We start from the raw sequence: 268,078 nt of genomic DNA on the forward strand, positions 1-268,078 counted from the left end.
GCAAAATGAAAGTTGGCAACCCTAAAAGGTGCATGCCTGCGTGCGCACACACACACTCTCTCTCTTTCTCTCTCTCTCTCTCTCTAACTGGAAGCTAAGAGAATGGAAACATCTTTCCATAAATAAAAGTAAAACCAGCTACCTAACAAAATAAAAGATTTGAATGTCTTCTGCTTCGTGCCCTTGGGATCTTTGCCTCATGCTTTGCAGGGCAGTGACTGCAGGGGCTGGAAGCAGCCAATGGAGGACCTGGTTACGCTTGACTCCCATAGCGGGACCTTGGATAATACCAGGCTGGTCGGATTGGCAGAGCCAAAGACCAGAAACGTCACCACCTAGGAGGCCTGCCGAGGGAGATCAGAGGGGTATGTCCTTCTGATGTAGCTGGTGGGCCAGGAAAGCACACAGGCCTCCTGCCTTGCCTCACGGATCTAGGCAGTGACTCGCACTTACTCCACTTTATGACATTGCCGTCATAGCCTTGGGGCCAATCAAGTCCATACACCCCTACACACAGTCACCATGGTCCAATCCTCATCGAGGTGAGCACCTGAGGTCACTCTGGAAAGTCCTGCTCAGGGGTGACTGATCCCTGGAAAGATCTGCCATTGCAACCACATGCCATGTTTTCTCAAAAGCTCAAAACAGGAGAAGGCAGGGACTTCCAACCTCCATCAGCATCCATTATAGGCCTATGTCGTTTCTTAAAAACAGCCAGCGGCCGACCCAGCATCTGCTCTCACCCATTCACGTACCATCTCAGCACGCCGGAAATGTAATTATCCCATGACAGGTGGTCGCATCCTTGCCTCTAGTAACAAAATTAGGGAGACAGCCAATGTGTTAAAGGTCATGGCTCATTGCTTTTCACCTATGGACATAGGACTGGAAAGGACCTCCTGGGTGACAGGGTTTGGTATGTGCTATCGCAGAGAACTCCATATATAATCTTGTTCACAAATTTTCACAATCCCTTCTTGAATAGCTTGTCCCCCCCACCCCCCGATTCCAGCTGGGAGGTTGTTCCAGAACCTCACTCCTTATTTCCAGCCTCAGCGTATTTATTGCCAGTTTATACCCTATACCCATTGCCATGTGATCTATATCAAGTCCCTCTAGAACAAAACAAGGAATGTTTGTGCTAAGCCAGACTTCTCATGTCTCCACGGTGCAGGGAAGGATTGGACCAACTTAGCTAGCTCCAGGGGGACCAGGGGCATTTATTTTCAGTTGGAGGTAGAGTAGGATAGGAAAGATGAAGAAGAGTCATAGTCACAGCAGATCACCTTCCAGCCCTGATCGCCAGCCTGAGCTCTGGAGGCATCGTGGCAGAGACGGCAATTAAGGGGAAGGAGGAGGTAGCGGCTGCTTGGTTTTATTAAGGGGCATGTCCCATCCATGCACAAGGGGCAGCGTGGCAGGCAGAACAGAGGTGTTTACAGGCTAAAATCCAGACATGTTACGGTTACAGTCTAAGGGAAGCCCCTACAGACCAGACCCAGAAGAAGGGGTAGATCTTCCCCTGGAAGGAGGAGGTGAAGGCGTGGATGGGGGCCATGGTGTCTGCATCATAGAAGCACACATCCCCCCCTTCATAGTCCAAATACACTCTGATTTTGCTGGGGCTCTGCGGCGGGTCCAGCGGGCTCCATTCTGCGGTGACTTCCCGGTACTGGCCCATGGAGAGCTGGATGGCCCAGGTGCCTTGCTCGGGACTGAAATTGAACCAGCCCTTCCTGCTGGCGGACTCCCTGGTGACACCCAGAGCCCAGCTCCCTGTGCCGGCCACCTCCACATCCCAGTAATGTGTCCCTGATATGTAGCCAGCAGAGCCCAGCACGCAGGAGTAAACATCGAATCTCCCCGGGTCATTGGCCAGAGCCAGCCTTGTGTTTGTGGCTGTCACACTTCTCCTGTCCTTGGAAAGGGTCAGACTGGGGTGAGCTGTGTCTGGGTCCAGAGTGACATCCTCTGCGGAGAGAGACAACCCAGCAGGTGAGATCCTAGGCAAACAGGTAGACGCAGCAAAGCCTACTACAGTTGCTCAAACAAGAGCTGCTCCATTCCCCTTTCTCGGGCTCTGGGGGACAGGGACCCTGGGCAGAGACTCTCATAGAACATAAAAACATTTACAATTAGGGCTGTCGATTACTCGCAGTTAACTCACGCGATTAACTCAAAAAATTAAATGTGATTTAAAAATTAATCATGATTAATCACAGTTTTAATCGCACTGTTAAATAATAGAATACCAATTGAAATTTATTAAATATTTTGGATGTTCTTCTACATTTTAAAATATATTGATTACAATTACAGTACGGAATACAAAGTGTACAGTGCTCACTTTATATTATTATTTATTACAAATATTTGCATTGTAAAAATGATAAACAAAAGAAATAGTATATTCAAATTCACCTCATAAAAGTACTGTAGTGCAATCACTTTATCATGAAAATGCAACTTGCAAATGTTGGGTTTTTTTGTTACATAATTGCACTCCAAAACAAAACAATGTACAACTTTAGAGTTTACAAGTCCACTCAGTCCCACTGCTTGTTCAGCTAATCGCTAAGACAAACAAGTTTATTTACATTTGAGGGAGATAATGCTGCCCACTTCTTATTTACAATGTCACCTGCAAGTGAGAACAGGTGTTCGCATGGGACTGTTGTAGCTGGCATCACAAGGTATTTACATAAGAACATAAGAAAATCCGTACCGGGTCAGACCAAAGGTCCATCTAGCCCAGTATCTGTCTACTGACAGTGACCAATGCCAGGTGACCCAGAGGGAGTGAACCTAACAGGCAATGATCAAGTGATCTCTCTCCTACCATCCATCTCCATCCTCTGACAAACAGAGGCTAGGGACACCATTCCTTACCCATCCTGGCTAATAGCCATTTATGGACTTAACCACCACGAATTTATCCAGTTCTCTTTTAAACGCTGTTATAGTCCTAGCCTTCACAACATCATGCTAGATATGCTAAACATTCTTATGCTCCTTCCTGCTTCGACCACCATTCCAGAAGACATGCTTCCATGCTGATCACACTCGTTAAAAAAAATGCATTAAATTTGTGACTGAACTCCTTAGGGAAGAATTGTATTTCTTCTGCTCTGTGTTTTACTCGCATGCTGCCATATATTTCATCTTACAGCAGTCTCAGATGATGACTCGGATGTGCTGGACATGTTCGTTTTAAGAACACTTTCATTGCAGATTTGACAAAACACGAAGAAGGTACCAATGTGAGGTTTCTAAAGATAGCTACAGCCAGGGGCGGCTCTAGGATTTCCGCTTGCCCCAAGCAGGGCGGCGCGCCACGGGGCGCGCTCTGGCGGTCGCCGGTCCCGCAGCTCTCCGGGGGACCTCCTGCAGACGTGCCTGCAGAGGGTCCGCTGGTCCCGCGGCTCATGTGGACCAACCGCAGGCAAGACTGCGGATGCTCCACCCAAGCCGCGGGGCCAGCAAACCCTCCTCAGTCATGCCTGCGGGAGGTCCACCGGAGCCGCCTGCCGCCCTGCCGGGAAAATGCCGCCCCAAGCACGCGCTTGGCGCGCTGGGGTCTAGAGCCAGCCCTGGCTACAGCACTCATCCAAGGTTTAAGAATCTGAAGTGTCTTCCAAAATCTGAGAGGGATGAGGAGTGGAACATTCTTTCAGAAGTTTTAAAAGAGCAACACTCTGATGCGGAAACTACAGAACCCAAACCACCAAAAAAGAAAATCAACTTTCTGCTGCTGGCATCTGACTCAGTTGATGAAAATGAACATGTGTTGGTCTGTCCTGCTTTGGATTGTTATCAGGCAGAACTTGTCATCCGTGTGGACGCATGTCCACTGGAATGGTGGTTGAAGTGTGAAGAAATGTAAATATCGACTGGCATGTAAATATCTTGCATCGTCGGCTACAACTGTCACATGTGAATGACTATTCTCACTTTCAGGTGACATTATAAACAAGAAGCAGGCAGCATTTTCTCCTGAATATGTAAACAAATTTCTTTGTCTCAGTGATTGACTGAACAACAAGAAGGACTCAGTGGACTTTAGGCTCTAGTTTCCATTATTTTGGTTTTGAGTGCAGTTTTTTTTGTACATAATTCTACATTTTCAAGTTCAACTTTCATGATAAAGAGATTGCACTACAGTACCTCTATTAGATGAATTGAAAAATATTATTTCTTTTGTTTTTTTTACAGTAGAAATATTTGTAATCCAAATATTATATACAGTGAGCACTATACTTTTGTATTCTGTGTTGAAATTAATATATTTCAATATGTAGAAAACATAAAAATATTAAAATAAATGGTATTCTATTATTGTCTAAGAGTGTGATGAATTTCACAATTAATCACAATTTTTTCAATTCCTTGACAGCGCTATGTATAATCAGAGACTTGTGAGAGAGCAGGTATCCTCAAGACCCAGATTGTGACAGGTCGGACGGGGCGGCTATACTGTGAAATGGGCACTAGGGGCAGGAGAGGGTGGGGGTACGGAAGGGGCGGCTATACTGTATAATAGGCACTAGGGGCAGCAGAGGGTGGGGGTGGGGAAGGGGCGGCTATACTGTATAATGGGCACTAGGGGCAGCAGAGGGTGGGGGTGGGGAAAGGCGGCTATACTGTATAATGGGCACCAGGGGGCAGCAGAGGGTGGGATGGGGGGAGCTGCGGCTATAGTTTATAATGGGCATTAGGGGAGGAGAGGGTGGGGTGGGGATCGGCGGCTATTCTGTATAATGGGCACTAGGGGGCAGCAGAGGGTGGGGTGGGGAGCGGCGGCTTTACTGTATAATTGGCACAAGGGGGCAGCAGAGTGTGGGGTGGGGAGCGGCGGCTATACTGTATCATAGGCACTAGTCGTAACAGGTCGGGTGGGGTGGCGTGAGGAAGGGGACGGCTGGGGCTGGCTATGCAGTATCCTGGGCACCGGGCAGCAGAGGGCAGGATGGGTTGGGAAGGGGGAGGAGGCGGGACAGGCTTTGGGGTGGCTATGCAGTATCCTGGGCCAGGACAGCAGAGTGCAGTGAGAACTGTCCGTCTCCCTGCAGTGGGTGGGAGAATGGGGTGTCTCCGCGGTGTGGCTAGCTGGTGTGTAGGGACCGTGAAGTTGCCCCGGGGCCCACAGGGTCTGTTTCTTTGGTACCCTGGGTACCATGCAGGACTTACCTTTTTTCTGCGTAGATCTTCATCTTGGTGTAACCCAGCTGGGAGTCGGAGCCCGTGAGGACAGGTGTGGGCAGGCGAAGGGGGATATGGGATTTGCAGTGACCAACCAGCCTCGGCTCAGGCGCTAAAGCTGCTCTCCGGAGTGGATCCTTGGAGGAGAATCTTCCGCTGGGGAACGAACCTGCCAGACAGAGCTTTCACTCTCTGTGCCGCCATCCCAAATGGGACTGTCCTTTCTAGTGTACTTGTAGGTATGTCTTTGAGCCACCCCAGCCCCGCTGCCAGACTATCCGGCCCCCTTTAGCCAAGATTAAATATCCGCACAACCCCCGTATAAGGGCATGGGACCACGACACCCATTTTATGGAGGAAAAACTGAGGCATAGACAGACTAACTATGATCACACAGGAGACCTGACCCCAACTCCCCCTGCTCAACCCCACTCCCTTCCCCAAACCAGGGATGGACCTCAGGAGTCGTGGCTCCCAGCTGCCCTGCTCTGACCCACTTCCCTTCCAGAGATAGAACCCAGGAGTCCTGGATCCCAGGCCCCCACTAGACCACACTACTCCCCTCTCCAAAGCTGGGATGGACCCCAGGAGTCCTGCTTCCCAGCCTAGTGCCCTATCCTCTGACCCACCCTGTCCACCCAGGCAAATTGCGGATTATGAGGGACTCTCCTCATTCCTTCCTACCTGCTCAGGCCCAGCTGCCGCCTGTCGCCTCCTGGCCCGTACAGATCCTTTGGGTGCTGCTTCTCCAATCCCCACGTGTTCCCAGCCCCTGAAGCGCCTGCCGAGATGTGGCTGGGTGCCCGGCCTTGCGCTCAGCAGCGCTGGGCAGTTGGAATAAGATTTGGGGCTGGGGGCCAGGCAATCTCCCACCCTGCTGGGTTCAGTCCTGTTCCCTCCGAGGGGGCTGCCTGGAAAACAATTCAAAGTGCAACGCGACAAGGAGGGCGGACTTTCGTCCCAGTCACAGGTCACATCTAATTGCGCTCGGGACAAGGCAATCCTGGGTACAGGAGATAGCTAATCCCCTGCGCTGAGATAGCGGCGTCTTGTGCCTCTGGGTGTGGAGGCAGCTGTAACAGTCAGGACTCCTGGGTTCTCTCCCTGGCTCTGGGGGAGGAGTGGGGTCTAGTGGTTAGAGCGGGGATGGGGGGCTGGGAGCCAGGACTCCTGGGTTCTCTCCTGGACTCCGGGAGGGGATTGAGGTCTAGTGGGTTAGAGCAGGGGGCTGGGAGCCAGGACTCCAGGGTTCTCTCCCCGGCTCTGGGAGGAGAGTGGGGTCTAGTGGGTTAGAGCGGGGGGGCTGGGAGCCAGGACTCCTGGGTTCTCTCCATGGTTGGGCTTGCCTCCACTCTGCCCCACCTCTTCCCACCCCTGTCCAGCCCCATGGCCCCCACTCCCCTGAGCTCTGCAGCAGCCAGCATGGCCGGGCCTGCACTCCTGGCAGCAGGAAGTGCAGACCCGGCCCCAGCTGCAGCGCTGGTGAGGGCTGGGGGGTGGTTCTCCCCTCTTCCCCAAATCGGCCCCCTCCCTCCCCCCCCGCAGAGGCCTGGGACCCGCTCCTCCCCTCCCCACCCCCGTGGAGGCCTGGGGCCCGCTCACAGCTGAGTTGGTCCCAGAATAGCTAGGGACGGCCCTGATCACAGCATAGCTGCTGGATCCGGGCCAGGCACTGAGGCAATCTGAGGTGGGGAGCGATGTTTGGCAAACTGGCAGCGTTAACACATTATTAGCATTGCTGTTATTTAATGTATTAATTGTTCAGCTACATTAAGGTGGAGGAGAGGTGACAAACTCCTCCAGCCCCTGGGCAGGTGTGTGTGTGTACAGATGTGGTGGAGATGAGCACAGAGGGCAGTTGGCGAAGACACAGTGAGCACCATAAGGTCTATAGAACAGCAGAGACCTACAAACTCATGACTGGTGTGGAGAAAATGAATAGAGAAGTGTTATTTACCCCTCCACATAACACAAGATCCAGAGTTCACCCGAGGAAATTAATAGGCTGCAGATTTAAAGCAAACAAAAGGAAATATTTCTTCACACAACACACAGGCAACCTGTGGAACTCCTTGCCAGAGGATGTTGTGAAAGCCATAAGTATGACCTGGTTCAAAAAGGGATTAGATAATTAAAGGGATGATAGGTCCATCAATGGCTGTTATCCAAGATGGTCAGGGATACAACCTCATGCTCTGGGTGTCCCTGAACCTCTGAGTGCCAGAAGCTGGGAGTGGACAACAGGGGTGGATCACTTGATAGTTGCTCGATTCTGCTCATTCCCCCTGAAACACCTGGCATTGCCCACTGTCAGAAGACACGACAGTGGCTAGATGGACCATGGGCCTGATCCATTATAGCCGTTCCTACGTATTTATAATTGGGAAGGGTTCTCATTATACCAGCAAATGCTGTGATACTGGAGGAAAAGCTTCCTACCACGGAAGGTGAGGCTGTGTTCGACACACCCTTGGGAACCCACCAGGTCGCTGCCCACGGACAGAGCACCACAGGAACAGAAACGTTTTCAGTCTCTGTGATCAGCAGAGTGTCAGGGTCCAGGGATGGCTCCAGGCACCAGGTAAAGAAGCAGGTGCTTGGTGAGGCCAATACCAAGGGGGGAATACATCACCTCTCTCTATGTGAGACAGATGCTGAAAGTTAAGAAATAAAAACGATGACACAAGATGACAAAGCGCCAGGTTTAATTTTTAAAGCAAATTTTACGAACATTTTCTACTGATGCCCAGGCAAATTTGCGTCTCTGCAGAGCCCTTCCCTTCTATGGTGACACTGAATGCACGATGTCAAGTAACACACAGACTGAAACAATGTTAATGTAGCTTTTGCCTTGTGGCCCAGCTCCCCCGCCGGAGCCCCGCAACGCCACGGTCACGCTCCCCCGTCCAGAGCCCGGCAAGTCCTGCAGCCCCGCTACCCCGGCCAGAGCCCCACAACCCCGCTCTCCCAGCCAGAGCCCCGCAACCCCGTGGTCCCGCTCCCCCGGCCTGAGCCCCGCAGCCCCGCAACCCCGCTCTCCCGGCCGGAGCCCCACAACCCCGCGGTCCCGCTCCCCCGGCCGAGCGCGTCAAGTCCCGTGGCCCCGCTACCGCGGTCGGAGCCGCGTAACCCCGCAGCCCCACTCTCCCAGCCGGAGCCCCGGGGCTCCCCTACCCCGGCCAGAGCCCCGCATCTCTGCAGTCACGCTCCCCCAGCCGAGCGCGGCAACTCCCGCGGCCCCGCAGCCCCGGTCTCCCAGCCGGAGCCCCGCAACCCAGCAGCCCCGGTCCCCAGGCCCGAGAGGGGCAAGTGCGGCTGCCCCACTCACATGGCCAGAGCCCCGCAACCCCACGGACCGCTACCACGTGGCCCTGCTACCACTGCTGGAGTGCGGAAATGCTAAGTGTTGCCCAGAGAGTACATGCCCCACGAATCAGGCCCCGCACTGGCTAAAGCTGGCCCTGCCAAGGGGCGGCCCTCCCGCCTCTATAGGGGTGGCACTTCGGGGTCTTCAGCAGCAATTTGGTGGCAGGTTCCTCAGTCCTTCTCAGAGCGATGTACTTGCCGAAGAGTGGTGCGGCACGATTGTGCTGCCAGGGATTTTTTTTTTTTTTTTTTTTTTTGCAGCTTGGGCTAAAAACATGAGCTAAAAAACCTCCTTGTGAAAACCTCACTGAAATGGCAGGATCCTGTGGCGTAGCCTCTGACTCTCTGAGCTGCAGCGGTCACTGCTAGCGCCTTTCTGGAGAAGGAGTCGGCACACGTTTTCCCAGCGGGTTCCTCAGCATTAACGTGTCAGCTGTAGCCTGCGATGACCAGGTCCCTGGGAGAGGAGTGTGGGTTCTAGGGGTGAGAGACAGGAGAACCCAACCTGGCTCAATCCCTCTGAAGGGCTGTGTGGTGCAATGGATAACGGGGGGGTTGGCGTGTTAGAAACCTGGGCTGTGGGCCTGCAGCGACCCTGCAGAACCTTCCAGCTCACTGATTTAAAATTATAACAATACCAGGGGAGAGGGTGCTCGGCAGCTGGAACAGAACGTGGATGTGGAAGTCGAGGCCGGAAGAGTCGGGGCAGGGACGAATTCCCATTAGAGCAGAACTGGCTGAGTCTGTCCCACCTCTCAGACTCCTCGGCAGCAATAGAGACTTCCTGGGAGCCGGTGAAAGGCCATTGGGCTGGAGAGGAAAGCTCCAGGGAGATTGGGATGGGAGTGAAATGGAGTTGGGCTGGTGACGTGAAAACGTCCTGATAGAAAGAGCCATGTGAACAGGTGACTAATGGTGCTGGTATAAATTGTACTTGGTTACGTCATTTCTTTTCTTTCTGTCTAGGGAAAGCCAGTCATGGGGGCATCATCTGAACCTCTATCAGGACAGACTTATGTGTAGTGCTGGAAAGGAGCCGGTGGTCATGGTACATGTAGGTACCAATGACATAGGGAAGGGTAGGAGAGATGTCCTGGAAGCCAAATTTAGGCTGCTAGGGAAGAGACTGAAATCCAGGACCTCTATGGTGGCATTTTCAGAAATGCTCCCAGTTCCACGCGCTGGGCCAGGTAGGCAGGCAGAGCTTCAGAGTCTCAATGCGTGGATGAGACGATGGTGTAGAGAGGAGGGGTTTACGTTCATTAGGAATGGGGAAACTTATGGGATGGGAGGAGCCTATCCAGGAGAGATGGGCTCCACCTAAACCAAAGTGGAACCAGACTGCTGGCACTAAACATTAAAAAGGTTGTAGAGCAGTTTTTAAACTAGGAGATGGGGGAAAGCCAACTGCTGCAGAGGAGCGTGTGGATCGGACACAGACTTCTCTTAGGGGAGAGTCTGATGATAGAGAATCTCCAGGTTATAGTCAGGAGCAGAGGACTGAAAAGTATAATGTAAGGGCCGGATCAGATGATAGTCACATAAAAAAGAAACTGGCACATCAGAAAAAGGCAGGCTAATAAACAGGGACAAGTTTTTAAAGTGCTTGTACACAAATGCCAGAAGTCTAAATAATAAGATGGGTGAACTAGAGTGCCTTGTGATAAAGGAGGATATAGATATAATAGGCATCACAGAAACCTGGTGGACTGAGAGCAATCAATGGGACACAATCATTCCGGGGTACAAAATATATCGGAAGGACAGAACAGGCCGTGCAGGGGGAGGAGTGGCACTATATGTGAAAGAAAGTGTAGATTCAAATGAAGTAAAAATCTTAAGTGAATCCACATGTTCCATAGAATCTCTATGGATAGAAATTTCATGCTCTATTATAACATTAGGGATCTATTATCGACCACCTGACCAGGACAGTAATAGTGATGATGAAATGCTAAGGGAAATTAGAGAGGCTATCAAAATTAAAAACCCAATAATAGTGGGGGATTTCAATTATCCCCATATTGACTGGGACCATTTCACTTCAGGACGAAATGCAGAGATAAAATTTCTCGATACTTTAAATGACTGCTTCATGGAGCAGCTGGTACGGGAACCCACAAGAGGAGAGGCGACTCTAGATTTAATCCTGAGTGGAGCGCAGGAGCTGGTCCAAGAGGTAACTATAGCAGGACCGCTTGGAAATAGTGACCATAATACAATAGCATTCAACATAGCATTAATAGCATTGTTAATAGCATTAATCACCCCTCTGAGACGCTTGCTCATCCAGCTTGGTCTAAAACTGCTACCTACGAACCGTTTTCCCGAGAAAGGGAAAACGGTTCGTAGGTAGCAGTTTTAGACCAAGCTGGATGAGCAAGGGTCTCAGAGGGGTGATTAAGAAAAAAAAAAAGCGTACAAGGACTGGAAAATGGGAGGGATCAGCAAAGAAACCTACCTTATTGAGGTCAGAGGGTGTAGGGAAGCAGTGAGAAAGGCAAAGAGCCGGGTGGAGATGGACCTAGCGAAGGGGATTAAAACCAATAGCAAAAGGTTTTTTAGCCATATAAATGGGAAGAAAACCAAGAAGGAAGAAGTGGGACCGCTTAAAACTTTAAACGGAGTGGAGATTAGGTATAATCTTGGCATGGCACAATATCTAAACGAATATTTTGCCTCGGTTTTCAATGAGGCTAATGAAGGGCTAAGGAATAGTGGTAGAGGGACTGATGGGAATGAAGATATGGGGGTAGACATTACGGTATCTGAGGTAGAAGCCAAACTTGAACAGTTTAACGGAAGTAAATCGGGGGGCCCGGATAATCTTCATCCTAGAATATTAAGGGAATTGGCGAGTGAAATTGCAAGCCCGTTAGCGATGATTTTTAATAAATCTCTAAACTCGGGGATTGTACCGTTCGACTGGAGATTAGCTAATATAGTTCCTATATTCAAGAAGGGGAAAAAAAGTGACCCGGGTAACTACAGGCCTGTTAGTTTAACATCTGTAGTATGCAAAGTCATGGAAAAAATTATAAAGGAGAGAGTGGTTACGGACCTTGAGGCTGATGGCAACTGGGACAAATTACAGCATGGTTTTACGAAAGGTAGATCGTGTCAAACCAACCTGATCTCCGTCTTTGAGAAAGTAACAGATTTTTTAGACAAGGGAAATGCGGTGGATCTAATATATCTTGATTTCAGTAAGGCGTTTGATATGGTACCGCATGAGGAATTACTGGTTAAATTGGAAAAGATGGGGATTGAAATGAAAATCCAGAGGTGGATAAGGAACTGGTTAAAGGGGAGACTGCAGAGGGTCGTATTGAAGGGTGATCTGTCGGGTTGGAGGGGGGTTACCAGTGGAGTTCCTCAAGGTTCGGTTTTGGGTCCGATTTTATTTAATCTATTTATCGCTGACCTCGGAACCAAAAGTAGGAGTGGGCTGATAAAGTTTGCGGATGACACCAAGTTGGGAGGTATTGCCAATTCGGAAAAGGATCGGGATATCCTCCAGGGAGATTTGGACGACCTTGTAAACTGGAGTATTAGTAACAGGATGAAATTCAATAATGAGAAGTGTAAGGTTATGCATTTAGGGATGACTAACAAGAATTTTAGTTATAAGCTGGGGACGCACCAGTTGGAAGTAACGGAGGAGGAGAAGGACCTAGAAGTCCTGATTGATCGTAGGATGACTATGAGTAAGCAATGTGATGTGGCCATTAAAAAAGCTAATGTGGTCTTGGGATGCATTAGGCGAGGTATTTCTAGTAGAGATAAGGAGGTGCTAGTCCCGTTATATAAGGCTTTGGTGAGACCTCATTTGGAGTATTGTGTGCAGTTTTGGTCTCCCATGTTTAAGAAGGATGAATTCAAACTGGAACGAGTTCAAAGAAGGGCCACTAGAATGATCCGAGGAATGGAAGGCCTGTCGTATGAAAGGAGACTTGAGGAGCTCGGTTTGTTTTCCTTAACCAAAAGAAGGACAAGAGGAGATATGATTGCACTCTTTAAATATATCAGAGGGATAAATACCAGGGAAGGAGAGGAATTATTTCAGCTCAGTGCTAATGTGGACACGAGGACAAACGGATATAAATTGTCAGTTAGGAAATTTAGGCTTGAAATTAGACGAAGGTTTCTAACCATCAGAGGAGTGCAATTCTGGAACAACCTACCGAGGGAAACAGTGGGGGCGAAGGACCTCCATGACTTTAAGATTAAGCTGGATAAATTTATGGAGGGGATGGTATGATAGGATAATGGGTTTAGTCAATAGGTCAATAACGTGCCACACTGGTAATTAGTACAAAGGGTCAATGTTGGGATATTGTTAGCCTTTTTCAGAGGGTCTGGCTAGAGAGTCTTGCCCGCATGCTTGGGGTTCAGCTGATCGCCATATTTGGGGTCGGGAAGGAATTTTCCTCCAGGGTAGATTGGCAGTGGCCCTGGAGGTTTTTCGCCTTCCTCCGAAGCATGGGGCAGGGGTCGCTTGCTGGTGGATTATCTGCTACTTGAAGTCTCTAAATCACGATTTGGAGCATTCAACAGCAGAGTCAATGGAGAGAATTAGTTCAGGAGTGGGTGGATTGGCTTATGTGGCCTGCATCTTGCAGGAGGTCAGACTAGATGATCATAATGGTCCCTTCTGATCTTGAATTCTATGACTCTATGATTCTATGATCCCTGTGGTGGGAAGAAAACCTCAACTGCCCAACACTGTGGCATTTAATTTAAAAAGGGGGAAACTATACAAAAATGAGGGGGTTAGTTAGACAAAAGTTAAAAGGTACAGTGACTAAAGTGAAATCCCTGCAAGTTGCATGGGCCCTTTTTAAAGACACCATAATAGAGGCCCAACTTCAATGTATACCCCAAATTAAGAAAAACAGTAAAAGAACTAAAAAAGAGCCACCGTGGCTTAACAACCATGTAAAAGAAGCAGTGAGAGATAAAAAGACTTCCTTTAAAAAGTGGAAGTCAAATCCTAGTGAGGCAAATAGAAAGGAGCACAAACACTGCCAACTTAAGTGCAAGAGTGTAATAAGAAAAGCCAAAGAGGAGTTTGAAGAACGGCTAGCCAAAAACTCCAAAGGTAATAACAAAATGTTTTTTAAGTACATCAAAAGCAGGAAGCCTGCTAAACAACCAGTGGGGCCCCTTGATGATCAAAATACAAAAGGAGCGCTTAAAGATGATAAAGTCATTGCGGAGAAACTAAATGGATTCTTTGCTTCAGTCTTCACGGCTGAGGATGTTAGGGAGATTCCCAAACCTGAGCTGGCTTTTGTAGGTGACAAATCTGAGGAACTGTCACAGATTGAAGTGTCACTAGAGGAGGTTTTGAAATTAATTGATAAACTCAACATTAACACGTCACCGGGACCAGATGGCATTCACCCAAGAATTCTGAAAGAACTCAAATGTGAAGTTGCGGAACTATTAACTAAGGTTTGTAACCTGTCCTTTAAATCGGCTTCGGTACCCAATGACTGGAAGTTAGCTAACGTAACGCCAATATTTTAAAAGGGCTCTAGAGGTGATCGCTGCAATTACAGACCGGTAAGTCTAACGTCGGTACTGGGCAAATTAGTTGAAACAATATAGAAAAAACATAAACTGTTGAGCAATAGTCAACATGGTTTCTGTAAAGGGAAATTGTGTCTTACTAATCTATTAGAGTTCTTTGAAGGGGTCAACAAACATGTGGACAAGGGGGATCCGGTGGACATAGTGTACTTAGATTTCCAGAAAGCCTTTGACAAGGTCCCTCACCAAAGGCTCTTACGTAAATTAAGCTGTCATGGGATAAAAGGGAAGGTCCTTTCATGGATTGAGAACTGGTTAAAGGACAGGGAACAAAGGGTAGGAATTAATGGTAAATTCTCAGAATGGAGAGGGGTAACTAGTGGTGTTCCCCGAGGGTCAGTCCTAGGACCAATCCTATTCAATTTATTCATAAATGATCTGGAGAAAGGGGTAAACAGTGAGGTGGCAAAGTTTGCAGATGATACTAAACTACTCAAGATAGTTAAGACCAAAGCAGATTGTGAAGAACTTCAAAAAGATCTCACAAAACTAAGTGATTGGGCAACAAAATGGCAAATGAAATGTAATGTGGATAAATGTAAAGTAATGCACATTGGAAAAAATAACCCCAACTATACATACAATATGATGGCTAATTTAGCTACAACGAGTCAGGAAAAAGATCTTGGAGTCATCGTGGATAGTTCTCTAAAGATGTCCACGCAGTGTGCAGAGGTGGTCAAAAAAGCAAACAGGAAGTTAGGAATCATTAAAAAGGGGATAGAGAATAAGACTGAGAATATATTATTGCCCTTATATAAATCCATGGTACGCCCACATCTCAAATACTGTGTACAGATGTGGTCTCCTCACCGCAAAAAAGATATTCTAGCACTAGAAAAGGTTCAGAAAAGGGCAACTAAAAAGATTAGGGGTTTAGAGAGGGTCCCATATGAGAAAAGATTAAAGAGGCTAGGACTCTTCAGCTTGGAAAAGAGAAGACTAAGGGGGGACATGATAGAGGTATATAAAATCATGAGTGATGTTGAGAAAGTGGATAAGGAAAAGTTATTTACTTAGTCCCATAATACAAGAACTAGGGGTCACCAAATGAAATTAATAGGCAGCAGATTTAAAACAAATAAAAGGAAGTTCTTCTTCACACAGCGCACAGTCAACTTGTGGAACTCCTTACCTGAGGAGGTTGTGAAGGCTAGGACTATAACAATGTTTAATCATAGAATCATAGAACTTAAGATCAGAAGGGACCATTATGATCATCTAGTCTGACCTCCCGCAAGATGCAGGCCACAAAAGCTGACCCACCCACTCCTGAAATAATTCTCTCCCTTGACTCAGCTGTTGAAGTCCCCAAATCCTGATTTAAAAGGGGACTGGATAAATTCATGGTGGCTAAGTCCATAAATGGCTATTAGCCAGGATGGGTAAGAATGGTGTCCCTAGCCTCTGTTCGTCAGAGGATGGAGATGGATGGCAGGAGAGAGATCACTTGATCATTGCCTGTTAGGTTCACTCCCTCTGGGGCACCTGGCATTGGCCACTGTCGGTAGACAGATACTGGGCTAGATGGACCTTTGGTCTGACCCGGTACGGACTTTCTTATGTTCTTATGACAGTGGGTGGAACCGGTGGGGTGTTGTTATCCTGAAATGGGTTAATGGCCGTCTCTAATCACCAGCGAGTGTTTGATCCAAGGAGGAGAGGTGCCATCGAGGGCAGCTGAGAATCATGTTCTGTAAAGATAGGATGGTAACAAGCATGGAGTGGAGAAGGAGAAGATCCGGGGAGCGATGTCATTTTGCCTGCAAGTTCCATAACTGGGGAGGGATATCGTTATGTCAGCGATTGCTGTGATAATGGATGAAAAACTCCCTTGTATGCAGGGCCGGCTTTAGCCAGTGCGGGGCCCGATTCGTGGGGCATGTTCTCTCCGGGCAGCACTTCAGATTTCCGTGCTCTGGTGGTGGTAGCGGGGCCGCGGGGTTGCAGGGCTCCGGCCGCGGGAGATGGGCAGCCGCACTTGCCACTCTTGGGCCAGGGGACTGGGGCTGCGGGGTTGTGGGGCTCCGGCAGAAGGAGCAGGGATGTGGGGATCCGGCCGGGGTAGCAGGGCCGCGGGACTTGCCCCGCTCAGCCAGGAGAGCAGGCCTGCGGGGTTGCGGAGATCCGGCCTGGGAGAGCGGTGCTGCGGGGCTCCGGCCGGGGTAGCGGGGCCGCAGGGCTCCAGCCGGGAGAGCAGGGCTCCAGCTGGGGGAGCAGGACCACGGGGTTGCGGGGCTCCGGCCAGGAGAGCGGGGCTGCCGGGTTGCGAGGCTTTAGCCGGGGTAGCTGGGCCGCGTGGCTCCATCCGGGGTAGCAGGGCTGCGGGACTTGCCGTTACTTGACATCCTGCATTCAGTGTCACCATAGCAGGGAAGGGCTCTGCATAGACGGAAATTTGCCTGGGAATCAGTAGAAAATGTTAAGGAAAATTTGCTTTAAAAATTAAACCTGGTGCTTTGTCATCTTGTGTCATCATTTTTATTTCTTAGCTTTCAGCTATTTCAGTGAACTCTCAAACTTTCATACTGACTGTTTCCTATCTGACATTGTCTCGCTCTAATCTCCTTCAGAACCATCACTGACTTTTTTCCATTTTAATATTATCCCATAGTATCAGAGACAGTGAGAAAAATAGCAAATAAAGGTACCTGACTCTCTTTCTATCTCTATAGAGAATGATAGATACACATGCGTCGATCTCACATAGAGAGAGGTGATGTATTCCCTGCAGCCAGGGCCGGCTTTAGGCAGTGCAGGGCCCAATTCGAACAGTTTCGACGGCCGGCAGGGATGACTGGAAAAAAAAACACATGTAAAAAAACATGTGGGGTTTGTACTCACTGGACAGTGCTCCAAGTCTTCGGGGGCACTTCGGCGACGGGTCCTTCACTCGTTCCAGGTCCTCGGCGACACTGAAGGACCCGCTGCTGAAGACCCAAAGCAAGTGAAGAACCCACTGCCAAAGTGCTGCTGAAGACCCAGCGCGCCGCCAGGTGAGTAAAAATTAAAAAGGCGCCTCTAGCCAGGGAAGGGATTCTCACTGGGCGCGGGGCCCTGTTAGGCACAGGGCCTGATTCAGGGGAATTGGTGGAATAGGCCTACACCCGGTTGTGCTAGTATGGAAGGTGATGCTGTGCTCAGCTTAGATTTTGGAATCGTCCAAAGCAGGACAAATGTGATGGGAAAGGTCACTTTAACCATGGGCTGGGATCATCAACACAGGCTAAGGAAGCCGGGCATCCAGCTGTCACTGAATTGCAATGATTATTGGCCCCTAGCTCAGAAAACCACACAGTCAAAGTCATAGAATTTAACCCCAGAAGGACCCACCAGCTCAGCTAGTCTCACCCCCAGTAGGCCTCCCTCCAGCACCCACACACTACACCCAACAATCAGTGTCACAGCTCACAGAAGACTCAACTTACATGCCATGGGGAGTAGCTAGGGGGACCCGAGATGCATCAGTGCCTGAGTTCACTGCAATGGCAGGGAACTGGTTAAGTGAGAGATGCCCAGATAATCCTGGCGAGTGACCCTCATCCCTTGCAGCCAAGAAAGGGAAACGGCTCCCAAGGTCACTGCCAGTCTCACTTGGGAGGGGAATTCCAAGCCATCCCCAGAGAGGATGATCAGTCAGACCCTGCGCTTGTCCCACCAGATGCTTGTTCTGCTGGGGGAGCGACACTGGATTATGTTGTGGTAACTGGGCCTCAAACCTACCCTAACCATGGGCTGAGCAGTGAAAAGTGAGGAAAAGATCATAAAACGTCACAGTGACCAATTACAGGAAAGGCTGATGGGAAACGGTGCCGAACAGGAGGCAGACGGACGGAATTCAAACAGAACTGGGCTTCTACATCTTTTTGTTTTTTCAAAGTTTTCAGTTGCAAAGTGCAGAGTTCAGAACCTGGTGGGAATTCTTGATCCACATGTGCATGGCTAGAAGCGAAATGACACTGCAAGTTTGAAGATTTGAACTGAGACACACACATGTGGCAAAGAAGACACATGGCCTCACCATTACATTCAAGGGAAAAGTACTTATTCTCCACCTCCTGTTGGAAGCCTCGATTTTCACCGGTGTATTTTCTTTCCCAACTGCACTTGCCACTCAGTATTAGATGGTGTCAGAAACATTTTTATTAAAAATTTCCACACCAGCTAGTCGCCGTGTCCTTTATTCTAGGAGACACCAGTGCCAGTCAGGGGGTGCTGGACCCTTGGCTCTGTCCCAGGCTCCGCCCCCCACTCCACCCCTTTCCCCAAGTCACCACTGCCTCTTCTTGCCCCTCCCCTGAGTGAGCCATATCCTCACTTCCCCCCCCCCCCCACTTGAGCCTCCGGCGCTTTGCAAAATGGCTGATCGCAGCGGGCGGGAGGCACTGGGAGGAGGGAGGGAGCCCATGGTACCCAAGGGTGACCTATCACTCTCTCTAGTGGCTAGGAGAGGTATAGGTGTTATCTGTGTCTACAGCTCCTCTCTCAAGCTAACGCAGTTCCAAATTCAGTCCCTGCAGCCAGACCCAACCCAGGGGTAAGTTACAGATGCAAAACTCCACTCTGAACAAACGTTCACTCTGGAACTGTGACTGGCACCCACGGCTCACAGCTGCAAGCTATGCTCCCCTCCCTGCTAACATGGGGACCAGGTTCAGTAGAAATCCATGGTATACATGCCATTTAAAAAGCAGGCTGCTGAAGAGCAAAGTCCCAGTCCTCGATGTGATTTGCTGCATGGCACCGGGGCACCTCAGTGTCTTTGGAAGAGAAAAATGGAATAAGCCATGGTCAAGGGTTTGGTGAAGGTGTCCCAGGGTTATGAGTCTCACTCACTAGTAAATAGGACTGTCAGGTGATTAAAAAATTAATCGCAGTTTTAATCATCCTGTTAAACAATATCAGAATATACCATTTATTGAAATATTTTGGGGGGGTTCTCTATTTTCAAATATAGGTTCAGGGATGGGGGCTCTGGGCTTCAGCCCAGCTCAGGATGCTGGGCTTGTGTCTTCAGCAGCCCTCAGGGCATGGGGCTCCAGCCCCTTTTGGTTGTGGGGCTTGTGGCTTCAGCCACTCTCGGGGCATGGGGCTCCAGCCCCCCAAAGCCCACAGAGCTGTGGGCTGGGGCTTCAGTCCCCCTGCTGCCGATGCCTCCCTCCCCACCCACAGGTATGCGACTAACGCAATAAAAAATAACATGTCAATTTTGTTTTCAGTTCATCACAGGTGTTTACAGTGATTAATCGACAGCCCTAGTAGTTAATAATTAATTATTAGTGACTGAGATCAGGGCCCCATGGCGCCAGGCGCAGCACAGACACGCGAGATCAGGGCCCCGTCGTGCCTACTTCCCTACCAGGCCTGAGGCCTCAGGGGACTATTACAGCCCTGCTGGTGCCGTGGGTCACTCTTTTCCCCCCGTGTGTCTGGCCAGGGGAGTGGCCCAAATGTGAGCTCGGGGGGGATGCAGGTGCCATGTCCAGCTGGGACAAACCGCTACCTAGTGATGACTGGTCTGCGTCAATCTACTGCTGGGCCACTGAGAGGCTGCATGGGCTGGTTTCAAGACTGCCATTGGAGAGAGGCTGTGATGGGTCCCCTTGGAGAGAGGCTTTGCTGGGTACCATCAGAGGGAGGCTGTGGTCCCCTCAGGCACTGCAAGACCCAGCTGAGCTCCTTTGAAATCTCCATGTTGGGTTCATTTAGCTGGGCAATCGATTCATGGCAGATGCAGCGTAGCCAGGGCACCACGGGTCATGTTTTCTTTTGGAAATACTCTGTGCTGCAATTTCAGCTTGGGCCAGTTCTCCTGGCTGTAAACCAGCCCACTTCGGGGAAGTCCAGCCCCTACAAAGCGAAGTGCACTGTGGATTGTTCAAATAAACACAAAAATTGAACAACACAAGGATTGATTTTCTGGCCAGCAATGTCTGTGTTCTCTGGGGCAGTGAACTATTTCTGCAGCTGCAATAAAACCAGTTCTTCTTTTGGGTGGGCAGCTATTCCACCCCAGATCCCCGCCTGCCATAAATATAGGGGAAACTGAGGCACGCAGAGGTTTATGCTTTTAGCTCTGCTGGAGGCAATGGAGCTAAATCCAAGTTACACCACTGGTGGGTTAGGGCCCTGAATGAAACTGACTGATCATCCTGAGCTGTCGTGGGATGCTGGAAGCTAAGCCAGTGTGGTGTATCTCTGCACTGCAAACCAAGCCTGGGCTCTGACTCCGGTTTGATGCCAAGCCCCCCTTCTATCCACACACACGGACATCGTTCTGACTCAGGTCAGCAAGCACTCGGGATCTGGGTGCTAGAACCCTGCTGGGGGATGCGTCAGAGCCTGTGATCCACTGTGACTTGGGTCCAAGGCCTGTCATTTTGCAGTGTGGACACAGCTCTCGTCACAGACCCAAGCCGGAAGCTCTGGCTGGTTAATATGCTAATATATGGAAATATACCTATCTCTCCTATAACTGGAAGGGATCCTGAAAGGTTATTGAGCCCAGCCCCCTGCCCTCACTAGCAGGACCAAGTACTGGTTTTGCCCCAGATCCCTGAAGGGCTGAACTCACAACCCTGGATTTAGCAGACCAGTGCTCAAACCACTGAGCCATCCCTCCTCCCAAACAGTATGGACTTGTTCATATGGCTTTGACCTGGATCCAGCAATTCTAAAACCCAGGTTTGCAGTGTGGACACTGACGTCCAGCTTGGAAAAACTGACTCCACAAGCCTGGGTCCCAGAAATCCAGCTTCACAATGCAGTGCAGACATACCCAGAGGGGGCCCCTCTGCAGCCGTTCGCACTGGCTCAGCAGATCAGGCAGTGGCTGGAGGGCTGATGGCCCCGCTGACACTGGTGGGTTTGTGAGTGCCTGGCCACCTGGGTGTCAGTGCAGCGCTGAGCCTGCAGCCCCCGAGACGGCCCAGGGGTGGTCTGAGTCGGGGTGAGGACGAAAGCAGCCCTGCTCCGTGGGTAGAGAGAGGTGGGGGAGAGGGCCGTGGGCAGCAGTGTGCTGCTTTCCAGCTTGGTCAGGCAGCCAAGAACAGCAGGTGATTTGGGACCAATTTCCCTGGAGTGGGCACAGACAGGGCTCCCCTGCACTATAAGCAGGAAGCTGCAATTCACCCTGTACCCCCGAAAGTGTTGTCCAGCCGAGGCTCCACTCAGTGGCATTTCTCTGGCTGTCGGTAACGGGAACAGCTTTGAACATCGCAGCCGGTCAGTTCTGGGCGTCAATGGGCAGGACCTGGCCGAAGCTGAGGAAAATGAAAAAACATGAAAAGCCATCTGAAGGAACGTAAAAGCCCCAGCCCGGCCCATCTCCCCTCATGGCAGCGTCTCCTCTGCCCCCCACCCCAGGCCTCCTTCGGGATTGTACATGACCCCTGCACATGTCTGCCCCAGCACAGGTCAGAAGCAGCCCAGCCCCACAGAGGAATCACCAGAAAATCCATTTGCACTGAAAAGGTTGGGGACCACAACAGAGCTCGGCCCTCTAGCTATGGCGCTTAGAAGTGTTTGCACTGATTCCTGGGTAAGGCTAAGATTTAGTCACAGGTATTTTTAGTAAAAGTCATGAACAGATCACAGGCAATAAACAAAAAATCAAGGCCTGTGTTGCTTTATTAACAGCCAAGACAATTCCTGATTAATTTCCTCCTGTTGAGAGGTAACTCTGCATTGCACCCCTGTCCTGCTGACATGTCCACACATTAGTATCACAATCAGAGCAGGGTGCTTCCCCTCTTCCCTCCCACATCCAGACAAATAGTTTATTCACTGAAAAAATGCAGCTTTGGTCAACCCGAAACAATCTGTACATTTCACAGGAATGGTTTTGACCAGTGACAAAACTGACAGAGGAGGAGCAGATGGAGTTGGAGGTGGGGCTGGTGGCATTTCACACTCTCTTTCTGACCTTTAGTCTAAGGGTGAATGCTCTTGCCTTAGATATGGGAGTCTGAGAGTTTGTCTACACTGGCAAGCTGTCAACAAAACTTGTCTTTTGCAGGTGCTTAGAAAAGTGCCCACAAAAGACAAACATTCTGCTCAACGCAAACGGCAATGTGAATGCGGCTTTGTTGGCCGAAGTGCTCTCCTGCTGACAAACTGAACGCCACTTGTGGGGCTGGAAGTATTTTATTGACAAAAGTGTCGACAAAGTGCTGACACAGAGTGTTCACACACGCTGACTTTTAGCGACAAGGTGTGTCGACAGAGCCTCGTCGCTAAAAGCTGCGTGGTATAGACAAGCTCTGAGATTCGAATCCCTGCTTTGGAGCACTCTGAAGAAACTTCTTTGGTTCACCAAAAAGTCTGAAAAAATGTGGATTATTTTTTACCTGGACTGATTTTTGTTCTTTTGATTTTTTTGGAACAGCCTCTGAACCCCAAACGCAATTACTCACCCAATTCTAATCAAGTTAAAATACGTAATGCTGTTGGTTTTTAAGCACTGTGCTTTCAAATCATCACTATTTAAAAGCCATTAGAAAGAAAAAAGAGCATGACACAATTACTGTAGGAGCCCTCATTAAATGGTAAGATTTAAATCAACTTCAGGGCTTTCAACTTGTGTTTTGGTTGGAGCAGGCCTTGCATTTTATTCATAATCACAGGGCCGATGACTATGCTGTCCCCTCCCTAGTCTCTCTGAGTGCACCTCCTCTGGCGTCAGACCTTGTCCCCTTCCCCACCTTGGCATGGGTCTACACAGTTCTCCTGCTCTTAGGCCTGAATCTCGAGTAGGAGGAGAGAGGTTATTTTATCTCTGTATTGACACTGGTGCGACTGCTGCTGGAATCCTGGGTCCACAGCTGGTGCTCACAGTTCGAGAAGGAGATTGATAAACTGGTGAGGGGTAAGAGAAGAGCCATGAGAGAATGACTGAAGGGTTAGAAAACCTGCCTTATAGCAACAGACTCAAGGAGCTCATTCCAAGAGAAGGTTCAGGGGTCACTTGATTAGGGTGTCATAAACAGATAGTTAAGGGTTAATGCCTCTTTTATCTGTAAAGGGTTAAGAAGTTCACCTAGCCTAGCTGACACCTGACCAGAGGAACCAAAGCCTTGTTAGAAAAACTTTATCTGTTTGCCTTCAGGGTATCTCTCCTTCACTGCTTCTCCAGCATCTCAAAGGAGGGGAAAAAAAATCTGTCTAGGTTCCTTTAAAATCCCTCCGTTGCTCACCATGTCATAGGTCTCACCCCCACTCTGAACTTTAGGGTACGGATGTGGGGACCTGCATGGACACTTCTAAGCTTAATTACCAGCTTAGATCTGGTCTCGCTGCCACCATCCAGATTTCTGAGTACCTGGAACACTCTCTTTCCCCCCAAAACCTTCCCCTCCCTGGGTAGCCTTGAGAGACTCCTCCACCAATTCCCCGGTGAGTCCAGATCCAATTCCCTTGGATCTAAAAAACAGGGGGCAAATCAATCAGGTTCTTAAAAAGAAGGCTTTTAATTAAAGAAAAGAAAGGTAAAAGAAAGGAAAAAAAACCTGGGAGACAGCATACCAGCTAATCTCACAGACAATAGATAGAAAACACAGGATGTTCCCCTGGGCAAAACCCTTAATACACACAAGAATACCCAATTTAATAATTCCCCTAATTGCACCAAGACAAGTTACAAAAGAAAATAAACATAAACCTATTTATTCCTTTCTAAAACTTACTACTCTGATAAGAGGCTGGTTCCTTGATCTTTTTCACTCCGGCTGAAACTGAAACTGACTAAACAAAGGAAAACTTCCCTCCTTCCTTTTGAAACATCTTGTTCCCCCATTGGTTCCTCTGGTCAGGTGTCAGCTAGGCTAGGTGAACTTCTTAACCCTTTACAGATAAAAGAGGCATTAACCCTTAACTATCTGTTTATGACATAGGGTCTATAAGTGGCTACAGGAGGAACAAATGTTTAATAATGGACTCTTCAATTTAGCAGAGAAAGGTGAAACATGATCCAAAGGCTGACAGTTGATGATGCTAGACAAACTCAGACTGTAAATAAGGCATAACATTTTAACAGTGAGAATAATTATATATTTGAACAACTTAAACAACAAGGGTCATGGTGGATTCTCCATCACTGACAATTTTTAAGTCACGAGGGGATGTTTTTCTAAAAGATCTGCCCTGGGATTTCTTTTGGGGCAGGTCTCCGGCATGTGTTGTACATGGGGTCAGACAAGATACTCACAGCTGTCCTTTCTGGCCTTGAAATCTATAAATCTATGTCAATGACATATTGACACATCACTCACTCCCGTGTCTCTGGAGGCATTGAAACTGGAGGTGCTGGGGTGTGTTACCTACCAGCTCTGTGTTCTTGGGGAACCAGGGCATTGTACCCAGCCTGTCTGACTCAGGAAGTACCCCCCACCCCTCCCCAGCCTCTGCTTGATCAGAAGAAAGACTTACAAAAAGCAATGAAAAGGTGGTGGGAGACACACCTAAGCCCCTCCAGACACGGGTGATAGGTTTGAGGAGACTCCCCTAGCCTCATTTGCATCAAAGATGGGACAGGGAGGCATCCCATTAGCATACAGAATGGAAAACAGAAACTCCAAGGTAAGAACCACACTGAACTCTGGGACCCGAAAAGCGGGGAAGCATTGCATGATGGGAAATCTCTGCTCCAGAACTTCATGAGCCCACACTTGCATACACCCAGCCCAGGAATTACCAGGTCAGCTGGGGCTGGCAGGGGGCAGGGGCTGGCTGGGGGCAGAGGGTGGCTGGGGGCTGGGGCTGGCTGGGGGCAGAGGGTGGCTGGGGGCTGGGGCTGGCTGGGGGCAGAGGGTGGCTGTGGGCAGAGGGCGGCTGTGGGGAGGGGCTGGCTGGGGGGAGGGTGGGGCTGGGGGCAGAGGGTGGCTGGGGGGAGGGGCTGGCTGGGGGCAGGGAAGGCGGGGGAGGGGCGCAGACACTCACACGGGGGGGGGGGGGGGCTGGGAGCAGCAGGACGCAGCCGGGGACTCACGGGGCAGCAGCAGGAGCCCCAGGGCCAGAGGTCCAAAGAGCAGCAGCAGCAACAGGTCCAGGAGGCAGCTCACATGGCTCTCGCAGCACAGCGCAGCGCCCCCCGGCGGCCGGGAGGAGGAATTACAGGCTTCCCAGGCAGAGCCCATCAAAGCTTCCCTCACAGGGAAGCTAGTTAACAAGCGGTTCTAAAACCGCTTCTAAATTTAACAACCGGTTCGCGCGAACCCGTGCGAACCGGCTCCAGCTCACCCCTGTTTGTACCTAAGCTAAAGATCCCTGCAGCGCCCAAAAATCCTGTGGGGTTTGCTCATCAAGTGGCATGAAAATGGGGATAAGGATGTGCTGAGCCTGGCATACGAGGGTGGCAGGTTAAAAAGTGCAGTTTAGCCCAGCCTCTGAGTCCAAAGGCCTATGGGAGTAACAGTCTGAACTTGCTGTTCAACCCAGGAACATACAAGGGGTCAGCTTGTGAGTGCTGATTACCCAGTGCTCTCAGACACGCTCTGTTAATGTGTGTGAGCTCATCTGATTCTAGAGCAGGAAGACCCCAGCCCTGGGGCACCTCGGTCCTGCAGGAAGCTCCATCGGGAGAGGACTTGCGGAAGGGAGGAGTAGAGCTCCATGTGAGAACACAAGGGACACAAGCAGCACATTGATAGGATTATTGAAACCGCCCCCCCCCCACCCAACACACACAGGAGAGTAAACAGCTTAATGGGACTAAATCAGGGGGCCCAGACAATCTTCATCCAAGAATATTAAAGGAACTGGCACATGAAATTGCAAACCCATTAGCAAGAATTTTTAATGAATCAGTAAACGCAGGGGTTGTACCGTATGACTGGAGAATTGCTAACATAGTTCCTATTTTTAAGAAAGGAAAAAAAAGTGATCCGGGTAAATACATGCCTGTTAGTTTGACATCAGTAGTATGCAAGGTATTGGAAGAAAAATTGAAGGAGAGGGTAGTTAAGGACATTGAGGTCAATGGTAATTGGGACAAAATACAACATGGTTTTACAAAAGGTAGATCGTGTCAAACCAACCTGACCTCCTTCTTTGAGAAGGTAACAGATTTTTTTAGACAAAGGAAACGCAGTGGATCTAATTTATCTTGATTTCAGTAAGGCATTTGACACGGTTCCACATGGGGAATTATTAGTTAAATTGGAAAAGATAGGGATCAATATTAAAAAATGAAAGGTGGATAAGGAACTGGTTAAAGGGGAGACTACCGCAGGTCGTACAGAAAGGTGAACTGTCAGATGGAAGCAGGTTACTAGTGGAGTTCCTCAGGGATCAGTTTTGGGACCAATCTTATTTAATCTTTTTATTACTGACCTTGGCACAAAAAGTGGGAATGTGCTAATAAAGTTTGCAGATGACACAAAGCTAACACAGAGAAGGACTGGGATATCATACAGGAAGATCTGGATGACCTTGTAAACTGGAGTAATAGTAATAGGATGAAATTTAATAGTGAAAAGTGCAAGGTCATGCATTTCGGGATTAAGAACAAGAACTATTGTTATAAGCTGGGGAGGCATCAGTTGGAAGTAATGGAGGAGGAGAAGGACCGCGGAGTATTGGTTGACCACAGGATGACTATGAGCCGCCAATGTGATTGTGGTGGGCTGGAGGTGCTGGAGGGGAGGGGAGGATTTGAGAGGTGGGTTCACCTGTGGGAGGGAGGTGCTGGGAGGAGGGAGGGGCTGGCTGCCGATGGGTGCTCAGTACCCACCATGTTTTCCCCATGGATCCCCACATTGCTGGCCCCTTTGCCAGAGCCGCAGAGATACAACTGGGCATGGGCGGCGAGTTCCATAGCCACGTGGTGCTCGGGCACCAGCAGTATTTGGAGCCCAGGGGCCCAGCTCCACCAGTATTTGGGGCCGGGTGTCCTCCCCAGCCCCCCTCCCCCCGTGCCTCCCCTGTCCCCCTCTTGCCCCCCGGGGCCGGGACCATGGCTGCTACTCTGAAAACTGACACGCTGCCTCTTCCCTGCAGCTCAACGCTGCCTCCCTGCAGCAACTGCTGCCTCGGGGTCCTAGCGTCCCCAACTCACTGCCAGGGCAGACTGACTCTGAGCCTGCCCTTCCCCCTCAGACCCTTCCCTTTTCCGGCAGCACCCTCCAGCAGCACAGGTGTCCCGACCCCCCCCCCCCGCAGTCACCGCTCCTGCCCCAGGCTGGGCAAGAGGCAGCCCCATCCCTCACCCCCAGTGAGGCGACAGTCAGGGGCAACAGCAGGGGAGGAGGTGTATGCAGCACCCCCCGGCACCCACCACGGGGGAGGTGAGGGAGATTCCTGGACCTGAGAGGGGCCCCAGGAGCACATGCAGTGACCGTGGTGGGGGTGACTGTGCTGCTGGGGGGGCGGGAAAGGGGGGCTCCTCCCCCAGAGCTCACTGCTGCCGGCAGGGAAAGAGCCGAGGGGAGTCCTCCTCTCTGGCCCCTGTCCCAGAGCAGCCTCCCTGCACCCCAAACTCATCCCCAGCCCTGCCCCACCCCAGAGCCCACACCCCCAGTCACAGCTTTCAGCCCCCCCCACCGCATCCTCAGCCCTCTGACTGAACCCGGAGCCCCTCCAGCACCCCAAACACCTTATCCCCAGTCCCAGCCAGAGCCCTCATCCCCCTGCACCTCAACCCCCTGCCTGAGCGCTGAGCCACTCCAAACACCCCAAACACCTGATTCCCAGCCCCAGACAGAGTCCTCACCCCCTATGCCCCAATCCTCTGCCCAAGCCCTGAACCCCTTCCACACCCCAAACCCCTCATCTGCAGCCACACCCCACACCTCGGCACCCCATCCCATCCCCAAACTCCCTCCCAGAGCCTGCACCCTGCACCCCAATCCCCTACCCCAGCCTAAGGCCTGCACCCCAGACCTCCTTCCCCACCCAAACTCCCTCCCAGAGCCTTGGGCAGGTGGGGAGCGGAGTTTGGGCGGGGGTGGGTTCTGGGCACCACCAAAATTTCTACAAACCTGCCACCCCTGCAACTGGGTTAAGACAATTCTTGCAGGGGGACAAACCCACACTGACTCTCCCAAATACTCATAGGATCAATCCTTCCCCCAGCCAAGGGGTAAAGACCCCCCCAGGCTGCAGCCAAGCCGGCTGACACATGGAGGAAGGTGGGTTCATGGCCCCCCCTTCGCACTCCTTGGCAGATGAGGGGGAGGAGGTAGTGAGAGGACCTTAGCCCAGTTTCAAACCCAAAGGTGTTTTTTTTGGGGGGGGGTCACGCTGTCTGCAGTGGCTCACAGCCGTGAGTGCCGACTTCAAGGCACTGTCAGAAAACAAGGCAGACACCCCAAACTGGTGGTGGGTTCTATAGATTTCACCACGCCAGTGACAAACATGAACTCCTGGGTCACAGTACCAGTCTGACCAGGGAGTCACAGACAGTCCCCTGAGACTCTCCCGTCTCTCTTGCCACCCAGACAGAAAAGGTCACTTATACCAAATATCACATCCAGTTGGCCCCGTCCCAGGAGACCAGCCACTTACCCCAGATCAACTGGTACCCAAATCTGACACCAACGACAACGCTGGCAGCCAATTCTATAGCAAACTAACTAAAGGTTTATTAGCTAAGAAAAGGAAATGAAAGTTCTTGAGAGGTTAAAGCAGGTAAAATATATGTACAAGTGAGTCACGGGTTGTAATTCCAGACGATGGCAGTGCTGGAATAAACTGTCACTTTCCCAACAGTCTTTTCAAGGGCCCCAGACTGCCCCTTGGGATCTCCCTTTGCATCTGGTACCCTTCCCTGTGAGAGTCCAAACAGTCTGGAGAGCCAGATCCTGCCTTGAATCCGCACTTCTAGTTTCTTCTGAGAGCGAACAAGCCGACAGTGTCACTCCCCACGGGGACTTTTCCTCCACGGAGAGTGAGGGATGGATTTTGAGTCTTTGACCTCCAGGCATCACCCACAGTGGCCACTTGCTTTGAAATTAGCACTTTTCTGTTCATGTTCTTCATTTGCATCTTTGGTGGGTCATGTAGTTACCAGGGTAACACAATGTAAATATTCGCTGCTGCGTTATAATGGGTGCAGATCAGTAAACACAATGCACGCAGCACCCCACTGGTTTTCTTGAAGTTTAAACACCAAATACACTTTTATACAGTTAACAGTCACTTTGATCTATACGGGGGGATGGGGGGGACAGCTTGTGAGCCACATGCGGCTCTTTTATAGTTAAAGTCCCCCACACACTCCCCCATTCTCTGCCTACCAGACTGTTTGGGGGAAGCTCAGGGCTTCTGGCCTGTGGCAGGGGTGGGGGGTAGGGGTTTCTGCTCAGCAGGGAGGGGGGTATTGGGGCTTCAGCCTCATGGGAGGCAACTGTTGGGGCTCGGGGCTTCAGTGGGAGAGGAGTGTCAGCCCCAAGCCCTGGCAGGCACGCCCCATGTGGCGACCCCACAGAGCAGAAGCCCCTACCCCAGCACCCCGTCATGGTGCTGACACCCCGAGTCCCAGCAGGAGCGCCCCAGCTCCTGAACCTCTAAAGATTGACCTGGGGCTCTCGCATGAGCTGGCATCTGGTCTGCCAGTGTCACAGGGTGGCCAAAGAGCCACGTGAAAACTCCCCATGTGCACCCTACAAGTGTTATCTGACAGCCCAGACCTAGAACTGCTCTGAACCGTGCACTGGAAACTGGGCTGTAAGCATCCTGAAAGGGCCTGGTAGGACAGACACCCCTGGGATGGGAAATTGTTGTTGGCATCTCTGGATAGCGCTTGTGGGTTCAAACTGCCTGTGGTTGCTGGTTAAAGGGGCTTTGCTCGGTTTGGCCTGGAAGGGGGAAGAGGTGTGACAAATGTGAGAATACTGGTCATATTTTTCGGGTTCCTGTGTGTATCTGTGGGCTTTGCACAGCTACGTACTGAGTGTGAAGGGAAGGGAGAAGGAGTGTGACACACGCAGCCACCTGGTTGGAGAGCAGAGCTGTTAACACACAGACAGCATCCACACAAGTGAATGGAGGAGCGGGAGAGACACAAGAATTCCCATTCCCACCTAGCTACCAAGGACCGAGATCCCCCCACCTCTGTGCAGGGAAGCCCAGCAAAGACCCCTAGCAGGAGGACGAAGGGGAAAAGTACCAGGTGGAGGGGCTAAGTGCTGAGCTCACAGACACACGGAGCTCGCACCTGGGACTGACAGACGAAGCCACCGGGACAGACAGCGAGAGCTGAGATAGTTCCAGGGAGGCCTGGCATTGGCCAGGATGTGCTCTGGCTTAACCTTAACCACGGCTTGTCTCTGCTAATCTCAGGGCTTCCCTGTGCTGGGTCCCAGGTGACAAATAAACCCTGCTGTGTTAGGAAAGGGCTGCCAGGTGTAACGGCAAATGCTGGTAGCATGCATGAGCACCAGGTCCACCAAACTTCTTGGACTTGCAACGACAAGGATCTGCAACCAGTAAGGTCCCATCATACTGGATTAAGATGTCCTTGATTTCCTTCTTGGATGCTTCGCCAGCATACTTCTGATAATAAGCCACCAGTGCTTTGGAAACAGCTTGATGAATTGCGTAGATTTCTGCTACACGGCCACCACCCTTAACACGGACTCAGATGTCAACACCAGGAAAGCATTCCTTGCCGAGGGGGAGAACAGGATCAAGCAGTTTATACTGCAGGGTTCTAGGCTCAATCATTTCCAGGGGTCTTCCATGCACTTTAATGAGACCATTTCCTCTTTTGCAGTGAGCAACAGCAGTAGCTGTTTTCTTCTGCCTGAAGACCTGGGTGCTCTGCGGGGCCCCTTGGCCGGCATGGCTCCTCCTTCCAGTGGCCTTGCCGGGCAGATCTCACGGTGTGAAGCTGGAGGGCTGGAGCCCAAAAGCTCAGGCCAGGTGGCGGTGAGACCACATCACCCATCCTGAAGGACGAGTGGGACCCCTTGGGGTCTGGCCCATTGACATGGGGATCCTCCAAGGGACTGTTTAAAAGCTGGGGGTAGCACCGATCCTGTGGATCCGCGACATCTCGTGTCTAAGGAACTCTTCTTCGGCCACTGCGCCACTCTGCTCCTCTCTCGGACATCCCTCATTGCTTAAAACTCTTTGATCTGTCTCCCCACAATGAGCAAGGCTGGTCCCATGATCCATTTCTACCCTTCTTGCACAAGTCTCACCAGCAATAGCCTGGGCAGGCAGACAGAGACCAACATCCCCTGGGTGCATGTTAATGTTGGCTCCAAAAATTGGCATGATTCAGATTTCACCTTGATCTGAGAACAGATGGCGCAGGCCTGGCAGGGGGCTGACTGTGTTTACTTGGACAGCCCCTAGCAGGAGGCCTGCAATGAACTAGAATCAGGCGCAGCTCCCAGGAGCCTATAAACAGGAGGGGACCTAGCTGGGGTCTGACAGATTGCAGGTGCCCAGCACTCAGCGCCGATGTCTCATCGAACCATGGACTGGCTGATGCTCCTGGGCTGCGTCTCGCTGTGGCCGGGGATGGTGCTGGCTGAAGTGGGGTCATTCACTGGCTGCAACATGTATTTCTACCGAGATGCTGAGCCACGTGGCTTTGACACGGCCGACACGGCCGAGATCTGCCAGAGGTACAGCAATCTGTACCACTTTGCAACCCTCTATGACAGGCCCCAGCGGATCCCGCGCTGGTCGGCGTACACCCTGGGTGAGCCTAACTGCCCAGGGCAGGCCCAGAAGAGGAGCCAGTGGTTCGTGGAGCCCCAGGTCAGTCCCAGCGCTCTGCACGATGCACTCAGGGGTCGGAATCGCTCAGGAGCCTGTGAATAAGGGGGTGCAAGGGGAAGGGGTGGAGAAGGAAAAGGGGGAGGAGTCCCTCCTCAAGCGAGAAATTGAAAGTGACACTGAGCTGCAGTGCACAGAGGAGTAGAAGGGGACAGAGGAGGGAGGCACAGGGGGGATGATGCCCCGGGGGAGGGGGGTGAGATCCATGGGGAGGGAGGGAGATTTTGGAGGAGGGAGGGCAGAGGGTGAGATCTGGGGGAAGGGTGGGGGAAGGGTAGTGTGTTAGCTGACTCATTAGACATAGGATGATATCCAGGTGTGCCGGATCCCACACTTCTCCCACAAGCACCGGGGCAGGGCTGACATGTAACGAGCCCCCTAGGTACATCGCGAGAACCCCAGTCTGCTGAGAATGGTCAGCAGCACGTCTGCCACAGAGTCTCAGCCTCGCTGGAGGACAGAGCCGCCGCCTCGGGTACTGGGTGATGAAATCTGCCTCCCCCAGAATGCATTTCTTCCCTGCCCGGGTTGCCTTGCTGAGGGGCCCCACTCTTTCCATAGCCACCTTCTGAAAATGTGCCTCTCTGTTGGGCAGGGCTGAGGGCTCACAGGGCTGCATTCCCCTTGTCCCGGGCCATCCCCACCCTCTGGCAGGGGTCGCAGGACCTGTAGAGCTGCTGGACAGAGTCAGACTCCAGGCCAGTAGAAGTTCGGCAGCAGCCTTTGCTTGGATCCCCTGGAGAGAGGGAGGTCATGGGCCAGGTACAGTGGCCCACAGCGGTACCTCTGGGGGACCTCCAGCTGCCTCCTGACCCCCCAAGAGTTGACTGTCTCAGGTGGGACCCCACTCCTGGTACAGGAATCCTTCCCTGCCATCCTCCTTAGGCGGGGGCGGGGAGGGGGTGCACGTGCCACGCTGCAACCAGACAGGGCCCTCAGTGTCTCTGAGGAGGGATCCTTCTGCAGCTCCATCTGAAATTCAACTGCTGGGGCAGGGAGTGTGAACCATCCCTCCCCTCCTCGCTGATGGGGACTGGAGTCACAGCACTGCTTGCCTGGGCCTCAGTTTCCCTACATCATAGTCTCAGCCTCAGCCCCATCCAGTTCTGCCCCAGGAAGCACAGTTCCCCCAAGCCGGAGGTGACAGCTCGCTAGCCCCAAGCGTGATGGTCTGCGGCCCTGGTCAGGACTGGGTGGCGCGCTGTGGCTCTGGCCCCTGGTAAGGCCCAGGGTGCTCTGGGCACCATCCGGCCAGTCATCCAGATAATTTCTCATCAGCACATCTGCTGGTAACTGGTCATAGAATCAGAGGATGGGAAGGGACCTCGAGAGGTCATCTGGTCCAGTCCCCTGCACTCATGGCAGGACCAGCACCATCTAGATCATCCCTGACAGGTGTTTGTCCAACCTTAAAAATCTCCAGTGAGGGAGATTCCACAAACTCCCTAGGCAATTTATTCCAGTGTTTAACCATCCTGACAGGAAGATTTTTCCTAATGTCCAACCTAAACCTCCCTTGCTGCAATTTAAGCCCATCACTTCTTGTCCTGTCCTCAGAGGTTAAGAACAACAATTTTTCTCCCTCCTCCTTGTAACAATCTTTTAGGTACTTGAAAACTGTTATGTCCCCTCTCAGTCTTCTCTTCTCTGGACTAAACAAACCCAGTTTTTTCAGTCTTCCTTCACAGGTCATGTTTTCTAGTCCTTTAATCATTTTTGTTGCTCTCCTCTGGACTTTCTCCAATTTGTCCACATCCTTCCTGAAATGCGGTGCCCAGAACTGGACACAATACTCCAGTTGAGGCCTAATCAGTGCAGAGTAGAGCGGAAGAAGTACTTCTCGTACCTTGCTTTCAACACTCCTGCTAATACATCCCAGAATGAAGTTTGCTTTTTTTGCAACTACACTATTGACTCATATTTAGCTTGTTATCCACTATGACCCCCCCACACTTTTTTTGCAGTGTTCTTTCCTGGGCAGTGATTTCCCATTCTGCATGTGTGCAACTGATTGTTCCTTCCGAAGTGGAGCACATTTGTCCTTATTGAATTTCATGCTATTTACTTCAGACCATTTCTCCAATTTGTCCAGATCATTCTGAATTTTCATCCTATCCTCCAAAGCACTTGCAACCCCTCCCAGCTTGGTATCATCCGCAAACTTTATAAGTGTACTCTGTATGCCATTATGTAAATCATCGATGAATATATTGAACAGAAACACTATTGCAAAAAAAGCAAACATAATTCTGGGCTGTATTAGTTGGAGTGTTGTAAGCACTGGAATGGGTTCCCTAGGGAGGTGAGGGAATCTCCTTCCTTAGAGGTTTTTAAGGCCTGGCTTGACAAAGCCCTGGCTGGGATGATTTAGCGGAGGATTGGTCCTGCTTTGAGCACGGGGTTGGACTAGATACCTCCTGAGGTCCCTTCTATGAATCTATGATTCTATATTTCAGCTGGCTTAACAAACACTTCTTGTCTTTGTCGTTTAAGGAGTGAATATATGTGCCTGTAGTACGGTGCTTACCCTGCTCCTGCCCCGAAGGGCTTAAAACAGCCCTGGGGGAAGGTTGTGGCTGGGAGCTACTAAGCTGGGCTGATTGGGAAGTGGCTACAGCTGGGCCATGCCCCAATCAGGCCACAGCTGGCCCTATATAAGAGGCTGGGAGCCAGGCGCTAAGGAGTCTCTCTCTGGCTGTAGAGGGAGATGGGCCTGGCTGCAGGGAGCTAGAGGCAAAATTACCTGAATGGAGCAGGCCTGGGGAGTGGCAGAGGAGCTGGGGAGCTCCAGCCTGGAAAGCCCCAGGCTGTGGCCTAGCATTGGGCTAACAGGTACTGGGGATTGCAGAGGGCAGCCCAGAGGTAGGCTAAGGCAGCAGGTTCAACCCCCCCTTGCCAGTGGTGAGTGGCTGATACTGCAGCCTGCCCCAGGGCGTGGGGCTAGACAATGACTGGCAGTAGCCATACACTGAGGTGAGGTAGGGATAGAGGGTGGGGGTTTCCCAGGGAGAGGAGACCCTGAGACTGAGGGGTTATTGCCAGGGGGCAGCACCCCAGGTAAAAGGGCATCGGGTCCAGGGAGGGACATGGGGCCCAGAGGACAGGCAGATCACCAGCCTGCAGAGGGTGCTCTGGAGCTGGAATGAGCTAATTCCTGGAACAGACCAGCAGGTGCCGCAGGAGTGAGTCTGCTCATCTACAGTGCCCTAATTAGTCAACTTCTGGACTGAAGTCTTTGCTTCTTCCAGTAAGTTTTCAATGGATAGCTCTGATTGATCCAAGTGTAGCTTCCATTGCTGGACAGAGATCTACTAGTGTTGTAGCAGGTGCCTGGATGACATTGTTTAATGACCCAAGGGGTTTCAACAACAGACTTACAAGAAATAGTGGCAATTGTGTTCTCTGAACTTAGTAGCAAAAATAATCCACCAGCCTCACTTAGATCCGTCCCATCTCAGTAAATACTTTCCAAAGCCAGTAATAACAGTTGCAGTAATTGTTAGGGGGCTTATTCCTCCACCCTCTCACTTCCCTGGTCCTTCTTGCATGAACAAAGAGCAACAATACCCGAAGTCCAAAGGCGCAAACAATTCGATGTTTATTGGGGTGAACTTCCAGCATGATTCCAGTTTCCTTCCTTAGTGTCCCCCTTCCCAGCTCTGACACCACAGAACCTTGCCTGTGTCCCTGTTTCTGTTCCCATCCCCTGTTTCCATTTCCCACTTTAGCAAAACATGATCCCTATCCCCATCCCCATCCCAAGTCCCTGTTCCCATCCCCCACCCCCCCTTACTTCCTGTTAACTGCAGACTATATAGTAAAACTTGAGTTCTGTTTAGCTAGACCTTAACCAATCATTTTACTGACATTTAACTAACCAACCCTAACATTGTAACATGGTTATTTAACTAATTATATCCCACCACCTTAATTGGTTTACACCCAACAAAATTAATTATACAGCAGACAGAAGCAATCACAGAACCAGACAGAGACCATGCAAATAAACACACAAAACAATAAAGAAGTGAGGATTTCACAACTACATCTATACAGACATAAGGTTTTTCCAGCTGTGTCTATTGATAAGTGAGTTCTTGCCATACAGGCTGCTATCAAACTAAGTTTCCTTTTACATCTTTTAGGCTCCTCCATTTCTCTGGAGGTGATAGATCGGATCACCTTCCTAACAGCCCCAGATTGCCTGATTTCAATATGACTAAACAGGGCCTCAGACTGTCACAGTAAGAGAAGACCATTACACAGACAGACAGTGATTTTTGATTCTTTCTTTTATATCTCTATAACTAGCTAAGTGATAAGAATACAACTAAATTCTTAAAGTATAGGCCTTTGCAAACAGGCCTGAATATCGATATCCTAACAATAATTTTAAAACAACAGCCAAGGATTGTTCATAAGAAAGCCAGTGGATTTTCCCAAGTTGGACTAATTTGAACTTCAGTCCCAGTGTATCTTCTATATTTTCCATGATATTCAGTCTTTTTGGACTCTTGCTGAAAAAGAGTATAATGAAGACGTTAGATTTGTAGCTTTTTTAATCCCTTTTGAAGATTCCGCAGCTCATACTAGCACTAGCTGGAGTAGATGGCCTCTGCAGTGTGTATAGGAGAGATTAGGGTTACACTTTTCTCTGAGCAAAGCTTGCACTCCACCATGTCTTCCAGAGAAGTTTGCAGCTCCATCAAATGCACAAGCAGCCATCTGTTTGGGGTTCACCCGACAAACATTTAACTCTTCTAAGATGTGGGTTATCACAGCTGAAGCTGATGTGTCTTCTATAACTTGAACATCTGGAAATTCATCTACTAACCTACCACTGATATCAGAATAACATACACAATGACTTAATACTTGACACCCATTTGCATCAGTGCGTTCATCAGCCATGTGTGGAATTTTTTTAAATGCGGCGAGAGAGGTCTTCATTTTTTTAACTGCTGAGTCTTTCACTGTTGCACCATATGCTTCTAACCAGTCAGTTGAGTTTCTTGCAGAAAGCTAGTGAGCATTTGTCGGTCTTGTTCGGAACCAGTGTTCAGCTTCAGGATTAATATGTGACAATGAACTTAACATTGGCCTCCAGTTTGTAGTGTGTGGTATCTCTTGTTTAAATAGAAAGTTTGAAGTGACATCCACGTTTGTTTGTATAAACTGTGTTGTGTCTCCAGGATTCTTAACAGCCTCATTAAGTATTCTAAAATTGGCTTTGACAGTGACTGGCTTATAAGGCTTTCTGCATGTTGGTGCAGTCCAGAGGCTGGGAGTTTTGCAGCCTTTTCACATAGTTTGTCAGCATTGGCTTTGCTGATCAGTCTGGCCAACCAAACTTCTTCCCTTTTACTATATAAATCCAGGGTATGCTCACATCTTGAATACTGCATGTAGTCCCGGTCGCCCCATCTCAAAAAAGATATGTTGGAGTTGGAAAGGGTACAGAACAGGGCAACTAAAATTATTAGGTCTATGGAACAGCTTCCATATGAGAAGAGATTAGACAGACCTGGGGGACTTTCCAGCTTGGAAAAGAGACGACTAATGGGGAATGTGCTAGACATCTATAAAATCTTGACTGGGTATGAAGAAAGTGAAAAGCTTCCTCATATAACTCAAGAACTAGGAGTCATCCAAACCCAATGATATTAATAGGCAGCAGGTTTAAAACAAACAAAAGGAAGAATGTCCTCACACAATGCACAGTCACCCTGTGGAGCTCTTTGCCAGGGGATGTTGTGAAGGCCAAAACTAGAACTAGATAAGTTCCTGGAGGATATGTCCATCAATGGCTATTAGCCAGGAACTCCCAACACCAGCCAAAATTGGTCACTGGGACAACACAGCTCTGTCTGATGGATACCTAAGCAGAGTAGGTGAGTTCATGTAAATACGGTCTGGTCCTGAAGATTTTTCCCTACCCCGGCTCATCATTAGCTGTCAGCAGAGAACTCATTCAGACCTTGCTTATGTAAGTAGAGTCAGGATGAGCTCTACCCTGACATCTGGTGGTGAATTATGGCAAGCATGGAAAAGAACTTTGGGGGCTGATCTTGTTTGCATAAGCATACCCACCCCACCTAGCATGCGTCGATGGCAGCCCAAAATGGTAACTTTGACAGCTATGCAATCCCCAATTTCTCTGTTATTGGGGTAGGAGGAATAAAGTATTGTATCCCTGATTATGTGAATGAGAGACTATGAAACTGTTTTATGACAGAGGGTCTCACCAGCAACTAAGTAGCACTCGCTAGACAAGGGACATGGGTTCCAAAACCCAGTGAATGGAGGGTGGTTGGGACAGGGGTGTGTACCTGATCATATGGGATCCTTCTGAGTGCCTAGCACAACAATTTAGGATTTCAAAAGGGCTAACTTTACTAAATTAAGGCGACTAGTTAGGGAAGTGGATTGGACTAACATATTTAGGGATCTAAAGGCGGAAGACACCTGGGATTATTTCAGGTTGAAGTTGCAGGAGCTGTCAGAGGCCTGTATCCCGAGAAAGGGAAAACGGTCCGTAGGTAGCAGTTTTAGACCGAGCTGGATGAGCAAGCGTCTCAGAGGGGTGATTAAGAAAAAACAGAAAGCGTACAAGGAGTGGAAGATGGGAGGGATCAGCAAAGAAACCTACCTTATTGAGGTCAGAGAGTGTAGGGATGCAGTGAGAAAGGCCAAAAGCCGGGTAGAGATGGACCTTGCGAAGGGAATTAAAACGAATAGTAAAAGGTTTTTTAGCCGTATAAATAGGAAGAAAACCAAAAAAGAAGAAGTGGGACCGCTTAAAACTGTAAACGGAGTGGAGATTAAGGATAAACTAGGCATGGCACAATATCTAAACGAATATTTTGCCTCGGTCTTTAATGAGGCTAATGAAGGGTTTAGGAATAGTGGCAGAGTGACTGATGGGAATGAAGGTGCGGAGTTGGAAATTACAGTATCTGAGGTAGAAGCCAAACTTGAACAGCTTAACGGTAGTAAATCAGGCGGCCCGGATAATCTTCATCCTAGAATATTAAAGGAATTGGCGAGTGAAATTGCAAGCCCGTTAGCGATAATATTTAACGAATCTCTAAACTCGGGGGTTGTACCGTTTGATTGGAGATTAGCTAATATAGTTCCTATTTTCAAGAAGGGGAAAAAAAGTGACTCGGGTAACTACAGGCCTGTTAGATTAACATCTGTAGTATGTAAAGTCATGGAAAGAATATTAAAGGAGAGAGTAGTTACGGACCTTGAGGTCAATGGCAATTGGGACAAATTACCACATGGTTTTATGAAAGGTAGATCGTGCCAAACCAACCTGATCTCCTTCTTTGAGAAAGTAACAGATTTTTTTAGACAAGGGAAATGCGGTGGATCTAATATATCTTGATTTCAGTAAGGCGTTTGATATGGTACCGCATGAAGAATTACTGGTTAAATTGGAAAAGATGGGGATCGAAATGAAAATCCAGAGGTGGATAAAGAACTGGTTAAAGGGGAGACTGCAGTGGGTCGTATTGAAAGGTGAGCTGTCGGGTTGGAGGGAGGTTACCAGTGGAGTTCCTCAAGGTTCGGTTTTGGGTCCAATCTTATTCAATCTATTTATCATTGACCTCGGAACCAAAAGTAGAAGTGGGCTGATAAAGTTTGCGGATGACATGAAGTTGGGAGGTATTGCCAATTCGGAGAAGGACCGGCATATCCTCCAGGGAGATTTGGATGACCTTGTAAACTGGAGTATTAGTAATAGGATGAAATTCAATAGTGAGAAGTGTAAGGTTATGCATTTAGAGATGACTAACAGGAATTTTAGTTATAAGCTGGGGATGCACCAGTTGGAAGTAACGGAAGAGGAGAAGGACCTCGGAGTCCTGGCTGATCGCAGGATGACTATGAGTCGGCAATGTGATGTGGCCATTAAAAAAGCTAATGTGGTCTTGGGATGCATTAGGTGAGGTATTTCTAGTAGAGATAAGGAGGTGCTAGTCCCGTTATATAAGGCATTGGTGAGACCTCATTTGGAGTATTGTGTGCAGTTTTGGTCTCCCATGTTTAAGAAGGATGAATTCAAACTGGAACGGGTACAAAGAAGGGCCACTAGAATGGTCCGAGGAATGGAAAGCCTGTCGTATGAAAGGAGACTTGAGGAGCTCGGTTTGTTTTCCTTAACCAAAAGAAGGTTGAGAGGAGATATGATTGCTCTCTTTAAATATATCAGAGGGATAAATACCAGGGAGGGAGAGGAATTATTTCAGCTCAGTACTAATGTGGACACGAGAACAAATGGACATAAATTGGTAGTCGGGAAGTTTAGGCTTGTAATTAGACGAAGGTTTCTAACCATCAGGGGAGTGAAATTCTGGAACAGCCTACCGAGGGAAACAGTGGGGGCGAAGGACCTCTCTGGCTTTAAGATTAAGCTTGATAAGTTTATGGAGGGAATGGTTTGATAGGATAACGTGATTTAGTCAATAGGTCAATAACGTGCCACCACTGGTAATTAGTACCGAGGGTCAATGTTGGGATATTGAAAGTCTTTTTCCTGAGTGTCTGGCTGGAGAGTCTTGCCACATGCTCGGGGTTCAGCTCATCGCCATATTTGGGGTCGGGAAGGAATTTTCCTCCAGGGTAGATTGGCAGTGGCCCTGGAGGTTTTTCGCCTTCCTCCGCAGCATGGGGCAGGGGTCGCTTGCTGGAGGATTATCTGCTACTTGAAGTCTTTAAATCAGGATTTGGGGACTTCAACAGCTGAGTCAAGGGAGAGAATTATTTCAGGAGTGGGTGGGTCAGCTTTTGTGGCCTGCATCTTGCGGGAGGTCAGACTAGATGATCATAATGGTCCCTTCTGATCTTAAGTTCTATGATTCTATGATTCTATGAATTGTACCTCCCTCTCAACTGCTGAATAGCAGAGCTAATTTTGATTCCATTAAGAATCTAGTTAGAGGGTGCTGAGAAGAATTCTCTTTGGGCCAATGGTGCACCAGCACAAATTATTAAAAGAGCTGAACTTATTGACCTGAGATCACTGAGTGCTGTGTTAACTAGTGGGGGAGCAGAGCAGTTTCAGGGTGGTTGGAGTAGAGCAGCTTGCAGGGATAGCTGGAGTAGTTCATGGGATGGCTGGTGGAGTGGAGCAGCTTGTGGGACAGTTGGAGCGGCCCACGGAACAGCAAGAGGAGCAGCTGGTGGAGCAGAGGTGTTTGTGGTGAAGGCTGCAGCAGAACTCCACGGAGAGGCAGGGCAGTGAGCCTTGGACCAAGTAAGGTGCCCCTTAACACCATGTGTGCCCCCCCCCCCCGCCTGCAATTCCACCCAGGCTGGGGGGGTAAAACTCTGCAGATGAACTTTTGAACTCTGGGGTGGCACTGACCATGGACAGAGACTTTTGGGTTGTTGGACTTTGGTGTGATTTGGACTTAAGACCCTGAGGGGAACAGGACACTGCCAAAACTTACTTGGAGGTGGGTCTTTTGCTCATGATTTGTGTTATGAATCCTGTTTGTGGTGTTTCCCCAACGTAATGCCACATTGTTTCCCTCTTTTATTAAAAGGGTTTTGCTACACTCAGACTCTGTGCTTGCGAGAGGGGAAGTATTGCCTCCTGGAGGTGCCCGGGGGGGTGGTATGTAATTGTCTCAGGTCACTGGGTGGGGGCTCGAGCCAGTTTTGCGTTGTGTTATTGAAACAGCACCCCTGGAGACTGAACCCGGCCCTTGTTGCTGCCAGCTCAGAGGGGCAGAAGGGTTACACTTACAAAACATAATTTTAAATGATAATATTGGCCAACGTTGCCAAAACGGATGTGCCAACATTGTCAGAAAAAACAACAGCTGTGTGAGGAAGCTAGTCTTTGTTCACACTTTTCAACCTATTATACTTTTTCAGAAACAAGTATTTTATCATACACTGCATATGTTTTTATAATGTGTATTAGTGTTTCAATTTCAATTCAAATTTCCAACCAATGACTATATTGGCAACGCTGCATGTAACTAATTGACCATGAGGGGAGGGGGCCTTGGGGAAATTGTGGGGGGGAGGTGTACAGCCCCTTGTGGGGGTGTAGGGAAGGCCCGGTTTCACTGAATTAAGTCTCCTGCCGCATCTCAGTAGGTGAGCTCAGACAGAGCGGAGCAGCAGTCGCGAGGCATTGGGCTGCCGGCGCCTCTAAGAACCCAGCCCTGGGAAGCCCAGGCTGAGATGCACCGTACTGTGGGAAGGGAATAAAACTGCTCCTCTGCTCCACTCACACTATTTTTGCAAACACGGGTGTCTCGGTCCACTGGGGTAACTGCTGCCCGCTGTGCCCCGCATGTGCCAGGTTTTGCCCTGGGTCACCCTCGGGCAGTGCCTCACCCCTGAGCATAACCAAGCTCCTTCGCCCCCATACCTAATTTTGCCTTCAGCCCCTACCCTAACTCTGCCTCCAGCTGCTTCACCCCCCCGCCCCGGGCCAGTCAATTTCCACGCCCTGCTCAGACCCTGGCCACCCTCTCCTCTGATTTCCTCCTTTGCCCCTTTTTAACCCCTGTAAAAAGCCGTCAGCAGAAACTTATGCCACTTAAGGGCAATGGGAAGGGCAGTGGCTTCAGCAGATATTACTGAGCATGCTCAGTCTGTGTGAGTATGCTCAGTGCACCCTAAGTAGCACATTCCTACACTACACCCTGGCATGGGCTGCCCTGCTGCATGGAGTATGGGGGCAGTGGGGTGAGATCCTGGGGATGTGAGGGGCAGGAGGTGCTCTTCCGGGAGGAAAGGGGGGAGAGGCAGATGAGGCATGGGAAGGGGGTGTCCTGGGGGATGGAGGGAAGGAGGGAAGACCCCAGGGAGGGAGGGACAGGGGTGAGATCCTGGGGGAGAGGAGGGTCCAGGGTGTGTGTGAGATCCCACAAGAGGCAGGAGGAGCCCAAACAAAGCCAAGATGTTTTGACCTTGTGTCTCTCCAGCTGGCTCATCCAGATGAGTCCCCAGAAATGACGACGGAGGCTGAGTCAACACTGAGCCTGGACGAGTGGAGATCCAGCCAGGCCATCAATGAGGACTATGAAGACACGTCATACGACCGGGGCCACCTGAACCCAAACGCCTTCCAGTATAATGATGACCACACGGCCACCTTTACCCTCACCAACGCCGTCCCCATGAACCCCTATTTCAACCGGGTCCACTGGTCCAAGCTGGAGAAAACCCTCAAGGCACAGCTAACTGGGAGCTGCAGAAATGCGGGAGGCAAACCCTACCTGGTGACAGGGGCTGTTCCCAGCGACAGTGAGAAAATCCCCATAGAGGCGGAGGACAAAGAAGGGGACCGTAACCGGCCATACAACCGGGTCTCGGTACCCAGCCACGTCTGGACAGCTGTTTGCTGCGACCATGGGGACAACAACCGCAAATTCTCCTTCGCCTTCATAGGAGAGAACAAGGAGGCATCCGGTCTTCAAATCATCCCCGTGGAGCAGCTAAACACAGAGCTATCACGTCTGTACAAGACTCCTGGGCCAGTCGAGGTCTTTGCAGATGACTGTGGCTCCGAGAGCCAGAAAGGACAAGAGGTTTTATCAGCAATGAAGAAAGCCTTGTACAATATCTTCCAGATCTTGCTAACGGACCCTTACTCCCAGCTAGTGAAGAGGCGTAAACTGGACAGGGAGACCAGCCAGGTGATGACAAGCCAGACCCTGGATCAGAAGAAGATGCAGCTGACGGGCATTGGGTTCCTGGTGGGTATTTCCAGGCTGGCAGATGGGCACAGCCAGTTTGAGAAGACGTACGAACAGGACAACCTGGCCCCTGCTGTAGCTAGACTAGCAAGAGCTGCTGACGATTCGGAGCTGTACATTAGAGTAACAGCCCCAGGGTGGCCCTGTGTTGAGGAGTTCTGTGGGTATCAGGGATACGCCTACAGCTGGTGTTACACGTCTGACAGCAATGACTGGGATTACTGCTGTACAGGGAAGTGCACAGTGAACCCAGCATCTAAACTATACCAGTGCCCACGAGGAGATGGCTCCACCATACAATGCTCACCCCAGTACTCCACGATGACCGTCTCTGGGAAGGTCTGTCGGGCTGACCATCCATGTGGCCTTTATGAGGAAAAATACTTCTGGTGCTATATAGATTATAAAGACAACTGGGACTATTGCTGCTCCCCGCAGCACAACTGTGGTACCCACGGCTATGGCTACCAGTGGTGTTACATCGAGGACCCAGAGAAGTCCTGGGAGTTCTGCACCATGCGAATTACCCCCTGGTGAGGGAAGGGGCAAGTGGATGCTTGACTGGCTCCTTCACACCAAAGCCGAGAAGAAATGAATCAGCTGCCTTCAACTATTAGTGCTATAGGCCCCACCCCTCGGCTGCAGCGACTCCGCCCATTTCCTCCATCTGTCTCTTTAGATTTTAAAATGCCATAAAAAAAATCTCCCTCCCACCCAGAATTTTAGACAGCAATTTCCACAGGAGAGTCTCTTCCACCACCTGCCCTGGGTTCAAAGGTCTCCATGTAACAGGACTGGGCTCCATCTTTAAAACCAGCTACAGACTTTGGATACTTGACTTCAGACACTATAAAGAAGGCTGGTTTGCACAAAATGCTGAGCACCTGGCCTCTCCGACACAAGCCACCATTGGGGGACATTTTTAAAGGTGCCTCAGGAGTTTAGGAGCACAAGTCTCATTTGAAGTCACTGGAAGCGGTGCTCCTAAATCTCCCAGATGGTTTGAAATGTATCCCCTTTAAAGCTTCTCATGTTGTGCACCCAAAACACAGGCATCTAAGCTTTGTCATTAGAATTGGTTGGGAGGAAAGACAGTGAAGTCAATGATGGCATCATTCCATCATTCAGATGGTTTTTAAAAGTCTTTTTGTGCAGGAATTTTCCACAGATTTTTTTTTAATCAAAATTGGCTCAAATTTTAAGCAATGAGAGGATTAGCCATTGGAGCAACGTAGTGGGAATGTGATGGATTTTCTGTCACTTCAGGTCTTTATATCAGGCTAGGATATTGTTGTAAAAGATCTGTTCTCATTCAACAACCCGGTATTGGTCTCAGTGCAGGAATCACTAGGTGAAGTTCTCTGGCTTGTGTGGCACAGGAGCTCAGACATGATGGTTAGAAAGGTCCCTTCTGGCTCATTGCTGTACATTAATCTATCAATCAGATTCGCTTTTACCAAGATACTCTTGAGTAACTGGGGCCTTCAGATCATGTGCTGGGACGTGGCGTGGGTGGAAGTTCAGAAAACATTGCAATAACCTGTAACAGTGACGATTGATCTGAGGGTTATGAGAAGGGCTCAGAAAGACAGGATTTGTCCAAAGAAAAATGCAGCCCCAGCACTGTATTAGGATCATGACTGATAAAGCAAAAGAGGACAGACTCAGAGGTCAATTGACCAAGCATGGTATGTCAGAAATCAGGATAATTATCGAATGAACTAATGAGGGGATTCTCCATTCCGCCTCCCCCACACATCCTTTTTAGAGCTTCAAAGGGAGACTTTGGGGTCCAGGAAGTGTGGAATGGACTCCTGGGGGAAGGCCAGCAGGACCCTGGTTTGCTCCAGAGACTCTCTCCTTCACGGGTGAGCCTGGATCACCAGGACATCCAGGCCAGCACCCTGGCGAGGACACCTGGCCATCACTGCTGGACCAGCAAACACCCTGCCTGAGACAGGTGAGCTCCTGCTCTGTCTGCCCTCCCCTCACGTCCCTCTTTCCCTTCTCCACTCTCTTCCTCCTCTGCTATCTCTCTCTCTGCTGTTCCCCTGACCCTGCAGCCAGCTGCTTGACAGGGCACCAGCACGACAGGAGGCTCTGCCCTGTCTGAGACAGGCCAGTGAAGGAGAGGGACCAGGCCATACCAGTCAGATGAGGTCCCTGAGCCAGGGGCAAGAGCAACGGGTAACATGGCCAATCTGCCAGCCCAGTGCCAAAGCCTACGTCTGTGACTGACCAGGCACCTAGTGCTGAGAGCATCAACCAAAGCTGCATTTCCCCCACTCATACTGTGCTGTCTCTTCTCCCGCATTGTGTCTGTCTGTCTGTCTTGCCAAGAGCAAGACAGGGAACCATCATTCACAAGAATCAGCTCAGAGCCCCACCACAGAACTAGCCCTTTTGTCCCCAATACAAAGGGTCGCTCACCAGGACGAGATACTGTAACCCAGATCCTCACGCTGAAAAAGGGGCTTGCTTAGGCTTCTCGTCCTTAATGCTCCATTTCAGTCCCAGAATGATTTGGGCTTTGTTTTCAATCCTTTTTCTCATGTGTAGCTTAATCAATCAATTGTATTAAACTGTGGCATGGATTTTCTAGTGTGTTTGTCGTGGGTCTGAGCAGCAGGGCCAGTCTTGGTTTTTTGCTGCCCCAAGCAAAAAAATAAACAAACACGGAGTGCCACCACCGCCGAAGCACCAAAAAAAAAAAAAAAGCTGGAGTGCCACCGCCGAAGGTGTTGGCCCAAAGGACTGGAATGCTGCCCCTTGAGAAGTGTCGTCGGAAGCACATGCTTGGGATGTTGGTGCCTGGAGCCGGCCCTGGGCCCAGTTACTACAACATACTCCAGTGTCGCTCCAGCAAAACTCCCCCAGCAGAACAAGCACCTGGTGGGACAAGCACAGGGTCTGACTGATCATCCTCTCTGGGGATGGCTAGGAATTCCCCTCCCCGCCAAGTGAGACTGGCAGTGACCGTGGGAGCAGTTTCCCTTCCTTGGCTGCAAGGGATGAGGGTCACTTGCCGGATTATCTGGGCATCTCTCACTTAACCAGTTCCCTGCCATTGCAGTGAACTCAGGCACTGATGCATCTCGGTTCCCCCTAGCCACTCCCCATGGCATGTCAGTTGAGTCTTCTGTGAGCTGTGACACTGATTGTTGGGTGTAGTGTGTGGGTGCTGGAGGGAGGCCTACTGGGGGTGAGACTAGGTGAGCTGGTGGGTCCTTCTGGTGTTAAATTCTATGACTTTGACTGTGTGTTTTTCTGAGCTAGGGGCCAATAATCATTGCAATTCAGCGACAGCTGGATGCCCGGCTTCCTTAGGCTGTGTTGATGATCCCAGCCCATGGTTAAAGTGACCTTTCCCATCACATTTGTCCTGCTTTGGACAATTCCAAAATCCAAGCTCAGAACGGCATCACCTTCCACACTAGGGAGTTCTTCATCCATTAGCACAGCAATCACTGACGCAACGATGTCCCTCCCCAGTTATGGAACTTGCAGGCAAAATGACATCGCTCCCCGTATCGTCTCCAGCTCCACTCCATGCTTGTTACCATCCTATTGTTACAGAACATGTTTCTCAGCTGCCCTCGATGGCACCTCTCCTCCTGGGATCAAACACTCGCTGGTGAGTAGAGACGGCCACTAACCCATTTCAGGATAACAACACCCCACCGGTTCCACCCACTGTCCTGATGGAGGTTCAGATGATGCTCCCCTGACTGACTTTCCCTAGACAGAAAGAAAAGAAATAACATAACCAAGTACAATTTATACCAGCACCACTAGTCACCTGTTCACATGGCTCTTTCTATCAGGACGTTTTCACATCACCAGCCCATCTCCATTTCACTCCCATCCCAATCTCCCTGGAGCTTTCCTCTCCAGCCCAATGGCCTTTCAGCCGGCTCCCAAGGAGTCTCTATTGCTGCCGAGGAGTCTGAGAGCTGGGACAGACTCGGCCAGTTCCACTCCAATGGGAATTCATCCCTGCCCCGACTCTTCTTGTCACCTCTCCTCCATCTTAATGTAGCTGAACAATTAATACATTAAATAACAGCACTGCTAATAATGCGTTAATGCTGCCAGGTTGCAAAACATCGCTCCCCACCTCAGATTGCCTCAGTGCCTGGCCCGGATCCTGGAGCTGGCAGCTATGCTGGGATCAGGGCCGTCCCTCGCTATTCTGGGGCCCTACGCAGCCCCCCCATGGGGCAGGGGGTTGTGGGGCCCCAGGCCTCCGCAAGGTGGGGGGTGGGTCCCAGGCCTCCATGGGGTGGGGGGCCTTGGGGAAGAGGAGAGAACCACTCCCGAGCACTCACCAGCGGTGCAGCTGGGGCCGGGTCTGCACTTCCCGCCACCGGGAGTGCAGGCCCGGCCATGCTGGCTGCTGCGGAGCTCAGGGGAGTGGGGCCCGTGGGGCTGGGCAGGGGTGGGGGCCCTGGGGAAGAGCCAGAGCTGGGGCTGGAGCAGCACCAGCTGCGCAGGTGCCTCAACTCTCCTGGTGCCTGATGGGATAATGAAAAGCAAGAAATACAAAATGGAGTCTGTGACATGTGACTTCAGGATTCAATCCTTCTTTACCTCAGCTAGCCCCAACTGGTTAGAACTGGATTTTCCCATCTTTGGGCTCCGGACAGTCCATATGTTTTCCAACCCAAATCCCGGACGGGTCTGTGACGATGCGGTTCTGGTGGGACTCAACTGAGGTGCCAATTCAGGACAAATTGCTTAAAACAGGGCAGTCACAGCCCTAGGCTGGGGTTTTTCCACCTCTAAGGCAAACCAAACCAGCCAGCCAAAAAAGACTTTGGTCTCACCCAACTGGCTAACCACAAGTCACACGAGCAATTCCCTTAGACGCTCCAGTTTCCCAGTATCATCACCAGTGCCACTCATCCTTGGGATGAATGGTTATGAAAACCAACACCCCAATAAATGAAAAAGGTTTTTTCGATCCCAAAGAATCAAGCGCCAGACCCAGGTCAATATACAAATCAGATCTTACTCACAAATCACGCTGTTGCCAATCCTTTAGAATCTAAAATCTAAAGGTTTATTCATAAAAGGAAAAAGATAGAGATGAGAGCTAGAATTGGTTAAATGGATTCAATTACATCCAGTAATGGCCAAGTTCTTAGTTCAGGCTTGTAGCAGTGATGGAGTAAACTGCAGGTTCAAATCAAGTCTCTGGAGTACATCCCCCGCTGGGATGAGTCATTCAGTCCTTTGCTACAAGCTGAAGCTCTGCACAAAGTCCCTCCAGAGGTAAGAAGCAGGATTGAAGACAAGATGGAGATGAGGCATCAGCCTTATATAAGCTTTTCCAGGTGTAAGAACCTCTTTGTCCTTACTGTGGAAAATTACAGCAAAATGGAGTCTGGAGTCCCATGGGCCAGTCCCTGCATACTTTGCTGAGTTACAAGGCGTGTCTGCCTTCTCTCAATGGGTCAGTTGTGTAGCTGATGGTTCTTAATGGCTAGGCAGAGCTAACACCAAGGGCTTGGCTACACTTACAATTTGCAGCGCTGGGAGTTACAGCGCTGGTCATGCAGCTGTGTAGGGCCAGCGCTGGAGTGTGGCCACACTGACAGCTACCAGCGCTGCAGTGTGGCCACACTTGCAGCACTTTCCAGCGCTGTATTGAGAGGTGCATTGTGGGCAGCTATCCCACAGAGCACCTCGTCCCGTTTTGGCGCCGTTTTGGCGCTGAGTATTGTGGGAAGGGGAAGGAAGTGTGCGGGTCATTCCGCTTCCTGTTTGCCAGCGCCCCGTGGTGCATCGCTTCACATCCCAGCATTCACTCTTTCCGGCAGCGTTTGGCGCCATTGTGAGTGTCTTTCTGTTACTCTCTGTGTGAATCGCGATTTCTGTGGCAAATGGAGCCCGATCTGCTGAGGACTCTGCTGATGAGTGTCACCAGCACAACACGTTTGGCAGTCGAGCTATTCCTTCAGCTCCAAAGTGACAGTGAGGAGTCCGACGATGATATCAATATGGATTTGCCTGCCGCGTGTGACACTACAGTGCTCGTGGCATTCACGGAAATGCTCAGCACCGTTGAACGCCGCTTTTGGGCTCGGGAAACAAGCACTGAGTGGTGGGATCACATCGTCATGGAAGTCTGGGATGACGAGCAGTGGCTGCAGAACTTTCGTATGAGAAAAGCCACTTTCATGGGACTGTGTGCTGAGCTCGCCCCCCACTCTGCGGCGCAAGGACACAAGATTGAGAGCTGCCCTGACGGTGGAAAAGCGGGTGGCTATTGCAATCTGGAAGCTGGCAACTCCAGACAGCTACCGGTCGGTCGGGAACCAGTTTGGTGTGGGAAAGTCGACCGTGGGAATCGTTTTGATGCAAGTTTGCAAGGCAATTAATCGCATCCTGCTAAGAAAGACCGTGACTCTGGGGAGCGTGCAGGACATTGTGGATGGCTTTGCACAAATGGGTTTCCCTAACTGTGGAGGGGCGATAGATGGGACGCATATTCCTATTCTGCCCCCCCCCCCACCTGGCATCAGAGTACGTTAATCGTAAGGGGTATTTCTCTATGGTTCTCCAGGCGCTTGTGGATCACCGCGGGCGTTTCATTGACATTTACACAGGCTGGCCTGGAAAGGTGCATGATGCACGCATCTTTCGGAACAGTGGCCTGTTCAGGAAGATGCAGGCAGGGACTTTTTTCCCAGACAGGAAGATCACAGTAGGGGATGTCGAAATGCCCACTGTGATCCTTGGAGACCCCGCGTACCCGTTACTGCCTTGGCTCATGAAACCCTATACAGGGAAGCTTGACAGGAGCAAGGACCGGTTCAACTACAGGCTGAGCCGGTGCAGAATGACTGTGGAGTGTGCTTTTGGGCGTTTAAAAGCTCGCTGGAGATGTTTGTATGGGAAGCTAGACTTGGGGGAAAGCAGCATCCCCGCGGTTATAAGCGCTTGCTGTACCCTCCATAATATTTGTGAAGGGAAGGGTGAAACATTCAGTGAGGCATGGACCACCGAGGTTCAAGTCCTGGAGGCTGAATATGCACAGCCAGAGAGCAGGGCTAATAGAGAGGCCCAGCACAGGGCTACAAGGATTAGGGATGCCTTGAGGGAAGAATTTGAGGCTGAAAGCCAACAGTAATGTTTGCTGCCTTGCATGGGAGTGAATTGCACTGCTTACACTGTTATTCTATTATCCATAATAATAATATGATTTGTAGTGCCTCTTTCTTTACTGGGCTAAGGTATCTTTCACTATCTGCTATAATAAAGACTGTTTTCAAAGCCAAGAATTGTTTTATTGAAAAGAAAAAAACTTCCTTGACAGACAGACAGACACACAACATTTCATGAACACAAGAGGGCAGGGGTGTGGGTTGGTGAACTGTACAGTCACAAGTTTGCATATGCCCTGTCTGGATTGCTGTTTAATGAATCCTGCACTTCAGGGTTCATATACTGCATGGTGATGGGGGTTGAATGCAGAGGGTAAGGGTGGTGGTTGGGGAACGTACAGGTGTTGGAGGCAGCTGGTGGTGGTAAGAACATGGATGCTGGGGAAAGGTGGTTTGAGCTGACATTGGGGCACAAGGCACAAAGGACGGGGCGGGTGGGGGAGTAGCACGGTAGTGCTCTGCTTGCATGGCAACGAGTGACTCTATAGACTCTGCTTGGCGCTCCAGGATGCTTAGCAGCCGCTCCGTGCTTTTCCTCTTGGCCACTGCATTTCTCTGCCGGTTCCTGCTTTCCCTGTGGCGGAACTTGCTTTCTGTCTCTCGCCACTCCTTCAATTGTTTACTCTCTCGAGCAGAGTGATTAAGAACAGTTTTCAGCATGTCCTCCTTGCTCTTTCGGGGATTTTTTCTCAAATTTTGAAGCCTCTGTGATGTTGAACATCTGGGCAGTCCAGTAGTCAAGGTCACTGTAGAAACAGAAATGACAACATTTAACACGGGCAGCATTGTATCCACTATCTCCAGACATGAATTGTTACACTGAGGGAGTGAGTTCTCATTTAAGCATTCTTTTCCCCACACGCATAACACAACAGAAGCCACGAAATGGTGAGTGAGGAGTGCTTACTTATATGGGGAGAAGTGGGGCTTGGGTGATAGAGGGGAGCTGGTTGCTTCGGGTAATCTGGAGTGCTAGAGGGGTTGAGTGAAGATGCAGATGCAGGGGTGATCTTATCTCCCTATCTCTTCACTAAAGAGTCTCCCAACATTTTTCACAGGACTTAATCCTGGAAGATGTTTCCCTACTGCGAGTCACTAGGGAACAGCGGGGGGCTCTTTTAGAGCAATGTGGATTCCGCCCGGGACCCTATGCGGCGTGCCTGTGTTCAGAAATGGTCCCCCCACCACTGGCAGAAGAGTGGCGCGGACGCGTCACCGTCACTGGGACAAGGGACACAGTGGCTCTGCCTATAAACCTGCGCAGGCATATTGCCCACGCTCTGGATGAAGCTTTTGCTGAGATAACTGAAGCAGATTACCGCGACGTGATAGACCACATCAACGGGCTATTCCACATCTAGAGGCTGGCATGCATGCATCCATAACCCCCCTTCCTCTCCAGAAACATTTCACCCAGAAAATAAAAGCCGCTTACCGGTAACCCGCTCCTCTGCTTGTCCTTCTGCAACTGCTGGCTGCTGCGATTGGGTACTTTCCTGGCTTGAGAAGAGCTCCTGGCTGCATGCCTCCAGGGAATCTGCGGTTTCTTCCCCCATCCCAGGAGCTTCACTCGCGGTTTCCTCTCCCCCCCCCGCCGCCTCCTCCGCCTCCTCCTCCTGTCCCCCAGCCTGCTCAGAAGTGTCCATCGTTATCCTGGGATTGGCAGTGGGGTCACCCCCAAGTATCTCATCCATCTCCCTGTAAAAACGGCAGGTCGTGGGAGCAGCTCCGGATCGTCGATTCCCCTCTCGGGCTTTGTAATAGGCACTCCGCAGCTCTTTAACTTTCACCCTGCATTGTAGTGCGTCCCGATCATGGCCCCGATCCAGCATGGCCCTTGCTATCTGCTCAAAGATATCGTAATTCCTACGGCCGGAGCGCAGCTGTGCCTGAACAGATGCCTCACCCCAAACACTGATGAGGTCCTGCAATTCACCAGTGCTCCATGCTGGGGCTCGTTTGCCGCGTGGAGGCATGGTCACCTGTAACCTGTAACTGATTAAAACTGATTGCACTCCACACCTGGCTGCAGCAAACAGGAAGGGGGAGATTTTTAAATTTCCCGGGGCATTTAAAGGGCGGGTCACCTGAGGCAAGAGCAGTAGAGTGCAAACTGATGTGCAGAGTGGCTGAACAGGAATTCTGGGATAACTCCTTATTCCCTGGAGGACAGGTAAAGTGCTGGTGAGTGTCCACACCTGCTGAGCAGCGCTGGATCACCAGCGCTGCACTCCTTATACCCCTGCCGGGATGGGTTTTCAGCCAGCGCTGCAACCAGGGAGTTGCAGCGCTGGTTGTGCCCTGCAAGTGTGGACGGGGTGTAATTGCAGCGCTGGAAAGCCTCCACCAGCGCTGCAACTTGTAAGTGTAGCCAAGCCCCAACTTGTTTGGGATGTCTCCCAGACGCACAGCATAAGTTTGAAGCACAGACAGTATAGAGCCAATATTCATAACTTCAACTACAAAATGACACATGCACACAGACAGCATAATCATAACCAGCATCCCAAACCTGGTCTTAGACACCTTATATGACCCGCTTTACATAAGATTTGATGCCACTACAGGACCTTGGTTGCAACCCTGTTCTATATGGTCCCAGATTATATCAATAACGTCACACCCCCAATGCAAAATTGATGCAGGAAGGGATGACAAAACATCACTGACTGCATCCCAAGAGCTCCCCATCCTTGTGTCTGTCTCACTACAGCTAGTGTTGGGCTAGAGGCCGTACCAGTGTACAACAGAAATGGTTTATCAAAGTCATGTTCAACAACATGAATGAATCTCTTTACAAACTCAAGGTATAACTTGGTTAGCTTTTGCAGCATGGTTCCTGTATGTTTCATGTGATCTTGCCAAGAGCTAAAGAAAACAGCTACTTTATCCATACACGCTCTGGCCAATGTTTGGAACCCAATTAACAGCAAACCAATGTAGATATTAATGTTGTTCATAGTACAGGAACCTTGCCATTTAGCTATGAAAGCAATATGGTAGTGTGCCTCAGTTTTCCTTTTCATATAGCACATCAGGTTTGGAATGTCTTTTCCCCTGTGAAAAGTTTCAGTACTGTTTATAGGCCTCAACTGTGAAACATCAGTATAACAAGGCCTTTTAACATAAAGTATGTCTTTATGCATTGATCTTAACATGTTCAAAGGATTTTCCAAAAGATTAGGCACTTAGTACATTCTTACAGTCTTGGTAATAGCAACACATTAGTTACAAAACTCATCATTAGCAATAACAACAAATTCATTGCAAGTGTCCATTTACAATCATGTTTGTCATACCACAGCTTTGGCTCAGTACCATTGGGGTTTGGGCATTTTAGGGTTCCCCTGTGGCTTTCCTTTGCAAAATTCAGTTTTCCCTTTCCTCCTTGTCCTGCAGAATCAAACCCTGATTTCTCTTGCTTAACCAAATTCACTGGCTGATGGGGTGGGCTCTTTGTGCTAACAGCTTTTAGCAAGTCTTTCTTCTCCCTGCCAGTCAGGTAATTTGCATCAACACAAACACCAGCTTTTAACTTCTTAGCTGCTACCAATTCCAAGGCTGGACTCTTACAAAGATACTACACAAATCCAAAGGGTCTGAGGGTGAGAGTTTGCTTGCTCTCCCCTGCATTTTCAAGCATTCAGCCATAAAACTGTTTTGCTCTGAAATACCAGTAACCAAATCTGTCCTCAGACCCTGAAGCACAGACTGCTCACTTACAGAATCAGTATGGAGACATTCCTGTTCCAACACCATTGTCTTTCCAACAAGCTGGCCACACGCAGCCACTTGGTTATAGGGCTGCTCAACTTTCTTAACAGCTTCTACTCCATCTGACGAAGTGGGTATTCAGTCATGAAAGCTCATGCTCCAAAACTTGTTAGTCTATAAGGTGCCACAGGACTCTCTGCTGCTTTTATAGATCCAGACTAAGATGGCTACCCCTCTGATACTCCATCTGAGACCTTCTCAAAGTTAGCCACATTGGATCTTTCAAAAGGAAAGTCAGTGGATCCCTTCACAACAGAAAATTTCTGGCTGTTAAGAACTGAAACTTTCTTGATTAAATCACTTTCACACCCTTCAGTTGCAGTAAACTGCTTGCACAGGTTACCATGAGGATTCTCTTCTCTATGAGCTTTTCTAAGCAGCAATTCACCCCACTCAGAAATTTTGCCCTTACCCTCTTCACCTAGGGCTTGCTCTAAAGGAACACTTTCCTGAGCAACCACAGATTCTTTCTGGGTCTCACTTAGAATCACCTCTGGCCCATCAGGCAGATTTCTACACAATCCCCTTTCAGGCAAACCTATAGACTTTCTAGATAAAAAGTCAGAAGCATTCTCCTTCCCTTTGCCACACATAAGTTCAGTAATCTTTTCCTTCTTGCTACAAGTTGTCAAACTGTCAGTAGGTAACACAATTAAATCACCTTCATGCTCTCCTTGTGCCCTGGCTAAGGTATCACCCTGATCAGACAGAGTTGCTGCACTCTTTTCCAACCACACATTAGCAACTGGCAAACTACAAGCACCAGAATTGTCTGGTCTCTGGGATTTTGCTACAACACTAACTGGATGCAATCTAGGGCTTGGCTACACTTACAAATTTGCAGCGCTGCAGCAGGGTGTGAAAACACACCCTCTGCAGCGCTGCAAATTGCGGCGCTACAAAGCGCCAGTGTAGTCAAAGCCCCAGAGCTGGGAGCCGCACTCCCAGCGCTGTCCATTATTCCCCACAGGGAGGTGGAGTACGGACAGCGCTGGGAGAGCTTTCTCCCAGCGCTGGTGCTTTGACTACACTTAGCGCTTCAAAGCGCTGCCGCGGCAGCGCTTTGAAGTGTAAGTGTAGCCAAAGCCTTAGTCACAGTGCCATTCTCCCCAGCAGACACAAACTTAGGACCATTCCCTTCCTGGGCTTTAGCTGTATTTACAACCAACTCTGAGACAACTGCACTATTCTCAACCCTCACAGGCTGAAAGGCACCTTCTGTCTGCTCCACAGAAGAGCCAGAGACACATTCTCCTTCACCAGACACACAGCTTGGGATCTCATTTCCCTTGTCCCAGCACACAGGGCTGTTCACAGACAACTGCTTGGAGACCGAGGTAGATCCCTCCATAGGCAAGTCAATACCCCTGACAGACACAGGCACATTCCCTTCACTGTCACAATTCTCCACACAGTTAACAAGGGATAGGGACACTCATCTTCCACCATCCTTGTCTTTCCACACTGCTGACTAGACAAAGACATCAGCTCACAAGGCTGCCTAGGCTCCTCCAAACTTTCCTTACCAGGCACATCGCCACTCCCAATGGATAAGCTGCTGCTTTTTTCACTACACTGAGATACTTCCAGCAAATCACAGTTACCCATTTCAGGTTCATGTTTACAAGCTGTACTTGCCACCAATCCATCACCCATCAAAAATCTACCCTTTCCTGCCTCAGTTAGGGCTTCCACCCAACCATTTACTTTAATCTGCTCCTGAGAAACATTTCCCTGACCAATTAGATCTTTCTGTGCTTGATCTAATTCCAGATTCACTTCTGAGGCCTGGTCTACACTAGGACTTTAATTCGAATTTAGCAGCGTTAATTCGAACTAACCGCTCAACCGTCCACACCAGGAAGCCATTTAATTCGAACTAGAGGGCTCTTTAGTTCGAATTTGGTACTCCACCTCGACAGGTGGAGTAACGCTAAATTCGACATGGCTAGCTCGAATTAGGCTAGGTGTGGATGCAAATCGAACTTAGTAGCTCCGGGAGCTATCCCACAGTGCACCACTCTGTCGACGCTCTGGACAGCAGTCCGAGCTTGGATTCTCTGACCAGCCACACAGGAAATGACCCGGGAAAATTTGAATTCCTTTTCCTGTCTGGGCACTTTGAATCTGACGTCCTGGCTGGACATCGGGGCGAGCTCCGCAGCACCTGCCACGATGCAGAGCTCTCCAGCAGAGGAGTGCGGCCAATCCAAGAATAGAAAGAGGTCCCCAGCATGGACAGACCGGGAAGTCCTGGATCTGATCGGTGTGGGGCGAGGAGTCTGTGCTGTCGGAGCTGCGCTCCAGCAAGCGGAATGCAAAGACCTTCGAGAAGGTCTCCAAAGCACTGATAGAGAAAGGATACAGCCGGGATGCAATGCAGTGCCGCGTGAAAATCAAGGACCTGAGACAAGGCTACCAAAAAGTCAGAGCGGCAAATGGACGCTCCGGAGCCCAGCTCCAGACATGCCGCTTCTACGAGGCACTGCATGCCATTCTAGGTGGGTCTGCCACCACTGCCCCACCAGTGACCGTGGACTCAGTGGATGGCATAGTGAACCTGGACAGTTCCTCCTCGATGTTCGCCGATGTGGAAGATGAGGAAGGGTCTGTGGAGGACGGCGCAGGCGACAGCGAACACAATGCCGCTTTCCCTGACAGCCAGGATCTCTTCCTCACCCTCACAGAGATCCCCTACCAACCCTCCCCGGCCATTAACCCGGACTCTGAATCAGGGGAAGGATCAGGCGGTAAGTGCTAGAAACATGTAAACATTTATTTTTTATAAAACAGGTATAAAAAATAGAAATACTATATATAAAATTTTCAATGAAAAACTATATGAAAAGTAGGTCCACACATATAGGGATTGAACAATAATCCTCCAGGGACAATTCAAGAAAGGTCTCATTTAGGTCCTCGAAAAGCCTCCGCAGGAGGTTCCTGGGGAGAGGTGCCTTGTTGGGTGCTCCGTGGAAGCACACTCTTCCGCGCCAGGACATCCTTATGTAGATGGGAATCATCGCCTCTACAAGCATGGCCGCATATGGTCCTGGTCTCTGCAGGGCTTCCCTTAGCATCCGCTCTTTGTGACTCCGAGGGACCCGCATCAGGGTGATCTCGTTCATGAAATGCTGCATCTAATTAGGGCAATTAGTGTATTGTTACTGTTGTGAATGGTTGACTTTTACTTTGCATAACAATGACCCTCGCTTAACAGCCACGTGTTGTAGGCCACATAGGAAAAGCATACATTGATCTTTCCCGTGCACTGGCGGGAGTGGCTGGAAAAGGGTCAGAGTATATGATTTCCAGATTGCCTTTAGCGGGAGGGCACAGCTATCCATTAACTGATAAGCAGAATGTACTGTAAGACTTACCAGGACTGTCTGCTAGACGGATTCAGCTGTCTCTCCCCAGTTGTCCGCTCTCCTGTGCAATGCTGCAGCCAATGAGAGCGTATTCCGAAATCTCGAACTTGTCCCGAGATCTCGTGAGACTTGTTGCCCTGTATGGTCTTGTTCAGAGAAACTGACTAGACTGTGTTCACTGTTCGCAAACATGTATCTGTTCAAGGAAATCAGTTACTTTTTCCATCACACAGCTTCGGCTCTTTCCTGGACTGCCCCGGCATCCCCCTCGCAGAGGCTGGCGCAGATTAGGCGGTGAAAGAAAAAGACTAGGGACGAGATGTTCGCGGAACTGATGGCTTCCTCCAGAGCCGAGGCGGCAGAGCAGACACAGTGGAGGGAGACCCTATGTCAGCAGCATCGCACACACATCGAACGGGAGGATAGGTGGCGGCAGGAAGACCAGCAGGCGACTCAAACGCTGCTTGGGCTAATGAGGGAGCAAACGGACACGCTCCGGCGCCTTGTTGATGTTCTGCAGGACGGCAGGCAGGAGGACAGAGCCCCCCTGCAGTGTATCTGCAACCGCCCTCCCCCGCCAAGAAGTCCTGCCCCCCCTCACCCAAAAGTACAAGACGGAGGGGCGGTAGGGGCCGTGAGAACTGTCACTGCACCACTGCATAGCGCTAATGTACCACACACCTCTCACGCTATACATTTGTAGAAGTGCTTCCCTTACAGGCTCACCCAGTCCCAAATCCAAGTTTCATCCCCCCACTGTGTATTAGATTATTAAAAGCTGTTTGCTGTTATTCACTGTTTCGGTCACGTCTTTCGTGTCAGAGGATTTTTTTGTGTATGGGGGGGAGGGGATTTATAATTGCACGATATAGCCTACATTACCAGGGTACAGACTTGGGGGCATGATCAACTGCAGGGCACACACACACTGCAGTCAGTAGGCACCAGGGTCACTCTGTGTGGTGTATGCTGCCCCGGGTCATTCTGTGATGTGTATGCTTGTCCAGGGTCCTAGTACCTGCCACCCCCTTAATGTTAAGGCACGCTGCCCTTACCATGCACTTCCACCGTAGCAACGAGCATCTCCGCTGCCCTGAGCCCCAGCAAGAGCCCTCATCCACGGACAGATACTCACCCTTCCCCCACGCCCCTCACCCCTTCCTACGCCCAAACCCGCAGCCCACTGCCGTCATCCAAACCCCTATCCAAAGAAGGCACCACTCGCCCCTTCCTGCAAACCCACCCCTTCCTGCAATCCCTCCCCTTGATGCACAACCACTTGCAACCGTCCCCCACCCCAGAGACCTATGTAGGAGCAGGAGGATGTCATTCCTCTATGGAACAAGCGGTCTGTACATCAGTGCACACCGTACCCAGCACAGTATGCGTCCATGTTTCAACAACTGAACAGAAATGCAAAGTAAAACAAAGATTTATTAATAATGAGTGTAACAATTAATTTTATTTAAAACGTGCTTTGGAAGTGGGGGAAACTTGGAGAACGGGGTATGTAACCGCAGATCGAAATCGACACATACAGACACAGACCCAGGGTCAGTTTCTATTGAAAGCAAGTGGAGAGTCAAAGGTTACCCTGTTCTCCGAGGAAACTAGCTTTCAAAGCCTCCCGGATACACAGCACTTCCCGCTGGGATATTCTCTCGGCACGGGTGTCTGGCTGAGCGTAAACTGCAGCCAGGCGATTTGCCTCAACCTCCCATCCGGACAAAAAGGTCTCGCCCTTGCTCTCACAGAGATTGTGGAGCACACAGCAAGCAGCAATAACTACGGGGATATTCTTTTAGCTGATGTCCGAGCGAGTCAGTAAGCTCCGCCATCTCCCCTTGAGACGTCCGAAAGCACACTCCACCACCATTCTGCACTTGCTCAGCCGGTAGTTGAAGAGTTCCTTCTCTCTGTCCAAGGCGCCTGTATAGGGCTTCATGAGCCAGGGCATTAGCAGGTAGGCTGGGTCCCCGAGGATCACTGTAGGCATCTGCACATCCCCAACCGTTACTTTGTGGTCCGGGAAGAAAGTTCCTGCCTGGAGGCGTCTAAACAGACCAGAGTTCCTGAACACACGCGCGTCATGAACCTTGCCCGCCCACCCAACGAAGATGTTGGTAAAACGTCCCCTATAGTCCACCAGTGCTTGCAGCACCATAGAAAAGTAGCCCTTTCGGTTAATGTACTCGCTGGCCTGGTGGGCCGGTGCCAGGATAGGGATGTGAGTCCCATCTATAGCCCCACCGCAGTTTGGGAATCCCATCGCGGCGAAGCCATCTATGATGTCCTGGACGTTTCCAAGAGTCACTACCTTTGAGAGCAGTTGCTCAACGATTGCGTGGGCTACTTCAATCACAGCAACCCCCACGGTAGATTTGCCCACGCCAAAGTGGTTCGCTACTGACCGGTAGCTGTCTGGCGTTGCAAGTTTCCAGAGGGCTATGGCCACTCGCTTCTGCACACTCAGGGCTGCTCGCATCCGGGTGTCCTGGCGCTTCAGGGCAGAGGACAGCAAGTCACAGAGTTCAAGGAAAGTGCCCTTACGCATCCTGAAGTTTCGCAGCCACTGTGATTCATCCCAGACCTGCAGCACTATGCGGTCCCACCAGTCCGTGCTTGTTTCCCGGGCCCAGAATCGCCGTTCCACACCATGAACTTGACCCATTGCCACCATGATCTCCACGGCGCGGCGTACCCTGCTTTGTGAGAGGTCTGCGCCACTCTGTGAATTCCTGTCCTCACCGCGCTGCCGGAGCCTCCTCGCCCGATTTCTCAGCAGCTGACTGTGGAAGAGGTGGACGATAAGGTGCGAGGAGTTGACAACGGCCATAAGTGCAGCGATGATCGCAGCGGTCTCCATGCTCGCAGTGCTGTGGCGTCCGAGCTGTAACCGACCAGAGAAGGGCGTGAACAGATTTCCCGCCGGAGCTTTCAGAGAGGGAGGGCGTGATTGACAGTTCTATGATGACAGTTACCCAAAACCACCCTCGACACATTTTTCCCCCCAGCAGGCATTGGGGGCTCTACCCAGCATTCCAATGGGCAGCGGGGACTGCGGGAACTGTGGGATAGCACTCCCACCCCACTTAGCATACCACACAGCAGCCTGGGATGGTTATTTTCACAGCTATGGGAGCCCCAATTTCGTTGTTATTGGGGCAGGAGCAATAAAACGTTGTCACCCCAATTAAGTAAATGAGGAACTACTAAACTGTCTTATGCTAGAGGGTTTCATTATCAACTAAATAGCACTTGCTAGACAAGGGACATGGGTTCCAAAACCCAGTCAGGGGAGAGAGAGAGAGAGAGGCTGGGGACAGATATCTGTACTTGGTGGTGCAGGCTTCTTGTGTGAGTCAGAAGCACCAGTTCCCCCCTATGCCTCTCTCCACTGTGGAATGTCAGAGTTAATTTTTGATTCCCTTAAGAATCTAGATACAGGTTACTGAGCTGAACTCACTGGCACTGGGGCTTCCCTACTATGAGCTGGAATCACTAAGAGCTGAAATCACTGAAGAGCTGGACTTGCTGAGCTGAGAGCACTGAATACTGTGCTAATGAGTGGGGGAGCCTGAAGCAATACCGTGGAGCAGAGCAGCTGGCAGAGTGGAGTGGAGCAGTTGGTGCAGCCACTGGATGAGTGGAGCCAAGCAGCTCGCGAGGATGGCTGGAGTGGCTCACAGGACAGCTGGTGGACCAGAGCAGCTGGCAGAGCGGAGCAGCCCACAGAGCGAGCTGAGCTGTTTGCAGGGATGACTAGTGGAAGCAGAACCCCACGAAGAGGCAGGGCAGTTGGCCCCGAAACCACGTAAGGTGCCCCTTTCTACCCAGGCTGGGGAGGGGGACCTCTGCAAAGAGACTCTTGAACTCTGGGCTGCACTGACCCGGGACAGAGACTTGGGATTGTGGGACTTTTGGGACTGTGGGTGATTTGGGGGTTGCTGGACTCAAGGGCCCAGAGAGAAGGACATGGCCCAATTTGCTGGGGTGGGTCTTTGTTCGCGGTTTGACCTATGAACTCTAGCTGAGGTATTTTCCCAATTTAATGTTTGTTGTTTATCATGTAATTAAACCTTTTCTGCTACACCCAGACTCTGTGCTTGCGAGAGGGGGAGTATTGCCTCCTCGAGGCGCCCAGGGGTGTGTGTAAGATTTTCCCAGGTTACTGGGTGGGGGCTCGAGCTGGTTTTGCATTATGTTGAGGGGAAGGGACCCCTATGTATTGAACCAGGCCCTTGCTGCTATCGTTTCGGCCCGGCAGAAGGGTTACATACAAATCAGATCTTACCCACAAATCACGCTGTTGCCAATCCTTTAGAATCTAAAATCTAAAGGTTTATTCATAAAAGGAAAAAGATAGAGATGAGAGCTAGAATTGGTTAAATGGAATAAATTACATACAGTGATGGCAAAGTTCTTAGTTCAGGCTTGCAGCAGTGATAGAATAAACTGCAGGTTCAAATCAAGTCTCTGGGGTACATCCCCAGCTAGGATGGGTCATTCAGTACTGTGTGTAGAGCTTCAGTTTGTAGCAAAGTCCCTCCAGAGGTAAGAAGCAGGACTGAAGACAAGATGGAGATGAGGCATCAGCCTTTTATAGGCTTTTCCAGGTGTAAGAACCTCTTTGTTCTTACTGGGGAAAATTACAGCAAAATGGAGTCTGCAGTCACACGGGCAAGTCCCTGCACACCCTGCTGAGTTACAAGGCGTATCTGCCTCCTCTCAATGGGTCAGTTGTGTAGCTGATGGTCCTTAATGGGCCATCAAGCAGGCTAGGCAGAGCTAACACTGACCTGTCTGGGATGTTTCCCAGAAACACAGCACAAATTTGAAATACAGACAGCATAGAGCCAATACTCATAACTTCAACTACAAAATGACACATTCATACAGACAGCACAATCATAACCAGAAACCCATAACCTGGTCTTAGACACCTTATATGACCCTCTTTACGTAAGATTTGGTGCCACTACAGGACCTTGGTTGCAACCATGTTCTTTATGGTCCCAGATTATATCAATAATGTCATAGGGTCTATCACCGCAGATTTGCCTCAGGCATGTTTGGCATGGCCACTCAGAAAGCCCACTTTTCCCTGCCTTGACATCAGTGATTCCTGTGCGAATGAGGCTGCCGTCCATCCAAGCGGCAGCCTGTGTGCGGTGCGGTGTGGTTCTCATCGTGATTCTGATCAAATCGACGAGAGTGACACCTACCCGAAAACACCGGAGACGACCTTCAGCCTTATCCTGCTGTTCCATCTCCAGAGGGCTTCTCTTTCATGGAACTACAGCGTATAACAGCCAATCCTGATTAAAAATTTTCCATCACAACCCTTGGTAACTTGTTCCAATGGTTAATTACCCTTGTCGGAGAAAAACTCTGTTCTCGCTTTTTCTTTGGGTGCAGCAAAATCAAATACTTTATTATTTCTTTAGTAATTACAATAGAGGGAGAGAGTGCCCTAGGACACAGGGTTGCCCCAGTCCCGGACAGGTCTCTTAACAGGTAAACAATTACAGCAAGCCTTTATACCTTTGTTACAGACAATAACTAGCAATAATACAGACAATAATGTTTATACATCCTGGGATCACATTAACCCTTCTGGCCACTGTGCTGCCCTGGGAGCTCATGTTCAGCTGATTATCCAAGTCTTGTTCAGAGCCACTGTAACACCAGAAAAGATACTGGAGACTTTAGGGAGCAGTGAATGTGTAACTTATTCCTGAGTGCTAGACAAGTAGCTGTTGCTGGCTCCCCTGCCTGGCTCCCACTGCAAACAGGGGGCTTCGGCTGATAAGGCTCCACACAGAATGATCCCCCCCCATCCAACACAATGGATAACTCTGGTTCCTACTCCACAGCTCCCACGGTCCCTGCATTGGAGACAAGTATATAGACTAGAGACGGGACATTTCACTGAACTGCAACTTTTATACTGAACGCTCTCAGCTCAGAATCCTTCAGAGTCTGGATCTCTTCACCTCTGTTCTAGCAGGTTTCTTATCACTCTGCCTTGAGGCAGGAGCAGGAGTAGCAGTGTCCCACTGGTTATTCCTGTATTTGAGCCGACCACCAGTGGGCTCAGCTGGTTGGCCTGGGATTGTTTGCATTTCTGAGCTAGATGTTGACACAGTTTCTATGTGTTCTCAATTTTCATTCCTCTCCTCCACAGTTCTTGTAGCGCTTCTCAGGGGGTTCATTCACTGCTGGTGGCACCTCTCCTGCCTGTCGAGGGATTAGCTCTGCCTCATGTTGCCATAGGCGGCAGGTTCGTATAATTTTTGGTGGGGCCCAAAATGGTGGTCCCCCCCCCCGCTCCCGCCCTGTAAGCCGATATAAGATGAAGCTACAATGTCAGCACCACAAGATTACAAGGGTCAATTAAAAGTGAAAAGTCAGAAGCAGCACTTGCCTGCTTCAATATACGGGATTATATTTTGTTGCACCTGTTGTGACAAAGTGGCAATGTTCTTAATGTTTTCTCTGAATACTGTGTGGGTGCCTCAGTTTCCCCTGCAAGGTGCCAGCTGACGGTGTTGGGGACAAAGAGATCAGGTGGCCTCCTTGTCCGGAAGAGACACAGAGGCCAGAGGAGGGAGTGTCAGTTTGGGGCTGGCTGGGGAAATCGGGAGAGGCCCAGAACTTGGGTCTGGGCTCCCCACCCCCCAAGATGGACCTGACTGAGGGGTCCTGTTTTCTGTACCTACAAGCTCTGTTTTAGACTGTATCCCTGTCGTCTAATAAACCTTCTGTTTTACCAGCTGGCTGAGAGTCAGGTTTACTGCAGAGTTGGGGTGCAGGGACCTCTGGTTGCCCCAGGACCTGCCTGGGCAGACTCGCTGCGGAAAGCACATGGTGTGGAAAGGCATGCTGAATGCTCCGAGGTCAGACCCAGGAAGGTGTAAGCTTCTTGCCCTGGAGACAGTCTGCTCAGAGAGGAGGCTCCCCCAGAGTCCTGACTGGCTTTGTATGGAGTAGTTCCAAAGCATCCCAGCATCCCCTTCCACACCATGCGCTTCCCGGAAGTCCGCACAGGCACTGACACTCCCTCCTCTGGCCTTTGTCTCTTTTCCAGGAATTAGGAGGCCACCTGATCTCTTTGTTCTCCAACACCTTCAGTTGGCAGCTTGCAGGAGAGAGTGGCCCAGGCCATCAGTTGCCTGGAGACAGGGTTGCAGCCATTCTCTGTGCAGACAGCATCACACTGGCCCTCTAGGGCTCTACAACAATCACACCCCCTTATCCCACCATCTAGATCCTTGAGAAATGCATAGGGGAAACTGAGGCACCCACACAGTATTCAGAGAAGAACATTCCCACTTTGTAACACCTGTATACGACTAGTTATATACTTTAAAGGGGTGTAAAATAATCAAGTATTGTGCTAAACACAATGATACTCCAAACTGACCACCAAATTTAAGTTGCACGTTTTCCCCCTCAGGTGAGGGCTCTGGGGTGGGGCTGGGGATGAGGGGTTCACAGTGCAGGAGGGTGCTCAGGGTTGGGGTGCTGGGGGCACAGGGCTGGGGATAAGGAACTTGGGATGCAGACAGGCTGCTCCAGGGCTAGGGCCAGAGGGGACTCCCCCCCCACCCCGTTACCGGCAGCAGCTAGCTCCAGGGGAGGGACCCCTGCTCTCCCCCCTCCCTGCAGCACACTCACTCTGCACCACAGTCACTGCATATGCTCCTAGGGACTCTCTCAGGTCCAGAAAGCCCACTCACCTCCCCTATGGTGGGTACCGGGTGTCATTCAGCATCCTCTGCCCCTCCGTGTGCTTCCCACAGCGAGCCCGTCCCAGCGGGGTCCTGGGGAAGCCACAGGGTCCTGCCCCCCCACTTCACAGTCAGACGTGACTCTCAGCCAGCCAGTAAAACAGAGGTTTATTCGATGACAGGAACAGGGTCTAAAACAGAGCTTGTAGGTACAGCCTACAACACCTTCAGTTGGCAGCTTTGCAGAGGAGGGGCCCAGGCCATCAGTTGCTAGGATACAGAGTGCCAGGCATTTAGGTGCACTGGCCTTTTGCTCTGCAGCAAAGAACTGCAGAGGGGACACTGAGGCACCAACACAGTATTCAGAGAAAACATTAAGAACATTCCCAGTTCATCACACCGGGGCGGGCGGGTGGGGGGGGGGTTGCCATCATGTGTGGCCTCCCCACCCCTGCTGCTGCCCCGGGGGGGGGGAGAGAGCTCCCAAGCACCTGTGTGCCTCTTTCCTCCTCCTCTCTCCCTCTTCCCCTCCCCTGGTGCTCCAGGAGGCTGCCGGCTGCTGATCTCTACAGCCTTAGGCAGAAGCAGCACAAACAAAGGCAGGGAAGCTCTGAAGTGGGGCAGGGGAGAAAGGCAGCTCCAAATATTGGTGGAGCAGAGCCCTCAGCCTTGAATATTCCTGGGGCTTAAGCCCCTCGAGCCCATATAAGTTGGCGCCCCTGCGTGTTGCACCCGCCTCTGGCAGTGTCTTTACCTGCCTGTCTCACCCTGGGGCTCCTCTTGCTCCAGGAACCGCAGCTTCCTCTCCATGGCTTGGCTCTCCGGCCAGGTCACTCAGTGATTCCCCCTTCCACTTCCACGCTGTCCCCACGGCTGGGAGGGGAACCTGGCCTGTTCGTTACTGCAGATTCCAGCTCCAGGCCCTTTCAGCAGCAGCCAAGGTCTGCTCCTATTCCCTGCTGCTTCGCCCCTGAGCCTTCTCCTACCTTCCTGGCTTCCTTCCTCTCTGGGTTCACCAGCAGCCTCCCGTCTCCCTCTGCCCAGGGAGTAACTTTTACTGCAGTCTGTAGTCCCAATGGACGTCCCTCCTCCCAGGGAGTGACTGCAAAGACTGCAACCCTGTGGCTCCAGCTGCTCCCAGCTTCTGGGCTTTATACGGGCCCTTCCTGTTCCTGGCCAACTCAGCCTGCTTCCAGTGAGTGGCCCCTGCACAGCCTAAATCCAGGGGCGGCTCTAGGTATTTTGCCGCCCCAAGCACGGCAGGCAGGCTGCCTTCGGTGGCTTGCCTGCAGGAGGTCCGCCGAATCCATGGGACCACTGGACCCTCCGCAGGCATACCGCCGAAGGCAACCTGCCTGCCACCCTTGCAGTGACTGGCAGAGCACCCCCCGTGGCTTGCCACCCCAGGCATGCGCTTGGCGTGCTGGTGCCTGGAGCCGCCCCTGCTTAAATCTCTCCCTGCCTGGTCGCTGCTTAATTGGCTGCTTGGGCCCAACTGGCCATTGTAACCCCTTCCACAGTGCTCATCAAATCCTTTCTGTTTCTTGGGGTAGGAATGTGTGTTACATGACGTTTCTTCATGATGCACAGGATCTGCTCAGTTTTAGTCTTACACCTGTCGCATTTTCATTATCTGCTGCATTGAGATGTGTAAAATCTCTCTGTTGCCTCTTCACCTGCCCCATGAAGAAATCATGTTGTTTGCAGACGTGATCTTTGCCGTCCATGCCACTCGCGATGCTGGGCAGCTCAGATACTTCCTTTCACTTCCCGCACTTTTCTGTTGCATTTTCTTCAGTCCCTTTTGAGAACGCTGGTTGGGGAGGTGCGTTTCCACTCCTCTCCCCGATCCCTTGTCCGGGCAGAGTTCCTGTGGAACCTTCCCACTGGCTCCCTAGAGGGACTCCCACCAGATTTGAGGAATAGTGGGTGCAGTCCGGGGTTCCCTGCTCGGTGTCCCCCTCCAGATCCCTTCTTATGACCTTGTGACCCCCATGCCAGTTCCTAGGCTGGGGGAGGGGCCTTCAGCTGTGGGTGGCCAGCACATCCCTCGGCCTGCACCGCTTCCCACAGCCCCCATTGGCCTGGAGCGGAGAACCGCAGCCAGTGGGAGCTGCAATCGGCCGAACCAGCCTGGCCACATGTCAATCTCTGCAATAGACAATGGAAGGAGGAGTGGAGGAGAGAGGGGAAGTGAAGATGGATTTAACACAGCCCATGAAACACTGTCCCATTGGTTAATTTCCCTCGCTGCTAGGCTCCGCCCTTACCTGCCGTCTCCTTGTCTTTCAGAGAATGCCGAGAAGCAGAGAAATGCGGGGCTGAAACGGACCTTGTGGGCTCATATGGTCCAGCCCCCTTGTGCTGAAGCAGAACCAATAAACCAAAACCTGCCAGGTGTTTGTCCAACCTGTTCTTACAAACCTCCAATGAGGGGGATTCCCCAGCCTCCCTGGGAACCTCATTCCGGTGCTTAACCACCCTGACAGTTAGAAAGGTTTTCCTAAAAGCCAACCTCAATCCCCCTTGCTGACCATTAAGCCCATTACTTCTTGGAACACGGAGAGCAATCGATCACCATCTGCTTTAGAACAGCCCTTCATGTATCAGGTCCCCCAGTTCTCCTTTTCTCAGGGATAAACATGCCCAGTGTTTTTAACCTTTTCTCATGGATCATGTTTTCTAGAGCTTTGATCACTTTTGTTGCTCTTCTCTGGACTCTTTCCAATTTGTCCACATCTTTCCTGACCTGTGTCGCCCAGAACTGGACACAATACTGCAGCTGAGGCCGTATCAGTTCTGAGTAGAGCAGAAGAATTCTTCTGTATTGCTTACGACACTCCTGCTAATACATCCCAGAATGACGTTTGCTTTTTTTTGCAACAGGATTACACTCACTGACTCATATTTAGCTTGTGATCCACAATGACCGTCGCACCAGATCCCCTTCCACAATGCGTCCTTCCTAGGCAGTCATTTCCCTTTTTGTAGGTGTGCAACTGATTGTATATGTAAATAAATTATGTCAACACTGTTACCTTTATCAATCACATTCGTTATCTCATCAAAAACAGATATCCAGTTAGTTTGACAGGATGTATTTTCTATAAACTCTTATTGATTTGCATAATTACACTACCCCCCTTTAATTCTTTATTAATTGAGTCCTGTGTCCCCCTCCTGAAATGGACTGGGGGGGGGGTTGGTTGGCTCTTCCAGTACCAAAAGAATGGAGAAGGGGTGATGAGAAATCAAGACCCTAACACCGACAGTCCCCAGGGCGAAAGGGGAGAGGCCCACGCTCCAGGACAATCTGGTTGACAAGGCAGGCAGGCCAATGGGGGAATGAGGCTCTCCATGTGAGCTGGAGCTGGCTGAGCTGAGTGGGGTAGAGTTAAGGGGAGCAGCAAGCAGTCCAAGGAGCTGTGCTGGAGGCAGGGTGGAGCTGGGGCTGGGCACCCTCTCAGGCAGTGCAAGACCCATCAGGCCCCTTTGAGATCTCCATGTCGGGTTCATTTTTCGGAGCGCTCCCTTCCTGGCAGGTGCAGTGTAGCCTGGGCACCACGGGCTAGGCTCACTTCTGAAAATACTCGGTGGGTGGAATTACAGATTGTGCCTGTTCTCCTGAGCTTCAAGCAACACGGCTAGTCAGAGCTGCGGCACTACGGGGAAGCCGGGGCCCTACGAGCAAAGTGCCCTGGTAAAACAAATACAGAAACTGAGCAGCAGGGGAGACTGTGCAGGGCTGGTTTTCAGAAAGGCAGAGCGAGGGGGCAGAGAGGAGAGTGGGCAGCTCTGTGGGGCTTTCCAGCAGGGCCAGGCAGCTGAGACAGTCTCCTTGTGAGTCTGCTGCAGCCTTGGTGCTTTAGGAACTCGAAGGAGACCAGGGATCTAGGGCAGGGATCGCGCCCCTGCCCTGCTTTGTCTCTGCAGTAGTTTCCGCTCCCCGCCCTGCCCTGAGCCCCCGGCCAGCAGCCACCGCTCTCCGGCCGCCCAGCTCTGAAGCCAGAGCGCAACGCGGTGGCTGCTGGCCGAGCACCCAGCTCTGAAGGTAGTGCTGCAGACAGCGGCAGTGCAGTAGTAAGGGTGACAATACCATACGATGCCGTGCTTACTTCTCCGCTGCCTTCAGAGCTGGGTGTCTGGCCAGCAGCTGCCGCTCTGCAGCAGCACAGCTCTGAATGGGCACAGGAAAGTTTGTTTCCTAAAGTTTTGCTGCCACCCCCCAGAATACATTCCGTTCCCCTGCAGGGGATCTCACCCCCCGATTGCAGAACCTCTGCCACAGAGTTAAACCAGAACTCTCTCTATTAGCTACGTAACTAGATGGCTCCAAGATGCTGAGCGTGCAGCTGGGAGTGTGTCCGGCTCCTTGGAGACAGCTCCGCGGGGACTACACACAGCTCATTTTAGACAGACAGGCCCACAGCACAGTACATCGCCCCTCCTGCAGTCTCTAATTCCCCACCCTTCCCAATCAACAACATCTCAAACACACTATGGCCTCCAAACCAACCCTCAGGGGACTGTTACAGCCCTGCTGGTGCCATGGGTCACTCTTTTCCCCCAGTGTGTCCGGCCACGGGAGTGGCCCAAATGTGAGCTCAGGGGGTAAAGCAGGTGCCATGTCCAGCTGGGACAAACCACTACCTAGTGATGGCTGGTCTGCACCAATCTATTGCTGGGCCACTGAGAGGCTGCATGGGCTGGTTTCAATGGAGAGAGGCTATGATGGGTCCCCTTGGAGACAGGCTTTGCTGGCTCCAACAGAGGGAAGCTGTGGTCCCCTCAGGCACTGCAAGACCCAGCTGAGCTCCTTTGAAATCTCCATGTTGGGTTCATTTAGCTGGGCAATCGATTCATGGCAGATGCAGCGTAGCCAGGGCACCACGGGTCATGTTTTCTTTTGGAAATACTCTGTGCTGCAATTTCAGCTTGGGCCAGTTCTCCTGGCTGTAAACCAGCCCACTTCGGGGAAGTCCAGCCCCTACAAAGCAAAGTGCACTGTGGCTTGTTCAAATAAACACAAAAATTAACAACACAAGGATTGATTTTCTGGCCAGCAATGTCTGTGTTCTCTGGGGCATTGAACTATTTCTGCAGCTGCAATAAAACCAGTTCTTCTTTTGGGTGGGCAGCTATTCCACCCCAGATCCCCGGCTGCCATAAATATAGGGGAAACTGAGGCACGCAGAGGTTTATGCTTTTAGCTCTGCTGGAGGCAATGGAGCTAAATCCAAGTTACACCACTGGTGGGTTAGGGCCCTGAATGAAACTGACTGATCATCCTGAGCTGTCGTGGGATGCTGGAAGCTAAGCCAGTGGGGTGTATCTCTGCACTGCAAACCAAGCCTGGGCTCTGACTCCGGTTTGATGCCAAGCCCCCCTTCTATCCACACACACGGACATCGTTCTGACTCAGGTCAGCAAGCACTCGGGATCTGGGTGCTAGAACCCTGCTGGGGGGTGCGTCAGAGCCTGTGATCCACTGTGACTTGGGTCCAAGGCCTGTCATTTTGCAGTGTGGACACAGCTCTCGCCACAGACCCAAGCCGGAAGCTCTGGCTGGTTAATATGCTAATATATGGAAATATACCTATCTCTCCTATAACTGGAAGGGACCCTGAAAGATTATTGAGCCCAGCCCCCTGCCTTCACTAGCAGGACCAAGTACTGGTTTTGCCCCAGATCCCTAAATGGCCCCCTCAAGGATTGAACTCACAACCCTGGGTTTAGCAGGCCAGTGCTCAAACCACTGAGCCATCCCTCCTCCCAGACAGTATGGATGTGTTCATATGGCTTTGATCTGGTGCCAGCAATTCTAAAACCAGGCTTGCAGTGTGGACACTGACGTCCAGCTTGGAAAAACCAACTCCACAAGTCTGGGTCCCAGAAATCCAGTTTCACAATGCAGTGTAGACATACCCAGAGAGGGCCCCTCTGCAACCGTTCGCACTGGCTCAGCAGATCAGGCAGTGGCTGGAGGGCTGATGGCCCCACTGACACTGGTGGGTTTGTGAGTGCCTGGCCACCTGGGTGTCAGTGCAGAGCTGAGCCTGCAGGCCCTGGATGACATGAGGGTGGTCTGCACCTTGGCTGGAGTGGGGGAGAGGGCAAAAGCAGCTCTGTGGGTCGGGAGAGGTGGGGGAGAGGGTTCCTACGAGAGAGCCCCGCAGTGACTACACACGACTCACATCAGACAACCAGTAACTCCTGAAACACACAATGTCCTGCACACCGGCCTGAGGAGACTGTTACAGCCCTGCTACTACTTGCTGCTAAACCTTCTTCCGTGCGGGTCGGGGGAGGTCACACTTCACTGGCTGGAGCTGATCTTTCCCACTGGCTCACGCTGCCTGTGCCTGCAGTTCACGTAGAGTTGCCAGGCCGGTCTCCTGCTGGCCTGTGCGCCCGACAGCCACGTTGTGTGAATTTACCCTCTGGTGGGTCTGATGCCACCTGGGGGCAGGGATAGGGGGCAGGGCTGCACTCAGGCACCCTGGTCCCCCGCCCAGGGCCGGTGGGGGCCATGGTCTGCCTGCAGCTGCCTGGGCTCCCTGGGTGGCTCTTACCACAGCCTAGGACAGTGGTCCCCGAACTGTGGGGCATGTCCCCCTAGCGGGGCAGGGAGGAGCATGGGGGGAGATTGGGGCCCAGGGGGTGGGCGGTTGGAGAGGGCGTGGCACCCAGTTCTGCTCTGAGTCCAAGCCTGCCTCCAGCCCCAGACATGGCTCTGTTCCCGGCCACGCCCCAGCTGCACCTCTGGCCCCGCTCCCGGCCATGGCCCCACTCCCAACCCCTGACCACAGCCCCCGTCCCCACCGTGAACCCTGGCTCCCGCTCCCGGCTCCAGGGGGCAGCACAGAGCAGATATGGGAGGGGCACAACCAAAAACGTTCAGGGGGCCCTGGCCTAGGGTGACCAGATCTCCTGTTTTGGCCCCAGACGTCCCAATTCTTTGGCAAAACTGGGCATTTGCCCCATTTGCTCTTGTCGACTGATCCTCAGGAGAAGGGAGAGGCGCTCAGGCCAGGCTCTGCACAGGGGCTGAGGGGGGAAGGGAGAGGGGCTCAGGCCAGGCTCCATATTGGGGGGAGGGGGGAAGGGAGAGGGGGGGTTGGGCCATGATCCATGCGGAGGTTGGGGGGGAAGGGAGGGGGGGTTGGCAGGAAGGGGGGCGGGTTGGGCTAGGATCCACGCAGAGGCTGAGGGGGAAGGGAGGGAGGGGTTGGAGGGAAGGGGGGCTTGGGCCAGGCTCCACATGGGGAGAGGGTGTGGGGGGAGGGGGGCATATTCATTCACCGTCCGGCTTGCCTGGGGGCAGGGCCTTGGGGGAAGAGGAGGAGCAGGGCTGAGGGTCCCGGGAGCGAGGGGAAGGAGGAGCAGGGTTTGAGGCCAGAGTCCTGGCACTCCTGTGGGGCCCTTAAATTGCCCAGGGCCACTGGCACAGGCCCCGTCGGCCCAGGCAGTAATCCGCCACTGGATACAGATACATGAAAACAATGCAAGTCACAGCCCACTCGTTCTCATGAGGTTGAAACACCAGCTACACCCTTATATATTTAACGATCACTCTGCTCTCGAGTTCAGACATGGCTTGGCCTGGGGCTCTGGCATGAGCTGGCACGTGGTCTGCCAGCGTAACAGGGTGGCTGTAAGGATCTTGGAAGTGCCTAACAGGCCAGACAGCACCGGGATGGGAAACTGTTGTTGGCATGGCTGGGTGGCGCTTGTGGCTTTGAACTGCCCAGGTCACTGGTAAAAGTGACCTCGCTCAGCTGGTCTCGAAGGGGGAAGAGGTGTGACAAAGAGGAATATTGATGATATTCTCCAGGTTCCTGTGCGTAGTGTGAAGGGAAGGGCCAAGGGGTGTGACACACTCAGCCACCTGGTTGGAGAGCAGAGCAGTTAAGACGCAAACAGCATGCACACAGGTGACTGGGGGATCTGAACAGACAATTCCCATTGAGTGGGACATTCACACCTAGCAGCCAAGGACCAGGAGGAAGGAGATCCCCCCACCTCTGTGCAGGGAAGCCCAGCAAAGACCCCTCGCAGGAGCTGAAGGGCGAAGGTGCCAGGTGGAGGGGCTAAGGGCTGAGCTCACAAACACACGAAGCTCACACCTGGGACAGACAGACAAAGGCACCGGGACAGACAGTGGGAACTGAGATAGTTCCTACAGCAGCCTGACCCCAGGGAGCCCTGGGTTAACCTTAGCCATGGCTGCTCTCTGCTAATCTCAGGGCTTCCCGGTGCTGGGTCTCAGCTGACCAATAAACCCGGCTCTGTTTGGAATAGGGTGACCAGGTGTCCAATTTTATAGGGACAGTCCCGATTTGGGGGGCTTTTTCTTATATAGGCGCCTATTGCCCCCCACCCCCCTCCCGAATTTTTACACTTGCTGTCTGGTCACCCGAGTTTGGAAAAGGCTGCCGGGTGTCCCTGCAAATGCTGGCTGAGTGCACTGGTCCCTGCAGCGCAGGCAGGTCTCTGCCCAGCAGTCTGGGCAGAGCTCAGTGTGAAGCTGGAGCTCAAAGGCTCGGTCTCGATCCAGGAGGCGGTGAGGCTGCATCACCGCTCCTGAAGGAAGCGTGGGACCCTTGGGGGTCTGGCCCACCGAAGGGAACCCTCCAAGGGACTGTTTAGAAGCTGGGGGTAGCCCCGATCCTGAGGATCCATGACACCTGCCTCCAAGGAACCCCTCTTCCACCATGGCACCGCACTGCTCCTCTCTCAGACGTCTCCCATTGCTTAAAACTCTTTGTGACCTGCCTGGCCACAACGAGCAGGGCTGGTCCCACGATCCATTTCCATCCTTCCTGAAAAACATCTCCCCAGCTGTATGCTGGGCCGGCGGACAGAACCCAGCGTCCCTGGGTGCATGTAAACGTTGGCTCCAAAAACTGGCATGATCAGATTTCAGCTGGATCTGAGGACAGACGGCGCAGGCCTGGGAGAGGGCCAGCTGTGTTTGCTTGGACAGCCCCTGGCAAGAAGCCTGCAATGAACTAGAATCAGGCGCAGCTCCCAGGATCCTATAAATAGGAGGGGACCTAGCTGGGGTCTGACAGATTGCAGGTGCCCAGCACTCAGCACTGATGTCTCATCGAACCATGGACTGGCTGATGCCCCTGGGCTGCGTCTTGCTGTGGCCGGGGGTGGCGCTGGCTGAAGTGGGGTCATTCACTGGCTGCAACAAGTATTTCTACCGAGATGCTGAGCCATATGGCTTTGACACGGCCGACACGGCCGAGATCTGCCAGAGGTACAGCAATCTGTACCACTTTGCGACCCTCTATGACAGGTCCAACCGGATCCCGCGCTGGTCGGCGTACACCCTGGGTGAGCCTAACTGCCCAGGGCAGGCCCAGAAGAGGAGCCAGTGGTTCGTGGAGCCCCAGGTCAGTCCCAGCGCTCTGCACGATGCACTCAGGGGTCGGAATCGCTCAGGAGCCTGTGAATAAGTGGGTGCGAGGGGAAGGGGATGGATAAAGAAAAGGGAGGGGTCACTCCTCAAGCCAGCTTGGGCCGTAAGACATCCTGACACTCGGGGAATGGGGCCGTGGGCTGCTCAGGGAATGGGGACATGGGACGCCCTGCTGCTCAGAGAACGGGGTCGTGGGACACCCTGCCACTCGGGGAACAGGGCCATGGGATGCCCTGCCGCACGGGGATCGGGGCTGTGGGACGCCCTGTTGCTCAGGAAAGGGGCTGTGGGACGCCCTGTTGCTCAGGGAATGGGGCCATGGCACATCCTGCCCCTCAGGGAATGGGGCTGTGGGATGCCCTGTTGCTGCTGCCTTCCTCGTTCCTGGACTCTCTTGGATCTGTCTGGGTCTGGACTCTAGATCTTGGCTTGATCATCCTGCTCCAGCCATGCAATCCACTGTGGCCTGTTTAACTTCCCAGCACTTAACCCACCCCCCCACCCCCGGCCCAGCTCAGTGATGTTCCTCTCAGGAAGGTGGATGCAGGTCACGTCTTGCTGCCTTCTGGGACTTAACTTCCTTTTCCTGCTGCAAGTTAATTGTTGCAAAATGCTCTCGGTGCATTCAGTGTCCCACCCTCTGCGCCCCAGGATCTGTGCCACGTCCCAGCTTTTAAATACTCTCTTGAATTTACCCCTTTAATGGGCCACCCTCCCACCCACCCCCAGGGTCCCACTGTTCCTTTTGGGTGATCCCCGGAGCCTCAATGCCACCGAGACTGAGCCTGGGGGTGGGGTCCAGCCTCCGGCTTCACACCGTGAGCTCTGCCCAGCAAATCCTGCTGAGGTAGATTCCTGCTCAGGGACTTGTCCCCTCCCCAGGGATCAATGCACCTCAGCCGATATTTGCAGTGACACCTGGCAGCCTTTTCCAAACAGAGCAGAGGGGTTATTAGTCAACAGGAACGAAGCATCGGGACGTCTTCAGGCTAGCAGAGAGACGCAAAGGAGAAGACATGGTCCCTCCTGGCCCAGCCAGCTCTGCACCCAGCCACGCTCTTGTGTAGGAAGGAACCACTTTGGCCCTGTCTCTCTGTATCTTTATCCATCAGTCCAAGGCGTGAGCCCCGTGTCTCTGAGCTCAGCTCATAACCCCTCCAGGTGACACCTTCCCCCTTTGTTCTCCATCTCCGGCCTTCGCTGGGCTTCCCTGCAGAAAGGTGGGGGGATCTCCTGCCTCCTGGCTGTTGGTCACGAGGGGTGAAGGTCCCAGCCACTAGGGTTTCTGCCAGACCCTCCATGACCCAGTCATTCCACCCCAGACAGCTACGTGAGACGCACACACCTCATGTCCTGGCACATTAACCCTTCTATGCTGACTGGGGAGCAATCTCTAGTTCAGGGCTGCCCAGAGGATTCAGGGGGCCTGGGGCAAAGCGGGGGAGCTGTGGGGCTTAGACTCACCTGGCGGCGCTCTGGGTCTTCGGCGGCATTTCAGTGGCAAGGGGCCCTTCAGTCGCTCCACGTCTTCAGCAGCACTGAAGGGCCCCACGCCGCCGAAATTCTGCCGCAGACCCGGAGTGACTGAAGGGCCCCCCGCTGCTGAAATCCCGCCAACGACCCAGAGCGACTGAAGGGCCCCCCGCTGCTGAAATCCCGCCAAAGACCCGGAGTGACTGAAGGGCCCCACGCCGCCGAAATCCCGCCAACGACCCAGAGCGACTGAAGGGCCCCCCGCTGCTGAAATCCCGCCAAAGACCCGGAGTGACTGAAGGGCCCCACGCCGCCGAAATTCCGCCACAGACCCGGAGTGACTGAAGGGCTCCCCGCCGCTGAAATCCCGCCAAAGACCCGGAGTGACTGAATGGCCCCCCGCCGCTGAAATCCCGCCAAAGACCCGGAGTGACTGAAGGGCTCCCCGCCGCCGAAATCCCGCCAAAGACCTGGAGTGACTGAAGGGCCCCCCGTCGCTGAAATCCCGCCAAAGACCCGGAGTGACTGAACGGCCACCCGCCGCCAAAATCCCGCCAAAGACCCGGAGTGACTGAAGGGCCCCCCGTCGCTGAAATCCCGCCAAAGACCCGGAGTGACTGAACGGCCACCCGCCGCCAAAATCCCGCCAAAGACCCGGAGTGACTGAAGGGCCCCCCGCTGCCCAAATCCCGCCACAGACCCGGAGCGACTGAAGGGCCCCCCGTCGCTGAAATCCCGCCAAAGATCCAGAGTGACTGAAGGGCCCCTGCCATTGAAATCCCACCAACGACCCAGAGCGACTGAACGGCCCCCCACCGCCGAAATCCCGCTAAAGACCCGGAGTGACTGAATGGCCCCCCGCTGCCGAAATCCCGCCAAAGACCCGGAGCAACTGAACGGCCCCCGCCGCCGAAATCCCGCCAAAGACCCAGAGTGACTGAAGGGGTCCCCGCCGTCGAAATGCCGCCAAAGATCCAGAGTGACTGAAGGGCCCCCGCCATTGAAATCCCGCCAAAGACCCGGATCGACTGAAGGGCCCCCGCCGCCGAAATCCCGCCAAAGACCCGGAGCAACTGAACGGCCCCCGCCGCCGAAATCCCGCCAAAGACCCGGAGCGACTAAAGGGCCCCCCGCCGCCAAAATCCCGCCAAAGACCCGGAGCGACTGAAGGGCCCCCCGCCGCCAAAATCCCACCAAAGACCTGGAATGACTGAAGGGCCCCCCGCCGCCGAAATCCCGCTAAAGACCCGGAGTGACTGAATGGCCCCCCGCCGCTGAAATCCCGCCAAAGACCCGGAGCGACTGAAGGGCCCCCGCCGCCGAAATGCCGCCAAAGACTCGGAGCGACTGAAGGGCCCCCTGCTGCCGAAATCCCGCGAAAGACCCGGAGTGACTGAATGGCCCCCGCCGCTGAAATCCCGCCAAAGACCCGGAGCGACTGAAGGGCCCCCGCCGCCGAAATGCCGCCAAAGACCCGGAGCGACTGAAGGGCCCCCTGCCGCCGAAATGCCGCCAAAGACCCGGAGCGACTGAAGGGCCCCCTGCCGCCGAAATGCCGCCAAAGACCCGGAGCGACTGAAGGGCCCCCCGCCGCCGAAATCCTGCCAAAGACCCGGAGTGACTGAAGGGCCCCCCGCCGCCAAAATCCTGCCAAAGCCCCGGAGTGACTGAAGGGCTCCCACCGCTGAAATGCCGCCGGAGACCTGGAGTGACTAAAGGGCCCCCCGCTGCTGAAATGCCGCCGAAGACCCGGACCGCCGCCAGGCCAGGGCTCACAGGGCCCCTGCAGGGCCCAGGGGTTGGGGCAAATTGCCCCACTTGCCCCCCCCCCCGTCCCCGGGCAGCTCCGCTCTAGTCCAGTAAGTCACTGCCCTGCACAGCATTTAGAAAACCATTAGAGAAAACCCTCACTTCTGCCACACCAGGGTGGGGCTGGTGGGCTGGGATCCCAGAGAATGGGGTGAGATCCTGGGGGTGGGAGAGATAGGAAGGGATGTTCCTGGAGGAGGGAGTAGAGGGGGATGAGGCATGGGAAGGGGGGATCCTGGGGGATGGAGGGAAGGAGGGAAGACCCCAGGGAGGGAGGGACAGGGGTGAGATCCTGGGGGAGAGGAGGGTCCATGTGTGTGAGATCCCACAAGAGGCAGGGGAAGCCCAAACAAAGCCAAGATGTTCTGACCTTGTGTCTCCCCAGCTGGCTCATCCAGATGAGTCCCCAGACATGACGACGGAGGCTGAGTCAACACTGAGCCTGGACGAGTGGAGATCCAGCCAGGCCCTCAATGAGGACTATGAAGACACGTCATACGACCGGGGCCACCTGAACCCAAACGCCTTCCAGTGTAATGTCGGACGTACGGCCACCTTCACCCTCACCAACGCCGCCCCCATGCACCCCTACTTCAACCGGGTCCACTGGTCCAAGCTGGAGAAAACCCTCCAGGCACAGCTAACTGGGAGCTGCAGGAATGGGAGAAGCAAACCCTACCTGGTGACAGAGGCTGTTCCCAGCGACAGTGAGAAAATCCCCAGAGAGGGGGAGGACAAAGAAGGGGACCGTAATCGGACATACAACAGGGTCTCGGTGCCCAGCCACATCTGGACAGCTGTTTGCTGCAACCATCGGGACAACAACCGCAAATTCTCCTTCGCCTTCATAGGAGAGAACAAGGAGGCATCCGGTCTTGAAATCATCCCCGTGGAGAAGCTAAACACAGAGCTATCACGTCTGTACAAGACTCCTGGGTCAGTCGAGGTCTTTGTAGATGACTGTGGCTCCGAGAGCCAGAAAGGAAAAGAGGTTTTATCAGCAATAAAGAAAGCCTTGTACAATACCTTCCAGAACTTGCTAACAGACTCTTACCCCCAGCTCCTTCCACCCGAGGAGAGCAGTAAACTGGACAGGGAGACTGCCCAGGTGATGACAAGCACAAACTTGGATCAGAAGAAGATGCAGCTGACGGGCATTGGGTTCCTGGTGGGTATTTCTAGCATGACAGACTGGCACATCCAGTTTGAGAAGATGTACAAAGAGGACAACCTGACCTGTGTGTTGGCCCCTGCCGCAGCTGCAGTGGCAGAGGCTTCTGGGATTTCGGACAGAGTCTGCACCCTCCAGGAGCAGAAACACCTGCCAAACTCTCGTGTAACAGCCTCAGGGTGGAGCTGTGTTGGGCAGGCCTGTGGGTATCATGGGTACGCCTACAGATGGTGTTACACGTCTGACAGCGATGACTGGGATTACTGCTGTACAGGGAAGTGCACAGTGAACCCAGCATCTAAACTATACAAGTGCCCACGAGGAGATGGCTCCATCACAAAATGCTCACCCCAGTACTCCACGGTGACCGTCTCTGGGAAGCCCTGTCGGGCTGACCATCCATGTGGCCTTTATGAGAAAAAATACTTCTGGTGCTATATAGATGATAAAGAGAACTGGGACTATTGCTGCTCCCCGCAGCACGACTGTGGGTACCATGGCTATAATTACCAGTGGTGTTACATCCAGGACCCAGCACTTGCCTCGCGGCCCTGCACCCCGTGACATGCCCACTGGGGAGGGAAGGGGCAAGTGGATGCTTCTCTGGCTCCTTCACACCAAAGCAGAGAAGAAATGAATCAGCTGCCTTCAACTATTAGTGCTATAGGCCCCACCCCTCGGCTGCGGCGACTCCGCCCATTTCCTCCATCTGTCTCTTTAGATTTTAAAATGCCATAAAAAATAATCTCCCTCCCACCCAGAATTTTAGACAGCAATTTCCACAGGAGAGTCTCTTCCACCACCTGCCCTGGGTTCAAAGGTCTCCATGTAACAGGACTGGGCTCCATCTTTAAAACCAGCTACAGACTTTGGATACTTGACTTCAGACACTATAAAGAAGGCTGGTTTGCACAAAATGCTGAGCACCTGGCCTCTCCGACACAAGCCACCATTGGGGGACATTTTTAAAGGTGCCTCAGGAGTTTAGGAGCACAAGTTTCTTTAGAAGTCACTGGAAGCGGTGCTCCTAAATCTCCCAGATGGTTTGAAATGTATCCCCTTAAAGCTTCTCATGTTGTGCACCCAAAACACAGGCATCTAAGCTTTGTCATTAGAATGAGGGGGGGCAGTGAAGTCAACGATGACATCATTCAGATGGTTTTTTAAAGTCCTTTTGTGCAGGAATTTTCCACAGATTTTTTTTAAATCAAAATTGGATCAAATTTTAAGCAGTGAGGGGATTAGCCATTGAAGCAACGTAGTGGGAATGTGATGGATTTTCTGTCACTTCAGGTCTTTAAATCAGGCTAGGATATCGTTGTAAAAGATCTGTTCTCATTCAGCAACCCAGTATTGGCCTCAGTGCAGGAACCACTAGGTGAGGTTCTCTGGCTTGTGTGGCACAGGAGCTCATGTAGATAAATCTCTGCATTAAGCAGCTTCGCATAACTTTCATATGACTTTGTATTATGCCTCTTCAGATAACCTTGTATTGGGTCTATCCATGTATGACCTCTGTTTTCATGCAACTTTGTGTCAAGTCCTAGATATGGGAACTTTGTATCAAATCCTCATTTAGAAACTCTGTATTAAGCCTTGGTATAAGGTCATAGCCCCTAAGGATAGATAAAGTAGAAGACAAATGTCTTTTTGCTCAGAGTAGAACAAGATCTCCCCCCTGTTAAATGAACGAGGTGTGAATGAGGAAGGCGTGAAAGGCAGCACCTCCAGACAGCTGCAATGGTTTCAGAGAGGATGGAAGCCAGACCCAAGAACAATAAAACTTATCAAGTGGGCTCATTAAGGAAGATGGCCTTGGGGGTTAGGAGCAAGCACCTTCTTTTGAAAACACCCTCTTTGAAAATAAATGTGGCAGCATTAAGACAATACCCAGAAAGTGGCACCAGAAAGGACCAACGGACACAGACACAGATTTTGGATCTGATACAGATTTGCATGACAGGGAAGCTGCTATAAATGTGAGATGTCTTGCAGAGTACCCCGGGTCTTGTCAACATGGGAGCATCGATCCAGATCAGCAAAAGCTCGGCTCCACCCCTTCCCCATCTAACGCACCTGGCCAGTGCAGTTAAGGGGAGAAACTAATTGGTAAAAACAACAAGACGGAGTGTGCTTGTGTGTGTGTGTGTGTGTGTGTGTGTGTGTAATATATAATCGTATGCATGTGATACAGTGTTGATTGATATGTGTATTACCAATAAATGTGGCGCTTTGCTTTATCCCCCCTGAAATGATCCTGTGCAGTACTCTAAGTACAACACTCAGACAGGATGGTTAGAAAGGTCCCTTCTGATGTGCCAAGACTACTTCTGCCCTTGCTTTCCCTGCCAGCCTGAGGCCCCAGCAGCACCCTGTCTTGCTGAGCCAGACACTCCCGTCTGCTCCAACACAGACCCAGGGTCTGAAACACATGCCCCAAAGCTGCAGGCTTAACTGAGAGCAGCTTACAGAAGTGTTCCTGTCTTTAACACTCAGATGCCCAACTCCCAGTAGAGTTTATACAGGGTAAACTCATACATTGTTGAAGCAGCAAAGAATCCTGTGGCACCTTATAGACTAACAGACGTTTTGTAGCATGAGCTTTCGTGGGTGAATACCCACTTCTTCGGATGCAAGTGGTGGAAATTTCCTGGGGCAGGTATATATAAGCAAGCAAGAAGCAAGCTAGAGATAACGAGGTTAGATCAATCAGGGTGGATGAGGCCCTGTTCTAGCAGTTGAGGTGTGAAAACCAAGGGAGGAGAAACTGGTTCTGTAATTGGCAAGCCATTCACAGTCTTTGTTTAGTCCTGAGCTGATGGTGTCAAATTTGCAGATGAACTGGAGCTCAGCAGTTTCTCTTTGAAGTCTGGTCCTAAAGTTTTTTTGCTGTAGGATGGCCACCTTAAGATCTGCTATTGTGTGGCCAGGGAGGTTGAAGTGTTCTCCTACAGGTTTTTGTATATTGCCATTCCTAATGTCTGATTTGTGTCCATTTATCCTTTTCCTTAGAGACTGTCCAGTTTGGCTGATGTACATAGCAGAGGGGCATTGCTGGCATATGATGGCATATATTACATTGGTGGAAGTGCAGGTGAATGAACCGGTGATGTTGTGGCTGATCTGGTTTGGTCCTGTGATGGTGTTGCTGGTGTAGATATGTGGGCAGAGTTGGCATCGAGGTTTGTTGCATGGATTGGTTCCTGAGCTAGAGTTACTATGGTGCGGTGTGCAGTTGCTGGTGAGAATATGCTTCAGGTTGGCAGGTTGTCTGTGGGCGAGAACTGGTCTGCCACCCAAGGCCTGTGAAAGTGTGGGATCATTGTCCAGGATGGGTTGTAGATCCCTGATGATGCGTTGTAGGGGTTTTAGCTGGGGACTGTATGTGATGGCCAGTGGAGTCCTGTTGGTTTCTTTCTTGGGTTTGTCTTCCAGTAGGAGGCTTCTGGGTACACGTCTGGCTCTGTTGATCTGTTTCCTTATTTCCTCGTGTGGGTACTGTAGTCTTGAGAATGCTTGGTGGAGATTTTCTAGGTGTTGGTCTCTGTCTGCGGGGTTAGAGCAGATACGGTTGTACCTCAGTGCTTGGCTGTAGACAATGGATCTTGTGGTGTGTCCAGGATGGAAGCTGGAGGCATGAAGGTAGGCATAGCGGTCGGTAGGTTTTCGGTATAGGGTGGTGTTGATGTGACCATCACTTATTTGCACCGTGGTGTCTAGGAAGTGGACCTCCCCGTGTAGATTGGTCCAGGCTGAGGTTGATGGAGGGGTGGAAGCTGTTGAAATTGTGGTGGAATTTTTCCAGAGTCTCCTTCCCATGGGTCCAGATGATGAAGATGTCATCGATGTAGCGTAGGTAGAGAAGGGGCGTGAGTGGACGGGAGCTGAGGAAGTGTTGTTCCAGGTCGGCCATAAAAATATTGGCATATTGTGGGCCATACGGGTGCCCATAGCGGTGCCACTGATCTGGAGATATATATTGTCAGCAAATTTGAAATAGTTGTGTGTGAGGATAAAGACACAGAGCTCAGCAACCAGGTGTGCAGTGGCATCATCAGGGATACTGTTCCTGACAGCTTGTATTCCATCAGTATGTGGGATGTTTGTGTAGAGAGCCTCTACATCCATGGTGGCCAGGATGGTGTTTTCTGGAAGGTCACCAATGCATTGTAGTTTCCTCCGGAAATCAGTGGTGTCACGGAGATAGCTGGGAGTGCTGGTAGCATAGGGTCTGAGTAGAGAGTCTACATATCCAGACAGTCCTTCAGTGAGAGTTCCAATGGCCGAGATGATGGGGCGTCCAGGATTTCCGGGTTTGTGGATCTTGGGTAGTAGATAGAATAACCCTGGTCGGGGCTCTAAGGGTATGTTGATTAGTTCTGGTGTTAGTGTAGGGAGTGTCCTGAGTAGATGGTGCAGTTTCTTAGTGTATTCCTCAGTGGGATCTGAGGGAAGTAGCCTGTAAAATTTAGTATTGGAGAGTTGTCTGGCGGCCTCCTTTTGGTAGTCAGACCTGTTCATGATGACAACAGCACCTCCTTTATCAGCCTCTTTGATTATAATGTCAGGATGGTTTCTGAGGCTGTGGATGGCATTGCGTTCTGCACGACTTAGGTTGTGAGGCAAGCGATGTTGTTTTTCCACAATTTCTGCCTGTGCACGTCGGCGGAAGCATTCAATGTATAGGTCCAGACTGTCATTTCGACCCTCAGGAGGAGTCCATGTGGAGTTCTTCTTCTTGTGCTGTTGGTGGGAGGGTAACTGTGTATCCGTGCGCTGTTCAGTGTTGTCCTGAAAGAATTCTTTGAGTTGGAGACAGCGAAAGTAGGCTTCCAGATCACCGCAGAACTGTATCATATTGGTGGGGGTGGCAGGGCAGAAAGAGAGTCCCCGAGATAGGACAGACTGTTCTTCTGGGCTGAGTGTGTTCGCTCTCTAGATAGAGAGAGATGCACAGCTGTTTGCTCCCCCGGGTATTAACACATACTCTGGGTTAATTAATAAGTAAAAAGTGATTTTACTAAATACAGAAAGTAGGATTTAAGTGGTTCCAAGTAGTAACAGACAGAACAAAGTGAATTACCAAGCAAAATAAAATAGAATACACAAGTCTATGTCCAAGAAAACTGAATACAGACAATATTCCTAACTTCAAGTACAAAAATGACACATGCCTACAAATAGAAGGAATGTATTCAGTAGATCATAACCCTCACAGAGATATGTTACATGGCATATGTAGCATAAAACATATTCTAGTTAATTTCTTTGGGGATAAGAACCATGAGCTGGACTGAGTGAAATGCTCAGCACGTTTGCGACCGGAATAGATATTCGGTGCACTGAACCCTTGGGGGACACTGGCTTTTCCGTTCCTCTGGGAGCTCGGCGGAGGGATTTTATGGAACCAAAACTGACCTGTTATCTGTGTCGCCACCTGGCCAGCTGGGGGCTTGAGTGAAGCAGCACAGAGACAGAGGAAGTTAAACAGGGGGCACATGCCTAGCCTCAAAGGACATACACAGAGCCATGGGCGGGGGGGGGGGCCTCTGGATCTGGATCCCGACTGACAAATAGGGCACCCAACCGCATGCCCCAGAGAGCCCCAAAATGGCTGGCACCACCCCGTGTGAGCACAGTGTGACCAACCCTAAATGTTCAAAATCGCAACTCAGATCCCCCCAGAAATCATGAGGCTGCCCCAAAGTCATGGGAGTGTATAGGGTGGGGGTTTTTTGGTCTGTCTTCTCAGTTTGAGCTCCCCCTGCCGTGTGTGTGTGCGTGTGTGCATGTGTGCACGTGCACGTGCCTTACACACTCTCCCTGACATATTATGTGTAAAGGGAATTTGGCCTCCACACCTAAATTGTGTCCCATTGCACAACATTGTACAAAGGGCACCCGGAAGGTGTGTTATCACTCCGCACAGCAGCATGACCAACCGTACACCCAGCTAGATGGCATGAATGCTCCCAGAGCCGCTCACGAATCACACAGCATAAGGCACCAGCCAATTCTTCCTAGCCTTGCACCCCAGCATGGTCCTGTCTTGCCCCGCTGAGAAGTCCGACCAGTGTAGGTTCATTACCCAGGCTGCCCTGCCCTCAATGTGCAGAGGGCACGCACTAGCCTTTGTAACCCGAGCTGTGATTTCCCAAGCACTTCATGCAAAACATGCTGTGTTAGGTAAAATATATATGTTACCCTTCTGCCAGGCCGAATTGATAGCGGCAAGGGCCAGGTTCAATACATAGGGGTCCCTTCCCTAGAACGTAATGCAAAACCAGCTCAAGCCCCCACCCAGTGACCTGGGAAAATCTTACACACACCCCTGGGCGCCTCGAAGAGGCAATACTCCCCCTCTCACAAGCACAGAGTCTCGGTGTAGCAGAAAATGTTTAATAACATGAGATAAACAACATAGCATTAAATTGGGAAAACACCTCAACTAGGCCGTGTCCTTTTCCCTGGGCTTCTGAGTCCAGCAACCCCAAAATCACCCCAAGACTCCAAAGTCCAATACCTCAAATGTTCCAAGAGTCCAGCAACCCAAAAATCACCCACAGTCCCAAAAGTCCTGCAACCCAAAAGTCTCTGTCCCGGGTCAGTGCAGCCCCAGAGTTCAAGAGTCTCTCTGCAGAGGTCCCCCTCCCCAGCCTGGGTAGAAAGGGGCACCTTACGTGGTCCAGGGCCGACTGCCCTGCCTCTCCGTGGGATTCTGCTTCCGCCTTCCCCACTAACTCCTCAGCTCCACTCCGCTCCGCTCTGCCAACTGCTCTGCTCCACCAGCCATGCCGTGATCCGCTCCAGCCATCCCCGCAAACTGCTCAGCTCTGCTCGCTCCGTGGGCCGCTCCAACTGTCTTCACAAACTGCTCCGCTCTGCCAGCTGCTCTGGTCTGCAATATAGCTTCAGGCTCCCCCCCTAGTTAGCACAGCTCTTTAGTGATTTCAGCTCATAGTAGGGGAGCCCCAGTGCTGGTGAACCATTAGCCCAAAGTGAGTTCAGCTCAGTAACCTACAACTTGGATTCTTAAGGGAATCAAAAATCAGCTCTGATATTCAACAGCAGAAAGAGAAGGAGATGTAATTGATGCTTCTGGCTCACACAAGGAGCCCCACTCCCTTGTCTAGTGAGTGTCACTCAATTGATGGTGAGATTCCCTGTCACAAAGCAGTTTCACAGTTCCTCATAGACTCATAGACTTTAAGGTCAGAAGGGACCATTATGATCATCTAGTCTGACCTCCTGCACAATGCAGGTCACAGAATCTCACCCACCCACTCCTAAACATTTAAGTAAGCAAGTTATTACCTTATTTAAAACTTTTTAATAAAAATTGATAAAATTCATATTAATATTTGCCAAATTTGTTGTATTAATTTAGTAACTTAAAGCATTTTCCATTACTTTATAATAAGCTCTATTTTAAAACTCTGCTATCTGGAAATAAGGAAAGCCCACATTCCAAATATTAGTCAATGGTTAGCATTAGAAGCAGAGGCTGTATTTCTGTTGCTAGGCAACTGTATATTTAAGAAAGATAGGAGTATTTCCCACTGTTGCATACCTGAAGGGTTAAAATCATTAGTTTACTGGAATTATTTAAAGTAAAGTTTTCACCTTGTTTTCTCTTTGTTGTTTTGTTCTGTTTTCAATCGCTTTATCTATCAGAGGTTTCTGTAAAAACTATCACTTTTAACTTTTAAAACAGAGAGCAGAAGTGAGGAGAGGTTGGAGGGGTGGGGGAGGAGAGCAACCTGAGCTAAGAGAGATTAATTCTATCTTAAAGTACAGGTGACAGCAGCAAATTTAGCAAACTGAGAAAGAATATAAAGGAAAACTTAACCGGTATGTCAAAATATTTGAGAAAGAAGGTTAGCTTTTTAGCTCTGAGCGCAGAGTGTGGTTCTGTGGGTCGAAGCAGTTGGGAACCTCCACCCCGGGGTTTTATTCTGGCTCTGAGAGGAGAGTGGGGGTAGTTACCTACTCTTGTAAAACCTGAATTTGTTCCCCCAGCTTCTGTTGCTTTTGTTTGCACGCCAAACGGATTGCAGGAGTGCCCTTTTTTGTGGCAGTTAACTGTTTTGGGGTAATCCACACAATCAGGGTGACAACACTCCACTCCTCCCACCCCAACAACAAAGAAACTGGGGATCCCACAGCTGCCAAAGCAACCATCCCAGGCTGCCGTGAGCTATGCCAGTCGGGGTGGGTGTGCCTTTGCAAACACGATCAGCCCCTGAAATTCTTTTCCACACTCGCCATAATTCACCACCAGATGTCAGGGTAGAGCTCATCCTGACTCTGCTTACATATATAACAGGTTATTAACTGCAGAAGGATAGATTTTAAGTGATTATAAGTAGTAGGTACAAAAGATCAGAGATAGTTACCAAAGAAAAGAAAAGCTAAACACCCGATCTAAATCTTAAACCTTCTTACGCTAGACACTATTTACAACAAGCAATTTTCTCACCCCTCTGGATGTTATAGTTTATAATACACAGGCCTCTACCTCAAGCCTGGGGCCTGTCTCCTGAGCTGAAGTCTTCTGAGCATTCTTCTTGATTCTAGCATCGGTGGGGAGGACATATTTCACTAACAACCATACAGCAAAATCTCAGAACTTCATACACACGAATGATATACATATTTGGACACAACAACGGGTTTCAATATATCATGACTTTTCATAAGATATCGTACACGGTGTGCTTTGTGTGAAATATCACAATGGCATGTGAATGATGAAGATGGGGGTTCCAGGTGCTATTCTGAGGTATAGAGTATCACATTGGGTTTTGCTGAACGTCTGTGAGACCCAGGGGGAGATCCTTACTGATGGTTGGGAGGCACAGCAGGAGAGAATTTTGGTGTTATGAACATCAAGATTGGGGACCACAAGGTGCCCCAAGTAGTCAGACACACGGGATGAGGGATGTGACATGTACCTAAACTGATGCCAGAGTGCAATGGTATAAAATGAATGTCCTGTAACCAAGGAAATGGAGGCAGTGTGTTGGGGTGAAGATTTGGTTAATAATTACTCTTATGGGAGGGAGCTGTCCCTAAGTGATTTTTTAAAGCTGAGTTGTACATGATGAAACCTCCGTTGAGTTAACATAACATGGTGGAAACTTCAGCCCAGTGGAGTTGCGGAGGAAGATGCCGGAAGTGCTGAGTGCACATGTGGCTGTGCTGATGGGCTCACAACAGCGTGTAGGTGGAAATTGTTCTCCTTGGCTTGGTGGGTGGAATGGTGCGGGCAGGGCCTGTCATTTGGGGGAGCGAAAGGGGGCTCCCTGTGCGCTGTAGGAGACGGCTGGTTTGAAGTGCTGGCTGCAAACATAGCTCCACAGTGTGCTCCCACAGAGCCGTTTGCTTGTACACGATGTCCAGGATCCTTTCCTTTGCCCACCAGCCCCCTTGAGAGCAGGGGGAGGGTGTAGCCGATAGGTCAGGCATGGGTATAAGTTATAGCAGTAAGGCATGGAGCCTAAAATGCCACAAGGCCTGTAAGACAATGGTTTAGCTAAACTAATCGAAGCATCGGGCCCTGTGATCAATGAGGGGGAGCAGCTCTCTTTCATGGACACCCAGCCAGTCAGGAGCTATAGAATCCTCCTTAGCAGCTGTGCCCCAATTGCCTTACCCGTAAGGGTTAAGAGGTAAGCTTAAAATGAACTGGCACCTGACATGGGGACCCAATAGGGAAGCTGCACCTTTTCAAACTGGGAAAAACTGCTGGGTGAGGGGGGCTTTTGTTCTCTCGGCTGAGAGCTAGAACTGTAAGGTGTGCTGTAAAGCTCGGGCCAGGTATGGAAAATCATCAGCAGCATCATACCTAGAAAGGACTCATTTGGAATCTCAGACATGGTAAGTAGATTAGGAATGTCTAGATAGATGCGATTAGATTTAATTCTTTATTTTGGCTTGTGGATTCCTCTGTGCTAACCCCAGGTGCTTTTGTTTTGTTTTCTTGTAACCTTTAAACTGGATTCCAATAAAGTTATTTTTGGTGTTTAATCCCTAACAGTCTGAGTTTTCAGATGTGTTGTCTTTTTTTTATTTTTTTAAATAAAAGTTACATTTTTAAAGAATCTGATTGGATTTCTCTGTCTGAAGAGGTTTGTGCACATTTTTTAGTTAGCTGGTGGCAACACCTGATTCCTCCCCTCGCCCCCTTTCTCAGCTCTTCTCTGGGGCGGGAGGTGGTGAAAGGGCTTGAGGGTACCTCACAGGGTACCCCTTCCTGGGTTCTCAAAGGGATTCTGCACTTAGGTGCTGGCAGCATTACCAGTCTGAAGCGTGTAGTATTAATCTTTGGTGTCCTTGCAGGCCCCCACCTTCTGCACTCGAAGTACTAGAGCGGGGAATCGGCCTGTGACAGGCCCAAAAAAGCCTGAACTGAAGTAGTTAACCAGGAGTATCCCTAGATGATAAGATAGCATAAGCTAGAATGCTGTGCTGCCCAAACTGCTGACAGGCGACGTATGATGCTAGTTGGGATATTTTAAGTTGGAACATAAGCAGATGTCCGACCATGGGAATGCCATGGTAACTATGGCTGTATATGCTAATGAACTGGAGGTAACAGGATTAGTGACCTATGGGAGAAGGGCACTCCTACATTAGTGCGGTGAGGAAATACAATGAGGAAAAGGGGCTAAAACCCTACTGACTCTGCATTAGGCATAGCGGCTGTGTCCTGGCCTAGGTGCTTTGAGAGCAGTAACTCTGGGGAGGTGCCAGCGCAATGACCACTGATGATGGTGACAAGGAAGAAGCTGATGAGAAAAACAATGACTCATGGGTGGGGTTGTTCTGAGAGGGCTGGTGTGACTATGTGGCGGCTCAGATGTACATTCTGTGTTAGGCCCGGCTACCCGGCTGGGCTGGCAGGTTTGTAACTTTACTAACTGTGGTAATAAAACAATTGCAAATTGCAAAGGCTTTTCCTGAGTGTGTGTGTTGCAACTCCACAGTAATTCTAATAATCCTGGGCCTGATCCCAGGCTAGAACCTACCGAGCCAGAAATTCTTACGTCATCAATATAATTGATGCACAATCTATAGATTGTGCAGCACAGGGCACTAACTTCATGTGTGCCTCACAGGCTCTCCTTGCATTAGAAACTGTCACCCCGAAGTGAGGCCCCAAGAGACGGAGAAAAGGCTTATTCAGGACAGCCGGGGAAATGATACACCCTGCGGCTCTGCCAGCATGATGTCATCAGCCCCACCCCCACAATCCCCCTGGCCAGTACAAGTGTGGAAGGGAAACCCCAGGGAAGGCTGCATTGCCTTGCAGCGCGAATGTCAAAGCACAGCTCTCCCTGTGCCTTCAATTCTTTTGTATTACACCTAAAGATAAGCACAAAGAGCACTGCAAAAGGAATCGACTTTTGCAGTAATTGGTCTGAATTAGGGCTGTCAAGTGAATAAAAATATTAATTGCATGATTAACAAAATAGAATACCGATTATTTAAATAGTTTGGGGTGTTTTCTACATTTTCAAGTACATTGATTTCAATGACAACACAGAAGACAAAGTGCACAGTGCTCACTTTATATTTATTTTTGATTACAACATACAGTGGCGGCAGCAGGAAGCAAAGAGCCCAGATCACAAGAGGAAGATTTTGGGGAGAGGGTGGGGATTTAATGACAGGGGGGAGGGGAGAGAGGCCACATGGAGGAAGACTCACTGGCAGAAATGTCAGAGGGGGAGGAGATCCAAGAAATGGGATGGGAGGATCCTGGGGTGGGGCAGAGGGGAGGGATCCAGGAGCAGAGAAGGCTGGAGCCAGGGAGGAAAGGGAGGGAGGGATGGGGAGAGGTCTGGGCCCTGCCTGCATTCTCACTCTTGTTCTGGGAACACCACTAAGTGCCTAGTGGTTCCCAACACCCTCAGAGCACAGCTGGGCGCTGCAGTGTAGACAGGACGGACCCAGGTCCTATTGAGCCCCAGGGGGAGTCTGCAGAGCCCTGCGCTACTCGGGGGAAGGGGATTGTGGATCAGAACCGGGTTCTACTGCAAACCCCACTCGGGTGTTTGCCGGGCCAGAGTCGCTCTGTCTAGTGATCTGAGTCCGTGGTGGGTGGTTTAATGGTGCAGATGGGTCCACAGAAGGGGAGGAGTGAGGAAGAACAGGCCACTGATGGGGAAACAGGATTGCCAACCCGAGATGTTCAACAATCATGAGTCAGGCTCACCAAACCCCAGGAGATTATGTACGAAGAAGAGCTTTGGGGTTCATTTTTATGGCCTTCCGCTTTTTGAGCCTTTAGGGTGCACTGGGGTCACATTCTGAAGCTTCCTCCACAGCCACGAGGGCTAGAAACTTCCTTTTCTTTGAGAATGAGGGCTGAAATAATCACATCTTCACATGCCTCCAGGAGCTGGGGCTTTAAGGGAAACAATCATTATCATGAGTGTTGGCAACACTGGGGAAGAGGCAGTGACCAGCAACGGGGGCAGCCAACTAGCAGAGAATGAAAATGGGACAGAGATAAGGGAGTTACAATGGGATCGTGAAACAAGAAATGCCAGGGACAAAAAATTCCCCCACCCCACTCCTTCCCCCCAGGTTCGATTTCTCTGTATCAGGAGACATGGGGAGACATGGCTTTTGCCGGCAGATGGGCCCCTCTGCCCCAGTGAGTTCTCCCGCCCTACCATCTCAGGCCCCCTCACTGCAAGGAGCCCACGCTTCAGTCTTGCCCTGCACCCTACGTCGTCTAAAATGGGTGGAAAATGAGGCATGTGTGTCTCGTGTTGCAAATGTTTCGGATCCACTTCTTTCTAAAACGAGTGGGAGAAACGCTCCCACCCAGCCGGGGCTGCACAGAGAGCCGTGAGCAGGGGGACCTACTGTCCACTAGCCCCCTGCCAAGTCACTGCAGCCCGTCAGCACGTGCTTCCCGCCCATGTCGGGTGACCAGCTGTCCCAGGAAGTGGGGCTTTATCTTATATAGGCGCCTATTACCACCCACCCAATCCAGATTTTTCACACTTGCTGTCTGATCACCCTAGGCCCATTGAAGTGAATTCAGCCCCGTTACACGCAGTGACTGACGGGACAGAGACCTTTATCTGCCCTGATAGGGCCTACGCAGCATCACCTGGGGGGGGGGGGGCAGTGAGAGCGGGAGGGGGGATTTCCAGGGCCCGTCAGGGCTCTGAACTATGTTCTCAGACTCCCAAAGGAAAGGCAAACCCAGGAGCCTAGTGAGCATGAGGGGGCCAGTGAGCGGCAGGTACGTCCCAGGCTTTCCTGCCCACGGAGGGGAGTGAAACGGCCCCAAGGGGCAGCGTGGGAGCAGGAGTCCTGAGAGCATCAGGGTCCAGCTGTGGGGCCTGCTCTGCACTGCAGACTCAGCCGTGTGGGGGGAGCTGGTCCCAGCACGATGGAGGGAGGGGTGGGGAGAGCTGGGGGAGGGGAATTCAGGAGCTGGGCCGGGGGAGGGGAGTGAGAGCCCAGCCCCTGGCCCCTCAGATACGCGCTACCCCGGCCACACACACACACCTTCTCCCCTCTGCCTGGACCCTGCTCCCCCAGCCTCCACCCTCCTCCCGCCCCTCCTCAAACCTTCTCAGGGAACGTCAGCCCTTCCCTCTGGGCCCGCACGGATCAGTGCCCCAGGCTGTGCAGCAGGTGAGCGCCCTGGCCAGGGCTGTGTCTGCGGGGCTGTCTGGGAATCACAATAATCCCACCGGCAGCGCAAAGGGTCTGCGAGCTCGCAGCGCAGGCTCCTGGCTGCCTGTCCTGTGCTCTGTGCACACGGCGGGAACCGCAGCCCTGCTAGTGGTTCCCAGGCAGCGCAAAGGGTCTGCGAGCTCGCAGCACAGACTCCTGGCTGCCTGTCCTGTGCTCTGTGCACGCGGTGGGAACCGCAGCCCTGCTAGTGGTTCCCAGGCAGCGCAAAGGGCCTGCGAGCTCGCAGCGCAGGCTCCTGGCTGCCTGTCCTGTGCTCTGTGCACGCGGTGGGAACCGCAGCCCTGCTAGTGGTTCCCAGGCAGCGCAAAGGGTCTGCGAGCTCGCAGCACAGGCTCCTGGCTGCCTGTCCTGTGCTCTCTGTGCACACAGCGGGAACCGCAGCCCTGCTAGTGGTTCCCAGGCAGCGCAAAGGGCCTGCGAGCTCGCAGCGCAGGCTCCTGGCTGCCTGTCCTGTGCTCTGTGCACGCGGTGGGAACCGCAGCCCTGCTAGTGGTTCCCAGGCAGCGCAAAGGGTCTGCGAGCTCGCAGCGCAGGCTCCTAGCTGCCTGTCCTGTGCTCTGTGTGCACGCGGCGGGAACCGCAGCCCTGCTAATGGTTCCCAGGCAGCGCAAAGGGTCTGCGAGCTCGCAGCGCAGGCTCCTGGCTGCCTGTCCTGTGCTCTGTGCACACGGCGGGAACCGCAGCCCTGCTAGTGGTTCCCAGGCAGCACAAAGGGTCTGCGAGCTCGCAGCGCAGGCTCCTGGCTGCCTGTCCTGTGCTCTGTGCACACGGCGGGAACCGCAGCCCTGCTAGTGGTTCCCAGGCAGCACAAAGGGGGATACAAGGCAGGAAGAAGCAGAACCCGGGGGGGGTGTGTGAGAAAAGGGCCCTCAGCATCGCCGAGCACAGACCGTGCAGGGAACAAGAGGCAGGAATTTAGCTCCTTTCCCTGCGTGTTACTCACCCAGACACGGAGCACAAGGCTCCTGCATTTATTCGTTATTCCAAGTGTTTTGCCAAATCAGCCTGGAAACGATGCGAATGCGCCAGCTGTTTCCGACTGGCCCGCATCACAAGCTGTAATCCCTGTTCCCTGACGGATGAGTGTAACGCTTAGAAATGAGGTTTACCCCATGGCGGGGGAGGACGGGCCGATGACAATGGGCTGGGTGCCTGCGTATCCCACACACCTCCTGGGTGTGGGGCTCTGTCCCATCTAGGGGCAGTGAGACCACTGAGAGAGGGGTCACAGGAGTCTGCTCTGCAGCCGGAGCTAACAGCCGGTTGGGTTTTAGCTCATGCTGCAGAGGCTCCTGCACTGAGCTCCGGAGACCCAGGTTCGATCCCGGCTGCTGACGAGCGGGATCTGTTGGCGTGATACCTGCACCAAGGTTCTGCATCCCTGAGCCCCCTCTCCTAGCCCAGGGAGGGTGGGACCCTTCTGCCCTGGCCCAGGGGAGCAAGCGGTGGCACAGGCTAGGTCCTTGCTGCTCTGCTGCTCTCTGGATGCAGCATGGAGCCCTGGAGCACCAACCTGGTGTGTGATTCCTATTCTCGCCTCCCCAGGACTCCAGCTTCAGCCCAGATGCCGGTGGAGGGGAGGCGGGACCAGGTCCTGGAACGTAATATCTCAGGAGATACAAGCAGGGGATTTGCAAAGGGGAGGGGCCCAGCTGCGGTATTTTGGGGTCGGGCCCAGGGGACAGCAAGGCAAAGGGGGGAATTCAGAGGAGACGGGGTTGCAGCAGCAGCCCCAGCAATAGGTGACCACGGCGGGACCGTGGTGAATTGCTTTATCCCTAGGGGGCTGGAAGGAATTGGATGGGAGGGCTCTGAGAGAGCAGGGGAAGGCTGGCAGGACGTGGGGAGAAGGGCAGAGAGGAGCTAGGTGGGAGGTCAGGAATCTGGGTGTGAATCCCAAGGGCTGTATGGCTGGAAGGAACAGTCCCAGCTCCTCTCACAGATGGGCTGGGCACTGAAGAAACAGATTCCAGATCTGTCTGTGTCTGCAGGTTTTCTTCATCAGAACGAAGCATAAGGAGAAATGGCCGAACGATGGTTCTGGGAGCAGGACGAGCTGGAGTAGAGGGGACAAAACGTCGGGCCCGTGGATCAGAGTAACTCCCTTCGCTGAACCCCCTGTGACCAGCGTGTCACCACGCAGGGTCGCACTGACCCTGCCCTGTGTTTGGAGAAAGGCCACGTGCACGTCATTTATAGGCATCCTAAGAAGTTTCATCAGGTTGGTTCCAAGGAACAGAAATTAACTGTTGCTGGGGACTGTTTTCTAGCCTGAGGGACTGAAAAGAAAGGGGACAGTAACTGTGTTTTAGTTAAAGCAGCAAAGAGTCCTGTGGCACCTTATAGACTAACAGACGTATTGGAGCATGAGCTTCCGTGGGTGAATACCCACTTTGTCAGACGCATGTAATGGAAATTTCCAGAGGCAGGTATAAATATGCAGGCCAGAATCAGTGTTTTATTTAAATGTCCAAATTACCTCCTCATCCATTGATATAATCCAGATCCTTCACACACACACACACGACACCACGTTGCCAGCCCCAATTGCAGAGAATTACTTTAGAACTGCGCCCTCGCTGCTCTTGACATTTCTTCGCGAGGCAGAACTCCGGCCATTCGTTAACTTCCCTTTGAGTTCACTGCACTCTGTTGGCATCTTAACCAAATGTTACAACTGCCAGAGAGCGCGCTAGGGCTCTGGCTGAACTCCCTGAGCTGAACCCCCGTCTCTCTCCAAGCCGCTGGCCGCTCCAGGGGCTGCCAGATCCCTTCGGACTGTGACGGCGAGCCAGCTGCAGCTGGGCAAATGCTGTCTTAGCTTCTCTGGGTGTGGCTGCGGCTGCTGCTCCTCTTTGTAAGGACGAGCTGTGCTCTGCTAGTGCAACGAGTTCTCCAGTCTCAGCGCTCTCACCATCACTCACTGATTCACACACTCAGTCCCTGGGTTCCCATCCCCCCGTGCTCAAACACAGGCTCCTCCCTGCCCATCACCCGCCTCTCCTAGTCCCTAAACACTGGATGGCCCCAGGTCCCTGGGGCTCTTTGTGAATAAAGGGTACAAACGGTTCCCCGGCTACCCAGTCCACAGGACACTGGCTGGGGAACCAGGTAAGATGAGGGAGAAGATTCCAGCTGGGACAGGGACTCCCAGCAGCTGGGAGGGTGGACAGGATGATCGGAGCTTTTCCTTTGCTAACCCAGGCAGAGCCAGAGGCGGGTGGAGAAGACCCTGGGGCTGGCTGCTGTCTCCTAACACCAGAGATGGGTCACCAGACTCTGAAAAGTCAAATGGTGACAACATTTCTGGAATCAGCAAATCTATTAACTGTCCAAAACCTTGGTTAATGCAGAGCTAAGGCTGCCCAGTGCTGCCTTGTGCCCTTCTCCAGTGCGGCGAGTGGCTAAACCTACACCTGTAAAACCCAAGACATGAAGGTAAATGTCATTCCCACAGCGCAACCTTAACTCTGCCCCTTGGAGCTGGCAATAGCTAGTGAGAACGGTTCAGTGAAGGTGTTGCCATAATAAGTAGACATGAAGGACTAAGAAGATGGACCATTGCTCGTGTTGTATTCCGTAGATCTGAATCCTAGAATTCATCTGCATGCACTTGACTACCTTCGCTGTGTGAGGCGCCACTGTACTGAGTGGGGAAGAGATTCGCTGGAGTGGGCTGGCAGAGCTGGCCCTGGAATAGCAGGAGAGGTGCAGGTGTACTTTAAAAGGGTCAGTTATGCTTCACTGCAGTGCTGAGTTCTGCAGGCTCTGCCAGGAGAAATGCACTTCTGACTCCGGGGCTTACTGCGGGGTCAGCGAAAGCCACGTCTCCCAAGGAATCCTCAGGGCAAGGGTGAAGCCATGGGAACATTTTGCTGTTCTGGGGTGGATTGTGCGGAGCAGGCTCAGTTTCTGAGTGTAAGTGAGAGCTGCTCACTATGCCTGACCTACCCCAGTGTCTTCCCTTAGCAACAGAAGGTGGCCAAATTTGTCCTACACTGCTAATCAGTGCTCTATTCCTGAAGTGTCTGTAGCATCTGCAAAGGTAGAGAGCAAATGTGTGTTATTGGCACGTTGGGACTTCACACAAAGAGGGCAGAGTTAAGGTTATGTTGTGGGAGTAGCATGTACACTAATGTTATATTTCCTGCTTTTCATGGGGGTTAAATTGGCACAGGGTTTCAGAGCAATCTGAATGGTAAAAGCAGCTTCTTACTGGGGGGCTGTATAGAGGAACCCCTAGACCAAATGGCCACAACCCCCCACCCCTAGCTCTGCCCCCGGCCCAGATGAGGCACAGCAATTTTCAGGACAATCCAAGTCCACATGTGGATTTTAAAGCACACAGAAATCTGGCAGTTAAAAAGGAAGCTAGTCTCAACTGCTTCAGTCTAACTCACTTCAGCCAGTTCTAGTCGGGGCATTTATTCGTTTTCTCCCCAGTGGGTTCTCAGATGTCTACTGCGGGTTGATTTCTGACTGAAGCTTTTCCCGCACTTGAGGCACTTATAGGGTCTCTCCCCAGTGTGAACTTTCTGGTGCCTGGTCAGGTTTGAGCGCCGACTGAAGCTTTCTCCACACTTCAGGCAGTTATAGGGTTTCTCTCCCGTGTGAGTTGTCTGATGCCTAACAAGACCAGTCCTATCACGGAAGTTCTCCCCACACTCAGGGCAGCTGTAAGGCTTCGCTCTCTCTCCGGTGTGGATTCTCTCATGTCTAAGAAAGGATGACCAGTTACAGAAGGTTTCCCCACACTGAGAGCATATGAAGGTTTTTGCTTCTCTGTGGACTCTCTGGTGGCCTAGAAGGTGTGATCGCTCCCCGAAGCTTTTCCCGCAGTCGGGGCACTGATAGGATTTTTCTCTCGTGTGGATTTTCTGATGTTTTTTCAGGGTTGGGATGCCAATAAAATTTTTCCCACACTGAAGACATTTATGAGGTCTTTCTCCTGTGTGGGTTCTGCGGTGTATAATAAGGTATAAACTCCGGCTGAAGCTTTTCCCACATTCGGTGCATGTGTTTTTCCCCTCCCCTTTGGAGGATCTCTGGTGCATCATATTTTTGCTAAGATTCTTCGAATCACCTTCACATTGAGTGGATTTACCCATGTTCTTCCCTGGCTGGTTTCCCTGCTGTCTCTCTGGGTTGTGCTGAGACCCACCAGCTTTTCCACACTCTGGACTCCAGGACACAGTCGCTTCAGCTCTACCCAATAAAGTTCCGTGAGTTTCAACTTGCTCAGGATCTTCCTGCTGAGGATTCTCTTCCACATTCTCACTCATCATCTCCTCACCTGCTGGGACAGAGAGAGAGAATCCAGACATGAGTCATTCCCTGCGCTGGAGAAGGACAGGAGAGAAACAAGTCCAAGTAGCACTGGAGAAACTGAAAAATCAGGACCAGAATCCTCCCCAAACCCTTTCCCAAGGGAGAAATCTGGACACCACATCCCATGTGACAAATCAGAGGTAGTGAGGGCAGGAGAGAGGGAGCTACTGCCAAGTGTCCAGAGTTCTAGGAACAACTCTGACCTGGCTAAGATGACGCAGACCCTGGGGGACTTTAGAAGTAGGGTTGCCAACTTTCTAATTGCAGAAAACCAAACACCCTCGTCCCGCCCACCTGCCCGGAGGCCCCACCCCTGCTCACTCCACCCCCTTCCCTCCATCACTCGCTCTCTCCCACCTTCGCTCACTCGCTCATTTTCACTGCAAGGCCCGAGCAGGCACCAGGAGAAGGCCAGGAGCTGCAAGGATTTGAATGTGGGAAATGGAACGTGTGACTCAAATACCCTTCGCCTCCCCAGGGAGAGATTTTAAACATTACTGTCAATTAAACTTTTTAACTTCTTCTGAAAGATACAAACAAAATAAAACAAACCCAGGTTTAAGGAGCGTGGCAATTGGAACGACTTACATTTATACTTTTGTTCTTTTCTTGCTGCCACCACAAGCTCATTCGCTGCTTTTGTCTTCAAAAATCCAGCAAACTCGGCACATGTCATTTTACAGTTGAAGTACACTAATAACTCAGCTTTCACCATGTCCACATGGAGCTGATTCCTTTTGTTAGTGCACAGGTTTTTCATAACACTGAAAACGCGTTCCACAAATGCGTTGGTGGGTGGTATAGCAAGCACATGCTGCACAATTTTAAGCAAGTTCGGGGCCTCCCAGCGCTTAAAGAATTCTACCCACACCTCAGAGACATTGATTCGCTCTTGTTGCTGTGGGGAAAACGTCGATCCAGCATCATTTGTCAAACTCTTTAGGGTTGGTAGCGCATCATTCAATGAGCACATTTCTGTAAATAGTTCATCTCCGTCTACTTGAATGTCCCAGCTTGTAGTCAAAGCGCACAGTTTGTCTAGCTCAAGGGGTCCATCCAGATTGAGTGGTGCACACAACACATAGAAAGAGTTTTCGCTGAAATCAAACCACTTTTCCAGGTACTGTAGCATGCGTGTGTAAGCCCGTTGGGCATCGCCAACAAATTTATTCTGCTCATTAGGTGGCAGTTTTTTCAAGAACTGTGTCACCTTGTACCCGTAGAAGCCTTGCTCTTGTCGATTCTGAATCTCTCTTCTCAGCCTGCTGAATACGCCATGCAGTTCAGTTACCTGGATGAAATCACTTTCAAGAACCTTTATGGTGTTGTTAAACTGGCTCAGAATGTTGTGCACAAAGTAGATGTACAGCTCGGGAAGTGTAATAATGTCACCATCGGATACTGCGTCCTCTTGCTGAGGAAGAAAGGCCCATATTGTGCAGCTCACTTTTTCCTCTCCTTTGTTCACAAAGTAAGATTTGAGGGCAGGCCAATGCTTCAGTAACCTGTCTACGGCAGTGAAAAGGGTCACAAAACGTGTAGGTACATGGCGTAAGATTTCCGAATATTCTGTCTCCAGGAAGTCAAAGAACTCTTTAAGTTCACTAATATTCTTTGCACTGGACGAGAATTCACTGAACACCTTGATGACCAAATTCTCTACATCATAAGAGAGCATTTTCAAGCCATGTTTCGCTGTATTGTGCACTATGTGAGTGCTGCAATACCCTGGCACAAGGTTTGGTAAATCCAACATTTGTTTTAGGTGCACCAAAACAGACTCGTGTTTTCCAAAATTGACAGATGCGTTGTCTGCTCCATATGCCACAATTTTATTATGTATCAGACCAGCATTTTGAAGACAACTCCTTAAGTTGTTTGCGATTGCCTCTGATGTTTCATCTGCATCCTCTAAAAAGTCTACGATACATGTGCAGCTTCCCTTATTTTTGTTAAAGTAGCGGAGGGCAACTGGGAATAATTTTGTGTTCCCTTTATTAGAAGCATCTGTCACTATTGAAAATGATGTAGAGCCAATGTCTTGCACAGCCAGTTTTAGTGAATGGGGTGCCAATACATTCTCAATCAAAGCCTCCGCTTTACTCCTTCCACAGTGAATTTTGGAAGCTATCTTGGAATCAGTGAAAATGGAGGGGTACAGTATATTTCCACAGTCTTGAGAATGGTAGCTGTGCTGGTGTTTAACTCCATGGTATGTTAAGAGCAATTCAGCCATGCACACCTGTTGTTCTTCGGAAGTATCAGTCTTTACGAAGAATTTATCGATTGGACTGGACTGGACTTGTCCTTGTACTTTGATTTTGTGACCCGCTGTCTCTGCATGATGCTGGATAGCTTTTACAGAATCCAAGTGAACCTTGAACTGAACACGACAAATAGAACAGTATCCCGACTCTTCACTTGCCTTTGTAAGCCAATTCCGATACTCTGGGAGTTGCAACCACTCGTCTTTAAAAGAGCACCGCCTTTGAATCTTTTTCTTTTCGGGTTCCGCCATTTCACCTCGCACTAGTGTGACTGCAGCATAGTTTAGCTGATAGATAAAACAGCGTTGACTGTGGATGGCACAACGCTAACTATGTTGCTGACCATTGATGCCAGCTGACTAGGTCCTTAACTCTTTAAAGGCTAGTTGGTCCCTACTGCTTCTGACTGTGCACTGAAAAAGTTATTCAAAGATTCAATCAAATATATTGTTTTGACAGATATATTATGCTAATTTCAGGTTTTATTTTTTACAGCACACTAGAAAACTAAAGAAAATTATGGTAACTGGACTTATGGTGTCCGGTCAATACTTCTGACGGCACAGGTCCCCTTAAAACTGGACTTTTACTATTCTATTCCATCGTATCATATTAGCTTCTATAATTTGTCATAAGCTATTTTTTCGGTTTTCAGTGGAGCTAGAGTTAACACAGGTGTTTTGAACAGCATGTGTAACATCCAGTTCTGCAAAGACCTCTCTAGATTTGCATCAGTTCAGTTAGCACCACCCTGGGAACAGCATGAAGTGCTGCAGCTGGCACATCAAATGGAAAACGGCATGCTCACAGGGTCACCGTTTTTCATGATTAGTACAGTTTTATTAAGTCACGACAAAATGATGTGAAATAGGATAACAACATAATTTACATTGGATAGCAGCTACTCTCAAGATTAACAAAACAAGGCACTAGCATGTTAATATATTAACTCAACTGTATTAAGATAATATATTCAGAATTTTGTTTGAACCTTTAAGACAATTAAAAGACCCACCCAGAAGAGAGCAGGGCATAGTTTAAAAAATATCAATCTGCCATATATTTGTAAGATGGGGATTTTCAATGGTCATCATCCTGTCCTGACGCTTACATTGTCACCTCACCTCAAAATATCCCCATCTTGGCGATGGGCTCTTGCAATGGGATGCTACTTTTTATGGGTGCCACGTGACCTTGAGACTTGTGACCATACCAAAAACGGTGGCTTGCCTGCACAATCTGGAGTGAGGGCAACCCTGTTTTTAGAGGATTTGGACCTTTTATTAGACTAGTGGTTATTGCTAAATGTTGTACAAAAGAGGTCACAAGCTAACTGGAGAAAATGCATGCAATAACCAAACCACCCCCACCCCCAAAGCCGTGTTTTAAAGGTTGTATATACATACAGATAAAGGAAAACAATAGCACATTACATGTAAAATTGGTTATAAATGGCCCTAGGCAGATTTCAGTAACATCAAACTGCATTCTGCTAGCTAATTATCATTACTATTAAACATCCACCTTAGTGCAAAATACTGCACAGGCGCTTTAGGACTCAGACTAATCAAGAAGCAAGATTAGCAACTGATGCAGGCCATCTTTGCCATAACTCAGTCGATACAAAGCTGCCACTCACTGCTTTTTACCACCCAGTAATTTATATTGGAAAAAACAAAAGGATCTGAGATACTGGATTAATGACATTCTTATTACTTGGGGAGCAGCCACAAGTCTCACCATTCCAGTGCAAAAAACTAGCTGTATAGAGGACAGAGGACTAGATTCAATCCAGTGATATATCTTCTAGGTCAGTGCTTCCCAAACTTGGGACGACGTTGGGGAAGGGAAAGCCCCTGGCGGGCCAGGCCGGTTTGTTTACCTGCCCCGTCTGGAGGTCTGGCCGATCGCGGCTCCCAATGGCTGCAGTTCGCTGCTCCAGGCCAATGGGGGCTGCTGGAAGTGGCACGGGCTGAGGGACGTACTGGCCACTACTTCCAGCAGCTCCCACTGGCCTGGAACAGCGAACCGCAGCCAGTGGGAGCCGCGATCGGCCGGACCTGTGGATGGGGCAGGTAAACAAAGTGGCCCGGCCCACCAGGGGCTTTCCCTGCACAAGCGGTGTCCCCAGTTTGGGAAACACTGTTCTAGGTTATTCCTTTTATAAAAAGTGCTACATGGTTCCACCTTAAATGCTCACACATTGAAGGAAGGTTGTAAACATTACTTATTTGTACTACAGAGGCACTTTCATCAGACAATTATGCTGCTAAGCAATGTACACATCTGTAACATACAGTCCCTGCCCCAAAGATCTTACAGTCTACACATTAGCCAAAAGGTGGATCTAGAAACAGACGGGGGGAGCAATGGTAGTGCAAGTTTCATCAATGTGCCTCAACTGTGCAGTGGAGCCTCCCAGCCATGAGATATCTTGATGCTTCTGATTCCCACTTCTGTCTCTTTGCTGGGAGTGCCAGTTGTAACAAGAACGTGGGGCTGAACCTAGGGGCGCTTGCTCACCTGGATATTCGTATGGAACCGAATGGGACTAATTACAGCCGGATTCATACCCTTGATCTGGAGAGGAAAGGGTGTGGCTCCCGTTACCAGTTCTCTGGGCCTCCTAGTCTCCCAGCCCTTCACTGTTGGGAGACTGTTCTCCACACTAATCGATGAGGCTGCATTTTAGTCATGGGTATTTTCAGTAAAAGTCATGGACGGGTCACGGGCAGTAAACAAACATTCACAGCCCCTGACCTGCCCATGACAGTAACATTACAATATAGCCCCAAGCGAACTGACAACAGGAGCCCTTGGAAGAAATTCCATCCAGGGGAAAAAAAATTCTCAAAAAAGGAGAAATATTCAGCAGATCAACCTCAGGGGGATAAAAACAGCTGGTGAACCCAAATCCCTCCAGCTTATTTCTCACAGCCACTGGGGCACCCCTACAGAATACAACTGAACTGGTTGGAATTACTTACCAGCTGTAAACAGCTCACAAGAATGAACTCACATACAAGATAATTAGCTGTACCACAAGGCCATGTTACTCACTCATCCATCGTTAGCCTTTCCTCTGCTCTGCCACCTGGCTATCAAGTACCCCTCTGCCTGCTGCCCCCCCCCACCCCCCGACAAGGGCTCATATTTAGCTCCTGAGTTTGGAGCTAGATGTTATCATATCTTGTGTGGGCAAGGTTTTCCTTATGTAAGAGCTCTCCCTTTTCCAAGAGTCCTCAAAAAGAATTTCAGAAATTAAACATACAAGTCCTAGGTGTTATTAAAGATCATGTATATTTTCTTAATCATGTATGATTGTACATGAACATCTCTTTTGGTACTAAAAACAACTTTTTGAACATTAATTTTACTTACATTTGCTGTTTCAAATTTAGAAGCAGAAACACAAATCCTGAATGATTCAGCTTGAATCGTTCTGTTCTTTGAACTGGACTTCCCCACTCTGTAGCTACGTTTCTTTGTCTGTGTCACCCATCACAGTAGTAGCTAAGCACATAAATGTTAAATTAGTGGACTTTTATAATCCCACTGTGATTTTTACTTTGTAATATCACTTGTAAATACATGTGGCAATTTTAGCAATGGTGGGACATTTCCAAATCCTTGATTGATTTAAAGTTTGGACGTGTTTTTTAACTCTATGCCCTGAACACTGAAGGGAAATCTCAGTTAGGAATATCAGATACTGCGGTGCCTAGAGCAAACAGGGCCCTTAATTAGTGAAGGACAGAACTTGCTTTTCATTCCTGCAGCTACAGGACCTTCGTTCATTGCCTGTGCACTGTAGTTTGTTCGGGAAGTTTTGCAGCTTTAACAAACAGGGTTGGCACTTGCTTAATTCTCATCCCAACCTCTAGCTTGCTCCCTGGCCCGCCGAGGTTAGCAAACACAGTGGGGGTGGCAAGGGGCAGCCCGTAGCACTGCTATAGGCCCTGGCCCCAGGCAGGCCCAGGCCACGACACCAGGGCCCGGGATTGGCAGGAGCCAGGGGTCTGAGGCCAGAAGGGCCCCACTGGCGAGCTGGGAGAAAGCCGAGGCACGCAGTGCTGGCAGGATGTGGGCCCTACGGGAGAGGACATGCAGGAGTCCCTGCTGGCCACAGGGCCCCAAAAGGGGCTGTCTTGTCCGCCTCTCCTCCAGCAGCCCCATTCCCAGAGCCCCTTGCAGCGCTCCGAGATGGGGATACCTCGAGCTCCTGGGTGTGGGCGACGGGGAGAGAGAGTGCAGGGTTGCCACCAGGGCATGGACCGCAGCTCAAGCCTTGGCCAATGGGAATGGCGCCTGCAGGCCAGGGCAGCACCTGGAGCCACCCTGGCGACCCCTCTGCCTGGGAGCCGAACATGCTGTCCGTTTCCCAGGAGCGGTGCGGAGCTGGGCAGGGACCCTGCTCGCCCTGCTGCACCTCGCCAGCGGGACTTTTAACAGCCCGGTCAGCAGTGCTGTCAGCCACTGGGGTCCCTTTTCGACTGGGGGTTCTCGTCGAAAACAAGACACCTGGCAACCCTATTTAGAAGGCACTGGTGGGAGTTACAGCTTCGCTTGCTGATTCTTTACTGTGTCAAGTTATTTGATTCCTCACCCGTGTGGGCACCTCTCAGCAGCTCCCTTTCCTCAGAGACCTGGAACTCCAGACGTCTGGCTCTTCACCCCACTCCAACCGGGAAACCACCTTAACCCTGAAAATCCTGCTATGGAGAAAGAGAACAAACGAGACCTGATGAATCTGCGGGATATTTCTCACAAAGCATGTTCCGTGATTTTAAACCTGAACCCGTTTTAAAGCAGTAAAATCCTAAATACACACTCAGCAGTACGTCTTCATCAGTCACATTTCTTTCCAAATACAGACAAATTCCTGCAGTTCAAAAGGTGTATGTATGGGGGGAGGGGGAGCTGAGAAAACGTGATATAAACATTTTAAAAATAGGGGGAAAGGAGGCAAGGTGTGAGGAGGTTTGCTTTTTTAAATCAACCTTTGAGGATGAGATGGAAAACAGCAAAATCTGAGAGATTTGATATTAAAAGTCGATAACTGGAGAAAAATGTGAGGGGATTTTATGTCATTCAATAACTAGGGAGAAAAGAGGCAACTACAGGGGAATTTAGATCAGTACTCAGAATCGGAGTGGATATTCAATTATTAATAGGTAAGATGGTAAGAAAATCGCAGGCTGTGACTTTGTTGCAGAAAGCACAATGTTTAGCACACACTGCAAATGTGAGCGCTGTTGCGACCCCGTGCACCAGGTCGCAACACCCACCTACGTTCCCTGTAAGCTGCACGGCCGCGCACCAGGATCTCAAGAGCCGCCCAGGCAGGTGGGGAGAGGCGCCCCTCCCCTGGCCCACCCGAGCTGCCGGGGAGAGGAGCCCCTCCCCTGGCCTGGCCTAAGCCCACCGGAGCTGCCGCTCCCTGGGGGTTGGAAGAGTGGGGCACTCTCAGCTGAAACATTCCGGTGACCCAATTTTGGGTCCCGATCCACAGGTTGGAAAGTCTGATCTAGAGTACATGGAGCCCCCTCCCCGAAGGCGTGGGAGCACGTGTCATTCCATGTGCAAGTGAATGACAGAAAGGTAAGAGACGTGTCGTTCCATGTGTAAAAATCTACAGAATTGTAATTTCAGTCGTGTCACCCTCTGCGCTGTGGCGGGGGACTCGGTGTCACCCGGATCCCAGGGCCAGGTCCTGCAGTTGGTGGATATTTTCACTACAGTGTCATCGGAACTGGGTTGAGCCGGGTATCACTCGAAAGGCCTCTCTCCCATGGACACGCTGGTACCAAGCATGTTTTTAATTTTTTTTAATTATACTTTAACACAGGCATGTCGGCACAGGCAGCCTCACAAAGAAACTCTGGCCCTTGACCGACTGTCCTATGACAAGGTGGGGGAGGTAATATCTTTCACTGGGCCAACTTCAGCGAAGATGCTGCAAAGAAGGGCTGTCTTACGAAAAAAAGAGGAGTGGGTATTTGGGGAGACATGGGCTTAAACTGCTGCAAGGAAGGTTTGGGTTGGACATCAGGAAAAACTTTCTAACTCTCCGGGTGGTTAAGCACTGGAACAAATTGCCCAGGGAGGATGTGGACTATCTGTCACTGGAGGTTTTTAAGAACAGGTTAGACAAACACCTGTCAGGAACAGTTTAGATATTAACAGAGAGCCATGCTGTCCACAGGACGGATCAGGGCAGTCACCCCGGGCCCTGCGCTTTGGGGGGCCCCACTCCTCCACCCCATCCCTGCTTCAGGGGGACCTGGCGGGGCCAGGGCGGCGGGTGGGTGGGGGCCATCAGCCGTGCTACCAGCCCAGCCCTGCTGTGCCCTGCCAGCGCCTGGCAGCGCTCAGGGGCAGGGGTTTGGGGGAAGGGGTGGAATGGGGGCTCGGCTGGGCAGTGGCAGAGCAGGGGCTTGGGGGAAGGGGTGGGGCCTAGGGTGGAGTGTAGGGGTTGTCCCGGGCCCTGCACCTCCCTAGGAACAACCCTGGTTATTACATGGTCCTGGCAAGAGTGCAGGGAACTGGACTAGATGACCTCTCGTGATCCCTTCCAGTCCTGCACTTCTATGATTCTATGCCGTATTTTCTCTTCTTTCTGCCTTTTTCCCCTTTCTTGCTGTTTTAAAACTTTCCCGATTATCACTGAAGGTGTAACTAGGTCTATGATTATAGTTTCTCTTTCTATCACTCATATCTGGAGACCTTTGTGAAATTGTTTAATCAACTTTATTTAGAATGGCATTAACCGCAGACATCATGCATGTGATGAAGTGGGTTTTAGCCCACGAAAGCTTATGCCCAAATAAATGTGTTAGTCTCTAAGGTGCCACTGGATTCCTCGTTGTATTAACCACATTCAAATTATTTTTCTCTAGTGCTTCTAGATATGTGTTAATACTTCTTTATTCTGCTGTTACTCAGGTCTGGGCTATAATACAGACTTACATCAATCCATACCCGGAATGGCATCGTTATAGCAACCTAACCCCTAGGCCGTGGCTACACTGGCACTTTACAGCGCTGCAACTTTCTCACTCAGGGGTGTGAAAAAACACCCCCCTGAGCACAGCAAGTTACAGCGCTGCAAAGCGCCAGTGTGAACAGTGCCCCAGCGCTGGGAGCGCAGCTCCCAGCACCGTAAGCTAATCCCCTCGAGGACGGGGAGTACCTGCAGCGCTGGGAGAGCAGTGCTGGGAGAGCTCTCTCCCAGCGCTGGCGCTGCGACCACACTCGCACTTCAAAGCGCTCCCGCGGCAGCACTGAACGGCTGCAAGGGTAGCCATACCCCTAGAGTAGCCAGTGCTATGTCAGTGGGAGGGTCTCCCGTCTCCTCTCCCGCAGGTGGATTCACTATGCCAATGGGAGAGCTCTCTCCCGTCAGTGTAGAACGTCTTTACATTAAAGTGCTGCATCAGTGCAGCTGTGCCAATGCGGCTTTTACGTGTAGACCTGCCCTACGATTTTGTAAATTATTCAATGGCTATTTAGAAATGCACAGGCTGCATTAAAATTCGTTTCCTCTAAGAATGCATGTTAGCACTTGATTCTTCTGTCATTAAGACTATGAACACCTGTTTGCGGGACTTGATTTAGAATTGCACTAAATGTACAGAAACCATATATTTTTTCTCTAAAAATGAGGAGATGGCATCAAGGTTATATTTACTTCTTTCATTGTAATGCTTCCAATAAGGATACATTAGGTGGAGAAGGGACATGCAAGAGGGCTCCTTTATATCTGGGGTGACCAGATCTCCCGATTTTATAGGGCCGGTCTCGATTTTTGGGTCTTTTTCTTATATAGGCTCCTATTACCCTCCACCCTCTGCCCCAATTTTTCAGATTTTCTGTCTGGTCACCCTATTTATATCCCAGGTGAGTGCTCTGACCACTGGGCTAAACGCTGCCTCTTCCTTGCTAAAACGGCATTGGCGCCGAAGGCCAAGAAAGGGTTGGCAGTTGAGATTCCCACGCAGAGGGTGGTGCCTCCCTACAGGCTGGATTTAGGGACCTCTTTCCAAGAGCCGAAAAAACAGGACTTAGGAGCCTTTGAAAAGCTGTACCATCCAGCCTGCCAGGGCCACAAAAATATTTCATCGCCCACTGAAATCAGTGGGAAATGTTGCATTCGATGAAGTGGGCTGTAGCCCACGAAAGCTTATGCTCAAATGAATTTGTTAGTCTCTAAGGTGCCCCAAGGACTCCTGTCCTTTTTAGTGGAAAACAGGGTGTCCAGATGTCCCGATTTTATAGGGACAGTCCCGATATTCAGGGCTTGTTCTAAGACAGGTGCCTATAACAGACACACACAGACACACGCCCGATTTTTCACACTTGCTGTCTGGTCACCCTCACAAGAGCCTGCATGTCTTTGTGGCTCTGGCCTAAGTGATTTCCCAGCCTCGCCCCAGGCTGAAGCAGAGCCCAGAGCTGAACACCGGGCCGGGGCCCGAACCATGGGGCAGTTTAACCAGAGCCTGCGCGGGGGGGGGTCCGGCCCCGGGGCCCCACGCCCGCCCGCCCCCCGCAGGCAGGTTTCCCCACGCGAGTCCCGCTCACCTTTGCTCTGCGCTGGGGGCCCCGCCGGGAGACGGGCCCGGGGAGCAGCGGCCGCGGGGGGGTGGCGGGGAGGCGGGCGGGGCCGGGGCTGAACGCGGCAGTGACTCCGAATCACTTCCTGCCGCGGGACCCGTTTCCATGGGACACCGGCCCCCGGGCGGAGCCGCTGCTGCTCCCAGCGGAGGGTGCGGGGAGAGCCCGGCCGGCGGGGGGGGGGGCAGCCCCGGCCCGGAGCCTGCAGGCGGGGGCAGCAGGAGGTTCCCGGCTGGGGGGTCCCCCAAGGCGGCTCCCCTGGCCCGGCTCCGCCCGTGCCGCTGTGAAGGGACCCGCTGAATTGCTGCTCACGCTCCCAGGTACCGGCTGCAGCCCCGGCCTCGGGCAGCCCCGTGTCCAGCCCCGGGGCTGGAGGCCTGGCGCGGGGGGGGGGAGGCCCCCCAGACCGGCCGCTTTGGAGAGGGGCCGGGGAAGGAGCTGCCGGGATGTTTCGGGTTAAAAACTCGTTTTCCTTTCTCCGGTGCCTTTGGCGAGACGTGTTCCCAGTGACTCCCTAGCGGGGCTCAGCCCGGGACCCCAAGTGGCAGGCTCAGCGCTTGTGAGAATCCGGCCAGGTGCTGAGCGAACTGGCTACGGATTTAAGCGCCGAAATGTAGATGCTTTTTCCTACATCTTAACTCAGCCGGTTCCCCAGGAGAGCAGCGTCTGGAACCGCTGGCTGCGGGGGAGGAGTCTGAGCTAACTGGAGGATTTCAATGGACACAAGCCCCTTGGGAAACCTCCAATTTCCCTTCTCCCCTGTCAGGCTGCAGAACCACGTCCCGTTTGGCTGGAGCTCGTCCCATCCTGCCAGGTGCTGGGGAAGGGACATGGCTGCCGCGGAGCCGGTGACCTTCGAGGAGGTGGCTGTGTGTTTCTCCAAGGAGGAATGGGCCCTGCTGGCCCCGGGTCAGAGAGCCCTCTACAGGGACGTCATGCAGGAGAATTACGAGACCGTGACCTGGCTGGGTAAGGATTCCTGGCCCCTCGGGTATGAGAAGCATCTGGGTCAGATTCTGTGCAGGGATCTGCACTGGTGCCCCAGAATTCAGGGGGATCAGGCCCTGTAATTTGCAGCTCCTGTGTGTAAGACACTGTCCCTGGGTCAGGGAATGTTCTGGACGTCAGCGTCCATAAGCCGATTATTGTGAGGAGAAATGGAAACGTGTATGGGGGTGAGGGATGGGGACAGATTCAGGAAGACAAATGGTAGGTGGAGGGGAATGGGAGTTAGGGGGAGGGGCAATGGGGGCACAGAGAATCCCTGTCGGGGGGGGGAGGGGCGCACAGAATCACTGGAGGGGAGAGATGTCATCTAGGAATAGGGGGCGGGGGGATGGGGAGAGGGGGAAATGGGGGCACGTAGAGCCTTTGCCATGGAGGAGAATGAGGCACCCTGCTATGGGAGAGGGAGGGGATGGGGCACACATCACACTCCCTGGAAGGGGGCAACGGGGGGCTGCAGTGAGTCCCAGAAATAAAGGGGGATGGGAGGGTGGCACGTGGGGAGCGTGTGGAGGAGGAATGGAGGGATGCCAGGAGCCCCCGGTGTGTGCGGCGAGCTTGGTCTGCACAAGCAGCGCGGTGCGTGACCAGAGTGGTGCGGGAGGAGTGTGGGGGCTGTTCTCTGCACAGACACAAGAGAGGAAGGCTGCTCTCCTGTTCCAGGAGCTGGCCTGGGACTCAGGAGATGGGGTAGATCCTTGGTTGTGCCACAGACTCCTTGTCAGTCACTTAGGCTGGTTTCAAAGGGACCGGAGGGAGGTGACTTGACCACCTCTCCCCTTATGCTGCTTTGAAAGTCCCAGCTGTGGTCTCTCTGGGCCTCAGTTTCCCCTCTGTGAAATAGAGGTAAGACTCTGCCCTTTGTCTGGCTCGTCTATTGACAGCGAAAGCCGTTTGGGGCAGGGACTGTCTCTCACTGTGTGAATACTGGGGGCCTGCTGTCAGAGGAAGGGTGACCCAGTGGTTGGGGCACTGACCTGACACTCTGGAGACCCAAGTTCAGTGCCCTGCTCTGCCCCGACATCTTGCCTGCCCTTATGCTAGTAACTTGGGGCTAGATTCAGAGAGGAACTTAGCTGTGGTGACACTGAACATCGCCAGGACTCCCAGAGCCTGCATTATGTGCCTGTGCTCCCTGTCGTGAGGAGAGGTTGCACGTCTGGATGGGATTCATAACTCCCGGCAGCCCAGGTGGCGCCTCCTCTGACCTAGCCAGCTAGCGATGCCCAACAGAGGGGCGTTTGCTCAGCTCTGCCCCTCTCTCTGAAAGAAACGCCTAAATCCAGTCTGCAGGGAGCCATCTTGCTCTGCCTTGGAGTCTCAGGTGCAAGCGTGGGCTGCCGGCGATCTCCGGCTCTAGCCCCCTCTGTGCCAGAGATCTCTGGTGTCTCCTAGTGCTCAGACCCTGTGCTAATGGTAGGGGACAGACAGATAAGTACCACTGACAGCACAAAGGGGCCTTATTCGGGTTGGGGATTCCAGCTCCTGCTGTAATTAATACTCTCTTTCCCTCCTGCAGCAGCAGCGGCAGCGGGTTACAAGAATTCCTTGTGCCAAACTCCCTGACTCTGCTGGGTTCCCCATCGTCGGTGCTCCACTGTTCTCCCTCCCTGCTTTAGCAGACACCCCAGGACTGTGGGGGGCTGTAGGGAGGGACTCTGCAGTGCCAGACGGTCGACAGCAGCAGTGGGGAACTGATTGTCATGCCTGGCTAATTCTTTTCCTCCTTGTCCCGTGGCCTGTGTGGAGTTTGCATTCAGTCAGTGCTGCCATTGTTTGAGGTTCATGACTTTCCAGCAGTGAGGCATGATGGGAATTGAACAGATTTACAGGGCTTTGTGTCTGCGTGTGAGACGCGCTGTGAGCAGAGAGGTTACTCCCGGTCTCTGGGGCTGTATATCGAGTGGATATACAGGGCAGTTCTGGCATTTGACATCCGTGCCCAGTCCAGGGTGTAGCCAGCTGCGCTGTGGGAGCAGAGGAGCAAATGAGCTGGACAGACTGAGGGGAGGTTTTGTGCTGCTGTGTCTGAGGAATTATCTGTGTGGTTGTCACTGTCCCCAGCACCATGAGCCTGGTTCATCACCATGTCAGACAGTGTCTCTGTGCCCTGCTATGGGGAGCTTTGCGGAATCAGTGGCCCTGGTGGAAGCCATCTGAACATGAGCATCTGGTGTGATGCTGTAGCTAAGAGAGTTAATGTGATCCTGGGGAAGCTAAACAGAGGACTATGAAGTAGCACTAATGAGGGGCACTTCATTAGTTCGTCATATGGCATTAATTAGACCATTAGTGGGAACTGCGTCCAGTCCTGGTGTTCACACTGCAGAAAGGATGTTGACAAATTAGCACGGGTTTAGAAAAGAGCTACAAGAATGATTAGAGGACTAGATAACCTGCTTTATAGTTTCATAGTTTATAAGGCCTAATCGGATCATTGTGATCATTGAAGCATAGAATCTCAGGGTTGGAAGAGACCACAGGAGGTCATCTAGTCCAAGCCCCTGCTCAAAGCAGGACCAAACCCAACTAAATCATCCCAGCCAGGGCTTTGTTAAGCCTGACCTTAAAAACCTCTGAGGATAGAGATTCCACCACCTCCCTAGGGAACCCATTCCAGGGCTTCACCACCTTCCTAGTGAAAAAGTTTTTCCTAATATCCAACCTAAACCTCCCCCACTGCAACTTGAGACCATTACTCCTTGTTCTGTCATCTGGTACTGCTGAGAACAGTCTAGATCCATCCTCTTTGGAACCCCCTTTCAGGTAGTTGAAAGCAGCTATCAAATCCCCCCACATTCTTCTCTTCTGCAGACTAAACAATCCCAGTTCCCACAGCCTCTCTTCATAAGTCATGTGCTCCAGCCCCCATATCATTTTTGTTGCCCTGCGCTGGACTTTTTCCAATTTTTCCACATCCTTCTTGTAATGTGGGGCCCAAAACTGGACACAGTACTCCAGATGAGGCCTCACAAATATCGAATAGAGGGGAATGATCACATCCCTCGATCTGCTGGCAATGCCCCTACTTATACAGCCCAAAATGCCATTAGCCTTTTTGGCAACAAGGGCACACTGTTGACTCATATCCGGCATCTTGTCCACCGTAACCCCCAGGTTCCTCTCTGCAGAACTGCTTCCTAGCCATTCGGTCCCTAGTCTGTAGCAGTGCAAGGGATTCTTCCTTCCTACGTGCAGGACTCTGCACTTGTCCTTGTTGAACCTCATCAGGTTTCTTTTGGCCCAGTCCTCTAATTTGTCTAGGTCCCTCTGTATCCTATCCCTACCCTCCAGCATATCTACCACTCCTCCCAGTTTAGTGTTATTTACAAACTTGCTGAGGGTGCAGTCCACGCCATCCTCCAGATCGTTAATGAAGATATTGAACAAAACCGGCCCCAGGACCGACCCTTGGGGCACCCCACTTGATACCAGCTGCCAACTAGACATGGAGCCATTGATCACTACATGTTGAGCCCAATGATCTAGCCAGCTTTCTATCCACCTTATAGTTCAATCATCCAGCCCATACTTCTATAACTTGCTGGCAAGAATACTGTGGGAGACCGTATCAAAAGCTTTGCTAAAGTCAAGGAATAACACATCCACTGCTTTCCCCTCATCCACAGACACAGTTCTCTCCTCATAGAAGGCAATTAGGTTAGTCAGGCATGACTTGCCCTTGGTGAATCCGTGCTGACTGTTCCTGATCACTTTCCTCTCCTCTAAGTGGTTCAGAATTGATTCCTTGAGGACCTGCTCCATGATTTTTCCAGGGACTGAGGTGAGGCTGACTGGCCTGTAGTTCCCTGGATCCTCCTTCTTCCCTTTTTTAAAGATGGGCACTACATGGGGGGAGGGATCGCTCAGTGGTTTGAGCATTGGCCTGCCAAGCCCAGGGTTGCGAGTTCAAACCTTGAGGGAGCCATTTAGGGATCTGCGGCAAAAATCTGTCTGGGGATTGGCCCTGCTTTGAGCAGGGTGTTGGACTAGGTGACCTCCTGAGGTCCCTTCCAACTCTGATATTCTATGATTAGCCTTTTTCCAGTCAGCCGGGACCTCCCCTGTTCACCATGAGTTTTCAAAGATAATGGCCAATGGCTCTGCAATCACATCCGCCAACTCTTTTAGCACCCTCGGATGCAGCGCATCCGGCCCCATGGACTTGTGCTCGTCCAGCTTTTCTAAATAGTTCCGAACCACTTCTTTCTCAACAGAGGGCTGGTCACCTCCTCCCCATGCTGTGCTGCCCAGTGCAGCTGTCTGGGAGCTGACCTTGTTTGTGAAGACAGATGCAAAAAAATCAGTGAGTACATTAGCTTTTTCCACATCCTCTGTCACTAGGTTGCCTCCCTCATTCAGTAAGGGGCCCACACTTTCCTTGACTTTCTTCTTGTTGCTAACATACCTGAAGAAACCCTTCTTGTTACTCCTAACATCTCTTGCTAGCTGCAACTCCAAGTGTGATTTGGCCTTCCTGATTTCACTCCTGCATGCCTGAGCAATGTTTTTATACTTGTTGCCGGCCCAAAGGGCCCGAGGTGGCAGCAGGGGTTCGTTGCCCGGTGTGCGTAGCACTGATTGACACACCAGGGTGGAGAAGCAAAAACCAAGTTTATTTGAGATCTCAAAACAGGCACTAGGAGACACAGTATCTCAAATCCAGCGCAACAAAAACAAGCAGTTTCCCCTTTTTATATGTCAAGCTGTCTGTAAAAGCCTTTGTTTCATTCCCCCTCTACCCCTCCCTTGTTAACTGCAGCTACATTAGACATTACATTATAGCTTGTTAGAAAAATTCTCATCCGCCTGTTTATCTGTTGACCTTGTCAGCTTCAGGCACATGAAGACTTCTCCCCCTTTCCTCCCCCGCCTCCTCACTTTTGCTAGTTTAAGCGGAGCTGCAGCTGTCTGCTAAAGAGCTGACTCTCACAGATTCTGCTTTTAGGCTGTTAGCATGCAGGTTGGTTAAAGTTCACAAGATGGAGTTACTGTGGCTCACTTAGACCCAGAGCAGGGGGGCTTCATCGACACTCATGGCCTTCCACCCCCCCCCCCCCCCCCCGAGTTACCTGGTAGCTACGCCCAGTGACACCAACATACTCCTCCCTGGTCATTTGTCCAATCTTCCACTTCTTGTAAGCTTCTTTTTTGTGTTTAAGATCAGCAAGGATTTCACTGTTAAGCCAAGCTGGTCGCCAGCCGTATTTACTGTTCTTTCTACACATTGGGATGTTTTTTTCCTGCAACCTCAATAAGGATTCTTTAAAATACAGCCAGCTCTCCTGGACTCCTTTCCCCCTCATGTTATTCTCCCAGGGGATCCTGCCCATCAGCTCCCTGAGGGAGTCAGTCTGCTTTTCTGAAGTCCAGGGTCCGTATTCTGCTGCTCTCCTTTCTTCCTCGTATCAGCATCCTGAACGCGACTATCTCATGGTCACTGCCTCCCAGGTTCCCATCTACTTTTGCTTCATCTTGTCTGACCTCCTCTGTTACACAGGTTAATAGGAGTTCCCTGAATTAATTCCTGTTTAAACAGGGTGATTCTTTTGGAATAAAACTCCGTTCTTGATATAAAAATTTCCAGTGATGGAGAAACCACCAGAGCCCTGGGTAAGTTGTGTCCAATGGTCAGTTAGCCTCACTGTGAAAACTTTACAACTTATTTCAAATTCAAATATCTCTTGCTTCGACTTCCAGCCATTGGCCCTTGTCCTTGTGTCTGCTGGATTGAAAAGCCATCTATTGTTTTATTTCTGTTCCCTGTATAGGGACTTTTAGATTATCACGTCACCCCTTAATCTTTTCTTTGATAGGCTGGATGGGTTGAGCTCCTTTATAGGACCTGTTTTCCGATCCTTTTATGATTCTTGAGGCTCTTCTCTGAGGGCTCTAATTTTTCAGCATCCTTCTTTAATTGTGAGCACAACTGTCACATCCAGAGGTAATATCACCTCTCTAGACCTCCCCCAGATATGCCTCCAAGGATGTCTGTAGCCACTTTGCTCACAGCAATGCACTGCTTCCCAGGATAGAGTTCCCATCCTACCCGTATGGCCTACATTCCTCGTTCTCGTGGTAAAACTTCACATTGAGCAATACCGAAAGCGTTGTCCCCAGCATAAGAAGTGATGCAGATTGCTCTGTGTCAGCGACCTGCCTTTTTCGTTATTTACCACTCCCCCAATCTGTGTGTCATTGGAATGGGGTTCCCACGAGGGCGCCTCCTTGTGTCTAGGTCAGGGAATGCAGCTTTCCTGGTATCATCTGCCTCCTTGCCGCTTATTGCTTGCTTCACTCTCAATTAATCTTGGGCCTCCCTCTCTCAGGTGATGCCAGGTCACCTATTTGGCCTCTCGTAGCCTGGTTATCTCTAGGGCTGGGTTGAGGTGCGCACCATGGGACAGTCATTTGTAAATGTTATCACTAATTACTTTGTTTTCTTCCAGGTCACTGATAAAAATGTTAAGTGGAGTAGGGCCAACAACTGATCCTTATGGGGGACTCACCTGAACCCTCCCACCCTTGTTTGCAATTACATTTTTAGACCTTTTCATATGTGCCACATTCATTTTGTATCATTCTAGTTTTGTTAATCAAAATGGCATGAGCTACCAAGTCAAATGTCTGAGGACCAGATTTTAACTATATTGAACTGTCTAACTCCAGTTGGGAGCACAGTAAATGAACACTAACTGTATTACATTAACATACTCTATTTATCAATCAATCATATAATCTCATCAAAAAAAGGATACCAGGTTCATTTAATATTTATTGAACCCTTCTCCTTTTTTCTGCATTATCATTCTACCCTTTCCATCTAGTAATAAAACAATACTAGACCATTGTTATAATTCCAATTCCTCCTAATATACTTGTAAAAGTTCCTTCTTATGCTCTTTTACTCTGCAGATTAGAGCGTTTTCTTTGTGTCACTTTGCTTCCCTTATCAATTTTCTACAATTCCCAATTTCTAATTTATATCTGTTGCTCTCAATTTCCCCTTTTATCATTTGTTATATATTTAAAAACAATATATGCTTATTTTATTTATATATATATGTGTGTGTGTGTGTGTGTGTGTGTCTGTATATATATGCCTCTGTTTCCCATTTAGCTGGTGATTTTTAGTTAATTGGCTTTACTGTACAATATGTCCTTCCTTCTTCTTTGCGGAATTGTGGCTTTTTTGGAAATCTATTGAAATGTTATTGCAGTTCTACACAAGCATTTGCATTTGTTCGTTGTAAGTTCATTCTCCCAGCGGATTTGCCACATAGTTGTTTCTAGCTTTGTGAAACTAATCTTTCTAAAGTGTGTGTATGTTTGTGTGTGTATAGATATAGATATATTCTTGGTTTAGAGTTGGTTCCATTTCCACGTACCAAATGCAATCTGAGCAATGCGGAGTGAGCTGCATTGCCATGTTGGAGCATTACCTTTGGATTAAATTCTCCTTTGTAACTGAAAGATGTTCATAAATTGCACTGCAAATAAAATAAATAAAGAATGGAATTCTGCAGTATCACCAAGGGAGGAGTGAACTCTTTCATATGCTTTAACATCTCTCTTTTTCAAAATGTCTGTGTAGTGTGATTTAGGCTATTTGCACATAATAATGCCACTACAGAGGTGTTCAATGAAACTTTGATCGATTACAGCATTTTGTTTCTTTTCCTGTATGTGGTGGGTAAAATCCTTACACTGTAGTAATTTTTACAATGTTGAAGAAATTGGGCGGGTTTAGTCTGTAAGAGAGAAGGCTGTAGGGGCACATGATAACAGACCTCAAGTATGTAACAGGCCTTTAAAAAGAGAAGAGTGATGAATTGTATCACATGTTCACCAAAGGACAGGACAAAAAGGTATGAAGCAGTGGAAATTTCAGTGAGATATGAGAAAAAACTTTCTAATGCTTACAGATATATTGTCACTGGAGAAGATGATGTAGGGAGGTTGTGGAATCACTGGAGGTTTTAAAGAGGAGTTGAGAAAGACCTGTCATTAATGGTGAAGTTTGCTTAATCCTCATTAAGCATGGAGGGAGTGTGGGGGAGCTGGACTAGATGACCTCCCGAGGTCACTGCCAGCTTTACATTTCTGTGATTCTGTTTCCAGTTCCCCTTTCTCTATGGAGATGAAGTCTGCCGCAGAGTTCCCCTGTGTCGGATGTAACACCTTTGGAGTTGGACATTTTCCTCTTTTTAAAGAAATTCTGAGGGCACTTTATAATGAGATACTTAATGAGCTCAATCTATTTTTCTCAACAAGAGAAGGTTGAGTTCTGACCAGTCTTATTCAGAAAGGATCTGGAAAAAGGGGCAAAATTTGCAGATGATAGAAAATTACTAAAGATAGTTAAGACCCAGGCAGACGGCGAAGAGCTACAAAAGGATCTCTCAAAGCTGGGTGACTGGGCAACAAAATGGCAGATGAAATTTAATGCTGATAAATGCAAAGCAGTGCACATTGGAAAACATAATCCCAACTATACATACAAAATGATGGGATCTAAATTAGCTGTTACCACTCAAGAAAGAGATCTTGGCGTTACTGTGGATAGTTCTCTGAAAACATTCACTCAATGTGCAGCAGCAGTCAAAAAAACAAACAGAATGTTGGGAATAATTAAGAAAGGGATAGATAATAGGACAGAAAATATCATCTTGCCTCTATATAAATCCATGGTACACCCACATCTTGAACACTATGTGCAGATGTGGTCGCCCCATCTCAAAAAAGATATATTGGAATTGGAAAAGATTCAGAAAAGGGCAACAAAGATGATTAGGGGTATGGAACAGCTTCCATACGAGGAGAGATTAATAAGACTGGGGCTTTTCAGCTTGGAAAAGAGATGGCTAAGGGGAGACATGATTGAGGTCTATAAAATCATGACTGGTGTAGAGAAAGTAGATAAGGAAGTGTTGTTTACTAGTTATCATAACACAAGAACTAGGGGTCACCAAATGAAATTAATAGGTAGCAGGTTTAAAACAAATAAAAGGCAGTGTTTCTTCACACAACGCACAGTCAACTTATGGAACTCCTTGCCAGAGGATGTTGTGAAGGCCAAGACTATAAAAGGGTTAAAAAAAGAGCTAAATAAGTTCATGGAGGACAGGTCCACCAATGGCTATTAGCCTGGATGGACAAGGATGGTGTCCCTAACCTCTGTTTGCCAGAAGCTGGGAATGAGTGACAGGGGATGGATCACTTGGTGATTCCCTGCTCTGCTGATTCCCTCTGGGGCACCTGGCATTGGCCACTGTCGGTAGACAGGATACTGGGCTAGATGGACCTTTGGTGTGACCCAGTACGGCCGTTCTTATGACTTGAGCCTTGTACACAAAGTTTAACATGGGGAAATAGGACAGGGGTCTTCAGTCTAGCAAATAAAAGGAAAAGAAGCGGCTATAGTGGGAAGCCGAAGCTTGATCAGTTCAGGCTAGAGATGAAGTGTAAATACAGAGCAGTGATGTGAATTAACCACTGAAACATCTTACCCAGGGACCACGTGGATTTTCCGTCGCTTGAGAAATGTACTTCAGAGCTGGAGATCTCTTTGTAACAGTGTGGCCTAGCTGGGCGGGCGAACAGGTTTCAGGGGTCCCCCGAACAGGGCCAGTGTTGACTTGCTGGGGCCCAGGACAGAAAGCTGAATCCCGAGGCCCTGAGCCCTGCCACCTGGGACTGAAGTCAAAGCCTGAGCCCGCTGAGGGTGTGGGGCCCTGGGCAATAGCCCTGCTTGCTGCCCCCGAACGCCGGCTCGTCGTTGTGGCACAGCTGGGCCGAGGAGTTTTTATAAATGGTTGGGGGGCTCAGAGAGAAAGAGGCTGAGAGCCCCTGCTCCACCTTAACGAGATGATATGGATTTGCATTTATGGACACACGTCAGATATTAGGAATGGCAATATACAAAAACCTTGTACGACTGGGATAATCATATTCAGTAAATCATAACCTTTCCAATGATACCGTGCAGGAACCATCTTGCATAAACTATATTTCAGTTAAAAAGCGACAGAGAGTCCTATGGCACCTTATAGACTAATAGTCGTATTGGAGCAGGAGCTTTCGTGGGTGAATCCCCTCTGCGTCAGACACATTTCAGTTATGTCACATTGTTTTCATAAAGCACATGAAATGCCACATCACACACACCACACAGGGAAGTTCTTTGCTCTCCTCGCTGCACTGCGGTGGGGTCTAGTGATCATCTTTCCCAGCCCAGGGTGAAGGTTCCTCTCTTGATTTCCTCACGGCTTGAATTAGGCACCAGCGAGAGGCTGCAGTAAAGGACCAAAGCCTCAGTGAGCCAGTTGCTGCGCAGACACGTAGTGAGGGACAGTCCCCACTCCAGAGAGATCCCCTCCCATCTGGCTGGCGCTGTGGAGGGACAGGCGTGTGCGTGGGGGCGGGGGAGTGGCAGCGATGGGGATGTACTTGCTACCCTCCATAGCTAGAGCGGGTAGCAACACAGCACAGATCCCCAGGGGAGTACGTTGGGGCCATTCCCTTGGCAGAGTGGAGGAACCCTTACTCCAGACCAGTGCATCAAGGGCTTTGTATGATTTATAGCCCAGTCCCCATAGGGTGGGGTTGGGGAGAGGAAGGAAGTGAAATCAGGAAGGCCAAATCCCACTTGGAGTTGCAGCTAGCATGAGATGTTAAGAGTAACAAGAAGGGTTTCTTCAGGTATGTTAGATACAAGAAGAAAGTCAAGGAAAGTGTGGGCCCCTCACTGAATGAGGGAGGCAACCTAGTGACAGAGGATATGGAAAAAGCTAATGTACTCACTGATTTTTTTGCCTCTGTCTTCACGAACAAGGTCACCTCCCAGACTACTGCACTGGGCAGCCTGGCATGGGGAGGAGGTGACCAGCCCGCTGTGGAGAAAGAAGTGGTTCGGGACTGTGACGGTGCTGCCCGTGGGAGCCAGCTGAGGTCACTCAATCAGGGTGAACTGCAAACAGAACAGGGCAGACAAACCCCAAATGCTGGTGGTTATTCCAATATTTAGATTTACCAACCAGCACAAAACAGCTTCTACAGCACCTCACTGGTCACTTAGAAGTCCAAACCACGCAGTTCCCTTAAAGTGCCCAGCCTCAGGCCTCCGTCCAGACACACCTGTCAGATATGATGATGATTCCTAAGAATCTTACTTCATCATATAAAAGAAAAGGTTCTTCCAATCCCAAAGGATCAGCCACATACCCAGGTCCAATTATAACTTAGATCTTACCCAAAATACACGCTATAGCCAATTCTTATTAACTAAGCTAAAATTTATTAAAAAAGAAAAGATAGAGAGTGTTGGTTAAAAGATTAATCTACAGACAGTCTTGAATTCAATTCTTGAGGTTCAGATACACAGTAGAGATGAGCTTGTAGTTGCCAAAAGTCCTTTTAGAAATAGTCCAGAGGTTATAGTCCAAGTTCCATATTCAGGGTGGCTCCAGTCAATGACTGGTGATCTCAATCCTTATGGCTTAAGGTTTCCCCCTCTTGAAACCCAAAGCAGATCTGAGATGAAGAAGGATCGTGTCCCAGGCTTCTTATACATTTCCAGCAGCCTTTTGGCCTGAGAAAACAATAGGCTTAATTCCTTCTCCCAAACATCCTGGCAATTAGCAGAGTAATGTATCCATTAAACAGTTCAGATACAGGTTAGCACAACCTTCAAAGAGATACATAGACAATAATACTATTTCACTTAAGTATCATTATAAATGTTAATATTCCCTTTTTTGATCTTTGAATTAAAACGATAGCAATAGACAAGACTTGTTTGCTGACATCCCAAGACCTGAGCAAACATCTCCCCTTCTACCTCTAACAATGCAGACTTGCATTTCAAAGCTCTGTTCATTTACATATCTTTCTAACCCGTCCTCAAGGTTCACCCATGGGTCAGGTCAGTCTGTGAGTTAATTAACTCTTTCTGGCCCTGTCATCTTTCAATGAGATATTATATCACAGTCATAACGTCACAGGGACTATTTAGAAAAACTGGACGAGCACGAGTCCATGGGGCTGGATGCGCTGCATCCGAGGGTGCTAAAGGAGTTGGCGGATGTGATTGCAGAGCCATTGGCCATTATCTCTGAAAACTCATGGTGATCAGGGGAAGGCCCCGGATGACTGGGAAAAGGCTACTGTAGTGCCCATCTTTAAAAAAGGGAAGGAGGAGGATCCGGGGAACTACAGGCCAGTCAGCCTCACCTCAGTCCCTGGAAAAATCATGGAGCAGGTCCTCAAGGAATCAATTCTGAAGCACTTAGAGGAGAGGAAAGTGATCAGGAACAGTCAGCATGGATTCACCAAGGGCAAGTCATGCCTGACTAACCTAATTGCCTTCTATGAGGAGAAAACTGGGTCTGTGGATGAGGGAAAAGCAGTGGATGTGTTATTCCTTGACTTTAGCAAAGCTTTTGAGAATACGGTCTCCCGCAGTATTCTTGCCAGCAAGTTAAAGAAGTATGGGTTGGATGATTGAACTATAAGGTGGATAGAAAGCTGGCTAGATCGTCGGGCTCAACGGGTAGTTATCAATGGCTCTATGTCTAGTTGGCAGCCGGTTTCAAGTGGAGTGCCCCAAGGGTCGGTCCTAGGGCCAGTTTTGTTCAATATCTTCATTACTGATCTGGAGGATGGTGTGGACTGCACTTTCCGCAAGTTTGCAGATGACACTAAACTGGGAGGAGTGGTAGATACGCTGGAGGTTAGGGATAGGATACAGAGGGACCTAGATAAATTAGAGGACTGGGCCAAAAGAAACCTGATGAGGTTCAACAAGGACAAGTGCAGAGTCCTGCACTTAGGACGGAAGAATCCCATTCACTGTTACAGACTAGGGACCGAATGGCTAGGAAGCAGTTCAGCAGAAAAGGACCTGGGGATTACAGTGGATGAGAAGCTGGATATGAGTCAACAGTGTGCCCTTGTTGCCGAGAAAGCTAACGGCATTTTGGGCTGTATAAGTAGGGGCATTGCCAGCAGATCGAGGGATGTGATCATTCCCCTCTATTCGACATTGGTGAGGCCTCATCTGGAGTACTGTGTCCAGTTTTGAGCCCCACACTGCAAGAAGGATGTGGAAAAATTAGAATGAGTCCAGCGGAGGGCAACAAAAATGATTAGGGGGCTGGAGCACATGACTTACGAGGAGAGGCTGAGGGAACTGGGATTGTCTAGTCTGCAGAAGAGAAGAATGAGGGGGGATTTGATAGCTACTTTCAACTACCTGAAAGGGGGTTCCAAAGAGGATGGATCTAGACTGTTCTCAGTGATGGCAGATGACAGAACAAGGAGGAATGGTCTCCAGTTGTCATGGGGGAGGTTTAGGTTGGACATTAGGAAACACTTTTTCACTCAAAGTGGTGAAACACTGGAATGGGTTACCTAGGGAGGTGGTGGAAGCAGGGGGTTGGACTAGATGACCTCCTGAGGTCCCTTCCCTCTCCCTGATCCAGCAACATCCGTTGTCTGGCATAGGTGGAGCATGCTGGCAGTTCCCGCCCAGGAGCTCCGATGTGGCCCCAGGTCTGCGCTGCCGGCCCTTCTGCAGCCACCCGGGGTCCCGGCCGCCAGCCCCAGGTCCCCCTCGACCCCCTCTGCAGCCGCCCATGGCAGCCGCCAGCCCCTCTGCAGCTGCCAGGTTCAGCTCTTGGTCCCAACCCAGGGCTCTGCCGCTGCCCCCAGCTGTGGTCCCAGCCTTACCCCTGTCCATGCCCCTCACTGCCCCGGGCTGGGACCACAGCTGGGGGGCAGCGGCGGAGCCCTGGGTCAGGGCCAGGAGCAAAGCCTGGTGGCCAGGAACCTGGCGGCTGCAGAGGGGCCGGCCGATGTTGACCTCCCCTGATCCGGCAAGTTCCCTGGTTCGTCACCGGTCAGGTCCTGAGGGTGCCGGACCAGGGAAGTGCGGCCAGTAACAATGACATGGAATGAACCTGATCAACATTTGTTTCCTTGCACCTTACTAGGATTTCCAGTTTCCAAACCAGACCTCATCTCCTGGCTGGAAGGAGGGGAGGAGCCGTGGGTCCCTGATCTCCAGGGCTGTGAGGAAAGGGAGATCCCAAGTGATGCCCACACAGGTGAGGAATCACACGACTCAGAAGCCAATTATTGTATCCTTTTAGCAGACGTTACTCATGCATTTTCATTACGCCTGTCTGACCCTTCAGCTCCTGCTGTCATCTGTACTCAGGGGGTGTGGAGGAAGGATGGGCCCCTTTCTCTCTCGTCTGGAGCAGGATATGGGTGGAGTAGGATTCAGCTCTGAATAGTTCAATATCCCCAGCAGTTATTTGGGTTTCTTCTCCTCTTTCCTGTTCCCTTTTGAGGTTCCCTGTCCCCTGGCACAGGGACTGACTCCTGTCTGGATTCTCTCTCTGTCCCAGCAGGTGATGGGACGGTGAGTGAGAACGAGGAGGAGAATCCTCAGCAGGAAGATCTTGAGCGAGTGGAACCACAGGGGACGGTATCGGGAAGAGGTGAAGGGGACGTTTCCCAGAGTCTCAAGCAGGGAGAAACCCGTGAGAGTGAGAGCAGTGCGGAGAGGCAGCAGGGAAACCACTTGGAGGAGACACTGGTTAAATCCACTCACAGCAGAAGAGGAGTGAAGAAAGTCAAAGAAACTGTTCAACAGAGAATCCACGCTGGAGAGAGACCCTATGTGTGCGATGACTGTGGGAAAAGCGTCCGGTACAGATCAGAGCTTATTAGACATCAGAGAGTCCACACGTGCGAAAGACCTTACAAGTGTCCAGACTGTGGGAAAAGCTACAGACATAGGTCAACCCTTAGTGGGCATCGTACGCTGCACACAGGAGAGAAGCCCTATAAGTGCCCTGACTGCGGGAAAAGCTTTGGTCAGCGCTCACTCCTTATTCAACATCAGAGACTCCACAGAGGGGAGAAACCCTACAAATGCAATGCGTGCGGGAAAAGCTTCAGTCGGAACTCAAACCTCCTATCACATCACAGAACTCACACAGGAGAGAAACCCTTTAACTGCCCTGACTGTGGGGAAAGCTTCAGATACTGGTCAACCCTTTTCAAGCATCAGAGAATCCACACAGGAGAGAAGCCCTATAACTGCCCTGACTGTGGGAAAAGCTTTGCTCAGCGCTCAGCCCTTAATAAACATCAGCGACTCCACAAAGGGGAGAAACCCTACAAATGCAGTGAGTGCGGGAAAAACATCAGTCGGAAACACCTCCGATCACATCAGAGAATCCACACAGGAGAGAAGCCCTATAAGTGCGCTGAGTGTGGGAAAAGCTTCAGGAACAGCTCAATCCTTATTCTCCATCACAGAATCCACACGGGAGAGAGACCCTATGAATGTAGCGAGTGCAGGAAACGCTTCCGTCAGAAGAACGCCCTTCTATCACATCAGAGAACCCACACAGGAGAGAGACCCTATGAATGTCTTGAGTGCGAAAAAAGCTTTAGGAACAAGGCACACCTTATTAGACATCAGAGAACCCACACAGCAGAGCGACCCTATGAATGCCTGGAGTGTGGGAAAAGCTTCCGTGAGAATTCACAATTTCTATCACATCAGAGAATCCACACAGGAGAGAGACCCTATATCTGCCCTGACTGTGGGAAAAGCTTCAGGCAGAACTCACACCTCCTATTACATCAGAGAATCCACACAGGAGAGAAACCCTATAACAGCTCTGACTGTGGGAAAAGCTTTGGTCAGCGCTCACCTGTTTTTGAACATCAGGGACTCTACATGGGAGAGAAACCCTACAAATGCAGTGAGTGTGGGAAAAGCTTCACTCGGAAGTATTCCCTTCTCTTACATCAGAGAACCCACACTGGAGAGAGACCCTATAACTGCCCTGTCTGTGGGAAAAATTTCTATGAGAGAACAGCCCTTATTCAACATCAGAGAATCCACACAGGAGAGAAACCCTACAAATGCAATGAGTGTGGGAAAAGCTTCTGTCGGAACACATACCTCCTATCACATCAGAGAATCCACACAAGGGAGAAACCCTATAACTGCTCTGACTTTGGGAAAAAATTCAATCAGAGCTCGGCTCTTATTGAACATCAGAGACTCCACATGGGAGAGAAACCCTACAAATGCAGTGAGTGTGGGAAAAGCTTCACGCGGAAGTATTCCCTTCTCTTACATCAGAGAACCCACACGGGAGAGAGACCCTATAACTGCCCTGTCTGCGGGAAAAGTTTCTATGAGAGAACAGCCCTTATTGAACATCAGAGACTCCACATGGGAGAGAAACCCTACAAATGCAGTGAGTGTGGGAAAAGCTTCACGCGGAAGTATTCCCTTCTCTTACATCAGAGAACCCACACGGGAGAGAGACCCTATAACTGCCCTGTCTGCGGGAAAAGTTTCTATGAGAGAACAGCCCTTATTCAACATCAGAGAATCCACATGGGAGAGAAACGCTATGAATGCAGTGAGTGTGGGAAAAGCTTCACACGGAAGTATACCCTTCTCTTACATCAGAGAATCCACACAGGAGAGAAACCCTAGAAATGCAATGAATGTGGGAAAAGCTTCCATCAGAACGCACACCTCATATCACATTAGAGAATCCACACAGGGGAGAAACCCTATAATTGCCCCATCTGTGGGAAAAGCTTCAGCCAGAGCTCACACCTATTACATCAGAGAATCCACACAGGAGAGAGGCCCTTTAACTGCTGTGACTGTGGAAAACCTTCAGTCACAGGTCAGCCTTTGTTTCTCTCTGGAGAATCCACACAGGGAAGAAACCCTTTTAATGTCCAGAACAGGGGTAAGCAACCTATGGCACCAGTGCCAAAGGCGGCACGTGAGCTGATTTTCAGTGGCACTCACACTACCCAGGTCCTGCCCCCCAGTCCGGGGGACTCTGCATTTTAATTTAATTTTAAATGAAGCTTCTTAAACATTTTAAAAACCTAATTTACTTTACATACAACAATAGTTTAGTTATATATTATAGACTTACAGAAAGAGACCTTCTAAAAGCGTTAAAATGTATTACTGGCATGTGAAACCATAAATTAGAGTGAATAAATGAAGGCTCGGCACCCCACTTCTGAAAGGTTGCCAACCCCGGTCCAGAATGTGGGGAAAACTTCACTGTGAGCTCAGCCCTTCCTACACATCAGAGAATTCACAGTACATTCAATCCAATGAATGTATGGATTGTGTGAAAAGCTTCAGTCAGATCTCACACATTCAACCACATCACAGAACACACATGAGAGACAGACCCTACAAGTACCCTGGTTTTGGGAAATGCCTTATGTCACAGCTCAAACCTCAGAACACATAAGACAATCCACAAGCAACACAAACCCAAGAAGCATCCTGGCTTGCAGTGGGGCAGGTAAACCACGCTTCTGCCAATTCCCACGAATCTCAGTGGGTCAGACCAGATGTGCTGGAGTGGCCATGTAACGAGGACACGGCATAATTATTAAAGCAGAAAATGAAATCACTTTCCCAGAGCAGAGCTGTTTAGAACTGGGGGAGGTTTCGGTTGAATATTAGGAAACGCTATTTCACTAGGAGGGTGGTGAAGCACTGGAATGGGTTCCCTAGGGAGGTGGTGGAATCTCCATCCTTAGAGGTTTTTAAGGCCCGGCTTGACAAAGCCCTGGCTGGGATGATTTAGTTGGGTTGGTCCTGCTTTGAGCAGGGGGTTGGACTAGATGAGCTCCTGAGGTCTCTTCCAACCCTGATAGTCTATGATTCTATGATAAGAGTCTGAGATAAGTCTTCCACATTGTGATGGGATCTGAGGATAATTTTCAACCAGTTTTCATTGAGGTTTGCCATTGATGGTTGGTTTATATACCTAAAATCGACCTTATTTTATATACTCCAACTTCTCATTAACTGTTGATAGTATTGGAGGCTGGGATCTGCCAAGGGACTTCGATGCTGTGACACTCAGCAATGCCAAGACTAAATTTTTAGGCACCTAGAAAATCACAGGAATGACACTGGAGCAACGAAGCCTGATTTAGGGGCGCTCGCTCCCTGTACAGTGACTGGAGAGAGGTATGATTGACAGAAGACAGCAGGCGAGGCAGGGCACTGCCTAAGCTAGTCGATGGGAGATTGCCACACAGCTGTGTGGCAATGTTCCCGCTAATATTTTGCATCCATATGTGAAATTAATTTTGTTATGTGCACTGAGGTATGTGTGGCTGTGCACCACCAATAGAAACAAAAAACCGAGCTATCATCTGTCTTTTTAAAAAGTTACCATAGGATAATTACTCCAGCCAGGACAGGTGAGGCATTTTAGAACTCACCCCTCAAAGAATTAAATTTAAGCATAAGAGAGAAATAAAAGTATGAAATGCACAGACCAGTCAAAAAACGAAAACAGCAGCACTTTGAAAGGATACAATTACAGAGAATAAATGTGCATTGCGGGAAGTACCAAGTAGTAACAACAACAATAATACAAGTATGTGTTGGGAGGTGAGTGTGAAAGAGACTGTGCGTGTGACATTGTGTGTGTGTGAGAGAGAGACACACACACACACACTGGGTGTGTGAGAGAGACTCCATGTGTGATGTGTGTGTGTGTGAGAAAGAGAGAGAGAGAGAGACTCTGTGTGTGTGTGTGTGTGTGTGTGTGTGAGAGAGAGAGAGAGAGAGACTGTGTGTGACGTGTGTGTGTGAGAGAGACACTCTGCCTGTCTCTGTGTGTGTGTGTGAGTGAGAGAGAGAGAGAGACACACTGTGTGGGTGTGTGAGAGAGACTCTGTGTGTGACGTGAGAGAGAGAGAGACTGTGTGTGTGTGTGTGTGTGTGTGTGTGTGTGTGTGTGTGTGTGTGAGAGAGAGAGAGACTGTGTGTGATATTGTGTGTGTGTGTGTGTGAGAGAGACACTTTGCCTGTCTGTGTGTGTGTGTGAGTGAGAGAGAGACACACACACTCTGTGTGGGTGTGAGAGAGAGACAGTATGTGTGACGTGTGTGTGAGAGAGAGAGGCACTCTGTGTGTGTGAGAGAGACTGTATGTGTGACGTGTGTGTGAGAGAGACACTCTGCCTGTCTGTGTGTGTGAAAGAGCAAGAGACTCTGTGTTTGTGTGACGTGTGTGAGAGAGAGACTGTGTGTGTGTGTGAGAGAGAGAGAGAGACACTGTGTGTGTTAGACACTGTGTGTGAGAGAGAGAGAGACACTGTGTGCGTGTGTGAGAGAGAGAGAGACTTCTGTGTGTATGTGCGCACGCGCGTGCTGGGGGAGTATATGAGACACACACCTGCCCCTTTAAGTAGATTGGCACTTACCAGCCTGAAGGCTGCTTGTTCAGATACAACAGCAGCCTCAGCAGCTCCATCCCATGTCCCCCCCACCCCGGCTCTGCGGTTACAGAGGCGGAGGGGAGGACAACACCCTGACATCAGCGCCCCCACCTTCCTCCCCGGTCTGCACAGCCAGCAGGAGGCTCCGAGGCGGGGGGCAGGGGGGGCGGGGAGCTGATTGGCTGCGCAGCTGAGAGGGAACACGGTGTGTGCTAAACCTACCTCCCCCCTCTCTCCATCTGTGACTGACAAAGCAGGAAAGGTGGATGCTCCTCTGCCGTGGGGCCTGCTCCAGTCGGTGGGTTCGGAAGCCACCTAAGTCTGCACAAAACAGTGGGGAAAAATTGCCTAAGAACATCACCGGACTAAGTTCTAGGATTTGAATGGGACAACGTTGTGACTAAAACTGAGGCGGTGCTGATTTCACCTGCCACGTGTGCACCCACAACAGCCAGAGTTTCTGTTCCCACTTGTTCGTGTGGTGCTCAGCTGATCTTACTGCCTGAACGAGCTGCCCGTCAAAGCTTTGGTTTGTGGGAATCCATTGCTTGGGGGCTAATTTTCTTTGGTTGTCTTGTTTCAACTCAATTCCTAACTTTACGAGCTACTGAGAACTGGGAACTCTGCCAGTCACTGTATCGTACACTCACCCGCGGTGCTGCCTTTGCATGTGAGAGTCAGAATTACCTGCTTCCTTACACTTCTCTCCTTTGGGACATCACACCGTCTGTGTGAGCGAGAACAGCCATCTTCTAACTTCAGTCTCACTTCAATCTTTGTGTACGTGAATATGTCTATGTTAACTTTAACAATGTGTGTTTCTAACTACAGAGTTGTTTAATGGGTTCCTGCTTTACACTCCAGACTAGCCTCCTGGGAGCTTCATTAATTCCTGTTTTACCTTTGCCTATTTTTAATTTAAAAAACGCAGGGTACATGGTAGTAGCTCTCTTTCTATATTTGAATAATACAGTGGTCGCCCGTGGATGTGTGGTATTACCTTTAATACAAAACTAACAATGTAATAATGGCTGTTTTAGCTTTCATGTAGTTGACTCTCCTTTAAATTCTCTGACCTCAGCCAACCTAGCTAGTTTTGTCCAAATTCCTTTTTAGTTTAAAGGTTTAAATATCAGGTTAATTATAGTTGTTGTAATCTAGTTACTTCACTGAGTTTATTCTTGTTTACCTGATACTATTTCTTTATAAAGTTCAGCGGCAGGGCCGTCCCTGGGGGGTGCAGGGCCCGGGTCAGACGTCACGTCACTTCTGGGACTGACTGTGCCGGGTAGGGGCGTCTGGGGCAGGCGGTACCTCCCCAAACAGCAGGGCTGGCTCTAGGTTTTTTGCCACTCCAAGCAAAAAAAAATTTGGCTGCCCCCCACCCCAGCCCTGGGCTCTCCCCTCCCCCACCAGTGTCCTCCCCCACCCGCACCCCCTGCCACCCCAGCCCTGGGCTCTCTCTTCTCCCCCCCCCGCACCTCCTACCACCCCAGCCCTGGGCTCCCCCCTACAACTGTGACCTCCTCGTTCACCACAGCAATCCCCGTTTACACTTGCAGTGAGGATCAGACCATTTATCCTATTTTTATTTCACCTTAGTATAAATCTCCCCCCGCATCCCCATCTTTAGTGCTCCAAATGCACGTGGAAGCATAGGGACTAACCCTCAAACCTTGCACCCGGCAAGGGCTGGGGATCTAGTAAAGAGGGTTCAGCAGAGCGGGTGTGGGGGGCTCTACACTGGGGGGCTCTCCACTGGCAGAGGAGCAGGGTGTGATGTACTCGCTGAGGAGGAGAGGGGGTATCAGGAGGGTTGTGGGAGAAGAGGTGCAGGGGAAGGGGGAGGTGCGGGAGGACAGGGCTGGGGAGGGCACAAGGGGAGACGAGCGGGGGAAGGGAGGGTACAAGGGGAAGGGGTGCAGCGAAGGAGCGATGGGGGGAGGTACAAGTGGAGGGGCTGTGAGCGGGATGGGGGGTGCAAGGGCTGAGAGGGGCAGGCACTGACAGCTGCTTCCCCAGCCCCCTGTAGGCAGAGCTGAGAGGACAGACGCTGACCCCCCAGGTGGCTGAGCTGCAGGGGTCCCCCGGGGGGTAGCCTCTGCCGCTGCCCCGCTCGGAGCCGTCTCTGCCTCTCCCCGCCCCGGGCAGGCAGCGCGGGGCTGAGGCGGGGGAGATGTGCAGCGGGCTGGCTCTGGGGGCAGGAGGCGGCAGTTCTCTGGCAGCTCGGGCTGCCCAGCCACTCGCCCTGTCAGCGCGAGAGCCGGGATCCCGCCCCCTGCCCAGCCCGGCGGCGCCCTGCCCAGCCCCCTCGGGCGGGGAAACGCCGCGCCGCCCTGGGGAGACTCGGAGCAGCGCAGCAGCGGTGGTGGCAGCAGGACCCCTCCCCCCAGGGCCGGCTTTAGGCCTAGTCCACCAATTCCCCCCGAATCGGGCCCCGTGCCTAAGAGGGCCCCGCGCCCAGTGGGAATCCCTTCCCTGGCTAGAGGCGCCTGTTTAATTCTCACTCACCTGGCGGCACGCTGGGGCTTCAGCAGCACTTCGGCAGTGGGTTCTTCGCTTGTTCTGGGTCTTCGGCCGTGGGTCCTTCAGTGCCGCCGAGGCCCTGGAGCGAGTGAAGGACCCGTCGCTGACAACGTGGAGCACTGTCCAGTGAGTACAAGCCCCACATGTTTTTTTACGTGTGTTTTTATATTTTTTTAGTCATCCCTGCCGGGGGCCTGTCGAAACTGTTCGAATTGGGCCCCGCACGGCCTAAAGCCGGTCCTGGCTGCAGGGAATACATCACCTCTCTCTATGTGAGACCGATTCATGTGTATCTATCATTCTCGATAGAGATAGAAAGATCGTCAGGTACCTTTATTTGCTATTTTTTTCACTTGTCTCTGATACTATGGGACAGTATTAAAATGGAAAAAAGTCAGTGATGGTTATGAAGGCGATTAGAGCGAGACAGTGGCCGATAGGAAACAGTCAGTATGATAGTTTGAGAGTTCACTGAAATAGCTGAAAGCTAAGAAATAAAAACGATGACACAAGATGACAAAGCGCCAGGTTTAATTTTTAAAGCAAATTTTCCTCAACATTTTCTACTGATGCCCAGGCAAATTTCCGTCTATGCAGAGCCCTTCCCTTCCGTGGTGACACTGAATGCAGGGATGTCAAGTAACACACAGACTGAAACAATGTTAATGTCAGCTTTTGCCTTGTGGCCCAGCTCCCCCGCTGGAGCTCCGCAACCCCGTAGCCCCGCTCTCCTGGCCAGAGCCCCGCAATCCCGTGGCCCCGCTACCCCGGCCGGAGCCCCGCATCCCCACGGTCCCGCTACCGCAACCCCGATTGCAGCGCGGCAAGTCCCGCGGCCCCGCTACGCCGGCCAGAGTCCTGCTACCCCGCAGTCCCGCTCTCCCGGCTGGAGTGCAAAGGCCCCGCTACGCCGGCTAGAGCCCCACAGCCCCACTCTCCCGCCAGAGCCCAGAGACCGCTTCTACCCCGGCCAGAAGCCCGCAACCCCGCAGCCCTGCTCCTTCGGCCGGAGTCCCGCAACCCCACAGCCCCAGTCCCCCGTCCCCAGAGTGGCAAGTGCAGCTGCCCCGCTCACGCGGCCGGAGCCCCACAACCCCGCGGCCCCGCTACCTCATGGCCCTGCTACCACCCCCGAGCGCAGAAATTCGAAGTGCCACCCGGAGAGTACATGCCCCACGAATCCAGCCAGCACTGGCTAAAGCCGGCCCTGTCCCCCCTCCCTGCATCCCGGGCCCCACTTCCCTCTCTCCCCGGCTCCTCACGCACAGGCTGGGCTGCAGTTCAGGCTGCCCTGCCGCTGGGGAGCCCGAGCATCATCCCCGGAGCTGAGCCCCTCTCCCCGCTGCAGCCCGGGCCCAGCTCCGGGGATGAGGCTCTGGCTCTCCAGTGGCAGGGCAGCCTGAACTGCAGTCCAGCCTGTGCAACTCAAGCTGCCCTGAGCAGTGTCAGTTCCAGCTCCGCCTGAAAGCCTCAGCTGACAGGGAACATCTTGGTTCAGGGCCGGCTCCCAGCTTTTTGCTCCCCAAGGAGAAAAAAAAAGAGGGGGAGCAGGAGTGCTGTCCCTTGGAAAGTGCTGCCCCAAGCACATGCTTGGCATGTTGGTGCATCGAGCCAGCCCTGCCAGTGGGGTCCTGGGTCGTGTGCTGCTGCCCACCTTCCCCCCCCCCCCCAGCACCCGCAGGGACCCTGGGCAGACCCCCCACCCTCATTTTATTCACAGGTATTTTTAGTAAAAGTCATAGACAGGTCACAGGCCGTGGATTTTTATTTACTGTCTGTGACTCTTACTAAAAAACCCATGTCTAAAACGTAGTCTTGTTTGTAATACACAGGCTTCTACCGCAAGCCTGGGACCAGTCTCCGGAGTTGAAGTCTGCTGTCTTCCCAGCATCCTTGTTGCTTCCAGCATAGGTGGGGGAGCAGAAAGGCAAAAGCATGTTGTCACTGTCCCTTATTTTAAACCCTTAGTCCATGTGCCTAGAACACACTTGTCCCGACCTGTCCTGGGGGGCTGACTGAGTCCCAGGGTGGAGCAATCCCCCTGGTGGTCTTGTGCAACCGAGTCAGAGTTCAGCAGTCCCCACTGTGCGGTGCGTGGGCAATGCTCATTGAACTGTAAATCCCTTGATAACAGCTCCCCTGCTGATTAATGGTCCTTAACACCCTTCTTGGCAGAGAGATCACCAACCTTACAGTAGAACTGCTCAAACTTACAACACATTTCACTCACAACCCTACAGCAAAATCTCAGAACTTCATACACGCTAATGATGTACATATTTGCACAAAACAACAGGTTTCAGCACATCATGACCTTTCATAAGATATCATGCCTGGCATGCTCCGGGAGAGCTGGCAACCCTACACGTGAGAAAAGTCTCTGGGAATTGACTGTAGGTGAGAAACCTGCTTAGACTAAGACTGCAGCTTGCTGCAGTTAATGTTGAGTGATAAGAAAGTGTGTTGTGTTTGTAACTTTTCAAATCTCTCTCACACTTCCCTAAAAATCTCTTAAACCTACGTTCTGTCGTAGTAAACTTACTCTTGTTTTACTACAAAGCATCTCAGTGCTGTTCTGTTGAACTGAAGTGTGGGAATTCGGATAAACTACCAGGCTGGTGTGTGTCCTGTCTCCTTGGAGGCAGGAAACTTAGTGACTTCTCTGAGGGTTCAGTGTGAGGGACTGGGTTGGGGAGACGGCTTTGGGGAGACTCAGGGCTGTTGGGGTCACCCTGCAGGGAGTACCCAGGCTGGTGGAAGCCAGGGTGAGGCCATTGTGCTGTGAGCCTGCTGCAGGTGTCAGGGATCTGAGCTGCACAGGACAGAGGCAGGCCGTGAGGGACCCCTTGCAGGTCTGAGTGAGCCCCCAAAGGGTCACGCTATGAAAGGAAGTTCTTTGCTGTCCTTCATCTTTCCCGGCCCAGGGTGGAGGTTCCTCCCTTGATTTCTTCACAGCTTGAATTAGGCACCAGCAAGAGGCGGCAGTAAAGGACCAAAGCCCCAGTGAGCCAGTTCCTGCCCAGACACGTAGTGAGGGACAGTCCCCACTCCAGAGAGATCCCCTCCCATCGAGCTGGTGTTGTGGAGGGACAGGCCTGTGCGTTGGGGCGGGGGAGTGGCAGCGATGGGGACGTAGATGCTACCCTCTCTAGCTATGGAGGGTAGCAACACAGCACAGCTCCCCAGGCAGAGTGGAGGAACCCTTGCTCCAGACCACTGTGTCAAGGGCTTTGTACAATTTATAGCCCAGTCCCTGTAGGGTGGGGTTGGGGAGAGGAAGGAGCCGCTCTGGGTTTTGCTGCTCAGATGATGGATTCTGTAGTAACAGTGCTAGGGAATGAACATGATCAACATTTGTTTCCTTGCACCTTACCAGGATTTTCAATTTCCAAGCCTTACATCATCTCCCAGCTGGAACAAAGGGTGAAGCCGTTAGTCCCTGATCTCCAGGGACATGAGGAAAGTGAGATTGCGATTGATGCTTGATAGAGGGCTTATTCCTTCACCCTCTCACTTCCCTGGTCCTTCTCGCATGAACAGAAAGCAACACCACCTGAAGTCCAAAGGAGTAAACAATCTGATGTTTATCGGGGTGAACTTCCAGCCAGCACGATTCCAGTTTCCATCCTTAGTGTCCCCCTTCCCAGCTCTGACACCACAGAGCCTTGCCTGTGTCCCTGTTCCCATTCACTATTCCCCCTCCCCTGTAGCACAGCCTCCTCCCGGCTCCTCCACAAACACAGTCAGAGACCAACGGAAGTGCAGCACCTGGGTCCTTTTATTGTTTGTGTCCGTTCCCACCACCTATTATGTACAGGTATTTACAGAGACCAGCGCTCTGGGAGGCTGCTAACTGCCCAGCCAGCAGGGACCTGCAGCCCCCACTCCTCCCTTTCCTGTCTCTGCCAGCTTTATAGGGCAGGCTGGCTACCCAGGCCTGCAGGTGGATCCACTCTGGTTATTAGGGTGTGGCCCCCTCAGCCAGCCCAACTAATACCCTTCTTCCTCTGGAACAGGGCAAACAGGGGCCTGGCTTGTTTCTCCTAGCCCGCACCCTGTTACACCCCCCCTTAGCAAACCATGATTCCAATTCCCCCAGCCCCAGTCCCTGTTCCCATTCCTGATAGGCTGCAGACTATATAGTAAAACTTGAATTCTGTTTAGCTATATCTTAACCAATCATTTTACTGAAATTTAACTAACCAATCCTAACATATTGTAACATGGTTATCTAGCCAATTACATCCCACCACCTTCATTGGTTTACACCCAACAAAATTAATTATACAGCAGCCAGACACAATCACAGAGCCAGACAGAGATTATACAGCCAAACAATAGGGAAGTGGAGACTACAGGAATAGAACAATACAGAAATGAGGATTTCACATCCCAGCTATTGATAAGTGAGTTCTTGCCAGACAGGCTGCGATCAAACTAAGTTTCCTTTTACATCTTCTAGGCTCTTCCCTTTCTCTGGAGGTGATAGATCGGATCACCTTCCTAACAGCCCCAGATTGCAAACTAGTCACAGTGAAATCAGGCAATGTGAGGAGGTGACCATTCACTTCCCAGCTTATGGCTGCCTCTGCTACTTAGCCAAAGGCCTCAGCCTAAGAATAGGGCTCAGACTGTCACAGTGAGAGAAGGCCCTTACACTGGCAGACAGTGATTTTGATTTTCACTTTTGTACCTCTATAAAAAGTGTGACAAAGTTCCTCCTCTACCTTGGTGGGTCCTGCGCTTATTGGCGGGTTTGCTCACCTCAGTGATCTTCCCCACAGTCTGGGTCAACTTCTCCTGTGTCTGATCAGGAGTTGGGGGGAACCCAGGCCCACCCTCTACTCCAGGTTCCAGCCCAGGGCCCTGGGGATCGCAGCTGTCTATAGTGCCTCCTGTAACAGCTGCATGACAGCTACACCTCCCTGGGCTACTTCCCCATGGCCGCCTCCCAACACCTTCTGTATCCTCACCACAGGACTTTCCTCCTGGTGTCTGATAACGCTTGTACTCCTCAGTCCTCCAGCAGCACAGCCTCTCCCTCTCAGCTCCTTGCGCCTCTTGCTCCCAGCTCCTCACACATGAATCTCACTAACTGGGAAGTTTTTAACTAGTTCCAGCCAGCCCTTGATTGGCTTCAGGTGTCCCAATCAATGTAGCTATCTCCACTGCCTTCTAGAAGGATCTTAATTGGCCCCAGGTGTCTTGATTAACCTGGAGCAACTGCCATTTGGTTACCATGGCACCAGGGATTTGTGTAGCCTGGGGCTAACATACCTGTTCCTCACTACTTTACTGTAGCCGTCCGGCCTTGCCCCACCACACTAGCTACGTGATAAGCATACACCTAAATTCTTAAAGGACAGGCCTTTGCAGACAGGCCTGGATATCAATATCCTACCAGTGCTCACAAAGGTGAGGAATCACCTGAATCAGAAACTAATTTTTTTCGCCTCATGGCAAACGTCACTCATGCATTTTCATCACGCCTGTCTGACCCTTCAGCCCTGGCCATCGTCTGCACTCCGAGGATGTGGAGGAAGGATGGGTCCCTCCTCTCCCTCCTCCAGAGAAGGGTTGGGGGGGGGGGGGGGGAGTAGGACTCAGCTCCTGGTTTTTCAATGTCCCCAGCAGTTATTTGGGTTTGTTCCCCCATTTTGGGGCACCACATTTCCTGGTGCCCTGCGCAATTGCCTGGTGCTCCAGCCCCTGCTCCGGCTCCACCTGCCCTGCCCCAGACCCACCCCTGCTCTGCCCCAGCCCCGCCCCCACTCCCCTGAGCTCTGCAGCAGGGCCAGGCCTGCACTCACCAGCGGTGGGAAGTGCAGAGACCCAGCCCCAGCCGCACCGCCAGTGAGTGCTCGGGGGTGGCTCCTCCCTGCCCCCCAGGCCGGCCCGCTCCCCCCACGGAGGCCCCCCATATGAGGGGGGGCTGTGTTGGGCCCCATCATAGCTAGGGACGGCCCTGACTCCAGTGATGATGAAAGTCTTATTTTCTACACATGCTACAATATCTCGCCCTGGAGCCTTATTTGGGGGCACTAACCTCCTCGTGCCCTGTGAGTCTGAAAATGTAAAGGCAGCTACAACCTTAGGACACTGATCACACTGAGCCAATGGATCTCTCTGACTTCTCCTCTTTCTGTATCCACTGCTCCAATAAACATCGCTGCTCTGTGCTGGGCTTTTAAACCAACCTGGTTCCATCATCCTGAGCAGGGGAGAAGGGAGAGAGAAGTTAGAATAACAGAATAGAATCACAGAATATCCAGGTTGGAAGGGACCACTTTCCTCTCCTCTAAGTGCTTCAGAATGGATTCCTTGAGGACCTGCTCCATGATTTTGCCAGGGACTGAGGGGAGGCTGACTGGCCTGGTGTTCCCTGGATCCTCCTTCTTCCCTTTTTTAAAGAACGGGCACTACAGTAGCCTTTTTCCAGTCATCCGGGACCTCCCCCGATCGCCATGATTTTTCAAAGATAATGGCCAATGGCTCTGCAATCTCATCGGCCAACTCCTTTAGCACCCTCGGATGCAGCGCATCCGGCCCCATGGACTTGTGCTCGTCCAGCTTTTCTAAATAGTCCCGAACCACTTCTTTCTCCACAGAGGGCTAGTCACCTCCTCTCCATGCTGTGCTGCCCAGTGCAGCAGTCTGGGAGCTTGTTCGTGAAGACAGAGGCAAAAAAATCATTGAGTACATTAGAAGCAGCAAAGAATCCTGTGGCACCTTATAGACTAACAGACGTTTTGCAGCATGAGCTTTCGTGGGTGAATACCCACTTCTTCAGATGCAAGTGGTGGAAATTTCCTGGGGCAGGTATATATAAGCAAGCTAGAGATAACGAGGTTAGATCAATCAGGGTGGATGAGGCCCTGTTCTAGCAGTTGAGGTGTGAAAACCAAGGGAGGAGAAACTGGTTCTGTAATTGGCAAGCCATTCACAGTCTTTGTTTAGTCCTGAGCTGATGGTGTCAAATTTGCAGATGAACTGGAGCTCAGCAGTTTCTCTTTGAAGTCTGGTCCTAAAGTTTTTTTGCTGTAGGATGGCCACCTTAAGATCTGCTATTGTGTGGCCAGGGAGGTTGAAGTGTTCTCCTACAGGTTTTTGTATATTGCCATTCCTAATGTCTGATTTGTGTCCATTTATCCTTTTCCTTAGAGACTGTCCTTAGAGACTGTCCATCTTCCTTTCCAAATGCAAACGGATGGACATCATACCTAATGGACTAAAGGTAAAAAATCCACTACTATCTACATACTACACAGACCACAGTGAGAGATTATGCCATACTCTATCGAAGAAACTGAGGAACCACCTGATCAGCATCCTATACAGCAAACAGGAAAACATCAAAAAAGAGCTCTCCAACCTGGAGACTCTCATCAATAACCAAACTTCCATACAAACGGACTTCACTAAAATAAGACAGGAGATCTACATTACTCACTTCACCTCTCTACAAAGGAAAAAGGACTGTAAGCTGTCTAAACTCCTACCTGCCACATGGGGCCACAACCGTGGTACCCCTAACCCACCCAGCAATATCGTCAATCTATCCAACCACACACTCAGCCCAGAAGAACAGTCTGTCCTATCTCGGGGACTCTCTTTCTGCCCTGCCACCCCCACCAATATGATACAGTTCTGCGGTGATCTGGAAGCCTACTTTCGCCGTCTCCGACTCAAAGAATTCTTTCAGGACAACACTGAACAGCGCACGGATACACAGTTACCCTCCCACCAACAGCACAAGAAGAAGAACTCCACATGGACTCCTCCTGAGGGTCGAAATGACAGTCTGGACCTATACATTGAATGCTTCCGCCGACGTGCACAGGCAGAAATTGTGGAAAAACAACATCGCTTGCCTCACAACCTAAGTCGTGCAGAACGCAATGCCATCCACAGCCTCAGAAACCATCCTGACATTATAACCAAAGAGGCTGATAAAGGAGGTGCTGTAGTCATCATGAACAGGTCTGACTACCAAAAGGAGGCCGCCAGACAACTCTCCAATACTAAGTTTTACAGGCTACTTCCCTCAGATCCCACTGAGGAATACACTAAGAAACTGCACCATCTACTCAGGACACTCCCTACACTAACACCAGAACTAATCAACATACCCTTAGAGCCCCGACCAGGGTTATTCTATCTACTACCCAAGATCCACAAACCCGGAAATCCTGGACGCCCCATCATCTCGGGCATTGGAACTCTCACTGAAGGACTGTCTGGATATGTAGACTCTCTACTCAGACCCTATGCTACCAGCACTCCCAGCTATCTCCGTGACACCACTGATTTCCTGAGGAAACTACAATGCATTGGTGACCTTCCAGAAAACACCATTCTGGCCACCATGGATGTAGAGGCTCTCTACACAAACATCCCACACACTGATGGAATACAAGCTGTCAGGAACAGTATCCCTGATGATGCCACAGCACACCTGGTTGCTGAGCTCTGTGGCTTTATCCTCACACACAACTATTTCAAATTTGCTGGAAATATATATCTCCAGATCAGTGGCACCGCTATGGGCACCCGTATGGCCCCACAATATGCCAATATTTTTATGGCCGACCTGGAACAACGCTTCCTCAGCTCCCGTCCACTCACGCCCCTTCTCTACCTACGCTACATCGATGACATCTTCATCATCTGGACCCATGGGAAGGAGACTCTGAAAAAATTCCACCACGATTTCAACAGCTTCCACCCCTCCATCAACCTCAGCCTGGACCAATCTACACGGGAGGTCCACTTCCTAGACACCACGGTGCAAATAAGTGATGGTCACATCAACACCACCCTATACCGAAAACCTACCGACCGCTATGCCTACCTTCATGCCTCCAGCTTCCATCCCGGACACACCACAAGATCCATTGTCTACAGCCAAGCACTGAGGTACAACCGTATCTGCTCTAACCCCGCAGACAGAGACCAACATCTAGAAAATCTCCACCAAACATTCTCAAGACTACAGTACCCACACGAGGAAATAAGGAAACAGATCAACAGAGCCAGACGTGTACCCAGAAGCCTCCTACTGGAAGACAAACCCAAGAAAGAAACCAACAGGACTCCACTGGCCATCACATACAGTCCCCAGCTAAAACCCCTACAACGCATCATCAGGGATCTACAACCCATCCTGGACAATGATCCCACACTTTCACAGGCCTTGGGTGGCAGACCAGTCCTCGCCCACAGACAACCTGCCAACCTGAAGCATATTCTCACCAGCAACTGCATAGTGCACCATAGTAACTCTAGCTCAGGAACCAATCCATGCAACAAACCTCGATGCCAACTCTGCCCACATATCTACACCAGCAACACCATCACAGGACCAAACCAGATCAGCCACAACATCACCGGTTCATTCACCTGCACTTCCACCAATGTAATATATGCCATCATATGCCAGCAATGCCCCTCTGCTATGTACATCGGCCAAACTGGACAGTCTCTAAGGAAAAGGATAAATGGACACAAATCAGACATTAGGAATGGCAATATACAAAAACCTGTAGGAGAACACTTCAACCTCCCTGGCCACACAATAGCAGATCTTAAGGTGGCCATCCTACAGCAAAAAAACTTTAGGACCAGACTTCAAAGAGAAACTGCTGAGCTCCAGTTCATCTGCAAATTTGACACCATCAGCTCAGGACTAAACAAAGACTGTGAATGGCTTGCCAATTACAGAACCAGTTTCTCCTCCCTTGGTTTTCACACCTCAACTGCTAGAACAGGGCCTCATCCACCCTGATTGATCTAACCTCGTTATCTCTAGCTTGCTTCTTGCTTGCTTATATATACCTGCCCCAGGAAATTTCCACCACTTGCATCTGAAGAAGTGGGTATTCACCCACGAAAGCTCATGCTGCAAAACGTCTGTTAGTCTATAAGGTGCCACAGGATTCTTTGCTGCTTCTACAGAACCAGACTAACACGGCTACCCCTCTGATACTTGAGTACATTAGCTTTTTCCACATCCTCTGTCACTAGGTTGCCTCCCTCATTCAGTAAGGGTCCCACACTTCCCTTGACTTTCTTCTTGTTGCTAACATACCTGAAAAAACCCTTCTTGTTACTCTTAACATCTCTCGCTAGCTGCAACTCCAAGTGTGGTTTGGCCTTCCTGATTTCACTCCTGCATGCCTGAGCAATGTTTTTATACTCCTCCCTGGTCATTTGTCCAATCTTCCATTTCTTGTAAGCTTCTTTTTTGCATTTAAGATCAGCAAGGATTTCACTGTTAAGCCAAGCTGGTGGCCAGCCATATTTACTGTTCTTTCTGCACATCGGGATGGTTTGTTCCTGCAACCTCAGTAAGGATTCTTTAAAATACAGCCAGCTCTCCTGGACTCCTTTCTCCCTCATGTAATTTTCCCAGGGGATCTTGCCCATGAGTGTGTAGGGAGATTTTTTTTGCTGCAGACTGTAACATCACAACACCTCCCAGCACCACGCGTCTGTGGCCTGTTAATTAGGGTTGGTCACACTTTAGACAGGATAATAGTGGGATATTTTAGATTGTTGAGATGTTTTGTAGAGGTAAAGTTACAAGTTGTATTAACTGTTTGCATCAATGTGGAGTGTATGTAAAGGGAAGAAGATAAGCATGAAGGTCACCGTTAACACCAGATTGTCAAGGGAGGTGTGGAGAGACTTGAAGACACCACGAGCTTATTGGAAAACATCCATGCCTAACGAAGGGCAATATCGACAACCCTGAAACTAAAAGTAAATGCCCACAAAGATACAATAATGCAGACGTCAAGACCTGGCCCTTCCCCCTTCTGGGAATGTTGCCCCCACCCCCAATCGGGATGTGACTGGTCACAGGACTCATTACAACCTGACTGTGCAAAACCTTTACACTTTATTGGAAGGGGAAGGTGCACCAGGCAGCACAGGAAGTCCAGCTGGGCCAATGGTTTTGGGGTTTAATATTTCCAGGAAATAAACCCTTTTGATCTTAAAAGTCTCTGGTGCCAATGTCATTTTGAGCACTCTGGGGTGTGGCAGTGGGAAGCAGAGCAGGCTGAGAGAGACTCAGCTCTCATCCACTCAACACAGCAGCCCCCAGCAAGTAAGTTATTAAATCCCCCTGTGCAGCGTCTGCAATACAGCACATAACGCGGAGTGGTGGAGCTCCCCTCTGCAGCAGTGTTAGGCTGGGTCCGCTCCTGGGCTTCAGGCACTTCACCACTACCCAGCATTCCAGCTCAAACGTGCAGAGATACACTGGCTCTTTGGCAAAACCACCTCCCAGTCAGTATCTGGGGTCACTGCCCAGAACCCCATGCTAAGGTTTGGTGGTGGCCCCCCCAGTTCAGCTCCTCATAACAGGGCAGGTCCTGGGAGCACTTCTGTAGGTCCTGAACCATCCCTTGTGTTCTGGTCGCTCTGCCAGAGCTCCTTTCTTTCGTTTGGTACCAGGCAGTGTCCCAGGAGTGACTTCTCTTGCATTCCAGTCGCTCACAGAGCCTGGCATTCGGTGACTTGTTCAGATGAACTGGGCATGCTCCTCTCCCCAGAGGCGAGTCAAAGGATTCTCACTCAAGCAGTAATTCTTCAAACACAAAATACCATTTCTTTAAAGGAAATATTTAGTAACAATGTGTTAACAAAGAAAGAAAGAATGGGCTGTGATACACCACTCCTACCAAAAAAGAGTTTCATTGCATTTTGAACTCATAGTAAGGCAACGCAATAGCCTACACCAGTGGCTCTCAAACTTTTGCACTGCTGACCCCTTTCACACAGCAAGCCTCTGAGTGTGATCCCCCCTTTATAAATTAAAAACACTTTTTTATATATTTACCACCATTATAAATGCCGGCGGCAAAGCGGGGTTTAGGGTGGAGGCTGACAGCGCTTGACCCCCCATATAATAACCTTGCGACCCCCTGCGGGGTCCCAACCCCCAGTTTGAGACCCCCTGGACTACACAAACCACATAGCAGACACAATGTTGCATAATACAGTACACACAGGCCCTTCATACATATACATAAAGCCTTAATACAATGTTACAACGGTATGCTACCTATTCCAATACAATAGATTAATCCCCTATACATATGGCTAAAGCCACATTACAATATAACCCATTGAAAGGCCATTACTGAGGACATTCCACAAGTGGTGGGAATGCAGGTGGGGGCTTTAAACTCATTCATCCAACTTTATTGACAGTTGTACCTGTGCATTCCTTGTATTTAACAATCATTAAACTGACTGTCCGTCTTCTCAATCCCTCTGACCCGGCTGTTGGTTCTCCTGCTCAGTCAAAATGATTTCAGCTCTTTGATGGATTTCTCTGCCTGCTTCTTCAGTCTCTGTTTTCTGCTCTGCTCCGCCTAATCTGCTCCAGCTGCTAACCACCCTCCCACACACTCTCGAGTCTATCAGATTTTGACCCTCTCTGATTGGTTGCTCTTTCAATGCCAATAATTAGCCTAGTTGCCTCCAGGTGGAGTGATACCTGTTCAGCCATTCAGCTTGACCTGTCAATCATGCTGGAGCTAGTAGAGAACCTCCTTCTCACCTGACTGACCCCTTTCTGATATTTGGAATGAAGTTAATCTCCCCGGCCAATGGGAGCGGTGGGGGCGGTGCTCGCAGGTGCAGGCAGCACACGGAGACCCACTGCCCCCTCCTCCCAAGGGGTGTGCTCATTTGCCCTTTGAAGAATCTCTGCATTGGTGACTTCATCTTGCCATTTGGTGCTGAGTATGTGGCATAAACAACGTAGGTGGAAACTGTTTAACCTTTTCTCCTGATGAGCATAAGTTGTCCATGTTTTCCCACCATCCACGGGAGTGCTCAGGATGCAGGCTTGGTACACTAGCATTTGGCCTTGATGGTCAGCTGTGAGTTGTTCCAGGCTCTTTTAGTTAGTCTGCTAAAGGTGGCGGCAGCCTTTGCCACATGAACATTTCTTCATTCAGTGAGAGGTTGGTGGTCACTGTTGAACCTAAATAGCTGAACTTTTGGATGACTTCTAGCTGGTTTGCTGCTGATGAAAGCAAATGCCTGACAGGCACTTGGAAGGCGGCCCGTGAGTCCTTGTAGTAGATCTTCATCGTGAGCTGTGAGGGCAGCATCATCAGCAAATAGAAGTTCCCTGGTTAGCACCTCTTTGACTTTGGTCTTTGACTTAAGTCGGCACAGGCTGAAAAGTTTCCCATCTGATCTTGTGTGGAGATACAAACCATCATTCACGTACGTAAATGCAGAGTTTAAGAGTACTGAGACGAAGATTCCAAAGAGTGTAAGGGCAAGAACGCATCCTTGCTTCACTCCGATTTTCATCTCAGTGTCTGAGGTGGACAGCTTAAACTAAACAGTTGCACTTGCTCTCATGTTGTTGTTGAATGGGCGTATAAGCCTGTCATAAATAAACAGAGCAGGGTTAAGGTCTCTTTTACCTGGAAAGGGTTAACAAGCTCAGTAACCTGAGAAACACCTGACCAAAGAACCAATCAAGGGACAGGATAATTTCAAATCTCTGTGGAGGGAAGCCTTTGTCTGTGTTCCTTGTTTGCTCTGTGTGCTCTCTTTGGATCTAAGGGAGGCCAGACATGTCTCCAAGTTCTCCTGGAGTATTTCCTACTATCCAGTAGAGTGAGTATTAGTTAAAAAGGCGGATTAGTCTTTTGAGTTGCTTTCTATATTTGCAATTGTGTGTTTGCTGGAGAAATATCTTTATTGCTGTTTGCTGTTACTTTGATTATTCTGAGAAAGGAGTGGGGGGGAGAGCCTCTCCAGGTTTATAGGTTAGACTCTGTGTATTTTTGCATCCTGGTAATACAGAGAGAGTGTACTTTTTTCTTTCTTTAATAAAATCTTTTCTTTTTAGGACTTGATTGATTCTTCTCTTGTTTGCATTTTCAAGGGAAGGGGAGGGGGAGGTGAATCCCTCTTTGTTTGATTCAAGGAGTTTGAATCAAGGTATTTTTCCCAAGGACTAGGGAAGGGGAGGGGGAGGTGAGTCCCTCTTTGTGTTGAGTCAAGGATTTGACTCGGTGTGTAATCTCTCCGGAGCAGGCTGGAGAGAGAGAAGGGGGGAGGGGAACTGGCTGTTTCTCTCTCTCTGGTGAGATTCAAGGGGTTTGAATCTGGGTTCCCCAGGGGAAGCTTGGGGGACAGGCAGTGTGTCAGACACTTTAAACTGACTGGTGGCAGCGAGAACCAGATCTAAACTAGGATTTTAGATTAGAGGAGTCCATGCAGGTCCCCATCTTGTGAGCCCAAAAGCTCCAAGTGGGGGAGAGACCTATGACAAAGCCATTACAGGGCTTCCTCTCTTTTCTAGTATTGTAAATAGACCGGCTCTGCTGCCTGTGCTGAATGCTTTGGTTAGGTTCACCAAACTGGCAACGCTAGCAATTCGCAGGCAAGCCGCTGTTTGCTCCAACCTCCTTGAGCCCTGCCTGCTGGTTATAAAGGAAAAGAAAAACAGGGGTGGAAGATGGTGCCCAAAGCCCTCAATCAGAGTGCTATGGCCTGGGGGACGTTTGCCGAAGGAAGGGAGGAGGAGGTCGAGGAGGAGGTAGCAAAAGTGTGTGCTTGAGGGAGACCTGCAGCCGGGCAGCGGTGGGGAGCACAGGCAAAAGCCTACAGCCCCCAGTAGGTGTCCCAGCCAAGTACTAACCAGGCCCAACCCTGCTTAGCGCCTGAGATCAGACAAGATCAGGTGTGTTCAGGGTGGCCTGGCTGTAGACACAGTCCCTGCTTTGCTGCTTTGCCTGCCTTTAAGCGAGCCCACAGCCTGTGCCAGCCTGCGTCATGCCACCACTGTACCTGCCCCCTGCCGGCTCTCACATGCCTCTCTCCCCTCACCATCGCCCACACCATGTCCCACAGCGCCCCTCGCGCCCCATGGCCCCTGCCCCTCCTACCCCACGCTCCGCAGCCCCCACCCCGGCGTGCACACACCAGCTATGCCTCCTCCCGACCCCACCCAAACACACCCACAACTAACCCCTCACCAGGCACTCTCTCCTCACCCCGCACCTGCACAAATTCCCCCCCCCCCGACACAAAACCCTGCAGCAGGATTAAAACAAATAAAAGAAAGTTCTTCTTCACGCAGCACACAGTCAACGTGTGGAAATCCCTATCTGTGAAGGCTAGGACTATAACAGGGTTTAAAAGAGAACTGGATGAATTCATGGTGGTTAAGCCCATTAATGGCTATTATCCAGGATGGGTAAGGAATGGTGTCCCTAGCCTCTGTTTGTCAGAGGGTGGAGATGGATGGCAGGAGAGAGATCACTGGATCATTGCCTGTTAGGTTCACTCCCTCTGGGGCACCTGGCATTGGCCACTGTCGGCAGCAGGACACTGGGCTGGATGGATCTTTGGCCTGACCCAGTATGGCCATTCTTCTGTTCTTATATACTTACGTAGTAACAGCATGGGGTGGGGTCACACTTGGCTGATGAGCCTCCCCCAGCCTATGGGACCATCTGCCGCCCATGCCCACGCCCGCCCCCATCTCTCCCTTCACAAGGCCCCGGGGGAGGCGGGATGGGCGCCAGCCCCCTCAGGCAGACGAACTCAGAGGCCACTAGGACCAAACTTCCCACTTCCTGGCCCCGAGGCAGGGGCTGCTCCAGGCCTGCAGCAGCCTTCCCGGGCCAAAGGGCCACGTTAGGGCACCAGCTGCCTCTCCCCCACCCTTGTGAAGGGCCAGCTGCCAAGAGGCTTCCCTAAGCCGCCTGCCCAAAGCCCGGGCTGCGCCGCAGGGCAAAGCTTGTCGCTTTCCTTCCCCCACTCCCAACCGCGGAGCTGGGGCAGAGGCAGGGCAGACAGGCCTGGGGCACGTGCCGCCGCTTCAGCCAGCTGGCCTGCCGCACCTGCTGCCTACGGGGCAAGAGCACCCGCTGGCAGGGCCGGATTCACTCTTCTGGGGGCCCAGGGCTATTCGATTCCCCCCCCGCCCCCCCCCCCCCGTGTACAAATGTTTGCCTAATTTAAAACAAGATGATGCCACACGGGGGGGGCTCCAGGCCAGTGGGGGGAACAGCAGCGTCCGGAGCCACCTCCCCTTCCCGCCCCCAGCCAGGGCCGGATATCGCAGCAGGGGCTTTAGGGGCTGCAGCCCAGGGTCCCGGGCTAAGGGGGGCCCCCAAACGACCTGGACTTTCAGCAGCCGCCCAGAGAGCGTTTTGCGGGGCCTCCCTTAGCCCAGGGCCCTGGTCTGCGGCCCCCAGAGCCCCGGCGTTAATCCGGCCCGGCCTGGCGGTAAAGAAGGGAAAAGCAAAGCAGGGCTGGGAGATGGTGCCCAAAGCCCTCGTCCTGGGCGAGCTGGCGACGGCAAAAGCGTGCGCTGGAGGGAGCCGAGCCGTGTGTCAAGTGCAGGCAAAAGCCTACAGCACCCAGTATTCCCAGGAGGTCTCCCATCCAAGTACTAACCAGGCCCGACCCTGCTTAGCTTCCGAGATCAGACGAGATCGGGCGTGTTCAGGGTGGTGTGGCCGTAGACACTGCTAGTGGCGGCTTTGCTGCCTTTAAGCCAGTCCCCAGCCTGCGCCTGCCAGCGTCACACCAGCCACGTACCTCCCCCCTCCCCCCAGCTTCCCCACACCATCCCCCACCCTGCCCCGTGCCCCACAGCCTGCACCTCCCTCCCCCCTCGCTCGCCCGCGCCGCCCTCAACAGCCTCCCTGCGGGTATTGCATAGTACAGCGCTCCGCACGGAGCATGCGCAGTTCATCTGCTGAAGCCCCTGCCCTGCCCTTCCCCCGGGGGGGGGGGTGTGTGTCTGGGGCTGCTATTGGCCGGGGTCACAGGGGGCGGAGCAGCAGGGGGGAGGCGCTGGCCCAGGCGGCCCCGGGGGCAGCAGGGACCCCGGTGGCACCGACCCCCCACCCTGTTTGCAAAGCTCCTCCCCCCCTCCCCCCCCCCCGCCGGGACCCGCTGCCGCCAGCACCGCCCGACGCGGAGCCGTTCAACCCGCCGCCCCACCTGGCTCTCCCGCGCCTCCCTCCCCACACCGGCCCCACAGCCCCCCCCCCGCTCCGCAGGGCCCCCCCACAGCCCCCCCGCCCCACAGCCCTCCAGCCCCCCCCGCCCCACAGCCCCCCCTGCTCCGCAGGGCCCCCCCACAGCCCCCCGCCCCACAACCCCCCCTCTCCCCCGGGCCCCCCCACCCCCCCGCCCCACAGCCCTCCAGCAGCCCCCGCCCCACAGCCCCCCCCGCTCCGCAGGGCCCCCCCCACAGCCCCCCCGCCCCACAACCCCCCCATACTGCAGCCCCCCACAGCCCCCGCCCCACAACCCTCACCCCACAATGCAGCCCCCCCACAGCCCCCCCACCCCACACTGCAGCCCCCCCACAACTCCCCCACAGCCCTCTCCCCACGCTCCTCAGGCCCCCACCCCAGAGCCCCCGCCCCATGCTCCGCAGCCCCCCGCCCCACAACCCCCACCCCACACTGCAGCCCCCCCACAGCCCCCTCCCCACACTCCTCAGGCCCCCACCCCACAGCCCCCACCCCACACTCTGCAGCCCCCCCACAGCCCTCTCCCCACGCTCCACAGCCCCCTGCCCAGGACCCTGCAGCCCCACAACCCACGCTCCACAGCCCCCCACTTCACAACTCCTCCGCAGCCCCTACCCCATGTGCCACAGCCCCCTGCCCCACAACCCCCCCGCAGTCCCCGCCCCATGTGCCACAGCCCCCCCACCCCACCGACCTCAACCCCCTGCCCAGTGCCCCACACTCTGCAGTGGGGGGGGGCTGTTGTGGGGCAGGGGCTGCTGGACGGCTGTGGGGCGGGGGGGGCTGTGGGGGGGCCCTGCGGAGCGGGGGGGGGGCTGCGGAGCAGGGGGCGCTGTGGGGCGGGGGCTGCTGGAGGTGGAGGGCGGGGAGAGGGAGGGGGGAGGGATGTGGCTGGTGTGACGCAGGCAGGCGCAGGCTGGGGACTGGCTTAAAGGCAGCAAAGCCGCCAGTAGTCGTGTCTACGGCCACACCACCTTGAACACGCCCGATCTCGTCTGATCTCGGAAGCTAAGCAGGGTCGGGCCTGGTTAGTACTTGGATGGGAGACCTCCTGGGAATACTGGGTGCTGTAGGCTTTTGCCTGCACTGGCCACACTGCACGGATCCCTCCAGCGCACGCTTTTGCCGTCGCCAGCTCGCCCAGGACGAGGGCTTTGGGCACCATCTCCCAGCCCTGATTTGCTTTTCCCTTCTTTACCGCCAGGCAGGGCCGGATTAACGCCGGGGCTCTGGGGGCTGCAGACCAGGGCCCTGAGCTAAGGGAGGCCCCGCAAAACGCTCTCTGGGCGGCTGCTGAAAGTCCAGGTCGTTTGGGGGCCCCCCTTAGCCCGGGACCCTGGGCTGCAGCCCCTAAAGCCCCTGCTGCGATATCTGGCCCTGGCTGGGAGCGGGAAGGGGAGGTGGCTCCGTACGCTGCTGTTCCCCCCCCCCGGCCTGGAGCCCCCGCACGCGTGGGATCATCTTGTTTTAAATTAGGAAAACATTTGTACACGGGGGGGGGGGGGAGAAAATCCTGGGCCCCCAGAAGAGTGAATCCGGCCCTGCCAGCGGGTGCTCTTGCCCCGTAGGCAGCAGGTGCGGCAGGCCAGCTGGCTGAAGCGGCGGCACGTGCCCCAGGCCTGTCTGCCCTGCCTCTGCCCCAGCTCCGCGGTTGGGAGTGGGGGAAGGAAAGCGACAAGCTTTGCCCTGCGGCGCAGCCCGGGCTTTGGGCAGGCGGCTTAGGGAAGCCCTTCCCAGCATGCCTCTTGGCAGCTGGCCCTTCACAAGGGTGGGGGAGAGGCAGCTGGTGCCCTAACGTGGCCCTTTGGCCCGGGAAGGCTGCTGCAGGCCTGGAGCAGCCCCTGCCTCGGGGCCAGTAAGTGGGAAGTTTGGTCCTAGTGGCCTCTGAGCTCATCTGCCTGAGGGGGCTGGCGCCCATCCCACCTCCCCCGGGGCCTTGTGAAGGGAGAGACGGGGGCTCTGGGGCATGGGCGGCAGATGGTCCCATAGGCTGGGGGAGGCTCAAACAGCCAAGCGTGACCCCACCCCATGCTGTGACTACGCCCTGCGTGCGGCTCCAGTTCTTCGGCCCCCCACCCCCGCTGATGGGGCTGGGACACCCGCCCTCCCACGCTGTGGGGTGAGGGAGGCTGAGGCCGCACCCTCCCCGCCCTCCTCTGCTTGCTGTGGGGTCTTGCCGCAGGACTCGGCCGGTGGCCGCCGTGCAGGGACGGCGGCTCTTGGCTCCGCCAGCTGTGGTGGTGGAAGGGCTGGGGCCTTGGCAGAGTGGAGTTTCCAGGAGCGAGCAAACGGCCGGCCACGTGCACGAGGGCGTCCCCAGGGACGTGTGAGCTCTGGCGAGCCCTAGGAGGTGGGAGCAAACAGAGCGGCTTGGCCTGTGGGCTGCTAGTGTTGGCAACCCTCCCGGACTGGCCTGGAATCTCCTGGCATTGTCACTGATCTCCTGGTGACTGTGGAAAGCCACCCAGGAGATTTTACTAGGATAGCTTAAGAAAATGACACACGTCATGGGGGGGGGGGCGAGTCCTGGAATAGCTTCAGTCACAGTTGGGAACCCTACGAGCTGCCCCTGTGGGTGCGGACACATGAGGTGGTGCCGTGTCAGCGGGTGTGGGGGAGGCAGCCCCGTCCCAGGCAGGGCCTTGCATCTGGGGTGACATGCAGGGTTTTGTGTCGGGGGGGGGGTGAATTTGTGCGGATGCAGGGTGAGGAGAGAGTGCCTGGTGAGGGGTTAGTTGTGGGTGTGTTTGGGGTGGGGTCGGGAGGAGGCTTAGCTGGTGTGTGCAGGCCGGGGTGGGGGCTGAGGAGTGTGGGGCGGGTAGGGGGGCTGTGGGGCGTGGGGCAGGCAAGGGCTGCAGAGTGTGGGGCACTGGGCAGGGGGGCTGAGGTCGGTGGGGTGGGGGGGCTGTGGCACATGGGGCGGGGACTGCGGGGGGGTTGTGGGGCAGGAGCCTGAGGAGCATGGGGTGGGGGCTGCGGAGGAGTTGTGAAGTGGGGGGCTGTGGAGCGTGGGTTGTGGGGCTGCAGGGTCCTGGGCAGGGGGCTGTGGAGCATGGAGTGGGGCTGCCGTGGGTCATGGGGCAGGGGCCTGAGGAGCATGGGGAGGGGGCTGTGGGGGGGCTGCAGAGTGTGGGGTGGGGGCTGTGGGGTGGGGGCCTGAGGAGTGTGGGGAGGGGGCTGTGGGGGGGCTGACGAGTGGGGGGTGGGGGTTGTGGGGCGGGGGACTGCGGAGCATGGGGCGGGGGCTCTGGGGTGGGGGCCTGAGGAGCGTGGGGAGGGGGCTGTGGGGGAGTTGTGGGGGGGCTGCAGTGTGGGGCGGGGGGGCTGCATTGTGGGGTGAGGGTTGTGGGGCGGGGGCTGTGGGGGGGGCCCTGCGGAGCTGGGGGGGGCTGTGGGGCGGGGGCTGCTGGAGGGTTGTGGGGCGGGGGGGTTGTGGGGGGGCCCTGCGGAGCGGGGGGGGTTGTGGGGCAGGGGGGCTGTGGGGGGGCCCTGCGGAGCGGGGGGTGTTGTGGGGCGGGGGCTGCTGGAGGGTTGAGGGGCGGGGGGGCTGTGGGGGGGCCCTGCGGAGCGGGGGGGGTTGTGGGGCAGGGGGGCTGTGGGGGGGCCCTGCAGAGCGGGGGGGGCTGTGGGGCGGGGGCTGCTGGAGGCTTGTGGTGCAGGGGGGTGGGGGGGCCCTGCGGAGAGGGGGGGGTTGTGGGGCAGGGGGCTGTGGGGGGGCCCTGCGGAGCGGGGGGGGCTGCGGGGCGGGGGATGCTGGAGGGCTGTGGGGCGGGGGGGTGGGGGGGCCCGGGGGAGCGGGGGGGGTTGTGGGGCAGGGGGGCTGTGGGGGGGCCCTGCGGAGCGGGGGGGTTGTGGGGCGGGGGCTGCTGGAGGGTTGTGGTGCAGGGGGTGGGGGGGCCCTGCGGAGGGGGGGGGTTGTGGGGCAGGGGGCTGTGGGGGGCCCTGCGGAGCGGGGGGGGCTGTGGGGCGGGGGATGCTGGAGGGTTGTGGGGCAGGGGGCTGTGGGGGGGCCCTGCGGAGCGGGGGGGGCTGAGGGGCGGGGGCTGGTGGAGGGGTGTGGGGCGGTGGGGTGGGGGGGCCCTGGGGAGAGGGGGGGGGTGTGGGGCGGGGGGCTGGGGGGGGGGCCCTGCGGAGCGGGGGGGGCTGTGGGGCGGGGGGGGGCTGGAGGGCTGTGGGGCGGGGGGGCTGTGGGGGGGCCCTGCGGAGCGGGGGGGGGCTGTGGGGCCGGTGTGGGGAGGGAGGCGCGGGAGAGCCGGGGGGGGGCGGCGGGTTGAACGGCTCCGCGTCGGGCGGTGCTGGCGGCAGCGGGTCCCGGCGGGGGGGGGGGAGGGGGGGAGGAGCTTTGCAAACGGGGGGGGGGGGGTCGGTGCCACCCGGGTCCCTGCTGCCCCCGGGGCCGCCTGGGCCAGCGCCACCCCCCAGCTGCACCGCCCCCAGTGACCCCGGCCAATAGCAGCCCCAGACACCCCCCCCTCCCGGGGGAAGGGCAGAGGCAGGGCAGGGGCTTCAGCAGATGAACTGCGCATGCTCCGTGCAGAGCGCTGTACTATGCAATACCCGCAGGGAGGCTGCTGAGGGCGGCGCGGGCGAGCGAGGGGGGAGGGAGGTGCAGGCTGTGGGGCACGGGGCAGGCTGGGGGATGGTGTGGGGAAGCTGGGGGGCGGGGAGAGGGAGGGGGGAGGTACGTGGCTGGTGTGACACAGGCAGGCGCAGGCTGGGGACTGGCTTAAAGGCAGCAAAGCCGCCACTACCAGCGTCTACGGCCACACCACCCTGCACACGCCCGATCTCGTCTGATCTCAGAAGCTAAGCAGGGTCGGGCCTGGTTAGTACTTGGGTGGGAGACCTCCTGGGAATACTGGGTGCTGTAGGCTTTTGCCTGCGCTTGACACACTGCTCGGCTCCCTCCAGCGCACGCTTTTGCCGTCGCCTTCCTCTTGCGATGAGGTGTCACCTTCATCATCCTGGGCCTGCTCTAGGTTATGCAAGGTTCCTCTTTTTGTCGGCCAGACCACAGGCCTCTTTTTCTTTTGTTTACAGGCACACTCAATGTGTCCCTTTTTGCCACAGTGTCGACACACCAGGTCCTTACACCAGTATTCTGATGCCTGGTGACCCGGCTTACCACAGCGGTAACATTCTTGACTCTGCACAGTTTTGTGGGTCGGTTCTTGTGACACTTTTTGCACCCTAGGGGATGCACCGATGTATTGCGCCTCCCTTGTAGCCAGTTCCATGGAGACAGCAATATCAACAGCCTTCTGTAAGGTAAGCTGAGCCTCTGTCAGTAGGCGCTTCCGTATAGCTTCACTGTAGAGGCCACACACTAACCTGTCACGCAGGGCATCATTTAACATTTCTTTAAATTCACAGTGTTCTGCTAGCTTTTTTAAAATGGCTACAAATTGTACAACTGTTTCATCTTCCTTTTGGTCTCTTTTGTGGAACCTATATCTTTCAGCAATTACCAGTGGTTTGGGGGAAAAATGGGACCCCAGGATTTCCACAATGTCACTGTAAGATTTAGTCTCAGGCTTAACAGGGTGCAGTAAGCTGCGTAGCAGGGAGTAGGTTTTAGCCCCTACAACACTTAAGAATATTGGCACCTTCTTCGCTTCTGTAATGTCATTTGCAATAACAAAAAGCTCAAAACGCTCAGTATACACGTGCCACTGCTCTATATTCTCATCAAAAGGTTCCAGTGGCCTGGTCAGAGTAGCCATGATTTTAGTTTCACTTTCACAGTCAGTGCAAACAAACAGCTTTTTTGTTTGTTTGTTCTTTACCTTGACTTCTACTTCCTTCTGTTACTGGAGCAGCACCGGAATCCCACCCTCGTCGCCACTTGTTATATCCTGGGGGGAAGCCGGTTTAGGAAGAAATCACTTGAGGCCAGAGAGCTGACAGCCAACAAAACCACCATTTTATTTACAGATACAGAGAGCTCACTCAGCCGGCTGAAGCTGGCTTAGCTAACCCATAATAAATTAACTCAGTTGCCATAGCAACAAAACCATGACAACCAAATACACAACACCCCACACCCGCTGACACGGCACCACCTCATGTGTCCGCACCCACAGGGGCAGCTCGTAGGGTTCCCAACTGTGACTGAAGCTATTCCAGGACTCGCCCCAGCCCCCCATGACGTTGTGTCATTTTCTTAAACTATCCTAGTAAAATCTCCTGGGTTGCTTTCCACAGTCACCAGGAGATCAATGACAATGCCGGGAGACTCCAGGCCAGTCCGGGAGGGTTGCCAACACTAGCAGCCCACAGGCCAATCTGCTCTGTTTGCTCCCACCTCCTAGGGCTCGCCAGAGCTCACACGTCCCTGGGGACGCCCTCGTGCACGTGGCCGGCCGTTTGCTCGCTCCTGGAAACCCCACTTCTGCCAAGGCCCCAGCCCTTCCACCACCACAGCTGGGGGAGCCAAGAGCCGCCGTCCCTGCACGGCGGCCACCGGCCGAGTCCTGCGGCAAGACCCCACAGCAAGCAGAGCAGGGCGGGGAGGGTGCGGCCTCAGCCTCCCTCACCCCACAGCGTGGGAAGGCGGGTGGCCCAGCCCCATCAGCGGGGGTGGGGGGCCGAAGAACTGGAGCCGCACGCAGGGCGTAGTCACAGCATGGGGTGGGGTCACGCTTGGCTATTTGATCCTCCCCCAGCCTATGGGACCATCTGCCGCCTGTTGTGTATTTGGTTGTCATGGGTTTTGTTACTATGGCAACTGAGTTAGACTATTAAGAGATAGCTCAGCCGGTTTCAACCGGCTGAGTGAGCTCTCTGTTTCTGTAAATAAAATGGAGGTTTTGGTTAGCTGTCTGCTCTCTGGCCTCAAGTGATTGCTTCCTACACCGGCTGCCCCTAGGACTTAATACTGGCGACGAGGGTGGGATCCTGGTGCTGCTCCAGTAACAGAAGGAAGTAGAAGTCAAGGTAAAGACCAAACAAAGAAAAAAAGCTGCTTGTTTGCACTGACTGTGAAAGTGAAACTAAAAATCATGGCTACTCTGACCAGGCCCCTGGAGCCTTTTGATGAGAATACAGAGCAGTGGCATGTGTATACTGAGCGTTTTGAGCTTTTTGGTATTGCAAATGACATTACAGAAGCGAAGAAGGTGCCAATATTCTTAACTGTTGTAGGGGTTAAAACCTACTCCCTGCTACGCAGCTTACTGCACCCTGTTAAGCCTGAGACTAAATCTTACAGTGACATTGTGGAAATCCTGGGGTCCCATTTTTCCCCAAAACCACTGGTAATTGCTGAAAGATATAGGTTCCACAAAAGAGACCAAAAGGAAGATGAAACAGTTGTACAATTTGTAGCCATTTTAAAAAAGCTAGCAGAACACTGTGAATTTAAAGAAATGTTAAATGATGCCCTGCGTGACAGGTTAGTGTGTGGCCTCTGCAGTGAAGCTATACGGAAGCGCCTACTGACAGAGGCTCAGCTTACCTTACAGAAGGCTGTTGATATTGCTGTCTCCATGGAACTGGCTACAAGGGAGGCACAATACATCGGTGCATCCCCTAGGGTGCAAAAAGTGTCACAAGAACTGACCCACAAAACGGTGCAGAGTCAAGAATGTTACCGCTGTGGTAAGCCGGGTCACCAGGCATCAGAATGCTGGTGTAAGGACCTGGTGTGTCGACACTGTGGCAAAAAGGGACACATTGAGTATGCCTGTAAACAAAAGAAAAAGAGGCCTGTGGTCTGGCCAACAAAAAGAGGAACCTTGCATACCCTAGAGCAGACCCAGGATGATCAAGGTGACACCTCCTCACAAGAGGAAGTGCCACTGCATGTTTTGTCTTTGGCAGCGGGCTCACATGAATACTGGGTAACACCCTTATTGGAGGGCAAACCTATACGCATGGAACTAGACACCGGTGCAGCTGTCTCGCTGGTTCCTGAGACTGTGTATAAGGAAAAGCTACAGCATCTTCCACTTAAGGCAACAAAAACTGTTCTGAAGACGTATACAGGTGAAGCTGTGCCCATGTTTGGCACTATTGATGTTAAGGTGGAGCTCAATGGACAGGCGGCTAAATGGCCACTGTTTGTGGTGAGAGGTGACTACCCAGCCTTAATGGGTAGGTCTTGGCTTGGGAAGATTCAGCTGAACTGGGCAGAAGTGCACCGGATGACTAAAGAAGAAACCAGTCTAACCCCTATACTAAGGAAAGATGCTGCTGTTTTTGGAGATGATTTGGGAAGTATGAAGGGAATCACTGTGACATTGAACATTAAACCTGGCAGTCCACCAAAATATCTGAAAGCCCGAACTGTGCCATATGCCATCAGGCCAAAAGTTGAAGCAGACCTGGAGCGCCTGGTCACCAATGGAGTCCTAATACCAGTTACCCATAGCTCATGGGCCACTCCTATCGTTCCAATAGTGAAGAAAGATGGCTCTCTCCGGATTTGCGGTGATTTTAAAGTCACTGTCAACCCAGTGTTGTGTGCAGAGCAATACCCGCTTCCCCGCATCGATGACCTCTTCGCAGGCCTGGCTGGGGGACAAAAGTTCAGTAAGATTGATCTGAGTCAAGCATATTTACAGATGCACGTCGATGAAAAGTCCCAAGAGCTGTTGACTATTGTGACTCATAAGGGGCTTTATCGATACTGTCGTCTACCCTTCGGAATAACATCTGCTCCCGCCCTGTTCCAGAGGGCTATGGACCAGATCTTGTGTGGCTTGTCAGGAGTTCAGTGCTATCTGGATGATATCCTGGTCACTGGAAGAAATGAAGAGGATCACTTAAAGAATTTAGAGGCTACCCTACAAAGACTGGAAGAGTATGGCCAAGAGTTCGCAAAGACAAGTGTGAATTCTTCAAGCCCTCTGTTGAATATTTGGGACACATCATCGATTCTGCAGGTCTTCATAAGGCCCCTGCAAAAGTTAAAGCTATTGTGGAGGCTCCCCCACCTCGAAATGTAAGCCAGCTGCGCTCATTTCTAGGACTACTGAACTATTATGGAAAGTTCATCTCACAGTTAGCCACACTGCTAAAACCACTTCATGAGCTCCTTGGGCAGAACAAGGCCTGGAAGTGGACTGAAGCCTGTGATGTTGCATTTAACAAAGCTAAGGATGCATTGTTAAATTCTGAAGTTCTAACGCACTTTGATCCATCCTTACCCCTGCAATTGGCCTGCGATGCTTCCCCTTATGGAGTGGGAGCGGTCGTGTCACACATTATGCCTTCGGGAGAAGAAAGACCTATTGCTTTTGCTTCACGCACTCTAAGCAAAACAGAAACTAACTACGCCCAAATCGAACGTGAGGCATTAGGAATTGTTTTTGGAATTAGGAAGTTTCATCAGTACCTGTTTGGGCGAAAGTTTACTCTTCCTACAGACCATCGACCTCTGACATCAATTTTTGGACCCTACACAGGCATTCCCCCATTAGCTGCTAGTCGTATGCAACGTTGGGCATTGATACTTTCTGCACACACATATGAAATCAAATATCGGAAATCCACTCTGCACGGCAATGCAGGTGGCCTCTCAAGGTTGCCTTTACCGGTCAAACATCAAGATAGTGCCCAAAAGGAAATCTTCTACTTTGAACAGGTAGAGAATACACCCATCACTGCTACTCAGATAAAGAAGGCAACCCGCGTTGACCCAGTATTATCCCAAGTTATGGACCTGGTGATGCATGGAAAAACTCGACAAACCTCTCCGGTCTCACCCGACCTTGTTCCCTACATGTCCAGGCGGACGGAGTTATCGGTCCAATCTGGTTGTTTGTTGTGGGGGAGGCGTGTCATTATTCCACCACCCCTGAGATCACAGATGTTAGAACAGCTACATTCCGGTCACTGTGGAATAGTGCGCATGAAGGAAATTGCACGAAGCTATTTTTGGTGGCCTAGATTGGACAGTGCTATTGAAGAGAAGGCAAAAGCTTGTATGTCATGTCAGGGTGTAAGAAATGCACCCCAGTGGGCACCCCTACACCCATGGGACTGGCCTGAAAACCCGTGGCAACGTATTCACGTTGACTTTGCTGGCCCCCTTGAAGGAAGCATGTTCTTGGTGGCAGTAGATGCCCATTCTAAATGGCCAGAAGTCTCTATAATGCAGTCCACTACTGCAGAGAGTACTATCCAAAAACTACGAGGACTCTTTAGTCGTTTTGGTCTGCCAGAACAACTTGTGAGCGACAACGGACCGCAGTTCGTCTCTCAGGAGTTTCAAAATTTTATGAAGGCAAATGGGATACACCACATCACGTCAGCACCATATCATCCGTCCACCAACGGATTAGCTGAAAGATTTGTGCAGACAATGAAAAACGTTTTGAAATCAGCAAAGGGACAACACTCCATTCAAAAGCGTCTGGATACCTTCTTACTTTCCTATAGAAACACACCTCATGCTACGACCCACGCATCTCCGGCCTTTCTAATGATGGGACGACAGCTGCGCACTTGCTTTGATCTGCTGAAACCTTCTGAACCCAGACAAACTGTGCAACATCAGCAGCAATATCAAGTCATCAGACGGGCACCCAGAGCAAAAGACCGAACCTTTAGCCCAGGGCAGCCAGTTTTGGCTCGGAATTATACTTCCAGAGCTAAATGGGTCCCGGCCACAGTCATCACTCAAACAGGACCTGTTTCCTATACAGTCCGGACTGCAGAGAATCTTACCTGGCGGCGACATGGAGCTCAGCTGTTGTCAGGTCATGCCAGTCTTCAGGACCCATCTGCAGTTGAGGGGTCTGACTTCACCCCTCCTGGTGAGACACCGAATCATGAGTCACCTGTTCCTGACTGTTCTCCTCCATTACTGCCGGCAGCTGAGATACCCCTTTGCCCAGCACGAGCTGATACCACCTCCTCACCTATTCGTGCTGCGGACCCTGAGCCCCTAGTACTTTCGGGTGCAACAACACCAGAAGTTCGCCGTAATCCACCTAGAGACAGAAGACTCCTCATCGGCTGGATCTTTAGTTAGGGCGAACCCACGGTTATGGGGCAAAATAATCCCCAGGGTTTAGCCGGGAATGGAGGCAGTCTACCCTCCTTCTCTAGTTTAGTGTGTGTTTTATTTAGGGGATGTTCTTATTAGGGGGGGAGGAATATGTTGTGTATTTGGTTGTCATGGGTTTTGTTACTATGGCAACTGAGTTAGACTATTAAGGGATAGCTCAGCCAGTTTCAACCGGCTGAGTGAGCTCTCTGTTTCTGTAAATAAAATGGTGGTTTTGGTTAGCTGTCTGCTCTCTGGCCTCAAGTGATTGCTTCCTACACCAGCTGCCCCTAGGACTTAACACCGCCCATGCCCACGCCCGCCCCCATCTCTGCCTTCACAAGGCCCCGGGGGAGGCGGGATGGGCGCCAGCTCCCTCAGGCAGACGAGCTCAGAGGCCACTAGGACCAAACTTGCCACTTACTGGCCCCGAGGCAGGGGCTGCTCCAGGCCTGCAGCAGCCTTCCCGGGCCAAAGGGCCACTTTAGGGCACCAGCTGCCTCTCCCCCACCCTTGTGAAGGGCCAGCTGCCAAGAGGCTTCCCTAAGCCGCCTGCCCAAAGCCCGGGCTGCGCCGCAGGGCAAAGCTTGTCGCTTTCCTTCCCCCACTCCCAACCGCGGAGCTGGGGCAGAGGCAGGGCAGACAGGCCTGGGGCACGTGCCGCCGCTTCAGCCAGCTGGCCTCCCGCACCTGCTGCCTACGGGGCAAGAGCACCCGCTGGCAGGGCCGGATTAACTCTTCTGGGGGCCCAGGGCTATTCGATTCCCCCCCCCCCCGCCCCCGTGTACAAGTGTTTTCCTAATTTAGAACAAGATGATGCCACGCGTGTGGGGGGCTCCAGGCCAAGGGGGGGAACGGCAGCGTCCGGAGCCACCTCCCCTTCCCGCCCCCAGCCAGGGCCGGATATCGCAGCAGGGGCTTTAGGGGCTGCAGCCCAGGGTCCCGGGCTAAGGGGGGCCCCCAAACGACCTGGACTTTCAGCAGCCGCCCAGAGAGCGTTTTGCGGGGCCTCCCTTAGCCCAGGGCCCTGGTCTGCAGCCCCCAGAGCCCCGGCGTTAATCCGGCCCGGCCTGGCGGTAAAGAAGGGAAAAGCAAAGCAGGGCTGGGAGATGGTGCCCAAAGCCCTCGTCCTGGGCGAGCTGGCGACGGCAAAAGCGTGCGCTGGAGGGAGCCGAGCCGTGTGTCAAGTGCAGGCAAAAGCCTACAGCACCCAGTATTCCCAGGAGGTCTCCCATCCAAGTACTAACCAGGCCCGACCCTGCTTAGCTTCCGAGATCAGACGAGATCGGGCGTGTTCAGGGTGGTGTGGCCGTAGACACTGCTATTGGCGGCTTTGCTGCCTTTAAGCCAGTCCCCAGCCTGCGCCTGCCTGCGTCACACCAGCCATACACCTCCCCCCTCCCTCTCCCCGCCCCGCAGCTTCCCCACACCATCCCCCAGCCTGCCCCGTGCCCCACAGCCTGCACCTCCCTCCCCCGCCCCCGCCGCCCTCCACAGCCTCCCTGCGGGTATTGCATAGTACAGCGCTCTGCACGGAGCATGCGCAGTTCATCTGCTGAAGCCCCTGCCCTTCCCCCGGGTTGCTATTGGCCGGGGTCACAGGGGGCGGGGTCAGGCGGGGGGGGCCGGAACTGACTGGCCGGGGGCGCGGGGCGGGGGAGGAGCAGGAGGGAGGCGCTGGCAGAGGGTGTAGGGGGCAAATCCCGGCACGGGGGGGGGGGCACCGAGTCCCCCCCCCCCGTGGGGCAGAAAGGGGGGGCAGCTCCCTCCAGGCCCCGCCCCTCGGTGAGCGCTGCCAGCGGCGCAGTGCGCTACAGCGGCCCCCGCCGCCCCCCACCCGCCTTCGCCGGGGCCGCGAGCCGGGCAGAGGCCGCTGCTGCCTCCCCGCGAGAGGCGGACACGGCCCCCCCCCGGGCCCAGCCCCGCCCCGGAGCCGGCAGGTGCGGGAGGGGCGGGGGGAGCAGGAGCGATGGGGGGGGGTCCCGGCCCCGCCCCGCCCCATGGCCTGCAGCCCCCGCCGGTCCCCGGGCCGGGCGGGGGGGTCCTGCTCCGCCATCAGCTCCCGGCAGCCGCTGCCCAGGCTCGGCCCCCCCCCCGGCAGCCCGGGCTCAGGGCGGCCGGCCCGGCCGGGGAGGAGGGGAGATGTGCCCGGTGACCCGCTGCCCGAGCAGGGCCGCCCCCTCGCCCGGGCTGCGCGGCCCCCGCAGGGTCCCGGGGCCCCGCCCCTCCCCTCTCCTCCCGGGGCCCGGTCAGTAGCGCGTTCCGCGGGGCCCTCCCGGCCGGACGGTTCCCCGCCCAGTGACACTTACTGCCTGTGCGCTCCTGCCCGGCCGCTATTGACCCACCCGCCCCCCGTGAGCACGAGTGGCCCCGTCCCCTCACCCAGCGCGCGGAACAGCGCCCTCCTCGCTGGCAGGGGCCGTGCCTGTGCTGCGGGTACTACAGGACCGAGTCCTTAAATAGTGGAGCCTATATGGGGTGACCCTGATTTTATAGGGACAGGGCTGATATTTGGGGCTTTTTCTTATATGGGTGCCTATTACCCCCACCCCCCCTCCTGATTTTTCACACTTTCTATCTGGTCTCCCTAAGCCTACAGCAGGGACGCCCAGAGGGCGGGGCAGCCGGGTCTTCGGCGGTAATTCGGCGACTGGGGGGGGGTGTTTCCATTCCAGGACCTGCCGCCGAAGTGCCCCGAAGACCCGCGGCGGGGGCCCCCTGCCGCTGAATTACAGCCGAAGACCCGGCTGCACTTCGGCGGCGGGTCCCGCTTCGGTGGCAGGGGGCCCCCGCCGCGGGTCTTCGGGGCACTTCGGCGGCGGGTCCCGGAACGGAAGGGCCCCCCGCCGCCGAAGACCCCAGGCCCCCGGAATCCTCTGGGCGGCCCTGGTCTACAGCTCATTTTCTCAATCCATATTCAGGTAGCTGAATAAATGCTCTGATTGCTAGCAGTCCTGGGCACCCTGACGGGAACCCTAATGTGTCAGGCTCAGCACGTTTCGGACTCAGGCCACTTATTGAGAGAACCGAGCGTGGTTCTAAGAACCTCCCGTTAGGTTGCTGTTTTTGAAAACTTGGCTCAAGCCTTTCACCAGTATGGCAGAGTCTAGACGGTCTGTCTGTCAGGGACAAGTCCAGGACGAGCTGGGGTATAAAACAGACTAAAAGCCCTTCTGAAACGTCCTCAGTTGCTGTCTCCTCCTGCCAGGCTGCAAAATAATATCCACGTTGTGCTACGGATCCGCCCACCCTTCCAAGGGCCAGGGAAGAGAAATGGCTGCAGTGGATCCAGTGACCTTCGAGGAGGTGGCTGTCTGTTTCTCCAAGGAGGAATGGGCCCTGCTGGACCCGGGTCAGAGAGCCCTCTACAGGGACGTCATGCAGGAGAATTATGAGACTGTGACCTGGCTGGGTAAGGATTCCTGTCCCCTCGGGTATTGGAAGTTGGGTGGTCTTTGAAGCAAAGGGGTCAGCTTCTGTGCAGTTTTCTTAACTAGTCCCCCAGATTTCAGGGGGATCAGATCTGATAATCCACAGACTTTGTGTGCAAGACATTGTCCCCTCCACATCCCCTCCCATGTGACAGGCAATTCAGGGATATAAAAACCAAGGCTGGTTCCACCATTCTGTGGGTCTTCCAGCCCCTTAGCCATTGGACCAGTGTTTTCTGGCTCAGCTCTGCCTAAGTCCTCACTGGCCAGATTTTCAAATGTGTTTGATCTCCATTTGCACATCTTCCATCTCTGCCAGCTGTGTTAGGGGGAGGCCCCAGATGTTCTCAGCTCTCTTTCACCAGCCCAGATGGGCATGGACCATAGATTATCAGGGTTGGAAGGGACCTCAGGAGAGATCATCTGGTCTCACCCCCTCCCCAAATGGCCCCCTCAAGGATTGAACTCACAACCATCCTGGGTTTAGCAGGTCAATGCTCAAACCACTGATCTATCCCCCCCATCCCAGAGTCATGGGACAGGATCCAGTTACCATTAGTGTCTCCAGGGACATCTCTTGTGCCCATGTGCTGAATTCTTGGAAGGAGGGTGTTGTTCCTGGTATCCTTTCCTGGCCATGACTGATCTCTGCAAAAGGGTTCCTCTCAGGGAGAGGGGCTCGGTTCCTGTGCTGAGTGATGGTTCATGAAGTAGCCTGCTGAGACAACAAAGGCTTTACGCGCAACTGGAAGACTTTTCTCTGTCTGACTGTAACACAATAGTTACTGAATGCTGCATCTAATCCGTTCCAAAATTCCAGCCAACGTTCTAGGCAGCCGTGGCCAGAACTCTATCCATTGTGGGGGGAAATGGAAAATGGAAGGGGAGGAAAGGGGGATCAGATGCAGCCCTTGCCATCTGCTCAGGACAGCCACAGTTTCAGGCACTTCTTCAATGATCTATAGCTCATCCCATCCCGGCCCATCCTCCCAGGAGAGTGGAAACACTTCAGCGGGAGAGACTGAAGGAGACCTGCATCAGATTATCCCATAGACAGAGTGGCGGGTTTCCCACAGCCCAGGGGAATATCCTAACCATTGGGCTAAAAGTTGGGAGGGAGTTCTCCCTCCGCTTGTTGTATGGAAGTTTGTCTATAGGGATGCAGTCCGGTAGGCGAGCTCTGGGGACACTTGCCAGATTGACACTTCCCCATCTGCAGTGGTGCTGGAACATTTCTAGAGTGGGGGTGCTGTGCCCCTCCTTGCCCCATCCTGGCTGGGAGCAGGGCTGTGGAGCCAGGAGGGGCCGACACGGATAGGGGTAAGGGGGCACAGGCTGGGGCCACAGCTGGGGCAGGCGCAGAGCTGGGACCCCAAGGTGCAGGGCTGGGAGTGGAGCCTCGCGTAAAGCCTGAGGGTGCTGCAGCACCCCCCATATCCCTAGTTCCTGCACCTATGCCCGTCTGGACACCTGGTGAGGGATTGCACTGTGCGTGCTCAGAGGTGCCTAGAGAATGTTTACTCCAAAAATGTAGGTGCTGCATGAGTTTAGGGGCCTATGCGGTTCAGCAGCTGCTGAGCAGGGATATGGTTGATCTCAGTGGGGCCCGATTATAGGATTTGGGCACCTAAGTCCTTTTGTGAATCCAGCCCTGGGTCTCAGTTTCTCAGTTCCCCATCTGTAAAATGGGTAGAATGGCCCCTCCCTATCTCACAAGGGAGGGGTAAGGATAAATACATTAAAAACTGTGAGCTGCTCAGACACTGTGGTAATGGTGGAGGCCATATAAGAACCAGTGGCCGCAGAACAGGGCCCTTATTTCAGTTGGAGACTCCAAGTGCTGGTGTAATGAATAGTCTCTTTCCCTCCTGCAGCAGCAGCTGTGGCAAAGGGTTACAAGAATTCCTTGCACCAAAGTCTCCATCTCTGCTGGGGCTCCCCATCGTCAATGCTCCAGTTTGCCCCATCCCTGCCTGCTTTCTGCAGGTGCCCCAGGACCTGGCATGGGGCTCTGCAGTGCCAGATGTTGATAGCGTCAGTCAGGAAGTGAGTGTCATGCTTGGAGAATCTTTCTGCTCCTTGACCTCTTGGCGGGGTAGAGTTTTCATTCAGCGCGTGCTGGGATTTGGGGTGGTTCATTCATTTCTGGCAGGTAACTTCACAGATTAGCAGGACTTTATGTCTGCGTTTGAGTCTAGCTGGGAAGAAGCACGTTACCCCAGCTCGCTGGTTCTGTGTTGCATGGTGTAGCTCGAATGGATGCAGAGGGGCAGTTCTGGTGTTTCTGAGATCCATGTCCAGTCCAGGGTGGGGCTGGCTCCTTGTGTGGGACTGGAGACGTCCTAACGAGGCAATATTACCTCTTTAAATGGGATTGTTAGACCATTGATGGATGCTGTGTCTAGTTCTGGCGTTCACACTGAAAAAGGATGGTGTCAACTTAGCGCAGGTTTCAAAAAGAGTTACAAGAATGATTTGTTGACTGGAAAACCTGCTTTAGAGATTCATAGTTACAAGGGCTGACTGGACCGATGCGATCATCTACTCTGACCTCCTGTGTAACACAAGCCATAGGCGCTCCCCTGAATCACCCTGTTTAAAATAGAGCACATCTTTTAGCAACCCCCGCCCCATCTTGATTTAAAAATTCCCAGTGATGGAGAATCCGCCATAACCCTTGGGGAGTCTTTCCCAAGGGTCAGTTGCCCTCACTTTTCAAACTTTGCAACTTACGTCAAGTCTAAATTTGTCTAGCTTCGACTTCCAGCCACTGGATCTTGTTATACCTTTTTCTGCTAGACCGGGAGCCCATTGTGGTTACATTTCTGTTCTCCGTGTAGGCATTCATAGATTGCGGTCAAGTCTCCCCCTCACCTTTTCTTTGATCAACAGGAGAGATTGAGCTCCTGGAGGCTTTAATTATAAGGCCTGTTATCAATCCTTTTGTCACACTCATGGTTCTTCTCTGAACGACCCTGAATTTTTCAACAGCCTTATTTAATTGCTGGCAACAGAAATAGACATTGAATTCCAGTAGTGGTCGTATGATTCTAAAACACAGAGGTGATAAAACCTCCCTACTGATACTCGAGAGTCCCCTGTTTATGCCTCCAAGGTGTGCAACGGCTACTTTGGCTTCAGTGTCGCACCGGAAGCTGATTATCCACCGTAACCCCAACACTGTGTTTCAGAGAGATTGCTTCCAAAGATAGTCTCCCATCCTGTAAGGAGGGCCTGCATTCTTTGTTCCTAGATGTATAATTTTACATTTAGCCATATTGAAGCAGTGTTTTCTTGCACCCATCTCACCGGGCGATCCAGAGGGCTCTGTATCAGTGACCTGTCCGCTTCTTTAATTACCATTCCCCCAGTCTTTGTGTCATCTGTAAACTCATCAGTGATTATTTTAAACTTTCTTCCACAGCATTGATAAAAATGTTAAATAGCTTAGGGCCAAGACGGGACCCCACTTGAAACAAACATGCTTGACAATGATTCCATTTACAGCTGTGTTTTGAGATTTATCAGTTAGCCAGTTTTTATTTTTCTAAGCTGGGGGCAAGCAAACAATATGTGTTTTAATATGGCTAAATATAAATGAAAACATCTAGGAACAAAGAATGTCGGCCATACTTTCACAAGGGCGGGGGAGCTCTGTCCTGGGAAGCAGTGACTGGAAAAAAATGGGGAGTTGTTGTGGATAATCAGCTGAACATGAGCTCCAGTATGACTTTTGTGTCCAGTGGCTAATGCAATCCTTGGATGCATAAACAGGGGACACTCAAGTAGGAGCAGAGAGGGTTATTTTACCTCTGTTTTTGGTGCTGGTGCAATACTGTGTCCTGTTCTGGTGCCCAAAATTCAAGAAGGAAGCTGATAAGCAGGAGCGGAGTCAGAGAAAAGCCACAAGAATTAGTAAAGGATTAGAAAACCTGCCTTATAGTGAATGACTCCAGGAGCACAATCTATTTAGCTTAACAAAGAGAAGGTTAGGGGGTGACGATCACAGTCTAATAAATACCTACAGGGGAACAAATATTTAGCAATGGGCTCTTCAATCTATCAGAGAAAGGAATAACAAGAAGCAATGGGCTTAAATTGCAGCAAGGGAGGTTTAGGTTGGACATTAGGAAAAACTTCCTAACTGTTAGGGTGGTTAAGCACTGAAACAAATTGCCCAGGGAGGTTGTGGAATCTCCATCATTGGAGGTTTTAAGAGCAGGTTCGACAAGGGATGGTCTAGAATCTAGACTGTAGATAATACTTAGTCCTGCCATGAGTGCAGGGGACTGGACTAGATGACCTCTCGAGGTCCCCCGAAGTCCTATGGTTCTATTATTTCAATGCCTGGAAGTTGAAGCTGGTAAGATTTAGACTGGAAATAAGGAATACATTTTTAATAGGGTGTAATTAACCTTTGGAACAATTTACCAAGGGTCGGGGTGGGTTCTCCATCACTGACTGTTTTAAAATCAAGATTGGATGTTTTTCTCAAAGATCTCTTCCAGGAATTGTTTGGGGGAAGTTCTAATGGCTTGTGTTACACTGGTGCTCAGACCAGGTGATCACAATGGTTCCTTGTGGCCTTGGACTTTCACTCTTTCTTTTTTGTAATGTCTGTGTAGCACCTTTTGGACAATTTGCCTCATCATAACTCCAAAACAGAGGCCATTAATGAAACCGTGATCCAGAAATATGGGACGTACTTTTGCCTTTTCTTTTCTCTGTGTGATGGGTTATATCCTCCCATTATGCTAATCTTTGCAACATTGAAGGAGTCGGGCATGTTTAGTCTAGAGAAGAGAAGGCTCCGGGGGCACATGATAACAGTCTTTAACTATTTAGCAGGCTGTTGTAAAGAGGATGGTAATCCATTGCTTTTCATGTCCACCAAAGGCAGGACAGGAAGGAATCAACGTAGTCTGGAGCAAGGGAGATTTCAGTTAGATACCAGGAAAAACTATCTAGGCTCTAAGAATAGTTCAGCACTGGGGAAGCCTAGCAGGGAAGTTGTGGAATCCTCGTCATTGGAGGGTTGTAAGAAGAGGTTGGAAAAACTCCTGGCAGGGATGGTTTAGATTAACTTAATCTTGCCCAGGGGGAAGGGCTTGTTGATCTCTTAGGGCAGACTGCACTAGGCCAGGCCTCTGACTCATGGCTGAGCTCAAAGCCCCCTTCCCTGCGCACACACACCTCACTCTGACGTGGGTCAGCAAGCTCTCGGGGCCCACGGCCTAGAACCCTGCTACGGAGGAGGGGCAGAGCCCTGTCATTGTGCAGCATGGGTGCAGCTCGAGGTGTAGACCCAAGTGCAGAGTGCAGTACGGACGCGTTAGCATGGCAACGAGACCCACGTCCGGTACTTGTAAGCCAGGTTTACAGTTCAGTGAGGATGCTCACGCATGGGTCCCGCAGCCCTGTGTTTACAATGCAGCAGTGTAGACTTACTCTGGAAGTCCCTTCCAACCCTGCATTTCTATGATTCTGTCCCTTACACCTAAGCTACTGCTAATTTGTTCTAACTTTTACTCATGTTTTCTAATCAGTTCTTCTTTATTTGTCAAGATGAGGTTTTGAATTCCTCCATGTTGGGTGCCACACACTTCGATGTAGGATGTTTTACTCTCCAACCTTTAGAAATCCCAGGGACGGTTTATAGTGCAAGACTTAATAAGATCGCTCTGTTCACCTAAACAAAGAGATGGTAGAGTGGTGACTTGATAATGGCCTAAAAATACCTACAAGTGGAAAAGAGGAGGGCTTTTCAGTCTAGCAAACAACATGGTTTGGAAGCATAATGTAGTGCAATCGTATTCCGTGGGCAAGTTCGTGATAGAAAGGCAAGGGATGTGTCATTTGGTTCATAAAAATCTACAGAACCGTAATTTCCATGGTGTCGCTCTCTGCAGCTTGGAAGGGGGAACTGACTGTCCCTCCTGGCTCCCTCTTCCAGGTTCCTCCGGTTAGTGGAAATCTTGATAATACAGTGTCATAGGGAAAGGGTTGAGTTGGGTATCATTCAAAAGCCTTTTCTCCCATTAACACAATGGTACCAAACATGACACACCAAGAACAATCATGTAGATACCTAATAGAGAAAATGTTTAAAAATCAACTTTTTTAAATTATACTTGAACACAGGGAGGCATTACTTACATAGAAAAAACACTGATCATTGGTAATCCTAGGGAAGTTAGCCTTGAAATACAGGACTGAAAACCCTGGTTCATCAAAGTCATCACCATTGTCATTTCCATCTAGGCCGCCACTTCTAGACATGTGGTCACACTGATCCCTGTCTGCACTGCACTCATACGTCTCTGTGCAAGGCAGGCTGCTGGCCAAACATCTGCAGGGCGGTGAGCCGGGTGCTGCATGGAGAAATAGGGATAGTCCCCACCCCAAATTGCTCACCCTCATAAGTAACAGCTTCCAGTTCTCACTTGTGTTTTGGAGGGCTATGGGGGAGGGGGATGGAGAGAGGAGTTCATTGGCAGTGATGAAGGCTTAGATGCAAACTAGATACCTGGAGAGGGTAGCAGCTCTGCTCAGCTCCCCAGGGGAGTAAGTCAGGGCAATTCCCTAGGCAGAGTGGGATCCTGTACCGTTTATAGCCCAGTCTCTGTAGGGTGGGGTTGGGAAGAAGGCGGCACCTCTCTGGGTGGGCTGCTCAGACCCTGGGTCTGGAATACTAACAGCCCGGACCCTAATGGACAAGATCAACACTTGTCGTCCTACCCCCCAGCAGGGTGTCCAGTTTCCAAACCTGATGTGATCTCCCAGCTGGAACGAGAAGAGGAGCCCTGGGTCCCAGATCTCCAGGGCTGTGAGGAAAGGGGGATCCCAGGAGACATCCACACGGGTGAGGAATCAGCGAAACTGGTCCTGCTTTTCTATTCTCATGGCAGGCATCCTTAACGGGTTTTCACCAAAGATGTCTGACCGCAGAAAGCCCTTCTCTCGTCCACATAGGGAGGAGATGGGGAGGCAGAATCACTCTCTTCTTCTCCCTGCTCTGGGGAAGGTTTGGAGGGGATTCATCCCCGATTGATTGATTTATCTCCCCAGCAGTTATTCTGGTTTCTTCTGCCTTGTCTCACCCAGGCCAGGATTGCCCCAGCAGGTGACACATCCTCACGGGAGACGTCAGTCATGGTTTCCCAGTCACCTGGCAGTCGCTCGCTTTTTCTCTGACTCTCTCAATGGGATGTGAAGGCAGAATCAATCCCATCCTTTCTTTCCAGTGGGGAAGGGGTTTTGAGGGGGAATCGTTACTAGAGTTTCCCCCGGCACAGGGACTGACTCCTGTCTGGATTCTCTCTCTGTCCCAGCAGGTGCTGGGACCGTGAGTGAGAACGAGGAGGAGAAGCCTCAGCAGGAAGTCCCTGAGCCGGTGGAACCACATGGGACAGTATTGAGAACATCTGAAGGGGACATCTCCCCGAGCCCCGAGGAGGGAGAAAACCGTGAGGAGCGGCACGGGCCAGAGAGACAGCAGGGAATCCAGTTAGCAGAGGGTTGGGGTAAATCCACTCACAGGAGCAAAGGGGTTAGGAAAATCAAAGAAACCATTCAGCCGCGGATCCCCGCTGGAGAGACACCCTACAAGTGCAGTGCCTGTGGGAAAAGCTTCCACTGGAGATCAGTCCTTAATGTTCACCAGAGAATCCACGCTGGCGAGAAGCCCTATAAATGCAATGACTGTGGGAAAAGCTTCAGGGACAGCTCAGCCCTCACTAAACACCAGAGAACCCACACAGGGGAGAGACCCTACAAATGCAGTGAGTGTGGGATAAGCTTCAGTCACCACTCGGCCCTCATTACTCACCAGAGGATGCACACAGGAGAGATACCCTACACGTGTGATGACTGTGGGAAAAGCTTCCGTTGGCGATCATCCCATATCACTCACCAGAGAATCCACACGGGAGAAAAACCTTACAGTTGCCCTGACTGTGAGAAAAGCTTCAGGCAGCATTCAAACCTTATTAAACATTACAGAATCCACACAGGAGAGAAGCCCTGTAAATGCCCCGACTGTGGGGAATGCTTCGCTCAGATCTCCTGCCTTACTGAACATCAGAGAATGCACACAGGAGAGAGACCCTTTAGTTGTCCTGACTGTGGGAAACGCTTCTTTGTCAGCTCAACCCTCATTCACCATCAGAGAATCCACACTGGAGAGCGACCCTATAAGTGTTCCGAGTGTGGGAAAAGCTTTGTTCGGCAATCACAATGGGTTATACACCAGAGAATCCACACAGGAGAGAAGCCCTATAAATGCAATGAGTGCGGGAAAAACTTCAGTGACAGATCAGACCTCACTAAGCACCAGAGGAAACACACCGGAGAGAAGCCCTACACGTGCCCTGATTGCGGGAAAAGCTACTGTTTCCGATCAGACCTCACTAAACATCAGAGAATCCACACCGGAGAGAAGCCCTTCAATTGCCCCAAATGTGGGAAAAGCTTCGGTCGGAGATCAGACCTTATTATACACCAGAGAATCCACACAGGGGAGAGACCTTATATATGCCCTGAGTGTGGAAAAAGCTTCAGTGACAGATCAGACCTCACTAAGCATCAGAAAAAACACACCGAAGAAAAGCCCTACAAATGCCTCGAGTGCGAGAAAAGCTTTGATCGGCACTCAAATCTTATTACACATCAGAGAATCCACACAGGAGAGAAACCCTACAATTGCCTGAACTGTGGGAAAAGCTTCAGTCGCAGCTCAACCCTCACTACACACCAGAGGATCCACACAGGCGAGAAGCCCTACAAGTGCCCTGGGTGTGGGAGAAGCTTCAGGGACAACTCAGCCTTTATTAGGCATCAGAGAATCCACACGGAAGAGAAACACTAGAAATGTCCGTGTCTCCGGATGGACCAAGTGACTAACACCTGTGCCAATTCCCAGGACTCTCAGAGGTCAGGCCAGGCGGGAGTGGTGGTGTGATGAGGACGTGCCATAGTTACTAAAGCAGAGAATGAAATCGCCTTCCTGGACTAGAGCTGCGCAGAGCAAGAGGCTGAGGTAAGGTATCCACCTTGTGACTGGGTTTGATTTTACTTCTCAAGTAGCTCTGGATAGCCTCTGTTCAGTTCCTACATTTAAGTTAATTACCCACAACTGGTCGATTCATCCTCTAATTTAGGGGTGTTCTTGGGTCCCTTGCTGACACTGAGATCCCCAACATCCACAGGTAACAGTTTCTATCATCTCCGGTTTGCAAGGAGACGCCATCCCATCCTAGTGGATGAAGACCTGGCCTCCTTCAGTCACACCTTCGTCACTACATGGCTGGACTACAGCAAGGTGATATACCTGGGCATGAACTCATCTGTGCTTAGGAAATTCCAGCTACTACCGAATACTGCAGCACATCTTCTACCATGGCACATCAGGTCATAGAACATCAACGCAAGTTCAAGATCTCAGTCCTTATCTCCGTGTCCAGGGCCCTGGGTAAACAGAACGCCATCTACAGCTCCAGGATGAAAACCACCGTCAACATATTTGCTCCTTTTGCACAATGGAACTTCCTACAATACGGGTAAAGCCTGTGTGTGCATGAAACAACTTTCTCGGGGGACAGTCAGAGACTGTGGAATGAGCTCCCCCAGGAACTAAGGACCATCGCAAACCTCCCCAGCTTCTGCTCCCAACACAAGCCACATTTTTGTGACCCTGCCTTCTCTAACATAAATACATTGTGTATATTAAATAAGTCATGGCATTTTTTTAATTTATTAAATAGTTTCAATCTTTTTTTCCTATAACAAACAGAAGGAATTCCAGGTGCCAAAATTTAGAACAAGTTTAAAAGTACTGCACGTCAGAAAAGAGAAAAGACCAAGATGTTTACCCTTGTTTGGACTCCTGTGTATTCCCAGCACACTGGTTTTTATGGCACATATATAAATAAATAAGTAAAAATTAAGGAAATCAAAATCAAAGAGGAAAAAGGTTGTGGGGGTTGGAAGAGGAGAAGGGATGGGGATGAAGAGTGTGATTTATTTCCTCCTAGTGCACCAGGGGTTCCCTCTTGGAATTCTGGGGCATGGGGTCAAACTAACAGATGCCCATAATTCCTCGCCGGACATCCCCTAACTCACCTGCTGTTGTTTTGGTTTGGTTTGGTTTTTTTGCTGGTTTTTGTTATTGCAAATCAGCACAATTTTCAAACTGCTCTCAGGCAGCAGGGAGAAAACACTGCTGAGCTGCGCTATCCTGGCATTCATTCAAACGAGGCTGCTCCATATGTCATGGCAGCTGGCTGGTGATACAGCCAGAGGAGGAGTGGAGCTCTTTGCCTGTTGCATCACATCGGGATCACTATTTGTTGCATCACATCGGGATCACTATTTGTTGCATCACATCGGGGTCACCATTTGTTGCATCACAGGAGCAGGAACGAAGTCTAACAGTCAAGTGTGGTCACAAGCAGAGAACTCTTTATTCCACTCCAGCAGGCTCTTATATACAATTATCTTAGGCAATCAGGCAACGACTAACAGGTTAATTAGATCTACACAGGCACAGCTGTGACCTCATAGGATAATTATCATCCTACACACCTGTCTAACTTTCCCAGCACAATCAACTCATCCCAGAAGCCCAAACATCTCACATTCCTTTTCCCACATTTGCCTTTGCCTCATGTCCAGTGTCCTTTCCTGCATGTCCTGTCCCTTGTCCACGAGCGAGCTTGCTGAAAGGAAACCGCCCTCCATGCTTGATGCCTTGGCCCTGTGGTGGGATGCAGTTAAAAGGCCAGCAGGCACGTCCTCCCTTGACTCTCACTTCCACAGGAGGTTTGCCAGGTGTTAATGACAGATAAGGACCTGGCTGTTGCAGGTACGATGGGGAAGCAGCATCGGCTCCATGCTCGACTCCGTGCCAGCAAGGATCAAATGTTGCTTTTTTCTTACATTTGGAATGCCACTCCCATGTGCTCTTCCCAGTCTGGGCTGAGCTTGGAGAGGCCATGTTTTCCAGCTTGCTGCCCCTGCCTGCAGTGATGCCTGCCAAAATAATTGCTGAGTGGTGGGAAAGTGTCCTACTGTGGCAGAAGAAATAAGGCAGCCCTCCCCAGAAACCTTCAGCAGAGGATTACGGATTACCTCCAGGAAAGTATCCTTGAGATCTCTGGAGGATTCACGGGACATTGCTGTGTGCATAAACAAACTGTGGGTGTGCCAGGGAATGAGACGTGGATAACCAGGAGTGGTAGAGCGGTTATTTCACTATCACTTGTAACACAAATAAAGAATAGTAAATGAGAAGATGTGTCCCTGCAATAGCAATGCAAACTGCACATTTACCAGAGGTTCCTTCCCCGGCATCAGGCTGGCTCGCCCGTGCTGGAGCGTTGGGGCTGGCTCGACTGCTCGGGGGTTAAAAACGGCTCCAGGCTCACCATGCCGCAGAAAATAACTTTGTGGGCTGCATGCAGCCTGCGGGCCACGTGTTTGAGACCCCTGGTCTTGACTGGGGGAAGTTTCTGTCGCAGCTCAGCCCTTTGCAGTCACCAGAGAACCCACCTTGAGGAGAGGCCCTACAGATGCAGCAAGTGCAGGAAGAGCTTCAATCAAAGCCCCAACTTTATTCAGCATCAGAGAATCCACACAGGAGAGACACCCTATAACTGCCCCGACTGCGGGAACAGCTTCAGTCGGAAATCAGCCCTTGTTCAGCATCAGCGACCTCACACAAAGAGACGCTGTAAGTAAGCTGGATGTGGGAGAGGCTTCAGTGCAAGCTCAATCCTCACTACCCATCGCGGACTCCACACAGGACTGGCCTGGCTAGGAATGGGCCAAGGGAATAACACCTTTGTTGAATCCCACAAATCTGAGGGCCGGGCCGGGCCAGGCCAGAGTAGCCATGTAACAGGGACCTGCAAGTATTATTAAAGCTGAGCATGAAATCATTCTCCTGGAGCAGAGCTGTGTAGATGAAGAGGCTGTGATAAGATTCCCACTTTGTGATGAGATTTGTGTGTTACATACCAACACCCTGCACCCCATAGCAGACACGCAGCCCCCCCACACTTCCCCAGGCACCCTGTGTGCCCACCCCCATGCACCACCCCTCACATACACCTGACTCACACCCATAGGACTAATATTCCCAATGGGGTGCAGATGTTGTTTGCTCAGAGGAGCCACATCATTGACAAGTGAAACTGCCTCTTCCGTGCCGTGGGACAAGACGCATCCCCCCCCCATACTTTAGTGCCCCTCTCTCAGACCTGAGCTCGTGGCTAGACAGGCAGCTCCAGGAAGAAAAACTAACCCCACCTGAAACCTAACCCGTACTTAAGTCCACTCCAAACCTTTACCGAATCTGAAACAGAAAGAAAACCTTTGCTCTTTAAATAGCTGCAGCGAATCACTCAGTCAAATTCATGATCTTTAATAATAATAAAAGCTTAGCAACCAGCTCCATGGGTGCTCTGGGGCTCAGGCACCCCTGGGAGAAAACAGGGGGTGTTCAGCACCCCCAGCCACAGTGGTTCTAGCCCTGGGCTGGCCACCGATCAGCTGTTCGGCTGGCAAGAGACGCTTGGGGGAGAGGGGAAGTTGGGGGGAGGGACAGGTGGGTGGGGGGCCTCAGGGGAGGGGGCAGAGTTGGGGCTTGTAGAGGCAGGACAAGGGTGGGGTCTCAAGTGAAGGGTGGAGCAGGGGCAGGGCCTTGGGGCGGAGCGGAATGGAGATTCCCTGGGAAAAATACACGTGGGGGCTGGGGGTAGCAGGCTGGCCAGTCATGACCCTAAGCTCATCACAGCCCTTTGCCTGCCAGGCAGAATCAAGGGAGGGGCTAGAGAAGAGCGGACGGTGGCGTTGGTCAGTCACTCTCGGCAGGAGGAGGAGCATGGTCAAACGGCAACCAAAAAATCCCAGAGAAAGAGACGCTGTCGAATTAAAACAAAAAACTCTGCAGGCCACAACTCCTTAAAAAACCCACGCTCTTGCAAATAAATAAATAAATCAGTACAACTTTGCTTGGTTAAAGCAACCTTGGATAGGTGGCTTAGAACGGGATTCAGAGCTCGCCAGGGAAAGATGCCGATGGATGAGGAATCTTCTCAGTTCCAGTCCTCCCATGGACACGGGCGCCCACCTCAGCTTGTGATTCATGAACCAGGAAAGTTCCACGCTCCTCTGCTGTAGGCATGTTCAGAGGTTCCCTAACACCGCACAGAACAGCTGGTGGGGGAGGAAGGCAGGAGATGCCTCTTCACTTCAGCCCAGTTCCCCCTCCACCTAATGAGGATTTGAACAGGGCTCTTCCGCTTCTCTGACTCGATAGCCTGCTGATTGGGGGGATCCACCTATAATGGGTGTGACTTTGAGTCCCTCCTACTTTCTCTAAGGTCCTCAGTGCCACCGCAGAGAAGAAGGCTGTAGACTGAACAGCAGAAGAAAGGGTGAGAAATTGCAGGAAAGGTTTAGCAAGTCAAGGCTTGCTGCTAAAATTCCACTGGGAATTTCGGTGCTTCAAAGAACTAGAACCTTCGAGATTCCCATAAGACTATAACTGGCCTAAACATAACATGTCACTAGAACAGATTTGGGGCCGCTTTAAACTACATGTTGTAACTGCCAGATTTGTTGTCCACGTCTTGGGCGTGCAGCGCTGGGCTCACTTCGTTTGGCTTACTAAGTTCTCTGGTTACGGCTTAAAAGAGAAACCTTCTAATTTTGGTTTGCTGAGGCCATAACTAAATCTCAGCTGTGCTTATTGTGTTATCCCAGCTTTGTGGGAATTCATCATTTGGTTTGGTTCTCTTGTATTAGCTCAAGTTCTAATCTGAAGTGTTACTAAAAACTAGCAGCTTTGTCAATCCCTGCTCTGCTCTGCCTGTATCTTGCACTCACCCTTCCAGGGGTGCTGTCTTTCCACGTGTGAGTGAGAATTACCTGAAGCGTCCTAAGATCTCTCTCCTTCGTGACACTACATGGTGGGTGTGAGTGAGACGAGCAATCTTCTCACTTCAATCTCACACTTCAGTCGTTATTGATGTGTGTTCTAAACTTGCAAATACCTTTACGCTAACTTCAGGTGTGTTGTGTGTTCCCAACTACGCATCACCGACTATGTTCATACTCTGCCCTTGACACAAGCCTCGTCCAAGTCCTGGTGTAGGAAACGAACTAGTTCCTATTTGACCTTTGTCAATGGAAATACCCAAGACAGGTACTTGGGGATCGTTCGCTTTCTGTCTTTGAGCTTGACAGTGTTTACACATCGTAGTGTGGAGTTACAAGGGGGTCTTCAGCTGGGATCTAGCGCTGGGGCTACCCCACCATGAGCCATCGGCCCAGCCGTGCCCCACAGGACCCATTGACCTGGAATAGCTGGTTCTGTCCTGAAGGCTTCTGGGTAATGGCTGGAGGGGCTTTACCTGGAGCGACTGACAGCAGACTCTGGCCAATAGCGGCTGGGCTCAGGGCCCAATCCAACACCCACTGGAGTCAAGCAAAACCTCCCCCATGATGACAATGGGCTTTGGATCAGCCCCATGGGCCTTTCTGCCTCCCTGATGAGGGGCTATTCTCCAATCCCCCACACCCGACCCCATTGGGTAACAGCCCTCTCCCCTTCTGCCCCAGTCCCCGACGAGGGGCGACCCCCATTCCCAGCCCCATGGGCTAGCAGCCCTCTCCCCTTCTGCCCCTGTCCCCGAGGGGCGACCCCCATTCCCTGCCCCATGGGGTAGCGGCCCTCTCCCTGGACAGGTGCCCCCCTTCCAAGCCCAGCAGAGGGGGGTGGGGACAGATCCTTTGTGAGTCTCTAGCAGCTTGAGCCATCATGGCTATGGGGCCAGGGGCTCCGGACCGGGTACAACGGCTGGCATCGATTGGAGCAGAGCGGGGGTGGTGTGGGGGGGGTAATGCGAGTGGCTCTCACGAAGGCACCTGGGAAGGATTCAAGGCTGCCGGCTTCAGTCTGCGTTTGTCTGAACAGCAAAAAGGGTCAGTTACCAGGAGCCACTCGGGGACTGATCTGCTACCCCTCCGTGGTGGGGACCCCCCATGGCACGGGGTCCCTCAGCACTTCCCCCAGCAGTGCAGCCCCCAGCTGTGACAGTCGCACTAGGACATCCCAGTGTCAGGGGAAGGCAGCTACATGGAGCACGGTGACCCCAGCATTGTGGTAGTGCACTGGGGCCAGCCGTGCGAGGAGAGAGCTCCCCACCCTACTCCCTGCCGCACAGGGCCCCTAGGGCTGCGCTGGTGCAAGGACTGAGAGAGGAGGGCAGGGACAAGGGGGAAGAGGCGGCCCCGGGGTGGGTGCTTGGCGTAAGTGGTGGTTCTAGGGTTGAGCTTTGGGAAGAAGGGGTGGGGCGAGGGTGCGGATTTGGGGGAAGGGTCAGTGAGGGGGTGGTGTCTCGGGGGAAGGGGTGGTATGGGGGTGGGGATGGGGAAAGGGTGTGGAGGTGGGGACGAGGGGAAGGGGTGGTGTGGGGGCGGGGCTGAGGGGGGTAGGGACAGTATGGGGGTGGGGATGAGGGGAAGGGGCGGTGTTGGGAGCAGGGATGAGTGGGAAGGGGTGGTGTGGGGCACGAATTGGGGGAAGGGACGAGGGGGACGGGGTGGTGTGGGGCAGGAATGGGGGGAAGGGACGAGGGGGAAGGGGTGGTGTGGAGGCAGGGATGGGGGAAATGGGCAGTATGAGGGTGGGGACGAGGGGGAAAGGGGTGGTGTGGGGTCAGGGATGAGGGGAAGGGGTGGTGTGGGGGTGGGGATGAGGGAAGGGGCGGTGTGGGGGCGGGGACAGGGGTGAGCTGGAGCCGGTTCGCACCGGTTCGCGCCAACCGGTTGTTAAATTTAGAAGCGGTTTTAGAACCGCTTGTTAACTGGCTTCCCTGCGAGGGAAGCTTTGATGGGTTCTTCCTGGGAAGCCTGTAATTCCTCCTCCCGGCCGCCGGGGGGCGCTGCGCTGCGGGAGCCATGTGAGCTGCCTCCTGGCCCTGTTGCTGCTCCTGCTCTTTGGACCTCTGGCCCTGGGGCTCCGGCTGCTGCTGCCCCGTGAGTCCCCGGCTGCATCCTGCCGCTCCCAGCACCCCCCCGTGTGAGTATCTGCGCCCCTCCCCCGCCTTCCCTGCCCCCAGCCGCCCCCCTGCCCGCAGCCACCCTCTGCCCCACCCCCTGCCCACAGCCCCTGCCACAGCCATCCCCTGCCGCCCTCTGCCAGTCCCTGCCCCCAGCCACCCACAGCCACCCCCTGCCCCTGCCCCACCCCCTGCCCCCAGCCGCCCGCAGCCACCCCCTGCCCACAGCCACCCGCAGCCCGCCCATCTGCATCACCTGCCCACAGCCAGCCCGTGTCACTCCCTGCCCCCAGCTAGCCCTGCCCCACGCCCCTATCTGCAGCCAGCCCCACGGCCACTGGTGCCCTGCAGTTCCCAGGGCAGTAACCCTGCACACCTGCTTCAATGAGGGGGGGGCAGGGAGCAGCTGGGACCCACACATGTGCACACCCTAGAGTGACCAGACAGCAAGTGTGAAAAATCGGGACGGGGGTGAGGGGTAATAGGAGCCTATATAAGAAAAAGACCCCAAAATTGAGACTGTCCCTGATCACCACCCACACATGTGAAACGGAGCTCATTTCTAGTTCAGCCCCATCTTTTTAAAAAAGAACTTTAGGTAGGGTTAAAATACATCTGTATTTTCCTGGACATGTCAGGCTTTTCGGTTCTTAATCACCTCCTGGGAAAATATGGACGTATGGTAACCCTATTGGTACAAAAAATACATGCTGTCGCACATCCCTTAAATCAGAACTTTTTATAGGGAACCCGTTGTTAAATCAGAACTTTTTATAGGGAACCTGTTGTTAAGATTTTGGCAGCTCATCCTGGGCCGTCCTTAGGCATAGGCAGAATAGGCAGCCGCCTGGGGCACCACTAGGTCTGGGGGCACCACTCTGTCGGGAGCCGGGACAGACGGGAAGCAGTGGAGTATGTAAGAGCAGGCTGCTGGGTCCTAGAGAGAGCCGAATGCAGCTTAGTCTGAGGGAGGGGATGGGCTGCTGGGGTCTCTGGGAAGGGGAGGGGGTAGGGGTTGGGGAAGGAGCTCACCTGTGAGTGTGACTCTTCCCCCCCCCCCCCCCCCCGGCTGAGGCAGGCTCTGCGGCTCTGGAACCAGTATCCTTTGTTGTCCCCCATAACATCCATTCTTCTCCCCCCCTGCCCCATGGAGCACCCCCTCCTTTCTCCCTCCTCCCCAGGAGCATCCCTCTCTCTCTCCTCCCTCCCCTCCGTCAGGGCTGGGTTGGGTGAGGTGCTGGGGGGTAGGTGGGGGGAGGCTTCCTGCCTGCTGAGGAATGAAAGTGAAAGTAACTCACTTCCTCTGCCAGGATTGGAATGTCTCACAGGGCTGGGCTGGGGTTAGCCAGATGTGTGAAAAATCAGGACAGGGGGTTGGGATAGGGTGAGCAGATATCCCCATTTTATAGGGCCAGTCCCAATTTTGGGGTCTTTTTCTTATATAGGCTCCTTTTACCCCCCACCCCATCCTGATTTTTCACACTTGCTGTCTGGTCACTCTAGGTGGGGGTAATTGGTGCCTATATAAGACAAAGCCCCAAATATCGGGACTGGCCCTATAAAATCAGGACATCTGGATCTGGTCACCCTAGCTGGGGAGCGCCTCTCCCCTGGGCTGGCAGCTGCCAGTGATCCATCTCATCCTGGGGGAGCTGCACAGGGCAGGATGAGCTGCTGTGGCTCCATGGGTGACCTGTCCCTGAGATCAGATGCTGTGTTAACTTCACCATGGTCCGTAAGGCTGGTGGTGGTGCCCATTGGCATGTGATTGGACCTGAGGGTTTGCTGCTGCTGTTGCCACTCTGCACCCCAAGAGGTGGATTTTGGGGTCTACTGCAGCTGTTGGACCAGCAGGCTGGGGGGTGAGCCAAGCATGAAAGCAGTACTGTGTTGCCATTTAGATTGTCATTTAACAACTTTGTTTGCCAAAAATTCTTGCTAATAATCCTGAATCCAATTTCAATATTTTTTTTAAATTAATTTCTTAGCCAAAAACAGAAAATTAAGTTGTTGACAATTATTAGTGACAGGTTTGGTTTGAGACAGGGAGTGGGCCAGTTTTCATCAGAGAAACAAAAAATGTTGACTGACTTTCCTATAGCCTGTTACTCCTGATAAGAGCCCTCCAACAACTGTAATATGCTCATCTCCTTACTGGTGTATAAAGCAGGGGTCGGCAACCTATGGCACACGTGCCAAAGGTGGCAGGTGAGCTGATTTTTGATGGCATGTAGCGGCAGGCTGAGCGGCTCAGCCCATCACTGCTCTGGGGTTCCGGCTGCTGCCCTATTGCCCTCTGGGATACCAGCCGCTGGCCCCACTCAGCACCTGCCGCTGGCCTGGGGACCCCCAAGGAACCCCAGACTGGCAGAGGGCTGAGCAGGCCGGCTGAACCACTCAACCTGCTGTCAGCCTGGGGTTCCATTCACTCAGCCGGCAGCGGGCTGGGGGGTTGAGTGGCTCAGTCTGCTGCCAGTCTGGGGTGCCGGCAGCACTCAGCCTACTGCTACTCCGGGGTTCTGGCTGCCCGGCCCCTTGCTAGTCAGGAGCCCAGCCGCCGGCCCCACTCTGCCTCCTGCCAGCCTGGGTGAGCAGAATCCCAGGCTGGTAGCAGGCTGAGGGGGGTTGGCGGCCGGGATCCTGGGTGGCAGGAGTTGGTAGTCAGAACCCCAGACCAGCAGCGGGCTAAGCAGGGCCTGGGATCCTTGTCTAGGGTTCCAGCCACCAGCCCCGCTCAGCCCGCTGCCGGTCTGGGGTTTCATTTACTCAGCTGGTAGTGGCCTGAGCAGGACCTCAGATAATAACAATAGTTTATTTATATAATATAGACATAGAGAGAGCCCTTCTACAAACATTAAAATGTATTACTGGCACGAGAAACCTTAAATTACAGTGAACTTGGCACACCACTTCTGAAAGGTTGCCGACCCCTCCTATAGACTGACCATATGTTGTACTAAGATTCTCCTGCTTTTTTTTTTTTTTCCTGTGAGTCAGTATAGCTTTTGCCAGCCCAGAAGTTGGGCAGCCAATGTTTTACATTTTCACAATGTTTTCTCCAACTTTCATAAAGTAAATACATAGTTAATATGAGTTAAAAAGGCCAGGGACACTTCCTTGTGCAGAATCTGTATAGCAGATCATGCTAGAGCTGTGAAAATGTCAGTTTTTGATGGAACTTTAGATACAGTGATTTATCACGTATTTTATCATGTGAATGTGCTGCTAGTGCCAATGTCTTTCCAAACAAAAATAAGACACAATAGGACTTCTATAACATTTCTGTGCTACCTTAATCTAGATGAGATGATTCTGTGCTGACTTCATTTTGGTCACTTTGTGCTTTACCTAGCAGTAAAACTAGGGTTATATTTTCCCACTGTTTGGAAACCCAGCTTATTAAACTGATTTTGCAGCCAAAAAAGCCAGAAAGATTGCTTTTAATTAAAAACAAATCTTTGTTTCAATACCTCTTCATATACATTTCCAATAAAATTTTGACAAATTAAAAAAATTATATTATTTGCATCATTCTGTCAAATCAGAATTTTTTCTATAGTGCTACTTCTTTAGTGCTAGTGCATCAGCATTACAGTGTGCTTAATTAAGTTAAACTGGTTTTAATAACGTGAATGTGGCAAGTTTTCCAATACTGTAATCTTATATTTGTGTTGCTAAGAGCAGATTAGGCTCAGGGCACCAGTTTAATAATCTCGCCTAGGGCACCATAAATCCTAAGGACGGCCCTGGAGGGCCTTGCATCTGGGGTGACATGCAGGGTTTTGTGTCGGGGGGGGGGGGGTGAATTTGTGCGGATGCAGGGTGAGGAGAGAGTGCCTGGTGAGGGGTTAGTTGTGGGTGTGTTTGGGGTGGGGTCGGGAGGAGGCTTAGCTGGTGTGTGCAGGCCGGGGTGGGGGCTGAGGAGTGTGGGGCGGGTAGGGGGGCTGTGGGGCATGGGGCAGGCGAGGGCTGCAGAGTGTGGGGCACTGGGCAGGGGGGCTGAGGGTGGGGTGGGGGGGCTGTGGCACATGGGGCGGGGACTGCGGGGGGGTTGTGGGGCAGGGGGCTGAGGAGCATGGGGTGGGGGCTGTGGGGGAGTTGTGGAGTGGGGGTCTGTGGAGCGTGGGGTGGGGGCTGAGGAGTGTGGGGCGGGTAGGGGGGCTGTGGGGCGTGGAACAGGCGAGGGCTGCAGAGTGTGGGGCAGGGACTGCGGGGCAGTGGGCAGGGGGGCTGAGGTCGGTGGGGTGGGGGGGCTGTGGCACATGGGGCGGGGACTGCCGGTGGGTTGTGGGGCAGGGGGCTGAGGAGCATGGGGTGGGGGCTGCAGAGGAGTTGTGGAGTGGGGGGCTGTGGAGCGTGGGGTGGGGGTTGTGGGGCGGGGGGCTGCAGGGTCATGGGCAGGGGGCTGTGGAGCATGGGGTGGGGGCCTGAGGAGTGTGGGGAGAGGGCTGTGGGGGGGGGCTGTGGAGCATGGGGAGGGGGCTGTGGGGGGCTGCAGTATGGGCGGGCTGTGGGGCGGGGGGCTGCTGGAGGGTGGTGGGGCGGGGGGAGCTGTGGGGGGCCCTGCGGAGCGTGGGGGGCTGTGGAGCGTGGGGTGGGGGTTGTGGGGCGGGGGCTGCTGGAGGGTGGTGGGGCGGGGGGACTGTGGGGGGGCCCTGCGGAGCGGGGGGGCTGTGGGGGAGTTGTGGGGGGCTGCAGTATGGGGTGGGGGTTGTGGGGCGGGGGAGCTGTGGGGGGGTCCTGCGGAGCGGGGGAGCTGTGGGGCGGGGGGGGCCGGTGTGGGGAGGGAGGCGCGGGAGAACCGGGGGGGGGGGCGGCGGGTTGAACGGCTCCGCGTCGGGCGGTGCTGGCGGCAGCGGGTCCCAGCGGGGGGGGGGGGGGGCTGAGGAGCTTTGCAAACAGGGGGGGGTCGGTACTATTGGGTTATCCGGGAGAGGGGGCGGGCGGAAGCCCGCCCCACGCTAATGGATCTCCCCCCCCAGCCTAAGGGGAGGATCCACAGGGCCACGGAAACCCACTAAATGCGGGGGACAACTAATAAAAGAACAGGGACAGGAGTGAGGTCAAAGGGTCATAAGGAGGGAGCCTGATGGGGACACCGAGCAGAGAACCCCGGACAGCGCCCACTGCTCCTCGAAGGCGTCAAGGGAGCCAGCGGACGCCGCCCAGAGGAACTCCGCCCGGAGACGTGAGCGGACGAGGGACTGGAAACAAGCCCCACAGTCGCAGGAGTCTCCGTCGGCCAACCTCCTCTCCCTGGTCGCGTGGATGGCCTTTTTAGCCAGGGCGAGGAGGAGGTTGACCAGGGGGGGGTCGGTGCCACCCGGGTCCCTGCTGCCCCCGGGCCCGCCTGGGCCAGCGCCTCCCCCCTGCTGCTCCGCAGCCCCGCCCCCCCGCCTGACCCCCGCCCCCTGTGACCCCGGCCAATAGCAGCCGGGGGCAGGGCAGGGGCTTCAGCAGATGAACTGCGCATGCTCCGTGCAGAGCGCTGTACTATGCAATACCCGCAGGGAGGCTGTGGAGGGCGGCGGGGGCGGGGGAGGGAGGTGCAGGCTGTGGGGCACGGGGCAGGGTGGGGGATGGTGTGGGGAAGCTGCGGGGCGGGGAGTGGGAGGGGGGAGGGAGGTGCATGGCTGGTGTGACGCAGGCAGACGCAGGCTGGGGACTGGCTTAAAGGCAGCAAAGCCGCCACTAAGAGCGTCTACGGCCACACCACCCTGAACACGCCCGATCTCGTCTGATCTCGGAAGCTAAGCAGGGTCGGGCCTGGTTAGTACTTGGATGGGAGACCTCCTGGGAATACTGGGTGCTGTAGGCTTTTGCCTGCACTGGACACACTGCACGGCTCCCTCCAGCGCACGCTTTTGCAGTCGCCAGCTCGCCCAGGACGAGGGCTTTGGGCACCATCTCCCAGCCCTGCTTTGCTTTTCCCTTCTTTACCGCCAGGCAGGGCCGGATTAACACCGGGGCTCTGGGGGCTGCAGACCAGGGCCCTGGGCTAAGGGAGGCCCCGCAAAACGCTCTCTGGGCGGCTGCTGAAAGTCCAGGTCGTTTGGGGGCCCCCCTTAGCCCGGGACCCTGGGCTGCAGCCCCTAAAGCCCCTGCTGCGATATCCGGCCCTGGCTGGGAGCGGGAAGGGGAGGTGGCTCCGTGCGCTGCCGTTCCCGCCCCTGGCCTGGAGCCCCCCACACGCGTGGCATCATCTTGTTTTAAATTAGGAAAACACTTGTACACCGGGGAGGGGTGGGGGGGGAGAAAATCGAATAGCCCTGGGCCCCCAGAAGAGTGAATCTGGCCCTGCCAGCGGGTGCTCTTGCCCCGTAGGCAGCAGGTGCGGCAGGCCAGCTGGCTGAAGCGGTGGCACGTGCCCCAGGCCTGTCTGCCCTGCCTCTGCCCCAGCTCCGCGGTTGGGAGTGGGGGAAGGAAAGCGACAAGCTTTGCCCTGCGGCGCAGCCCGGGCTTTGGGCAGGCGGCTTAGGGAAGCCCTTCCCAGCTGCCTCTTGGCAGCTGGCCCTTCACAAGGGTGGGGGAGAGGCAGCTGGTGCCCTAACGTGGCCCTTTGGCCCGGGAAGGCTGCTGCAGGCCTGGAGCAGCCCCTTCCTCGGGGCCAGTAAGTGGGAAGTTTGGTCCTAGTGGCCTCTGAGCTCGTCTGCCTGAGGGGGCTGGCGCCCATCCCGCCTCCCCCGGGGCCTTGTGAAGGGAGAGACGGGGGAGGGCGTGGGCATGGGCGGCAGATGGTCCCATAGGCTGGGGGAGGCTGAAACAGCCAAGCGTGACCCACCCCATGCTGTGACTACGCCCTGCGTGCGGCTCCAGTTCTTCGGCCCCCCACCCCCGCTGATGGGGCTGGGCCACCCGCCTTCCCACGCTGTGGGGTGAGGGAGGCTGAGGCCGCACCCTCCCCGCCCTCCTCTGCTTGCTGTGGGGTCTTGCCGCAGGACTCGGCCGGTGGCCGCAGTGCAGGGACGGCGGCTCTTGGCTCCGCCAGCTGTGGTGGTGGAAGGGCTGGGGCCTTGGCAGAGTGGAGTTTCCAGGAGCGAGCAAACGGCCGGCCACGTGCACGAGGGCGTCCCCAGGGACGTGTGAGCTCTGGCGAGCCCTAGGAGGTGGGAGCAAACAGAGCGGATTGGCCTGTGGGCTGCTAGTGTTGGCAACCCTCCCGGACTGGCCTGGAGTCTCCCGGCATTGTCATTGATCTCCTGCTGACTGTGGAAAGCAACCCAGGAGATTTTACTAGGATAGTTTAAGAAAATGACACAACGTCATGGGGGGGCTGGGGCAAGTCCTGGAATAGCTTCAGTCACAGTTGGGAACCCTACGAGCTGCCCCTGTGGGTGCGGACACATGAGGTGGTGCCGTGTCAGCGGGTGTGGGGGTAGGGTGACCAGACAGCAAGTATGAAAAATCAGGACAGGGTGTGGGGGGTAATAGGAGCCAATATAAGAAAAAGACCCAAAAATCAGGACTGTCCCTATAAAATCGGGACATCTGGTCACCCTATGTGGGGGAGGCAGCCCCGTCCCAGGCAGGGCCTTGCATCTGGGGTGACATGCAGGGTTTTGTGTCGGGGGGGGGTGAATTTGTGCGGATGCAGGGTGAGGAGAGAGTGCCTGGTGAGGGGTTAGTTCTGGGTGTGTTTGGGGTGGGGTCGGCAGGAGGCTTAGCTGGTGTGTGCAGGCCGGGGTGGGGGCTGAGGAGTGTGGGGCGGGTAGGGGTGCTGTGGGGCGTGGGGCAGGTGAGGGCTGCAGAGTGTGGGGCACTGGGCAGGGGGGCTGAGGTCGGTGGGGTGGGGGGGCTGTGGCACATGGGGCGGGGACTGCCGGGGGGTTGTGGGGCAGGGGGCTGAGGAGCCGGGGGTGGGGGGCTGCGGGGAGTTGTGGAGCGTGGGGTGGGGGGGCTGTGGGGGGGCTCTGCGGAGCGGGGGGTGTTGTGGGGCGGGGGGAGCTGTGGGGGGGGCCCTGCGGAGCGGGGGGGGCTGTGGGGCGTGGGCTGCTGGAGGGTTGTGGGGCGGGGGGGCTATGGGGGGGGCCCTGCGGGGCTGTGGGGCGGGGGGCTGAGGAGCATGGGGTGGGGGCTGCGGGGGAGTTGTGGAGTGGGGGGCTGTGGAGCGTGGGTTGTGGGGCGGGGGGCTGCAGGGTCCTGGGCAGGGGGCTGTGGAGCATGGGGTGGGGCTGCCGTGGGTCATGGGGCGGGGGTCTGAGGAGCGTGGGGAGAGGGCTGTGGGGGGGCCCTGCAGAGCGGGGGGGGCTGTGGGGCGGGGGCTGCTGGAGGGTTGTGGGGCGGGGGGGCTATGGGGGGGCCCTGCGGGGCTGTGGGGCGGGGGGGGCCGGTGTGGGGAGGGCGGCGCGGGAGAGCCGGGGAGGGGGGGCTGCGGGTTGAACGGCTCCGCGTCGGGCGTTGCTGGCGGCAGCGGGTCCCGGCGGGGGCGGGAGGTGCAGGCTGTGGGGCACGGGGCCGGGTGGGGGATGGTGTGGGGAAGCTGGGGGGCGGGGAGTGGGAGGGGGGGAGAGGGGCATGGCTGGTGTGACGCAGGCAGGCGCAGGCTGGGGACTGGCTTAAAGGCAGCAAAGCCGCCAGTAGCAGTGCCTACGGCCACACCACCCTGAACACGCCCGATCTCGTCTGATCTCGGAAGCTAAGCAGGGTCGGGCCTGGTTAGTACTTGGATGGGAGACCTCCTGGGAATACTGGGTGCTGTAGGCTTTTGCCTGCACTTGACACACTGCACGGCTCCCTCCAGCGCACGCTTTTGCCGTCGCCAGCTCGCCCAGGACGAGGGCTTTGGGCACCATCTCCCATCACTCGGCGGGGATCCTGGGAGAGTGTCGGTGTGGGGACAGGGATGAGGTGGAAGGGGAGGTGTGGGGGCAGGGATGAAGGAAGAAAAGGCGGTGTTGGGGGCAGGGATGAGGGGAAGTCTAGGGGGTGGGGATGAGGGGGAAGGGGCAGTGTGGGCGCAGGGACAAGTGGAGAGGGCCAGTGTGGGGGCGGGGACAAGGGGAAGGGCAGTGTGGGAGCAGGGATGAGGGGGGAAAGGGTGGTGTGGGAGCGGGGACGAGGGGAGAGGGTCGGTGTGGGGGCAGGGACAAAGGGGAAGGGAGGTGTGAGTGCAGGGATGAGGGGGAAGGGATGGGGTGGGGACGAGGGGAGAGGATCGGTGTGGGGGTGGGGACGAGGGCAATGCAGGAGGGCAGGCGTGCGCCCCAGTGGGGGAGGGGGTGTCTCTGAGCGGTCGCTGGGGACATAGGCGGCAGGTTTGTATAATTTTTGGTGGTGCCCAAAATGGCAGTGCACCCCCGCTCCTGCCCTGTAAGCTGATATAAAATGAAGCTACAAAGCGTCAGCGCCACAAGATTACAAGGGTCAATTAAAAGTGGAAAGTCAGCAGCAGCACTTGCCTGCTTCAATATACGGTATTAAATTTTGTTGCACCTGTTGTGACAAAGTGGCAATGTTCCTAATGTTTTCTCTGAATACTGTGTGGGTGCCTCAGTTTCCCCTGCAAGGTGCCAACTGAAGGTGTTGGGGACAAAGAGATCAGGTGGCCTCCTTGTCCGGAAGAGACATAGAGGCCAGAGGAGGGAGTGTCAGTTTGGAGCTGGCTGGGGAAATGAGGAGAGGCCCAGAACTTGGTTCTGGGCTCCCCACCCCCAAAGATGGACCTGACAGAGGGGTCCTGTTTTCTGTACCTACAAGCTCTGTTTTAGACTGTGATCCTGTCGTCTAATAAACCTTCTGTTTTACCGGCTGGCTGAGAGTCAGGTTTACTGCAGAGTTGGGGTGCAGGGACCTCTGGTTGCCCCAGGACCAGCCTGGGCAGACTCGCTGTGGAAAGTGCATGACGTGGAAGGGCATGCTGAATGCTCCGAGGTCAGACCCAGGAAGGTGTAAGCTACTTGCCCTGGAGACAGTCTGCTCAGAGAGAGGAGGCTCCCCCAGAGTCCTGACTGGCTTTGTATGGAGTAGTTCCAAAGCATCCCAGCATCCCCTTCCACACCATGCGCTTCCTGGAAGTCTGCACAGGCACTGACACTCCCTCCTCTGGCCTTTGTCTCTTTTCCAGGCATTAGGAGGCCACCCGATCTCTCTGTTCTCCAACACCTTCAGTTGGCACCTTGCAGGAGAGTGGCCCAGGCCATCAGTTGCCTGGAGACAGGGTTGCAGCCATTCTCTGTGCAGAGGGCATCACACTGGCCCTCTAGGGCTCTACAACAATCACACCCCCTTATCCCACCATCTAGATCCTTGAGAAATGCATAGGGGAAACTGAGGCACCCACACAGTATTCAGAGAAGAACATTCCCACTTTGTAACACCTGTATACGACTAGTTATATACTTTAAAGGGGTGTAAAATAATCAAGTATTGTGCTAAACACAATGATACTCCAAACTGACCACCAAACTGACCACCGAATTTAAGTTGCATGGTTTTCCCCTCAGGTGAGGGCTCTGGGGTGGGGCTGGGGATGAGGGGTTCACAGTGCAGGAGGGTGCTCAGGATTGAGGTGCTGGGGGCGCAGGCTCTGGGGTGGGGCAGGGCTGGGGATAAGGAACTTGGGATGCAGACAGGCTGCCCCAGGGCTAGGGCCAGAGAGGACTCCCCCCCGACCCCGTTACCGGCAGCAGCAAGCTCCAGGGGAGGGACCTCTCCTCTCCCCCTTTCCCCCCCGCAGCACACTCACTCTGCACCACAGTCACTGCACATGCTCCTAGGGACTCTCTCAGGTCCAGAAAGCCCACTCACCTCCCCTATGGTGGGTACCGGGTGTCACGGAGTCCCCGGGCGCTGCTCTGGAACTGCTCCCCACCAAGCCAGTCAGGACTCTGGGGAGCCTCCTCTCCCTCGGAGCAGCCTCTCTGCAGGGCAAGAAGCTCCCACGGCTTCACCTCCTGGGTCTCTCCTTGGAGCATTCAGCATCCTCTGCCCCTCCGTGCGCTTCCCACAGCGAGTCCGCCCAGGCGGGGTCCTGGGGGGCCACAGGGTCCTGCCCCCCACTGCGCAGTCAGACGTGACTCTCAGCCAACCAGTAACACAGAGGTTTATTCGATGACAGGAACAGGGTCTAAGAACAGGACCCCTCGGCCAGGTCCATTCTGGGGGCAGTGAGCCAGACCCCCCTTGTCTGCACTTTACGCCTGGTCCCCAGCCAGCTCCAGACTCCCAAACCCCCTCCAGCCCCCACTCCTCTCTGCTCAGTTCCTTTCCCGGGCCAGGAGGTCACCTGACCTCTTTGTCTCCAACACCTTCAGTTGGCACCTTGCAGAGGAGGGGCCCAGGCCATCAGTTGCTAGGAGACAGAGTGCCAGGCATTTAGGTGCACTGGCCCTTTGCTCTGCAGCAATCACACCCCCTGATCCACCACCTAGATACTTAAGAACTGCAGAGGGGACACTGAGGCACCAACACAGTATTCAGAGAAAACATTAAGAACATTCCCAGTTCGTCACACCGGGGCGGGGGGGGGGGGGGGGCGTTGCCATCATGTGTGGCCTCCCCACCCATGCTGCTGCCCCTGGGTACTGAGGGGGGGAGAGAGCTCCCAAGCACCTGTGTGCCTCCTTCCTCCTCCTCTCTCCCTCTTCCCCTCCCCCAGTGCTCCAAGAGGCTGCTGGCTGCTGATCTCTACAGCCTTAGGCAGAAGCAGCACAAACAAAGGAGAGAGGCACTGGCTGTTTTTTTCAGGCAGGGAAGCTCTGAGGCGGGGCAGGGGAGAAACCCAGCTCCAAATATTGGTGGAGCAGAGCCCTCAGCCTTGAATATTCCTGGGGATTAAGCACCTCAAGCCCATATAAGCTGCCGCCCCTGGCTGGGGAATTGCTCAGCCTTGCCTGGGGACTCAGCAATGCCCCCCAGACCTGCCTGGGCTCCTGCTCCCCCAGCACATGGACTGAGGGTATGAAAGAGACACAGTGACTCCCTCTTCTCCTCCCCCACCTACGCTGCCAGCAACAAGGGCGCTCAGGAGGCTGCAGACTCCGCAGAGGGGACCGGCCTGGGTTTCCAGGGTGGAACCTGTGTCCCATGAACTGCAGTATCCCGTGGGGCGAGAAACAGCTGCTCCAGCGAGGTGTTGGCCAGCCTGACAGGGTTGAGAGTTGAGACTGCGGGGTTACGTTTTCTTTTCTTTTGGTAACTAACTCGGACTTTCTGCCTCTCACTTATAATCAGTTAACATCTGTGTGTTATAAACTGGCTTTACTGTTTCTCTTTACCAGGGAGTTTGCCGAAGTGTTTGGCAAATCTGCTCAGGTTTACAAAGGCTGGTGTAAATCCACTTCCCATGGCTGAAGTGGGGAATTAATTAATTAATACGCATGTCCCTGCTCGCTCCTCTCTGCCCCCTCCCCGTCACTGGCCCTTATGACAGCTACAAGTGATGGGCCCCCAACCCCGCCTGCCCTGGCGCCCCCGCCACTCGCACCATGGCACCAGCCAGAACAGCAGCCGCCCCCACTGCCAGGCTCCGGCCCCCAACCTGCTCATGGGGCAGGGTGTGGTGGGAAGGAGGAGGCAGGGCCTGCACTTTCCAGAGAAGGAGGCGATGGCAGGGACACAGAGAGGGATGGGGAGGGGTGGTGTGCCACAGCAGGGCCATGGTTCAGACATTGGGGGCTCCCGTCGCCCTGCACCCACCCCGCCACCAGAAAACTCCCCTCAGCATGATTTCCCTGCCCAGCACAGCTCTCCAGTCCTGTTTCCCTGAGCTGAGTGCAAAAGCTGGGGGTCAGCTCAGGGCAGGCCCCTGGGCCGGGGCTAGACAGGACGCTGGACTTGTGCCGAGTGAAGCTGCAAGTGCTGCCGCACGCCTGCTGCACCGGTCCAGCAGCTGTGCCCAGGCACAAAGGCGCATCGGGGCGCTGGCCCAGCGCTGGCACAATCTCTCTGACCCTTTGCTGTAAGCGCTGGCAGGTGGCGTTACCTGTCAGTGGGCGGGCTTAGCCCATTAGCAGTGTCTGCCAGGAGCCAGGGAAGCCGCCCACATGAATTAAACGAGGCAGGTGGAAGGAATTCTCTGTCTGTGAGCAGAATCCTGTGTGAAGCGTTCTGGCCTTGAAGGATTGTATGGGAGTGATTTCAGGGCAGTGATTGCCACTTCATTCCATAATTCTCATAGTCTTGTTAATGCTGCCTGGTGTCCGTCTGCAAGCTGCTCCTGGTGGTGTAGAAAGCAGTGGGAGCGGGAGGGTTGTGTAGTGTTGCAGGAAAGAGGCATTGATTCTTGGCTTGGACCGCCAAAAATTATCTAAGTTTCTTGGTCTTTTGGCCCCAAGATGAAAACTGTGTCTGTGTCTCCTGGACCATGAAATACAAATATTATCTCCTAAGCTAATATCTGTTCTAATCAGTGTGGTATCTGATCCGTTCTCCTTTGGAGAGCGGTGTGTTCACTAGGGTTTTTGAGAAAGGGAGTTGGAGGAGGGGCTTGCTCTGCTCATTCCACACATCAGCCTGGTATTGCAGCGCTTCCAGGAGCGGTGCCTCTCCCAGCTGGGACAATCTTCTGGTTCAAAGAAAGAGAAAACAATGGTGGGGTCAGTATCTGGATTGTGATGTTCCCATGTCTTGTCTCTATTTCAGCTTGGTTATTTGTGAGTGTTGAGTGGGGGGCTGCTGCTGTTTTTAGTTTTGCGTTACTGTCGGTTGTAGATCACTTAAATGTCTCTTTACTTATTTGTTTGTCTGTTGGTGTTCACACTGCTCTTCTTTGTGCACTTTCCAAAAGTGTGTGGTTTGGCTCAGCCGTTCATCTGTGGGCCCTGAGAGAACGTTTCTGACCCTCCCCGCTTGAGAAAATATCATTGTTTTAGTGTAGGGAACAGTCTCTGTCAGTGGTTTCCCCAGACTAGGAGCAGAAGAGGAGAAAGATTTGAGTCAGATGGGTAGAGTTTCAGGCCACAAGAAATCACCTGATCTGACCCCCTGCACGTCCCACGCCACTTCCCCCCCTCCCCCCAGTGACCCCTGCAAAGAGCCCAGTCATCTGGATGAGACCATCTGCAGACTATCCTCTTGTTGGCCGCAGGCAGAGAGTAGGAGGGACTGGGGTGCACCAGATCCTGAGGCCCCTGCAATGGCAAGGAATTGATTTGGGAGATACACCCAGAGGATTCGAGCAAGCGACCCAAGATCGGTCAGTTTGGCCCTGAGCACGTGAGCAAGACACACCAGGCCAGCATCCGAGAAAGATCATATATTGAGCCAGTGTGTCCATGGCCAATCTCTGACGCTTCAGGGTCCTGCACTGTGCTGGGTTCTCAATTACGTGCATTAACTCAGGGGAGAGAGAGAGCGAGAGAGAGAAAGAGGGGCTCTGTAGACGGGCCAGACTCACCCCTGCGGCGCCTCCTGCTGGTTATCTGGGGAATTAGCTCAAGCCAGCCCAGAGCGCCCTCTGCAGGCAGTGATCCACTTCCAGCTACTGGCCCCCGTGTCCCTCCCAGGACCCCGGTGCCCCTTTAACTGGGTCTCCCCCACCCCACTATCCCCACTTTGCCTCAGTCTTGGCCATTGCCCAATCTCCATCTCGCCCCTGTTCACGGGGGCAGGCTGCAGTATCCGCCACTCATCACAGGCAGGAGCTCCCCAGCTCCTCTGCCTTTCCCCAGCCCTGCTTCACTCAGGTACCTTGTCTCTAACTCCCTGCAGCCAGGCCCATCTCCCTCTACAGCCAGAGGGAGAGTGACTGGGCTCCTGGCTCACAGCCTCTTTATAGGGCCAGCTGGGCTCTGATTGGGGCGTGGCCCAGCTGCAGGTGCTTCCCCCAATCAACCCAGCTCTTTCCTTCCACAGCCCCAGCCCTCTGCAGGGCCGGCTTTAACCCTTCCCAGGCAGGAGCGGGTGACCACCGTGCTACAGGCCCCCAGGGCGGCATCCACCAGCTCCCTTGACGCCTTCGAGGAGCAGTGGGCGCTGTCCGGGGTTCTCTGCTCGGTGTCCCCGTCAGGCTCCCTCCTTATGACCCTTTGACCTCACTCCTGTCCCTGTTCTTTTATTAGTTGTCCCCCGCACTTAGTGGGTTTCCGTGGCCCTGTGGATCCTCCCCTTAGGCTGGGGGGGGGATCCGTTAGTATGGGGCGGGCTTGCACCCGCCCCATTTCCCAGGAACCCAATAGATACAGGCCCCCAGGGCGGCGTCCACCAGCTCCCTTGACGCCTTCGAGGAGCAGTGGGCGCTGTCCGGGGTTCTCTGCTCGGTGTCCCCGTCAGGCTCCCTTCTTATGACCCTCTGACCGCACTCTGTCCCTGTTCTTTTATTAGTTGTCCCCGCAATTAGTGGGTTTCTGAGGCTCTGTGGCACCTCCCCTTAGGCTGGGGGGGGTTCCGTTAGCATGGGGCAGGCTTTGCCCGCCCCGCTTCCCGGAAACCCAATAGATACAGACCCCCAGGGTGGCATCCACCAGCTCCCTTGACGCCTTCGAGGAGCAGTGGGCGCTGTCCGGGGTTCTCTGCTCGGTGTCCTCGTCAGGCTCCCTTCTTATGACCCTCTGACCGTGCTCCTGTCCCTGTTCTTTTATTAGTTGTCCCCCGCAATTAGTGGGTTTCTGAGGCTCTGTGGTACCTCCCCTTAGGCTGGTGGGGGATCCTTTAGCTTCCGCCCGCCCACTTCCCAGAAACCCAATAGGTACAGGCCCTCAGAGCTAAACGCTGCAGAGCAGAGACTCCCGTGCTGGGCATCCCCTTCCAAGGAAGGCTGTTACTTTGGAGCTGGAACCTGTTCTCCGAATCCCACTCCAGCTCTCCCCCCTCCCTCTCAGTTCAGCCCAACGTGAAAGTTTCCCCCCTGAAATCGGGATCCCAGCCCCACCCCAAGATGCTGGTTGGTCCATGACAGAGTTTTACTCCTCATGGACTGAAATCAAGCAGTCCAAGAATGGGAAGGTGCAGACGGAGACTGGCCCTTCCAGAACCTGGTGATGATGGAGATGAACTCCCGGCACTGAGATGTCTACACCTGCCAGGTGGAGCACATTAGCCTGCAGCGCCCCCTCTTCTTAGGGTACGAGACTCTGCACCTGGCACGTTCCCTGAGGCCTCAGGGGCACCCCTAGCTCCATGGAGCCCTCGGGAGACACGGGCATGTCTCCGAGACCTGTCCCCATCCCTGGGGGCAGAGAGCAGAGATGTGACAAAGGGAAGGAGAGGCTGGGCTTAGCCCAAACCACCCCTGCTCTTGTTTTCACGGAGGCACAGGCTGACTCTCCCGTCGCTGGGGTCAGGGGCTCTGTCCTGGGGTTGGTCTGCACAGCTCTGGGATTGCTCGTCTACCCTGAGGAATAAGAAAGGTGAATGGCTCCGGGACAGCGCGGTGGCACCAGGAAATGATGCCCAGTGGGGCCGTGATGAAATCGCACTGGAGGATTTCACTAGAATTTTGATTCACCACAATTTGCTTTAGCTTCCCCTTCTGGCCTGAATCAAGTTCTCTAGTGACCGAGGAGCTTCCTGCCCATCTCTCTGCCCACGGCCAGGAAGTGTGGGGCTATTCTCAGCTCCTGGCTTCCCAGAAATCTGACTCAGACCATTCAGATTCGGAGCTACAGTTGGGGCCCTCCTGGCCTCCCCTCCAGGTCTCCTCTCTAGGCCCACGCACTCCTGGAACGTCAGGGAGTTGCACACACAGCTGGGACTGTCTGTAAATCAGCCAATTTCTCTCCAGTTGTGAATCAAACACACTTCCCCTATTTCAAATACGGAGACTAGGGTGACCAGACAGAATGTGTAAAAAATTGGGATGGGGGGATGAGGGGTAATAGGAGCCTATATAAGAAAAAGACCCAAAAATCAGGACTGTCCCTATAAAATTGGGACATCTGGTCACCTTAATGGAGACCAAACTCACGTGAGAAACGCAACAGCAATCCCACCCCTGAACTCTGAGACTAATTTATTGTACCCTCTGAACTGCTTCTCTTTTTGCCTAAATGCATGAAAGGCACGTAATAACTTGCAGGTCAAAATGCCGAGTGCATGATGCCTGAGTTTCTGTTACGTACGCGGGTGGCGCGCGCGCGCACACACACACACACACACACACACACTCACTCACTCACTCACTCACTCACTCACACTCTCTCTCTCTCTCTCTCTCTTCCCAATGAGCCGTAACCTCTCATTCACCCGCTGACCATCCGTACAAGGCTCTTCCGAAAAGCACCAGAATCTCCCCTGAAATGAAATGACGAGAACGGGAGGGGCTGGAGCAGAACTTTGACTCCACCTTGTTCTCTGCTAGCCCCACTGCCAGGTGCTGATGCCTCCCCCCTCGCTCCCTGCCGGGCTCCGGAACTCGACCCCACCCCGGCGAGTGGGGTGCAAAAGGAGGTTCTTGGGAACCAACTCCAGGACACAGCCCCGAGGTCAGAGCTGCCGGAGCTCCCCAGATGACCTGATCCTGGCAGTCCAGCAGGGACAAATGATCTGCCTTTCTGGGAGTGGGAGTCGCAGCATTTGGGTTTAGTCTCTGCATTGTTTTGGGTAATAACTGTTAATAACGAGAGGTTAAGTGGGATATTGCTGTGTGAGGCTCTTTCCCCGGTAAAAGACCCCGCACACCCGCGGTGCGAGGTTACCCTGAGCCCTCGGCACGGGGAGGGGGAGGGTGCCTAAATGACGAGGGTTACGCCTTGACCCCTAGGACCAGGGGAAGGTGGGTGCCCCTGAGTGTGCGACGAACAGAGAATTGTGTGCGGGTAACACAGCCCCCCCGCAGGCCCCAATTTACCCCTCCCAGCCTCAGCTCTGCTCCTTAGGGTTCTTCACCCTCCCCAGGCCTGGGGCCTGCCCTGGGGTCCCCTCTCTCCCACTTCCCAGGCTGGCAGGAGAGCAGCCTGCCCGGGGCTGACAGCGGGACCCTCTCCTCAGCCCCACAGCAACGTCCCGGGCAGAGAGCTCAGCTGAAACCATAACTCGGTGACATCTGAGAGTTCTAGCCCCAGCCCGCGAGTCAGGCTGAATTGTACTTAGCAATCGCACCTCTGGCGATGAACTGGCGAGCGTTGGCATGTCTGTCCCTGGCACGGCCCTTGCTCTGCGGGCGGCGGGGGTGCCAGATCCCAGGGCAGGGGGAAAGGGCAGGAGGGGGTGTCTCTCCCGGGGGCGGGGGGTTCTGTGTAAGAGTTCCACACACCATTTGCCCCTTCCGCTCTCTAGCACTGCAAGACAGCGCGGATGAGACTTGTCAGCTCAAATCACTGATCCCCACCCTCAGCGCGAAGCCGACACCTGCCGTGAGACAGCTGGAAGGGACTGCTCAGCCTGCCCTAGCCGTGAGGCCCAGCCGCTAACTGCTGACGTCACCGAGAGCTGGGCTGAGCGGAGGGCGGGGGGCTCAGGATGTGGCGATAGAAACAGGTGGCAGCAGAGGAGGCAAAGGCCCCGTGGCCAACGGGGGCGGAGCAAACAGCGCAGTGGTGCTCACGGTCACACGCTTATGACTAGCGGTGATGGTGTTTTCCCACACCAATGCCGGGCTCCTTTCCCCTTTTCTTTGCTATACACGACTCAGGGAGGGGAAGCGTTGGCTCTGAGAGGCGCCGGGGGTGGTTAGTTTTCCCAGATTGCGGCTGGGACTCAAGCGGGTTCTGTGCTGGATTGTTCTGAGGAACCCCTGGATGCTGAACCCGGCCCTGGTTGCTGCCGACTCCCCTGGCAGAAGGGTGGCATTTGTACAGCAGGGGCAGGCGATGACAGGGCGCCGGAGTCTCCAGGGCAGGGCGAGGCCAGGACAGTCTGGCAGCTGCAGCACCACACAGGAGTCAGGACACCTGGGTTCTGTCCGGCTCTGCTGCACTCTCACTGTGTGACCTCGGGCAGGTCATGTCACCTCCCCATTTGCTACTCTCTGGGACAGGGGTTAATGGTGTTTCCCTGCGTGGCTGGCAAACAACTGTCAGTGCCAACCTGAAACCACGCGAGGAAATGAGAGAAACCGCAATCTGCACAGCCCTGGTGCTAACCAGTGACGGGTGTCGGCGTCCTGTCACTGGGAATAGCCCACGGACGGCGCACGCTGGTGGGCACAGGGATCCCCAGCAACCCTACAATAACAAGCTAGCTGTTGGTGCCTCATGCTGCCTCCCCACCCATTTCCAACCCTTTTTCCTCACTCCCTCCTGCTGCCTCAGTTGACACCACCCAGCGACGAATGGCGCTAACACACGACGACACAGTACGGGGGGGCGGGGTCACAGAGTGGGAGGGGCTAATGAGCGTGAGGGCGGGGCAGAGAGTGGGAGGGGCTAACAGGAGAGAGGGCAGGGAGGGAGGGGCTAATGAGTGATGGGAGGGGAAGGGGCTATTGGGAGAGGGAGCGGCAGGTGGGGGCCTTGGAGTGGAGGAGCAGCGAGGGGAGGGGCTATTGCAAGGGGAGGGACTTATGGGAGGGGGGAGGGTTTATTGGGAGAGGGAGGGGACAGCAGGGAGGGACATTGGGGGAGAGCGGGGCAGGCAGGTAGAGGGAGGGCCCACGGGGCGGGAGGGCAGATGGGGAGGGTCCTACCCTACCTTCTACTCTGTCTCTTCACCCCGATCTCCCCCGTCACTTGGGGGCAGCCAGGCCCAGCCCCACAGGGCAGGCCTGTCACTGCAGCAGGAGTGGGGGCGGACTCCCTTTCCATCCCCCCGAACCGCCCCTCCACGCTCGGCCAGGCTTGGCTGCAGTGCCAGGGCAGTGGGTGCTGCTGTGGGCGGAGCTCCCGGGCAGGGTGAGGAGCAGGACGCTGGCCACGAATGCGAGCCCTGCAGAGCAGCCCAGTTTGCCTAGGCGCAGATCCGGCCCTAGCTCTGACCTTGCCACCAGGGATCCCCCTCCCGCGCTGCCGCCGCTCCCCGACTCCCTCTGCCCGGATTGGCTGGGCTGGCAGCTGCAGGCACAGAGCTGAGCAGAGACAGGCAAAGAGAGAAGTTGGTGCCGAGGCTTGTGGCCTGGGGAGGAACCGACAGCCCGTGAGCTGGACCCCTCGTCTCACCGCACTGACACCTGCCAGAGCCTGGATCCCGCTCCCCCTGCCAGGATGCTGCTCCCGCTGCTGCTCCTCCCCTGGGCATGGGGGGCCCTGGCCGGTAAGCGGGGACCCCTCCCTGCCCTGTTTGCTACTGCGGGGGGGTTGTGCATGATATAATGCCAGGGCCAGGGTGGGGCAGCACCACATAAGAACATAAGAGCGGCCGGACTGGGTCACACCAAAGCTCCATCTAGCCCAGTGTCCTGTTGGCCGACAGCGGCCGGTGCCAGGTGCCCCAGAGGGAATGAACAGACAGGAATCATCCAGTGAGCCACCCCCTGTCGCCCAATTCCCAGCTTCTGCCAGACAGAGGTTAGGGGCACATCCCTGCCCACCCTGGCTAACAGCCATTGATGGACCTGTCCTCCGTGAACTTATCCAGCACTAGTGACCCTTGCTGGGGTGCAAGAGGAGGGGGAGGCAGGTTACGGTTCAGCAGGAAAGCCCTGGAACTGGGGAGCATTAACGAGACTGAGACTCTTTAATCTCTCTCCTCACCCGCTTTGTCCGCCCCTTGTTCCCCCCTCCTCCAGCCTCCCCTCCTGTCCCCGCAGGGTCTCTCACCCTCCGGCTGCTCAAAATCACTGTCTTCCACAATGCCAGTTCTACGAACATGGAGGGGACGGCCCTGCTCGGGGACCTGCGGACCCACTCCATGGATTGCAGCACCTGCAAGATCCGCTTCCTGCAGCCCTGGGCCCACCAGGGCCTCACTCCGAAGCAGTGGCAGGGCCTGGAGACAGTGCTCCATAACTACGTGTCCAAATTCATCCTTCTTATGAACAAAGTGGTTAAGGATGAAAAGGAGCACCGTGAGTATGGAGCGGTTCCCACACCCAATAGGGAGCTGAGAACTGACACACTCATTGCAGTAACTGTGTCCTGACAGGGTGGATTGGGGGCAAGACAGCCAGTTCCTGGCCCTTAGGCTGAATGGAGCTGGTGTGCCCTAGAAGGGAATCGCCCCGTTACCCATTCTCCACCCCACTGAGCCAGTCCCCAGACTCTGCGGCCAGGTTGCAGCCTGCACCCCTAGAGGAGAAAAGCCCCGTGTCCCATCCCCTGAGCATAAGCACATGGTTTTTCACAGCCATGTGCCCGAGCAAAGGCCCTTGTTCATGACACTGGAACCTGGCCAGCCTGAACATTGAAAACTGACACCTTCAACTCAAGAATTGGAAAGGCAGGAAATGCAGAACTAAGCAAATCCCGCTCCCCACCCTCACAGCCAGCTCTGCCCAGTGGGACGGGACAGACCCAGCACACCTCTTCTCAGCTGCTCAGCCCAGTGTCTGCGCTGGGTGTTTGGTGCTGGAGACATTAAAAACAGGTCCTCGGGCGAGACTTTCTCTCAGGAACCCCTTACCCACCTGCCCCCAGATTTGCACCACAAAGTCTCCCCTGCACCTTGCTGGGGCAGAGCTAGTTTCAGGGCAATCTGCCTGGGCAGGTGATTTCACAACAGAGTGACAGCCGGCCCTGCAATCACAGCTCAACCCCACAGGAACCTCTCAGCGATGGGGATCAGACGGATCCTCCTGCGGCTCACAGGTTTCTGCCTCTCTGGCTGAGTGAGTGTGAGACTCCGTGTGTCGTACCCTGAGGCACCGCTAGGGAAACAATCGCTGGCAGAGGTGTGAACTGTCTGTGGGCTCAGGTGCCTGTCACCGCTGGGCGTACGCACCACAGACAGAACCAAGGCCCAGGGACTTTTGTAACGCTGGGAAGCCAGACTCATCCCTGCTACCCGTGCAGAGCTGAGCTCAGAGGAGCCCAGGGATGTACGTTTATTAAGGCTCGGGGACATAATTTGCTCTAGAGCATCACAAATCACTTTTAAAAAAAATTAACATTTAAAAGGCAGGTGATTTGGGTGGGGGTCTGTATCTCACAAAACCCATGACCAAGGGACCCCAAATTTGCACCACAAACTCTGCCTCAGGCCCCGATATACTGCAGTGATTTTTGAGCCAATCTGACCATATGTGTGGACCTCAGAGCGCTTTGAAAACATCAGCTCTAAACAGAAACCGCAATGTGCCCTTAACTCCGTCCAGGGCCACCCCACAAGCCTGCCGCCATCTTGTGGCCTAACATCCTCATTCCACCCGACATTATGTCTTTATTCCCCCGTCTCTATTTCTGCCCCTACCACTGTCCCCTCAGTGACCTCCCAACGGCCTGTCCTCATTGCCCTGCCGTTCCTATTCCAGACCCCTTTGTGATTCAGGCCTCCATCGGCTGCGAGCTCCACCCCAACGGCACCTCACGGCAGTTCTGTGATGCCGCGGAGAACAGGGAGGATTTCATCAGCTTCAGTGTGGACGAAGGCTCCTGGGTCGCTCAGCGCGGGGATAAGCTGGCCCTCAGCTTCCAAGACCTTTTAAACCAGGATAAGAGCACGACTGCCATGGCTCAGTTTCTCCTGAGAACAACGTGTGAACTCAAGAGCTTTGTCCAGTACGGGAAAGAGTCTCTGGCAAGGCAAGGTGAGGCTGGATGCCACTCCCCGCTCACTGAGATGCAGCCACTTCTGGGGTGGGCTTTTTAAACAGGGCCCCTTGTGTTGTGTACAAATGCAGCTCTATCTGGGCTGGAGCGCAGTAGCGATTTCATCGCCACCCTGCACAGCAGTTTAAGACAGGAAGTGAAGGGGGATTCCTTCAGGAATGGTAACTGCAAGGGGCAGAATTGGGGTCTGGCCAGGACAGCTGGGCCAACACCTGATCCCGGGGAGTGGAGCTGGGCTTGGCTAGTGAGTCCCTGAGGCTCAGGCTGAATCGTCCCCTCTCCCCCGCCCCATCTCTCTCCTCCTGTCTCAGAGCGGCCGGTCGCCGTGGTGTTTGCCCGAGCGCCTCCCCCAGCCGGGACCCCCACACTGGTGCTGCTGGTTTGCCGGGTCACCGGTTTCTACCCCCGGCCCGTCCGCGTGGCCTGGCTGCAGGACGGGGAGGAGGTGGCGCCGGGCTGGAGGTTGAACTCCAGCGGGATCCTGCCCAACGCGGACCTGACCTACCAGCTGCGCAGCTCCCTGGCCGTGGGGCCGGGCGACGGGCACAGCTACGCCTGCCGGGTGCAGCATAGCAGCCTGGGGGGCCAGAGCCTGCTGATCCCCTGGGGTAGGTGCACGCCCCGGGGGGGGGGCGGTCGTGGTCTCTGGGGGCTTTTCCTGCAAATCTCAAGCAGGGCAGGGTCCGGGCAGTGAGAGTGGGGAGAGGGAGGCAGAGCAGATGTGTGGGGTGGGGGGTGTGGATCGGGGGAGCAGGGTGGAGGAGCTTAGGGGAATGGGACGGGACTGGCACAAGAGGAGCAGGCTGGGGGCTGAGGGGAGAGGTAATGGGATGGGGTGGGGTGGGGTGGGGTGGGGAGAGCTGTACGGAGTGTGGCAGAGGGGAGACAATGGGGCAGGGCTGGGGGGGTTGGGGAGAGAGGCAGGAGCGAGAGGCGGTCGGACAGAGGGGAGTAGCACTGGCATGCGGGAAGGCTGAGGGGGTGGGAATGTGGGGGGAGCAGCGAGGGTGGGACAATGGAGGACAATGAGGGAACAGGGTCTGGGTAGGGGCGTCTGAGAGCAGTGGTGGTGGGACAGTGAGGAAGGCAGAGGGAACAGGGCTGGGTGGGGGGCTGAGGGCAGTGGATCGGATTGGGGCAGTGGGGGGACTGCAGAGGAGGCTGGGGGAAGAGGGCTGGGTGGGGGGCTATGGGTCAGGGTTGGGGGAGCAGAAGGGGCTATGGGGGAGGCCTTGGGAACAGGGCCCACTCTCCTGTCCCCATTCCCAGCACATCACCCCTGTGTGTTACAGGGCACAGCAGGCCCTGGGGTCCTGGCCTGGCCGTGGGCATCACCCTGGGGGCTCTGGCCGTGGCCGCCGTGGCCGTGGTGCTGTGGTGGAGAATACGCAGGTGAGTTTCTCCCTCGCCGGGGTGGGGGTGGGGAGGCCATTACACCCTATAACCCATCCCCTCTGCTCTCTCCTTGCAGGGGCCACCCGGACGTCAGAGCAGGAGAGCCCAGAGAATGAGGGGGCGGCACTGGCCCAGGTGTGGGGATCAGCCCCTCACTTGGGGCCATGGACCTTCGGGCTGAATCCGCACCTGGCTCCAGAGCTGAGGCCCCGTCTGAATCGGGGCCCTGGGTTGGGGATGGGATTCTCCTCCCCCTGGGACGTTTGGGACACTTGGGATCCCGGATCCGCATGGAGCCAGAGCTGCCCTGTGCCATTCAGAATGCCCTGGCAGGGCGTTGGGGCTGAGCGGGGATGCCTGGGAAGCAAGCGGATTGGCGACCCACAGGGAGCCCTGAGAACACTACGGGACGCTGGGGAGGCTGCTCCAACTCGCTGGCTGGGCTGAGAGCTCCTGGGGGCAGGGCCCATCTCCAGAGCTGGGTGTGAGGGACCTCGGGTAGGTTCTGTCAGTTTGTTCTGTGTCTGGGCAGCACCGAGCACTCAGGGGTCCTGGGCACGACCGGGCTCCTCGGCCCTGCGGTAATCCAGTGCAACCCTCTGCCAGTCTGAGCTGGCAGCCACAAGGGCCGGTTCAGTATCCAGGGGTTCCCTTTCAACGCAGAACTGGCTCCAGCCCCCACCCAGTGACCTGGGAGTAGGGGGCAGGGGCGGCTCTAGGCACCAGCAAAGCAAGCACCTGCTTGGGGCAGCCCGTTTGCAGGGGCGGCAGGGATCCAGCCTGGGAGCTGAGAACCAACAGGGGCCCCTGGGAGCTAGTTCCTTGGTGAGCTCCCTGCCTAGAGAGCCAGCCCTGGAGCAGGGAAAGAACTACATTTCCCAGCATTCCCTTGGCCACTACCAACTGGAAAGGAAGGGGGGGAGACCTCATGCGGCAGCTGTGAGTGGAGAGCTGCACTGTGAAGGGGAGGGAACCATATTTTAACATTCAAAAAACAGGACACTCCATGGGGAGGGAGGGAAGCCCCACCCTGCCACCATCCACTCCCTCCGACTGCCCCCCACAGAAACCCCAACCCACCCAACCCCCCCCTGCTCCCTGATCACCCCCTCCCGGGACCCCTGCCCCCAACTGCCCCCCAGGACCCCACCCCCTATCTAAGCGCCACTGGTCCTTGTCCCCAACTGCCCCCTCCTGAGACCCCCCCCAGCTTTCCCCCTAGGACCCCACCCCCTACCTGTCCCTTGACACACCCCTGGGACTCCCATGCCTATCCAACCGCTGCCTGTCCCCTGCCTGCCCCCCTGAACCTCCGCCCTATCCAATCCCCCCTTCTCCCTGCCCCTGACTTCCCCCGCGAACCTCCGCCCCATCCAACCCCGCCTGTTCCCTGTCCCTTGACTGCCCCCCCGAACCCCCTACCCCTTCTCCAACCCCCCAGCCCCCTTACTGTGCCACTCACAGCAGCTTGTCTGGCTCCGCGCAGCGCCAGACACGCTGCTGCGTACATGCTGCTGTGCTCCCCTACGGAGTCCACAGCCCCCCCCCCCCCGCACACACACACACCCAGCACCTGCCTTCCAGATTTGAACACCTCAAAATTCAGAAGTGCTCAAGCTCAGTTTGGGCAGCTGTTACTTCATTTCTCCCAAATCAAATATACTGATCCACTGTAACATGCTGTAGAAAAAGTAGGATAAAATTGAGCAAGAAATGCTTCCCAGTGGTTATTAGCACTGGAATTGCTATTTTCAACAGCCATTGCCTTTTTTTTTGTTTGTTTAAAAGGAAGACAGTGATATTTAATTGGCAAATTCCCCACAGAAAGAAAGAGTGGAACAAAAGAATAATAAAGGCACCTCAACTTTTCCTCATTCATGTAGGACAGGCTTATAATATGCATCCAGATCCTCCAGTCACACAAGCTGAAAATTGTTCCACTTTACTGCAGCTCTGTAACCATATGGGAACCAATCCTGTCTGTGTTCTGTGCACATCCAAAATTCCTGCTGAATGACCCGCCCTGGGAGTGAGTTACCAGTGACCCAGGGCTGCGGCGGAAAGAGGATGCAGGTTGGGGAGGGGAGAGCCCAGGGCTGGGGCGGCAGGGGGGTGGGGGGAGGGCACTGGTGGGGGGGAAAGGGGAAAGCCCAGCGCTGGGGCGGCAGGGGGTGTGGGTTGTGGGGGAAAGCTCAGGGCTGGGGCAGCAGGGCAGTGGGGGGGGAGCCCAGGGCTGGGATGGGGGGGCAGCCAAAATTTTTTTTGCTTGGGGCGGCAAAAAACTCGAGCCGGTCCTGCTAGGGTTGCCAACTCTCCCGGACTGGACTGACCGGATGCCTTTGATACAAATGGGGATGCCAGCGCCGAAGAATGGTGTCCAGTCTGGGAGAGCTGGCAACCCTACCTGGGCGAATTACACACCACCCCCCGGGCGCCTCCGAGAGCCCACACTTCCCCTCTCGCAAGCACAGAGTCTGAGTGTAGCAAAACCTTTTAATAAAAGGAGGGAAATAATGAGGCGTAAATTTGGGGAAACACCCAAACAGGGTTTATCAAAAACATAAACCATGATCCAAAGACCCACCGCCAACCCTGAGCAACCCAAACGTGCCCGTCTCTTCTCTGCACCCCCTCACTGTTGCTATCCCTGGTCAGTGCAGACCCAGAGTTCAGAGGTGCATCTGCAGAGTTCGCTTCCCACGCTGGGGGTGGGGGGGGGGTAAGGAAACAGCTTACTCGCTCTGCTGCTCAGGCTCTCACTTGCCACCCTTCTCTGTGGGGTTCTGCTTTGGCCCCCAGACCCCACCCCCAGCTAGGCCTCCGCACCAGCCACCCACTCACTCACCAACCACAGCACTCTACCTGCCATCTGCCCATTCACCGTGGAGTGATTACAGCTGCTCGCAGTGTACAGTAAGCAGCGGTGGGCTAGGCAGCCTCTTGCATCAGAAACCCTGTCCCAAAGCAGGTCTGATACTTAGAGCTGGCTACCAGGGGCTGCAGCTTGGAATAAAACCCTCAGCTGAATATGAAGTAGCTTTGTTATTAGAGAAGTGCACCCAGAATGGTCACAACACAGCCACCCCCACCCCATACACCTACCCAGCTTTTCAACTGACCACCCTTTGGAACCCATATCTCCTGCCTAGCGAGTTGGGGGTGAGTCCCTCAAGCATCAAATGCCAGGCACAGTTCTGCTGTCCTTCATTCACACAACCAGGAGAAGTTGCCCCTGCCCCAGTAACAGAGACTGGGGAGCCCACACCAGCCAAAAGTGACCCTGCAGCCAGCAATCCCATCATGCTGAGCACCCAGGCAGGGTGGGTGGGCCCATGCAAACGAGATCAGCCCCTGAAGTCCTTTCCCACAGCTCATCACCAGATGTCAGCAAAGTCTGAACGAGCTCTCTCCTGACAACAGCAATAACAACAGTCCTGGCTGTGGCTGGGAAGTGGGTTCGAGAAAGGGGCTGGGAGGTGGGAGCCAGGACTCCTGGGTTCTCTCCCCAGTTCTGGGAGGGGAGTGGGGGCTGGTGGGTTAGAGCAGGGGGGGCTGGAAGCCAGGACTCCTGGGTTCTCTCTCAGCTCTGGGAGGGGAGTGGGGGCTGGGAGCCAGGACTCCTGGGTTCACTCCCAGCTCTGGGAGGGGAGCGGGGTCTATAGGGTTAGAGCACAGTCTAGGGGGCTGGGAGCCAGGACTTCTGGGCTCTATCCCCAGCTGTAGGAGGAGAGTGGAGCTCCTGTGATAAAACCTGCTGAGTGAACGGAAACAACTCTTACTTATGTATTGCCATCTGCATGGCACGGCTGGTCCCTCCCACCAGGGCCCACTGGGGTCTCCACAGTAACTGCTTTGAGTGTAATCAGCCCCTGTGAGATCCTGGAGCCCCAGATGCCTCATTCCTTCCACTTGGGATCAGAGGCTCCCAAAGGTTCCCTGAAGGCAGCAGAGTCAGTGAGAGGGAATGTGGGGCTGAGCTGGGGCAGGGTAAGGGTTAACGCAGGAGGGGTTGCCCCTGGGCTTTGCTGGGAGTGAGGGACAGGGCTGGGTCCCGAGGCAGGGGCAGCGGGGGTTGGAGCATGGCAGAGTGCGGTGTGATGAGAAGGGACCGGCCCCCAATTTTGCATTCTCCAAGCTGAGCAAGGTGCTGAGAGAGACAGACAGGAAACTCCTGCCCGCTGGGGATCCGATACCCAGGATCTAACTCAGGAGCTCTGCAGGGGGAGGGGAGAGAAATCATCCTCTGGCCGTGGGACTAGCAGGATGAATGGGGAGATTTTCTCTGCCAGGCTCCAGGGTGCCCCCAGTGACGCTGCCTGGCAGTCGCACGGCTGGGCGATGCTCTGCAGGACCCAGGACCCTCTGCCCTTTGGTCTGCTCGACTAGGAAGCTCTCGAATCAAATCTCCTTCCCCTCGGGGTACTTGGAGACGCATCAAGCCCCTCTCCATCAACGTGTCCCACTAGGCGAACTCTATGTAGCTGCGTGCAGCTCTCAAAAACAGGATGGTTTGGGGCCTTGACTCATCTTTGTAGCTCTTCTCTGAGCCCCTCCAGTGTCTCCATGTCATTTCTGCGGGGCAGAGCCCAGAGCTGGACCCGAGAGCCAGTGCTGGTCGCACCAGAGCCATATGCAGAGGTGACCCACCGCCCTGCTCCTACTCCCTGTCCTCCTGCACATACAGCCCAGCTGGCACTCACCCTGTTCCCACACATGGGCGCTCGTGGCCAGCCATGGCCTTGGCATCCTTTTCAGTCTCCTCTAGTCCCCTCCTGCAGTGCTGGCGCTTCCCCGGCTCCCAGCAGGGCAGGCGCCCCCGCTGATGTAGGCAGCCTTGTGTTCCAATCTGCGGGTTTTTCCCTTGGTCCTTGCTGCCCTTCTGTGTTAGCATCCGTGGCACGAACACCACGGGGGCCATTTGCACTTTGACAGGCGCTTCCCAGGCCTGTCTCCTCCCCAGGCTGTGCATGGGTCGCTTACAGTCCTGATAACAGTGTGCCTAGCACAGGGGGCCTGGGTTTCCCCAACCCTCGGCCCAGCTGACCACCCGTCTCCCCAAGGAGAAACCCTGGTGCTGCCATTGTAAAAATCACCATTTTGTTTGCTTATGTTGTGGTTTGTCCACCATGTTGGTACCCCTTCTTGTTGGGCCAGTCGGTGCCCTTTGGGTGAAGCTGAGAAAGGTGGTGTCGTGTGACCTAAGTAATCTGCCCAGTAACTGGAGGACATAAAAGGTCTATGCGGCCAGTGGCAGGGGCTGTCCATCCTGGTGGCAGTCCAGCAGTCTTAGCCGAGACTACGTGTCAACAAAAGAAGAGCAAATCTGCCTGGCATTCCTGTTCCTGATCCTGAGCGTGTCCACTCCGCAAGTCTTTGTCATATGTTTGTGTGTCTCTGGTTCCTGACATTGTTGGAGATCCTGCTGTGCCCCTGGATCCGTGTGTGTGTGTCCCCTGTCCAGGGTAGCCTCACATCCAGAGATCTTCTGACTTACCTGACTTAGTTGTATACCTACCTTATATTTGTTTGGGGTCCCTGGTTTAAAGCCAATTTGTTGAATTAACAACCGAGTGCTTTGTGTTACTGGGACACTCTGTACCTTAGGGGAACACCCGACACCCCCATGTTCATCTTTATAAAATGATTGTGTGGTGTCCAGTGCAAAGTTTGTCATGTCGGGTGTCTGCGGAAGGCTCATGATGCACTGAGCATGAGTATTAAAGGGATGTTATAGTGATTGTTACAGTGAGGTTATAGTGAGGTTATATGTTATGATTTATGTATATTGTTATGAGGCTGAAAATGTGTCCTCATGGCTTAAATCAAGCCCAGGCAAAACTCTCCAGGAGCAGAGGGGCAGTTCACACCTCATCGGGGCATGGATGGGACAAACCCAGCCCAGCCTCCCAGGAACAAAGGACACTGGCTCAGGCAGCAACAAAAGAATCTGTCAGACCCTCGAGGGAGTCACCCCCCCCCCTTTGGGCAGTCAGGGACTGCGATGAGGTGATGCTCACCTGACTCTGAAGGTGTGTGGCGGGGGGCAAAGCCAGGAAGGAAGAAAGGACATGATAAAAGGGAGAGACATTTGCCAGGCTCTTCCTCTCTCTTCCACCTCCATCTACAGACACCACCACCAAGCGACTGAAGCGCTGATCAAAGGGGAGAGCCTGGCTGAAAAGTAACCAACCAGCCGGTGGTGAGAAACATCTAAGTTTTTAGGTTTCAGAGTAGCAGCCGTGTTAGTCTGTATCCGCAAAAAAAACAGGAGTACTTGTGGCACCTTAAAGACTAACAAATTTATTGTAGCATGAGCTTTCGTGAGCTAAAGCTCACTTCTTCAGATGCATAGAATGGAACACACAGACAGGAGATATTTATACATACAGAGAACATGAAAAGGTGGAAGTATGCATACCAACAGGCAGAGTCTAATCAATTGAGATGAGCTATCGTTAGCAGGAGGAAAAAAAACTTTTTGAAGTGATAATTAAGATGGCCCATAGAAGGTGTGAGGAGAACTTAACATAGGGAAACAGATTCAATTGGTGTAATGACCCAACCATTCCCAGTCTTTATTTAGACCACAGTTAATGGTATCTAGTTTGCATATTAATTCAAGTTCAGCAGTCTCTCTTTGGAGTCTGTTTTTGAAGTTTTTTTGTTGCAAAATTGCCACCTTCAAGTCTGTCACTGAGTGGTTAGGAAGGTTGAAGTGTTCTCCCACTGGTTTTTGAATGTTATGATTCCTGATGTCAGATTTGTGTCCATTTATTCTTTTGCGTAGAGACTGTCCGGTTTGGCCAATGTACATGGCAGAGGGGCATTGCTGGCACATGATGGCATATATCACGTTGGTAGATGTGCAGGTGTACGAGCCCCTGATGGTGTGTCTGATGTGATTAGGTCCTGTGATGGTGTCACTTGAATGGATATGTGGACAGAGCTGGCATCGGACTTTATTGCAAGGATAGGTTCCTGGGTTAGTGTTTATGTTGTATGGTGTGCGGTTGCTGGTGAGTATTTGCTTCAGGTTGGGAGGCTGTCTATAAGCAAGGACTGGCCTGTCTCCCAAGATCTGTGAGAGTGAGGGATCATCTTTAAGGATAGGTTGTAAATCTTTGATGATGCGCTGGAGAGGTTTTAGTTGGGGGCTGTAGGTGATGGCTAGTGGTGTTCTGTTATTTTCTTTTTTAGGCCTGTCCTGTAGTAGGTGGCTTCTGGGTACTCTTCTGGCTCTGTTTTTAGGGACATTGAAAGTGTTGAGAGCAGCTTAGAATGTGTTTTGCTTTTATTTCATTTGACCAAATCCGGCTTGTTGTGCTTTGCCTTATAATCACTTAAATCTCCCTTTATAGTTAATAAATCTGTTTGTTTATCCTACTTGAAGCAGTGCGTTTGGTTTGAAGCATGTCAGAGGCTCCCCTTGGGATAACAAGCCTGGTACATATCAATTTCTTTGTTAAATTGATGAATTTATATAAGCTTGCAGCGTCCAGCAGGCATAACGGCACTGCAAGACGGAGGTTCCCAGGGTTGTGTCTGGGACTGGAGAGATTGGCTGGTGTCATTCGCCTGCAAGTAGCTGGGAGCAGCTTCCATGCCAGAGGCTGTGTGAGAACAGCCCAGGAGTGGGGTTCTCACAGCAGAGCTGGGTCACGCTGGCTCCCAGAGTCGAGGATTGGAGAGGCCCAGCAGACCACCGGACCGGATAGCACCGGAGGGGAACATCACAGTTACCCTTTTATGTGAACTGTTATTTAGTTGGGAGCCTTGTTTACTAACCCTGACTTTGTTTGTATTTTATACCCTGTTTGCTTTGTGTTAGTCCCGTGACAGATACGGGAGGGAGTGTGAACCTGTCGGGTGGGGGCTGCTGGCTAAATGCAGTAGCTCCCTGTTGAATACCCATTCCGGGTTACGCCATCCCTGCTCTGAGCTATTCACCTCCCTTATTCTTCAGGGAGATGAGGCGTCCCGGGCGGCGCCAGGAAGATCAGCCCCAGCACGAAGCCCCCAACCCCTGTCAGCATCTTGCTCCTGGTAGAGTCAGGCTGCACCTCGGTGAAAATGAGCCTGGGGGTTCAGGCTTAGCCTGGCCTCCCGTTCCCCTTGTCACATCCCTGCTCTCTGCCTCCAGCGGTGGGGGACGCAGGCCCATCCCCCAGAGGGTGAGGGGTGCCCCTGCAGGCTCAGAGATTTCCCACACTCAGAGGCTCTTACCCCAGTGCATGGGGAAGGGCCCCCAGGCTGATGTGCTCCGCCTGCCACGTGTAGACATCCCCGCACCGGGGCTCATCTCCAGCATCACCAGGCTCTGTTCTAGAACCGTTCCCTGCACATCACGCCAGCTGCCTGCCCTGCCCACTCTCGACCCACTTGATCTGTATTCGCGAGGGGTAAAACCCCACCACGGAGCAAACCAGCAAGTGGGGGTGGGGCTGGGAGTCTGATTTTCTGGGGAGAACTTTCCCCTTCGGCTGACCTGGGAAGGGAATGGGGGTGAGACAGGGATGGAGAGAGGCTCCGCTCACATCGCCCCTTCCAACCGCCCGGGGCTGGTTCACTCCTGACCCTTGGCTTAGTTTGGGCCAAACTCAAAGTGAAACGGTTGTTAAACAAACAAATCTGCTCCGTGGAGAACCTACTGCTGACCCTCCCCCACCCCACCCCACGGCCTCCTCCCACTGCTTTGACCCAGATGGTGCTGTCCGGTCTCTCCGCTCCCAGGAGAGGGAACCCTACCCCACGCTCTGTGGGTTTGCCACAGAGTGTCTCTCCTGCAGCCTGGCTGGCCCACCCTCCTCCTCGTGCCGAGACGCCAGCGTCGTGATCACAGTGAGTGAAAGCCTGCAGGGCCCAGACATCCCTGCCACATCCCTCACCCGTCCCACTGATGCCCTGACCTTCCCCAGCTGCAACAGGGGATGCTCTGACGGGGAGAGACGGGCACAGAGCAGGGACCCACCTCCTGCCCCTCCCCCTGCAACCGCCCCCCTCCATTCTAGTCCATCAGTGCCACATAGTGCCCCGCTGGGGCTATGGGGCTGGCACTGACTGCCCGGGGAGAGCCCCCTGCTGCCCCACCCCACTCCCTGCAGCACAGGCCCCTGGTGCCAACCTGGGGCAATGGGGAGCCCTGACTGCCCGGGGATAACAGGGTTTGTGCCTAGCACAGGGGTTGGCAGCCTTCGACACGGGGCCCATCAGCGTAACCCTGCTGGCGGGCTGCAAGGCCCGTTTACCATCGCAGGCACGGCCCCCTGCAGATCTCAGAGCTGCAGTTCACCGTTCCCAGCCAATGGGAGCTGCTGGAAGTGGCGCTGGCTGCAGGAACATGCTGGCCGCTGCTTCTCACAGCTCCTGATGGGCCCTGTGCCGAGGGCTGCTGACCCCTGGCCTAGCATTTTCCAGTAATAAAACAGTGGACTTTCCATGAGCTTGTATTGTCCAGGAGGGTGCAACACACATTTCTGGGGCCAAGTCTGGGACTGGGAATTGGCTGGTGTCTCTCTGTAATAGAATTCAGGCTAAGAGCACCCATGCAGCATAGCCGGGGTGATTTACATGCTGGAGGCTGTGCGTGAACAGACCAGGAGTGGCTGCTCTCACGGTGCAGCAATGGACAAGGCACCCAGGTTGGAGAACTGAGGGGATGTGGCTGTCCATCGGTCCAGCTAGTACCATGGGTAATGTCCCAGGCTGGTTAAAGGACTACTGAAGCCAGAATCCATGTTAGAAGTGGGGTTAACTCTGGTAGGGTTATTAGCTTAAACATAGGTTCTTTTGTTGTTTTCAATGTTTTCTCTGTAATGCTTTTTAACTTAAGAATAAAGAAGGCTTGCTTAGGAACTGTTATCATAGAATCTCAGGGTTGGAAGGGACCTCAGGAGGTCATCTAGTCCAACCCTCTGCTCATGGCAGGACCAAACCCAACTAAATCATCCCAGCCAGGGCTTTGTCAAGCCGGGCCTTAAAAACCTCTAAGGAAGGAGATTCCACCACCTCCCTAGGGAACCCATTCCAGTGCTTCACCACCCTACTAGTGAAATAGTGTAAGCAGAGTCTGAATGAGCTCTTCCCTAACACCTGGTGGTGAGCTGTGGAAAAGGCCTTCAGGGGCTGATCTCGTTTGCATGGGCCCACCCACCCTGCCTGCGTGCTCAGCATGACAGGATTTCTGGCCTAAATAGTGACTTTTGGCTGGTGTGGGATCCCCAGTCTCTTTGTTATTGGGGCAGGGGTAATAAAGGGTCATCATACTGGTTGTGTGTGAATGAAGGACGACAGAACTGTGCTTGGCATTTTCCAGTGGCGGGACTCACTCTCAGCAGCACGCCCTAGGCAGGGGACATGGATTCCCGGTGTAATGGCAAAGCTAACCGAGTGAACTGAAAGTTTTGTTATATGTTGTGGAGTAGGGCCACTGACGTCTAGGTTTAAGTGCTAGATCGGGTTTGGGACAGTATCTCTGATGCACTTCCCAGTGTGTATGATTCCTCGCTAGTGGCTGAAATCAATAAGAGCTGTGATGCTTTGGGCTCCTGAAGACATCTTGAGGTAACCTGTAGCACCAGCAGGGCTGGTGGATTGGCAAGGCTAGCAGGGAGGTGTGGCAATGGGGTTCAGTGTGGGCAGTGGGTGCCCCTGGGGCAGTGTGTAGGGTGCCCCCTTAGTCCCTTGCCCCTTCTGCCCAGGTTGGGAGGTGAACTCACTCTGGGTAAGCACTACCAAGGGCAGCACCTGGGAGTGAAGTGCAGGGAAAGGACGGGCACATTAATGGGACTTCTGTGTTGCTGGACTTGCTTGCTCATGAGTTATGGTTACGCAGCCTGTTTGTGGTGTTTCCTCAGCGTCATTGTTTCCCTCCTTCTTTAAAAGGTTTTTTGCCACACTCAGACTCTGTGCTTGCGAGAGGGGAAGTGTTGCCTCTTAGAGGCACCCGGGGGGTGGTGTGTAATTGTCCCAGGTCACGGGGTGGAGCTTAAGCCGGTTTTGCACTGCGTTATTGAAACGACACCCCTGGATACTGAACCCGGCCCTTGTTGCTGCCAACTCTGACAGGCAGGAGGGTTACACTAATATCCAACCTAGACCTCCCCCACTGCAACTTGAGACCGTTGCCCCTTGTTCTGTCATCCGCCACCACTGAGAACAGCCGAGCTCCATTGATTTATCTGCTGTCTTACCCCTCTTTAATGACTCCTCTTTGGAAGTGACATTACGGTACTCTGGCATGCGTTCTATCGGTACAAGGTTGTAGCCTGATTTGGGGTGGGTTAGTAGGGTCAGTGGAATTTATCCACTTAATTTAGTTTTATTTAATAATTAATTTTCTAATTAATTAATAATGTTAGTAATAATTAATCGATATTAATAATATGGGTATGGTATGCCAATACGTGTGATTAGAAGATAAGAGTTCATCTTAAATCAGGCTTTGCAGAATTTATACAAGAAGATTGGGGTATATGACAGGAACTTACACTGAGACAAAATTAGTCAATCAAGACCTTTTATTTAAAATCAATGAAACAAGAAGTAAATGCAAAAATGTTAAAAGCAGTTTGAGATTACAAAGTTACAAAATATCACAGTTCTTTAAGAGATATAAATCTATGATAATACACAGTTCTAATTCACTCTGAACTTAGGTGTTATTTTAAAAGGAAATAATAAAAAGACTGAGTATAAGTCTATAAACTAGATGCTTTAGAGGCAAAGCAGAAAGTAGATTTCTTTATACTTACAGCTGTGAAAAGAAATAGTAGTTTGACAGCCTTCAAAGGGGAGACAGGGTGAGACGATGGAAGATAGCTGGATGTATCGCCTGCCTAATGGTGGATTGTCACCCTTTTTATAGGGAGAAATCCTTCCTCCTATGCCCAAATTTGTCTTTCCCCCATGGAAATGTTAGGGTACCTATTCTCATAGGCTAACCTTTTATGTGCGTATTAGTGACAAATATGTACGCAATTTGTGGTGTATGTGTTAAATTTGTGGGCAGAAATCCCCACTTTTCACCCCCGGGTCACCCTGGGCCCTGCAGGCCCCCCCAAAGCATGGGGCCTGGGGCAGTCACCCCAAACCGTGCTGCTCACCAGCACTTTCCACTGCTCTTGCCACCTCCTGCCTGCTCCCCTGTCCTGTCAGGTGAGTCTCCCTGCCCCCCCACCCCCACCCCCACCGCTCCTGCAGCCCCACAGCCCTTGAGAGCAGAACCCCACCCCGGGAAGGGGCCATTCCCAGCCCATAGGGCAGCACAGTGGTAGGGATGACCCTGGCTCCCAGCCCCCCTGCTCTAACCCTCTAGACCCCACTCCCCTCCCAGAGCTGGGAGAGAACCCAGGAGTCCTGGCTCCCAGCCCCTGCTCTAACTCCCAGCCCCCACTCCCCTCCTCTCCTCTCCTCGCCCCAGGGAGAGAACCCAGGAGTCCTGGCTCCCAGCCCCCCTGCTCTAACCCACCAGCCTCCACTCGCCTCCCAGCCCCAGAGAGAGAACCCAGGAGTCCTCACGTCCACCTCCCACCCCCTTTCTCAAACCCACTTCCCAGCCACAGCCAGGACTGTTGTTATTGCTGTTGCCAGCAGAGTCTGACTGAGCTCTCTCCTGACAGCTCACTGGTGATGAGCTGTGGGAAAGGACTTCAGGGGCTGATCTCATTTGCATGGGCCCACCCACCCTGCCTGGGTGCTCAGCATGATGGGATTGCTGGCTACAGGGTCGCTTTTGGCTGGTCTGGGCTCCCCAGTCTCTGTTACTGGGGCAGGGGCAACTTCTCCTGGTTGTGTGAATGAAGGACAGCAGAACTGTGCTTGGCATTTGATGCTTGAGGGACTCACCCCCAACTCAATGGCAGGTGACATGGGTTCAAAGAGCAGGAGCAGGCGTTAAAGCTGCAGGGGTGAGTAGTCTCTTGGTCTATCTAAGGCTGTGATTAAGTGTCTTGATATTCTGGTCTTGAGAGAAAAACCTTGTCTGTGTCTTGGGAACCCTGAGGTAAAAATATTATCTAAGTTGTATTTTCCTGGGGGCTGTTTTTGCAAGAGCAGCAGGTGGCTCTCACTTATATAAGAGGTTTAATTTGGATTCAGTAGAAAGTTTTCTTGTATGTTGCAGAGTTACAGCCAGTGACATCTAGGTCTGAGTATTAGAACTGCTTTTGGAAAGTGTCTCTGATGCACAAGACTCCCCAGTGTGCGTGAGCTGGCAGGGAGGTGTGGCCAGCAGGGCCCCTCAAAGACTGGAGCAAGTAAGATGCCTCCTTACCTCCATCTCCGGGGTGGGAGGTGAACTCTGCAGATGCACTGACCAAGGACAGCGTCCCCAGTGTCCTGTAGCGTTCTCAGGGCTCCCAGTGGGTAGCCAATCCGCTTGCTTCCCGGGCATCCCCGCTCAGCCCCAACGCCCTGCCAGGATCCCCTCCTGGCTCCCATGGCCCCAGCCTGTACTCTCTCCCCTTGTGTGTGTAGCCGGGCCTGACCCCTGCACCCAGGGCCTGCTGGCCAGCGCCTCCCTGCAGAGTTTACTGAATGGCACAGGGCAGCTCCAGCTCCATGCGGATCCTGGATCCCACAGCGCCCTCGCATGTCCAACGTGCCCCAAACGTCCCAGGGGAGGAGAATCCCACCCCTCACCCGCTGCCCTGATCTCCCAGTGCTCCGATCCTGACGGGGCCTCAGGGCGCAGAGTCAGCCCCACGGTCCATGTCCCCAAGTGAGGGGCCGATCCCCACATCTAAGCCAGTGCTGCATCCTCAGGCTCTGGGCTCTCCTGGTCTGACGTCCGGGTGGCCCCTGCAAGGAGAGAGCAGAGGGGATGGGTTATAGGGTGTAATGGCCTCCCCACCCCCACCCTGGCGAGGGAGAGACTCACCTGCGTATTCTCCACCACAGCACCACGGCCACGGCGGCCACGGCCAGAGCCCCCAGGGTGATGCCCACGGCCAGGCCAGGGCCCCAGGGCCTGCTGTGCCCTGTAACACACAGGGGTGATGTGCTGGGAACGGGCATAGGAGTGTGGGCCCTGTTCCCAAGGCCTCCCCTGCAGTCCCCCCATCTCCTTACCCTGGCCCACTGCCATCTGCCCTGCCACACCCCACCGCTCAGCCTCCCCCACAGGCCGCCCTGCTGCCTCCAGTCGCCCCACTGCCCTCAGCCCCCTACTCTGACCTTGTTCCCCCAGCCTCCTCTGCAGTCCTCCCTGCTGCCCGACCCGCTGCCTGACCCACTGGTCTCAGCCTCCCCACCCAGCCCTGTTCCATCAGCCTCCCCCTCAGTCCGCCCTGCTCCCCCCCACCTGACCCACTGCCCTCAGACCCTCACCCTGACCCTGTCCCTCAGCCTCCCCCTCAGCCCCCCCTGCTCCCTACACCCAACCCACTGCCCTCAGCCCGCCCCACAGGCTGCCCTGCTCCCCCCCATCCTGACCGACTGCCCTCAGCTGCCCCCTACCCTAACCCTGTGCCCTCAGCCTTCCCCTCAGTCCCCCTGCTCCCCCACCCCGACCCACTGCCCTCAGCCCCCCACCCAGCCCTGTTCCCTCTGCCTTCCTCACTGTCCCACCCCCACTGCTCTCAGACGCCCCTACCCAGACCCTGTTCCCTCCTTGTCCTCCATCGTCCCACCCTCGCTGCTCCCCCCACATTCCCACCCCCTCAGCCTTCCCGCATGCCAGTGCTACTCCCCTCTGTCCGACCGCCTCTGGCTCCTGCCTCTCTCCCCAACCCCCCCAGCCCTGCCCCATTGTCTCCCCTCTGCCACACTCCGTACAGCTCTCCCCACCCCACCCCACCCCACCCCATTACCTCTCCCCTCAGCCCCCAGCCTGCTCCTCCTGTGCCAGTCCCGTCCCATTCCCCTCAGCTCCTCCACCCTGCTCCCCCGATCCACCCCCCCACCCCACCCCACACATCTGCTCTGCCTCCCTCTCCCCACTCTCACTGCCCAGACCCTGCCCTGCTTGAGATGTGCAGGAAAAGCCCCCAGAGACCATGACCCCCCTCCCCCCGGGGACGTGCACCTACCCCAGGGGATCAGCAGGCTCTGGCCCCCCAGGCTGCTATGCTGCACCCGGCAGGCGTAGCTGTGCCCGTCGCCCGGCCCCACGGCCAGGGAGCTGCGCAGCTGGTAGGTCAGGTCCGCGTTGGGCAGGATCCCGCTGGAGTTCAGCCTCCAGCCTGGCGCCACCTCCTCCCCGTCCTGCAGCCAGGCCACGCGGACGGGACGGGGGTAGAAACCGGTGACCCGGCAAACCAGCAGCACCGGCGCGGGGGTCCCGGCTGGGGGAGGCGCTCGGGCAAACACCACGGCGACCGGCCGCTCTGAGACAGGAGGAGAGAGACGGGGCGGGGGAGAGGGGATGATTCAGCCTGAGCCTCAGGGACTCACTAGCCAAGCCCAGCTCCGCTCCCCGGGGTCAGGCGTTGGCCCCGCTGTCCTGGCCAGACCCCAATTCTGCCCCCTGCAGTTACCATTCCTGAAGGAATCCCCCTTCACTTCCTGTCTTAAACTGCTGTGCAGGGTGGCGATGAAATCGCTACTGCGCTCCAGCCCAGATAGAGCTGCATTTGTACACAACACAAGGGGCCCTGTTTAAAAAGCCCACCCCAGAAGTGGCTGCATCTCAGTGAGCGGGGAGTGGCGTCCAGCCTCACCTTGCCTTGCCAGAGACTCTTTCCCGTACTGGACAAAGCTCTTGAGTTCACACGTTGTTCTCAGGAGAAACTGAGCCATGGCAGTCGTGCTCTTATCCTGGTTAAGAAAGTCCCGTGAGTGGAGGGCCAGCTTATGCCAGTGCTGAGCGACCCAGGAGCCTTCGTCCACACTGAAGCTGATGAAATCCTCCCCGTTCTCCGCGGCATCACAGAACTGCCTTGAGGTGCCGTTGGGGTGGAGCTTGCAGCCGATGGAGGCCTGAATCACAAAGGGGTCTGGAACAGGAACGGCAGGGCAATGAGGACAGGCCGTTGGAAGGTCACTGGGGGGACAGTGGTAGGGGCAGAAATAGAGAAACGGGGGAATAAAGACATAATGTCAGGTGGAATGAGGATGTTAGGCCACAAGATGGCGGCAGGCTTGTGGGGTGGCCCTGGACGGAGTTAAGGGCACATTGCGGTTTCTGTTTACAGCTGATGTTTTCAAAGCGCTCTGAGGTCCACACATATGGTCAGATTGGCTCAAAAATCACTGCACTATATCGGGGCCTGGGGCAGAGTTTGTGGTGCAAATTTGGGGTCCCTTGGTCATGGGTTTTGTGAGATACAGACCCCCACCCAAATCACCTGCCTTTTAAATGTTAATTTTTTTTTAAAAGTGATTTGTGATGCTCTAGAGAAAATTATGTCCCTGAGCCTTAATAAACGTACATCCCTGGGCTCCTCTGAGTTCAGCTCTGCACCGGTAGCAGGGACAAGTCTGGTTTCCCAGCGTTACAAAAGTCCCTGGGCCTTGGTTCTGTCTGTGGTGCATATGCCTGGCGGTGACACGCACCTGAGCCCACAGACAGTTCACACCTCTGCCAGCGATTGTTTCCCTAGCGGTGCCTCAGGGCATGACACACCGAGTCTCACAGTCACTCAGCCAGAGAAGCAGAAACCTCTGAGCCCCAGGAGCATCCGTCTGATCCCCATTGCTGAGAGGTTCCTGTGGGGGTGAGCTGTGATCGCAGGGCCGGCTGTCACTCTGTTGTGAAATGCACCTGCCCAGGCAGATTGCCCTGAAAATAGCTCTGCCCCAGCAAGGTGCAGGGGAGACTTTGTGGTGCAAATCTGGGGGCAGGTGGGTAAGGGGTTCCTGAGAGAAAGTCTCGCCCGAGGACCTGTTTTTAGTGTCACCCAGCGCAGACAGCTGAGAAGAGGTGTGCTGGGTCTGTCCCGTCCCACTGGGCAGAGCTGGCTATGAGGGTGGGGAGTGGGATTCGTTTAGCTCTGCATTTCCTGCCTTTCCAATTCTTGAGTTGAAGGTGTCAGTTTTCAATGTTCAGGCTGGCCAGGTTCCAGTGTCATGAACAAGGGCCTTTGCTCGGGCACATGGCTGTGAAAAACCATGTGCTTATGCTCAGGGGATGGGACACGGGGCTTTTCTCCTCTAGAGGCGCAGGCTGCAACCTGGCCGCAGAGCTGGGGGAGTGGCTCAGCGGGGTGGAGAATGGGTAACGGGGCGATTCCCTTCTAGGGCACACCGGCTCCATTCAGCCTAAGGGCCAGGAACTGGCTGTCTTGCCCCCGATCCACCCTGTCAGGACACAGTTACTGCAGTGAGTGTGTCAGTTCTCAGCTCCCTGTTGGGTGTGGGGGCCGCTCCATACTCACGGTGCTCCTTTTCATCCTTAACCACTTTGTTAATAAGAAGGATGAATTTGGACACGTAGTTATGGAGCACTGTCTCCAGGCCCTGCCACTGCTTCGGAGTGAGGCCCTGGTTGGCCCAGGGCTGCAGGAAGCGGATCTTGCAGGTGCTGCAATCCATGGAGTGGGTCCGCAGGTCCCCGAGCAGAGCCATCCCCTCCATGTTCGTAGAACTGGCATTGTGGAAGACAGTGGTTTTCAGCAGACGGAGGGTGACAGACCCTGGGGGGACAGGAGGGGAGGCTGGAGGAGGGGGGAACAAGGGGAGGACAAAGCGGGTGAGGAGAGAGATTAAAGAGTCTCAGTCTCGTTAATGCTCCCCAGTTCCAGGGCTTTCCTGCTGAACCGTAACCTGCCTCCCCGTCCTCTTGCACGCCAGCAAGGGTCACTAGTGCTGGATAAGTTCACGGAGGATAGGTCCATCAATGGCTGTTAGCCAGGGTGGGCAGGGATGGTGCCCCTAGCCTCTGTCTGTCAGAAGCTGGGAATTGGGCGACAGGGGGTGGCTCACTGGATGTTCCTGTCTGTTCATTCCCTCTGGGGCACCTGGCACTGGCCGCTGTCGGCCGACAGGACACTGGGCTAGATGGAGCTTTGGTGTGACCCAGTCTGGCCGCTCTTATGTTCTTATGTGGTGCTGCCCCACCCTGGCCCTGGCATTATATCATGCACAACCCCCCCGCAGTAGCAAAAAGGCAGGGAGGGGTCCCCACTTACCAGCCAGGGCCCCCCATGCCCAGGGGAGGAGCAGCAGCGGGAGCAGCATCCTGGCAGGGGGAGCGGGATCCAGGCTCTGGCAGGTGTCAGTGCGGTGAGACGAGGGGCCCAGCTCACGGGCTGTCGGTTCCTCCCCAGGCCACAAGCCCCGGCACCAACTTCTCTCTTTGCCTGTCTCTGCTCAGCTCTGTGCCTGCAGCTGCCAGCCCAGCCAATCCGGGCAGAGGGAGTCGGGGAGCGGCGGCAGCGCGGGAGGGGGATCCCCGGTGGCAAGGTCAGAGCTAGGGCTGGATCTGCGCCTAGGCAAACTGGGCTGGTCTGCAGGGCTCGCATTCGTGGCCAGCGTCCTGCTCCTCACCCTGCCCGGGAGCTCCGCCCGCAGCAGCACCCACTGCCCTGGCACTGCAGCCAAGCCTGGCCGAGCGTGGAGGGGCGGTTCGGGGGGATGGAGAGGGAGTCCGCCCCCACTCCTGCTGCAGTGACAGGCCTGCCCTGTGGGGCTGGGCCTGGCTGCCCCCAAGTGACGGGGGAGATCGGGGTGAAGAGATAGGCTGGGAGGTTATTGAAGGGTTGCTGAGGAGCGCTGGGGCTGTGGACAGGTTGGGTTATTATTGTAGGGTTACTGGGCAGCGCTGGGCTGTGGACAGGCTGGGTTGTTATTGTAGAGTTGCTGGGCAGCGCTGGAGCTGTGGACAGGTTGGGTTGTTATTGTAGGGTTGCTGGGGAGCGCTGGGCTGTGGAGAGGCTGGATTGTTATTGTAGGGTTGCTGGGGAGCGCTGGGCTGTGTACAGGCTGGGTTGTTATTGTAGGGTTGCTGGGCAGCACTGGGCTGTGGACAGGCTGGGTTGTTATTGTAGGGTTGCTGGGGAGCGCTGGAGCTGTGGACAGGTTGGGTTGTTATTGTAGGGTTGCTGGGGAGCGCTGGGCTGTGGAGAGGCTGGATTGTTATTGTAGGGTTGCTGGGGAGCGCTGGGCTGTGGACAGGCTGGGTTGTTATTGTAGGGTTGCTGGGGAGTGCTGGGTTACAGACAGGCTGGGTTGTTATTGAAGTGTTGCTGGGGAGTGCTGGGCTGTGGAGAGGCTGGATTGTTATTGTAGGGTTGCTGGGGAGCGCTGGGCTGTGGAGCGGCTGGGTTGTTATTGTAGGGTTGCTGGGGAGTGCTGGGCTGTGGAGAGGCTGGGTTGTTATTGTAGGGTTGCTGGGCAGCGCTCGGGCTGTAGACAGGCTGGGTTGTTATTGTAGGGTTGCTGGGGAGCGCTGGGCTGTGGACAGGCTGGGTTGTTATTGTAGGGTTGCTGGGGAGCGCTGGGGCTGTGGACAGGCTGGGTTGTTATTGTAGGGTTGCTGGGGAGCGCTGGGGCTGTGGACAGGCTGGGTTGTTATTGTAGGGTTGCTGGGGAGCACTGGGGCTGTGGACAGGCTGGGTTGTTATTGTAGGGTTGCTGGGGAGCGCTGGGGCTGTGGGCAGGCTGGGTTGTTATTGTAGGGTTGCTGGGGAGCGCTGGGGGTGTGGACAGGCTGGGTTTTTGTTGTAGGGTTGCTGGGCAGCGCTGGGCTGTGGACAAGCTGGGTTGTTATTGTAGGGTTGCTGTTCAGCGCTGGGGCTGTGGGCAGGCTGGGTTGTTATTGTAGGGTTGCTGGGGAGCACTGGGGTTGTGGACAGGCTGGGTTGTTATTGTAGGGTTGCTGCGGAGCACAGGGCTGTGGACAGGCTTGTTTGTTATTGTAGGGTTGCTGGGCAGCGCTGGGCTGTTGACAGGCTGGGTTGTTATTGTAGGGTTGCTGGGCAGCGCTGGGCTGTGGACAGGCTGGGTTGTCATTGTAGGGTTGCTGGGCAGCGCTGGGCTGTTGACAGGCTGGATTGTTATTGTAGGGTTGCTGTTCAGCGCTGGGCTGTGGACAGGCTGGGTTGTTATTGTAGGGTTGCTGGGGAGCGCTGGGCTGTGGACAGGCTGGGTTATTATTGTAGGGTTGCTGGGCAGCGCTGGGCTGTTGACAGGCTGGGTTGTTATTGTAGGGTTGCTGGGCAGCGCTGGGCTGTGGACAGGCTGGGTTGTCATTGTAGGGTTGCTGGGCAGCGCTGGGCTGTTGACAGGCTGGATTGTTATTGTAGGGTTGCTGCGGAGCACAGGGCTGTGGACAGGCTTGTTTGTTATTGTAGGGTTGCTGGGCAGCGCTGGGCTGTTGACAGGCTGGGTTGTTATTGTAGGGTTGCTGGGGAGCGCTGGGTTGTTATTGTAGGGTTGCTGCGGAGCTCTGGGGCTGTAGACAGGCTGGACTGTTATTGTAGGGTTGCTGGGGAGTGTTGGGTTGTTATTGTAGGGTTACTTCTCATTGCTGTGGTGCCTCACGCTTGTCTCATGACAACAGTGACATTCAGTGACCATCCCTGGTTTCTGGGTGCAAATCACCACCTGGCGGAAGTGACCCCATGTCAGGCGCGGCTGTTCTGTGGGTGCTGGGACCTCACGGTTTGAGGGGAGCCCCTGCTTGGGTTTCCCCACTGGGCCCTGGAGCCGACGCAGCTTTTCCACAGAGAATCTCCCCCAAACTCCTCCCTGGGTTGGGGCTCTTCTCTAAAGCCTATTGCTGGGCTCAGGGCAGGAGTGCGGCTTGGGCCTTGGCCCCCATAAGGTCCCCTGTTTCCTGCAGCGCAGAGTAAGTGAGCTTGGCCCCCTCAGCAGGGGGCGTAGCCTCCGGAGTGACCCCCATGAGGACACTCCATGGGCCGTGGACGGAGGGCAGGAGGCCGGGGCAGGGCAGTCGCCACCACAGACAGGCCCCACATGTCCTGCCGAAGGAAGCCCCGCGCCATCGCGGGACCCGCCTGGAACAGGGGCAGTGGGTCCCTGCGCTGCGAGGCAGCAGGAGACGCTGGGCGCAGTGAGGTGAGTGCAGTGGGTTTCACACCGGTGAGGCTGGGGCTTGTCTGCGTTTGCAGCAGGGAGCTTTGCTGTTTTGTGCCTTTTAGGGTCAACATTTGAGGCCTGAGGCTGCCCACGAATGACCGTCCTGTGCCCACCAGCGTGTGCCATCTCTGGGCTATTCCCAGTGACAGGACGCCGACACCCGTCACTGGTTAGCACCAGGGCTGTGCAGATTGCGGTTTCTCTCATTTCCTCACGTGGTTTCAGGTTGGCACTGACAATTAACCGCCAGCCACGCAGGGAAACACCATTAACCCCTGTCCCAGAGAGAAGCAAATGGGGAGGTGACGTGACCTGCCTGAGGTCACACAGTGAGAGTGCAGCAGAGCTGGACGGAACCCAGGTGTCCTGGCTCCTGTGTGGTGCTGCAGCTGCCAGACTGTCCTGGCCTCGCCCTGCCCTGGAGACTCCGGCGCCCTGTCATCGCCTGCCCCTGCTGTACAAATGCCACCCTTCTGCCAGGGGAGTCGGCAGCAAGCAGGGCCGGGTTCAGCATCCAGGGGTTCCTCAGAACAATCCAGCACAGAACCCGCTTGAGTCCCAGCCGCAATCTGGGAAAACTAACCACCCCCGGCGCCTCTCAGAGCCAACGCTTCCCCTCCCTGAGTCGTGTCTAGCAAAGAAAAGGGGAAAGGAGCCCGGCACTGGTGTGGGAAAACACCATCACCGCTAGTCATAAGTGTGTGACCGTGAGCAAAACGCCCACCTCTGAGTACGCTGGGCAGTGTCCTTTGCCTCAGCTCCTCACCTTGGGTGGGGAAAGTCCAACAAACCAATGCTCCTTTAACACCCCCACACACACAGTGCACCTCTCACAGGTGTGGTCCTTGGCCAGCAAAGCCCCAGAGTTCAGAGGTGCATTCACGGGGCGGGAGTTCACTGCCCATCCTGGTTACAATGAGTGACGCCACCGTTCACTCTGCGCACCACTGTGCCCCCATTGGCCATGGGGCCTTTGCCTCCTCTGTTGCTACCTGTTTCTATTGCCACATCCTGAGCCCCCTGTGACGTTATGAGTCTGATCTAATATCTCCTTGAAAGATGACAGGGCCAGAAAGAGGTAATTAACTCACAGACTGACCCGACCCATGGCCGAACTTTAGAGACTGGTTAGGAAGATCTGGAAATGAACAGAGCTTTGAAATGCAGCCGCATTGGTAGAGGTAGAAGGGGAGATGTTTGCTCAGGTCTTGTGATGTAAGCAAACAAGTCTTGTCTATTGCTATAGCTTTGATTCAAAGACCAAAAAGTAACATTTAGGAAGATACTTGAGTGAAATAGTATTATTGTCTCTGTGTCTCTCTGGAGGTTGTGGTAACCTGTATCTGAAGGGTTTAATGGATAAATTACCCTGTGCTAATTGCCAGGATGGTTGGGAGAAGGAGTTAAGCCTATTGTTTTCTCAGGCCAAAAGGCTGCAGGAAATGTATAAGAACCCTGGGACACGATCCTTCATCTCAGAGCTGCTTTGGGTTGCAAGAGGGGGAAACCTTAAGCCACTGGAGCCGCCCTGAATATGGACATTGGATTATAACCTATGGACTATTTCTAAAAGGTCTTTTGGCAACTACAAGCTCATCTCTGCTATGTATCAGAACCTCAGGAATTGAATTCAAGTCTGTCTGCATATTGATCTTTTAACCAACACTCTCTCTTTTTTCTTTTTAAATAAATTTTAGTTTAGTTAATAAGAATTGGCTATAGCGTGTATTCTAGGTAAGATCTAAGTTATAATTGGACCTGGGTATGTGGTTGATCCTCTGGGATTGGAAAAACCTTTTCTTTTATATGATGAGATAAGATTTTCAGTAACCATCATCATATCTGACAGGTGTGTCTGGACAGAGGCCTAAGGCTGGGTACTTTAAGGGAACTACATTGTTTGGACTTCTAAGTAACCAGGGAGGTACTACAGAAGCTGTTTTGTGCTGGCTAGTAGATCTAAGAATTAGAATAACCACCAGCATTTGAGGTTTGTCTGCCCCGTTTGGTTTGCAGTTCACCCTGATTGAGTGACCTCAGCTGGCTCCCACGGGCAGCACCGTCACACCCCCTGCTCAGCCCAGCTCTCAGTGACGTCAGCAGTTAGCGGCTGGGCCTCACGGCTAGGGCAGGCTGAGCAGTCCCTTCCAGCTGCCTCACGGCAGGTGTCGGGCTTAGCGCTGAGGGTGGGGATCAGTGATTTGAGCTGACAAGTCTCATCCGTGCTGTCTTTCAGTGCTAGAGAGCGGAAGGGGCAAATGGTGTGTGGAACTCTTACACAGAACCCCCTGCCCCCGGGAGAGACCCCTCTCCTGCAGGACTGGCTCTAGGCATAGGCGGCAGGTTTGTATAATTTTTGGTGGTGCCCAAAATGGTTGTGCCTCCCCCCCACTCCTGCCCTGTAAGCTGATATATATATTTTATTAAATAGTGTAAACATGGACTGGAAGCCGTAAGCATTTAAGTTTCTCTTTATTGCACAATGTCACTATCAGAAAAATCCATTGTTGATTATTAGTGGTCCTACAAATCAAGAATTTGTTGCTGGGATACAACACGTCGGCGCCACAAGATTACAAGGGTCAATTAAAAGTGGAAAGTCAGAAGCAGCTTCAATATACAGTATTATATTTTGTGGGCATGTTCTTAATGTTTTCTCTGAATACTGTGTGGGTGCCTCAGTTTCCCCTGCAAGGTGCCAACTGAAGGTGTTGGGGACAAAGAGATCAGGTGGCCTCCTTGTCCGGAAGAGACACAGAGGCCAGATGAGGGAGTGTCAGTTTGGAGCTGGCTGGGGAAATGGGGAGAGACCCAGAACTTGGTTCTGGGCTCCCCACCCTCCAAGATGGACCTGACTGAGGGGTCCTGTTTTCTGTACCTACAAGCTCTGATTTAGACTGTGTTCCTGTCGTCTAATAAACCTTCTGTTTTCCTGGCTGGCTGAGAGTCACTCTGACTGCAGAGTTGGGGTGCAGGGACCTCTGGTTGCCCCAGGACCCCGCCTGGGCACATTCGCTGCGGAAAGCGCACGGTATGGAAGGGGATGCTGAATGCGCCGAGGTCAGGCCCAGGAAGGTGTAAGCTTCTTGCCCTGGAGACAGTCTGCTCAGAGAGAGGAGGCTCCCCCAGAGTCCTGACTGGCTTTGTATGGAGTTGTTCCAAAGCATCCCAGCATCCCCTTCCACACCGTGCGCTTCCCAGAAGTCCGCACAGGCACTGACACTCCCTCCTCTGGCCTTTGTCTCTTTTCCAGGAATTAGGAGGCCACCTGATCTCTTTGTTCTCCAACACCTTCAGTTGGCACCTTGCAGGAGAGTGGCCCAGGCCATCAGGTGCCCGGAGACAGGGTTGCAGCCATTCTCTGTGCAGACGGCATCACACTGGCCCTCTAGGGCTCTACAACAATCACACCCCCTTATCCCACCATCTAGATCCCTGAGAAATGCGTAGGGGAAACTGAGGCACCCACACAGTATTCAGAGAAGACATTAAGAACATTCCCACTTCGTAACACCTGTATACAACTAGTTATATACTTTAAAGGGTGTAAAATAATCAAGTACTGTGCTAAACACAATGATACTAGTTAGTAGAGGAAGCAAAAGTGGATGGGAACCTGGGAGGCAGTGACCATGAGATGGTCGAGTTCAGGATCCTGACACAAGGAAGGAAGGAGAGCAGCAGAATACGGACCCTGGACTTCAGAAAAGCAGACTTTGACTCCCTCAGGGAACTGATGGGCAGGATCCCCTGGGAGAATAACATGAGGGGGAAAGGAGGCCAGAGAGCTGGCTGTATTTTAAAGAATCCTTATTGAGGGTGCAGGAAAAAAACATCCAGATGTGTAGAAAGAATAGCAAACGTGGCAGGCAACCAGCCTGGCTTAACCGTGAATCCTTACTGAACACATAAAAAAAGGTGCCACCCGACATATCCAATTACTAATCAGGTAGTAGGGTTTACAATGCTATAACAAGAGATTATGCTATGACCATTATCCAGTCAGCTTGCACACTGCTATTTTGAATTAGTGATAATTCAGAGAGAGAGAAAGAAGAAAGCTGAATTTAGAGAACAATTATTAACCAGATTCCTGGTTATCCACCAGCCACAAAGCACCATAAACACAGTAGAATCTGGCCAAGAGACTATTCACCTCAAATTGGCATCTGCTACATTCCTCCCACCCCCCTGCCCTCAGTCCCCACTAGTCAGGAGCTAGCTGAGTGGAAAGGTGGCGTTGCGGAAGGATTTGGCAGGTAATTGAAAACTCCTGCAGAGCCCTGTGCAGCCCCTGAGATCACTGCTGAGTTCTGGGCACTGGGGCTGCAGCTAGTCAGCAGTGAGATGAGGAGCCACAACTGGCACCTTAAAGCACCTTTACCCCCCCCCCCTTCACAAGCCGCACTAAGCCCCGTTTCACCGCCCCGGGCGGCACACTGAGGGGGGGGTTAAGTGCGGGGTGGGGGGGCAATAACCCAAAGTCGCTCCTTTGCCTCCTGGCCCTGCTGCTCCCTCAGCCCCTCCACTGAAGAGAGACCAGGGGGGGGGGGTTAATGGTGGTGGCAGGGGCCAGTACAGGGCCAGGGGAGAAATCCAGCTCCAGATATTGGTGGAGCACAGCCCCCAGCCCTGACTATTCCTGGGGCTGGGGCCCGTGGAGCCCATATAACCTGGCGCCTATGGCTCTAGGCACCAGCAAAGCAAGCAGGTGCTTGGGGCAGCCCATTTCCAGGGGCGGCACATCCAGGCCGAAGTCACAGGAGGATTAGCCCAGCCTGATGACCTCACTACGACGCCCCTGGGCTGAGGGAGGCCGGCGGAAGCTGGGGCTGCATCGGCGCCATGGGACTCAGCGAGGAACTGGCCGGTGGGGCGAGCGCGGAGGGGGGTGATCCCCTTCCGCCCAGTGTCTCCCCCCCCCGCCCCTGCGCTAGTGCGGTGTGCGTCACCGGCAGGGCCGGGCGCCTCCACGGGCAGGTCCCGCCATCCACCGTCGGGAGGGCTGTGCCGGGCAGCAGAAGAGCGACCTCGTTGCTCTCTCGCCCGATTGGTCAAAGCACCCTCCAGTCAAAGGCAGCCAGCTCGCCTCTCCCTCAGCACCCCGTCCCCAAAAGTGTCGAGCTCCCACCTCCGCCCCCCCAGCACCTCCGTGCCGGGCAGGAGGATGGGGTGCAGCTGTGCCTCTGTGCTGCCATCATGGCAGCAGCTGCTGCTGAGAGAGGCTCTGCCGCTGCAGCGTCTCCTCCTGCTGCTCTTGCAAGTCGGGGAGGCTCCTCCAGCCCCGTGAGTGCAGAGAGGAGCCTGGTTTGGGGGCCTGGGCCGGATGCGGCGCTCACGATGCCCGTCAGGTATCTCTACGTCCAGGGAGTCAGCGCAGCTCGACAGAACTTCACCCGCTCCCCCCCCCCCCAGGTATTGTTCACACATCTGCTCTTTGCCCCCGCCCCGGTTGTGGCTTCTCTTCTCCAGGCTGGGATCTGAGCCGCAAGTCTGGCTCGGGGGGGTCTGGGGCTGAGGAAACTGTCACCTGAAGGAGCTGACTCAGGATGAGAAGCGGATCCAAAGAGCCTTACGTTTGTCTCCCTACTCTCTGCCCTTTCTAGCGCCCGAGGCGCTTTGGTGGGCTCCAGTAACCCAGGGTCAGTCACTGCTGCTTTTTCATCTTGCAGCGTCAGCCGCATCTCACAATAATACACGTACGTTTAAACACATAAAGCCTCACTCTGTGATAAGCTCACCAAAACCACGAAAATCCCACATTACTCTTCTGCTGGCCAGTCTGTCTTTCCACGCTGAACTCTCCAGTTTCCTAAATAATAATGGGGCGGCAAAAAACCTAGAGCCGGCCCTGCCTCTCCCGCCCTTTCCCCCTGCCCTGGGATCTGGCACCCCCGCCGCCCGCAGAGCCAGGGCCGTGCCAGGGACAGACATGCCAACGCTCGCCAGTTCATCGCCAGAGGTGCGATTGCTAAGTACAATTCAGCCTGACTCGCGGGCTGGGGCTAGAACTCTCAGATGTCACCGAGTTATGGTTTCAGCTGAGCTCTCTGCCCGGGACGTTGCTGTGGGGGCTGAGGAGAGGATCCCGCTGTCAGCCCGGGCAGGCTGCTCTCCTGCCAGCCTGGGAAGTGGGAGAAAGGGGACCCCAGGGCAGGCCCCGGGCCTGGGGAGGGTGAAGAACCCTAAGGAGCAGAGCTGAGGCTGGGAGGGGTAAATTGGGGCCTGCGGGGGGGCTGTGTTACCCGCACACAATTCTCTGTTCGTCGCACACTCGGGGCACCCACCTTCCCCTGCTCCTGGGGCTTAAGGCATAACCCTCGTCATTTAGGCACCCTCCCCCTCCCCGTGCCGAGGGCTCAGGGTAACCTCGCACCGCGGGGTGTGCGGGGTCTTTTACCGGGGAAAGAGCCTCACAGAGCAATATCCCACTTAACCTCTCGTTATTAACATTATTACCCAACACAATGCAGAGACTAAACCCACAATGCTGCGACTCCCACTCCCAGAAAGGCAGATCATTTGTCCCCGCTGGACCGTCAGGATCAGGGCATCTGGGGAGCTCTGGCAGCTCTGACCTCGGGGCTGTGTCCTGGAGTTGGTTCCCAAGAACCTCCTTTTGCACCCCACTCGCCGGGGTGGGGTCGAGTTCCGGAGCCCGGCAGGGAGCGAGGGGGGAGGCATCAGCTCCTGGCAGTGGGGCTAGCGGAGAACAAGGTGGAGTCAAAGTTCAGCTCCAGCCCCTCCCGTTCTCGTCATTTCATTTCAGGGGAGATTCTGGTGCTTTTCGGAAGAGCCTTGTACGGATGGTCAGCGGGTGAATGAGAGGTTACGGCTCATTGGGAAAATAATCAGAGTGTGTGTGTGTGTGTGTGTGTGTGAGTGTGTGCACCACCCGCGTACGTAACAGAAACTCAGGCATCATGCACTCGGCATTTTGACCTGCAAGTTATTACGTGCTTTGTATGCATTTAGGCAAAAAGAGAAGCAGTTCAGGGGGTACAATAAATTAGTCTCAGAGTTCAGGGGTGGGATTGCTGTTGTGTTTCTCATGTGAGTTTGGTCTCCATTAAGGTGACCAGATGTCCCAATTTTATAGGGACAGTCCTGATTTTTGGGTCTTTTTCTTATATAGGCTCCTATTACCCCTCACCCCCATCCCAATTTTTTACACATTCTGTCTGGTCACCCTAGGCTCCGTATTTGAAATAGGGGAAGTGTGTTTGTTTCATAACTGGAGAGAAATTGGCTGATTTACAGACACCCCCAGCTGTGTGTGCAACTCCCTGACGTTCCAGGAGTGTGTGGGACTAGAGAGGAGACCTGGAGGGGAGGCCAGGGGGGCACCACTGTAGCTCTTAAGTCAGATTTCTGGGAAGCCAGGAGCTGAGACTAGCCCCACACTTCCTGGCCGTGGGCAGAGAGATGGGCAGGAAGCGCCTCGGTCACTAGAGAACTTGATTCAGGCCAGAAGGGGAAGCTAAAGCAAATTGTGGTGAACCAAAATTCTAGTGAAATCCTCCAGTGCGATTTCATCACGGCCCCACTGGGTGTCATTTCCTGGTGCCACCGCGCTGTCCCAGAGCCATTCACCTTTCTTATTCCTCAGGTAGACGAGCAATCCCAGGGCTGTGAGTGGGCACGATCTGTGAGTCCGTGACACCCTCTTATAGTCTTGGCCTTCACAACATCCTCTGGCAAAGGGTTCCACAGGTTGACTGTGTGTTGTGTGAAAAAAATACTTCCTTTTGTTTGTTTTAAACCTCCTGTCTACTGACTTCATTTGGTTGGCCCTAGTTCTTGTGTTATGAGAAGGAGTAAATTACACTCCCTTATCTACTTCCTCTACACCAGTCATGATTTTATAGACCTCAATCATATCCCCCCTTAGTCGTCTCTTTTCCAAACGGAAAAGTCCCAGTCTGATTAATCTCTCCTCATACGGCAGCTGTTCCATACCCCTAATCATTTTTATTGTTCTTTTCTGAACCTTTTCCAATTCCAAGAGATCTTTTTTGAGATGGGGCGACCACATCTGCACACAGCATTCAAGGTGTGGGTGTCCCATGGATTTATAGAGAGGCTTTGGAAGCAGATTAACTGTATTTTGGAGTGAATTATCCAGGAATAAGGTTTGTGTTGACACCTCTCCATTCAAAATGAACTATTCTGCTGTTGGCAGGCCTGCCACTGCTATTTCACAGCGCACTGCTGTACCCTTCGATCAGTTTGCTCTGGGTTCATCTTCACCGGATGTCACCTCCCCCATTTAAATGTTGGTGTGTAGCCCCGTATGCCCCTCTGCAATTGCAGCTCAAAGTGAGTTTGCAGCTCTGGAATCACAAACTGGTTATAGCAGCCATTCCCTGTGCCTCTGCAAGCTCCCATGCTGAGATCCTGGGTTTTCTTGCCCTCTGGCGAGAGGCACGTGTCCTGTCCCATCAGAAGTCGCCGGAAAGCCAAGATCTACACGCAGATTGCAGACAGAATGAAGGAGAGGGGGCAGTGGACCCAGTGTCCCGAGAAAAGAAAGGAGTTCTGGCTGTTATAAGAACACCAGGCACAGAAACAAAACTTCCAGCCACTGCCGCCGTACCTGTCCCAGCTAGGTGGACCTGGACTGGGTTGTTGCAAGCCCAGGCACATTCCAGACTGCACTAAAGGTACCCAAGTGACTGCTGACCCCAGGCAGGAGGAGACTGTCACAGCCAGCCAGGATTTCCTTGGCACTTCAAACCCCAAGGCAGAGACAGAGCAGGAGATGGCCCCAGAAAGCCAGGCAAAGACCCAGCCTGGCAGTGCTGGGGAGGGGACTGCGTCTAGTCAGTGTTATGTGCTACATTGAAATACAATTGTATGGGCGGTTTCAACAACTTGGGCCCTGGGACCATTGGGCTGCCACCACATTGGGCAGCTGCGAGCTAGGAGCCGCTCAGCTTTTATCACACGTGGTTGGAGCTGCACCTGGGTGTGGTGGCGTGTGCCTGTCATCCCAGCTACCTGGGAGGCTGTGGAACTCCAGGGTTCTGGGCTGGAGTGTGCTATGCCAATCAGGTGTCCGGTGCCACTGGCCAGCGGGTGGTTGAAGAACTGGCTAGAAACACTCGACCGACGTGCTGTGATTGGCACCCCCTCTGTGAGGGGCGATGGACTGAACCCTCAAGGGGTGAGTGCTGCGAGGAGTTGTTACGGCTGCTAAGTCAGGATTGCCAACGCCAGATTTTCAACAATCAGAAGTCAGGCTCACCAAAAACCACGAGATTGCCTTTAAAATCAGGAGATTATGTAAAAATAATAGATTGGGGGGGTCTTTTTATTTGCCTTTTGAGCCATTAGGGTGCACTGCAGTCACATGTTGATGCTTCCTCCACAGCCACAAGGGCTAGAAACTTACTTTTTCTTTCAGAATGAAGGCTGAAATCATCGTCACATCTTCACTTGACTCCAGGAGCTGGGGCTTTAAGGAAAACACTATCATGAGACTCATGACAACATCATGAGGGTTGGCACACTGCTAAGTTCTTATGGCTGCTCAGTGTTGCTGTTCTTGGAGCTCAGACGTCAGCTGCACTATATATTATTCATAAAGAAAGGCCACCGGCTCGGTTTAGTGGCAAAGACACTTGGCCAAGTTTACTGTCAACAAAGCACAGTACGAGCATCCTGTCCAATGGGCTACAGGGATACTAACACGTTGTGTCGTTATTGATATAAACTGGGACCATATAGAACATGGGTTGCAACCAAGGTCCTGTAGTGGCACCAAATCTTAGGTAAAGGGGGTCATATAAGGTGTCTAAGACCAGGTTATGGGTTGCTGGTTATGATTATGCTGTCTGTGTGCATGTGTCATTTTGTAGTCGAAACAGCAAAGAATCCTGTGGCACCTTATAGACTAACAGACGTTTTGCAGCATGTACCAGACTAACACGGCTACCCCTCTGATACTTTGTAGTCGAAGTTATGAATATTGGCTCTATACTGTCTGTATTTCAGATTTGTGCTCTGCTTCTGGGAAAAATCCCAGACAGGTCAGTGTTAGCTCTGCTTAGCCTGCTTGATGGCCCATTAAGGACCATCAGCTACACAACTGACCCATGGAGAGGAGGCAGACACGCCTTGTGACTCAGCAAAGTATGCAGGGACTTGCCCATGTGACTCCAGACTCCATTTTGCTGTAATTTTCCACAGTAAGAACAAAGAGGTTCTTACACCTGGAAAAACCTATATAAGGCTGATGCCTCATCTCCATCTTGTCTTCAATCCTGCTTCTTACCTCTGGAGGGACTTTGCTACAAGCTGAAGCTCTACACAAGGGACTAACCCATCCTAGCAGGGGATGTTCCAGAGACTTGATTTGCACCTGCAGTTTATTCCATCACTGCTGCAAGCCTGAACTAAGAACTTGCCATTACTGTATGTAATTGATTCCATTTAACCAATTCTACCTCTCATCTCTACCTTTTTCCCTTTGTAAATAAACCTTTAGATTTTAGATTCTAAAGGATTGGCAACAGCGTGATTTGTGGGTAAGATCTGATGTGTATATTGACCTGGGTCTGGGGCTTGGTCCTTTGGGATCGAGAGAACCTTTTTCTTTTATTGGGGTGTTGGTTTTCATAACCATTCATCCCCAGGACGAATTGCACTGGTGGTGATACTGAGAGACTGGAGTGTCTAAGGGAATTGCTTGTGTGACTTGTGGTTAGCCAGTGGGGTGAAACCGAAGTCATTTTTGTCTGGCTGGTTTGGTTTGCCTTAGAGGTGGAAAAACCCCAGACTAGGGCTGTGACTGCCCTGTTTGAGCAATTGGTCCTGAATTGGCACTCTCAGTTGGATCCCGCCAGAACCGCATCGTCACACATGTGTATGTCAGAACAAGGAGTAATGGTCTCAAGTTGCAGTGGGGGAGGTGTAGGTTGGATATTAGGAAACACTATTTCACTCTGGAGGGTGGTGAGGCACTGGAATGGGTTACCTAGGGAGGTGGTGGAATCTCCTTCCTTAAAGATTTTTAAGCCCTGGCTGGGATGATTTAGTTGGGGATTGGTCCTGCTTTGACCAGGGGGTTGGACTAGGTGACCTCCTGAGGTCCCTTCCAACCCTGATATTCCATGAGTCTATGTCCATGACAGGATAAAGGCTCAGTGAGGGCACCAGATCCTGTTCTCTCGGCCGATAGAAAGTTGCCCCACCTATAACTTCTCCTTTTATATCTTGATACAAACAAGTTACGTATTACTTTCCAACGCTTTCCAAACCTTTCCACACCACATGGATTTGAACTAGTGGTACAAGGAATCTGCTTTCGCCCACCCCCACAATCTGCCATTTGGCCAGGCAACATACTGGCCTTTGGGACCACACTCTGCTTAACCAGAGAGATCTGGGCCCCTGGATCCCTCTGCCCCAAGCCTTCCCTGCCATCAGCTTGGGCAGCCGTAACATGCTCCATGTCTGGCTCTGCAGAGCCTAACCTCACAGAACCAACGTGACAGGTTTCGATTCCCTGGGGGGGGAGTTCTGTGGTGAGGACGGCAGAACTAACATGAGCTATCGGTTGCCCCTTTCCCCCAGCACAGGGCATTTATTCCTCAGGTGATCAGTGGAATTACACTGATAGCAGCTTGGGCTCTCCTGCTTTTACAGGAGATTTGGGATGGGAGTTACCAGTAGAGCAATGTTTTTGGGGAGGAGAATGTTTAGGCTCCCAACCCCCTCCCCTCTTCCCAGGGGCAATATGGGACCCTCCCTTCCCCCCAGTTTTAAACCCCTCTTTCTGGGGCCTGCCCTCAATAGACACCTGATTCTGTGTGAAGGCATCCGCTAAAAAAGCCGCCTCATCCACAGACTTTACATCTTTGTCCCACAGATGCTGCTTCACATCAGCCTTACACATGCCCAGGAAATGCAACAAGATCCAACATTCCCTCAAAACTTGCCACCTCTTTACCCCTCACCCATTTTCCCAAGAAATCTGTCATTTTGTTTACATATCCCCCATTACTCATCCCAATAGCCCTCTTGAGAGTCCTAAATTCAACTCTATATGCTTCAGGGGTAAGCTGAAAATGTCGCAAAACAGTATCTTTAAATTTACAATAGTCTAAAGCATCTCCAATAGGCATTCCACTGAATACATGCCAAGCTTTACCAGTTAATTTTGCAATCAGCATAGGAACTCTCTTATCAGGGATTTCATGTATTACACACAGCCTTCCGAAGGTAGTCAGATATTCAGCAATATCATCGTCCTCACTGTGTGCAGGACATAAGTGTTCCCACTTGTGGATTTTTGGAGTGATGGGAGTTGTTGGGGTTGGCGGGTTCTGGTTCTGCTTCTCTAGCAGGCCCAGTTGGTGTTTTCACTCTCTCTTTCTCTTTCTCTTTCTCCCCATTCTCTTACTCTTTCTCTTTCTTCGCTCTCCTTTTCTTTTATCTCCAGTTCTTTCAGTTGCAGTAATCTCTGGTGCTCCATCTCCTTTTCTGCAGACCGAAGCCTAAAAAGCTCCAACTTTGCAATCGCTTCACTGCTTTCACTCATTTTCCTGCTTTTCTGCTCCTACTTCCCTTTCCTGAAATAAGCAAACAGAAAATAACAGAACTGTGACCCCCTCCTGACTGTCCTTAGCCACTGCACTTAAGACTCACTTAAAATCACAAATATCAGAGCTTAAAGTGTGAACTCCACTTGGAGTAACAAGCTGCACATACACCCGGCTCACTGCGCCACTGTGATGTTCCCCTGGTGTTGTCTGGACCAGTGATCTGCTAGGTCACCCCAATCCTCGACTCTGGGAGCCAGCCTGACCCGGCTCTGCTGTGAGAACCCCACTCCTGGGCTGTTCTCACACAGCCTCTGGCATGGAAGCTGCTCCCAGCTACTTGCAGACGAATGACACCAGCCAATTTCTCTGGTCCCAGACACAACCCTGGGAACCTCCGTCTTGCAGTGTCCAGTTATGCCTGCTGGACGCTGCAAGCTTATATAAATTCATCAATTTAACAAAGAAATTGATGGTACGCAGACAAAACGACACAGGATCTTCTCAGGGGGCAAGACAAAGATGCCACATTTATTATGATAATTTGATTTATGACCAATAACTAATATCTTAATCCTTATACACACACAGTATACCTCATACCTATACACTGTGACAGACCCAGACCGGTGGGGTACAGGAGTCTGGTAGAGGGCAAATATACTGGTCACTGGATGAGTAGTTTTCTGTTCCCTGAGTGACCAGAGCAGGGGCTGCACTAGAGTAATCAGGAACCTGCTAGAACCAATTCAGGCAGCCAGGCTGATTAGATCACCTGCAGCCAATCAAGGCAGGCTAATCAGGGCACCTGGGTTTACAAAGGAGCTCACTCCAGTCAGGCCGGGGGAGCCAGAGGAGAGGAAGTGTGTGAGAGGAGCTGAGAGGGAGAGGATGTTCTGCTGGAGGACCGAGGAGTACAAGTGTTATCAGACACCAGGAGGAAGGTCCTGTGGTGAGGATAAAGAAGGTGTTGGTAGGAGGCCATGGGGAAGTAGCCCAGGGAGGTGTAGCTGTCATGCAGCTGTTCCAGGAGGCACTATAGACAGCTGCGATCCCCAGGGCCCTGGGCTGGAACCCGGAGTAGAGGGTGGGCCTAGGTTCCCCCGAAACCTCCCAACTCCTGATCAGACACAGGAGGGGTTGATCCAGACTGTACACACACACACACACACACACTCTCTTTCTCTCTCTCTCTCTCTCTCTCCAGGTGTTTTGCAGCTGCTTGATAGTTACCAGCTTGGGTTCGTAGCTTGTGGCGGCTAACTGGCCAGGAAAGCCAGGCACAAGGACGAGCTGGGTCTGCACTTCCATGTTGGCAGCAGAATGTTACCCTCCAAAGTCTTCCATCTTACCCATTCTTTTTGTAGGCTTTAGTTTGAATCAAGAGTCTATAGGCCTTGCTGTGTCACACTGCCTCTGGGTTCAGTGTGATTGATCACCCGTCAACTGCAGACAGTGACTTTCAGCTTCAGACCTGGATTTGATTTTCCTTTTTTTGTATCTTTGTTCTTTTCTTTTTAGGGTGGACTCTTCTTACTTTGTTAGGGCTGTTGTCTGCATCTTCAGCCGTTGGTGTTTGAACTCTATTTAATCAGGACAGGCTAGTGCTGGAGGTTGATTCCATCATCCATACATACCTCAGTCACACATCTAAAGTAAACCAATAAGATTACAGCAGGGTTTGCAAAAATGAAGGTTGGAGCCAGTTTTTACAAAATGGAGTGAGCGTTTTAAAATGGGGTTTGAATTACAATGTGGCAAACAGTGAACAGAAGTTACAATGTAGGCAAGTGTGTGAATGGTGAACAGAAGTTAGAATATTGAGATACTGAAACAGTGCAAGTCTCAGGGATTTAAGCAAGAATTGGATTGATAGTGAAATTTACAAAGGCAGCAGGCTGCGCGACTGTGGCTCTTAACAAGCATCTTAACTGTTAATTAGCCAGTTATTGGGGTAACTGGTTTTATGAATGAATGTTGTTTCATTCATAAAACTTTACTTATGAAATTATATTAATAAAGTGAACAATTTAAAACAATTTCATTCATCAGTTCTACATTGTTATGTACTAGGCTTGTTATTCCAAGGGGAGCCTCTGACACACTGCAAACCAAACACACTGCTTCAGGTAGGATAAACAAACAGATTTATTAACTATAGAGATGGATTTTTAAGTGATAAGTCAAAGTACAAGAAGTCAAATTTAGTCAAATGAAATAAAAGCAAAACACATTCTAAGCTGCTCTTAACACTTTCAATGTCCTTAAAAACTTAAGTATCAGAGGGGGAGCCGTGTTAGTCTGGATCTGTAAAAGCAGCAAAGAATCCTGTGGCACCTTATAGACTAACAGACGTTTTGCAGCATGAGCTTTCGTGGGTGAATACCCACTTCGTCGGATGCCCTTAAAAACTTAGATGCTTCTCACCACAGGCTGGCTGGTTACTTTTCAGTCAGTCTCCCTTTGATCAGCATGTCAGTCGCATGGTGGTGGTGTCTGTAGATGTAGGCGGGAGAGAGAGAGGAAGAGCCTGGCAAATGTCTGTCCCTTTTATCATGTCCTTTCTTCCCTCCTGGCTTTGCCCCCCCCCCCACACACACACACCTTCAGAGTCAGGTGAGCATCACCTCATCGCAGTCCCTGACTGCCCAAAGGGGGGGGGGGGTGACTCCCTTGAGGGTCTGACAGATTCTTTTGTTGCTGCCTGAGCCAGTGTCCTTTGTTCCTGGGAGGCTGGACTGGGTTTGTCCCATACCTGCCCTGATGAGGTGTGAACTGCCCCTCTGCTCCTGGAGAGTTTTTGTCTGGGCCTGTTTTAAGCCACAAAGATACATTTTCAGCCTCAGAACTACATACATGAAATCATAATCTCACTATAACATCACTGTAACAATCACTATAACACCCATGCTCAGTGCATCATGAGCCTTCCGCAGACACCTGATATGATAAACTTTGCACTGGACACCACACAATCATTTTATAAAGATGAACATGGGGATGTCGGGTGTTCCCCTGAGGTACAGAGCATCACATCATGCTGCTGCTCTGGTCAGCAGTTTGAACTCCACTGCCCTGCAGCCAATCTGCCCCTTCCCCTTACAAGCCCCAGGAATTTGAAATCCCATTTCCTGCTTGCTGGCTCAGCGTGAAGAGGTGTCCTGGTGTCTTCCCCGGTGAGCATGGCTGGCTATCGCACCACACGCGCTCCCGCTGGGACCACCACGGAGCTGTTGGATCTGATCAGTGTATGGGGAGAGGAGGCTGTTCAGTTGCAGCTGCGAGTGACCCCTTAGGAATCAGGACACATATGGGCACATTTCTCAAGGCTTGTGTGAAAGGGGCTGTGACCGGGACGCGCAGCAGTGCAGAGTGAAGATAAAGCAGCTGAGGCAGGTGTACCATAAGGCGCGGGAGGCAAACGATTGCTCCGGTGCTGCACCTAAGACAGCCCTCAGTCAGACAGCCCTAGCTCCTCGGACAGCCCTAGCCATGGGCGCCGACTCCGTGGGTGCTCCGGTGCGCCCTGCCCTGCCCCCCCCGCCCCAGCTCACCTCCCCCTCTGCTCTGCCCTCTCCCCTGAGTGCGCCCTCCTTGGGGAAGAGGCGGGGCCGGGTGGGGAGGGGGCGGAGTTGGGTGGGGACTTTGGGCAAGGGGTTGTATGGGGGTGGGGGTGGGGCAGGGGTGAGGCATGGGTGGGGGCAGGGCGGGGCCGTGCACCTATGCACTTAGCCAAGCACCAGCACAGACGCTGCTTAGCTTGTGAAATATCCCAACAGCGCACTACCCTGTGGATGCAGACAACACGTACAGCAACCGCCTTTCCATCGCTAAATACCTGCACCCCTCTGTGAGGCTGTTCATGAATGAAGACAAACAGGGGACGTGCTCACCCTGTCTCTCCCATGCTCTCTGCATGATGCTGCACTAGTGCAAATTGCTGGGAGTGGCAGTTCCTTCGGGAGAGTGGGGAGGCGGTGGAAAGGAGGCAAGCCGAAGCACACGCTCAGAGGAGGACGAAGACTGATCCGGTGTTATGGATTAGGAGCCAATACTGGTAAATACACTTCCCCGAGTAGCGTGTGCTTGTACGTGCTGCCTTATTATTCCAACGGAAAGTGACTGATAGAAAACACATGACCAGAGTTATCTTCCTAGTAGCAGAAAAAATGACAGAGAAATGGATTTTAAGCTCAGAAAGACCATCTAGTCTGACCTCCTGTGTACCACAGGCCAGAGAATGTCACCAAGTGGGTCCCGTCAAACCCATGACATGTGAGTGAGCCAGAGAACGTCTTTTGGAACAGCAGCCACGGGCACTGGAGCCAGCTGCTAACGGAAAGTCTCTTCTGTGGAGTCACGGGACAGGGAGAAGAAGAAAACCCCAAGCTGGCTGTGACTGACGTAGACCAGACAGGCCAGGATAATCAGAACTGAGGCCCAAGACCTGCCGCTGTCTGTTCCTGGCTTTGTGACCACGAGCAGGTCTTCATTTCTGTGTGCCTGTTTCCCCAACTGAAAAATAGCGATAGTGAAGGCTTCATTTATCACCCCCATTTTACAGGGTGGGAGACTGAGGCACAGTTGGGTCCTGTGTACTCTACAAGACTGTCGTGTACAGTACAGGCAGCTCCTGCCCCCAGTGCAGACAAGCCGTGCAACAGAGAAACCTCAGGCCAAACAGGCAGCTGGCGAATGTCCTAGACATAGTCAAATGGCTGAGTTTCCAAGCAGCAGGAGGGGAGGTGGGGACCACCAGGAGGCTCTGACACTGTTCTGCAAAGAGGATCAAGCCCCCATCTGCCGGCTTTGCCATCTGTCCCGGGCAAACCGAGCTCACCCAATGGTTCCCACAGAGGAGGACCCCCAGGAGTACAAGATAGGGAATTGCTGTCAAGCTCAATGAGTAACAGCTTTGGATTTTTATGATAGGTGCGAGTTGCCTGTGGCGGGTGTCCCTGCATGGTTCAGCTCTGTAAAGCCTTCATTGTATGGGAGATGCTAAACAGTAAACGAGATGGCTGGGTGGCAGGAAGGGCAAAATATGAAGAAGTGAGGGGTTTGTAATGTGGGAAACTTTTACCTGAGAAGCTGAATCCTTTTCAAACCCAGCTCTCCCTGGTGAACCAAGGGAGCGCTTTATGGAACAGACGCGGTTAAATGCTCAGCGAGGCTGAAATCACAGAGCCTGGGGCCTGGGGCCTGGCCTATGTCACAGTGTCACTTCTAGGCTGGAGGACGTCAAGTTATCCTACTGGGGTTGTCATCGCTGACTTGTATCTTAGCATTTATCATCATCGTGGTTATTTGCATCCCAGTAGTCGACACAGACCCCAGGTGAGTTCTGACCTAGATTCTGATGGAACCTGCATGAAACTGTGCGAGGGACAGACCCTGTTTGAACAGATTACAAGCGAATCTGAGAAGAAAAATGCAGAGTGGGAGGGGAAACTGAGGCTCAGAGAGGGGACGTGAGTTGCCTACAGTCACCCAACAGGCCAGTGGCCGGGTAGGAAATAGAACCCAGGTGTCTCAAGGCCGACGCCAGTGCCCGAACCATCAGCCCATGCTGCTGTGGAACCAAGCAGCATCTACCAGTGATGAAGCCTGTACGAAGGGAAAGGCTCCTTGAGACAGGTCCCAGGCCAGCAGGGAGATGAGGTTTCCCACTGGGATGCTGAACTCCCATGTTGCTGGTCGGCACTGGAGGAGCTCACTGGGCTGAGCACGGGGTGGCCGCTGGGCACCGTGACCTCAGGCACAAGAGGGCTCCAGGCGGCGCAGGCCCACGTCAGATCTCTTTGGGGTTGAACCTGATCGCAGCAAAGCTAATGGGGCTGCCCCGTGTCAGTCTGAAGGACCAGCCCCAGTGGCTCCATTAGTCCTCACACTGCTCTCCCATGGTGCGGCATTTCGAAATCCCAGAACCCGCTGCTGCTGGCAGCTTTGCTGGGAGCTGTGGAATAGCTGCCCGGGGGCATTGCCATGGGAAGGGTGCAGGACCACACTCAGGCCAAGCCCAACCGTTCTCAACAAAACCCAGACTGTTTAATGGCTTTGTCCTAGCGCTACCACCAGATCTGTCCAGCCAGTCGCATCCCCAGAGCTTCAGGGCTGAAATTCAGTGGGAGTTGGGCTCCACTGAGAATCCCAGCCCACACGTCCCACCCTGCAGGCGTCTGGGATTGGTGTCACTGTGTTAGTTAAACCTTCTCCAAAACACGCTGTTTCACACAGTGAAAGAAAATCGAAGGGTGTGACCCCAGTTTCATGCTGGTGTAAATCAGCGAAGACACGAGGTCAAATAATTTCAGAGTTTGAATATAAAACATTCTCAGGCTCCATTAATAGGACTCCACTTCCTTGGTATCTCTGACATCATAACCCTCCTCCAGTCATCAGTGGAGACAAGCCTGTTTTTATGTTAGGGAGGTTTTTTTGGTTCACCAATAAAAATAAAAATCAAATCACCCAAATAATTTCTGATGACTCAGGAACAATCCAGAACCATCTGAAGAGTCTGAGAGAAGAGAGAGAAAAGCTCTTGGGATTTAAACTGAGTCGAGAGAAGCCAGGAGTATCTGGTAGGGCCCTGCCCCCACTGCACCCTCTCCTCCAAGCCAGTGGAGTCCAGCTCCGGCTGGAGGCCGGCAGGTGGCAGAGGGCAGCTGGTGACCTGGCACTGGGGCTGATGCTGAGCCTGGCTGGCCACCCAGCGCGGGGATCAGTGGGCAGTCGGGTGTTCCGGCCAGCGGGCGACCTGACACTTGGGGTGGCTGGCAGGGGGGTGCTGAAGATGGCAGGCAGGTGAGCTGGCCCTGAGGCTGGCCGGTGGCCCGGGGCTGTTCAGATGGGGCTTCTCCAGCCACTGTGGGGAGGGCTCAGGGCTCCAGCGGCTGGGGGAGGCTGGTGGGGATATTGGGGGGCTCAGGCTCCAATGGGATGTAGGGGGGCTAAGGCGGAAGGGACGGGGGCTGCATGGCTAGCCTCCCCAAAGGGGGGGCTCACACACCACCCATGGGGGGGTCTGAACGGAGTGGGGTTGGGTGGGGACAGAACTGATGGGGGACAGGATTAACTGCTGGGCAGGAGGTGGGCAGATGTGGGGCTGAGAGCTCCTGTGGCAGGGACCAGCGTCTCCCTACCCAGTGTGTGGGAGAGGGGGTGACACTAATTGTCCCATGCGCACACCCCAGCAATGGGCAGGGGCAGGTCAAACATCACCAGCCTGACCTAAAAACACAGGGTCAACTTCTATTGAAATGTGATAATTGTGGGGCCAATCTCATGAGTGTGGGGGGTCAGATCTCCCAAACTGGCAATACTGCATGGATGGGCAAAGGGGGAGGTAGCAAATTGTGAGGGGCGCACCCTGTATCCATCGCAACTTTAGGGGATGATAGAGAGGAAGGGAAATATGAGATGTAGCAAATTGTGATGAGAATGTCCCCAGGCATCAGAATTTACCAGCCCTGGACCAAAGGATGGAGAGACACACACAGACACACCCGGCACATCCCATCCAGGGTCACAGCGTGTGTATGTGTGACACCCACAGACACACCCGGCACAACCCATCTGGAGTCACAGTGTGTGTGTGTGTGTGTGTGTGTGAGAGAGAGAGAGACACACACACACACACACACACACCTGGCACAACCCATCCGGTGTCACAGCGTGTGTGTGTGTGTGTGTGTGTTTGTGACACACACAGACACACCTGGCACAACCCCCCGGGGTCACAGCGTGTGTGTGTGTTTGTGTGTGTGACACACACAGACACACCCGGCACAACCCCTCCGGGGTCACAGCGTTTGTGTGTGTTTGTGACACACACAGACACACCCGGCACAACCCCCCGGGGTCACAGCGTGTGTGTGTTTGTGTGTGTGACACACACAGACACACCCAGCACAACCCCTCCGGGGTCACAGCGTGTGTGTGTGTTTGTGTGTGTGACACAAACAGACACACCCGGCACAACCTCTCCGGGGTCACAGCGTTTGTGTGTGTTTGTGACACACACAGACACACCCTGCACAACCCCCTCGGGGTCACAGCGTGTGTGTGTGTGACACAGACAGACACACCCGGCACAACCCCTCCGGGGTCACAGCGTGTGTGTGTTTGTGTGTGTGACACAAACAGACACACCCGGCACAACCTCTCCGGGGTCACAGCGTGTGTGTGTGTTTGTGACACACACAGACACACCCGGCACAACCGCCCCAGGGTCACAGCGTGTGTGTGTTTGTGTGTGTGTGTGACACACACAGACACACCCGGCACAACCCCCCGGGGTCACAGTGTGTGTGTGTTTGTGTGTGTGACACACACAGACACACCCAGCACAACCCCTCCGGGGTCACAGCGTTTGTGTGTGTTTGTGACACACACAGACACACCCGGCACAACCCCCCCGGGGTCACAGCGAGTGTGTGTTTGTGTGTGTGACACACAGAGACACACCCAGCACAACCCCTCCGGGGTCACAGCGTGTGTGTGTGTTTGTGTGTGTGACACAAACAGACACACCCGGCACAACCTCTCCGGGGTCACAGCGTTTGTGTGTGTTTGTGACACACACAGACACACCCTGCACAACCCCCTCGGGGTCACAGCGTGTGTGTGTGTGTGTGTGACACAGACAGACACACCCGGCAGAACCCCTCCGGGGTCACAGCGTGTGTGTGTGTTTGTGTGTGTGACACACAGAGACACACCCAGCACAACCCCTCCGGGGTCACAGCGTGTGTGTGTGTTTGTGTGTGTGACACAAACAGACACACCCGGCACAACCTCTCCGGGGTCACAGCGTTTGTGTGTGTTTGTGTGACACACACAGACACACCCTGCACAACCCCCTCGGGGTCACAGCGTGTGTGTGTGTGTGTGTGACACAGACAGACACACCCGGCAGAACCCCTCCGGGGTCACAGCGTGTGTGTGTGTTTGTGTGTGTGACACAAACAGACACACCCGGCACAACCTCTCCGGGGTCACAGCGTTTGTGTGTGTTTGTGACACACACAGACACACCCTGCACAACCCCCTCGGGGTCACAGCGTGTGTGTGTGTTTGTGACACACACAGACACACCCGGCACAACCGCCCCAGGGTCACAGCGTGTGTGTGTTTGTGTGTGTGTGTGTGACACACACAGACACACCCGGCACAACCCCCCGGGTTCACAGTGTGTGTGTGTTTGTGTGTGTGACACACAGAGACACACCCGGCACAACCCCTCGGGGTCACAGCGTGTGTGTGTGTTTGTGACACACACATAAACACCCGGCACAACCCCCTCGGGGTCACAGCGTGTGTGTGTGTGTGTGTGAGACACACACCCGTCACAGCCCCTCCGGGGTCACAGCGTTTGTGTGTGTTTGTGTGTGTGACACACACAGACACACCCGGCACAACCCCCTCGGAGTCACAGCGTGTGTGTGTGTTTGTGTGTGTGACACAAACAGACACACCCGGCACAACCTCTCCGGGGTCACAGCGTTTGTGTGTGTTTGTGACACACACAGACACACCCTGCACAACCCCCTCGGGGTCACAGCGTGTGTGTGTGTGTGTGTGACACAGACAGACACACCCGGCAGAACCCCTCCGGGGTCACAGCGTGTGTGTGTGTTTGTGTGTGTGACACACACAGACACACCCAGCACAACCCCTCCGGGGTCACAGCGTGTGTGTGTCTGTGTGTGTGACACAAACAGACACACCCGGCACAACCTCTCCGGGGTCACAGCGTGTGTGTGTGTTTGTGACACACACAGACACACCCGGCACAACCGCCCCAGGGTCACAGCGTGTGTGTGTTTGTGTGTGTGTGTGTGACACACACAGACACACCCGGCACAACCCCCCGGGTTCACAGTGTGTGTGTGTTTGTGTGTGTGACACACACAGACACACCCGGCACAACCCCTCGGGGTCACAGCGTGTGTGTGTGTTTGTGACACACACATAAACACCCGGCACAACCCCCTCGGGGTCACAGCGTGTGTGTGTGTGTGTGTGAGACACACACCCGTCACAGCCCCTCCGGGGTCACAGCGTTTGTGTGTGTTTGTGTGTGTGACACACACAGACACACCAGGTGTACCATCACATTTCGAAACCCTCCCGTTTTGCTACTAGTAGCAGTTTCTGCCGCACAACATAACCATCTGGGTTCCTGCTCAGGACTTGCTGCCGCCTGATCCATGGGGTTGCAAATCAGGAGGGACAGAGTTTTTGGTCAAAAACACTCACATTCTGCTTCCTCCTGGCTAATGTGCCAAATTGACCTATTGCAGGGTTCTGGGGGTTTCTGCATTTTAATTTTATTTTAAATGAAGTGTTTTAAGCATGTTAAAAAACGTATATACTTTATATACAACAACAGTTTAGTTATATATTATAGCCATAAAAAGAGACCTTCTAAAAATATTACAATGTATTACTGGCATGAGAAACCTTAAATCAGAGAGGCTAAATGAAGACTCGGCACAGCTCTTCTGAAAGGTTGCCGAACCCTGATCTTTTGGATGCTTGAGGCATGCTCTTTCACTTTTTTGTGTGTGAATATATGAAAAGGGAGGTAAGGTTTGTGGGTACAGAGCACTCCCCTGACCCCAAGGTAATAACCAGAGTGGCCCCATTCATTTTTTTCAATGGCTTCCTCCTTGATTATTTCCAATGACTTGGCTGCCTACACACCTGTCACTGGTCCGGGGTTGGCTGTGCTCCTGTCACTGGTCCAGGGATGGTTGCAAATCTGGAGAGATGGGGTTTGCGGTCGAAAACGCTCACGATTTGCTTCCTCCTGGCTAATGTGCCAAATTGACCTATTGGATGAGTGAGGCGCGCACTTCCACTTTTTTGAGTGTGAATACGTGAAAAGGGAGGTAACGTTTGTGGGTACAGCGCACTCCCCTGACCCAGGTGGTAACCAGAGTGGCCCCATTCATTTTCTCCACTGGCTTCCTCCATGATTATTTCTATTGACTTGGCTCCCTATGCACCTGTCACTGGTCCAGGGATGGTTGCAAATCTGGAGGGAAGGTGTTTGCGGTCGAAAACGCTCACGATTTGCTTCCTCCTCGCTAATGTGACAAATTGACCTATTGGATGAATGAGGCGCGCACTTCCACTTTTTTGAGTGTGAATACGTGAAAAGGGAGGTAACGTTTGTGGGTACAGCGCACTCCCCTGACCCAAGGTGGTAACCAGAGTGGCCCCATTCATTTTCTCCACTGGCTTCCTCCATGATTATTTCTATTGACTTGGCTCCCTATGCACCTGTCACTGGTCCAGGGATGGTTGCAAATCTGGAGGAAAGGTGTTTGCGGTCGAAAACGCTCACGATTTGCTTCCTCCTGGCTAATGTGACAAATTGACCTATTGGATGAATGAGGCGCGCACTTCCACTTTTTTGAGTGTGAATACGTGAAAAGGGAGGTAACGTTTGTGGGTACAGCGCACTCCCCTGACCCCAAGGTGATAACCAGAGTGGCCCCTTTCATGTCCTCCACTGGCTTCCTCCTTGATTATTTCCAATGACTTGGCTGCCTATGCACCTGTCACCGGTCCAGGGATGGTTGCAAATCTGGAGGGATGGGGTTTGCGGTCGAAAACGCTCACGATTTGCTTCCTCCTGGCTAATGTGCCAAATTGACCTATTGGATGAATGACGCGCACGCTTCCACTCATTTGTGTGTGTGTGACATTATTGATATAAACTGGGACCATATAGAACATGGTTTGCAACCAAGGTCCTGTAGTGGCACCAAATCTTAGGTAAAGGTGGTCATATACGGTGGCTAAGACCAGGTTATGGGTTGGTGGTTATGATTATGCTGTCTGTATGTCTGTGTATCATTTTGTAGTTGAAGTTATAAGTATTGGCTCTGTACTGTCTGTATTTTGTATTTGTGCTCTGCTTCTGGGTGACACTGCAGACAAGTTGGTGTTAGCTCTGATAAGTTCGTTTGATGGCCTATTAAGGACCATCAGCTACACAATCGACCCATGCAGAGAAGGCTGATACGCCTTGTAACTGAGCAAAGTATGCAGGGACTTGCCCATGTGACTCTAGTCTCCATTTTGCTGTAATTTTCCACAGTAAGGACAAAGGTTCTTACACCTGGAAAAGCCTATATAAGGCTAATGCCTCATCTCCATCTTGTCTTCAGTCCAGCTTCTTACCTCTGGAGGGATTTTGCTAGGAAATGAAGCTCTACGCAAGGGACTAGTGACCCATCCCAGCGGGGGATGTTCTCCAGAGACTTGATTTGAACCTGCAGTTTACTCCATCACTGTTACAAGCCTGAACTAAGAACTTTGTCATTACTCTATGTAACTGATTCCATTTAACCAATTCTAGCTCTCATCTCTACCTTTTTGCCTTTATGAATAAGCCTTTAGATTTTAGATTCTAAAGGATTGGCAACAGCGTGATTTGTGGGTAGGATCACATGTGTATATTGATCTGGGGCTGGGGCTTGGTCCTTTGGGATCGAGAGAACCTTTTCCTTTTATTGGGGTGTTGGTTTTCATAACCATTCATCCCCAGGATGAGTGGGTCTGGTGGTGATACTGGGAGACTGGAGTGTCTAAGGACATTGTTTGTGTGACTTGTGTTCCCCAGTGCGGTGAAACCAAATGGGACTGTAAGAGCTGGATTCACAGGCAAGAGTAATGCAGCAAAAGGCAATCCTAAAATTTGTAAACAGTTCTGATACTTTACATAGACAAATATGAGATACTCTTTTAAATACTCAAGAGATGTGATGCAGAGTTTGATGGAATATAGGGAAAGTATGTCACTGCATCAAGTCTCCTGTAGCAGTAAATTAACAGCAGGGAAGCAGATTTTTATATTTTTAGTGGCATCCAGAAACGGTCCAAGGGAGTTTTCCTGTTGAAGGGGGATGACAGGGGCCGCAGCTTATATGGGCTCGAGGTGCTTAAGCACCAGGAATATTCAAGGCTGAGGGCTCTGCTCCACCAATATTTGGAGCGGTGTTTCTCCCCTGCCCCCGCCGCAGAGCTTCCCTGCCTGAAAGAAAACAGCCAGTGCCTCTCTCCTTTCTTTGTGCTGTTTCTGCCTACGGATATAGAGATCAGCGGCTGGCAGCCTCTTGGAGCACCAGGGGAGGGGAGGGGATGAGGGAGAGAGGAGGAGACAGGAGGCACTCAGGTGCTTAGGAGTTCTCTTCCCCCCCCGCACGCAGGGGGAATAGCAGGGGTGGGGAGGCCACACATGATGGCAGCCCCCCACCCCGGTGTGACGAGCTGGGAATGTTCTTAATGTTTTCTCTGAATACTGTGTTGGTGCCTCAGTGTCTCCTATGCCGTTCTAAAGTATGTAGGTGGTGGATCAAGGTATTTGATTGCTGCAGAGCAAAGGGCCAGTGCACCTAAATGCCTGGCACTCTGTCTCCTAGCAACTGATGGCCTGGGCCCCTCCTCTGCAAAGGTGCCAGCTGAAGGTGTTGGAGACAAAGAGGTCAGGTGACCTCCTGGCCCAGGAAAAGAACTGAGCAGAGAGGAGGGGCTGGAGGGGGTTTGGGAGTCTGGAGCTGGCTGGGGATGATGAGGGAAGTGCATATGGGGATCTGGCTCACTGCCCCCAGAATGGACCCAGCTGTGGGGTCTTGTTTGCTGTACCTACAAGCTCTGTTTTAGACTGTGTTCCTGTCACCGAACAAACCTCTGTTTTACTGGCTGGCTGAGAGTCACATCTGACTGCAAACTGGGGGTGCAGGACCCTGTGGCTTTCCCTTGAACACCGCTGGGGTGGGATCACTGTGGGAAGCACATGGAGGGGCAGAGGATGCTGAATGCACTAAGGAGAGACCCAGGAGATGAAGATGTGTGAGGTTCTTGCCCTGGAAAAGTCTGCTCCAAGGGAGAGGAGGCTCCCCAAAGTCCTGACTGGCTTGGTTGGGAGCAGTTCCAGAGCATCGCCCAGGGACTCTGTGCCACCCAATACCCACCGCAGGGGAGGCGAGTGGGCTTTCTGGACCTGAGAGAGTCCCTAGGAGCATGTGCAGTGACTGTGTTGCAGAGTGAGTGTGCTGTGGGGGGAGAGGAGGGATCCCTCCACTGGAGCTTGCTGCTGCTGATAATGGGGGGGGGGGGAGTCCTCTCTGGTCCTAGACCTGGGGCAGCCTGTCTGCATCCCAAGTTACTTATCCCCAGCCCTGCCCCACCCCAGAGCCTGCACCCCCAGCACCCCAAACCTGAGCACCCTCCTGCACTGTGAACCCCTCATCCCCTGCCCCACCCCAGAGCCCTCACCTAAGGGGGAAAAATGTGCAACTGAAATGTGGTGGTCAGTTTGCAGTATCATTGTGTTTAGCACAATACTTGATTATTTTACACCCCTTTAAAGTATATAAGTAGTTGTATACAGGTGTTACAAAGTGGCAATGTTCTTAATGTTTTCTCTGAAGACTGTGTGGGTGCCTCAGTTTCCCATATGCATTTCTCAAGGATCTAGATGGTGGGATAAGGGGGTGTGATTGTTGTAGAGCCCTGGAGGGCCAGAGTGATGCTGTCTGCACAGAGAATGGCCGAAACCCTGTCTCCGGGCACCGGATGGCCTGGGCCACTCTCCTGCAAGCTGCCAATTGAAGGTGTTGGAGAACAAAGAGATCAGATGGCCTCCTAATGCCTGGAAAAGAGAGAGAGGGCAGAGGAGGGAGTGTCAGTGCCTGTGCGGACTTCCGGGAAGCCCATGGTGTGGAAGGGGATGCTGTGATGCTTTGGAACTACTCCATACAAAGCCAGTCAGGACTCTGCGAGAGACTCCTCTCTCTGAGCGTACTGTCTCCAAGATAAGAAGCTTACACCTTCCTGGGTCTGACCTCGGAGCATTCAGCTCTTTCCACACCGTGCACTTTCTGCAGCGAGTGTGCCCAGGCAGGTCCTGGGGCAACCAGCGGTCCCTGCACCCCAACTCTGCAGTCAGACGTGACTCTCAGCCAGCCGGTAAAATAGAAGGTTTGTTAGACAACAGGAACACAGATTAAACAGAGCTTGTAGGTACAGAAAATGACCCCTCAGTCAGGTCCATCTTGGAGGGTGGGGAGCCTAGACCCAAGTTCTGGGCCTCTCCCCATTTCCCCAGCCAGCTCCAAACTGACACTCCCTCCTCTAGCCTTTGTATCTCTTCTGCACAAGGAGGCCACCTGATCTCTTTGTCCCCAACACCTTCAGTTGGCACCTTGCAGGGGAAACTGAGGCATCCACACAGTATTCAGAGAAAACATTAAGAACATTCCCAATTTGGCACAACAGGTGTAACAAAATTTAATACCGTATATTGAAGCAGGCAAGTGCTGCTTCTCACTTTCCACTTTTAAATGACCCTTGTAATCGTGTGTTTCTGATGCGTTGTAGCTTAATTTTATATCGGCTTACAGAGCGAGAGCGGGGAGATAGACCACCATTTTGGGCACCACCAAAAATTATACAAACCTGCCGCCTATGGGATTACAGTCAGTATCGACTTTACAATGGTGCCATGGCACCAGGGCCACCCTGCATCTCACTGCAGACACAGTGCTCAGAATTAAGCAATGTTCTCAAGGCTATTGTACTCAGTACTAGTTTTCAGTTGGCAGCTACATGCTTCAGCCAGGCCACTTTCTCACTAGGCTATATCCTGAATATTGTGACTGGGAATGAGGCGGGGGCGGGGAGTGTAGCAGATGCAAATTTGAGGTGAATATTATCTTGTCAATACTGTCCTGGGTTTATGATGCTTTATGCCATGGACTGAAGCAAAGTGGCTGGTGAATAACCAGGAATCTGGTTAATAATTATCTAAATTCAGCTTTCTTCTTTCTCTCTCTGTGAATTATCACTACTTCAAAATAGTGTGCAAGTTGACTGGATAATGGTAATAGAATAATCTCTTGTTAAAACATTGTAAACCATACTACCTGGTTTTTATATTAAACACCTACTATACATAATACAATAAATCTGACAAACAAAACCTAGGAAAATTTTATTCTTTCTATGTCTTATTTACAGTTTTACAGTAATCTCTTGCTTCAGAATGCCTCAAGGGTCACCCATACAGTTTGCAATAGGAATCAACATGTGGCTTGGCAGCTGACTCTTGACTGATTCCTGAACAGCTGGTAACTCAATATTAATCTGACATAGATACTATATGCAGAAGCACAACTCTGTATATATGGGGAGGGGGTGATTATTGACCTTTCTGCATATGTAATAATAGTTTTTGGTGTTTGTAAGACAAGGCATAATAATGAACTTTGTAAAAGTTCCTGTTTGGTGTGAGAGATGTTACTTATACCTAAATTCACTCCCCTTCCCCACACCCAGCCCTATGCATGCTGGCTAGGGAATATCACTACTGTAGTGTCAGCTTTTAAGAGAGCTTCACATGCAGAGCCGTCAGTAGGGATTTTTGGCACATAAGGCAAGGAACAGAGGCAGCATGTCCGGCTCTTCCCTATTAGAGGGAAGGATCCACCGACGAATTTCTGCAAAAGAGCCGTATGCGCTGCCCCTCTCCATTGAAGACGACCAGCGGCACTTTGGCAACGAGTACCACAGTCCCTCTCAGAGGGAAGGACTTGCTGCCGAATTGCCGCTGAAGGAGAGACTTTCTGAGCCCCTCACTTTCCGTGCCCGAGGCAAATGCCTCACTCGCCTTGCCCTCGTTACGGCAATGTTCACATGCACCACTTCTAGTATTACGGTAAGTTAAAACAAGCTACAGTACATTGGGACATTAATGCTCTATTACAGTATTTGCAGTAGCATATTAAAAGCTATAACACTGAACAGACTAGTTAGGGCCGGCTTTAGGAAGTTTGTGGCCCACCCAATTCAAACATTTTCGGCGGGGCCCCAGCAGGGATGACTTTAAAAAAAAGGAAAAAAAGGTGGGGAAAAAAAGCCTTTCCTTTCTTAGCAACCGGTTCCCTATGAAAAGTTCTGATTTAAGGGATGTGCCAAAATATGTATTTCTGGTACCAATAGGGTTACTATATTTCCAGATTTAAAAATTCCTCCCGAACAGGAATTTAAAAACCAAAAAGTCTGACATGTCCAGGAAAATATGGCTGTATGTTAACACTACCTACAGTTCTTTTTTAAAAAGATGGGCCTGAACTAGAAATGAACTCCGCTTCACATGTGTGGGTCCCCGCCAGGGGCGGCTCTAGAAATCAGGCTGCCCCAAGCAGCGCGGTGCGCTGCGCCGCCCTTCCCCGGTCCCGCGGCGGGTCCCCTCTTCCCGCGGCTCCGGTTGAGCTCCCGCAGGCCTGCCTGCGGCAGGTCCACCGGAGCCCGGGACGAGCGGACCTGCCGCAGGCAAGACTGCAGGTCCACCGGAGCCAAATGCCGCCCCCCCGGGAAAGGGCCGCCCCACGTGCCTGCTTGGCGCGCTGGGGTATAGAGCCGCCCCTGGTCCCCGCCACTCCCTGGGAGTGTGCTAGGGTGACCAGATGTCCCGATTTTATAGAGACAATCCCAATCTTGGGGTCTTTTTCTTATATAGGATCCTATTAACCTCCACCCCATCCTGATTTTTCACACTTGCTGTCTGGTCACCCTAGGGTGTGCACATGTGTGTGGGTACCAGCTGCTCTCTTCTCCCATCATTGAAGCAGGTATGCAGGGTTACTGCCCAGGGAATTGCAGGGCACCAGTGGACATGGGGCTGGCTGCAGGCAGGGCAAGGGGTGCAGCAATGGCTGGAGACAGGGGTGTGTGGGGTGGGGTGGGGTGGGCTGGCTGGCTTCAAGCAGGGCCATAGGGGGGTGTGGCATAGATTGGCAGTGCTGAAGACAGAGAAGTGCAGGAATGGCTGGCTTCAGGCAGGGGGGGTGCAGCAGGGGTTGGCTGGAGACAGGGCAGGGGGTGCAGGTACAGGGGGTACAGACCACCCGGTATGGTAAGTGCTCCCTCCTCCTCCTCCCTCCCCCACCAGAGTAACAGCAGCCACCTGGGGCTCCCCTGCTTCCACAGCCCTGGCCATGTACACAGCTGCCGGAGCCCTGGGGGAGCGGCGGGGCTCCAGTGGCTATTTAAAGGGCTAGGGCAATAGAAGCAACGGGGGCGATGGACTTTTTAAGTAGCCCACAGATCCCCACAGCCCTACCCCATGGCTCCAGCAGTGTGGCAGTGGTGGCAATTTAAAGGGCACCCAGGCCCTTTAAATTGTCCCCTGGAGAAGCCGGGCCACCCCGGTACAGTGCACTGACTCTTGCCAATACACCGAACCAGGGCTTGGGCACGGGACCCTCTTAGGGGCAGGGCCCGATTCAGGGGAATTAGTTGAATTAGCCTAAAGCCGGCCCTGCCAGTATATCCAGGACATTAGTAGCACACTTTTCCCCCACCAATACCTAGTAGTTGCACTGTCATCTCCCATAGCTACTTAGGTTGCAGCTTTATTGTTAAACCTAAATTGGGAAGAAAGACGACTGATTCAGAACTTCTTTAATGGTTACTTTATCGCTAAAGGGTGTAATGGGGTATAGACTTGGAGAGAGGAAGGTTTCTATGATGTAGGCAAGATCAAGTATTTTATCCAAAACCAGAATACGAATGGCGCTGGTCTTCTGGGTGTCTGACCTTGAGCTATTGTCAAAAGTTTGAGGGTGACTCGTCTCCTTCCTCATATTTTGGTTGAGGATTGTATTGATAAAGGGATTGGCCTCAAAGACCTGGTTGTAGGACTCTGCCACGGTGTAGTTTTCATCTTGGATTGCCTGGTCCTAATTATAGTAAAGCATGCACTTTAGTCTTTGTAATTATATGTTATAACTCTGTTGCTTTTTATGAAGACAGGAGTAAAAGAAAAGTAGCTGCAATATTTTCATACTAAACTAATGCTGAAAATGTACATAATTTCAATCAGACTCCTAATCTTAATTTTTGGTTAATTTTCTTATGGATTTATTTATTATGGTGGGAAACTGCTATAGGGAAGTACACTTCTCCTATATAGGTCATAAGGATCCTATCTGTCTGAAACTGGCTGCTCTTTCTTTCTTTGATCTGCAGAGTGACTGATGCTTTTCAGACATCAGTTGTGGGTACAGAAGGGTTTCATTGCATCTTCTCTCTTGGCACCAGCTACTGTTCTCCCTTCTTGTTGTATTGATAGTGGGTGTGTGTGTCTCTCCTTTCTTTAAAATCATATATGCTAGGGACAGTCTTGTCCTCTTCTCCTCTCCTGATGTCAGTGTAGATGCAGGTGGTGCAAAATGTACTACAGTCATATAGTATCTCAAATGCAAAGCTACATTTCAATGATCTGAGGTTTGAAGAACAATGTGGAACTAGCTGTTTTATGGGATGTCTCAATTTCATTCCTGTAGTAACATAACTGGTGATAGGAAAGCAGGGAGAGAGAGAGGTGTGTGCTCTGCAAGGCTGCTTGCCACGGGGCCAATGGGTGTGGGTGGGCTGGGTAGGATCGCGGGAGTCACATCTCAGGGATCTGCCCCGCTACCCAGCACTGCTCCAGCTATGAGCTGTCTCCACTGCCTGGGACCTGTGGGGCCCCACCTGCCTCCCCGGAGGAAGAGCCACCTGGGACTGGTGCAGAGGCTGCGCCAGTCTCAGCCACTCACAGGGAACAGTTGGGGAGGGGGAAGGCTCAGCTGGGTCCTGAGAGAGCCTGGCCCCGGTAGGCTCTGCTCCTGCTCCAGCCTGGCTGCTTCCACCACTCCCAAGAGGCCAGAGTTCTCCTGCCCCAGGACCAGTTCTGGCTGCGCTGCCATCTCAGCCTCGCAGCCACAGTCACCTCCCATCAGGGCCGGCTACTGTGGCTGGGGGCTAGGGTTTGGGAGAGTAGGTCTCTAGGGGGTCTGGGTAGGTGCTGGGCACTGTGGGGGGGGGGATATCTATGTGTTGGGGGCCTGTCAGTGGGGGAGATCTGTGTGTGTGTGGGTGCTGGGAAGTGTGGGGGGTCTGTGCGGGTCACTGCAGTTGTGGTGGGGGGGGGCACTGGACAGTGAGGGGATCTGTAGGGGGGCTCTGGGTGGGAAGGTGTGGGGCACTGTGCAGTTGTGGAGGGCTGTGGGGGGTCTTCAGCTGGGGGGCACTGGTCAGTGAGAGGATCTGTGGGGGGGTTCTGAGTGGGTGGGGGAGTGATCTGGGAGTGCACTGGGCAGGGGGGTTTGTGGGGGTCTCTAGATGGTGCAGCACTGGGTGAAGGGAGTCGGAGGGGTGCAGGGCAGGGGATTTGTGGGGGTCTCTGGGTGGTGTGGCACTGGGCGTAGGGAGTCGGAGGGGTGCTGAGCAGGGGGTTTGTGGGGTCTCTGGGTGGTGTGGCACTGCACGTAGGGAGTCAGAGGGGTGCTGAGCAGGGGGTAGCATGGTGCAGCATGGGCCCACACCCAAGGGGAAGAAGCACAATGGCAGTGCAGGGCTGGGCTGGACAGCATGGGTCTGGCAGCTCCTGGTTTGTAAACAGTGCCCTTGTACTGGGCTGGGTGGAGTGGGGCTGTCCCTGCCGTACCATGACTCATATCCCATTGCCCCAAGTCAGCCCCTCGCTCTGAGGACTCTGCCCCCATGCCTCATGTCCCCATTTCCCCCATGGGGACCCACAAATATGTTTAGCACCGGGCCCACAACAGGTTAATCCAGCCCTGTTTGGGGTGCAGGCTCTGGGATGGAGTTGGGGGTGCAGGAGGGTTGCAGGCTATTGGGAGTTTGAGTGACGGGTGCAGGCTCTGACCTGGGGCAGGGGATTGGGGTGCAGGAGGGGGTACAGACATGTGGGCTCTGGGAGGGAGTTACCAAATCAGCACGTTGTATAAGAGAAAGGAGCTGCAGGGATTTCATATAGACATCGAAACTGATAGAAGAGACTTTTACATAGTCAAAATGTGAGAGGCAGAGTTTGAGGGAGGGAGGGAGGGAGGGAGGGGGCGTCTGTACAATATTTCCCCACATTCAGTCTCCTGGCTGGAGCAGTAACAGCCCCGCAGCACTTGTACAGGATAGAGAGGAGCCGCGCTGTCTACGCTTTGACAGTGTAGGAATCGGGCTGCCGGTGCCTTTAAGACCCAGCCCCAGGAACCCTCCCCCTGCTCCAGGGCTGACACGGGGCACAACTGAAAACAGCCTGTGCCCCCCCCACAACCCCGACACCCCCAGATCTGCGAGCCCAGCAGGTGGCTCATCCCGAGGGGCCACTGTTCCCCCCCCACCCCCTCCCTAAACGGGGGTTTTGTCCCCGCACAGGGTCTGGCAGCGTCTCCCCCCCTGGGCTTAACCGCGGCTCCCACCCCCCACCCCCGATTTTTCCCCTTCAGTCTCTCTCCTGCCGCTGCCTACAGCAGCTTGACCCCTTCTGTCCAGTAAATTTGTGTCCCCCGCTCAGACCCTGGCAGCCCCCCCCGCTGCGATTTGCCCCCTTGAGCATTTTAAACGCCCCCAAAGAGCAGGCAGCAAATGGTGAGTAGAAGTGAGGGCAGAGAGAGGGCAGTGGCGACAGCGCAGGTTACTGGGCATGCTCAGTTCGGCTGCGCATGCTCAGTGCAGCCAAAGTAGCAAATCGGGATAGGTTCATGTTTCTGATGGTACACCGGCTCGGTGCCCCTGCCCGGGCGCCGCGTCCCCAGCCGGCGAAAGAGCCTCGGGATCCGTCAGCCGGGAAGTGGCTTTGTCAGCGGTTGCAGGGTGCGCCCGGCGCGGAGCCCAGACCCACCTCGGCGCTAATCCAGCCTGTTCCTCCTTCAAAAGCCTTCGCCTGGCGCCTTCCAGCGCGTCTCGGTGCTTTGGTCTGTCTGTGGCTTTCAGCTGGGTCCGCGTAACAAAATGTAGCTCCGTAACCCGCAATGTAGGAAATGTGGATTAGATGGGAAGCTCAGGGCAGAGCTAACTTTCTCAGCGAGTAACTTTTTACAACGTTATGAATAAATTCCTGGGGTGGAAGTCAAAGCAAAGAGTATAAATTAGTTGGAAATACTTTGATCTGTCCGCAGCGTGTGGAGCAAAAGCAAGATTTAATTAAGCAAAAGGAGCAGGCATGTTGCACTATGCGTTTCTAAAACAGCTCCTTGTTTTGACACCCTTTTGGCTGCTAAAAGGTGGATAAGCATAGTTTAATTCTTTCAATGTATTTACAGTTATTTTTCAAATTGTAGAAATTTTAGGTAATGGCATTAAAATGTGTTCACTATAGTTTGCCTAAAACACTTATTTTCGATCCTGTGATAAAGTTTATCAAAGTGATGTGTTAATTCCACCTAATTTTAGGAAACTGCTAGAGTTATCTGTTGAAACACTTCCTGTTTTCAAAGCTTTCCGATATTTTGTACAATTTTGCATCAATTTCGATGTAATACAAAATAACTATGAAACACCTGGGGAGGTTAAAAGTTAGAAAAAATGCTTTTCAGGGGCGTTAGGATGACTCTCTCTGTTTCCTGTTGAAATGTTAATGCCATTGTTGATGTCACAGCTGTGTTGGGGAATTACTCATGGGATCAAAATTTGTTATAATAGAATCTCCAAATCTAACCTCTTGTGTGACAATGCATGAGTAGTTGGAAACTGTCTTGTCAACTTCAACTGAAAATACATGGCTGGTTTGCTTTTTGCTGTCTGTTTTACTGAATATATTACATTTGTTAATTAAGATTCATTTAAAAATATTTTCCATGTACTTAACATAGGCACTGTGTATAATCTGGATTGATTGATGTTAATTTTGTGCATTTAAAAACTTTTGTTTTCGTTGAGTCTCTTGGACAGTTCTGTCCAAGAGACTCAAGTTTGAGCACAAATTTTATATATAAACACAAAACACTTGGTTCAGGTGAAAACTCTGTATATAGGAAAAAATACTTACAACATTACTTTCTCTTTGCAAATCATTAAACTGTGCCAGTGTATATAATCACTATAATTTGACAATTGTTAGCACATCATGTTGATATTTTATCATAAAATGGAAGTAAATGACACAATGTGCTAGTGTTAATTTGAAACCGAGTAGCGGGAAATACAATTTATAGTTCAGATCCGTCTTTATTTAAAGGTGATTTGAAGAACAGTTGCTTTCAAAATGAATTTGGAAAGGGCAGTAATCAATGTTCAGTACACCGTCTATATTTAGATTTCATAAAGAAGGTAAATTTTAGCTTTTTGTTTTGTATTTGCCTTCTTCTAATTAAGAATATTGTTTTATGCAAAATATTTTATGTTCCTTTAAAGGAAAGGAATATTTAAATGATTATTTTCAGTATTTTGATAGAGATTTTTTTTTTCCAGATAATCTTTTTCCACTTATGACAATGATTTAGTCTTCAAGTATTCAGTTATCAAGTTGAGGCGATGCTGTAGTTTTGGATACAGTATAGTTTTCAAATTCCGATCATCTTTAAGTGGACTTGCAAATATGTCTTATTACCTCCACCTCAAATTAAAATATAAGTATTACAAAAAATATTAAAGAATGTTAAGGTTGCAATGTCAACCACTCAAAAAGTTAGAAGATGACAGAATTAATGCTGCATATTCCAACTTTAATTTAGCCCATTTGTTGTACGTGTTAGGATATCATGTGGTCATGTAATTAAAGACTATCTTTTCAAAGGTCCCCTGCCTCATCCTGTGCTCGTAATGGGTTCTATTAACTCCATGAGTAGCAGCTATTCAATGTTTGGTTTTATCTTCACCATTTGATTTGTCTTCCCATGTCTAACTTATTTGTACACCCTTGCTCTGCTTTGAATACAGAATTAATTTCCTCATTGGCTTTTCTTACAGAGCTCATCATTATAATATCAATCTGCTTCATAAACATTAATTTATTTTCATAACACTTGAGTGAGGTAATGTGGTATTCTGTTGTCACTTTACAGATGAGGAACTGGTACAACAAAGAGATTAAGGTAGAGAGAGCCTGCTAATTTTGGGATCCCAGTTTGAAGCACCAGGGGACTGATTTTTATCAGAGAATTTGACATGTTACATGTCCCGAACAGAGCTGTATTGACTTCCATTGTAGTTGTGAATGGTCATCTCTTCTGCAAATCAGGCCCCCAAATGTGTCAGATTGAACAATTAGGATTTGGAACAAACAATTAGTGGCTACCTGTGAATAAATTGATTTAAGTCAGGTGAGTCAGTTATTTTTTTGTCAAGGCACAGTCAAGGTCCAGACTCTAGAGAAACGTTTTTCATACAGCAATAACAGTAATGATGAAACGTATGTAAAAAGATTTCATGGTCCATTCAAAAGTATCTGGCATTCTGCGTTTAAAGGTAATAGGTAATAATTGGAGATATACCAATCTCCTAGAACTGGAAGGGACCTTGAAAGGTCATCAAGTCCAGCCCCCTGCCTTCACTAGCAGGACCAATTTTTGCCCCAGATCCCTAAGTGGCCTCCTCAAGGATTGAACTCACAACCCTGGGTTTAGCAGGCCAATGCTCAAGCCACTGAGCTATCCCTCCCCCCCAGTTCTCCAGGGCGGCATTTAACTGATTTTTTCATGAGACTATCTTGTCTTTCTGTAGTCCTCTGCTTTATTCACTCGTTCCAGCTTCTCTGAAACAAATGATGCAGAAGTCCTACAGACAATAGCCTAATTTTCTATGCAACCCTGGTTCATTTCTAGGACACTGCCTATCCGGTGCACTGAATTAAGCAGAGGTCATGTGGAGAAAAAAGTGTGTGATCATGTAATTAAAGGGTTCTGAATTAAGGCTGCATGAATTAATGCAACTTTAATTCTGGCATTTCCTAACTTTTGAGTACTTGACTTTGGAACCTTAAATTGTCATAAAGTAGCTTTTTTGGGGGGGGGGGGGAGAAATTTCCTACTTTTTTTTTAAAGCAAACGGGGGGAAAAATATCACAGAAAAGTAGGGCTGGAAAGGATCTTGAGAAGTCTAACCTTTTCTCTTCTCCCCCCACCCCCAATTTACTGGGGAAAATCCCATAGGTTCCCTGATGGTGGTACCATTTCCTAGTCCTTTCCATAAAATGGAGCCAACGGTGAAGACTTGGTTCTCCTTGTTTAACAAGAAGTTGTTTATGATAGAATGTCTGTGAAACTGTTGAGGCTTTTATGAGGTGGTGAAGGGGGAGGATGTTTTAGCACTGCCTGTGGGCTGAGGCAGGACCAAGTCAACCTCCAGCGATGGGGATTCCGCAACCTCTCCTAGAATCCTATTCCAGAGCTTGACTACCTTTTAAAGTTTTTTTCTTTCATCTGACCTAAATCCCACTTGTTGCAGATTAAGCCCATTACTTCTTGTCATAACTTCAGTGGACATGGAGAACAATTGATTGCAGTTCCCTTAATAACAGCCCTTAATATATTTATTAATTTGACATCTTTTCTCAAGACTAAACATGCTCATTTTTTAACCTTTCCTCCTAGATCAGGTTTTCTAAACCTTTTATCATTTTTGTTGCTCTCCTCTGGACTCTTTCCGGTTTGTCCACATCTTTCCTGTGTTTAGGCATGGCTGGATTTGGTTTAAATCAACAAATGTTGGTGAACAGTTTTAGCTGATGCATTGAAATAAAAGAGAAAAATACATCTGTAACAGTCAGCACAAATGCAGCTCTGTTTCCCCCCTCACCCCCCGGCACCTTTTGCCTGCAGGGTTTGGATGATGACACCAAAATTGGTCATTATTAAGGGGTTGGAATCTTTGGAGTTTGGCTCTAAAGCACAGACCTCTGCCACTTAAGCTAAGGCACTAAAGGTTGTAATCTTTTATGTGGACCAGACTGGAAGGAGGTGACCCACACACTTTGCCATGTATTTGCTGATTGGCAGAGGACTGTTGAGACAGTATAATCCTGGCTTCAATTCTGGATTGTGCTTTAATAGACCCTTACATCCTGACCCCTTAATCATTTTCTTCTTTCACAGCTCCTATCTCAGTCTCACTTCACTTTCCCTGCATCTCATCATCCTTTTGCATTCCAGTCAAGTTAGTTCCTTCTCCATGCTGCCTGAGCACCAGCAGCGGAAGATTCAGAGCTCCCTGTTCATAGTTCTGGTGCCTGGCACAGCAGACTCCCAGCCACCAAGAGGAACAATTTCAGGGAGAGTTCTGCTTACTCTTGCAGCCTTGGAATAGATCATGCTTATTTATTCTGTGGGGATGGTACATGTGCAGTCTGGTAGGAACTGTATGAAGATGGATGGTGAACATATGATAATTACAGATAGTCTTTTGAAAATTTAACTGCTAAAGTACTAACCTTTTATTGAGTTTGTGTAAGCCAGGGGTCCCCAAACAGTGCCCGCGGGCGCCATGTGTGCCCACCTACTGTTCGCCGGACAAGCAACCACCGAAATGCTGCCGAGAAGTGGCAACGTCGAGAATCGCTACTGCCGAAATCCCGCTGAATTTCAGCGGCAACTCCTCTGTGGCATTTCAGTGGCCGATTCACGGCTGCTTGTCCGGTGGCCACGGTCCTCGGCGGCTAGTCGTCTGGCGCCCGCCCCACGGAAAAGGTTTGGGACCACTAGTATAAGCTATGGATTGCCCTGTATTTCCATGAGAGTTTCATAGAGATCTCTGAGGCAGATTCCTATGAAGTGAGGGAGTCAATCAACACCCTGTTCTGCCTCTCAGACTAGGCATGTGGTGGTATGCGCATCATACAGAGACACAAGCCTGCTTTCTGCAACCCTCCTGCCCCCAACAACTCGCTTCAGCGATTCCCGAAATCAAAGCTGCTTACCAGGGGCCTCCTCTCCTGTTTGCACTTTGCCAAGCTCTGACAGCTGTGACTGGCTAGCGTCCTCTGAGGTAGAGAAGAGCTCCTGGCTACATGCATCTCTGACCTCCGAGTCCTCTGCCTCTGGGTCCCCCACATCCTTTTCCAAGTTTTCCTCCTTGTGGCTCGGTCCAGTCTCGACTGGCATGCAAGCCAACAAAGTATCCATAGTGGCCTTCTCAGTGGTGGTTAGCTTGCCACTGAGTATCGCGTCCAGCTATATGTAGAATCGGCAGCTTGTGGGCGCAGCACCGGAGTGGCGGTTTGCCACCCGTAACTTGTGGTAGGCATTCCGCAGCTCCTTCACTTTGACCCTGCACTGCAGTGTGGCCTGGTCATGGCCTCTTTCTGTCATGCATTGTGAAATCTGTCCGTAGGTATCATAATTCCTGCAGCTGGAGTGCAGCTGGGACTGGACAGCCTCTCCCCAAATGCTGATGAGGTCCAGCAGCTCAGCATAGCTCCAAAGGGGGGGATCACCTGGTGCATGGAGCAGGCCTGGCCACCTGGAAAGATGCGCTGAGACCACTCCATGTGTCACTGAGGAAACAGGAAGGGGACTTTCAAAATTCCCAAGCAATTTAAGGGGTGGGGCTCACTTTTGGTCACCTGAGGGCAGGGCACTAAAGTTCAAACTGATGACCAGAGAGGTGAGAACAGGCATTGTGAGACACCCCCCGGAAACCAATCACAGTGCTGTAATTGACCATGGTGTCTACTCTGGCACCACGGCGCTGTACCCCTGGTGCAGAAAGCTGTATGCCTCTCGTTGAGGTGGGGTTTTTTATAGCGTTGCAACTGCACAGTTTCTGTGCACTGCGTAGCTTGGCAGATACACACCTCGGGAGTTACACCACAGAAAGCTGCTTTACTGCACGGAAACTTGCCAGTGTAGACAAGGCCTTAGTGACTACTTCTGTTTCTTCACTTTCCCAAGCAGCTGGTAGGTGGTTCATATCAGATTTGGGTTACTTTCAGGTTTCTGTAAAGCAGCAGTGAAATTGACCAAGCTACTAAATTTCACTTGCTGCTGTTTTCTGGATTCAAAGACAAGTGTTGCATTGCTTCACATATGGAAGCATATCTTTGCAATCGTAAGAGCTAGAAATGTTAAAATGAAAGCCTACATTCTTCAGAAATTGGTGGTTAGCTCCTTCTCCATGCAACATACCTGGGAAAGCTTCCTACCTGCTACTGGTGAATGGGCAAATACTTTGTTTCAGTCACTGCGTTATCTCTGGTTTATTCACTGGTAAAAGGTTTTGTCTTTTCCAACCCTTGCTTTTAGCTGATTTTCAGGATTGTTTGCTGAGGGTATGTCTACACTATGAAATTAGTAAAAATCGACTTCTATAAATTCAACCTAAACGATTTTATACAGTCGATTGTGTGAGTCCTCACTAAGCGCATTAAGTTGGCGGAGTGCATCTGCAGCACCGTCACTAGCGTCGACTTTCAGAGCGTTGCACTGTGGGTAGCTATCCTACAGTTCCCGCAGTCTCTGCTGCCCATTGGAATTCTGAGTTGAGCTCTCAGTGCCTGATGGGTGGTTTTTGGGTACATGTCGTCAGTCGCCCCTCCCTCTATGAAAGCAAAGGCAGACAATCGTTTTGCAACCTTTTTTCTGTGCAGACGCCATACTGCTTTCAGCAGACGGTGCAGTAGGACTGCTTACCGTCGTCATCCGACCACTGCTTCCGCTGCAACTCTGCTCTCCACGTGCCATGGATTGACCTTGCAGGTCCTCTCGTCATTTGGTATAAAAATCTATTCTCATGGCATCCTGTCGTCACCCACCACTTCTGCTGCAAACTCTGCTCTCCTGCTCGTGTCTCGATACCTAATTTCTCCGTGTTGTCATCATGGGCTCCCGGGAACATGTATTCTTTGGGAAATGTGCACAGTGCTAACTGTTGTCATCCCACCGCTTCCGCTGCAACTCTGCTCTCCTGGTGCCATGAATCCACCTCGCAGGTCCTCTCATCATTCGGTATAAAAATCTATTCTCGTGGCATCCGTTGTCATCCACCGCTTCCACTGCAACTCTGCTCTCCTGCAGACACAATACCACGGCAAGAATGGAGCCTGTCCAGATCACTGCTGCTGTTGTGAGCATTGTAAACACACTCATGCATTATCCTGCAGTATGTGCAGAACCAGAACCTGCAAGAAAAGGCGAAGACGGCGCGATCACGATAGTGATGAGGACATGGACACAGACTTCTCTCAAAGCACAGGCCCTGGCAATTTGGACATCATGGTGGTAATGGGGCAGGTTCATGCCGTGGAACGCCGATTCTGGGCCCAGGAAACAAGCACAGACTGGTGGGACCACATAGTGTTGCAGGTCTGGGATGATTCCCAGGGGCTGGGAAACTTTCGCATGTGTAAGGGCACTTTCATGGAACTTTGTGACTTGCTTTCCCCTGCCCTGAAGCACAAGAATACCAAGATGAGAGCAGCCCTCACAGTTGAGAAGTGAGTGGTGATAGCCCTCTGGAAGCTTGCAGCGCCAGACAGCTGCTGGTCAGTTGGGAATCAATTTGGAGTGGGTAAATCTACTGTAGAGGCTGCTGTGATCCAAGTAGCCAACGCCATCACTGAGCTGCTGCTATCAAGGGTAGTGACTCTGGGAAATGTGCAGGTCATAGTGGATGGCTTTGCTGCAATGGGATTCCCTAACTGTGGTGGGGCGATAGATGGAACGCATATCCCTAGCTTGGGAACGGACCACCTTGGCAGCCAGTACATTAACCGCAAGGAGCCCTCACCAAAGGCTCTTACATAAATTAAGCTGTCATGGGATAAAAGGGAAGGTCCTTTCATGGATTGAGAACTGGTTAAAGGACAGGGAACAAAGGGTAGGAATTAATGGTAAATTCTCAGAATGGAGAGGGGTAACTAGTGGTGTTCCCCAAGGGTCAGTCCTAGGACCAATCCTATTCAATTTATTCATAAATGATCTGGAGAAAGGGGTAAACAGTGAGGTAGCAAAGTTTGCAGATGATACTAAACTACTCAAGATAGTTAAGACCAAAGCAGATTGTGAAGAACTTCAAAAAGATCTCAAAAAACTAAGTGATTGGGCAACAAAATGGCAAATGAAATTTAATGTGGATAAATGTAAAGTAATGCACATTGGAAAAAATAACCCCAACTATACATACAACATGATGGGGGCTAATTTAGCTACAACGAGTCAGGAAAAAGTTCTTGGAGTCATCGTGGATAGTTCTCTGAAGATGTCCACGCAGTGTGCAGAGGCGGTCAAAAAAGCAAATAGGCTGTTAGGAATCATTAAAAAGGGGATAGAGAATAAGACTGAGAATATATTATTGCCCTTATATAAATCCATGGTACGCCCACATCTCGAATACTGTGTACAGTTGTGGTCTCCTCACCTCAAAAAAGATATTCTAGCACTAGAAAAGGTTCAGAAAAGAGCAACTAAAATGATTAGGGGTTTAGAGAGGGTCCCATATGAGGAAAGATTAAAGAGGCTAGGACTCTTCAGTTTGGAAAAGAGAAGACTAAGGGGGGACATGATAGAGGTATATAAAATCATGAGTGATGTTGAGAAAGTGGATAAGGAAAAGTTATTTACTTATTCCCATAATACAAGAACTAGGGGTCACCAAATGAAATTAATAGGCAGCGGGTTTAAAACAAATAAAAGGAAGTTCTTCTTCACGCAGCGCACAGTCAACTTGTGGAACTCCTTACCTGAGGAGGTTGTGAAGGCTAGGACTACAACAATGTTTAAAAGGGGACTGGATAAATTCATGGTGGCTAAGTCCATAAATGGCTATTAGCCAGGATGGGTAAGGATGGTGTCCCTAGCCTCTGTTCGTCAGAGGATGGAGATGGATGGCAGGAGAGAGATCACTTGATCGTTGCCTGTTAGGTTCACTCCCTCAGGGGCACCTGGCATTGGCCACTGTCCAGTAGACAGATACTGGGCTAGATGGACCTTTGGTCTGACCCGGTACGGCCTTTCTTATGTTCTTATGTTCTTAAGTGTAGGGAAGAGTGTAGCAGATTCTAAA

General features: G+C 52.7%; 7 protein-coding genes, 1 long non-coding RNA gene, 6 other non-coding genes and 2 pseudogenes across 17 annotated transcripts; 10 read left to right on the forward strand and 6 right to left on the reverse strand.

Moving 5' to 3' along the window:
• Positions 1–5,353: 5,353 nt before the first annotated feature.
• Positions 5,354–23,878, reverse strand: LOC123343433. The gene is made up of 5 exons (XR_006572238.1): positions 23,844–23,878; positions 21,292–21,422; positions 16,812–16,957; positions 5,884–6,110; positions 5,354–5,368 (listed from the first exon to the last, which is right to left on the reverse strand). It is a non-coding gene; the product is annotated as an uncharacterized LOC123343433 (long non-coding RNA).
• Positions 23,879–30,255: 6,377 nt separating this feature from the next.
• On the reverse strand, positions 30,256–30,938 carry LOC123343432 (annotated as a pseudogene).
• Positions 30,939–31,563: 625 nt separating this feature from the next.
• On the forward strand, positions 31,564–44,469 carry LOC123343431. Its single transcript, XM_044978556.1, has 2 exons — positions 31,564–31,866; positions 42,837–44,469. Exons 1-2 carry the CDS (start codon positions 31,564–31,566, stop codon positions 44,145–44,147), a joined length of 1,614 nt encoding a protein of 537 aa, XP_044834491.1. The 3' UTR covers positions 44,148–44,469.
• A 30,249-nt stretch (positions 44,470–74,718) lies between these two features.
• On the forward strand, positions 74,719–81,755 carry LOC123343430. Its single transcript, XM_044978555.1, has 2 exons — positions 74,719–75,061; positions 78,755–81,755. The coding sequence occupies exons 1-2, from the start codon at positions 74,759–74,761 to the stop codon at positions 80,102–80,104; spliced, it is 1,653 nt and encodes a 550-aa protein (XP_044834490.1). The 5' UTR covers positions 74,719–74,758; the 3' UTR covers positions 80,105–81,755.
• Positions 81,756–95,703: 13,948 nt separating this feature from the next.
• Positions 95,704–109,552, reverse strand: LOC123343429 (gastrula zinc finger protein XlCGF7.1-like). 4 transcript variants are annotated; one of them, XM_044978552.1, is made up of 5 exons: positions 109,444–109,552; positions 105,467–105,572; positions 104,242–104,373; positions 99,182–101,147; positions 95,704–98,558 (listed from the first exon to the last, which is right to left on the reverse strand). In XM_044978552.1, the coding sequence occupies exons 4-5, from the start codon at positions 101,109–101,111 to the stop codon at positions 97,690–97,692; spliced, it is 2,799 nt and encodes a 932-aa protein (XP_044834487.1). In that variant the 5' UTR covers positions 101,112–101,147; positions 104,242–104,373; positions 105,467–105,572; positions 109,444–109,552; the 3' UTR covers positions 95,704–97,689. The 4 variants fall into 4 exon arrangements, with proteins under 4 accessions (XP_044834487.1, XP_044834489.1, XP_044834488.1 ...); XM_044978554.1 differs by lacking the exons at positions 104,242–104,373; positions 105,467–105,572; positions 109,444–109,552 and adding an exon at positions 98,951–99,011 and having other exon boundaries at positions 99,182–99,359; XM_044978553.1 differs by lacking the exons at positions 104,242–104,373; positions 105,467–105,572; positions 109,444–109,552 and adding an exon at positions 98,951–99,011 and having other exon boundaries at positions 95,704–98,561; positions 99,182–99,359.
• A 523-nt stretch (positions 109,553–110,075) lies between these two features.
• Positions 110,076–127,153, forward strand: LOC123343345 (zinc finger protein 436-like). Its single transcript, XM_044978415.1, has 3 exons — positions 110,076–110,445; positions 124,473–124,586; positions 124,893–127,153. The coding sequence occupies exons 1-3, from the start codon at positions 110,193–110,195 to the stop codon at positions 127,010–127,012; spliced, it is 2,487 nt and encodes an 828-aa protein (XP_044834350.1). The 5' UTR covers positions 110,076–110,192; the 3' UTR covers positions 127,013–127,153.
• Positions 127,154–148,717: 21,564 nt separating this feature from the next.
• On the reverse strand, positions 148,718–148,836 carry LOC123343464. Its single transcript, XR_006572251.1, has one exon. It is a non-coding gene; the product is annotated as a 5S ribosomal RNA (ribosomal RNA).
• Positions 148,837–150,313: 1,477 nt separating this feature from the next.
• Positions 150,314–150,432, forward strand: LOC123343478. Its single transcript, XR_006572266.1, has one exon. It is a non-coding gene; the product is annotated as a 5S ribosomal RNA (ribosomal RNA).
• Positions 150,433–154,111: 3,679 nt separating this feature from the next.
• LOC123343458 lies at positions 154,112–154,230 on the forward strand. Its single transcript, XR_006572249.1, has one exon. It is a non-coding gene; the product is annotated as a 5S ribosomal RNA (ribosomal RNA).
• A 7,317-nt stretch (positions 154,231–161,547) lies between these two features.
• Positions 161,548–161,666, reverse strand: LOC123343475. The gene has a single exon (XR_006572263.1). It is a non-coding gene; the product is annotated as a 5S ribosomal RNA (ribosomal RNA).
• A 535-nt stretch (positions 161,667–162,201) lies between these two features.
• Positions 162,202–173,533, forward strand: LOC123343346 (zinc finger protein 135-like). The gene is made up of 4 exons (XM_044978416.1): positions 162,202–162,289; positions 163,558–163,761; positions 170,526–170,642; positions 171,112–173,533. Exons 2-4 carry the CDS (start codon positions 163,623–163,625, stop codon positions 172,644–172,646), a joined length of 1,791 nt encoding a protein of 596 aa, XP_044834351.1. The 5' UTR covers positions 162,202–162,289; positions 163,558–163,622; the 3' UTR covers positions 172,647–173,533.
• A 12,010-nt stretch (positions 173,534–185,543) lies between these two features.
• Positions 185,544–185,662, forward strand: LOC123343477. The gene has a single exon (XR_006572265.1). It is a non-coding gene; the product is annotated as a 5S ribosomal RNA (ribosomal RNA).
• A 2,766-nt stretch (positions 185,663–188,428) lies between these two features.
• Positions 188,429–188,547, forward strand: LOC123343457. The gene has a single exon (XR_006572248.1). It is a non-coding gene; the product is annotated as a 5S ribosomal RNA (ribosomal RNA).
• Positions 188,548–193,152: 4,605 nt separating this feature from the next.
• LOC123343460 lies at positions 193,153–193,333 on the forward strand (annotated as a pseudogene).
• A 6,769-nt stretch (positions 193,334–200,102) lies between these two features.
• On the forward strand, positions 200,103–204,720 carry LOC123343347 (antigen-presenting glycoprotein CD1d-like). The gene is made up of 5 exons (XM_044978418.1): positions 200,103–200,662; positions 202,064–202,339; positions 202,673–202,969; positions 203,654–203,753; positions 203,833–204,720. The coding sequence occupies exons 1-5, from the start codon at positions 200,464–200,466 to the stop codon at positions 203,870–203,872; spliced, it is 912 nt and encodes a 303-aa protein (XP_044834353.1). The 5' UTR covers positions 200,103–200,463; the 3' UTR covers positions 203,873–204,720.
• A 12,497-nt stretch (positions 204,721–217,217) lies between these two features.
• LOC123378775 (antigen-presenting glycoprotein CD1d-like) lies at positions 217,218–222,365 on the reverse strand. Its single transcript, XM_045032916.1, has 5 exons — positions 221,069–222,365; positions 219,413–219,688; positions 218,783–219,079; positions 217,633–217,732; positions 217,218–217,553 (listed from the first exon to the last, which is right to left on the reverse strand). The coding sequence occupies exons 1-5, from the start codon at positions 221,265–221,267 to the stop codon at positions 217,514–217,516; spliced, it is 912 nt and encodes a 303-aa protein (XP_044888851.1). The 5' UTR covers positions 221,268–222,365; the 3' UTR covers positions 217,218–217,513.
• Positions 222,366–268,078: the final 45,713 nt, after the last annotated feature.

The sequence above is a fragment of the Mauremys mutica genome, chromosome 10 (assembly GCF_020497125.1).
Source record: "Mauremys mutica isolate MM-2020 ecotype Southern chromosome 10, ASM2049712v1, whole genome shotgun sequence".
Taxonomy (NCBI): domain Eukaryota; kingdom Metazoa; phylum Chordata; order Testudines; family Geoemydidae; genus Mauremys; species Mauremys mutica.

Bases quoted from the DNA above. Each gene is read 5' to 3' on its own strand.
- LOC123343345 (XM_044978415.1), top strand. From the start codon at position 110,193: ATGGACACAAGCCCCTTGGGAAACCTCCAATTTCCCTTCTCCCCTGTC. The intron at 110,446-124,472 runs GTAAGGATTCCT...GCACCTTACTAG, and splicing joins CGAGACCGTGACCTGGCTGG to GATTTCCAGTTTCCAAACCA. The intron at 124,587-124,892 runs GTGAGGAATCAC...TCTCTGTCCCAG, and splicing joins CCCAAGTGATGCCCACACAG to CAGGTGATGGGACGGTGAGT.
- LOC123343346 (XM_044978416.1), top strand. From the start codon at position 163,623: ATGGCTGCAGTGGATCCAGTGACCTTCGAGGAGGTGGCTGTCTGTTTC. The intron at 163,762-170,525 runs GTAAGGATTCCT...CCTACCCCCCAG, and splicing joins TGAGACTGTGACCTGGCTGG to CAGGGTGTCCAGTTTCCAAA. The intron at 170,643-171,111 runs GTGAGGAATCAG...TCTCTGTCCCAG, and splicing joins CCCAGGAGACATCCACACGG to CAGGTGCTGGGACCGTGAGT.
- LOC123343430 (XM_044978555.1), top strand. From the start codon at position 74,759: ATGTCTCATCGAACCATGGACTGGCTGATGCCCCTGGGCTGCGTCTTG. The intron at 75,062-78,754 runs GTCAGTCCCAGC...GTGTCTCCCCAG, and splicing joins AGTGGTTCGTGGAGCCCCAG to CTGGCTCATCCAGATGAGTC.
- LOC123343431 (XM_044978556.1), top strand. From the start codon at position 31,564: ATGTCTCATCGAACCATGGACTGGCTGATGCTCCTGGGCTGCGTCTCG. The intron at 31,867-42,836 runs GTCAGTCCCAGC...GTGTCTCTCCAG, and splicing joins AGTGGTTCGTGGAGCCCCAG to CTGGCTCATCCAGATGAGTC.
- LOC123343429 (XM_044978551.1), bottom strand. From the start codon at position 101,111: ATGGCGGAACCCGAAAAGAAAAAGATTCAAAGGCGGTGCTCTTTTAAA. The intron at 98,562-99,181 runs GTAAGTCGTTCC...TCTCTGTCCCAG, and splicing joins AAAAGAACAAAAGTATAAAT to CAGGTGAGGAGATGATGAGT.
- LOC123378775 (XM_045032916.1), bottom strand. From the start codon at position 221,267: ATGGAGGGGATGGCTCTGCTCGGGGACCTGCGGACCCACTCCATGGAT. The intron at 219,689-221,068 runs GTGAGTATGGAG...TTCCTGTTCCAG, and splicing joins TAAGGATGAAAAGGAGCACC to ACCCCTTTGTGATTCAGGCC. The intron at 219,080-219,412 runs GTGAGGCTGGAC...CTCCTGTCTCAG, and splicing joins AGAGTCTCTGGCAAGGCAAG to AGCGGCCGGTCGCCGTGGTG.
- LOC123343347 (XM_044978418.1), top strand. From the start codon at position 200,464: ATGGAGGGGACGGCCCTGCTCGGGGACCTGCGGACCCACTCCATGGAT. The intron at 200,663-202,063 runs GTGAGTATGGAG...TTCCTATTCCAG, and splicing joins TAAGGATGAAAAGGAGCACC to ACCCCTTTGTGATTCAGGCC. The intron at 203,754-203,832 runs GTGAGTTTCTCC...CTCTCCTTGCAG, and splicing joins CTGTGGTGGAGAATACGCAG to GGGCCACCCGGACGTCAGAG.